Here is a 288,358-nt window from a genome sequence, read left to right on the forward strand (position 1 = left end):
TGCCATCTCCCTGCACTGGGGAATTGAGCCTTCACAGGACCAAAAGCTTCTTCTACTGATGCCACCAACCTCTTCTACATATGCTGCTGGAGCCATAGGTTCCACGTGTATGCATTCTTTGGTTGGTGGTTTAGTGGGAGCTCTTGGGGGTTTTGGTTTGTTGATATTGTTGTTTTTCCTAAGGGGTTTCAAACCCCCATTCAGCTCCTTCAGTCCTTTCTCCAACTCCTCCATTCAGATCCCCATGCTCAGTCTGATGGTTAGCTGCAAGCATCTTCATCTGTATCAGTAAGGCTCTTGCAGAGCCTCTCAGAAGACATCCATATAAGCAAACAATTCTTGGCATCAGCAATAGTGACTGGGTTTGGTGGCTGCATATGGGTTGAATCCCTAGGTGGGGCAGTCTCTGGATGGCCTTTTCTTCAGTCTCTGCTCCACTCTTTAGACAGGAGCAATTCTGCATTAAAATTTTGAGAAGGGTGAGTAAAGAAGACCATTCATGACTCTGCAGACATGGAATATAGCTTGGAGAACTTAAAAGTAGAAGACACAGAAATAGATGTTCAGATAAGCACACTCCTTAGGCCATGCCTCTAAAGTAAAATTTATTCAAGTCTAAGAAATGGAATTTTGCTCAGCTACTGGACTCATATACCATTAAATACAGTCACAAATCAAAACCACCTCTGATACATTGGTAAAGAAGTTTCTTATGAACCAAGCTGTTGGCCATATGCTGACATCTCTCTCATACCTAGAGGAAGGCAGACAGTTAATGCCAAGAGTCAATGCCAGACCAGAGAGCCTTTTATGAGATCCCAAGGGAGAGAGTGAGACTTTCACAGAGCCAGTGTCATGAACACAAGGAATGTAAGTAAGAGGGAGCAGAACACTCTATGACCCACATCACACCCACAGAGAGCATTGCTGTAGCAGACCCTCTTGTGCCTCTGTTGTTTTCGTCTGTATGATATTTTTAATGCAGAAATAGGCATTAAAGAAATGTAGCAAAAGGTTCTATCAGATAAAAAAATTATGTTTTGTATTTAAATAATGTGCATCACAAGGCTCATAAAGAATATAATTTAGGAAGCTAGATTCACAACCATGCTAAGTCCATCAGAATCTCTTCATCCAGGGAAAAGATGCATTGACCTCCTCCACTGGTGTCTGTACTCCTGCAATATTGACTTAGGGCACACATGTTTGTTTATTGTGGTGAAATAATCCGAGTCAGTCTTCATTGAACCTATAATTGTAATTATGTGCAAATTTTCCTCATGGGACATCATCTGGAAAATGAATTGTGAGAGATAAAAACATTAGGCTTTACCTACATCTGTCTTTGAATGTTAGGTGCTAAACTAGTATCACAGCTTTGGTATTTTGTTGAACTGTCCCGTAGACCAAAAAAAAAAAAAAAAAAAAAAAAAAAAAAAAAAAAAAAAAAAAAGACCATAAAAATGTAAAAATATAAAAATACATAAAAATGTAAAAGATATTATAGTTTTATAGTTTTTCCTTAAACAGAGTCTTCCACATATACTGATGCCACATGGGTATCTTTCTAAACACTTGGCTTATTGTGTATCTTCTAAACTTTTAATTCTGCAGTGAAGCGGTGTCAGAAATATAACTAGTGATTTGCAAATTCCATCGGAAGACTTCTTGAAATTACAGCATTTACCACCATCAAGTTCACAGATTTTCCTTCCACGCAGGAATTCTAAGAGCAAAGTAAATCACTGCTCTCCCACAGCATGGCCTTCCATTGTGTGGGTCGGCCAGCAGGGCCTAATGAGGGGAAGTCTAGGCTTCAGGTTTGGTTTAAAATTCAGTGACAGTTTGATTGTGGGCTCAACCTTTTCTGCTGTTATTGGAATGTGAGTTGCATGCTGAATTAATGAGCAAAAAAAAAAAAAAAAAAGGTGAAAAGAGCTTGGAGCCTGCCTCATTTATTTCTAGCTCTGTTCATTTTGTATCGCCATATTTAATTCTGTAGCTTGATAAAAATTAGTTATAATACATATGCATGGACACACACACTCAAGGGTGCCCATGTGTGTGTGTGTGTGTGTGTGTGTGTGTGTGTGTGTGTGTGTTATACCAATGTAACTGTGAAGCAATATGAAGACCAGGATCCAATTATTAGCCATAAATGCATTAAGGTGTATTCTTTAGAAATCTTTACTGATAAAACCTCTCTTTCATTCTCACTTCCATTTAATCCCAGTACACTCCTTTCTCTTGCTACTCATCCTCTGCCTCTCAGTAAACTGGGGGGAAACGTTTTCCTTTTATTGCTGTAAGTCAGTGCTATTTATATTTTAGAAATGCCAGATTCCTTTACAAGTCACTTGAGACCCAGTGGCAAGAATGAATTACTCTGAGATTTCTGTCTTTCTCCTGACAGGTCTGCCTGAAAAGCATCTAGCCTGGAGCTGAATTCATTGTTATTTCCCTATCTGTGAGCCATCAAGAGACAGTTTTACAAATTTCTAACATACGGCACAAAAAAAAAAAAATGATATTCAATAGAAGCCTATTTTTTCTTTTAAAAAAAAAAAAACTTTCTGGCTTTGACCAAATTAGTAAAGTCTGGCATATTTTGATTTTCTGAATATATGTACCTCTGTATGCCTCTGAAATTTAATCCTGTAATTATTGCTTGGAAGAAAAAAAAAGATATTAAAGTTGATTGGCCAACACATTTCTGTTGATTTCCTTTTGTCCTAAAAATAAGGTGTTGATATAGCTCAGGCATTAGCATTTAGTGTATGCTGGAATTTGCAATGTCGGTGGCAAACTAATAACTTGTATATTATAACAACCATTTATAATACATGTGAGGACACTGCAGGGGTTCCAAAACTATGGGGTGGTATATTTGGGGCATATATTGTGCATGGGGGATAGGGGGACTTCGTGTTCTCCACTGTAGAAATTTCACCCTTGTATCCACATCTGTTACGTCTTCTTCTGTAGTCAGTTTGTCTATTTTCTTTTATTGCCTTTATCACCAACCTTTATTCTTCTTTAAAGGTGGACTCTACACGTCCCTAGTTCATCCTTATTGATTTCTTTCTTGCCTAGTGTGGCTCACATTTTTCTTTTTCTGGGTAAACCTGGTAATCTTTTATCCTGGATGCTGTCAGTAATATATAGTAGACACTATAATTGTTATGTGCCTCTAAAGAAAATTAAACACTACCTCCTTTGAGATCGACAAGCACTGAAATATCTCTTTAATAATTTTGGGCTTCACTTTGCTGCTTTGAGCTTCAGTGTACAATCCAGGCAGCACAGAGGGATGCGGGGAGAGGAAAGATCACAATTTGGACCGAATTTCAATTGGTCTCCATTGTCTTGTAATTCCCATAATCACAGTCCGCTCTTTTGGATCAGACTACATTCAGTTCTCTGGTTCTTTAACTAGAATAATTTCCCTAGATGTATACACCTCACAAAGGTTGAATCATGACAAAAATAAAAGACCCGAACAAATCACTGACAAGTCAGGTGCTTTATTGACATCTGGCAAATATCAAAACCATTCTCTCAGGCCTGGGGATTTGGTAGGTACGAGTACTTGCAGTGCAGCATGCAGACCTGAGTTCAAGTCCTCAGCAACCACATGAAAAGCCAAAGCATAGCCAGAAGCAACTGGAGCCCAGTTCTGTCCCAGTAGGGACCTGAGGATGACTGAGGTCAGTAAATTGCAAGCCCATCTCCAGATCCAGGGATAAAATGACAGAACTGGGTGTCTTAGATGTCTTCTTTTCTCCTCTGGCCTTACTTGTGCATAAAACTATACATATCTTGCATACACACGTGCACATACCACACACACACACATACACACACAAACACATACACACAAACTCTCTCTCTCTCTCTCTCTCTCTCTCTCTCTCTCTCTCTCTCTCTCTCTCTCTCTCTCTCACATACACACATGTAAAATTTTTTAAAAATTAGAGACTCTTCTCTTAGTTACTACTACAGAAACATTTTTATGTGCTCATACACACACACGTTATACACAAATCACACTCAAATACACAGATATACACTTGAGATGGGTAAGCCTGAGAAATAATTCGGGCTGTACTTCATAGCATTATGCTTTAACTATCTGAAATCTTCTGCAGGAAAAGTAAAACATCACAAACTCTGAGTTCGTGAAGTTCGATTCCATTTCATGCACTTTTATAACTAAATGCACAGAGATAATTGTGTTCTTGAGTTACAGCTATTAGGATTCTTTTTCTGGCCTGCTGTGATATCTGGAGCCAGAGAAGCTTGTGGATATTACTAATTAATTGGCTCCATACTTTGCAGAATCTATCATAAAAAGGTCTGATTGATTAAATAATACCTTTAGTCAGTAATGAAGAAAGGAAGCTATTGTGAGTTGAATTTTGTAAAAATAAAGCTATTTCTCTATAACTTTTGTGATTCTTAAAAGAAAGTAGAGCTTCCTGGAACAGAACCCTTCAGAATTATTTATCACTGCATTATTAGTGTTGGTACAGACACAGGATGGACAGACAGCAATTAAACTTATAAAAAATTTCTTTGTGAAAAAATAGAATTCTTAAGTACACTAAATGAAAGAAAAAACAGCTAATCACATCATTGTTTTGGGGTATCAGTAAAGTAAATCCATCGAAAATGGGACCTCATGAATGAATATACTAATATGCATCACTGAATGTGATTCTGCATCAACACATATGACCTTGATTAAATGCATGACCTTGTTGACCAACTCTTTGCCTAGAGACATAGATATTTTACATGCATATTTACATAGAAAGATAGACAATCTCTACCTGAGAAGCATCATGGATATTTTCTCTTCCTGTTCATTGACAGATAAATATACATAAAATTGCACACATTGGTTGGTAGTGTTTTTGTGTAAATTAAAAGTAGACCCATGATACCAGGCAACTATGAATTATCACTTGCTCAAACCACGCCATATAAGTACTATTATTTGGACACTGTATCCAACGTATCTACCTCTCAATAAAATCCACATTCAACAATGGTCTAATTTTCTATCTCATAAAGAATGAAAACAATAAAATACGTCCTTCAGTGAATGTCCTTGTTCCTAATTGTCTAACTCCTTCATCAGTGACTATACTTCTTGTCTTCCACATGAGCAATGTCTATATATATTACAAGTCTGTGTCACAGTTCCCCCAATGATGCTTTTTCAGCAGCACCCTTATTTCTTTCACTTTCTCTGTTGACATCATGAATATACACAAAGAATCAGTCCTAGTACAGCATGGTGAACTTCACCTCTACAGGAAATTGAGGCAGAGGGGTCACAAGTTTGAAATCCACCTTGGGTCAACTTAGTAAGACCGTGTCTTAAAATAAAAATTCAATTTAAAAGAAGCTTAGTACATGTTTATTTGCTTAAAGTTTTGGGCACAACCTCCTTTTCTCTCATACCATAAAACAAAAAGAGAGACAGAAGAAGAAAAGAAGTCTATCTAATTGGCTTCTTAGGTAAGAGAGTATCAGGCTAGAGCCATTTGTGGACTATGGAATCATTCTACCACTCACTGCCCCATGTTAAAGAAAATATTTCTTTAAACTCCTAGACAGTTTTCAATTTCTTCTCCAGAATCAAATTGTTTGGACACTGTTTATTCTTTTAGTTTATTCTCTTTCAGGTCACCGCAAATCTAGTATAATCTGTTCATTATTTAGGGGCATGTCTTACTGGTGCAAAAGAAAGGAGATATGCTCGTAAAACAAAGGTCAGCACTGAAGAGTTTTCCACTCTCAGTAGGTCTACAACAACACCCAGGGAAATTTCTCATTACCTCTTAGTGATAGCTTGAGGCTGGGTCACCATTTTGGGGCATTATCATCACCATTCATGGGACTCTTTATCATATTTGATGTATAAAGAAGGTTATAGAGAAAGAAGTAGCCACAGAATAAGTTTACTTCCATTTGATCTTCACTTATTTTCCAACCATATCTAAATTAAAATTAAGGATCCTACCCACCTAACATACATCAGCACCTATTCCCATAGTGGAGAGGAAAAACAAAGCAAAGAAGAACTCAAAGATTTACCAAAGTGGGTACAGTTAGATTTTAAAGAGAATCATTACTATTTGTACAATTTACAAGCCAGCATAATCTTTCAGCATTTTGAGTATTGAATGTGTTGTTTATGTGCAGTTTTATTTTATTGTCAGTCTTCCAAACTAAAACTTACTGCTGAAAAATAACACAAACAAACAAACAAACAAAAACAAGAGCAAATGAGATGGCTCAGTAAGCAAAGGGCTTGCTCTGGAAGCATGAGAACTGAGTCTGGAACCCTTGACCCTATGGAAAATTCCAGATGTATATGTGTACATAACCCCAGTGCTGAGGGAATGAGATGGGTAGATCCCAGGTACTTACCCGACAATCAGTCTAGACAAGCAAAATAAAATCCAGACCAACTATAGAGAGCCTCTGTTTATCAAAATGAAGAAGAGAATCATGGGGCAAGTCAACCAATGTCTTAACCATTCTCCACAAACAAGGGACCATGCAGCCACATGAATGTGAATTTACACAAGCACAAACATGTGTACACACAACTTACACGTACATAACATGAATGAGCTTGTACCTCCTGTCCAGAAAATTAACATAGATGCTACCCCACCACAGATAGATGCAATCTATTTGTGCCACTATTTCTTGGAGAACTAAAATTATACTGTAAGAGACAAATCAAGGAACATAAGGAAATTTGGCAAAGGAACCCTGAACAGTGTGAACCATGGACAGAAAATACCTTTGTACCCAATAACCTAAGACATGTTCTCCAACTATAATTCAAATAAATGTGGCATGGTCCAACTGTATTTTTACATTCTCTGCTTCCTTCCTTTTCAGATGCTCTGACTGGGCCAAGATACTTCTCTGAGGATCTTAGCAGTGTTACAGATATTTTCTTCTCCTTATTATTTTTGAAAAGATTTTGTTATTTTTATTTATTTACATTTCAACTGTCATCCTCCTTCCCAGTTTCACCTCCACAATCCCCCCATCCTCTCCCCTGTCTCTCCTGCTTTTATGAGGGTGTTCATTCAACCACCCATCCACTCCTGCCTCACCCCACTAGCATTTCCCTCATCTGGGTTATCGAGCCTCCACAGTACCTAGAGGCTCTGCTCCCACTGATTCCAGATAAGACCATCCTCTGCTACATATCCAACTGGAGCCAGAGGTGCCCCCATGTATATTTACTCTTTGGTTGGTAGTTTAGTTCCTGGGGATTCTGGTTAGTTGATAATTGTTGTTCTTCCATTGAGGTTACAAACTCCTTCTGCTTCTTCAGTCCTTGTTTAACTCTTGCACTGGGGTCTCCACACTCAGTCTGATGTTTGGCTGTGAGCAACCACATCTGTATGTGTCCGGCTTTGGCAGAGCCTCTCAAGAGACAGCTATACCAGGCTCTTATTAGCAAGTGCTTCTCGGCATCAGCAATAGTGTCTAGGTTGGGTGTCTTACTGTCTTCATCCAATGGTCTTTAATGAACTAGCTCTCTTTGATGATCTTAGCTTGTGTGCATACCTTTATTCTGGGTAGACTTGTACATGTATTATATATGTGAGGTGAACCAGGGGTATATAATGACCTTGGGGAGTTTTTAGGGTAAATGAAAAACCATTAGCTAGAGTTAAAAGTTCTGTGAAGGCCTCATTCCTATGAAGAGGCATTTCAGAAATCCCAGGTACTATGCTGGGCAGGTTTTGTTTTTTCTTTCTTGGTTTGCATTTTTTGTTTGTTTGTTTGTTTGTTTGTTTTGACTTTATATATATTGCTTCCATTTCAAATGGTAGGTTTTTAAAAGGGTGGCAGCAGGGGGTGGAAGAGTTGAACCTCAATCCCACTTTGTCTCCTATTGCTTCCTACTTGCCCTCCACTCTTGCAATCCTCCTTCCCCATGCCCAAGAGAGAAGAAAGCATAATTGGATCTGGGTCTAAGCGGTATCTGAGCTGGTCAGCCCACTGGCTCATCTGCTGTCATGGTCTCTGGATGACTCACTAGCATGCACCACAAGAGGAAAAGCTCTACGCTGATGCCCAGCTGAGGTTCAGTGTCAGGCAGGGATAGCTTTCCTGCGCTCATAAGGCCAGGGACAGTCTCCTCCCTCCTGCCTCCACCCTTGTAATATTTATTACAATGTTTCTCACAATTTTGTGACAAGCTACAAGTATCTCAATAAACTGTTCAGTTAAAAACAAGACTGACTAATCCAAAATTATTTTTCAGTATGGCCATGAGAAAGGGGAGGCAATTGTTCTGGACCAAGAGAATAGCTGGAAGGGATTACAGATAGGTGACTACCATCAGCTGTAAATAAAGCTTAACCTGAAAGACCAAGCACTGCACATCAGTAGCTAAGCATCACTTGGTATGCTATGCACATTGTTCTAATTAGAGAGCCATTTCCTTTGCACAGATGTTTTCAATTTAACAGACCACACTGATGTACAGAGTGCTGGAACGGCCCTTCTCATCTTCAGTGACTGCATCTCTTCTCTAAGCCAAAAGAGTTACATCTTTAAATTTTGGTTTAATGAGTATTTCTTTTTAAATACAAAACACCTCCAACAGAAAGATAACACCTCTTACCCAAAAGTAGCTTTATTTTTAAAATTAATTAGTTTACATAAAACAAAACCTAAAATATACCAAATTCAAAAACCAACAAAGCTGAAAACAACAAAAATAATCAGAAAAAAAATCTGTGAAATTAATTAATCAACTTCATAAAGTTGACAAAATACAGATTCTGTGAATGTCTACCTTTATGCTTCTGGCAACTTCTGTGTTCTATGACTGATTCCTGGTAATCCCTAATTATATAACTCTGTCAAATAAAGCTAATGGCTGAGACCATTTTTATTTTAATTTTCCCATCATTTCTTGCACTTGGAGGTGTTGTGCCGATATATAATACATGAAGCTTTGATGGTACATTTCCAGACCTGTGTAATTCCTGAGCTGCAACATGACACAAGACAATCCCAGTCTGCCCCGTATTTTCTCTAGCTATAACCCCAACTCAGGATGAGGTGTGCTCTCTGCCAGGCTGTGTTATTGCTCACAGACTGTGTGAAGTTCAAGAAAAAAAGAAAAGAAAACAAAACAAAACAAAAAAACAAAACAACAAAAAAAAAGTCATGCTCAATCCTTACACACCAAGAAAACTTGACTATTTTCAGGTTACCTCCTGTTTTACGTGTACTTTTTGCTCATTGTAACTAGTAAGACCTTAATGCAGAGTCTCAAACCTTAAAAAAAAGAAAAAAATAAAGCCAAGCACTGGAAAAAGAAAAGAAAAAAAAAAAAAAAAGCTGAGGCTCTTTCAGTTGGGCTTACAATGTTTCCCCCACAATTGTGGTGTGTTCCCTGGTACTGTCTCACATCAGTTCATATATGCTTTGTGTTTACAATGTAAATTGTATTGTCTCTATACTGGAACCCCAAGCAATGAACCAAGGCTGCTTGAACATGACTTTGAACAGATACTCAGCTCTCACATCTGCCAGGCACATAGCAGTAGTGAAGCTCCAATGTGATGAGCTTTAGCTTTTCTGTCGACACACAAAGGTTCCAGTTGCATCCCATGCTTGCTGACACTGATTTTCGTGCAGCCCTTTCTTTTTATCCAGCTTAGAAGCATATAATTTACACCAAAATAAAAACTTATTAGATGTAAGTTGTTTTTTTTTTTTTTTCTTTTTGAACTTGTACTTTGCAGCTTACATTACATCATGGTCATCTGCATAGATTTATCCCTTATCCTCATAAAAAGCCTTAGCCTTGACCTGTCTTTGTTATACTCACTGCTAGCTTCATTAGCTACAGAAACAAAACATCTTCCAGAAAAAGCTCAGGAATAAATGGCTATAGCAACCACATGTGGTAGAATCTTAAAATCACTATACTTTAACATCAGCCACAGTTACTCAGGCCTTTAATCTCAGCATTCAAGAGGTCAAGGCATGCGTATTGGCATGTGTTCAAGGCCAGTCTAGACTAGAAAGAAAAATCCAATCTCAACAAACTGGAAAAGAACCTTTAAAGAAGGAGCTAGTGACCAAAGTCGAGAGCCACTGGAGGAGGGGAGGGAAGATTCTTTTAGGAGTATGGTTCCTGGCAGCTACTAAGCTCCAATGAATGCTCAGAAAACCATACATATATAGAAGGCACTAACTGGGCTCAGAGGGTTATTTTAAGAGGAGAGAGAGAGAGAGACAGAGAACACACTGTTATTGAGAGAGATGAATATGGGGGTTAGATGGAAGGGATGCTTGACAGAAGAGAATGGCATGGATATGATAGAAATAAATTGCACATACATAGAAAATACTCAAAGGATAAATTATTAAGAAAAAATATATTTTAAAAGGAGATCATGTTAATGTACTCTTGACTCCACACTGTTGTCCGTGCATATGTTTACAATAAACTTTGTGTTTTATAAGACAACAGGTTTTAGTGATATGGTTACCACAGTGTGAGAAATGCTAACTTATGGAAGAAATTTTAGTATAAACAGAGTATGTGTTTTGAACTAAAATATGATAATTAATCTGAGTATATTTAAGATAAAAGTACCATAACAAAACTTAGACTAGAAAAATAATTTGAATAATTTTAGATGGCTTTATTTGCACATTTAATTCTATATAGATAGTAATAGGCAAGACCAAAATTAGTAGAATACCAGGCAAATTTTTAAGTCCCTTTTTAGATAAGGCTTGAGAACTGCTAAAGTTTAATAAATACATTATGACAAATTTTTTTCACTCTGGAGACAACATGTGATTGTGATTGTCTTAACTTTCTTCTTTCTGAGCTTACTCTTTTCCCAAGTTTAGACATTTCTCATTGCTTTCCTTTTTTGTGTGGTTTTATTTTTGAACATATAACACCTTTTTTAAGCTGCTAAACATCTCTTCCATATGGAAGAGCATATAAAGAAGGTATGCAAACACTACTATAATGTGCAAAAATATAGTCATTTAAATCTTTCTCCTGGGGAGGAATATCGATATATGAGCATGTTTTATTAACTTGCAAATTCCAAAACTGTCTGATTCAATTATGTAATTTAAGCAGAAGAGTAACGCTGAGCAATAAATACTGAAGTTTACTAGCTTCTGCTATGGTTCTGCTCATCATAAAAAGGTGCTGGTAATTATCTTTAAAGCCTCCAGTGTTCTGGGACCTGGCTACTTTGGAGTTGTATTTCATTGGTTGTCTGCTCTGTAGCTAGCACTGGATGAATTCTATCTGAATTCTGTTCCCAGCATGGGATGCTGAAGAATTAGACACAGATGCCTGTCTTCCTCATGGATTTCACGAGACCTAGAGGTGAGGCCAAATATACTTTCTTACTGATCTGGAGATATTACAAAAGCCAGTGTATACTTTATTACAAAGGATTCCTGGTGTTCATAATCTCCTGAATGTAGTCAAATTGTTCACTGCCTATGTATATTATGAAAGCATTTTAAGTTATTTTAATCTAGTCTCTCTTCTCAACTTCTCTTTTTAGGGACTATAATTAGACCAAAGTATAGAAAAATGTATAGATTTTTCTTAAAGCTGGAAATAAAAATCAAGCATTTTGTATTGTAGAGATTAAACAATGGATTTGATTTTTATTTTATTTTTCATTACTATGAAACATAGCATAATATTTCTGTCACTAAAACACAAATTTCAGGTTTTTATCTAGAAAGATTTTCTGACAGGACACACAAGGGAAAATCTAAAATAATATTTTATGTTGTGAAAAACATATTTCTGTATTCTAATACCTGTAACACCCAAGAAAACTCAGACAAGAAAAACAAGCAAGTCAAATTCACTTCTCTCATTCACAGGGCAGCCTTGTGTAACAAGATATTTGGGGTTTGGGGCAGTTGGCTGAGAGTGTATTTTTACAGGTGTTAAAATGAATATTCACAATGCATCAGACTTAAAGTGTCTACTCCTGAATGGGTCATAGTATCCACACTCCTGTATTTCCTTTAATTCCTCCACTCCTGTCAAATATATTGTGATATCTTTGGATATCACTGCAGGCATCCAGAGAGATGATTCTATGACTAGCAGCTGGAAGAACACACACACACACACACACACACACACACACACACACACACACACTTCCACAGGATACTGAGATTAAAGGAATGAGTTACCTTTCCATGCCAGCAAAAAATTGAACATATCATTTCAGGTGAGACATTTTGTCTGGAGAGTGTGCCAAAAAGAAAAAGGAAAGAAGGAGAAAAAAGGAAAGAAAAAGGAAAGGAGGAGGAGAAGGGGGGACAAAGAGAGATGGTGCTGACAAGTTGCATCTCAGTGAGAGCCAGAAAAGCAAAGTCTTTCTCTGGCCTCTATCATTGCTAGACACCAGCAATCATTTTTAGGTCTCTTCTTTCAGAAACTTACAGCTCTGAAAACTGATGCAGAACCACCATCCTAAGTGGGATACTGAGATATTGGGATATTAAATCTCCAGACCAGAACTGTGTATCCTAGAAATGGATGGATTCAAGCAGAAAGGGAAAAAAAGATGAAGATGGACTAGCTAGAAGAAAACAAATATCATTTACCAGTGAGACTGGATACAGATGTTTCATAAGACAAAACCTTATTCAAAATAAGTAAACCAGTTTGCCCATTCTTGAATGTATTGATTCTAGTGTTAAGTAGTCAACAAGTAAGTCCACTGAAAGATTTCAAAAGCCTCTGTTTGTTCTTGGAAGGAGGATAATATTCTAGGTATATCTGATGCCAAGTTTAACTCAAAAGCGTTAGATGAGATGAGAAACATATTTTTGTAAGTAAATGTTTATAAATTAAGACTTAGAGATGGGTTGGTAATTAATTAGTACGGTAGCATGTTTTGTAAGGCAGGGTTATTACAGGTCGTCTGAACTTTCTAAGGGTCAAAGCTAAGTCCTATAGGAGCGTATACATCATGACAGTAATATGGAAAACCCGTGTTTGAGAACCTAGGCAGGACCTTTTGTTAATTTGTCCAGTAATTCATTTCTTTACTCATTCTTCCATCATATAAACTTGACACTGGCACAACTTAGCTGTGATAAAATAGTTGGGTCCACAGAGAGATACAAAAGCAAAACTGGGCAACATCACCTCTTTTCTTCACAAACACAGAAGTCATAGAGAATACTGAGTCTCTCTCCTTTCTTCCCCAGAAGGAAAGAGCCAAAAGTCCTTGTGTGTGCCAACTCCTGATGCACAATATCTATTGAATTTGCCTTCTGTAAGCTAGCACAAATCTATATGATTTTGTTTACACTTCCCTTTTATCAGAAGTCCCATCATTTTTCATATTTGTAGTCTATTTTGCCTGTGACCTGCCTGCCATTCACATCTTCCTCAAATGTGTATTTTGAAACTGCTAATGTTTGTGAATTGCTGAGGAACAACCACTCTTCCCCCTTGGAAATGTACATTCATGTCTTACCCTATGTCATGCTATGTCTATTGTGTAACATGATGCTTGGTTTTGATATCTAAGGGCCTGCACACTAAGAAGATAGTTTTCGAATAGAAGGAAGACCTTTATTCATTGTGTTCCAGTGAGAAGTTTTATGTCTTTATCTATTTGAGTTCAGAAACCTTCCGGTATGAGAAACAGACAAGATCTCCTTTAACTAAATGACTAAGCAAGCTGCTTTGAATCAAAGTTAAATTACGCAAGGTACTAGAGAGACAGGCTTTTGTCCTTTCCCAAAGTCATGGCACTAGATGGTAAAACTGACAGTGGTTAATGAAACAAGAATGAGTAGCTTATGCACATGTTTGACTTGAACTTAACAGAGGCGAAAGTCAAGGTGATGTGCATTAGTGTCAGGGAAAAGCTTCCTATACAAAGAGTATGACGAGGTCCATACCTTGGTTATTGTTTTTGTTACACGGTTGTTTCAAATATCATTTTTTATATAATTTGACAACCTTAAGGCTTCTGTTAAGAGCCTCTTCTACTTTTTGGCTTGTTCTTGTAATTATCTGCCTACAGCCCACTAAGTTTCATTAGGGTTGCTTTTATGAACATGGTGTGGAGGGTTACTTGAGCAAGGACAAGTGACACCAGTAGACAAAAATGGTTCCCTCTCCTCTTGGAGTCATACTGTTCTACCAGCTCCTCCTAGGTGGAGTAATACCTCTGGAGTTGCTCACCTAGGTAGGCATGTGTGTTGTGTAGTTCTTACATAGAAAATCACTGAAGCTGTGAGTCAGGTCAAATCATCAGCTGGCACAACACCCATCCTAACTCTTTGTCTAGTTATGTTCCTGTTGCCTCTTTTTCTACATAGTTTCCAGAGACCCTCCTTCCTCCAATTTGGTGTAGATAAAAATCATAGCCTGGTGTATCTTACAGATCTGTTAAATATGCATACAAGCCATAGTGATGTGAAAAACACCAGAGTTACACAGTATCCTCCTGATGCAGGAAACCATCTGAAGTGACACCAGCTCTATTCTTCCTTCATGTGCTTTCTGACAGGAGCCAGACATGGATGCTTTCTCAGTGGCTCTGCTTGCAGTTATCTATCCAACTGAACATGAGGACCCCAATGAAAGAGCTGAAGGAAGTACTGAAGGAAATGAAAAAGTTTACAACCCTATGGGAAGAACAATATTATCAACCAACCAAGCCCTCCAGAGCTCCCAGGGACTAAAACACTAGCCAGGGAGTACACATAGAGTGACCCATGGCTCGAGTGCATATGTAGCAGAGGATAGTATTGTCTGGCATCAATGAGAGTAAAGGCCTTTGGTTCAGTGAAGGTGCTTTTTCTCAGTGTAGGGGAATGCCAAGGCACTGAGGTGGAGAGGGTAGTTGGGAGAGGGAGCACCTTCGTGGAAGTAAGTTAACAGAATGGGTGTATTGTATTATAAGGAAAGGGAATTACATTTGAAATGCAAATACAAAGAATATCCAATAAAAATTAAATAAAAATGAAAAGTTTTCTTATGTTTTTTTTTCTCCAAATAACTTACAAACAGTACTATCTAAACTATTAAGAAGTGATTTTTAAAAATTATGTCCCAGTTGGTAAATTATATGCAGAGATGCTATTAAACTGAACAATATTTTTAAAAAAGTAACTCTATGAGACTGCCATGTTGGCACATCTTAATCACATTACATAGGACGTGGAAAGAGCAGTGTCTGGGATTGGAGGCCAGCCTGAGCCACATGCAATTCTGTCTCAATGCACATACATACAGCTTGGGCTTCTTTATTTCTTTTCATTTTAAACCCCTTTTAATTTTTCTGCATCTAGCAATTTTTTGTTTGTATGAATTGTTAATTTCTTCAGATTTTATCTTTTTTAAAATAAGTCTGTCTTTTAATAAAAGGTATAATACTCAGAAACAGAGGGGCACTTTTCAAAGACTGAATTTAATCAAGGTTGCTCTTGCCTAGGAAATATTATCGCTCCTTCTCTTAGCTATACTTACTTGCCCAGAATTCTTTGTCTAGTATTGAAGACCTATGAGATTTTTCTTTTTAAATTAGCATGGTTTTGGTGGAATTTTTGTTTAAGTCATGATTAGGTAGTTGTGTGTGTGTGTGTGTGTGTGTGTTTGTAGTGTGATATACCACAGATTTGCATATGAAATTCATAAGGAAGTTGGATGGTGTCATTTCTTTCCTTCTGAACTGTGTAGATATTAGGGATGGAACTCTACTAGTCAGACTTTCCCTCAAGTACCAGGATGCACTGCACCTTTTCTGCCCAGTTTAAGTCAGTCTTTATCAAAGACAATCTCTTCATGGTAGCCAACCTGTGGCAAGTTGTAGTTCATGTTTCACAGTTTTACTATTGTTACCTGAGAATAAAAAGTTCAAATAAAGATGTCATATTATAAAGATGTAGCATTTGCTAATATACCTCCAGTGGAAAAGTTTATGCTTCCAATACATGAAAGCATGTTATATTTAAATATATTTTGATCAGAATAAAAGCCTGAGTCTGTATTCTTAATTTTCAGTGAAGTAATAAGGATTACTTGTCAGTAGAACCTGAGAATAAATATATTAATGGCACATTGTGTTTTCACATGGTAGAAACTAGTGAAGATGCAGAATGAAAGGAAATTATGTTCACTGCTGTAGGAAGGCAAATCGTGGCATCACTGGGGAAGACCATATAGCACCTTTCTAAAACTCTACACATTTGATCCATGGTCCACCCATTGTTCTTGATAATTCTTCACATTAGCTAAAAGACTATGCATATATGTGTGCATACCCATGCACACCGACACACAAACATACACACATACCCATATGGACACAAGCACATACATAAACATATACATACAAACACAGTCTTTTCAAGTAGAACATGAAGCATTTATTATAGTTTCAAATCTTTCAAACAACAAACAAGTCTATGGAGTTGTAAATAAAATGCAATGTGGTGGTGATATAATCAACAACAACAACAATAATAAATGCTGAAGAGAAATGACATCTTAGACTGTAACTCTGAAGATACAAAGTGAAAGACACATTAAAACGGGAAAGAACTCAGTCTGAGAAACATTTATCATGCAGAACTCCAACAACAGAAAAACTGGAAAAGGCAAAAGTGTAGGAATGTTAAAATATCCGTAGCTGTGGTAACTAAGAGGAGGGATGCTGAGCATACGAAGCACAGAGGACAGTAGAACTTCAGAGAATGAGTTTATGTGTGAGCCCTGCAGAAAGAAGTGACTGTGAATAGCACCGATGTGTAATGTAAATCTTTTGACTCTCGCAAATGCTCAGGTTACAGAATTTGATTCTGGGGCAGACTTCACATACATGGGCTCAAAGGACATTTGATAAATTTCTATACCTTCTGCTCTATTTAACTGTGGATAGAAAGCTGTTCTCAAGTACAAAGTCTCTATGTTTTAAATAGGACAAGTTATGTAAAAATTCCCATGTCCAAAAATAAGAGCACTATGAAAGACTAGTCTTTTTATTCAAAGACTGTGTGTCTTCCTTCCCTCTGAATATCCATAGCATATATTCAAATAAACTGAATTGATAAAGCCTTTCAATGTACTTGCCAACATAATCACGTCCCCCATTTTAAAGCCTTTGGATAGTTTTCTTTGCATTCTTAGAGCATTCTTCTTGCATATTAGAGCTCAATGTGATCCAAAGGTCCCTTTCATTAAGGGTAATTCAGCCTCATGATGTACGCTGAAGGTTAAACACATAAGCCATGAGTTGTTAAATGTCGCAAAAATGTTTTCTGTCATAGCTTACGATTATTTTCAGTGCCATCTGTAATTCTGTGGACTAACATGACCCATGAATCTCTGTTGCTATCTGGTAGTTACAGGGAGGAGGAGGAGTCTTGCCAGCTGTGGGTAACTAGTTCCTATCCTGCCTTTGAAATATTTCCAATGTTGAGCTGAAGACTTGCATATGCAGCTCTGTTTAGAGATGCCTTGATTACACCACTCCCAATGTATAATAATACGCACATGCATCTGGTTAATAAGATATTTTAGATGGCAAAGAATATTTGTAGTACCCTAAATTCATCCTGACATGTCCACACTGACTCAGCCTATTCCATTTTCTGTGCCTGCATTTCTGTGCCTGTATAAACACATGGACTCATTGCCTAGCTGTCCTTTTCACATTAAAATACCTAAAAGCTTACCATTAAAATACAGAAGACTGATTATTCAGCCATTGAATTAGAGCTTTCTGTTTGTGGACCCCTCCTGCAAATGGAGAAGATGAATCTTAATTCCTTCTTAAGTTCCTATCACTTCTTACAACACACTGTCGTTGCTTTAAAAAGCAGCTACTAATTTCTGACCAGATATGCCACTAATTGGCTTCTTTTAAGCTCAGATTATGACTGATGTCATTTATCATGTGTGGGCTCTGATGTGATAAGGATATCAATGCTGGCACAAGTGACAATGTCAAGAGGCACTTGAATCTGCTGATCTGCAAAGTGTAAGTAATTACTTATCTCAACTTGATTCTGCAGTAGAGCATCACAACTTAAGAGAACTAAGCTGTGACTTTTAGTAGCTCCCATCCTGACCCAATGAAGTGTCAATCCTAGTTGAATTCCCCATACGCTCTACTATCTATTATATTTTTTAATATCGTGAAGGTTTTGTACCATTCAGAGACATTAAAATGCATGCCAATTGCTTGTTCATTACCAAATAGCCAGGCTTAAAAGCACACGTACCATAAGATTTTATATACTCTTTCTTAATCTGTATCAGTGTGTGTGCATGCATGTTTGTGTGTTTGTATGTGCTCTTTTTAAAAATTTGTAGTAACTTCTGTGAAAGATTCATTTTTACGCACATATACATTTATACACATAGGTATATGTGTATGTGTTTGTGTATATGTATAAAGATATATGGGTATCTACATGCTATGTTGCATGTAAGGAGGTCAGAGGTCAGCCTGACCTATGTGTTTGTGTGTGCGTATGTGTATTTGTAAATATATCTGTATAGGCAATAAAAATTAATAAGAAGAGAGGCCAGGAATGTAAAAAAGATAAGAAAAATATATACAAGAAATTATTGGAGGGAAGAAAGGAAGGGCTATAATTAAATTGTAATCTTAAAAATAAGCACTACCAACAATACGTTTTTGAAGAATAGTTATTATTTAGAATAATTATTTTGTGCCTAATGGACTTGCTGTTCACGCTTAAGGATATGTGTATGGATATCTACTAGCTACTTCAAACTAAAGATAAAAATCTCAACATTCCTATGGCATGATGAAAGGGAGACACAGGAGACTCAGCATTGTTTACATATTATTGGAAGATAAGTGATACTTTGTCTAAAAAGTAAAAAGAATGTGCTAACACCTGAAGATTGTCCTCTAACCTCACATATGACAAAGCATATGTACACCCATCTTTTATACATATACTCACATATACATATACATATGCATTTATATTACACATATTTTATAAATACACACAAATATGTATGTACGCACATGCACATGCTCATGTGTGGCTCTTTTACTCACCAAGTTTACTACATATTTTTAACTCTTTATCGATTCTAAGTTTGGCATCATGCACCTTATTCCTCTCATTTCCCTGTCCCCTCATAACATCCCTTTACCCTTGCAACCTTTCTCTCCCAAATAAAACACAAACAAACAACAGCAGCACAAAACAAAGCATTGAAACATTTAATTGTGGAAGCTGTAGTGTGTCACAATGTACCCCACGGTACACTCCTCCATCCACACATCTTCACTTACAAATAAGCACTGCAATGAGACATTGTCTGATTTGAGATCTTTGGCTTCTTTAAAAACATATATATATATATATATATATATATATATATATATATATATATATATATATATATATATATATATATATATATATATATATATGCCTCATCAGGGCTTCTCCAGATTATCCTGTTGTTGCTCTGTGTCGTGGAGGTCCTGTAGTTTTGGAACAGCAAGACTGGCTCTTTCACTCCTCCCAACCATTTGTAGATGATAAATATTTTGGGGTAGACCAATTCAGGGACTTGGATCTGGGTCTACGTATTCACTGAGCTGGTCAGCCAGTGAACTGGCTTTCCCTTATCTGAACCACCAGGACAAACTCTCCAGCACTGTTTCAGCTAGGTCACCCAATGCCACCATCAGCAGAAAACAGGGTCAGCTTACCTGCTTTTAGACCCTCTAGGTTGGTCACCCACACCCACGGCTCCAGAGCCAGAGTCATTGCTACCCAGTCAAGGGTCAGATTTCACTCTCCCGAGAGTTGCAGCCCATGAGGAGCTGAGCCAGCTGTCCTACTCTCCCACACCTAGTATCATATCATCTGTGCCATCAGCATCAGGTCCAGCTCCATTATATTGCCCAGTGGAGAGGAGAGAGGTGCAGAGCTCTCTCTCTCCCTTCAGGTACAACAAGTGAGGGGACAAGGCTAGGTCTCAGGCTGGAATGACCCTTATGGATAGCTCTCTCCCAGCTACTACAGGTTAGCAAGGGAGGAAGAAGAAGAACATCCTCCCACAACCACACAACCTCATGGCAAACAAGTGGCGGGGCAAACTCACCCATGCTCTCATCCATGAGGCAGACTCTCCCATGCCACCTTGACCATGGCCAGTACTTTAGAGATCCCCAGGCAAGGAGCAGGGGGTGCTCTTTCCAGTGCTAAAACAGGTGAGTTGCAGGACCCACTCATTATTCCCATGACCCTACTGTCTCAAGTAGTGAGGGGCAAAAAGGACAGGGGATCTTCTTACTTCCCAGGTCACCTTCCAGGAGACAAGTGTCTGGGCAACTTCTCTATTGTTCTTTCTTTGGCACTGGCTCTCCTGTGTCTCCTTAACCAGAGCCAGAACTAAAGTGTTGCCCAGATAAGTTAGAGGGACCACTCTCCTAAGTGCTACACCAAAAATGGAAAGGCCAGATTACCAGCACTCATAAGTCTGGGAGCAGTTGTTCCAACTGCAGCAGGTGGTGAGGTGTACATTGGTGGTTAGGGGTGGCATCATCCTTACACCCACACTACCACAGTGGATAAGTAATGGAACCAGCTTTTCCAAATACTCTCCCTCAGGGTTGGTTCAACTGCACCCCTGCCACCAGAGTCAGCTCTACTGTACTGTCTAAGCAAGGTGCAGGGCCTGCTCTTCTGAGATTAGCAGCTGGTGAGGGGCAGGAATAGCTCTCCTGGGCTTATAACCCTATAGGCAGCTTTCCTGACTCCTGAAGGTAGTGAGGGGCAGGGGTGTGGATATCACCTCTTCAACCAATCCACCTCTATTATTCAGGGTTCTCTATAGTCATAGAACTTATGAAATATCTATGTTAAAAGAATTTATTGGGATGGAGTACAGTCTGCAGTCCAACTAATCAAAAATGATCAGCTGTCTACAGTTTCATCTCTCTACATAATGAGTAAGCTTCTCCAGACATCTTTCTCTCCCATCTGACCATCATAGACTCACACATTGTGATGGCTTCTGATGCAGCCTTCTGCATTCATCCTGAGTGTCATCATAGAAAATGGGTATCTATGGGCTGTCTGTGCCCTGCACTGAAGGGTAGATCTGTGAGTTACGGAGGTCCACAGGTCTCTGTCTTTCTCTTCCTGTGCTGTGCTTTCTGTATTTGATTGTATTTTATTTTGATGACTTCTAGGCACTAGACAGCTTTTGCCACCAAGACAGGGATCAAGCTAGGATGAACAAAAAACTGCCATCTGCTGTGACTTTATTGATAATTGATCATTAATATTGATAATTGATAAGTACAGCACCAGCAGCAAGTAACTCTTTGCCCATTGCCAAGGGAGGTTACTACATATTTTTCATAGGCTAAACATTGCTTATTTTCCATTACTGGTTTGTTCTGTATAATTATTATTTAGAAAGATGTCCTAGACTTAGCACTATACTTCATAGACTTATCATTATACTTCATTAATCTTGGACATATTCATAACTTGTAAATATAAAATCTTGGCAAAAGGATTTACATAGAAGAGATATAATTTCAAAACAAAATTAAGCAAGATGCTCATGAGGTTACCAGTGCATTATTAAAGCAGAATCTTGCCCATCTTTGACATTTCAAAATACACTTAGCATGAATTGAAGTAACAAATGGAACCTAATGTTTTGTGTATTTTTATTTTGACCTACATAAAAGATTAATGATTCTTATTAGATTTATTGAATTAAATTATAATTATTATATAAGATTTATTAGAGATTATGTTGTATTCTATTTATATCATTACTTTTTAATGTCTTTAAATTTTGAATAAATGAAATCCTTAGATATATTTTTTGAGCTTACTCTTTTAATGAATGTTATAGGGCACATGAAGCAGAGACATTAATATTGTCTATGTCATGATCATTTGTCTGTATTGTTATAACGGCCCATCATATACTGATGATGCAATTTTGTTAGTTTTCCAATAATTGGAAGTTGAGTGGGTTTCAATTTTTTTAATTATATGGAATATTCAATTATTTTTGGCAAAGAATAAATGCAAATTCTCTTTATAGTATAGGTAATGGAACAGAAACAACCAATTGTGCATTTCACCTATGTATAAACTCAAAAGCAAATCCAAAGTAGCTTTTGAAATTACATTTCACTTCATACAGTTAAAACATTATTTTTCTTTTTTCTCAGCCATCAAGTAGACAAGAACATTATTATGAAGGCTGGAATCATCCTTCTCAGCATGCATTCCACAAGCCGCAGAAGTGTGATTGCATCATTTCATGTCACAAATTTAGCATTGTCTGAGTCCCTCACAGAAGCTGTTGATTTTAACTTATTTCTTTCTCCAATTCTCAATGCCTTCGCTTGTGCTTTGTCCCCTGTAGTCAGTCTGTCATCTGAAATCACCAAGCTTTTTCCTGATGTGTTATCTGTCCACAAGTTTCTAGAGTAAATACGTTCTGGATGGAGAGAAGTTGGTTGTGATTTGAATTTAGTGTATTTTTCACATATTTGTTGTCAAAAATATTTAATCTCAATAAGGGGTATCTACCCTGCCTTTGATCATTCGGTTCCAGGATAAAACACATATAACTTTAATGTTTATAATAAGCCTTAATTAGAACTAGAGCTTGACAGATATGAACCATTCTAATATTTTGAATCTATTTCTTCTGTCATTAACTCCAAGTTATAATTTGCTACCTTCAGTCTTTAATCTCCCTTTTAGCCCACCACCTTCCAGAGGTAGTGGAAAAGGAAGGATAAGAAGGAACTGTACTTTTTAGGAAGAGTTCTTTAGATAAAATTCTATCTGCATTGTCGGGAAATCAGCATTTTGGTTCACAGGTTAGCAGCAGCAGCTTCTAGATCCACTCAAACACACTTTATAGATAAACCAGCAACACAGTTAGCAAGAGTCAGGTTAACAGCAATGGTGTCACGGCCTATCAGGAACAGCCAGTCTTTAGCCTAGGCTCAAATCAGCAGGAAGTACCAGGGAAGAATGCCAGGAAATATTCTCACAGTGCTCTCGATGAGGTGAAGATCAGTGGAGGTTCAGGATTTGCACAGCTAGCTCTCTGTAAGCAAGCGTAGGTCAGTCTCCATCACTGTGTGTTGGACCTATGTATACTTTTTCCAAACATCACATGTCCTCTACGTGAGGTCTTGCTCAGCACCAGTGTCTGTCTCAATCAACATCACTCTGCCCATCATCCGAAGTCCTTAGAAATATCAAGAAGCTACAGCACACAACTATCAGTTTTTTGCTGCATTTCTCTGGTTGGAGTCCCAACAAATGGAGCTCAACTATACAGTGTAAGGCAGACCAATACATTCATGCTGATATCAAAGAACCCTTCATCACAGTTCTTAGCATATGCTTGCTTTAGTGAAAGAACAGCCTTTCTCCTGTGTCTGCTTCAGTGAAGCCTCCCTTCACAAGTCTGCCTTAGCCATCCACCTGTGTCCACTTCAGTTACAGGTTCCTTGACGTTTGTCACCACAAAACTCCATTCAACCGACTTTCTGAAGTAGCCCTAAGTTTCCACTTCAACCATCCTTCTTCAGGAACTTAAAAAAGGCAGTTCCCTCTATGATAGGATGGGGTTTTCCTAATTACTGGCAGAAGGTACAAATGGCTATCTGTGGGCCCTACGCTGGCTTCTAGGATCCCTCAGTAGGGCCTGTGATACATTTCAGAGTCCGTGATGGCACTCTTTCTATTCTCAGTTATTCTTGCCTCTTCCCTGAGTCTAAACTTCTCCAGTTCATTCATGGTCACCCCTCCCACAACTACTCCTTTCCTTTGGTAACACTGCTTTGCTCAGCTATGTCTGCACTCCCTTTGTCTTTGTCTTTTGCTTGTCCTCTCTTTCTCTCCCCTCTCATTACCAGATCCAGTTTGTTGTCTATGTATAGACTACTTCATCTTCTCTGCTCTCAACTCTTCCAGGTGCCTCTGCCAGTTTGTTATTTGATATCTGCAGTAAAACCCTGTCTCTTATTCATATCATGGAGTGGAAGTGTTGTCTGTGTAAATATGGTGAGCTGACACTTGGTATATTTTCAGGGAATTGGTGACTGGGCCTTACTGGTGTCTAATCTTGCTTCTAGCATAAAAAAGTAATATATCAAAAATAGTATTTGCCATTTGGGTTTACACATAGTGTGAGTTTTGGCTTCTTTCACTAGTGAAGGTTATTTCAAGGTTGTAAGTGGTCTCCTGCAGGCATCAGATCCAATGGATGAAGAAATTGCATTTCCAATATTGTTCACACATTAAAATGTAAGATTTTAGGTCCTTTTTCTCTTTGTTCAGAGGATAGGACCCACATAACACAAGGCCTCTGTCTGGATTGCCAGGAATCTTCTGACACTTTCAGCCTCACTGATTGGCCTCAGTGCTTCTGTGTTTTGGATTCATGGAGTCTCATTATGCTGTGCTGTCACTAATTTCCTGTAACCAATTACACTAGAAGACATATCTTACACACATAATCCAGCATAGGCCTCTCTGTGTACCTCCAAACATTCCCTTCACATCCTACCTCCTTTTCTCTCTTTCATTCCTACAAAAAACAAAATACATACCCCTGGAGTCAATAGAGATTTTTCTCTTGGCAAATCCTCAATTATGATTAATTCAGTTCATTTCAATAAAATCCAATGGTGCTTTTTGTTGTTAAATTATTTAAAGCATACTTTTTGAAGAATGCAATTTATTATTTTAAACAGCCTTCCATGTATATTCTTCTGGGTTTTATGCTTTTATTCTTTATCCAATTTTTAGAGAACCCTCCCCAGGCACTCATTACTAATAACAGCAGCAAACTCACATATTAAAACAATTATAATAATATCACACAAATCCTTTGGGTTGCCACCAAATTTTCCCTAATATCAGATTATTACTTTATATTAAAATTAGCTCAAGATAATATAAACTTTTATTTTAGGTTAGTCATGGTAATTTAGGATAGTCACTCATTATTCTGGGGTCCACTGGTAAGAATTTAGCTCATACTTCTATGATTACCGAAGAATTTCGAATGTCCCAAGTGTAGAAAATAATATGAGACATGTTTATAGATTACACACTAACACTGAATGCTTGTCAGGAGTTTGTCTCATACTTCCCTCATGTGTGCAAAATCTCCTGCACTCTGCCCATCTGTTTATTTCTTTACCTCTCCCTTAAGAACTGAGTCTAAAAGTAAGCAGGTAAAGCTTGGGGTTAGCTTTCACTCCTCTTCTGTACCAGAAGCAGTCACTAGTCTTCATGACAAGTTTACTTTTCAGATAGTTGATTCTTTATGTTTAGCACCTAGACAAGCAACCAAAAGTAATGGATAGTGTAAGCTAGGTTGCCTATTGTCTTCTTGTGCACGGAATTTGTAGGTTTGCTTTTCCATAACATTTCAGTGTAATTGCTTTCTTTATATGTAGATGATTACATTGATTTTATATGTTGCATAAATATAGATTTAATATTTTCATCCACAAAAGATTTTTCTTATTGCTATCTTTAATCTGAGTCTGTGAAAAAAAAAGTTTTTCAGATGCAAACACCAGTCAACCTGTTTGGGGTTCCCCCCCTTTCACAGATATACACAAGAGAAAGGATGATTTTTAATTTTTATCATTTTACATTTTACAGGATTTACATGTACAGGATTGCTGTGAAATTTATATCTGTAGTTATTACAACAACCTAAACTCCAAAACACAATCCTATGCTCTCTATTTTTATGGAAAAATTGTTATTTGAATTTAGTCATCTAACGCCATACATTGATTGGTATTTTGTTGTAGGTTATTATAAATTTATGTGTATTTATTTCTTTTTAATGAAGTTGATCACTTTTTTGAGCAGAAGAGAACTACTTATTTGACCTAAAAATCTCGTTTTCATATACTTATTTATTTTTCTATATTATTTCTCCTAGGTATTTGAAAAGTTCAGTTATTTTTGTAGTTATATTTTCTTTGCTTGTACCAACTATATACTATTATTTTCTCACGTTATGGCTTATTTCTTCAATCAGATAATTAGTTTGAGTTGCATGGAAAACTTTTGAATTTTAATGATATCATAATAATTGACTTCTCCTTGTGGTTTTTGTTGTAAGTTTATCCTTTAACCAGGGAACCATCACCCCATCCCAATAAACTCTTTCTTATATAGTGTTTCCTTATAAGTTTTAGCTTAAAACATATCCTTACTCAAGTACCCTCAATACATTTATTTCAAAATTATTATAGTTTAATGTTATCTATATTTCACATTTGAAAATCTACATGTTATTGAGAACATATTTCTTTATTCAATTATTCTGATAATGGTCCGCCATTTCCTTAAATTCTTCAAGATCTTCTCAATCTCTCCACCCATTCAAATTCACACTATTTTTGTTCTCTATTATTAAAAAATACAGGGGAATGCACACATAAATACTATTCAGAGAATGAAAGACCTGGGGCATTTAGCCCTAAAAGGATTTCTCTATCAAATTCTTTCTGTCTGGGATCACAAAATGCTACATAGAGGGGACAAAAGCAGGCAGCATGCGCAAAGCTACACAGGTCTGCACCAAGTTGCTTGTGCACATATTGTGGCTTCTAGTTTAGTGTTCCTATGTGATTCCTAAACGTATGAATGAGTGGGACTCTGTTTCCTATGCCTATTCTTGAACTTTGTTTTTCTTTCTGTTTGCTTAGTCTAATTCTAATGTGTTAGTTTTTTTGTTTTTTTGTGTTTTTTTTTTTTTTTTTGACTTACTTTAGTTTATTTTAGTATTAGCCCTTTCTCCCTCCTTTTCCACATGGTTTTCTGACCCATAAGGGTAGGTAAAAGATGGAGACATCCTATTAAGCACCCATTTTTCCAAAGCCTGTCCCTCTTTTACATTGTCTCACTGTGGGTTTCTATATTTATTTCCATTTACTACAAGAGGAAGCTTCTCTGATGATGGCTGAGCAAGGTGCTGATCTATGAGTATAGGAAGATATTGGTAGGCGTCATTTTGTTGCTATATTACTTTGTCAGAACAGTAGTGTTTGAATTTTGGTTATTTCTCTTGCATATATAGCCTTAGCCTCTTGGTTAACCAACCAATGATGAGGATAGTTTCAATCTCATGGAATGAATTGTAAAGGCAACCAGATATTTGCACCACTCTTGCACTAGACTTTCCAGCAGGCAATGCACCATCACAGTTCAAAGATTTATGGCTGAGTTGGCATTTAGATTTTCCTGTGGTAGTATGCGGAGTATATTCCGGTCTCAAAATGTGAGAATGTAGGGGCAGAGGTGCTAGGTAAGTACTAGCTCAACCTCTTCATCTTTAATGACTTGTTAAGTCTTATATTCAGAAATATGGCCTTACCATCAGTTTGTGAAGAGCAATCAGTAATCTAGGAAATATTCTAATTTGGTGGGTTGGTTTTCTATGCTTTTAAAACAAATATTTTGCGCACTTTTATTATGTATGCATATAATGATTTTTTTCTCCTCTTAACTCCTTCCTATTCCTTTATTTGTATTTAGGCCTATATTTTAGGTATGTCCGTGTTTTTTCTGCATATCAGTTTGTATGCCTACAGAACCAAAAATAGAACTTTGAATCCCTTGTAACTGTAGATAGAAATGGTTGTAAGCCTCAATTTAGATTCTGGGAAATAGACACTGAAGTTCTAGAAGATCATCCAGGACTCATTAGTAATGAGCCATCTTTCTAGACCCTAGATTTACATTTTTAAAAGTTTTTCTGTAAAGTATGAAGCATGTATCTACCCTATAGAAATTTATAAAGAATATCCAATTCTTCATGACTAGTTGTGAACAGTCCTTCCTTAAAGTGTCACATAATTTTCTCCTGGGCAGAGTCATTATGTACAGGTGGGTGCTTTCAATAGCTTTCATTTCTAGACTATTGATGTAACTTTCTATTTCCCACTTCCAAGTTACTGTTAGTGCATTCTACTAACAGCTGACAAAGGTGATAGATAGATAGATGATAGATAGATAGATAGATAGATAGATAGATAGATAGATAGGTAGGTAGTTACATAGAGATATTGATATAAATTGCTTCTTGGTGAAGTATTGCTAAAAGTTCAAATACTTCCTCTGAAACTGGTTATATATCCTTTGCCAAAATTCATCATCAATAAGTTTTCATAAATACCGATGATATTGTCTCTTTGATATGTTATATAAACAAGATATTTTTCTATATTTGTAATAGTTAAGAAAACAAACTGGCATTGAATAGATGCAATGAAAATATTAGGATACTTATTTTTTTCCCTTGTGTACTGGAAAATAGCTCGCTACTTAAAAATGATTGATGAGCAAGGACCTGAATCTCAATCTGTCGTAGTGAGTAAAAGAAGTTCTTTAGTGTATTCTGTCTCCACAGATTGTTGACCTTTAAGTTTTTCTCCAGGGTATTAGCCCTAGTTCTTGGTATTACAAACATTCAAAACTTCCCTTGATTCCAAGAACCAGCACTTCTAGAATTGTGTTTCTTTTCCTATGATAAAAAATGAGTTAATTCTGAATGAGTAATTTGATAATGCTGTATACTTATTGAACTTCTCCTAACTTAAAAGGCATGATCAAATATGTAGTAATACTCTCTGTGCCACCATTTATTGTCAAGATCTCTGAGAGATTCCCAAAGATAAGATTCAAAAAATTCAATTCACCCAAGGGCCAGGGTGAATTCCATACCTAAGAATTAAGAGAACTGAAAAAAGCCATTAGAGTATAGCCACAATCTAGTGAGTCAGAGACTTGGCAGAACCATGTAAACAAGAGTTTGGAGCTAACAAAATAAGAGGTGAGATTAGTTTCAACTGGAAGGTGTTGTTCCCTGAGTAAGAGCTGCTGGGAAAAGGGATTTTCACAGCCAACATTGCTGTCAAATATGTTTGAATGAAAAAGACATTAAATGGCAGGCAATCAGCAAGTATTCCTGAGAATCAGAGTTGAATGAACTCATTCAGACAGAGTCTGGAATAAGACCCATCGTCACATGTAGCCAATATAAAAAAAAAAAAAGAAAAGAAAAGAAAAAGAAAGAAGAAGAATAAGAAGAATAAGAAGAATAAGAAGAAGAAGAAGAAGAAGAAGAAGAAGAAGAAGAAGAAGAAGAAGAAGAAGAAGAAGAAGAAGAAGATGATGAAGAAGAAGTTAATGAAATTTCCCCAAAATGATTAAATGTGTCCACTAAAGGCAGCTGGTCTCCATTTTCTCTAGCTTAACACACGTGTACACAATTTACTCTTAAACTTGACATGCATATGTTTTCAGCCATGGTTCAATTATACCTTGTTTATATAGTAGAAGAGTTTTTACTGCTTTTGAATTGAAGGAGTCCTTATCTATCTAATCTTTCTGAGTTAACTTTTCATCAGCCAAAGCAAACTTTCCAGAAGTAGGCAGTGTAGTGTAGCAAACAGGAAGCCTCAAATATGTAGACATGCTATACTTGAGTTACATGGAAATGTAAAATACAAAACTGACCCTACTAAGTGGTCAGCTTGGCAAGATAAGTAACTTTTTTGGCCACTCTATTAGTTTATATCATTTCTAGTGTTTATCAAATGTGGCCCCATGCACAAAGAAGCATACATGTGTAGGTGCACATTAGGTCATGAAGCAATCATAGCCATTTTATTGTTAAATACATCACGTTTAATAACAGATTTAATGCTTGATTATCTATGTTCATGTTGGTAACCCATTAGAGTTTGACAAGTTATAACTGAACCTTCAGTTTTATATCTCGCTTGGCAGTTATAGACAGAATAACTTTATCCTCCCTTTGTTTTAGTTGCCTCTGATGAAATTTCAGTATTGACTGCTAGGAAATCTACTCCAGCACATTTACTGTGAGCTACAGTGAGAGAGTCAGAAACTACACTTCATACAATTCATTTAGATTCTGGAGTCTTATCACAAGAATAATATTTTAAAGTTTTAAAAATTGTGCCCAACATTAAATAACTTCCAATAATATTAGTTATTATTGTTGATTTCTTTAAACATAGTTATCTCTTATTTGTTAGACTTATTATACTGCACGCAATGAAGTTAAATTAATAATAATAATAGAAAAAGAAATAAAACTTCAATTCTTTAGTTTGTGTTTGCTTTTTTAATCCAAACTATGGGCTTGTCTTTAATTATTTGGTGAACTCCTTCCTTGGAAACTGAAGATAATAAGTCATTTAATCTTGATTGCCTTTCATTTTACACCGTGTAAAAGTTGTATTAGTGAAGCAAAAGTAAACAAAGACTGTGCTATTATCTATAAATCCCTTCATTGGATAGAGAAAGCATGCATATTACTTCAGATTTAAAACCCAGCTTTTGTGCTGTTCAGTTTGTAAAACAGGGATCCTAATAGAAAACGTAGAAGGCAGAGATAAATCTTGTAGAAACAATTACGGCTGGCACGTGAATTTAGCCTTGTATCAGCACACAGCACACAGAGTTTCTAAGGATGACTCTTCATCAAACAAATCAGAGATCCAATAGGAACTCTTCAGTTGTACAAATTGAGAAATAGTACTACATGCTGTTTGAAAATAAATGCATATTTTATGTCAATTCCAGGACCCGAATGCCAAATCTGAATAATGAGGATGCAAACATTTTTTCATCCCTTTCTAGATATTTGATGATGACCCCAGACCATCTCTTTCGCCTAGGATGTTCCAGATCCTGTGATCCGACAGCTCAGTGGTGGTAGCATCCATGAGGAACTGATTTGTACATCTCTGTGTCACTGACACTTAACACTGGAGACTGAGATAGAAAACAAGCTGACTGGCTTCTCCACACAAGGTCTTCATCCCAATCCGTATTTCTGGTAAAAGAGAACTTGAGTCTGGAAGGCAGAACTCATGGATAGTTTGTTGGGCTAGCTGCATACTCTTCAGGGTTTGATCAATAGCTCTACAGGAAAAGAAACAAAAACAAAACCAAACAAACAAAAAAGTCAAGAATATCAAGAATACTGAGAAAGGTTGAGCTAAGTATATTCAACCCTCCTTACAAAAATGGCTCCAACTGGATTTAAAGCCACCATATTAACATATGTCAGAATGTCTTTGAGAAGGTATTTCCAGAAAGATTTAAATGAGGTAAGGAGGTTCACCATGAATATGGGTGATATCATATCAGAGCTGAAGTTCTAGTTTAAATAAAAAGTTCTTTCCACTTCAGAACTAAGGATACAATGCTACCAGCCACCTCCTGCTTCCTCTATGAAGCTATATCTGCCATGACATTTGCTACCAGTTCCAGCTGTGACCTAAAGTAAACATTTATTTCTTATGTCGCTTTAATTTGGTATATGGTCACAATAATGAAAAAACAAAAACAAAACAAAACTAACAGCGAACAGCCAGGAATGTTCTGTATTGCAAAGGCTTTGTCAGTGTGACGTGAGATTAAATTATGATTTTCAAGCTTGTTATAATCATAAAACATACGTCTTGAGTTCCACACCAATAGCTAGATTTATAGTTGAGGTTTATATGTGCTGGACAGAGTTCTGTTGTAGGTAGTTCTGATTACTTTTTCTATTTTGATAGAGTATTCCACTGGTCATGGTTTTAAAGCTCTTGTTAACAAAATCCTTATGGAAATTGAATGTTGTTTTAATTGAGAGGCATAAACTGTAAAAATGTATTATTTCCACATGGTCAAGGAATCCTGCAAATCTTGACTTAATCTTTTTTTTTCTTCTTTATTATCTTTCTCATGGTTAGAATCAAATTCTTGACATGGACAAGCTCACTCTGGCCTAAAGCTTGTCCATCATCATGGGGAAGCCATGGCTGCAGGAACATAAGGCTGTTGGTAAAATCGTATCCATAGTCAGAGAGAGGAATGTTGGAGTTCCACTAGTGGTTTTCTTTGTACTGAGTTCAGGGACTACTCCTTTTTTGATTCATCCTTAAAGCTCTTCAGGCCTGACAGTGCTTGGTCTCCTAGGTGTGGTCTGGATGCTGTCAGCTGACAACACCAACCACCCTGGTTGTGGAGCTTGTGTGTCCCTTTCGACCTTTGCAGACTCTGTAGGGAGATGTTAGGTTGTGTAAGTGTGGCTGTTTGTCAGGCTAATTGGGGCATAGAAACACAAGAGTTGAGAGTAAACCTTATTTGAGCAGGTTAAATGTACTTTTCACTTTTTCAAGATCAAAACCAAACTCCTAGCATTGAAGGAAAACACGAGAATGGGAAAGATAAAAGCAAAGGGGGAGTATATAGGCATAGGCTGGGATTAGCTATAATTGTGAAAAGCAGCAAGACACATATAATCACCCCGAGAAGTTTCTTTCCCCGCCTCATTTTATTACAACTCCTTAAGTCTGACATTTGATCAGAGTCACTATGCACATACTAAAAAAGATGAAGTTGAGTGTTAGTATTGAAAAAAAAAGTATTAGAGGACTACAGCGAGTAAGCTTTTGTAGACTTAAGGGAAATGGATCTGCTTGTAGAAATAGCCATTAAAAGCAAGTGCTTCCCATTAATTATGTTTCAAGAGTTTTTCAACCATTACTTGTAAGATTAGTTATAATCATTTCCAACAGTACATTATCCATATATTAAGCAACTAAGCATTTTCCTGGGTGGAGAAGGCATGATCTATATCCCACAAATATCGCAATAGACTTTGGAGGGCTGAACAAATACAATTTAATGCTCAGGATAAGCTAGCATAGCAGACACAATGTGCCCCATCTCACACCTCTTGAAAGGTTGCATTTAATTAGAAAGAATTCACCACCTTTTCAAATCCTTCCACCTTAAAACCTTGGCTGTGGCTGTGAGCACTAGGTGAAGCCATTCTTTCTCTTCTGCTGTGTTGGAAGGCTGCAGTGTGAAATGCTGCTGCAGATAAAACAGAAGAGAAAAAAAAAGGAGAGACCTTTGCTCTGTGGTCAGACTAAGGCAGCCCACCTCAGGCAAACACACCTGCTGGGCTATTGTGCCCTGGGATGTGAAACTCAGTAGAGGCCAGGATATCTCCCAGCAGAGAGAAATTTTAATCATTTTTGAAAAAGAGTTTTGCCTTTCTCTTCCACATAGTTTTAGCCCTCCAAAAACCTAGTGTGAGAAGGGATGAGACTGAGGGAGAGATGGCAGTGGGAAGCTGAGAAGTTTTATGAAAGATGAAGGGGTAAAGCCAATACTAGGAACAGAGGAAACAGGGCTATTAAAATGGAAAAGTGATCCTCCGCTAGATTTCTTCATCTTTTTTTTTAAATATCTTTTTTTCCTCTCCTCATATTTCTTCTCTTGAGCATAGTCGAGTAATGGGCATGAAAGTGGATATAAAGGAGCATCTTCCTGAAGGATAATGGTCATCCAACTGATGGCCATTCTAGCAAGTACAAGTTAAATGTTGAGAGCATCCCCAGCCTTTCTGTTATAAAAGGAAATCTATTCTATAAAAATCTGGGTCATTTTATGATTGTGAGACGTTTGCCAAGAGCTGAGAATCTCAAGAACTACCTTGGGAAAATGTGCTTTTGTAGGGAACCCAAAGGTTTCACCTACATCCTAATTGGCTTTCTAAAGGGATTTCTTCCTATGGAATCCACAGTGTAGAAACTTGGAAGTTTCCTGCTGGAAAGATGAGCTTTAAACTACAAACTTTGACCCAAGTGCATTAGAACAAACCCGACCTGTAGTCCATCACCACCTACCAAGATTTACCAGTAGTGCAGGTCATTTCTTTTAGGTGACTAGGAATGGAAGGATGCCTTTAGCTACCACAGGGATGCTCTTTAAATAGTGAGTGGCTGTTTCTAATTCATATACTCATTAATTTATCTCCTTTAGATTTTGATATACGGTCTCACACTAGACCCGGAGCTTACTCACTTATCTAGATCAGCCTGCTAGCAAATTCTAGGAATATTCTTGTCTCTGCTCAATACTACGGTTTCTGGGATACCAGGGACTGAACTTGGGTCCTCATGCTTACAAAATGAGCTCTTTACCGACTAAGCTATTTTTCCACACCCAGTTGTGGTTGTTAGTCTTGTCAACTTGATGGGATCTTGAATCAACTAACAGCTATTGTTCTCCAAGATGGGTCTGTGAGAACATTTTCAAAAAAATTAACTGAGGATAAGATCTCTCTGAGAGTATGCACTGCCTCTTAGAATCCTCCCACATTATTGAGTTCTAAGCAAATCAGTGTTGCTTGCTCTCCTGGGTTCATTTCTTGCTGGTGATTACAGTGTATATATTCCTATGGTAGTTGCTGCCAACATCATTTGCTGATAACATCAGACTTCAGTTTCTTGAGTTTCTGATGTGAACTGAAAATAAGCTACGCACCTGAGTCATGCAGGCCTTCAGCATCTGGTTGCTCATTGCTGAGACTAACAGCTTCAGGGACTGAGAAACTGACAGGAGTTTGGCCTTTCTTACATGCAGAAGACCTCTGCGGGACCACAGCATCCCATATTAGGTAATTCAACTACATAAATCCTTTTTATAATATGTAATATATTGTAAAATATGTATCATGCATGCTATTATTTCTGTTCTTCTGGAGAACTCTGACTAATATAGAAATGTTTTTATAGTCCCTCCCCTTTAGTAGAACTTACCCGAGGTCACAGATGATCATCTGTCTTATTCAGATCTCTAAATTGAAGGTCTATACTATACCATGCAGAGTAGATAAATCAGTGACTATATGAATAAGAAACAGCCACTCAGTCTTTAAAGGGCTTTCCTGTGATAGGCAAAATAATGAGCCCTCTGCTGAAGATGTGGTAAAGGAGAAAAGAATTTCTTTTTCTTCTACCGATCTTTGATTCATTGCCTAGAATGCTGTTAATTACACGGAACATACATAGATTAACAAGAGCAAATCAAGTGATTAATGCTGCTCCTCTGGCGTCCTGTAGTCCCATGGCGGAATTCAGAGGTGACTATCTCAAGAGTGGTTATAATTTAGGCTTATACCACACTGAAGGAAAAATATATTAATGTTTCAATGGAGTGATGGGCTAAAGAAGAGAAAGCTTGTAATTTTAAGTCGTTATAATTTGAAGGAGAGCAAGTATAAAGCCTATGGAATAAATATTGTTGGATAAGGTAAAGTGTATTGTGTAGGTTACTATGACACTGCCTCAAGGCCTGAAAAGGGTCTAGAGCTGCCCCCCATTATTGAGTCCTGACTTTCCTGGTATTCAGGTTGATGGAGGAAGCAGACAGATGGTCTTCACATCTGCTTCTTCTGTCAAAAATGATCTTTGTGCCACAGTAGTGCATTTTGGAAGATCTTCCACCCTGTGACAGTTACATTCAACTCTTATCAGAAAATGAGGAGAGTTAGCTTCAGAGCAATGATTGCTAAGCTTATAAATGCAATCCAGGTTGCTTATTGGCTGACCTTGAGATGCAAAAACTGTTGTCAATTATCCAATTGTATCTAATTTAATTATAAGCATCTCTAAGTGGGGCAAGGAGGGAGAGAGTGAATCAATGTCAGGAAGTTTGGAAGATGTTATTATTGGCATTAAACTGGAGTAAGTGGCTACAAGCCAACTATTCTAGCAGATTATTAAAGCTAGAAAAACAGGAGAAAAATAATTTTTTTCTATTACCCTTGATGAATTTTTAGGACAGATTCTCTGCAACAGATAATTTAAGAAGAAAATACAGAATAGTTTGATGATAGGTGTAACCCTTGTATTCATAGGACAAGCAATAGAACTGAATAAATCTATTGAGGTTGTCTCAAGCACTGTCTTAATATTTAGTACTATTATTTGCTGAACAACAGAAGAAGGAAGAGGTGGTGAGAACCACACCTAGAATACTGGTAAGGTACGCTGTAAGATCAATGTAGATCAAAGCCTTCCACATTGACAAGAGGCCTCCAGTAGTGGGTTATTCTCCCCATCATGATGCATGGCAGTGACCCATCCAATGGAAATTTTCACATACATCAATTTGTGTTAAAAGGGGTCATCAGCTTTTCAGCTTGTTTCCTTTGTCTAAAGACTCTTAAGAACATAATCTGAAACTAATACATGCACAAAAGACTCTGACCTTGATAGGATCATGCTGAAGATTGACCAGGGTAAGGATACAGTTATACTGAAGTCAGACCCTAATAATGGATGACAAGACAGGTCACATATTAAATGTGGGGCATTAAGAGTAAACTGATAATGCTGTATCAGTTTTCAAATGGGATTGAAGAAAGAAAGGGACAGGATCATGAAGTCTTAACTCTTAGAGGAATCAGAGAACGTTGAACCAAACATTCTCTGAAAATCTCAAAGGGAGTGGCATTCCTGAATTTATCTTAGTAAAATCCATGCTGAACTTCTCTACCTCACCATTGTAAAGTGAGTCTGCATTACTTATAGCCATTGTTGCTTTTTTGGCAATAGAAAACTCATGCAAATTTCTGATCCCTAGTGTACCAGAATGACCTCTTTAAAATGTAGCAAAACTGTTTTGAAATAACTTCCATTCTCCTTCTCAGGGTACCTTCTCTTCTATCCAAGACGCTTTTTGCCCAGTGGTGATTAATTTATACTGCTCAAGAGCTAACCCCAGATACATTTTTAATAAGAGGAAATGATTTCCTTTAAGTAGAAGACTATGTGAGCACAAGACCTTTTGTAACTATGTCTAACTCTTAGACCATTGTGATTTCCATGAAATGCCTCTGCATAGAACTGGCAGAAAAGTAGCTCAAAGTATTGCTCCATCAGTAACATATTTGCTCTCATTAAATTATTCAATATATTTTGAGTATTTAACAATTCAATTAAAATAAAATTTTCAAATATCTTTTTCCAGATTTAAAGTATGATTATATTCATATTTAAAATATAAATTATTAAAATAGTTTTGTTTCTTATTAGTATGTATGCATTACAACAAACACTTTTATTATGCCATATTTGTACATGTATGTTGCAGTAAATATTAAATATGAATGGCCTATCTTTTTATCGCCCCTGCCCTGTGGTCTTACTCCGTGGGCGCTGCTCCAATGTGAAGCCAAACACACATACTCTGTCACTCAGTCCACGAGCTACACTCTCCATGAGATTCCCTTCCCAAGCAGTTCACTCCCCCCTGCCCTACTGATTCTGCCGCAGGTGGAATTATCACCCCAGAGATTTCTTTCCTCCACTGCCTGTCACAGACACCACTCCATAGCCGAGTTGCTTTTAATGAAGATTTACATATCACATTCTCAATCCACAAACCCTCTATACCATAAGATTACATCAAATGGACAAAGATATAAGCTGCCCTTCCATAAGAGGTAACAGACCTATAGAATCCTTTAAAACATTAATATCTACCTATGTCAGATTACATCCACTAGGTCTGCTTTCTACAGCTCCATTTTTATCTCCTCCTCCAGTCCCTGTTCCTCTTCTGTTTTCTATCTTTTCCCCATCTACCTCTCCACTGTCCAATCATGTATCAACTTAACATAAATTTACACATGTATACTATATTATCTACTCATACCAAACCATTATTCTCTTTTATATTACTTCTTCCTCGTCTTTTTCCTTCACAAATTGCTTTCTGACTACTTTCATTTTCCTGTTATTTTTATACATAAGAGAAAAAATCTGACATTTGTCCATTGAAATTTGGCTTATTTTACTTAATGTGACAGTGTCTTTTTTTCATTCATTCTCCTGAAACTAGCTTAATTTTATATTTTATGGCTAAATAAAGCTCTATTATGATGTTCACTATGTCTTCTTTATCTGGTCATCTCTGATGGTACTATAGGCTGATTTTTTTTAAGTATTGTGAACCGTATTTCCAGAAAATGAGATGAATAGTAGCTATCTCTCAGGTATGCTGACATAGCTTCACCAGGTTTACCCATGTGAGCAATATTGCTAGACCAGGTGAAAGTCCTATGTTTAGTTTTGGTAGTTTTTTTTTTTTTTTTTTTTTTTTTTTTGCAGGCCTTCTTGTTACTATCTAGATCACGAAATTTTTATTTATTGAGAAAATTGAGCTGATAATTAATGCCTGGGTTGTTAGTGACAGATCTCAAAAAGAGGTGTGTGGTGAGTCTCTCACAAAGCACCAAATTTGCGGCAGCGGAGAGTGAGGGGAAGAGTGAAGTGTTCATTGTTTGGACTGGTAGAGCTGTCAAGAACAAGCTGAAGCACAGATTAGAAATCTGTAAACTGACAAATGATGGATTGCTATTCTACATGACAAATTCCAATTCTTTAGCAAATATCTAATTAACTCACTAAAGAACTGATCGTTTTAACAGTTTGTTCTCTACCCTTAAAAAACCAACATGATAGAAATGTGAACCTGGCCTTTACAATCAAGGTCTTCACTCTTATCTACCTGGACATACTTTGCTTTCATCTGCACACATTTTTACTTTGAGAGACATCCTTCAAGCATGTGGTGTATTATGGAATCCTCCTTTCGTAACAAGATATTACCTAAAATTCATTGGCTAAAGCAGAAGCGATGATTTATTGGAAAAGATATGGGGAAATAGAAATACAGTAATCTACACCAAAATCCATCAAATAAGCAAGCAGAGAAAGCATTTACTTTCATAATCTTTTCTCCTTGTCAAGATCTGTGACGATATGGAGTAGTAGGGTATCTGAAAACACATACTTGTCAGAACACCAATATTAAAATGTCTATCTTCCCCAGACCCTTTGTAATTTGAAATTCCATACACATATTCTGCAAGCAAGAAACATGAGAAGGTTTGGAGAATCAAACAGCTATCCTGGTATGGTATCTTTTAAGGGATTCTGTGTGGCTCTTCTAGGGAAGAAACTACACTCAATCTTTTGTTGAGTTTCGTTTCTGTCTGACCATGTATAGGCTTCAAGCAGGGGGTATAAATCAAAACTCCTGGCAGCCTCTCAGACATAGTACTCTGAATGATGAAGTAAAAGAAATGTGACTTTAAATTTAGAAGGCCAAATGGACACAGAGATGTATGTTCAGAGATCATTTATCTAGAGTCTGTATGGCAGCTCCACAATGCTTCATGTGATTAGAGGAATAGAGACAAAGTATAAAAGTCAACCCTATCAGATTTCAGCCATTAACCCCAGAAAGGCTAACATTGGCAAATGAATTAGACATACTGGCTCCACGTTTGCTAACTACTGAAGTCACTTTAAATAGATTACATTAGTTATTTTATTTATTAGTTGATTGCCTCCGAAATGCAATGAATTGAACAAAGATCCTTAAATATGCCCTTTAAAAATGGCAAAGCCCTTACCACTGAGCTTCATCCTCAGCTTATGAAGTTGTTTTGTGTGTGCCAAATTTATCACATAGGTTTCTCTGGAAAATGAACAGAGTAGCAATAACAATGCTATTTGCTACAACAAGCCAATACTACATAGAATTCCAAAACAGCAGAGGTAATTTTCCTGCTCCAAAGATAGAGGGCCATTTCTCTTCAAGAATGTACCAGAAGGGATGTCTCCAGTCAGTACCTGTCTGCATTCCAAGAAGTGACTCAAATAGCTAGATATCTGTTTTCCATCTGCACAGGCTTCAATACTTCTACAGCCTGGATGCTTCTGAAGATCAAAGTGGTGGAGGAGACAGTACTTGGGATTTTGTGTAAAAGTCTTTTATGCCTACAAGTGGTACATAGCATATCAGATTATGTTTTAGTTGTTACATGGTAGTCACCAGTCTGTCTGAAAAAGCAAGCAACATCCCCAAAAACATGATCCCACCCTCTTAGAAAAATTGATGACCCCATAGCTTGTGTTTGGTGCTCAGAAATGATTGCAGCCCAGGAACTAATTATTTTATGGCTTGTTCCACATCCCTCCAAACCTTCAGGTTGGCCATGTTTCACAATGGAACTGAATCTTGAGCAATGCAGAATCACATCTGCTTACAACAAAATGCATGGTATAATTTATATATATCTAACTTGACCCTGAAAATAAAACAAAGTCAGGGGAAGTTAATCTTGTGTTTAAGAAACCACATAAGTTAGCTAAATGACCCTAAATAGTTTTAACTTTATTAATTTATATCTTTATATCCTTTCCATCATAATTTGTAATCCAATATTTGGCTTTATAACAAATTCAATATAAAATTATATTAAATTATTTATAATGAATCAGTAGACAATTTAGTAAACTTACAAATCTTAAGAATTATGTTCTGAGAATGCCCTGCAGGTTGCTGGAGAAATGATTCAGTTTGTTAAGTGTTTTCCATGCAAACATAAGAATTATGACTTGAGTTGAATCCCAGATCCAACCTTACAAAAAAAAATTAGTACCTGTAGTTTGATGACTTTTTATCTAGTTGAATCATCAAGGCCAAGGTCAAAGTGAGAGATCATAACTTAAACCACAACAACTTAAATGAGTTAATTGCAAAAAGTAATTGTGCTAGTTAAGACCTTTTTAAAGGTAACACCTTTTCATATTCCTAAAGGTAGAGTACACAAGAGTGTAGACAATAGTGTTCTTAGCTTACTCTAATGTTCAGTGGTTCACCAAACCTGAAGCAATACCACCTGAACATGATGAGGAAGCTAAGTATTTCCCTTTATGCAAAGCAGTAGATAATTTGCTTCCATACAAGGAGTCTTTGAAAGAAGTAATTGAAGGTAATGACCACTTATCAAATGGAAGTGTTTGATGTCAATTGTGTTGAAACAACACCATCAGTTTTGGCAGACACTTCCTGTCAAAACAAAGAACATTAAACTCTGTTCAGCTCAAATCATTTCATTAGCTTCACTGAACTCCACAGCTATTACATTCAACAGAATTCATTATTAAAACGTCACATCCTATTAGATTCATTAAATTTAGTGTGTTTGTTTATTGGTTCATAAGCAATTATTGATGGTTAGGGAAATGATACTGTAGGTAAATGGCATACCTGTGGTGAGAAAGAAGGCAGAAACAAGAATCACCAGGGGCTCACAGACCAAAGAGCCTGGCATAGATCTGGTCTCAAAACAGAGGAAAGTTCAGGCCTGTACCAAAGTTTTCCTCTGAGGACATTGCACCATCAAATTCAACACACGCACACATACATACACACACACACACACACACACACATACACACACACACAAGCACGCAAATCGGGGGTGAGGGATAGGAGGAAGGAATGGAAAGAGAGAAGAAGGGGAGGGGGAAAGACATACAGTGAAAGAAAAAGGCAGACAAATGGACAGAGACACAGAGAATACTAAGACACAATAATCATGGTATACTCTAAACAAAAAATTTATACCTAAAAAGGTTGCACTCCTCGGGATATTCTGCTACTTACCTGTTTTCTTGGTTTGCAGTAGAGGATTGATTCTTGTCCACCTCTAAAGACTTTTTGAAGCTGATAACTACTCCAGCGTTTAATGGCTCATGATGATGACACTTTTACTGGGACATTTATGTGAGCAGAAGACAGTTTCTTGACAATGCAGAGATAATGTCTGACTGCTGATGGAATTGCTGTCCACTGGATCAAACAGGAAAATGACTCCCCGTGGAAGTACACAGATGATGAATTATAAAATATGAATAATAGTATGTTTTGCAAGACTTTATCTGACAAAATCTTAAATGTGGTCAGACTAAAATGCCATCAAAAGTGAGACACTTCTAGTGTTCACCCAGGCTGAAATACAAAAACTGTGATTGAAGTTTCTGAATAAGAATCACATGGGGTATTTGTCTTCTTTCTGTGTTTTAGGATAGAACTTCCATGTAATGGTTTGAATTTGGTGTGAAATTCAAGATCCAGTTTTCTTTCGTGGCTGTTTATTTAAGAGGAAATATCAACTTTCCAATTTACTCTCCACAAGTGCTTGCTGTAGCTCCCTGCTGGACTGGAAAGACACCATCTGTTTTTATAAGACGGATGGAGATGGGGGAAGGCTGTGAAATGTTTCAGAAAGAGCTCTGTGCCCTCCAGGCATTACCTAGAGATGAATATCCCCTTAAGTTAGTGAGTGTAGGTTAAACCACGGCTAAACCAAGCCCAATGAACACACACATGGATCCTCCTGAGAAATCGTCATAGAATTTGACAAAAATGCAGATTACACTGAAAAGTAATCCAAATAGTTAAGTGACAAGTGATAAAAACAAAGCAGTCATAGGGGGAAGTCAGCAGTGGTTTAAGACAGATAACATTCAGGCTAAACTTTTACTATCTCCCCTTCCACTGCCCAAATTAACAATTTTCTCTGAATAGTTTTTGGTTGTTACCAGCATATCATAATATCTGTGATCAGTACCTCATTGTTATACTAGAATGTTGGATGGTATATTTTCCCTGTATCCTAGTAAAAAACGATTGAAGTTCTCAACTAAGAATCCTGTGCTCCAATCATGTTGATCATCAGTCCTTAATTAGAAATTGGATTTAAAAACTCAATTAAACACATAGAGACAAGCACATATAAAACAAGTACGCACAATGCATACATTCACACATATAAATGTATAACACCATACACTTACAAGCAAACATATACATATGAAAACATATACATACTTGCATGTGAAGATACACACACACACACACACACACACACACACACACACACATTGGGCAGTAGACCTCCTTCCAGGAGAAATTTGTTCCACACACTTTCACACTTGTACATGCAGTGTCTGCTACTTCTATTTTACCCATTTCACACTGATATTAACTGTAATAAACACAAGACACACTCCAATCCTATCGCCTGAGACTTCTTACATATTTGATAATATAGACCTCTTGACAGAAGCTATGACTTTTTAATGCAATACTGAAAGTATTCAGGAGTAACACTGGCAAATGTAACTGAATATTTCTAGAAGAGCTAAGAATAACTAGGAACGCCCCAGTGGAGATAAACCTCAGGCTGTTACTGGCTTTGATTTCACCAACATCTTATCAAAGGCTCTGTTGTAGCAACAGCCTCTCTTCTGTTTTCTGCTGCTGCTCACCTGGAAGATGACTCAATTGCAGACCAAGATACCAGTGTTAAAATGACAACACTGCAAACAGCCTGTGGGTAAGGACTCAGAATGATGCTCCAATTGGATCTTTCATCTCTAAGCTACAGATGACTTAATGGATTCCTAAAAATACTCCTTGGCTTTAGTCATCTGCTTCCAATGAGCTCTGGGGAATGTTTTCCATAGAAGTGAAAAGGCTCAGCCCCCAGCGGGGTGCCTACTCCTCTTTTGAGTCTTGTAACTGACCTCAGCAGCATACTATGTTATATTCTCTATAGTGCCTGGCTCTCAACCTGGATAACTCAACTTTCTCATTGAAATAGAAACCTCTGTAGCAGTTTCACCTATGATTCCCATGCCTGTTTTTGAAACAGAATGAACCAGTGCCAAGAGTTGCTTAGCAGTGTAAAAAGTACATGTCATTCAGTGTGTGCTTACATTCAAGAGTAAGAGAAAAAAGGAAACCTAATACTCTGAATAAACAGTAGCCTTGTGCTTTGAACTAGGATAAAAACACTGTTTTGAAAGTCTTTGTTTTCTAGCTAAAAGTGAAGCATCATTTTAGCCTTGGGAAAGAGCAGAGAAAGAAACCAAGAGCAGAGAAGACAAGCGTGGGGGGGGGGGGAGGTGGCAGGAGCATTTAAACCATCCATCCTACATCCTTTCATAACTTTTAAGATGTTTAAGTCCTCAAATGGGCAAAGTTGCCCTGGTCCCTTTGCTGATGAGCTCTGAGCCATTTGGATTTGTTTAGTTGACAGTTAGTAAGGCTTAAGCTTCTACTACTTCCAAGAATAGACACACTTATTAATGGACCCTGAAAGATGAGAGAAATAACATCCATTGTTCTTCCTGTTCCTCTTTCTTTTGTTCCTCTATCCCTTCTTTTCTTCTTTGTTAAAGAGGAGTGTATGTGTGTGTGATTTTGTGTCACAGAGGTAAATGCATACATTTGGGCATGTGCTCTTGTTCATGTATAAAGTCCAGAAAAAATTACCAAGTGTACTGCCATGTTCTTATTCTCTTCAAATACAGGATCCTCCCCTGAACATGGAGCCAGGCTCACAGCAAACTACCCTCATTGATCCTCCTGTGACAGCCCTTCATGCACTAGGGTTTCAGACATGTGGAGCCACGTGGAGGCTTATATATCCATGCTTCAGATTTCAACTCAGGTATTCATGCTAGCACAGCATAGACATGTACCCACTGAGCCATCTCCTGTTCTCTCAGAACCATATTGTAACAGTAGCATTTTAGGCAGACTCATTCATGAAGATTCAACGTGGTTAAGATGTGTCTTTCTTAGTGCACCTGAAATTATACAGGGTAGGAGATGACTGGCCATAGACAACCACTATAAATGTCTTGTGTTGCATTTCAAAACAGAGAATGCAAACACCCATGGCTAAGACAAACACATGAGAAGCCCAAGAATCAAGAGGCTTAAATCTCGTACTGTTAATTGTAAAGGCAGTTTCAGAGGTGAATGGAAACACAGAATCACTGGTAGTAAGGCTTTGCTTTGCTTATGTAAAGAAAAATAGCCATAGAATTTTGATTTCCTAATTCATACAACTCAGGATCCCCTTGTTTCCAAATAAGAGCTTACCAGACTAACATCTCCAAGAGAACTTTGAATAATTCATTTTTTTAAAATATGCATTTGTGAGTGTATGATCCATGTTGATGGCCACAGAGGTGAAAAGAGAGAACCAGATTTCCTGTAGATGGAGTAACAGAGAGTTGTTCATCACCCACTATGGGTCCTGGGAACCAAACCCAGACCCTAAGATCAAACCCTAAGATCTGTAACTCTAGCTCCTCTTAGATGACTTTCAACTAGATAAAAGGTCTATTATATGACAATCAAGACATTATTTAACAGTAATTTTACCTGTTCCTTGGTGGAAGTAATGGTGATGGTGTTGATGATGGTAGTGTTGCTGCTGAGCACTGAACACAAAACCAAACATCTGGCACATGAGTGTTCCTAATTACTGAGGTACAGCTCAAGCAATCAAAATAATACAAACAGTGAGACCTCATAAGCTGGTTATTATTATATTAAAATAAGTATAAACATTTGTAATTCTAATATGTATATTTCAGTAGCATTTCGTGTATTCACAGTCCTGTAAAACCATCAACAAGAGAGTGATCTTGTTCCAAGCCACATTTGCAACTCTTGTTTATTTATTCATTTATTTAGCAACTCTGCTAGAAAACCTGGTACCCAAGAAACTGTCACTGTTGTCCCAGTTAGTTTTACCTGTAAGCTTGAAAAAACTGAAATCATCCTGGAAAGAAAGTCTTAATGCAAAATTTTCTAGTTTAAATTAGCCTATTGGCATGTAAATGGGGTGAGTTGTCATGACTATTAATTGATATAGGAAGAATCAGTCCACTATGGGGAGCACCATTTCCTAGGCTAAACCCTGAACTGTTAAGACTGAGAAAGGCCAGCAAGTGAGTAGGCAGCATAGTTATATTTGCTTCTTTCTACTCCTGATTGCAGACATTGTTACAGCTCCTGTCTCTTTGACTCCCCTGTAACCCGAAATTAAGAGTTAAAATAAATCATTCTTTTATAGTGTCTTAATCACAGCAATACAAACAAAACTACAATATACCACATAGGTAACAGAAAAAATAATCTGCTTTATGTTACCCTGAATATTTCATATCTACAATGTCAAATAGCATGAGAAACAATGTTTAGTCTTCACTGTTTTACCCTTGTATTTATATTATTTACCAAAAACATGTATTTAAATTGAACATTGATGTTACTGCAGTGTTGGAGATTTAGAACACACTTTCTGTGACACCAAATTTAGATATTTTTTCCAACAACCTCAAAATTCAGATTTCTTTTAGCCACAGTTTCACTTTACGTCTAATTAACTTCTTCAAATACTCAGTGAATTTATAGGAACTTGTTGACCTATATAAGCATGCATATTTCCACATAATCACTCGTTATATGTGTCTGGACAGCAATCATGTGTTATGTACTGGTCAAAAGGAAGACATCCATCTGCCACCCAGAACAGGGGCTCATAGAGGCTGAACAACTGTGACCTGGAACAGAACTTAGGAACTTCTGTTTCCACCCGGAGGCGACTTCAGGACGCAGAAAGGAGCCTGGCCCATCTGCCACCAAAAACGATGGCTCATAGAGGCTGAGCAACTGGTGGGTGGGAGACCTGGGCTGCCAGGGAGCAGAGAGATCTCTGCGAAGTGCACACGAAAAGTGCACCGCCTCCCGTGCCCTGCCCTGCCCTGCCCGGTCCAGCGACCAGGAACAGAAATTTCGAACTTCTGTTTCCACCCAGTGGCGACTTCAGGACGCAGAGTGGAGCCTGGCCCATCTGCCACCTGGAACGGCAGCTCGTAAAGGCTGAACAACTGGTGAGTGGGAGACCTAGGCTGCTGGGGAGCTGAGGGATCTCTGCGAAGTGCACACTGAAAGTGCACACCCTGCCTTTCCCTGCTTTGCCGTGCCTGATCCAGCGACCAGGAACAGAAAATTAAAACTTCTGTTCCTACCCGGCGGCAACATCAGGACGCAGAGCAGAGCCTGGCCCATCTGCCACCCGGAACGGCGGCTCATAGAGGCTGAGCAAATGGTGGGTGGGAGACCTGGGCTGCTGGGTAGCAGAGAGATATCTGCAGAGCGCACACAGAAAGTGCACCCCCTGCCTTGCCCTGCCCTGCCCTGCCTGAGCCAGCGACCAGGAACAGAACGTTGGAACTTCTGTTCCCACCCGATGACTCTGAGGCATAGAACAGGGCTCAGCCCATCTGACACCTGGACCAGTGGAGATCCAGGGACACAGACCAGATACAAGGGAAAGGCAAGAACATATAACTGACAACAAAATGGCAAGAGGAAAGCGAAAGAGTGTATCCCAAGGAAACCAAGACAATCTAGCAACACTAGAACCCAGCTTTCCCATAACAGCAAACATCGGATTTCCAAACACTCCAGAAAAAGAAGACAGAGACCTGAAATTATACCTCAAACTGCTGATAGAGATACTTAAACAAGAAAGGGAGGAAAAGCAAAAAGATTCAGAAGCTTTTAAAGAAGAAACAACAAAAACACTCAAAGAACTCAAAGAACTAGAAAAAAACAGAACCAAAGAAATAAAGGAATGGGAGAGGGAAATTAAAACGGAAATTGACACAATAAAGAGAACGCTAAAAGAGATAACCCTAGAGGCAGAACACCAAAAAAAAAAAAAAAAAAAAAAAAAGAAATCAGGAGTCACAGAAGCAAGCATTTCAAATAGATTACAAGAGATTGAAGACAGAATCTCGGGGGCAATAGACAACATTGCAAACATAGACAAAACAGCCAGAGAAGATGCAAAAAACAAAAAGCTCCTAACCCAAAATGTCCAGAAAATCCAAAACACAATGAGAAGACCAAACCTAAGGATAATAGGAATTGAAGAGAAAGAAGAGTATCAACTAAGAGGCATAGTAAATATCTTCAACAAATAGGTTGGACCAAAAAAGAAATACCTCACGACACATAATAGTAAAAAAATCAAGTGCCCAAAGCAAAGAAAGAATACTAAAAGCAGTAAGAGAAAAAGGTCAGGTAACATATAAAGGCAGGCCAATCAGACTCACACACGAATTCTCAACAGAGACTATGAAAGCTAGAAGAGCCTGGACAGACATCATGCACACCCTAAGAGAGCACAAGTGCCAGCCCAAGGTGCTATACCCAGCAAAACTATCAATCACCATCGAATGAGAGATGAAGATATTTCAAGAGAAATCAAAATTTACACAATATCTGACCACAAACCCAGCACTACAATGAATTATAGGTGGAAAACCCAATGCAATGAGGGAAAATACAGCCTAGTAAAAACAAGAATACTCCTAAACAGGAAAAATAAAAGAAACAAAAAACACAGACACAACTCAACTTAAAAAAGTAATAATGGCAGGAAACAGAAACAACCATTCCTTGATATCTATTAACATAAATGGACTCAACTCCCCAATAAAGAGACATAGACTATCAGACTGGATACATAAACAAAATCCAGCCTTTTGCTGCATACAGGAAACTCATCTCAGAGACAGAGACAGACACTATCTCAGAGTAAAAGGGTGGGAAAAAAACTTCCAAGCAAACAGCTCCAAGAAGCAAGCTGGAGAGGCTATTCTAATATCGAATAAAGTAAATTTCCAACCAAAAGTTATCAAAAAAGATAAGGAAGGACACTTTTTACTCATTACCGGGAAAATCTGTCAGGAGAAACTCTCAATCCTTAACATATATGCTCCAAATAAAAAAAGCACCCACACTCATAAAAAAAACCCTACTAAAGCTCAAAAAATACATTTCACCACACAAAAATAGTGGGAGACTTTAATACCCCACTCTCACCAATGGACAGATCATGGAAACAGAAACTGAACAAGGACACTGCAAAACCAGCAGAGACTTTGAACCAACTAGACTTAATAGATATATACAGAACATATTATCCTAAAGTAAAACAATATACCTTCTTCTCACCACCCCATGGCACCTTCTCAAAAATTGATGACATAATTGGACACAGAACGAGCCTCCATCGATATAAGAAGAATGAAATTTTCCCATGCATCCTCTCAGATCACCATGGTCTACGGCTGGTCTTTAACAACAACAAAGACAACAAAAGCCCACATACACATGGAAACTAAACAACGCTGTGTTAAAGGATAGCAGGGTCAAAGAAGAAATAAATAAAGAAATTAAGGATTTTCTAGAATTCAACGAAAACGAAAACACAACATAACCAAACCTATGGGATGCGATGAAAGCAGTATTGAGAGGAAAACTCATAGCCCTAAGTGCTTCCAAAAAGAAACTGGAGAGAGCTTACATCAGCATCCTGACAGCACAGCTAAAAGCCCTAGAACAAAAGGAAGCAGATATACCCAAGAAGAGTAGACGGCAAGAAATAATCAAAATTAGGGCAGAAATAGACCAAATAGAAACAAAAAGAACCATTGAAAAAATCAACAAAACAAAGAGTTGGTTCTTTGAGAAAATCAACAAGATTGATAAACCCCTAGCCAGACTAATTAGAGGGCAAAGAGAGAGTATCCAAATTAACAAAATCAGAAAGGAAAGTGGTGACATAACAACTGAAACTGAGGAAATTCAAGAAATCATCAGATCCTACTACAGAAACTTATACTCCACAAAATTGGAAAATCTGGAGGAAATGGACAAATTCCTAGACAGATACAAGATCCCAAAGTTAAACCAGGACCAAGTAAACCATCTAAATAACCCTATAACACCTAAAGAAATAGAAGAAGTCATCAAAAGCCTCCCAACCAAACAAAGCCCAGGACCAGACGGGTTAAGTGCAGAATTTTATCAGACATTTATTGGGGATAGAACACCAATACTCTCCAAACTATTCCAAAAGATAGAATCAGATGGAATATTACCGAACTGATTTTTTGAGGCTACAATAACCCTTGTACCTAAACCACACAAAGACCTTACAAGGAAAAAGAACTTCAGACAAATCTCACTTATGAACATTGATGCAAAAATACTCAACAAAATCCTTGCAAACCGAATCCAAGAACACATCAAAACGATCATTCATCATGACCAAGTAGGCTTCATCCCTCGGATGCAGGGATGGTTTAACATAAGGAAATACATCGACGTAATCCACCATATAAACAAACTCAAAGATCAAAATCACATGGTCATCTCACTAGATGCTGAGAAAGCATTTGACAAAATCCAACACCACTTCATGTTAAAAGTCCTGGAAAGAACAGGAATCCAAGGTTTATACTTAAACATAATAAAAGCAATATACAGCAAACCAACAGCCAACATCAAACTTAATGGCGAGAAAATTAAAGCAATCCCACTAAAATCAGGAACTCGACAAGGCTGCCCACTCTCCCCCTACCTATTCAACATAGTACTGGAAGTCCTGGCTGGAGCAATTAGAAAGCAAAAGGAGATCAAGGGGATACAAATCGGAAAGGAAGAGATAAAAACATCACTCTTTGCCCATGACATGATAGTATACTTGAGTGACTCTACAAATTGCACCAGAGAACTCCTACAGCTGATAAATAAGTTCAGCAAAGTGGCTGGATACAAAATTAAATCAAACAAATCAGTAACCTTTTTATACTCAAAGGACAAACATGTGGAGAAAGAAATTAGGGAAAAGGTACCCTTCACAATCGTCACAAAACCTATGAAATACCTTGGTGTGACTCTAACTAAGAAAGTGAAGGACCTGTATGACAAGAACTTCACACCTCTACAGAAAGAAATTAAGGAGGATCTCAGAAAATGGAAAGATCTCCCATGCTCATGGACTGGAAAAATCAACATCTTAAAAATGGCCATCCTACCAAAAGCAATCTACAGATTCAATGCAATTCCCATCAAAATTCCAACCCAGTTCTTCAAGGAATTGGAAAGATCAATGTGCAATTTCATATGGAATAACAAAAGACCTAGAATAGCGAAATCCATCCTCAGCAACAAAAAAACATCTGCGGGAATAACTATCCCTGACCTCAAGCTATATTACAAGGCAATTGTGATGAAAACTGCATGGTACTCGTGCAGAAATAGGCATGAGGATCAATGGAATAGAATAGAAGATCCAGAAATGAGCCCTCATGTATATGGTCACCTGATTTTTGACAAAGGAGCTGTAAACATTCAATGAAAAAAGGACAGCCTATTCAACAAATGGTGCTGGTCCAACTGGCACTCAGCATGCAAAAGAATGAAAATAGACCCTTTCTTATCTTCTTGTACAAAGCTCAAGTGTAAGTGGATCAAAGATCTCCACATTAAACCAGATACACTGAAACTATTAGATGAGAAAGTAGGAAAAACCTTAGAACACATAGGCACAGGAGAAAATTTCCTGAACAAAACACCAATGGCTCAAGCTCTAAGGTCAAAGATTAACAAATGGGACTTAATGAGATTGCAAAGTTTCTGTAAGGCTAAGGACATCGTCAAGAAAACAAAACAGCAACCAACAGAATGAGAAAAGATCTTTACCAACACCACATCAGATAGAGGCCTAATATCCAAGTTGTACAAGGAACTCAAAAAGCTAGACACCAGAGAATCAATAACCCTATTATAAAATGGGGTACAGAGCTAAACAAAACGTTTTCAGTTGAGGAACCCCGAATGGCTGAGAAACATCTGAGGAAGTGTTCGACATCCTTAGCCATCAGGGAAATGCAAATCAAAACAACCCTGAGATTCCACCTCACACCAGTCAGATTGGCCAAGATCCAAAATTCAGATGACAGCAGATGCTGGCGAGTCTGCGGAGAAAGAGGAACAATTCTCCACTGTTGGTGGGGTTGCAAGCAAATACAACCACTCTGGAAATCAGTCTGGCGATACCTCAGAAAATTGGATATAGTACTACCTGAAGACCCAGCTATTCCACTTCTGGGCATATACCCCAGAAACACTTTAATACACAACAAAGATATATGCACCCCAAGTTCATAGCGGCTCTATTTATAATAGCCAGAAGCTGGAAGGAACCCAGATGGCCTTCAGAAGATGAATGGATACAAAAATTGTGGTACATATACACAATGGAATACTACTCAGCCACCAGAAACAATGACTTAATCAAATTCTTAAGAAAATGGCTGCATCTAGAGAATATCATCCTGAGTGAGATAACCCAGTCACAAAAGAACAGACATAATATGCAGTCACTGATATTGGGATGCTAACCCCAGAGGCTTGCACTCCCCCAGAAACAACTCACAGACTGTATGAAGTCCAAGAAATAAAGAAAACAAAGCAAAAAAAAAATTACAAAACAAGAAAACTTTAACTATTTCCATGTTACATTTTGTTTTACATGTACTTTATTCTCATTGTAACTATTAAGTTTTCAAGGCATACTATCAAACCTTGAAAAAAATCAAGTACTGACTAAAAAATATATTCATATAGTTTTATGTAAAAATTATGTTAAAATCTGAAAAAAAGAACTGACAAAAATGTATAATTTTAAGCAAAAAATTTAAAAAATCTGTACATTTATCTCTGTTTTGTAAAATAAAGTTGTTTAAAAAAAAAGGAAGACATCCATCTATAATTAAATACAATCCAACCGTTTCTACCATGGGCATTGGTACATGACTAAACAGAAGTCATTTTAAATTGACAGAATGGTTAAAAGGTTCTGGGGTTGGAAGATTACTACATGAGTCAAGTGATATGACTGTGCATCTAGAGTACCCATATAAAAGAAAAGATGGGCTCTTTTCATCATATACCTGCAGTATCTGTACTGGGGCAGTGGACACTGGGAGATGGATGATTCACCGAAACGGTTAGCCTCTGATTTAGTGAGAGTCTTCTTCCAAGCCATAAAGTACATAACTAAAGAAAACCTGCATTGTTTACCCCTGAGCTTCACATGCATAAAACTACATGTGCATTTGTACCAACACAGAAAATGTTCTGAAGTCATAACTGTACCTCTGGCCAATCAGATATCAAATATGTTTGAGCAAACTCTGGTAGCATGGCATATACTGAAGGGTATAAGCCATGCTATTTCAAGAGACTGTGTGACTCTTAAGGCAATGTTTTTAATTAGAATATAAAATATAAGGTACTCACTCTATATGTAAAGACAAGTGGGTTGTTAGGAAAAAAAGAAAACAGGTGAATGTCAGCTGCCTGACAAGGTCCAAGGTCACAGCTTCATCACATAGAGTAATGTTCCAGTGGACAGCTGTGGATCCCTGAGAGACTGAAGTTTTAGAGACGTTTACACTTGCCAGGGTACACACAGAATGTCCGTGAAATCAACCCTGTTTACCATTCTACACAACCAGGAAGATCACTCTAACTAACCTGAAACAGGATACCTGCCTGCAAGTGTGCAACATTTTTGGCACAGTAGTGCAAGTCATGAGCACAGGAGGTGCCACCTGCTGCCATGTATCATGAAGTCCAACACATTCTCCCCAAAACGGGTAGTCTTAACATTCTGCATCATATAAAGTGGGTCATCTTACGCACTGGTAAAGATACAGCATCTCTCAAAAACATATAGTGCTGTGGGGTTTCTGTGAAATATTTTGGAGAGTGAAAACTCCACATGATATTATCTACACAGCCTGAGATTTGAATGCCCCCTGATATCTCATTATTAGAACAAAGCAAACACACTAACATTTTTATTTGATTTCCATAAAGTAATCAACTCCTACATAAAATGTTTTGCAGTGCAACATCTCAGCCAAATAATATTCTGCATTTTGCCAAATCTGCAAATTTGCAACATTTTCAGAACTGGAGGATTTCTGAGCACTGTCATTAGCATACATAGTCCGCCAGATTTTCCCACACAGAATGGACTATGGATGGCGTAATTCACTTGGTGAACGTACTTAGGAGATGTGTCTCACTTTCTTCTTTGTCTATTTTAAATTTAAGCATGATGACATTAACTTGGACTTGAAAAAGATGGATTATGTAACCTTAAATCAGCTAATGAGAAAAAGACAGAGCACTAATTATTTAAATAATCTTATTCTGGGTTTGATTCTCTTTACCAAATCACTCAATACGTACTGAATATTGGCTCTTCAAAGAGTAACACATATCACATTTTTACATAGAAAGAAGTGAAATACACACACACACACACACACACACACACACACACACACACGGGGGGGGGGGGGAGTGAGAGAGATCCTTAGTAATTACCACAGATATGCTTAGTACACAGACTAGAAATCTAACATGTCGTTAGAACTCTGGTATAAAATAGTTAACAGCAGGTCAGACATCTTTCAATATTCTTGGAGACAAAATATAATTCTAGGAGTACTCCACAGTCTATCGTTTTCACAGCAGCATGCTGACAGCCCTTTCACCTAGTCTTCCAGCAGCTCATAGCCTCAGCAGCTACCATGTGCTTGTATAGGAACTGTGGCAAAGACGTAGGCACTCAAAGGATTGTTGTTATTATTGTTTGGTGGTCAGTTTATTTTCTTCCACCCTTGGACTTTCTCGAGCACACACAGATCAAACAGAATTTGGTAGTCTGTTCCTCCAGCTAGCTAAGCAAGTTCTCTGGGTGTCAAGTTGATGTTAACATGGTGTCTCATGAAACTAACTGCAAACATATAGATTTGCTTTTACAGATCCACTTCTCATGGTGTATTTATGATCCCCCATGCTGGCCACAGACCACCATGAGAAAAAAGGCTTTATACTGTTGTCCCTGATACCACCTGTTAACAAAGGTCACCTCTAAGATGTGGCAGGTTTAGCTTTATCATGAACATGATGAGAATACTCAGATGTCTTTGTGGACACAGTTGGGAACATGTGGGTCTTCTGAACCTCACCCTGTAGACTGTTGGGTAATATGATATTCCTGATGGTCTTGGGGTTCTGAAGATGAAAAGGAAGGGAAACTCTCTATTTTAAGCTACCCAGCTATGTAAACACCACATAGGCAGAAATTACATATACAGAATCCTGACAGGCATCAGGCCTGGGTACTCATGAACACCCTCATTTTCCACAGTAAATATGAAGGAGAATCAGAATTTATTAAAATTGAGATTAAAGGCAGTGCTTTTGAATATTACTATATCATCAATATATTGCTGCATATTGATATCATATCACATTTATAATCTCTTAGGAAAAGGATTGTGTACTTTTATGTAATAATCTGTGGTATGTTTAGTTTCACACTTAACATACAGCAAAACATTTAAGTTAATTTTTGTGTTTAAATAGAAATATTTTGTCTTCTTTTTTTAACTGAACAACTTTATTTTAAAAAACAAAGATAAACGTACAGATTTTTAAAGCATTTTTGCATAAAAGTATATGAATACTTTTTGTCAGTACCTCATTTTTTTTAAAGGTTTGATACTGTGCATTAAGATCTTACTAGTTACAATGAGCATAAAGTACATGTAAAACAAGATGTAACCTGGAATCAGTCAAAGTTTCCTTGGTGCATAAAGTTTAAGCATAATGGCTTTTATTTTCTTTGTTTTTCTTTGAACTTCACATAGTCTATGAGTTGTTTTTGGGGTATTCTGAACTTTCTTGGGTTAGTATCCAATTGTCAGTGACTGCATATTATGTTTGTTCTTTTGTGACTGGGTTATCTCACAGGATGATATTCTCTAGATGCATCCATTTTCTTAAGAATTTCATAAAGTCATTGATCCTGATAGCTGAGTAGTACTGCACTGTGTAAATATACCACAATTTTTGTATCCATTCATCTACTGAAGGATATCTGGGTTCTTTCCAGCTTCTGGCTATTATAAATAGGGCTGCTATGAAAATAGTGGTGCATGTGCCTTTGTTGTATGTTGGAGCTTTTCTGGGGTATGTGCCCAGAAGTGGAATAATTGGGTCTTCAGGTAGAACTATGTCCAATTTTCTGAGGAATTGCCAGATGATTTCCAGAGGGTTTATACCAGTTTACAACCCCACCAACAATGGCGAAATGTTCCTCTTTCTCTGCATCCTCCCCAGCATCTGCTATCATCTGTATTTTTTATTTTAGCCATTCTAACTGGTGTGAGGTGGAATCTCAGGGTTGTTCTGATTTGCATTTTCCTGATGGATAATGATGTCTAGCCCTTACTTAGATGCTTCTCAGCCATTCGATATTTATCAATTGAGAACTTTTTATTTAGCTCTGTACCCAATTTTTTGTTTTATTTTTATTTTTTTAACTTTATTTTAAAAAACAAAGATAAATGTACAGATTTTAAGCAGTTTTGCATAAAAATATACAAATACATTTTTATAAGTCTATAATTAAGTATTTGTGGGTACATATACATACACATGTATATATGTAACAATAATATATGAAAAGAAGTTATTGATTTGAGGAGATAGGAGAGAAAATGGCAGGGGCTGTAGGAAGGAAAGAGGGATGTGATACAGTTCTATTTTAATTAAAATATGTTCTTTTTTTTTATTGATCTTCACACAGTCTATGGGTTGTTTCTGGGGTGTTCAGAGCTTTCTGGGGTTAGTATTACATTATCAGTGACTGCATATTATGTCTGTTCTTTTGTGACTGGTTTATCTCACTCAGGATGATATTCTCTAGATGCATCCATTTTCTTGAGAATTTCATTAGGCCATTGTTTCTGATAGCTGAGTAGTACTCCATTGTGTAAATATACCACAATTTTTGTATCCATTCATCTACTAAAGGAAATCTGGGTTCTTTCCAGCTTCTGGCTATTATAAATAAAGCTGCTATTAACATTGTGGAGCATGTAACTTTGTTGTATTTTGGAGCATCTCTGGGGTAAATGCCCAGAAGTGGAATAACTGGGTCTTCAAATAGTACTATGTCCATTTTTCTGAGGAACCTCCAGACAGATTTTTAGAGTGGTTGTATCACTTTACAACCCCACCAGCAGAAAAGAAGTGTTCCTATTTCTCCAATCCTTGCCAGCATCTATTGTCATCTAAGTTTTGGGTCTTGGCCAATCTGACTGTTGTGTGGTGGAATCTCAGGGTTGTTTTGATTTGCATTTCCCTGATGGCTAAGTATGTTGAGTACTTCCTTTGATGTTTCTCAACTATTCGATATTCCTCAATTGAGAAATTTTTGTTTAAGTCTGTACCCCATTTTTAATAGGTTGTTTGATTCTCTGTTATCTCGCTTTTTGAGTTCTTTGTATTCCTTGGATATTAGGCGTCTATCTGATGTGGGGTTGGTAAATATTTTTTCCCACTCTGTTGGCTGCCGTTTTATTTTCATAATAGTGTCTTTAACCTTACAGAAACTTTGCAATCTCATTAAGTCCCATTTGTCAATTTTTGACCTTAGAGCACGAACTATTGGTGTTCTGTTTAGGAAATTTTCTTTTAAAATCATACCTCAAGACAATGTACCTCATTTTTTAAATAGGGTTGTTTGATTCTCTGGTGTCTAGCTTCTTGAAATCTTTGTATACCTTGTATATTAGGCCTCTAACTGATGTGGGGTTAGAAAAGATCTTTTCCCAATCTATTAGCTGCCAATTTGCTTTCTTGACAGTGTCCTTAGATTTACAGAAACTGCATTCACATTAAGTCACTTGTCAATATTTGACCTTGGAGCACGAGCTATTGGTGTTGTGTTCAGTAAATTTTATCCTGTGCCTATGTGCTCTAAGGTTTTTCCTAATTTCTCTTCTAATAATTTCAGTATACCTGGTTTAATGTGGAGATATTTTATCCATTTGCACTTGAGCATTGTACAAGGAGATTAGAAAGGGTCTATTTTCATTCTTCTGCATGCTGAGTGCCAGTTGGACCAACACAATTTGTTGAAGAGGCTGTCCTTCTTCCATTGATTGTTTACGGCTCCTTTGTCAAAAATCAAGTGAGCATATACGTTAGGGCTCATTTCTGGATCTTCTATTCTATTATATGGATCCAAGTGCCTATCTCTGTAACAGTACCATGCAGTTTTTAGCACAATTTCCTGGTAATATAGCTTGAAGTCAGATATAGTGATTCCCCCAGATATGTTCTTGATGTTAAGAATAGATTTTACTATTCTAGGTCTTTTGTCATTCCAGATAGAATTGCATATTGCTCTTTCCAACCCACTGAAGAACTGTGTTGGAATTTTGATGGGGATTGCATTGAATCTGTGGATTGCTTTTGGTAGAATGGCCATTTTTACAATTTTGATCCTTCCAATCCATGAGCATAGGAGATCTTTACATTTTCTGAGATCTTCCTCGATATCCTTCTTTAGAGAGTTGAAGTTCTTGTCACACAGGTCCTTCACTTGCTAAGTTAGAGTCACAATAAGGTACTTCATAGTTTTTTGACTATTGTGAAGGGTCTTTTCCCTGATTTCTTTGTCCACATGTTTGTGCTTAGTATAGGAAGGCTACTGATTTGTTTGAGTTAATTTTGTATCCAGCCACTTTGCTAAACTTGATTATCAGTTGTAGAATATCTCTGGTGGAATTTTTGGGGTCACTTAAGTACATTATTTTGTCATCTCCAAACAGTGATGCTTTTACTTCTTCCTTTCAAATTTGTATCCCTTTGATTTTCTTTTGCTGTCTAATTGCTCTAGCCTGGACTTCCAGTACTATGTTGAATAGGTAGGGGGAGAGTGGGCAGCCTTGACGAGTCCCTGATTTTATTGGGATTTGCTTCAAGTTTCCCACCATTAAGTTTGGTGTTCGCTGTTGGTTTGCAGTATATGGCGTTTATTATGTTTAGGTATGGGTCTTGGATTCCTGTTCTTTCCAAGACTTTTAACATGAAGGGGTATTGAATTTTGTCAAATGCTTTCTCAGCATCTTGTGAGATGACCATGTGTTTTTTTTTTTTCTTTGAGTTTGTTTATATGGTAGATTATGTTGATGGATTTCTATATATTAAACCATCCCTGAATTCCAGGGATGAAGCCTACTTGATCACGGTGAACATGAATGATCATTTTGATGTGTTCATGGATTTGGTTTGCAAAGATTTTGTTGAGTATTTTTGCATCAATGTTCACAAGTGAAATTGTTCTGAAGTTCTCTTTATTTGTAGGGTCTTTGTGTTGTTTGGGAATGAGGGTTGTTGTAGCCTCAAAAAAATGAGTAAGATAGTGTTCCATCAGATTCTATTATTTGGAATAGTTTGGAAAGTATTGGCATTAGGTCGTCAATAAATGTCTGATAGAATTCTGCACTGAACTAATCTGGACCTGGGATTTTTTTGTTGGGAGGTTTTTGATGAGTGCTTCTATTTCTTTAGGTGTTTTGGGATTATTTAGATGGTTTACTGGGTCCTGATTTAACTTTAGTATCTGGTATCTGTCTATGAATTCATCCATTTCCTTCACATTTTACAGCTTTGTTGAGTATAGGCTTTTGTAGTAGGATCTGATGATTTCTTGAATTTCTTCAGTTTCACTTAGTATGTCTCCACTTACCTTTATGATTTTGTTGATTTGGATACTCTCTCTTTGCCCTCTAGTTAGTCTGGTGAAGGGTTTATAAATCTTGTTAATTTTCTAAAAGTATCAGCTCTTGGTTTTGTTGATTCTTTGAATGGTTCTTTTTGTTTCATTTTTTTAAACTTTATTTTAAAAAACAAAGATAAAAGAAAAATTAAACATTTTTGCATAAATGTATACTAATACAATTGTGTCAGTGCTTGGCTTTTTTTTTTTCTTTTTTATAAAGTTTGATACTCTGCATTAAGGTATTACTAGTTACAATGAGCAAAAAGTACATGTAAAACAGGAATTAGTCAACGTTTTCTTGGTGTGTTAGGATTGAGCATGACGTTTTGTTTTTTGTTTTTTTTTGTTTTCTTTTCTTTTTCTCTTGAACTTCACACAGTCTGTGAGTTGATTCTAGAGCAGTCCGAGCCTCTGGGGTTAGCATCCCACTATCAGTGACTGTATATTATGTCTGTTCTTCTGTGACTGGGTTATCTCACTCAGGATGATATTCTCTAGATGCAACCATTTTCTTAAGAATTTGGTTAAGTCGTTCTTTCTGATGGCTGAGTAGTATTCCATTGTGTAAGTGTACCACAATTTTTGTATCCATTCATCTACTGAAAGACATCTGGGTTCTTTCCAGCTTCTGGCTATTATAAATAGGGCTGCTATGAAAACTGTGGTGAATGTGTCTTTGTAGTTTGTTGGAGCTTCCAAGGAGTATATGCACAGAAGTGGAAAAATTGGGTCTGCAGTTAGTACTATGTCCAATTTTCTGAGGAATCACCAGACTGATTTCCAGAGTGGTTGTATCAGTTTACAACCCCACCAACAGAGGAGAAGTGTTCCTCTGTCTCCGCAACCTCGCCAGCATCTGCTGTCATCTGAGTTTTGGATCTTGGCCAATCTGACTGGTGTGAGGTGGAATCTCAGAGTTGTTTTGATTTGCATTTCCCTGATGGCTAAGGATGTTGAGCACTTCCTTAGATGTTTCTCAGCCATTCGATATTCCTCAATTGAGAACTTTTTGTTTAGCTCTGTACTCCATTTTTTAATAGGGTTGTTTGATTCTCTGGTGTCTAGCTTTTTGAGTTCTTTATATACATTGGATATTAGACCTCTATCTGATGTGGAGTTGGTAAAGATCTTTGCCCATTTTGTTGGCTGCCATTTTGTTTTCTTGACAATGTCTTTAGCCTTACAGAAACTTTGCAATCTCATTAAGTCCCATTTGTTAATCTTTGACTTTAGAGCTTGAGCCATTGGTGTTTTGTTCAGGAAATTTTCTCCTGTGCCTATGTGTTCTAAGGTTTTCCCTACTTTCTCATCTAATAGTTTCAGTGTATCTGGTTTAATGTGGAGATCTTTGATCCACTTACACTTGAGCTTTGTACAAGGAGATAAGAAAGGGTCTATTTTCATTCTTTTGCATGCTGAGTGCCAGTTGGACCAGCACCATCTGTTGAATAGGCTGTCTTTTTTCCATTGAATGTTTACAGCTCCTTTGTCAAAAATCAGGTGACCATATACATGAGGGCTCATTTCTGGATCTTCTATTCTATTTTATTGATCCACATGCCTATTTCTGTACCAGTACCATTCAGTTTTCAATACAATTGCCTTGTAATATAGGTTGAGGTCAGGGATAGTGATTTTCGCAGATTTTTTTTGTTGTTGAGGATGGATTACTCTATTCTAGGTCTTTTGTTATTCCATATGAAATTGCACATTGATCTTTCCAATTCCTTGAAGAACTGGGTTGGAATTTTGATGGGGATTGCATTGAATCTGTAGATTGCTTTTGGTAGGATGGTCATTTTTAAAATGTTGATGTTTTTCAATCCATGAGCATGGGAGATCTTTCCATTTTCTGAGATCTTCCTCGATTTCATTCTTTAGAGGTTTGAAATTCTTGTCATACAGGTCCTTCACTTGCTTAGTTTAGTCACACCAAGGTATTTCATAGTTTTTGTGACTATTGTGAAGGGTATCGTTCCCCTAATTTATTTTTCCACATGTTTGTCCTTTGAATATATGATGGCTACTGATTTGTTGGAGTTAATTTTGTATCCAGCCACTTTGCTGAACTTGTTTATCAGGTGTAGGAGTTCTCTGGTGGAAATTGTAGGGTCACTTAAGTACACTATTATGTCATCTGCAAAGAGTGATGTTTTTACTTCTTCCTTTCGGATTTGTATTTCCTTGATCTCCTTTTGCTGTCTAATTGCTCCAGCCAGGACTTGCAATACTATGTTGAATAGGTTCATAAGTGAGATTGGTCTGAAGCTCTCTTTCCTTGTAGGGTCTTTGTGTGGTTTAGGTACGAGGGTTATTGATGCCTCAAAAAATAAGTTAGGTGGTATTCGATCTGATTCTATCCTCTGGAATAGTTTTGAGAGTATTGCTGTTATGTCCGCAATAGATGTCTGATAAAATTCTGTACTGAACCCGTCTGGACCTGGGCTTTTTTGGTTGGGAGGCTTTTGATGACTTCTTCTATTTCTTTAGGTGTTATAGGGTTATTTAGATGGTTTACCTGGTCCTGGTTTAACTTTAGGATCTTGTATCCGTCTAGGACTTCATCCATTTCTTCCAGATTTTCCAACTTTGTGGAGTATAGCCTTTTGTAGTGGGATCTGATGATTTCTTGAATTTCCTCAGTTTCAGTTGTTATGTCTCCACTTTCCTTTCTGATTTTGTTAATTTGTACACTCTCTCTTTGTACTCTAATTAGTCTGGGTAGGGGTTTATCAATCTTGTTTATTTTCTCAAAGAGTCAGCCCTTAGTTTTGTTGATTCTTTCAATGGTTTTTTTTTTTTTTTGTTTGTTTGTTTCTATTTTTTCAATTTCTGCTCTGATTTTGATTATTTCTTGCCTTTTACTCCTCTTGGGTGTATCTGCTTCCTTTTGTTCTAGAGCTTTCATCTGTGCCGTCAAGTTGCTTGTGTATGCTCACTCCATTTTCTTTTTGGAAGCAATCAGAGCTGTAAAATTCTTCTCAGTACTGCAAACATTGCATTCCATAAATTTGGGAATATTGTGTTTTCTTTTTCACTACATCTAGAAAACCCTTAATTTCTTTCTTTATTTCTTTTTGTCCCTGTTATCGTTTAATAGAGCATTGTTTAGTTTCCATGTGTATATGGGCTTTTGTTGTCTTTGTTGTTATCAATGACCAGCCTTAAACCATGTTGATCTGATAAGATGGATGGGAGTATTTTAATCTTCTTATATCTATTGAGGTTTGTTTTGTGACTGATTATATGATCAGTTTTGGAGAAGTTGCCATGAGGTGCTGAGAAGGTGTATTTTTTTTTTTTTTTTTTTTTTTGAATGATATGTTCTTTCGTTATCTATTAATTTCAATTTGTTCATAACCTCTGCTAGTTTTAGTGTATCCTTGTTCAGTTTCTGGTTCCATGATCTGTCCATTTATGACAGTGGGGTGTTGAGGTCTCCCACTATTATTGTGTGGGGTACAATGTATTTTTGAGTTTTAGTAGGGTTTCTTTTATGAATATGGGTGCTTTTGTATTTGGAGCATTTATGTTAAGGATTGAGAGTTCCTCCTGACCAATTTCCCCTGTAATGAGTAAAAAGTGTCCTTCCTTATTTTTTTATATCTTTTGGTTGAAAATCTACTTTATTCAATATTAGATTGTCCACTCCAGCTTGCTTCTTGGAGCCATTTGCTTGGAAGTTTTTTCCCAACCTTTTACTCTGAGATAGTGTCTCTCTTTGTCTCTGTGATGGATTTCCCGTATGAAGCAAAATGCTGTGTTTTGTTTATGTATCCAGTCTGATAGCCTTTATCTTTTTATTGGGGAATTGATTCCATTTATCTTAATAGATATTAAGGAATAGTGGCTGCTGTTTCCTGCTATTTTTGCTTTTGGAGGTAGTATTGTGTTGTATTTCTTTATTTTTTTGGTTTTCTTGCTTAGGTATTTTCTTGATTTTACCAGGATGTATTTTCCTTCCTTGTATTGAGTTTTCTACCTATAATTTGTTGTAGTAATGGGTTTGTGGTCAGATATTGTGTAAATTTTGTTTTGTTTTGGAATATCTGAGTCTCTCCATCTATGATGATTTAGAGTTTTGCTAGATATAGCATCTTGGGCTGACACTTGTGTTCTCTTAGTGTCTCCATGATGTCTGTCCAGAATCTTCTAGCTTTCATAGTCTCTGTTGAGAAATCAGGTTTGATATTGATTAGTCTGCCTTTATATGTTACATGACCTTTTCCCCTTAATGCTTTTAGTATTCTTTCTTTGCTTTGAGCACTTGGCATTTTGACTCTTATGTCTCAGGAGGAATTTTTTTTCTGGTCCACAGTATTTGGAGTTCTGTAAGATCCTTTTACGCTCATAGTTATCTCATTCTTAAGGGTATGAAAGTTTTCTTCTATGATTTTGTTGAAGATATTTACTGTGCCCCTTTGTTGATATTCTTCACCCTCTTCTATTCCTATTATCCTTAGGTTTGGTCTTCTCATTGTATCCTGGATCTCCTGGACATTTTGGGTTAGGAGCTTTTTGGTTTTTGCATCTTCTCTGACTGTTTTCAATGTTGTCTTCGGCCCCTGAAATTCTTTCTTCCATCTCTTGTAGTCTGTTGGAGATGCTTGCATCTGTGACTCCTGATTTTTTTTAAGTTTCCTTAATCCTGGGTTGTCTCTTTTAGTGTTTTCTTTATTGTGTCAATTTCTGTTTTAAATTCCTTCTTCTATTCCTTCCTGTATTTGGTTCTGTTTTCCTTTTTCCTCTAATTATTTGTGTTCTTTGAGTGTTTTTCTTGTTTCCTCTTTAAAAGCTTCTATTTATTTATGCTTTTCCTCCTGTTCTTGTTTAAGGATCTCTATCATCATCTTGAGGTATGATTCAGGGTGTGAGTCTTCTTTTTCTGGAGTGTTTGGCCTTCCACTGTTTGCTGTGATGTGAGAGGTGGATTCTGGTGTTGCCAGGTTGTCTTGGTTTCCCTGGGGTACGTTCTTTCTCTTTCATCTTGCCATCTTGTTGTCCGTGATTGGTTCTTGTCTCTCCCTTGTACCTGGCCTGTGTCCCCGAATCTCTACTGTTCCTGGTGGCAGATGGCCTGAGTGCCTGTTCTGCAAGCACAGGCCACTGGGTAGAAACAGACACCCTAAGGCAGGGTTCCTGCTACCCTGAACCAATGGGGGAGGGCTCTTTCCCAGTGCTGGGCACAGTCCTCTTAGTTCCCCGGCTCCTCAGAGTCCATCTCACTAGGCCTGTGTCCCTGGATCTCTGCTGTTCCTGGTGGTAGATCCCCTTTTATCTTCTTGGTGACATCATTTGCTCAGGTTATCTCAAAATCAATAGTCTGGTCTGACATCCATATTAATATATCAGTGAATAAAATGACATAAAACTAGGCTATAGAGATAGTTTGATTGATAAAAATGCTTTCTGTCAAAGTATGAGATTCTAAGCTCAGTCTCCAGAATCTACTTTAAAAATTACCTGTCACTGTAGCATGAGTCAATGTCTGCTCTAAAAAGAACCAGATTTGAGGGCTTCATTTGCCTTCACATTGAACCAAGTTGGTGAGGTTCAGTGACATGTTCTATCTCAAAAAAATAAAATGAAGCACAAATGAAGAGCAAACCAGATATAAACTGTAGGGCTCCACATATACATGCACATGGACATGCTGGTATACATGTACTCATGCACACAAACACGCACATAAAGAAATAATAAACACTCAAAATGAAGTTCACTGGGGTCTACTGATTTTAATGCTTTTCAGACACTTGTCAAAATGACAAAGCCCAAGCAATAGTTATGTCAGCAAAATCTAATACTCAGAAAATGGCTTTAATGGACCTTTTTATCATTTCTCCTCCTCATTCTTCTCACTTCTAGTGTTGGATCTCAGACAGCAGTTTGCACCTGTCCTAACTGAGTCTGACATCACCTACACAACCACCTACCTACTCAGAAACTTCCAGCCATCTAGATATGGCACACTATCGAGATTCTTCATTGCTTTGTTGATAACAAAGTTTTCTGACTGTTTATATTTCCAGGCTGTGAATCCGGGCTGTAAAATTTCTTGGTGTTCTTAAAAATGATAACACAAATTGTAAGCTATGTTTTTTAATGACACATAAAGAAAATTCCCAAAATTATACATCTAAGAAAGCCCGTGAAAAAATTGAATGCCATGAGCCCCAAACAAGTTGAGTTTATGTTTTATTATTAATAAGGCATCACTGATGAAGCTACTTTAGGGATTTGGGGGATGTGCAGGAAGTGAGTTTGCTCTCTGTTGAATGGCAGTGTCATGTTGATAGGTTATACTCTGACCTGGCACCTTGAACTGCTGAGGGCTATGCGGTCATGAAGACTGTGCACTTGTGAACGACAATGTCTGTCTTGTGCCCAGGCTGAGGTTTATTGTATTACATGAATCAATTGTTTTCACAAAAACAACAGCTATAACTGTTATTATAGCTGAGCTCTTTTCTTTGTGCCTATTACTGTAACACATTAGCATCTACATGAGACTCTAAGGTGGTCGTTGTGGTGGGTTGTACCAGACACCGTAATTAAGTACTTTTCCTGTCCAAACGCACTACTGTCCAAGCTTTTATGGATGGGAAAATAGATAATTCTGCTTATAAAACACTTGTAATAGTTTGAATTATGGACAAAAGAATGAACAAAATAGATACGAAAAAGTCAGAGATAACAATGTTAATTGTAAAACCCAGGAGGCTGGAGCAATAGCGTTCACAATACAAGTCTTTGAGCTTCCTATGTTAGATATTTTTAAATGAAATGTTGGAGATTGTAGATTGTGCTTGTGGTAGTAATTAGCAATCAATGATTTAGTGCATGAATGCACAGCCTAGAGAAATGTGCATGCAATTTCAAGAAGATGATTTGATAAATTACATGGTTCTCTGGGCTCTCAGTTTTGTTCAGATTAATACTTTGGTTTTCTAAATATGAGTCGAATAAATGACTCTACCTGAAGGAACTTGCCATACATTATAAGACATTTTGAAAAATGCAGATGCTTCTAGAAGGACTACTTGCTAAAGCCTCGATGTCCATTTTGGTCATTCTGAGGCTGAGTGAAAACTTTAAGGGAAGGAAAACAGCAGAGGTCTCACTCAGTGTGAGAGATACATCTTTGGATAAGTATTGGAATTCCAGATCTTTTTCTTTGACTTTTAACTTACAGTGTATCATTGTGTTCTACGACCCTCTTCAAGTTGTTTTACCACTGGCCGCAAGCAATGGACTAATCAATCATGAGCTGGAATCTCAACCTCTAAGCTACAATAAACCCTTTCTCTTTATAACTTGATTATCTGTTATAGTGATAGAAAACAGATTAACACAGAGAATTAGCTTATTGGTTTGCTTTGGTCTTATTTTTTTTTATTTGATTATATTGGTGAAAAAATCATAAGAGACCAATGATTTCTCTGTAAAATATAAATTCAACATAAATTACTAATCCTATTTGCCAGTGACAATTGTGTTTGGCATAATAATGTATTAATGTAAGAGACAGAATGAGCCTAATTAGATTTGTATAAACCTAGAAGAAATTGTAAAATCAATAATAAATAGCTGACGAATATTTAAAGATCTGCCTAGCTGTCTGTCATGGTTAAATTGTATTTTCAAAATTAATACACTGTCATGAATACCCAGGATAACAAAGAACTCAGAAAAACTAATAGTGGCAAAGGAAGTACAGAATCAGTAAAAAGAAGGCAAGGGTATAGTTTTACTCTTCATGGAAATGCTAAATACATTTGTGTAGCACTTATTAATTTGTATAGTTGTAGAAGTGAATGATAACCTCATTATCTTTCATGGATTCAGAGCAAATAAATACTTTATAAAATGTTTATGCATTCTCTGACTTGAAGCAGGCAAGATGGTTATTTTGTGTTATTTTGGGGAATCTAGAATTTTTTTCACTTGTATAAGGAAGGGAAACCAAAAGAAGTGAGTACCCCTGCAGAAGAGAGTAGATTAAAAATTGGCCAGGTTTGAAAAGGCAAGCAGAGTTTGGCATAAGCCATCAGGGCAGCTTATACCCAACAATGGCCAGGGTCTTGGCAACATTAACTGTGTGAAAAAATGCCAGGAGAATTATGGGCTTGGACTTCTTAAAATAACAGGATCCCATTTAATAGATTGTTCTGCACAGTTCAGCAGACAATGGCCACAGGCTGTCTTCAGTGGTTAGGGTTCAGACCACAAAATAAATTGAGAATGCAAGTAACATAAATAAGAACCTTCAAGACGGAATCACTGGAAAGACTGGAAGGCTGGGGACAGTGAAACGTTTGAAGATGCAGCCAGGTCTGAGCTCCTAAGCTTGCTGTTTGCTAGCCACAGAAAATGCAACTGGCAGGTTGCAGGACAATATTTTTGTTTTTATTTTCTTTTATATTTTATACCACTGGGGATTAAATCCAGGGTCTCAGATAGGCTCTTCCACTAAACTAGGACAATTTCTTATAATCCAAAGAAAAACTACTGCATGTGGTCCTGTTTTGCAGACTGGGGAGCACTGAAAAAGTTTGGAAGCTTTCATGAAATAAAAGGAACCAATTTAGGCAAATGATTCAGCCAAGCCATACCATATAAGAGGCAAGCTGGATATATTCCTGTTTGAAAAAAAAAAAATCTGTCAATCCAAACTTCTGGTAAGATTGAAGATGCTGTCTAGGCATCCTGGTGGCCCAAAGTCAGCTTAGTTGAGTTGTAGATGTGGGCAAAACCAGCCCCATTCATTCATTATTTTGTCTGAAGACAATAATGGTCGCCACCACTCTTAAACTGGATCAGACAGCACAGTGGAGGAGAGAATGGGGACAGAAAACAGAACGTTTAGTTTTACACAGAACTCTTTAGAGGGCCTGATAGAATTGTCTAGGGAAGATTCTTCTCTACTAATTCTAGAGGTAGGGAGTTAAGGAGTCGGGCACTGGTGTGTCAAGGGTTGACCACTATGAGGTCCGTTGTGTTCACCAGTTCCGGGGACTCAGCATTATTTCGTGATTTCTCTTCGTGTTTTCTAGAGCTTGCTTCACACTTTGTGCACTCATTTTCTACAAATTTCAAAGTTAAGGGATTACCATGGTTTCCTCCTCAGAAGACACACCTGGGATTCTAGAAGTCTGACTTTCTAGCATATAGGAAGGTAAGTAACTGGTATAGTTAATATGTGAACCCACGGGTGGTGGAAATCTGGGATGCCCAACTGCCTGGCGTTAGCACTGGGTGCCCGAGGTTTACAAAGTACATTCCCGAGAAACAAGACGGGATGGCTACAAATCTTTGCAATTCCCTCTGTGCCATCACACCCTCGCCTTATGTTCTTACAATTTTGATTTCCTGTTTTTCTATTTCTGACCACATATACTGATTCATGGTAGAAAATTTCTGTATAATATAAAAATGCACTTGCTCATACTTCTTGGACACTTAACTCTAATATGCATCCTTAACAAACATGTCCTTTTCAGGAAGGACCACTTCATTTGAGACTGTGTTTTTCTTTTTTTTTTTTTTCTATTCCTTTTTTAAAAGGGTAAATAGTCAGTATTTTTAATTCTATAACATAGTAATAGGTACATGCCACTATATACTTAATAGTGAATACTTCTATGTAAGAATTTGTAATTTTAAAATTATACATCTATGGAAGTAAACTTTTCAGCTATTAAAATGTTGCCATTAGAAGGCTGAATCATAAGGAAAGAAGGAAAGGGGAAAATGTTAGCAATGCAGCCCGTGAGTGTTTAACAAAAACAATTACTGCCTTAAAATAATATAAGCTAAAGAAAGTAGAAACAGTGTTTGCATCTCTCCATGTGCCCTTTAGGATATGAACAGAGACCCCCCCCCCCCAACATAAGCATGTGCCAAGCATTTACTTTTAAAATAGACAATTACTAAAATGGAAACTGCAAGCAGGTGAGATTTCAGCAGTGGTAATATTCTCTCTCATTGCTAATTTTAACCTGAGAGGACACATATCAACCAAACATCACGAGGGTGGGTCACATCCAGGGGAAAGGACAATAACATATGTACAAACACAAAAGCTTCATGATACTGTCTTCCCACCCCATGGAAAAGGTAAGTAACTGATTCACTCTCAAGATGGAATATACTTCAAAAAAGTTTGCCCTTCTTTGACAAAGAGACTTTATTATGAGAAAAACACATCCAACAGGAAAAAAAATCCTTTTGTATTAGTCATATGAAAATTCATTCAAACACCAAAAGACATACTAGGCAAAGTGCCACAACATCTATTGAAAACAGCACGCTTGGAAATAGCGTCCGATTTGCCTGAGGCCAGCGACAACATTGATACAGAGGAGTCTGTTTCTCAGTGATTTAGCATGCTAACAACTTGTGCATCATTTGGCAATCGTGTAAGATATTTCCTATATTTGATGGAGAAAAATCAACTATCTTAGTTTCTATGCTTCTATCATAGCTTCTTGTGCATGTGGATGTGACATGAATATATATGTACATATGTGACTGGGATTTAACAGTCTTATGCATGTATGTGTATGTATGGAGGGTAGAGTTTAATGCTGAGTATCCTCTACTGCTTTTCTTATCTCTTAAGACAGGCTCTTATTAAACCTGAAGTTCACCCATCAAGCTAGACTGACCAATGAGCTCTACATCTCTTTGTGCCTTGCCCCATAATGCTGGAAAAATAGGCAAATGCCCTATATGTGTGTACCATAACATTTACATATGAAGCACCTGCTCATCTCTGTGCCATTGTTTCCTGGAGGCAAGCAATTTAATTTTACAAATTAAAGCCACCATTTGATTTGTATTCAAAGCCTTGAAGTTTTTAATTCTCTTTATTTTTGTTGCCATGTAGTTTCCCATTGATTCTCAAAATATTAGCAATCTGAGCAAGGTCATTCTTGCTTGTATGGTCAATAAGGAACCCACGATTAGAAGACTCCAGTGTGCCATGCAGGGCTTCACACAGAGACAATTATTTTGCTTATTCTGAACACAGATTTCCCAGTTCTCCTCCCCACCCCCTCAGGATGGGGTTAGGGCTCCTGGCTATACCAGGACTACACAACTTGTTTTGTTGTCTGAGACAGCAGTGCAAACAGCACTTGAGACCATCTGATTCACAAATATTACCACAATGTTTTTATTTGAGTAATATGCATGGGAGTATTTTTTTCTTGTTTAACATAAGAGTTTTTGACATATGGCACATAGCTTTATCTCTTTCAACTGCCCCAAGTAAGAGAAATAAGTTAAAATTAGTATTTCCTTGATTCTCATTATGGAGCATGAGTGATATGAACTGTTGCTTTTTATTCAGTTACTGCTCATCATCCGCTATTGCTCCACACACCTTTGCTTTGCACAGATGAACTTTACTTGTTTGACCTAAGACAGTAAACCTCATGGATAAAAATATGGTGGTAATGCCACTGTTGATGGTGGTGGTGATGGTGATGATAATGATGGTGATGGTTCTAGATAAGTAGCTCTTGTCATAGATGAAAGATTAAATATCAAGAAGATAAAAACAAGAGTACTTCTGGAGGTCAAAACTAGTCCAGACTGTATATTGAGAATGTCGTAATAAATCAAAATTGAAGAAAAAATAAAGTTTGTTAATAGAAAGTCAGCCCAGCACTTAGGGATGCTCGCTATTCTTACAAAACATCAATGTTCAGGTACTAGCAACCTACATAATGGCTCCCAGCTACCTGTAACTTCATCTCCACAGACTCTACACCCTCTACTCCTTTCCATGAATAAATGCATCCACACGGTTTGAATCAGCTCATTAGGCACATACATATAAAAATAAATATTTTAAGTAATAATAAAGCTGTCACAAATATAATGTCATGGTTAAATATTGGTTGTAATACAATGTACTTAAGGGTATATATTTCACAGTAGATTTCAGCTATAAAAATTAGTATGGATGAACTTTGTTACTGAGCTCTTTTCACATTTCCAATGTACTTTATAACTTTACTTCTAATGAAAATAGTGGAACATTCCCAAAAACCAATATTCTATTTCTTGCTGATTTTTAGTCTGTTTGTCCCCAAGATAGTTCATTATTCTTGAGAAATAGCCCAGTAATCTAAATACACAGTCCACAAAAGAATAGGTGTCATAAAACTTGCACATAGAATGTTTTCTGTTATATGATAAACAAAAGAATTTGTCTTTCTAGAAATCTCATTCTATCAGCATCTATTTGCCCTTTTGTCATCTTGATTTAAGGCACCCATCATTAGTCAAGCCATGCCAAACTATACTAGAAATTTTTACAAGGAAAAAGGAGAAAACCTGTGGTTGATTATTACATCTAATCCCAGTGCTGGGAAATCTTTTCTCCTTGTTGTACATTCATAGCTATATGGTGATACAATGAGAAAGCAGAGAGAAGAATGTGCCTTTTATTTTCACTCTTAATGGGTACTTGAATTAAACTATGTTCTAAAGAAGTCAGGTTCTCCCAAGAGGCCAGGGTGCCATAATAGAATGTTAATGGACATTGAGTTCAACTTTCTTTATTTTCTGTGCTATCCAACACTTAACATTTTCTATATTACTTCAGAGGCTCTTGAAATGACACATGGGTAAATGGCTAAAAAATCTACAGTCATTCTTAATGTTTATAGAGACACTAAGTATTCATTTATCATAAAGAACAAAAATTAATAGAGCAAGGGCGAAGTTTAAGTGGGAGACACACATTCAGGTCTCTGTGTCCTGGTGAAAGTAGATACGCTGCAGTTCTCTCTGGCAAAGGTTGGATTTCTCCAATATACCACCACTTCCTCTTAGGCATGGAAATTTACAGTGAACTTCAAAGCCTTGCAGGTCATCAGAAATGCAAGTCTGCCTGAGGTCACAGTTCAGGGACTCTGGGTTCCTTTGAAGCTACAGTTGTAGCTACAAGATCTTTGAAGCAGAGAGGGAATGAATTAAAGGGCGAGTCCCATGTCCTTCTGGGTAGGATACCTCATGTTCATCAAGCCCTGAATACTCTTCAGTGGGTCTCACCCAACCTGACATTTATTATTATCAGACAAAATTTAAAGGACTTGTCCCCAAACTGTTCTGACTGATTTGTTTTAGACTGTTGTAGCTTTTGAAAGTGCCATGACATGATGCTGGTGAACTTCTTGTAGAATTAGAGGGAGTCAGATTCAGTTGGAACCGTGACATCTCCTAATAAAACACAAACCTCTCTTGTTTTAAAAGAAAAAAAAATGTTTGTTGGAGTTAGTTTAACAGCAAAGAGAATAATTCCTCATCCAGTATAGCATGGGTAAACATTCTCTATATAGACATGAATAAGATGAATGGTTATAATATAGTCCAGAGAAATATCAATAATGTGTAAATGCATGGTTAGAGGAAAACAATAAAAAGCATGTTTTATGTATATTTGATTATTGGCCTTAACATCACAGTTCAACATTTAGATACCTCATGAATCATTTTTCTGATTTATCATTGAGAATACAATAAGAAAACCCCATTTTGAAACACTGAAGGGATACAGGGTTTTAGATAAATTATAACCACCAAACCATCTCTGAATTGATTATTTGGAGGTAACTACTTAAGTATCTTGTCAGAAGAATATTTAACAAATTACAAACAAACACTTGTCACTAGAAACTAAGAAAGTTAAAGTTGTCAATGTAATTGGCATAGCTTTCTAAGGTAGAAAGCAATTACCCAGAGTTCCATTTGCAACTCTTCATGCATCACTGCAAGCAGATCCCTTTCACTCTACTCTTGTGATAGTTCTCAAATTCCATGTTGCATGAAGAATGCATTCATTGTCCAGCTGAATGTCAAAGGCAATGGCATCAATTTATTTCTTGATTTAAAAGTGCCAGTAACGACACAAGCTAAGCTGTTTGGGGAATTTTGTAAAAATGGTAGCAAAGTACTTTTAGCATTTCAAGCCATCAGGATTCAACAGGTCAGAATAGCTGCCTAAGCATTTCCTACGGTCTTCTGGTGTCACTGAAGAGAAGCTAACTCAACAAAGCACTGAGGGGCAGGGTGGTTAGTGATTATGGAACTTCAGGGATATGGAGGTAGAGCAATAGAAGAATACTCTGCTTCTACCTGCTTTTCATCAGCAGAACCTCTTCATTCATCTGAGTCTCCTTCTCCGGCTTACAGAGTCCTTCACAGATGTGTGCACTGGGCCTTGTTCCTATCACCGCCTTTCATTACAACCTTTTGGAACAAGAAGTCAGGCAACATTCAAAGATGGCAGCCATATTTCACTCTGTATTACCAAAAGTACATCTACAGATATATACTATGAAAGACAGCATGGCAGCCAGAGTGTAACAACCACATTTATCCATAGCCTCCTTGTGACTTATTTCTTTTTCAACTCTTCCCTTTAAACTTACTTTCCTTTCATTTCTTCCATGCTATAACTTTATAATTTCCTAAGATTCTTATTCAAGTCCAGCTAAGATAAAACAGAACATTCCCATTTTGCAGTGTTATCTTAAATAGTTCAACAAAAGAAGAGGAGAATATGTTGAGTCAAACTCTAAATAATTACTGTTTGCTTCTGATATTTTTGCCTTCCACATCTTGATTATTTCTATTGGATATTTTATTTATTTACATTTCAAATGTTATCCCCTTCCCCAGTTTATGCTTCTGAATTTTTGTACACTGATAAACAGGCATCAAAAGATACATACACAATATAACTTTGAAATGTACAAAAGTCCATGTACCATAAGTGCAGATGCTGTGTGTACTCAAAAAGAACTCTTATTCTTGTCTTCAAATTTTGTTGGAGTTTAATGTTTCTCACTCAGCTATTCTCCATTTCTTTAGACACCTCATCACATTGACTAGGCCTTGCAGGGTAATAATAATTTAAAACTCTTTAAGCAGAGCTATTCCTAATCACTATGAACATACCAGCATCAGCCTCATTCAATATTTTGCAATGTTTTTATTCACATAATGTGATGGTTATTCCTGGCTGTCAATTTGACTACATTTGGAATGGAACAAGCTAGAATCCAGCAATGGAGAACACACCTGTGATGCAGATCTTGAGACTGAAAGACAGGCTTCTGACCTGGATGCTGACACTGATCCTGAGGCACAGTGGCCATGAAAAGCGTAGGCCCAGGCAAGAGAGTACACACCTTTAATTTCAGGAGACTGAGTACAAAGCCATCCTGGGACAATGCAATTTCAAATCCAGGAATGGTGGTACAGATCTTTAACCTGAGTCACACCTTCTGCTGGAGGCCTACATAAGAACATTGAAAGAAAAAAGACTCACTCTTCTTTCCCTGTTTGCACATACTTGCTAGAACATCTGTTGAAACTACTACTTTAGAACTGCAGCTTTTACAGAAGTCAAGCTGAGACACCCAGCCTCATGGAGCTAAGCAACTACTAGATTCTTGGATGTACAAACTCACAGCTGCACATTATTGGGTTAGTTGGATGGCAGACTACAAATCCTTACAATAAATTCCCTTAATATATAGAGACATTCCATTAATTCTGTGACACTAGGGAACTCTAATACACATAATTATGTATTATTTGTATTACAAAATAAAAAAATGTTTAAATAAATATAAGAGGTATATTTAGCTAATTACTGAATGACATCGCACTTCATCTAAAACAGCTTGTACAACCTACAAATCACGTAATAAACAGATGTTAAGAAAATTCATACTTAGAATTCCCATTTGTGCATATGTATATAGCAAAAAAGAAACAAATCTATGCTTAAACTTGGAATGATTTATTTAAAAAGTCCATTGCAATAAGGAAAATGCCTCTACCCCAGTACCTATCAGAACTTCCAAGTCAAAAAAAAAAAGTTTCTATTGTAGAGGAACAAGAATTTTTTTGGGGGGTGAGGGGAAGATCTACTGATTCCATGAAAACAAATATTTGATTTTAAAATAAAAGTAGTGGAGCAATAGATTGTTCAGTGAAATGCTGAGTGAATGGTGCTTTGTCCTCAGTTGGAGAAACTGTTTTGGAAATATTATGAAGTGTGGCCTTGTTGGAGTACCTATGGCACTGGGATTGCTCCTTGAGGTTTCTAAAGCTCGCTTCATTCCAGGTGGCTTTCTTTCTCTTACATGTGCTCTAGCCCCTGCACAGGCACCCACTTACTCATGAACATCTTTTTATACATATCTAATGAGAAAATATACATTTAAGAATGAAATAAAATTACAGAGGGACATGATTGCTAGCAAATATATTTATTCATATCTATTGAATTATTAAGCCAAACCTTGCTAAATCTTTTTAAAATTCTTTTTTAAAGTGAACTTTATGTTGGTATGTTAGTGGTTTTTCTGTTTTACTTTCTTCACTAACATCACATTAAATGTGTTTCAATATTGTTTCACTTTATATTTTATTGAAAATAGTTTTTAATATAATGAATTACAATTACACGTCCCTTCCCCAGTTCTTCTCAGATCCTCCCCACTTCCCCAAACACCCAAATTCATGTTCTTTCTCTATCATTCTCATTAAAATACCAACAGACATTTAGCAACATCAGTATAATCATCATCATTTAAAATAAAAAATGAACCAGCATAGGGTAAAACCAATAGACAAACAAAGAGCTAATTTAAAAAGTGTAAGAGAGATATAGAAGCTGAGACATATGCATTAGCACACACAGAAGAATATAAAAATAAAAATGGACACTATAATTCATCAGCATATGATCTCTGAGGATTAAAAAAAAACTGCCAGACAAAGCACTGTGAGACAATATCCCTCCGCAAATATCACTGAGTTCATCTTATTTTAACTATCCAGTGCTATCCGTAAGTATGGCTTGTATACCCAATGGTACTCCTTTGAAAAAAATTAACTTCTCCTTTATGAATGGTTATCAATTTGAGATAGCTTTTGGAGTTGTCTTTCAATCCCGGGACCCCATCAAGTTTAGCTTGTGCTACCTTGTGCATGTTACCATAGTGTTTGTAAATTCATAAGTACATCAGTCCTTTTGTAGCTCAGAGACCTTTGGTATCTTCTGTCTGCATTGTCTCTCCCATTCTTTCTGCTTCTCCCTGTAATTACCTGAGCTCCGAGAGGAAAGATTTGATGGAGAAATCCCGTTTAGTACTAGGTGTCTCAAGTTCTCTAACTCTTTACATATCTCCGAGTTCTGGGTCTCTGCATTTGTTTCCATCTACTGCAAGAGGAAGCATCTCTGATGGTAAATGGGTAAGACACTGATCTCTGAGTACATCAAAATATCATTAGTAATCGTTGTATTGCTATAGTCATTTAGCAAAACAGTAGTGTTTTATTTTCTCCTAGGTCTATGACCTATCTGGTCTCAGATTCCTGGTTACCTACACTATTTAGAACATTGGTTCTATCTCATGGAGTAGGCCATAATTTCAAAAAGGTAGTAGTTACTTTCACAATGCTTATGCCACTATAAAACTAGTATATCCTGTGGGAAGGTTGGCATTGTAGATCACATGGTTTTTGACTGAGTTGGTATTTATCTTTCTCCTCTGGTAATGTGCAGAGTAGCTTTTAGTACCATAAACATTAGTCAGTAAAAATGAAGGCACTATGTAGGCACCATCTGGATGTCTCTGTGTTCAGTGACTCATGCAGATGTTGTCGTCAGCAATAAGGCCTCATCATCGATTTGTAGAGCGCAACAAATAGCTTTGGAAATTGTCTGGTTTGATTTCTCAAGACCCGTTGGCCAATAACTCAATCTGATGCAAACTATTACAGGCACTGGAGTTCTCTCTTTGTGGCAAGAGTTATCTAATTGAGGCTTTGTGCCCCCTTATTATTTGGTAATTCCAATTCAAATTTCTTTCATATTTGTAAAAATTTTAAGAAGTTTCTATTGCATCAGGTGTCCATAAAGCTCTTCAAATTACCCTTGGTTTTAGCTGTTTCTATAGTTCCTCCTTTACCTGCTTTTTTTCCCATTCCTTACATGATCATCCTGTTACAGCCCCTTCCCAGTACATTCATACTTACGGTAATAGTCTCTTTCCCCAATTCCTTACTCTATACCTAGCCTCTATGGTTGTACAGATGCTTGCACATCAAAGTCTAACATGTCGTACATATAAGGGAATACACACCATTTTAAAATGTTTAACAAAATGTGGATAACTTTCAATATTATGTTTTATCCTTAGCATATTCTAAATATTTGTGGTAATTGCAGATTACATTTATAAAATAGTACATTTTAGTTTTATAATTACAATATATCTGAACTATTAGTAAATTCTTCCAGTGTGAAATTATGGATAAATATTTCTTCTAATGAAGTAACTTATGCCAATGAAGATGATCATGTGAGTCATTTAAACAGCTCCCACTGTAGCTGACCTTTGGAAGAACAGATTTTTCTAAACCATCCTCAAGTGTTTTGATTACAGCCTAGTGTGCTTAAAGAAGATACAGTTTGTAAGACTAGACATTCACACAGATTTTTATAAAATTATTTTAAAAAATATAACACCATAGAAACTGAGATGACAATTTTGAAGAGAAATTCCAATGTGTTGGCAAATATTAGCTTTTCTATACAGCCACATATGGATTATCTTCTCAGAAATGAAAGCATGCCATAAATGTTAATGTTTTTTTAAACTGGCCTCTCACTAAAATGGTAAGAGTAATTTCTATAGGAATTTATGTAATTTTAAAGTAAAGGAGACTATCAACTTGAGAGGGAGTTGGGGATGGCGCATGAGAGGGGCTGAATGGAGGGAAAGAAGGGGAAGTGATATAATTATGCTTCAACTAAAATTTGAAAAAGAAACTGGGAATTTGAGTTAAACCAATTAAAGAACAGACCTGTGTTTTGATTTGAGATTTTTCTGCTCTGTAACAATCAATGCCACAGGAGAGCTGTAACCACAAAGTCATCTCTGATACTGCTTGAGGGCATCTGAGGATATACAGAAAAAACATTGAATTTTGTAGCTAATTCTCTTTTTAGTCATTTCATGAGTATTGATATTTGCTTTAATAACATGACTTGTTATTTTTAGCGCATATATAGGATGGTTGGCTCAATCATCCCTTTTATCTGTCCTCAGGAACCTCTTATGACCAATTAATTTGGAAATAAAAAAGAAATAGAATGAAAAGACCACCCATAGGTAAGGGAAAACTACTTATGTGGAAACACATATGATAATGCCTATTGTCTAAAAATATAAAGTACGCAAGAAACTGAATAAAACAATGGGACATGACTTTAAATTTTTGCAAAGAACTAACATTTTTCTGATATAATACCAATGGTCATATAGCTAAAAGAGTTCTCAAAATCTGTAATAGTCAAAGGTATGTAAACTAGAACAATGACATGCCATTTCACAGCTGTAAAACTAGTTATTATAGACATGTGAGAGTCAGGCATGGTACTGCATACTTGTAATCCATGAGCTTGTGAAGCTGAAGTAGAAACAGTAGAGGTACTAATCTGAGACAAGTCTAGGCTATGTGTAAGTTCCAGGTCTGCCCAATTTAGATAAAAAAAACCTTCTATAATACATAAATAATAGGTAGCTAGAGAGATAGATGATACATAGATAGATAGATAGATAGATAGATAGATAGATAGATGTTATATAGAGAAATAGAGAGATAAAGAAAGAGATGATGGATATATGGATAGTTAGATAAAAATACTATAACACCTATTATTAAGGATACAAAGTAAACTAATTTATAGTACATTTCTAATTGAGACATAAATTTGGCATGCCCCCTTAAGGAAATAGTATATTATCCCTGGGGGGTGGCAAAAGTTAGTTACCACTCCTGAGCATATTTGCAAATGTGGTGAATTCATTCATTTAACTGACATCTGTAATCCTATTTCAAATAAGATGGAGGAAAAAGCATCATAGGTCTATGATTTTACTTCTGGGTATCTAGGAAAATTGGAAGGAAAGAAAGGTAAAGGAGAAATATTATTATTTTGAAAATTAAAAACTATCACAAATTGAATCCACCCTGAGCTATATTATAGCAATTTCCTTTCTAAACTACACAAGATAACACAAAACCCTAATCATCACATTGTGCCCTGTAAATATGCACAATTATTATTTCTCAAATAAATAGATGGTTGCAGAGAATCAACCCTCAGATTTATTGATTTTTCTTATTCCTGTTTATTTTTATTCTCTCCACATAACTAGTCCATAGCTTTCATTTATTCATTTTTCAGAAAGAGCTATGCATTTCCATTCTTGATGCTCATAAAGTAGTCAGCGGGAATTGTTGCTCCAATGGCTGCTATCCAAGAAATGGCTCACACAAGAGATGTGAATTGTTTCTGGCATTGTGGATGGGTACCAGTATCTTTCTGCTTTTTTAAATATTTATCTTTTAACATTTTTTGAAGGAATTTTTTCTTGACTCAATGTGTTAGAGAAAATACATTTGCTACTTAACTCTCAGTAATAGTCAACTGTGGGCTAAAAGTGCATTTCCACAACATTTGTCAAGAACATGTTTTCTACATGATGTTCTCCTCTTCATCATCCCCCTAAAAGCCTCCAGGGAAAAGTCACATTTCATATCTGGAACTGATTTTGAGTTCAACATGGGGTTGAGGCCCATATCTCTTAAGGCAGCCAATTATTTGTTCTTTCTAATAACAGAAAACCATTATTATCCTAATTGAGGAACACAATGAATTCTCAAGTGTATCTTGTAATTCCCAGTCTTTTAAAAACAAAATTGTATGTTAGGCAAATGCTCAGTCAGATAAATGCAGTTAATTGTGTTTCCCTTGGAAAGAAGCAAAGCAGAGAGAGGGTGACTGAGTTCAGTGCAAGAGCGTCTAAGACGAGTTCATTTTCATAGACAAAACTTGTAATGTCCTGGGAAAATGTGTGTCTTGGGATAAAGGTTTTATCATATTGTTAATAGAGAAATACAGATGCCTTATGTAAGAAAAGATACTTTAAAAGAATTTGATATGCTAAGTTTTTTATGAAACTGTTTCAAAGACATAAGCAAGACAGAAATAAAGAAGTAGTGTCTCTCTCTCCCTCCCTCCCTCCCTCCCTCCCTCCCTCCCTCCCTCTCTCTCTCTCTCTCTCTCTCTCTCTCCCTCTCTCTATCTGTTTCCCTGGTTTCTTCTTTCATAGTTAGTGGTCTGATTCATTTTAGTTTTTTTTTTTTTTATTTAAAACAGAATTCCTCGTTGAATCTCAAGCACATTGATCTGCCTAGGTTAGCTGGCCAGTTACCTTCAGCCCCTCCCTGTTGAGCCAAAGATCTGAATTAGGTTCTCAGACATGAGTAGCAGTCAAGTCTGAATACCAAAAACCTACTGAACCTTCTCCTCAGTCTTGAACACATTTACATTTTCACTTTTCTGAAGCATTTTCTAAGATAAGGGGGCACATAAGTGCCATTCTTTTTCTATTTTTTTTTTTTTTTTGACTTTTTCTTTTCCCAGTATACATTTTTAATGCGTGTTGTGGAATAAAACAGTATACTTTACCTTTGTCTGTCTGCTAATAGAGTGTCATTTAGTTCTGTGTTTGTCCTTTTGCATGTGCATGGATCCCTAGGAACATGAATTTAGATGAGAGAACAATATGCAAATAATAAAAGGGAAATATCGCCAGCATTTTATTCAAACACAGTACAGACTGTTATCTGCTATACAGTTATGTGACAGTTTGCTCAGAGACCAGCTGCTTTTATCAGTTAATTATACATCATTTATTACTTGAATTTGAAAACACAATTATAAACTGCAATTGGATCCAACACACTATGGATGGTTTCTGAATTGTGTCTTAAGGGAAATATCAAGACTGAGATACTTGATGGAGGTCATCCAAAGGCTGTACATTTTGGCATGGTGTGAAACATTAGGACATTTCCATGGGGGTTAGACCATCTTGAATGACTTTACAGAGTTCGTTGATCCCAGATTCAATGAACTATTAGCTGTAATATGCTATTTACATATTTCAAATAAAACCAAATAAAATATATAGCAAATACTAGATTTTACTACTTTACTTTTAGACATTGATTTATTTTAGGCAGGATATCAAAAGGTAAGTTACTACTGTCTCACAAATAAATGTGCGAAAAATACAAAACGTAGGTATTATCCAGTGTTGGCAGTGATGTATATTTTTGGGAACTCTGTTGTATGTGGATTGACAGCAAGATTATAAGAAATTATTAGGAGCATGCATCACAATTGTATTACTTACAGCATTTTATTCAGGGTATACACTGAAGAAACTTGGGCATTTTTTCACTAGAAGACAACACTTAAGTGTTAGACATAGTATTTGTAACCAAAAATGGGAAAGAGAATGTATGCTATTTTCCATGCAGAGTAGGATACTCTTTAATCATGGTAATAGATGAATTGAAAGTAACAAATCACCAGATTTCATAAGCATTCTCATGAGAAAAGAAGACTACAAGTACATGGGGCTAAGATGTCATTTATCTGCTATAGCAAGCAGATTTCATCCATAGGAATCAAACCAGAAGAAAGAACAATAGTTAATACTTTAAAAAGGCAGAGTGGAGACTTTTCCAGTAAATGTAGAATTTTGTATCTTGAATTGAGTAGTAGATACACTGTGGGTTGATGTTCCACCTTACCATACCATGTCTCTACCAAACATATTCCTGGCTTTACTTCCTTTTTTATAAAAAAAAAAAAAAACCAACAGTAAATATCATAAAAACACATTCAGCTGTAACTCACAGTTTGTTTCCATTAGGCATCCACTAAAATTTTTAATTTTTAAAAAATTTGATAGGATGTACATGAATTTCTGCATGAAATGTGTATCTGGTACCCTTCAATACCAGAAGTTAGTGCTGCATTTCCAGAAATTGGAATTAGTGGTGGTTGTTAGATGTCAAGTGAATGCATGGGTTTGTACCCTGGTTCTCTGGAAGAGAGGCTTGCGCTAAACAACTAAACCTATCAGCCTCTAGAATATATGTTTTAACTTCAGTGAAAAGATTGTTGTAAAAGAAAAAAAATCCTAAATATTAACTAACTTTGTCTTATACATTGAAGAGCTTGTGAAAGCCATGAAGATTTTTTTCAATTTTATTGAATATTCTCTGTATTTTCATTTCAAATATTATACCCCTTTCCCCCACTCCCCTCTCTGTTCCCCCTCAACTTGCTTCCATGAAGGAGCTCTCACTTCCATTCACCCTCTCAACCTCAGTGCCTTGGCTGTTAATGGTGTTCCTATTCCCATGAGGGTGAAAAGACTACAGCTCTTTCTAACTCTTTATTGGGGTCCCAGTGCTCAATTTTAAATGTTTAGCTGCAAGCATTCTCATCTGTATTTATATGACTCTGGGAGAGCCTCTGAGAAGAAATCCACTTCTGGTTCTCCAGCTGAAACAGTCTCTGTAGATCTTTTCTTCCATCCCTGCTCCTCTATTTGACCTTGTATTTTTCTCCTGTTTTGTTCTCCCTTCTAAGAAAGTCCTAGGCATCCACATTCAGCTCTTCCTTCTTTTTGAGCTTCATAAGTTTTGTGGATGATTTCTTGGATATTCCTGACCTTATTTTTGTGGGGGTGTGTGTGGCTAGGATTCACTTATAAGTGAGTGTATACCATGAGTGTTCTTTTGTGACTAGGTTACCTCACTCAGGATAATAGCTTCAAGTTCCATTCACTTTCCCAGAAATTTCATAGGTTTGTTTTTATTAGCTGAGGAGTACTCCATTGTGAATATGTACCACAGTTTCTGTAACCATTCCTCTGTTGAGGGACATATTGGTTCTTTCAAGCTTCTGGCTGCTGTAAATATGGCTGCTATGAATATTGTTGAGGATGTGTCCTTGTTAGATGTTGGAACTATTTTTGAGAATATGCCCAGGAGAGATATAGCTGGGTCCTCAGGTAGCACTGTGTTCAATTTTCTGAGGAACCACCAGAATGATTTCCAGAGTGGTTGTACCAGTTTTCAATCTCATCAACAGTGGAGAAGTGTTCCTCTTTCTCCATATCCTGGACAGCATCTGCTATCATTGTTCTTAGCCATTCTGACTGGCGTTGGGCCAAATCTTAGGGGGTTTTGAATTTGCATTTATCTGATGACTAGAGATGTTGAGCATTTCTTTAGGTGCTTCTCAGCCATTCAATATTCCTCCATGGAGAAATCACTGTGTAGCTCTGTACCCCCATTTTTAATAGGATTGTTTGATTCTCTAGAGCCTAAATTCTTGAGTTATTTGTATATATTGGATACTAGCCCTCTATCAGATGTAGGTAAAGATCTTTTCCCAATCTGTTAGTTGCTGTTTTGTCCTTTTACAGTGTCCTTGGCCTTACAAAATCTTTGCAATTTTATAAGGTCCCATTTGTTGATGTTTTATCTTAAAGCATAAACCAACAGAATAAATAAGGATAAGCTCTTGAAAATGTAAGGTCTCAAAAATATTTATTGAATGAGGTCCAATCTTAGTTGCACTATCGAAATCTACAATTCTGTTAAGGAAGACTGTTTGCATTGTATGAAGGTAGTGGTAAAGGCCCAAATTAAAATGTGAGTCTTATTTCCAGGTTCCTTCCTCTTCCTGCAACCAGTATAGCTTCCAATGGAAACCATGTCTGCATTTCCATTGTCATGGTGAGTTTCTGTCCTCTATTTCTTTCAACTATCTAATGTCAACAGTCAAGTAAAATCAAATAACAACTTTGTCACTATTATAGTTAAAAAGTATAGTGTGTTCTTGATTATTTTGTGATTCATTTATTTGATGTCTTGAAGACAACAAAACAAATCACCCACTTTTTAGATGCTGTATTAGAAATCAAGCAGACCTCCCATCACACTGCATTTTCTTCCAGGCTTCATGAGACTAGTGACACATGCTACTTACTGTTTTATTCAGCCTCTGCAACACTGTTATGTAGAGCACAGGGCGCTGCTTCTCCAGCTAACGGTGAGCCAATGGCCTCAAGTCTTGTGGCAGGAGAATATGTCTTGTAGTATGGTTGTGTGATCTGATGTAATTTTCTGATGTTAGTCTATAGGAATGTCAGCTCTTGCACAAAATGCTCTAATGTTTGGTTCTATTTCTTTGACTATTTCACAGTCCAATATGGCATTCAATTGTTTGTTTCTTTGTTTGTTTGTAAACAGGAACTTTTATGTAACTGGGGTAGATTTAATCTCACAATGTAACCAAGGCTGAACTCAAACTTATTGCAGTACTCCTCCTGCACTGGACTCTGGAGTGCTGGTATTATAAGCAGACACCACAGGACTCAGTTTACTACTGAACCTTTTAATTCTCAGAAGATCAAGACAATCAGTTCCCCGACTGGTATTTCTTCCACCAAAGCTATGCTGAATTTCCTACTTTCTGTAAGACCTAAAGCAACAGTTTAAAACTCTTTTTGAATAAAATATCCATTTCTATAGAAATGCTCCATAGAATAGAAAATATAGTACTCCAGGACTAACCATTCTGTGGAAATTCAGAAAAAAAGAGGAAGCTACTATTTTAAACATGGTACCTATAAGTGTAAATATTTTGTATTTTTAACTAATAGACAGGACTGTGAAAATACAGTCTTGGGAATATTCATGAACATGAGAAACAATGACAGATTTCAATGTCTAGCTATTACTATCCTTTCATGAGGAATGGAAGAAGGGTGTTAAGTGACCTAAAGCAGTAGAAACTTACTCAAGCCAAGCACTTTTTTCAAATACTGAAAGGATAGAGGATGACAAATGAAATCTCCACTCATAAAGGGGAATTCTTATTGTTTTTCATTATTACTATTTTTGTGTATTTTCAAGTAGAAAATCATTCTCATGAATGTTTTCAATCATTACACAGAAAAAGATGTTTAGCAAGGATTGCTCAGCCCTTGGAAGCTGTGAAACTCTGTGTGCACTCTCAAAACATCTGCAACCCCCAGTGGAGCATTGGCTCTTGCTTCTATATTTGCCTTCCAGGAAAAACACAGGACAGAGGCCATTTCCCATCCAAGCAGCGGCGAAAAGCTATAATCTTGGGAAGAAATGAGTAAACACAGTGCAGTACAGCAGCATGAAAGAAGAGACACAATTGTCGGCTTGTTTTTATAGGAAACATAAGCAGTTAGTTGGCTGTCCTCTTCAATGCTTCGGCATATACATGTTCCTCTCTCCTCTTTCTCCACTTCCCTATTACATCACTGTCCTTTCTCGATTCTAAAGAATTTCTCTGTCTGATGAAAACAAAGTGTTTAAAAATCGTCTTTCACGATAAGCACCATCCATGCACCTAACAAACACTGTTCACCCAAGTCCTCTTTGACAAAAAAGAAATCATGTGGTAATGGAAACAAAATGGTGAGTTTTTCTCTATTTTAGCTAATTGTTTATTTTTGCAGGGATACAAGTAGCACAAGAATAAGTCAAAGTGCCCCTATTTGAATGTGACATAATCCAATATACAAGGGATTGTAGATGGGCTTGAAGCTGTTCATATTGAAATATTAATTCCACTTCCCCAAGAAGGGATGCCTAGTTAAGTACTCATTTGGTGACTACATCTGAAACTTCCCACTTTAATTAGTAAAATAAAGGAAAGTCAGTGACTGGGCAGGGTAAGGGAAGTGGAGAGGGAGGAACAAGGAGGAAAGGTCAAAGGAAGGGGATGGATGGAGGAGAAAATCCAAGATGAATCTTCATAAAGATGAGTTAAATACAGGTGGGTTTACTTGGCATTAAATAACTTTGAACATTAAGGATTTTACAGGCCTAATATCTGATATAGAAGGGAAGTTTGTATATTTGTATATTTGATGTAATCTAGTTATGTATTGGCTTTATAGATTGAGAATTGAATACATAAACCTGTATGAAAAGCTATCAGGCAGTAGAGTTGTGTTTGTGTTGTCAGGCAGTAGAGTTGTGTTTGTGTTGGATTTGGGGTGAACAAACACCCGGGGATGGAGTAAGAAAACAAGCAGTGGAAAACCACCAAGGGAAGGGTGTCGCACAGACAATGTGAGGCCCAGGTTTGCTCGGACCTGGCAATAGATGTGCATGGGCTCCATACTAAAATCGGGCCCACGGAGTGAGGCCTGAGGCCAATAAAGAGATAAGACTTTTAAAAACTTTTTAATATTTACTGCAACAAGGGATCTCAAAGACTCTGCCAGGACACTCTGAGACCTGATGAACAATTTCAGTAAAGAGGCAGGCTACAAAATTACCAAACAACCAATAAACAGAACAATGCAAAAAACAAAAGCACCTTGGGAAAAAAATTAATCAAGAAATGGAAATGCCTATACAATGAAAACATTAAAAATTGACAAAAGATTTGAAGAAGACAGTAGAAGATGAAAATCCCCCCATATTAATATTTATATTAATATTGTTTTTATTAGTTAAGGCCAAGTTACCAAAGCAAGCTCCACTTTCAGTATACTTGCCATCAAAATCCCAGTGCAATTCTTTAAATAAAGAGAGTCTTTAGGACATGACAGTGCCACCGTATTCATGAGCACATACCAGCTATGGCTGCTCTCAGGGATGTCCACAAGATCAAGCAAGTAAACATTCTAACATGAGAATGACACTCTCAAGTATTCCCATCACTGAAGGGCTACTAACGGTTTCCGGCTTCTGCAGGTGAAAGGGTCAGCTTTCTTTAAGATTGTGGAACTTGCTGTGTGGACCATGCTTCAGGGAATGAAAACATGGAGAAGTATATGGGTGGCACAAATTGTATTGTGTAAATTATTTTAAAAGCAAAAGGAAAGAATATGAAGATAAGAAAGAATGAGGGGTGGGTACTTGATCTGAGAGGAGTTATGGGAAAATAAATACGATCAAAGTGCATTATATGAATTTGTGATATTTTCAAAGATTAAAAAATATATTTAAGAAAAATTGACAATACTTGGTCCTTGGGAGACAACTGAAGCCATAGCACTACTTTAATGATGTGAATCTACTATCTTGTAACAAAAAAAATCCAACTAATATGATTTAAATGGTTAATGCTAGCAGAGATCATATGATTTACCTATTTTTTCATATTCTACTTGAACTAATATTTGATATTGATTTCATGCTATAATTTTATATGCTATTCACCAAAGCAATCCATGCTTTAGAGTATTCAAATATTGTAATTGTTCGCCACACAACAATAGAATAAAGAACTATCAAGAACTCAAATTAACTAAATGCTACTAGATGAAATTTGTAAAAGGGAGAAAACTTAGATGATGTTTGGAATATGTGTTATTGTAAGTTCAGAAATATAATCAAGGAAATACTCCACAAAATATGTTGAACTTGGTGAAAAGGAAAGGTTAGTTTTGGTATGTTTGGTAAAGAAATTGTCTCTAATTATCAGATTGGCTGAATCTAAGCTCATTCATCTTGCCTATCCATAGCTGTGCAGTTAATTTTCTTGTCTTCTTCTCTTAAGGTGATTGCTTTACAACAGTGCTTCTCAATACAACTAACCTTGTCACACCATGGAAGATGACACACATTCACTGACAGAATCACTGTGAGAAACATGCATAATCAGACAAACACACAAATACACACACACAAAATACACACACACACATACATGCTCTCCTATACATTATACTTACTTACATTATACATCTCTCATACTTATACATTCATACACAAGCACTCTCAACCAAAATCACTCAACATTCATACATACACTCACACATATACATAAACCATATATTCTCACACTCATACTCATCTATTTTCACCCGTACACTTTCAAACCCACCCTTTCACACACACATATTCTTACATACATACAGATAGACAGACACACATACATGCAAGGTCTCTTATACATACTCACACACACAAACATATACTGTCTCCTTCATATATATACTCACAAGCCCTCCACACACAAACACTCAACATACATGTACACACTCACAAAGATGCATATACTTTTACACTCATACTTACGCACATTCTCACATGCACAGTCATACACACTCTCTCACACTTCCATATACTTATACTTACACACACTCATACACACTCTCATATGCACACACCCCTTCTCTCACATACATATTCATGCACACACACTGTCACATACACACAGACACAAACAGAAACACACCGACACACACAGGCACAGACACACAGACACATACACAGACACACAGACACACACAGACACACACAAACAGACACACACAGACACACACACACACATAGTGACACACACACACATAGGTACACACACACAGACACACACAGACACACACACACAGGTTCAGTCACTGACACCAATAAAATATGTGTGCTATACTCTAACATTTTCCCCACTTCATTACAGAAGCAGATAAGGAAGATTCCCATGAACTACCTTTCCTGAATAACCATCAGGCAGTCTCTAGAAAAAAGCCTTTAAGATGGATTCTATATTTTTATCCAATGCTTTACTCTTTTCTTTTTCTTTTTCAAACGGCAGCACCCAACCAAGCATAAAGAACTTAGTGGATAAATGATCAGCCAGAGTCACCTGGAGCCAGCGATAGGCAGGCAGATGAAAGGCAGAATTTTTACAAAAGGATGTCTTTAGTCTTTATGAAAACCATCTTGTTTGTGAGACACTGTGAATGGTCAGAGATTTCAAAGCACTCCTCATACAAACCATATGGCTTCTGTCTCTTTGCCATACTTCAGTAGTCTACCAAAGAAACTTGTAGTTCCTTTACAAGTTTGGAAGTTTTACTAATGTGGGTTTTTCCCATCAGTGTGCTGTGTTAGAAACCAAAACCAAACTGAAGAATATCTGCTTAATATTTAAAAATTCAAATTAAATTTAAAGATTTTTTAAAACAGAAATAATAAAATGATTGCTGAAATATGATTATAGTTCTAATCAAATGATAATCTCAGCCACATTATTAACTAAAATGATTCTTTTTTTTTACTTTGCCTATTTCTTGCTTAATAGAAAGTGGCCTCAGGATTTGAAGGTCTGCTTAATTATCCACCCCATCTGATGATATAATTTGGTCTACATTTATGCATCTATAAACTAAGACACCCAAGATATGTCTTTAAACATATGAAACTCAGTTTACCAACTAACTTCTACAGACTAGGATCTGCCCTGCACCAAAGCCAACAGTAACTCATTTCCAGGAGGCTAGGTGTACCACGGCACCGGAAGTGGTACCAAGAACTGCAGTGTGTGGCACGGCCTCCTGTAGAAAAACCGTAAACCCTCGAGTGTGTATTTGCCTCCTTTGGCTGTACATGAAGTATCTATGTCCCACCTAGCACAATCTGGAATGCCGTATTGTCAATGCCATTATAGATGTTACTGTACAGAGCCAACAGCAATACATACGTGTTTGGTTTAGAAGGGACCATTACTGTATAATGCAAGAACAAAACATCATGCCTATGATATCCCTTCTGCTGATATGCTTGTCAGTTCTGGGGGACTGATCTGTGTACCCCATCCACATGGGGACATAGCTACAGGAGACTCCTTTCAGTTAAAAAAAAAACAATAATCAAAGATGCAGGAATATGATCACTAGTCACAGTGCACAGATCTCCCCCAGACCCCCAAAGGCAAAGGTTTGGAAATGCCATCTGACTCAGCTGCACCTTGATTTTGTGTGCCAGGAACTGTGAGTAATATTCTGTTCTTGACCTAAAATGAAAATAACCACGACAATAATTTTAGGATGTGAAGTTTTATGCTTCAGGCACTTAATCCATGTTGTTGTTAGCCTGATGTGATATCTAATCGGACTGAGAGTCCTGATTAGCATAACCCCTCACAGCTTGTCTTCTGAGCACTGTCAGCTTCAGAGTAATTATAGCAGCTATTTTTAAAGAGCTGTAATTAAAAATAGTTTTGCAATAGGACTGTTGATTGTCCTAATGTACTTCCCTGTTAGACATTCATCAATAGTACTGTTTACATGACAAATATAGTGTGTTCACCATGTTAGGATCAGAAATATCTGTTTTTGTTATTTAGCACAGATTATTATTAATTTGTATCAATTATTAATACTAATTGATACTAATAGGCATCAATGAGTACTAATGTGAACCCCAGAGATCTGCAGGGGAGGATCAATGAAATTAGAATTCACATAATCTATATAGTGTGAGACAGGGGTCAGAAACCAAAGTCAAAGTATTTTCACATTTCTCTGATTCCAAGAATCATGTATTTTCTTCCAATTATAACTAATAATGTAAACAAAATGCAGATCAAAAAATATTTAAATCTCAAGAACAGAGTGTACATATTTTGATATGGCTTTCTCATAAACACTATTACTAACATTCATATTATTCCAAGGGACAGGTCAGCATTGTTGATCATAAGAACAGATTGTTTTCCACCTCTGGTACTGTGGGGAATTCTGTTAGCTTAACCTGTTTCTCTTAGTACATGAAAAGACATTAGTGTTGATGTGCTATAAAAAGAAGAAAGTCTATTTGACTCTAGTTATTTAATAGGATACAAAATAATTGTGACTGAAGTTTTACCCATGACCAGTGGGACAGAAAGAATGAGACATGATGGAGACCACACTGGCAGAGAGAAATAATGATTAATATTCCTGCTTCAGGGTTCACCACCTCATTCCTGGCTCTCTGTAATTTCCACAACCTAGTAATGGAGTTTTTGTACTGTTAGGCCTTCACTGGATATTTCTAACAAAATACCTGTTTATGTCAGTTACATGGTTTAGGACTTAAGACTTGTTCAACAAGAGAGGAACCATGCCTTGGACAAGAAGCCTAGCTTACTACTCAAAACTAATGGAGTTATAGATATTGTAGGAGAACCTACAACCACCACTTTACTAAACTATAACAAACCCTAACAACAATCTAACATCTGTTCTTGTATATACCGATAAGTGGACTCTACCCATCATCAGGAAAAATTTTCTTTGCAACAGACAGACCATTGCATAAAACTAAAACCAATTCAAATGAAGTATTATGAGCCCAGTCCTAATAAACACATTTACAAAAAACTCTTGCATTCAGGAATAAAAGGTTATTGCTGAAAAATGGGGAAAAAAGTTTCTAATAAATACAACGATCCATTAGTTTATTGTGAGACTGTGTTTCCTGTTAATGTCAGAAACCATGCCCATAAAGTCTCATTAGTATGACTGTCCAAACATGAGCTAAAAAATAAGGACTTCATACCCCAGTACACATGCCAAGCTAGAGAGGCAGCATTCTGAAATGTGCACAAAGCAACAGAGAATCTGTATTCTAGACATTCACTCCAGTCTAGCAGAAGAGAGATTTTAAAAATGTCTTATCTATTCCCAATGGATCAATCTGCTAAACATTCATTCACAAATCTATGTGTCTCAGAGAATTTCAAACTTTCCTTCCTGTTGTTTTTGTAACACTTCATAACCAAAGAAATGGCCTAGACAAGAAAGGGTATGTTTGAACTCACAATTTCAGGTTGTAGGCTATCATATCAGGGAAGTCAAGGCAGCAGAGCCTTAAAACAGCTGGTGACATCACATCCTCAGAAGGAGTGTGACAAAGTTTAACACTCGGTCAAGCTTTCTACCCTCCTCTAGTCTAAAGCTCAAATTTAGAGGCTGGTGTAGCCCATCCTAGACTGGATATTCTTCCCACAGAATTAATAAGATTAAGATAATTATTCACAGGCATGGTCAGAGGCAAACATGAGTTAAGTTTTGGATACTCCCATTCCAGGTGATGCTGATGTCAACTTGACAATGAAAACTAATGCTCAAAATGTTGAAAGACTCCCAGTCATATAATCTCAAAAGTTGAGCAGGGTAAGTGTGGCCTAATCACTATTCTACTGAAAGGAGAGAGCTCTGTTTAGCATCAACATATGGAAAACAGGTCAGAAAAAGAAAGGGACACATTCTATGAAGTAGAGAATGTACCAAGAATTTATACTTGTGAGTGACACATACAAAGAAAGTATGATGGTTCTGACATCCCGGAAATAAATCAAAACATAGTTGCACAGGGAATTGAATTCTGATAATAGACGAAATAGAGTTGTAGGAAAGAGCCAGACAGTCCTATACATTGATTCTGGGCTTGGAAAGCATCATAAAGATGATCCAACCGAACCTTCTTAGATGCCTTTGTTATATTAAAAATGTTAGATAAAGGTTATACATTACTTGTTAAACAGCAGAGAAATAATAACAGGTATTATTGCCATAATTCTCTTCAATTTTTCTGTAACAGACTTTTAGCTTAATAACTAAAACATTCATTTTAATAGTATCAGAATGAAAATAAACCTCCCTATTATTTTTCATACAGTGGTATCCCAAGACAGCTTGGGATAGTCTGTAGCATGAATTAAAGACTTAATTATATGTTCTCTTTAATGCCCTAAAGATTCAGACCAATGTGATTTGTTTATTGACAATTACTAACTCCCTGGTAGGCCAGGTTTTCAAGGACTTAAATCTAACACATGATCAGAAGACCATGACTTGTCTTTTGCATGAAACTAGACACCTATACCCTTTGTTTTTAAGTAAACTGTGTTTATCCAGTAATTAGGTACTAAATAAGGAGGTAGAAGTTTCTATCAGCATCCTTAGATTTTTCTATGGTGAAAGGCTATATTTTAATTCACCAAATTCTCATCTTTTTAACACTTTAAATTCTAGATGCGAATAACCTGACTTTATCTAAATTTGTGGTCCAGACCCGAGTCTTAATGCTCCAAAGACAGAAGGTTGAGACAATGTTGTGTAACTCAGTGTAATCATATAATATTGTAAAAAAAAATGATAAGAGGAAAATAGTGGAAGAGGATAAAGACAGAAAAGAGAACAGATGGGGGGAGGAAAATGAAAGAAAAGAGTTTCATGGTTTTAAATTTTATTTATTTATGTGTGCTTTCAAGCATGTGTGTGTGTGTGTGTGTGTGTGTGTGTGTGTGTGTGTGTGTGTGTGTGTGTGAGTATGTGTGCCACCAAGATGGTGCAGGAAAATAAACTTGGGTCTTAAGTGTCTATACCTGTTGAACTTCATAGCACATGCAGGAAGTTTCTGTTTACAAATGAATCTTCCTTAAGATTTGTATGAGCATGGTGCTTCTGGAGAAAATGCCTTCAGGACTTTATCATGTCTCTGACTTATGAAGTCCCATCTTCTTTGTTTATATTACATGAAAGTCTTTCTTGTTAGAAAGAATGACATGTCTATCAGACATCGTTCAGATTGTTCTCAGGCTGCAGTGGAAGCCTCCAGAGGTCAGAGGTCTTGGTCTTTATGAACATTCGGTGTGGTAGGTATTAACTCTGATTCATGGCAAATGAGCCTGCAAGAGAAAATACTGAGATTTGCTGAAGGTTACAGTTGACATAACATCAAAGAAATTGTGCAGAAATGAGAATATTTTAATTTCATTTATTTCACTGTTCTCTTGGGGTTTGGAATATTATTCTATAATGATCACTCTAAGATGATGATGATGATGATGATTTTATTGTTATTATTATTGCAAAAGAGAAAATATTCAACAGGAGATTAGGGAATCTTACAAAAACAATATTCTGAACAGTAAGAAGTGCACTAGGTTCATATTTTCTAAGAGCTTTTTGTTACTAAGATTTCTTGTAATATAAAGCCATGTTCTTCAATTTCCCCATAGCTTTAGGGTAAATCAGGAATTTTGTAACTCTAAAAGATTTAAAACTCTGTAAGAAAAAGATGCATTTTTTTCTTATGGTGGATTCCAACCGTGAAATCTTGTTGCTTCCTTTGTAACTGTTCTATATTTTACACCAAATGATATAACATCTGCACACATACAATGAAGAAGAAAGTGACTATAACATAATTAATAATTAGTTCAATATAGATAATTGATAGAAAATAGGAAGCAAGGACAGTTATTATAGGTGAAGGGATAACTTGGAAGAGTGGGGAGGATGTTTTCCTTGACATTTGAAAAAGGAGTTGGGCATACTGGGACTTTGGAGCAGAGAAAACCAAATGGTTTTCTTATCAACTAGATTTTTATGTTCCTCGTAAAAAAATTGGCATAGCTATGTCTGAAGTCCATGTATGAGGGTATTAGAAAGTCAGATAGGTATGTGTATGCATGATGTGCATTTTACATGTATGAGAGTGACACACATATGAGGTCAGAGAACAAGCTCAGGTCTTGGTCCTTGCCTTCTGCCTTATTTGAGAGCAAGTCTCTCCTGTTTAGTACTGTCTGCAACAGGCTAGCTAGCCTGTGAGCCATACTTTTTTTCTGCCTTCTATGCCTTGGTGTTAGCATGCCAAGGTTTTAGCTGTAGGCGTTACTCTGATCTGTTTTTCTGTGGATGCTAGTTAGGCTTCTGAATTCAGATTATTATGCTTAAGTAACAAGCACATCCTCAAAGCCATGTCTCAAGCCCAGAAAGTCAGACATTCATAGGATAATTAGATAATAAGGATTGATCTTTTTATCCGATAGGTGTAGGAATCATTAAGACACGGGTGATTTCATTTTCTTTTTTCGCTTATAATATGAAAATATAAGATGAATTCTTATTAACTTGGAAATAAGCCTGAAAACTGAGAAACAAATGCTGCTTTTCAAGCCACCCAGCTCCTGCCTCCCATGGTTGTCTGAAAATTAAAACAGCCCTGAGATTCTTATACAAATCAGAATGGCTAAGATCAGATCCACAGGTGATAGCACATGTTGGCCAGGATGTGAAGAGAGAGAAACCCTTCTCCATTGACGGTGGGATTGCAAACTGGTACAACCACTCTGGAAATCAATCTGGCGGCTCCTCAGAATATTGGAAATAGATCTACCTGAAGATCCAGCCAAACCCCTCTTGGAAATATACCCAAAAGGTGCCCCACCAGGCTGCAGGGGCAGGTGTTTCACGGTGTTCATTACAGTCTTGTTTGCAATAACCAGAAGCTGAAAGCAACACAGATGTTTCACAACAGAAGAATGGATACAGAAAAAGTGATTCATTTACATAATTGAATACTCTTCAGCTACTAAGAACCAGGGCATCCTTGTCTTTAATGGGAAAAAAAAATAACAGTAAATATTGAGTTTTACCAGTTACAAAGAGAGAAATGGCTTGATTTTTAAATTTTTACTGGAGAGGTTCATGGATTATGAAAGTGAATCTAAGAACATAGATTGGAGTGCATTTGCAGCAGTCATATTGAAAAGAGATATTAAAGGTTGTGGGCATAATATCTAGAGACTACAAAGCTATGTTGGCAGAGTTTGATAAGCATATTTCAGAGCAGAGTGAAAACCAGTTTGAGATGACTCTCATATTTGGCATGTGGTCCTTGGTAACACTCAAACGATAAATATTAGGAGACATGTTTCAAGAGTTGTAGAAAGAACCAATAATGGGTTTTGGAGTATATAAGTCATATGTGCTTATGAAAATGTACCAGGGAGAAAGAAAATCCACCATAGTAAAACTAGAAAATTCAATATTCGTTTTCAAGTAAAAAATAAATAAAACACAATTAGGTTACTGTCTATTAACCTGTATTCATAATTTGAGAATTCCTATCAATGAAAGTTTCTGTACCCAATTTTTGATGAAAGATAAAACTGGAGACAATTTCACTTTTTAAAATATTTCCTTATACAATCTGAAAAGTTTAATTAGTTCACTTTGAAAATATTTTATTAATAGTATTGTTTTTTTTAAACTGGTGGGAAAACATGTTAATATCTTAGATAGGTATCTGATTGAGTAGAACTCTATTGTCTATTTTACTGTGTCTCTCAAAAATAAAATTTGCTGCAGTCCAAATCATTTAAGTAGAAATGCCATCTCTATTTAGAGGACAGTGTGGGGAGAGAGTAATATTAATCATGTTAATCACTGGACAGTACCGTAATCCAGAAAAGGACTGTAGTCTTAATAAAGAGTGGCCGAACAGGGCTAGGCGGGGTACCGAGAGGGGAGGGCAGACATGAGAGTGAAGATTGATAGTCACCATCTGAAAATAAGCCGAGGTAAAGAAGAGTTCTAGCTCATCCATCAGAGAAGTATCAGAAGAAGGATGCTTCAATTGGCGGTTTTAAGCTTCTAGCAGACAAGAAAAGAGCTTCCTGCTGGAGTAAGCCATGCAATATATGTAAGCATGAGGAGCTGATCTTCATTCAAAGTACACATTTTCTTATTCAATAACATATAGTACAAAACTTATCTTTGCTACGTCATGATCATTTTTCCCCATTTAAAAAAAGAGTCGCCGTTGTCATTATTCATTAAACACAATGAGATGTTCATTTGGACAATTTTTTTTCTTCAGTTAAAGACTGGACTATTAATGAAAAAAACTCATTAATAACGGTTGACATTTACTTGTAAAACTGTCAGATATGAATGAACTTGTATGTAGAGTAATCCCATTTTAAATAAACCCTTTGGTGGGACAAACAGCAGTGCACACATGGACTTCACTGCTCACATCCTGACGCAAATCAGTTCCCATGCATCACTTTGGCTATCTGCATACCTGCATGGATCCAAATTGACGTCTACAAGCATCAAGCTTTCTCTACAAGAGAAATAGTGTCTCCTTCATTCTGGGTCTTCATTTATTACTTACTAAGTATAAATTTAGCAAAGACACTTGAACCATGGTGTGTAATGTGTTTTCCCAGGTGTTAACACTTTTACTAACTGATTTTATAATTTCCTGAAAATTATAAGAAGAAGAGAATCCATTATAAATGAAGTACCTGACATGTCCTGTTTATCAAAATATGTGAAGGCTTCAAAGTTGCAGACTTTGGAATTTTTTCATCTTTAACAATGGTGTTGCCAGAATGCTGCTAGATGTTCTCATGAAAAATGAATGTATTCATGAAAAACTCCACTACATGCCATTCTGAACAGAACAAAAATATGCTTCAAATGCTCATAGAAAACAGCAGCATCATCAATAGACTAAATAATTGTAGGAAATCAAGGTGATTATTTTCATTATTAATACTTAGTTAGCTGAATGTTTCTCATTTGAAAAAAGATGTAACAATGTGGGCAGAATTTGCCATTGAAAAACTGCTTGAAATAGTCAAGAAAAGTGAGCACAATGTAGGACTAGAAGACAGAAGTAAGAAAATGGCCCTCAAGAAAGCAGAGATGTGGGGGGTCTCATGGCTGACAAACAGTGAGAAGGGGCTCCAAAAGTGGATGAAGGAACGCAATAGGAACAGCAGAATAAAAACAAAATTATCTCATGTCACTAATGACAGAGATGACGTAAGGACTCTAAGGAGATGGGTAAAGTTTTACATTTCTAGCAAGTTCTATCATGAAGCAAAACCGGAAACATATTTCTGTGGTTATAGAGATATTTGAGGACTTGTGCTCCAAACCTGGGGATGTAGGAGGATACAGGAGCCTTGAAAACAGTATGTGAGTGAGATCCTTAGAACAGCAAACATATGTCTATTCTGTAACCCAACAATTCCATTTCAGAGCATATGTCCAAAGTATGGCCTAAAAGAGACATTCCAATGTGAGGTCTAAAAGAGTTATTTAGGTCTGTATATCTATTATGTCTAAATATTGTTCACAGTAACTATGACTTGAAAGCAGACAATTACTCAACAAAATGAGATTGATGATAGATATAAATGTAGTGATGACAGGTTGTTTATTGATAGATTAGATAGATAGATAGATAGATAGATAGATAGATAGATAAAGATCTACAGTAGAAACCAGTAAAATGTTTATACACTAGAAAAAAATCACAATTTACACAAAATATTTAAATATTGTCTATAGTAAGAAAAATTTATACCCTCAATTGACAGAATAAATCTGTTCTTGGCACACATTTTAATGAGACTTGATTTTATGCAACTGAATACACATAGATGATTGTTTATATTAGCAAGGTTAACGCTGAAAAAAGATATCATTATAGTTCATATTTTATAGAAAGGACAAATTATAGTCCAAAACAACAGGACAGCGCTCAGCATTAAGGAACTGCAGACTGGGCATGGTTGATTATAATCATCATGCTGTGAAACTGTATCCCAGCAGGACTGCATCTATTTAAAGACAAAAGCAGACCAAATGCTTCTATATTCAGGGAAACTTAGGTGAAGCTAAGTAAGGATGGTCATAATGTAAGCATGGTTACCCATACCAGAAAAAAGCTCTGCATTGTGGTCTCACCGAATCCCTGACACATACTACACCTTGAAAGGATTACAACAGACTTCTTTCTTTGCTCTGAGCTGCTTCAGTACCATTTCCTACACATCTCTCTGCACATCAGATGTTACACATCAAGTTGTAGTTAGAATAAAAGCCAGTCTAATATGTAAGACAGAATTGGACATATATTCAACTCTCAATTTAAGAAAAAGCAAGTTGATAATAGGGAATGGTTCCTTGTAGAAGCCAGCTATAAAATATAAACTATTGTTTTGGAATCTTAAATCTGAAGAGGAACTTTATACTTTCTAGATTAATTCTCTGCCTAATGAGGAATGCTATCTATGATCCTATCTACCAGAACTTATGTCGTATAGATGGGAAGATAATAAAAAGATTTGGTAAGTCTAGAATCATTTGGGAAAAGAACTAATATTTGGAAAGTATTTTTGTTCTCAAATTACTCATACCCTCGTATATCCTTTACAGTGGGGAATAAGATCTGTTAAGTAATTAATAAAGCACAGTTTTACTTAGATATTATTAATCTTATTAATTCAAATGTGTGAGTTAAGAGATAATAGGGTATTACATTACAAAACATAGAAATGAGATTATGAATCTATAATTTTGAACTGAGACTAATTATCAAGTTTTGTATAAAACTATCGGCAAAAACTTAACATTTACTTCAGCTTGGTGTGGTGAAACTTTAATACACAGATTCTGTATAAAAGAGACATGCATGGTGACTTATCCTTGCCACCACATGGCTAACTAATCAGAGAGACAGGACGCTCTGTGGACTTTATGTGCAGCCAACCTAGCCCTACTTTGTGAGCTCTCAAACAATGAAAGACTGTGTCTCAATAGAAGTGTAGACAATATCTGAGAAAGAACCACTGACCTTGTCCTCTGGCCTGCAGACACAATGCACACATGTGTACCTGCAGAAACACGTATATATGTATTCATACACAACAAAAGGAAGACAAAGGACATGAAGGATGATGTTTATATCAAAACAGAGGCACAAAAGCAAGATGGGCAAAACTTCATCATGAACAGATGAGAAGGCAGGCACCACCCTGTGGTGACACTTAAAGAAAGTGGTTCTCAACCTTCCTAATGCTGCCATCACAGTGGCCCCCAACCCTAAAGCTATTTTGATTGTTCACAACTGAGATTTGCTGCTGTTGTAATTTGTAATGTTATTATCTGTGGCTTTTTTATGGCCTTAGGCTGGAACTTACAGGTTGAGAATTGATACTCTCGACACTTGATGTCCACGTGAGAAAAAAGAACTACTTTTCTTTGGAGGCTGTAGCTCCTAGTAGGTTGTCAATGTCCCAGTGGCTGTCCCAATGGCTAGGTTTCTAGTTTAGTACCAAAAACACTGAGTAGTCTTGTGTGTGTGTGTGTGTGTGTGTGTGTGTGTGTGTGTATGTGTGTGTTTGTGTGTGTGTGTATGTGTGTGTGTCTTTGACACATGCACACATGCATATATATGTATGCATGCAATATGGACATAAAGATTCATCTTATAGGTGTTGAAGGGGAGGAGTAGGATGAAAATGGCCGTAATATTTCGCATACAATGTGGTATTTCAAAGAAGAAAAAAATTCAATCTGAGGCGAATAACACATTTCTGTTTCTGCCATTAAAAAAAGAGAACTCTCCAGAAAATAGACAAGACTCCAGCTTGATCACTGGTTTCTCTTTCTCAAGATCTTGGAAATAAATATCTACTGTTTAAACCACACAGTCTGAGGTGGTGGGTCATGACAACTCTAGCATAATAAGGTTTAATAGATGGTACAGTATTTGAATGGATATATTGTCAATATCAAGTTTGGCGCTGACAGTCACCACAGAGAATAAATCTGGCACACATGCACATTTAAAGTTGCATCCATACTCAGCAATTATTGTGATTGCGTTATTATTTGTGCCCAAGTTTTCGCTGTTAGACACTTTGGATCAAGACGGATTCATTCTCAGTCCTGTCTCCTGCTGACCTGCTCCTGTTGATGTGCAGTTCTCATTGCAGTACCTGACAGGTGCTCCGTGGCAACTAGCAGGATGGAGGATGTGATAGACCTGCCGTGCCATGTTGAATACAAGGCAAAAGAACAAAAAAAAAAAAAAATGGGGTTGAGGATTCATTCTTCACACATTTGTAAGAAACTCTAAACTATTAAAATAAATGGAATTCGCAGCAATAATCTATATTTCACATAAACTTAAAATTAGAAGACGTTCTGAAAACAATGATTCATTTTATCATTAGAAGATAATTTGGGAAAGGGAGATATGGCCTTTAGAACCTTTATATTCTCACTAAGTATTGCCATCGACTGCTTTAGATTAGTGATGTGGATATATTCGAGTTTTTTTTCTTTTTTCGGAAAATTTGGTATGGTACAGTTGATGTTCTTTCAACACATCCTTAAAAATAAGAAATAGTCTATGGGGTTCTTTTTGTTCAAAAGCTCTTGATAAGTGGAACCAAATTCATGTGCTGCAGGATATTTCTCACTGTAAAATCTGATATATCAAGTATTTGACAGTATAATTATAACTTAACCAAAATCTATTTTCATTATTAATATTATTGTTACCAATTTGCATGTGTGTGTGTGTGAGAGAGAGAGACAGAGATATATTAGTATTGTGTTGAGGTATTCTCAGCTGTGTGGATGTCTGTGAAAACAAGAGGTTGATACTGAATGAATCTATCACTTCCCACCATATTTTCCAGACAGAACATTTTACTGAACCTGGAGTTTGTGGTTCTTGTACCCAGGCCAGCCACTAAGCACCTAGGCTCCTCATGTCTTCATATCCCAAGCCCCAAGACTGCAGATAGATGCTGGAAGGCCCAGCGTTTATACACGCACTAACATCAAATCTTGGGTTTCCAAGCTTACACATATAATGCTTTGCACACTGAGATCTCCCCTTTGTCATGATGGTAGCCTACGTATTTATATAAATTTGAGAATTCACCAAACAAAAATGATCCCCCTAAAATAATATACCAACCTGACTAAAAGTTTGTACTTGAATTAATTTTATGGTATTTCCATTCCATCCTTTATTTAATTATTTATTTTAGTTTTCAAAGGTTCACTACAGTGTAGGTACAAAATGAATGGGTTTACATAATCAGCACTCTTTCTTTCCATTCAGAGGTAATAGATGCATGTATCTATTTTGGAAGACAAAGTTGTTGCTATGCACAAAGCTTTCAGATCTCCCTTGGCGAATTTCCTCTACCTGCTTCTGATAGCCAGTATTTAGATATCAGTAATTACCATGGGCTAGAATATAGTGGGTTGACACATCATTTGTCTTATTGTACAATACCAAGGTTCCATTTCAAGGATTGAAAAAAATAAACTCAGAATGGCATATGGATTTGACAAGTTTGATTAGAGTACATAGAAACATATGTATATCTTATCCACATTCATAGTCACAAACACCAGAAGCAACCAAGTGGACACTTGGCCTCCTCAAATGGTTAAAATAGCACAACAGACCTTGCGTAAACCTTGACGCCTATATTAACCACTGAGGCCTCAACACTTTATTTTAAAAGTAGAAATGACTTATTGAGGAAAGCTCTCTGAACTACTTACACTCTGTAGACTGTGTTCAATAAGAATAAAATCTCAGATTAGGATAGATACTTAACATATATTCTCATGGCTCCCAACTTTGTATCAGTCTGCAATATGAACAGAAATTATTCATTCCCAAATTATAATGATCAGACTCAGAACAACGTAACGTTGTCTTGGAATAATCATGTATTAGTCTCTCATTTATGTGGGTGTAGGATTCAGTCTAGACAACATCTGCCACAAAGGCTAATATTCTTCCTTCCAACGGTCTTTTACGATGGCAAAACCATCCTTCCTGCTTGATACTTTGGAAAAATAAAACATTACTTAATGTGGATGCCCCGTTAATTCTATGAAAGTTTTATTTTTAGCATATGATTTTGTTATATAGCAATATATGCAGTGAGAGTAATGTGCACGCAGTTTCTAGCCACTTCACAGACTGCCTTTCCTCATAGTTGATCTGGTGCCCTGGTAGAAGAGGAACCACACATATTTTCATATATAAAAAAAAAGAACCTTAAATTGCTTTGTGAATATTTTTGAAAATGCAAACAGTCTTTGTCAGCAGCTATATGCACAGCATGCTACTATAAAAGTGAAACATATTTATATGAGTTCTTTAACTCAATGTATAAAATAATTTTATTGAAAACATTCCTGTTTGTGATTTTTTTTGGAAGAACAAATGCAAATCAGAGAATAAAGAAAGTAGTAGCAAAAAGAAATGAGGATACAGTTTTATCTATATTTTTTTGAGATTATATCATAATTACTACAATTTCTCCTTCATTTTCTTATTTCCAAACTCTCCCATATCTTTCTCTTTGCACTAATTTCATATCTATAACATTAATTATCACATTAATTATTGTTTCATTCACATATAGTCACATGTGTGTATACATATATGTACACACACACACACACACACACACACACACACACACACACACATATATATATATATATATATATATATATATATATATATATATATAAATGTAACCTGCTCAATCTGTGTAATTTTAATTGTAGACATCTTTCCACCATTTTTAATTGATTTTTTTTCTTATTTTGCCTGATTGTTTTCTTCTTTTCTGTACTGTTTGTCTTACATGGTATATAAATTCATCTTCAGATTCAATACTAATGATATTTCTAAATTCCTCAGAATGAGTTTGCACACACAAAAATATTGAATAAACATTTTCAATACAAGATAGAGATATTTAACAATTTTTCTTGTATTCCAGTTAATGGTCCTCTGAGAATTTCATTGTTCCATGTATTAATGTCATAAAAATAATTTATCCCTTTATAGAATCATTTCCCAAGGTTGCTATATTAAACAACCACAGGTGTGGTGCCTTGCACAATGGAATAGCATTTTCTCAAAGCTCTAAAGGCCAGCATCTGAAAGAAAGGTACCAATAAGTCTTAAATCTAGTCTCTGCATCTCTCCTAACTTCTATGGCCCCTGTGCTGTCTTTGAGATTCTTTAGCTTGAAGATGCAGAACTCCAAACTCTATATGCCGTGTCCTTCTGTATTTCATAATTATTTTAAGCAATCAGTCATGTTGCACATGGTGTCCAATATTTATATTAAGTTAATTCATTTTTATGTGTTATACTTTCAATGCTGCGCTTTCAAATGCAGTTAGTCTCTGGGATCCTAGGAATATGAATTCAACATATCTTTTTGATAATTCATTTTACTACATCACTTCAATGCAATTGCATTACCCATACTTTAAAAATATATATTATCTCATGTAAAATACATTATATCTGAGAATAAACAAAGACTGTAGTACAATGGATAACAACACTGTTAATGTTCAGTCATGAGGCTGGACAAAAATGATATTCATACAGATACCCTGCCCCAGACATGTGTAGATACCCATTCAAATGAAAGCCGTACTTTATTGAACATGTGGACATACCAAAGTCACTTTGCTTTTTATTTAACTATTTCTACTTCAGAAGTTAAAAGATGAGCTCTTTGGGAACTGTGGATAAGAACATGATAAATTGCCTGAAGTATTTCAATAACTTGCCATAACCTAGCATTTTACTCACAAGGAATTATGAATGAATCACGCATGATACTCCTTAAGATTTGAAAACAATTGTATTAAAAAGTCACTTTCTCTTTGTTAGGGGATTAGATAGTTATAGTGAAGTTGCTATTACCATCTATCAGTCCTAGCAGTCAGCACCCACTTTAGAGCGACTTTCAAAATCTTTGTCTGAGGTAGATGTTAAACATCAGGAGAAAATTGTTTTAGTTAGCTAGTTGTTCTTCAGATTTTACCTATGGCTAATCAGTCACTTATTTTTTCCATCTTCGTCAAATTTAACAAAGGTCCATGATCCAAGCATAGCCAAACAAAATCATATTTTAGAATTAGTTTTGATATTTTTGTTTAGTAGTTTTCTTTCAGAAATAAAAGATCATCCAGGAAATTAATATCTCTTAAGATGAGAAGACATGGGTACTCTTTTAAATTCATGGTTATGTGTTATTAATTTTGCATTTCCCATTGCTATCACATCTTTATCCTGCAGTTGTAAACAAACTCCTGAAACAGAACAGACACAATATACAAGGAAATTGGTGGGCCAGAACATCTCTGTGTATGATGGCACTAGGTGACACACTAGCCCAGAGGTTGCTGACCTCTGGTCAGCTGCCCAGTTCAGTCTCCTACCATCAAGTTAGAAAAAGCACATATACATTCTCAGCAGAAGTATGCAAGTATCTTGACTGACATATTTGGGATAGGAAGAATCAGCACTGCTCTTGGGCTTCAAAAATATTGCTAAGATTTTACTCAATATCTAACTTAATTGTTGCTTTCTATGATCATTAAAAGGGCACATGATAAGTGCCCTGGACTGTTCTGTTCATGTATGAATGTGAAGACATTAAGTTTATTCAAGACATGGGTTTAAAATTATACCTCTCAGAGAACACATAATGAACCTTATTAATAGGGGCATCTTAGAATGCTTTTTATGCTTTTTTATGTTGTATTTTAAAAAAAAGATAAGTTTTCTCAATTACCAAAGGGAAATGTAACATAAGTGGCAGAAAACATTTGTATACACCTATATGAAAAGGCCACAGTTGCATTTTGTTTATATAGATATGTTCTGATCATAGCACAGTAGTTAAATTGGAGGTAAAAATTGGAGAAAGATAGAATGCTGTTTAATGAGATGCAGAAAAGCCAAAGTGATAATTTTTATTTTTTTTTTTTTTGCCTTGACTAAAAGAATGCCTTTCTAAGTTCCTTCATAGTCTCTCCAGAGGGAAAAAAAGAGAAAGAAGAGAAAGTGAGCTAAACAAGCTGACAGAGGGAGAGAGAAAGAGGGAGAGAGGGAGGAAGGGAGGGAGGGAAGGAGGGAGGGAGGGAGGGAGGGAGGGAGGGAGGGAGAGAGAGGGGGGGGGAGGGAGGGAGGGAGAGAGAGACAGACTCTGAAGCTTAGAGAGGCTTCCCCTATAAAGCAGGAAATTTGGAACAGGAAGGTTAAGAATAGAATAGAAAGGCGATTCCACCAGGGGCTAAGGAAGGAACAAAGGCTGTGTATAGTGGGAAAATTGTGACTCAGACCTCCCAGGGTGACTATGCAAATGAACAATGAGTAAGAACAGTGGACAGTCATTTCCTGTAGAGATGTGAAAAATATAGATGTGAAAGGAACTCAACTTAGAGAAGGGAGTGATCCCAAAGGGATATAGCCTGGGATCCAGAGCATTCTCTAGCAGTGAATCTAACTGTGACTTGGAGTCCAAGTTTCAGTGAAAAGTAAATGGGGCAGGCTTGCTATTCATGCTTTTCCAAAGTGATCTGGAGAGACTGAAATTTGTCTATGATGTGTGTAAGACTGGGAGTTTCTTCCATTTGTGTGAGGTTCCCATTTCTTTTAGTTTTCCAGTATAATTCAGATATCTATGTACCATAGAGAATTTCCCTTTGTGACCCTTAGAAGTCCATTGACATTTAATAAAATTTGTCTGAGTATGTCATTGAAGATTAGAGTAATCAGTACAAAACTTCCAACCTCTGTTTGAAATGACTGAATTCAACATAGAACTACAATAAAAAAATAAATAACTGTCTTGATGGGTTTTAAATTTCAACCCTATCCAGTTTTAAAAGGGGTTTAGTTTACAAGGCAGATATTTAAATATATCATTGGAAGGTTTTTTGAAAGGACTGAAAGATCTCAAACTACCTGAAGGATAAGACTTCTAAGTGTGTGGAATGTGAGAAGTCAAAGTATGTCATTCCAGAGCATCTGTGCTTGTGAGCTGAAGACCTGATATGTCTACAAGAGAAGTTATATCTTCTTTCTGTTTTTGCCTAAAGGTAAAAAACCAATTTAGATTGAACCATGTATGTGTAGAACATAGTTCTATGTTGAGCTTAGTTGAGACAGCTAGCTCAGGCTGTTTTGCACTTAACATAGAACACCTACTGTACATCTACAACACTTCGCCCAATTCCACACTATGAAAAAACATATAATTAATGTACATCATTAGCATCTCAAAGCCTGTCGTCCATTTGGAGTCACAAAGATTACACAAAGCCATCATGTTTATTATGTCATACTCAATGTAGAAGTGTCACGATAAATTAAAGGTAATGACATAATATAGAAATAAGTTAATAGTAGCACATAGAGAACATAAACTTAGAGACATTTGAATATCGCTGGCCATCTACAAAGAGAGATCATCTACAAAATTATTAAAGGGCCCCAAGTAGCTGTTGGACATTTGGCTTCGCACATAAAAAATACAGAAACTGATTAGATATCAAATATTTTTATGAAAATATTTTCTAGTGTTGATACCTGACAATAGTAAAGGAATAAAAGAAAAAAAATAAGCTAAGCAAGGTGTTTCTTTGTATTGAATGGTTTGTATTATAATTGTATCATTTCCTTCTTTCTTTTCCTCTCTCAAACCATGCAATGTAGCAATCCCCTCTCCAATCTGTTCTCTTCCAGAGTTTTTTATTTCATTGTTGTTACATATATTTATGTTTCTGTCTCTCTTTTTGTACATGTCTCTAAGTACAAACGTATAGCCTGCTCACTGTGCATAATGTCAGTTGTGTGTGTGGTCTCAGGGCTGACCATTTGGTGTTGAATAATCAGTTCCTGTGTTCTTCCTGGAGGAAGACTATTTCTCCTGCTTTCAGCACAACTTAGTTGCCTGTAGATTTTTGTCTAGAGTTTAGCCTAATGACGGTCCATGCTTTTAATTGGAGCCTTCTTAGTTAGGTCATGTTTTGGCAACCATGTTGGTAAGACTTCTGAGGTATAGCTTCTATCACCTTCCTATCAGACATAATTTCACAAAAACTTCCTGTTCTCCTAGCTTTCTGTTGTTGTTGTTGTTCACTTTACATCCACCTCACTGGTCCTCCTCCCTCTCACGACCTCCAACAATCCTTCCCCACCCTTCCTTCCCTTACCCTCTGAGAGGGTGGAGGTTTCCCTAAATGTACCCCCACCCTGGAACATCTAGTCTCTGTAGGGCTAGGCACATCCTATCTTGCTGAGGCTAGATGAGGCACTCCAGCTAGAAGAACATATCCCACGGAGAACAACTGCTTTGGAGATAGCACCAGCTCCAGTTGTTGAGGGATGCAAAGGAAAGCCAAGCTGCACATCTGCTACCTCTGTGCAGGAAAGCCTAGGTCCAGTCCATGTATGCTCTTTGGTTGGTGGGTTAGTCTCTGAATGTTAGTCCAGAGTCTCTGAGGGTCCAGGTCAGTTGACTTTGTTGATTTTTCTGTGGAGTTCTTATCTCCTTCAGTGCCTGTAATCTTTCTCCCAGCTCTTCAATAAGAGTCCCCAAGCTCCATCCACTGTTTGCAGGTTTCTGCATCCCTCTGAAGTCAGCTATTGGGTAGAACATCTCAGTGGACAGCCATGCTAAACTCCTGTATATAAGCATAACAGGGTATCATTAATAGTGCCAGGGATTGGTTTCTTTATGTCCCATATTTAGCGTTATCCTGGAACCTTAGGTGCAGGAGTTGTGTTGTAGATATAGCAAGTAGGATATAGACGTTTTGTGGTTTTATGCAATGGTCTCCATCTGGTACAAGCAGAAGCTTCCCTGATGAGATATATATCTGTGTGAGTATAAGAAGAATGCTTTAAATTTTGTTAGAAATGATACTGGTTTAATGTAGTGGTGGTTGTAGGTTCTTCTTCAACATCTGTTATTCCACTAGCCCCAGGCAGCTGACTAGATAGATATCAAGTACCAGGAGGCATGATTGCATTCTTGTTTCTCAGCCTTATTAAATCCAGTTATGGAGCTTCTGGTTATCTCCAAGGTATGCATGCCACTAATGGCCCCTTAGACATACCATGCTGGTTGTTGTGGTTCATAGGCAACATAATAGGTAGAATTATCGGTTGCCTCCCTGTCTGGGAAACATGGGTCTTTCTGTACCATGAAGGTAGACTCCGAGAAAAGTTTGTATACTCAGGGTTCTCTTCTGAAGTCTGTGATGTTTTTAGCAATTGTGGCTTATCCTCTAGCACTCAGGGACAACCAAAGACAATAGCAATAGCCTACGATATTTGAATGGGTCTCTTAGAAAATACTGACCAACAATTCAATGTGCTTTGTATATTGATTTATATTAGACACTGTATGGATCTTTGTGGGGGGGTACTGTAAGCACAGATAAAGAAATTTTATTTAAATCATATATGTAATACACTGAAACTATTAGATGAGAAAGTAGGGAAAACCTTAGAACACATAGGCACAGGAGAAAAGTTCCTGAACAAAACACCAATGGCTAAAGCTCTAAGGTCAAAGATTAACAAATGGGACTTAATGAGATTGCAAAGTTTCTGTAAGGCTAAGGACATCTTCAAGAAAACAAAACAGCAACCAACAGAATGGGAAAAGATCTTTACCAACACCACATCAGATAGAGGCCTAATATCCAAGGTATACAAGGAACTCAAAAAGCTAGACACCAGAGAATCAAATAACCCTATTAAAAAATGGGGTACAGAGCTAAACAAAACGTTTTCAGTTGAGGAACACAGAATGGTCAAGAAACATCTGAGGAAGTGCTGGACATCCTTAGCCATCAGGGAAATGCAAATCAAAACAACCCTGAGATTCCACCTCACACCAGTCAGATTGGCCAAGATCCAAAACTCAGATGACAGCAGATGCTGGTGAGGCTGCGGAGAAAGAGGAACACTTCTCCACTGTTGGTGGGGTTGCAAGCTAATACAACCACTCTGGAAATCAGTCTGGCGATACCTCAGAAAATTGGATATAGTACTACCTGAAGACCCAGCTATTCCACTTCTGGGCATATACCCCAGAGACACTTTAATACACAACAAAGATATATGCACCACAATGTTCATAGCGGCTCTATTTATAATAGCCAGAAGCTGGAAAGAACCCAGATGTCCTTCAGAAGATGAATGGATACAAAAATTGTGGTACATATACACAATGGAATACTACTCAGCCACCAGAAACAATGACTTAACCAAATTCTTAAGAAAATGGCTGCATCTAAAGAATATCATCCTGAGTGAGATAACCCAGTCACAAAAGAACAGACATTATATGCAGTCACTGATAGTGGGATGCTAACCCCAGAGGCTTATACTCCCCCAGAAACAACTCACAGACTGTATGAAGTCCAAGAAATAAAGAAAACAAAACAAAACAAAAAAAATATTTACAAAACATGAAAACTTTAACTATTTCCATGTTACATTTTGTTTTACATGTACTTTATGCTCATTGTAACTATTAAGTTTTCAAGGCATACTATCAAACCTTGAAAAAAATCAAGTATTGACTAAAAAATATATTCATATAGTTTTATGTAAAAATTATGTTAAAATCTGAAAAAAGTACTGACAAAAATGTATAATTTTAAGCAAAAAATGTTTAAAATCTGTACATTTATCTTTGTTTTGTAAAATAAAGTTGTTTAAAGAGAAAAAAATAAATTATATATGTAAATATATGCACTGACTTATATTAGAGATATTTTGAATTAGTGGTATAACCCTTATGTGTTTGTCATTGTTATTGCTACCCTTGCTTCGGTATTCTTCCTCTGGATTCAGCTCTCTTTATCTCCCTACAGCTCCTGTCATCTTCCCCGGATCATATCACCCGTGTGCTGCTACTTCTCTATCTACTCATCTCTCCACCCACATTCTAGAGCCAGTCCCTTCTACTTTCTTGGTTTCTGCAGTTATACCAGGACATGACTACTTAGATCTGAAAATTAGGCTCCTGTAGTGAGAGAGAACATGGCACATTTGTCTCTCTGGTTCTGAGTTACCCCACTCAATAAGACCCTCTTTAGCTCCATCTTCCAACTTGTAAATATCATGATTTTATTTGTCCTGAGAGGTGAATAGTATTCTGCTTAATATACATGCCACATTTTAATTGTCATTATCTATCTATTAGGTAAAGGACATCTAGGTTTTTCCCATGTCCTAGTTTATTTGACTAGAGAACAAGGAATATGGATAAGCTAGTATCAGTGGAATTGATGTTGAATTCTTTGGCCATATGTCATGGAATGGTACTGCTGGGCCATGCAGTAGATTTATTTTTAGCTTTTGCAGGACTCACCATATGAATATGCAGAATAGTTGGACCAGTTTATAATCCACCAATAGGGAGGGAAGTTTCAGTTTCCTTACATCCTTTTCAGCATGTGTTGTCAGTTGTCTTGATGATATTGGCCATTCTGACTTGGGTAAGATAACATCTCAATATTGTTTCATTTGTGTTTCCATAGACACTGAGGATGATGAACACTTCTGTAATATTTATAGCCCCCTTTTACAATAATATAGTTTTAATAAATACAATGTAAATAATAAGTGCCAGAAATTCCATATTCTGAAATAAAATTTCATATGCTTCATGACATGATTATAAAGAGAAAAGTTGGAACATAGAGTATTGCTTGTAAAACCAGGAAATTTATGTTTATTTTAAGGCTATAATTTGAGGAGCTGAACATATTTCCTTACCTATGGAGATATCTACACTTCTTTGTCCAACACCAAAGAAGTAAAAATTCAGAACTGTTTGGGAACATACTTAGCATTTTACGTTTCAGAAGGGTATTTAAAGAGACACTTTCTCATGTATATATCATAATGTAGTGATGAGTTGATTTTTCTGTATATAATTTTATACTGATAAATAGGCATCTTTAGTGGACATTGGCTTTTCTTCTGTGTAACACAAAGAAACCTTGTTATCCTTCATGCATAGACACAATCTAGGCTACACTTCACTGTTGTAATTGCTGACCAGTGGAACGAAACATGAATGGCAGTGCAAGGGTGTGCTGATTACAGGTCACTGGTAGAATACAGCAATTAGAAATACTTATTCCCTTGGTGGAAGAGGGTCAAGGGCAAAGCTCTTGCAAGCTATTTATGTTACTGCAGGAAATCTCTGTTCTCAACATTACCAAAGTTTATATAAGTGGTCATTAGGAAAAATTGACTGCATAAAAGAAAAGTACATTCTGTCCTTAAAAGTGTTTTTGCATGGATTCCAAAAAGGCTGGAAGGAGTGAGTAGCAAGGGAGGCAGTTTCACATTTTTTATTTGATATTTTTATTTATTTACATTTCAAATGATATCCCATTTCCCAGTTTCCCTTAAGGAAACCCTCTATGCCATCATTCCTTCCCCTGCTTCTGTGATGGTGCTTCTGCACTCACCCACCCACTCCCACCTCCCTGTCCTAGCATTCAGCTACATTGGGCATCAAGCCTTCCCAGGACCAGGAGCCTCTCTCCCATTGATGCCCCCAGTAAGGCCATCCTCTGTTACATATGCAGCTGGAGCCATGGGTTTGTCCATGTGTACTCTTTGGTTGGTGGTTTAGTTCCTGGGAGATCTGGAGAGTCTGGCTTGTTGATATTGTTGTTCTTCCTATAGTTTGAATTTTTTTTTTTTTTGGAAAATCCTGAGACATAAAGCTTCCATTAACATAAACAAAACAAACTGGACTGTGATTAATATTTAAAACTCTTTGGGGTATACTTGTTGCTGCACTCCAATAATGATAATGTGAGGATATATTTTACAGAAAGTTGTTTGTCTAATTCAAGGACTTGGAAGCAGCTCAGGATATAAAGAGCTGGCCACACACTCTCAGGAACTGAATTGGATCTCCAGTACCCATGTCAAAAGTAGAGTGTGGCTGCATGTGCTTTAATATCATCACTGAGTTGTTGGAAAGAGAATGATTTCTGGGTCTGGTCACACACCAAGCAAGACCTGTCTAAACAAACAAGGTGGATGTTTCCCCAGGACTAAGACCTCAAGGTAAACCTTTACCTTAATATGAAACACACACACACACACACACACACACACACACACAAAGATAGGTAGATAGATAGATAGATAGATAGAGAGAGAGAGAGAGAGAGAGAGAGAGAGAGAGAGAGAGAGAAACATCTAATGGAAAAGTTCTATTATTAATGTTTATTACTGCATTTTTTATTGTTATGGTAACACAAAAGTTAGAATTTTATCCAGGACCTACAAGAACTAAGCAAGTGCTCAACTATTCACAACCCTAGTCTGTGTTTTTAACAGAGAAACTTTCTATTTATTTTTATTGATAGTAACTTTATGGTATTTCTTTTTATGATATTGCAAAAAGTTTTAATAATAGTCATAAAAAATACAGTGGAAATGCATGCTGGGGTCCATCACCAACATATCCAGATATACCTTTAGTATGCTGATACATTCAGCTCAAGTTCACTCATCGGTGTATTATAATCTATAATAAAAAATTGTGTTTGTTCTTCAAAAATCTCTGAAGTATCTTGGTAGATATATGTGCTGAGTCCCCTTAGGTTCTTCTTAGACTCTCTCAACAGCTTTATTTATTTGTGGTTTTTAATTAAACTCCTTAAAAAGCACTTTCAATAAGCCTTATTCTTTGAACCAAATGCTACATCTAATGTGAAATAGTACATCTATATAGTTGGTGTATCCGTGAGTTTTAATGAGTTTAATAATGCTAAAATATTACATAATAATTACTAGCTTCCCTGGAAACTAATAAAAAATACAGATTTGTGGTAGAAAACTAAAAGGCAATGAACAAAGTCATTTTAGTGTATATAAAATGCCATCTTTCTGTATTATAAAACTTATGTGTTACACTGAGGGTTTATAAAGTCTCTTGAATAAAAATGCCCTGCCCTTGAGGTTCATGATCTTGGAGTAATCTTTTTGAAAGTCTTACTAAATGAACCTTTAAAACTTGTTTCTGGACCTCTTCGACTACCCTGTTCATTCCCTGGACCTCCATATCATAGAAATGAAATAATATGGTAGCTCCCAAGAGTCAAATCCTCAAGCTGCTAACATATACCTCTTCCTAAGAGGCAGTGATAGCCAAATGTTATATACAAAACTTAAGTATTAGTAAGTGTTAACAGAAGCATTAACAAACACTGTTGTGCCTGAATGGGTCAGCAGTGCTGAGGAGAAATAAGTTTTTTAATGGGGTGGGGTTATTGAAGACATAAATATCTATTTCACGGTAACATCATAAAAACCAAGAAAATAAAGGGGCTGCTAGGTCCTTCTGTCAGTCTATACCAAGTACAGAGCTTCCAGATGATAACTATGGATAGGAACACACAACCAGGATCAGTTCAGATACCTGACCAACTAGGACAGAGACTATATTTCCTCATCATGTCTATGTGGAGAAAAGTATGATTCTAGGTAACCGGATTATAGTATAAAGCATATACCTTTTAAAAGAATATACATTATAGAAATAATGTAATCCAGGCAGTAAATCTAAGGAAGATGATGCACTGGAAAGGAAGAACCCATCTGAGGTTCTGTGGTATGACAGAAAATCCTATAATAAGAGTTGAACTGAAGCAGTAATCTAGGAGAACAGTGGAAAGAATGAGAAATACACAGAGATAGTACTCAGGGAAAAGCTAGTATTATTAGAAAAAAGGAGAGATGGAGCAGCAGTTACTGAGCACTCCATAAGAGGCAGTCCTTGGTTTCTGTGGTTTCCTTTCTAAGGGAGAAGGAATGAAGGGGAGAAGCAGGTGCAAGCACAGGTGGTGCATTGGCCTCACTAAGACAAGAAAACACTCTCAGCCATAAATTCATCGCAGTTCAACGAAAGGTTAACCTCAAGATGGAGACAGAAACAGGAGTGAATGAGATGGGTTGGCAGGGTTTTCAGATGACAAGACCGTCAGGGCTGGACTCCTTAGCTTATCTATGGGAAAAGCTAAAGGGAAGAGAAGAAAAGATAACTTCAAAGTGACTTAGGAAGCAATCACACACACACACACACACACACACACACACACACACACACACAAAGACAAGAGAAAGCCCAGGACAGAAGAAAAAGTACAACCCCAGAATATGAGGAATTGTGCCAGTTTCTTTGGTTGTGGGTTTATTTTACTCTGCATCCCAAATGAATTGGGGAATCTTGTACCTGTGAAGAAGGTACAGGCTGATGCTAAACATTAGGTGCTCACAGGGCAATAAAGGTCAGAGGCACCATGAAACAGGAACTCAAAGCAACAGAATACACCATCCAGAGACTTAAGTATTTTGTACTGAAGATAGTTGTGAAGAACCAAGCAAGCTCTTGTACTTTTATGTTTTCCTAGCTGTCCTTATAAGTTCATCAAAGCTTTGCTGACACACACCAGCAAGCTCAGAATCATTCCTATGTGAGGGCTCTAGACCTCTGAGTACTCAGGTCCAAACTAGAAGAACACATATAGCACACAGTGTGAATCCATTCTACAAAGGGGAAGATACTTTCATTGATAGTTTATAAGTGACAACATTGAAGCCTCAAGAGTCTGCTGGAGGTTCACCATGGTCCCAGCACTATTTTCTGTGAATGAGCCAGGTCCAGATGACTGCTAAGCCGGGGCCTTTGATATCGCCAATGAGAAATGAAGAAGAAAACAGAATCTGAGAGGACATCGAGCTCCACCATGCCAGGAAAAGAGACCAGTAAATTCAGTTCGTTAAGGGCTCAGTGTGTGTTTTAATTAAGTGGGCGTTCTAGAAAAGATACATTGGGCAGATCAGTTAGTTGTTCTTGAGTGATAGAAGGAATACAATGACAGCATGACAAAAATACCTCAAAGAAAATGAAAGACATGGCTCATAAGTAAGCCTCTGTGACAGCAAAGAATGCATACAACCACTGAGCATTATGTATCTCCACATATCTACCAGAGGCCATACATACTTGGAGTATGCCCAATTGCATATGTGCAGTTGCAAGATGCATATTTTCTCAAAGCAGTTATTGCACTGTGTTGAATTTGTTTCAAAATACCCTCCACATTATAGCTAGTAGAGTTACTAAATCCTGAGGAAAAGTTCTACCCTATTGTCATGATCAATTTAAGCCTCCCTGCCCTGCTCATTTTCCAGATAAGCGTCATAATGCACATGCCACTGAGCAACATGCCTAGAGAACATGCTGTTTACAAGCCAGAAGGTCAAAGTCCCTCATAGTATTAAATGGTCCTGGATTTTTATAGCTCTGCTCATTTCTTTTTGTAAATATTATCTCATTGTGCTGGTTTTTTAATATTCAGGGTAGAAATAAAGTAATGACGATTGGATGACAGTTTTTCTTTTTCTTTTTTATTATGCTAATATCGAAGTATTTGAAAAATTATGTGGTTAAATGGCAACGTATTTGGTGTTAACTGTTTCTGCATTTCCTTCATCCAATGTTTATAATGCTCCTAGTTCTTTCTCAGAGTCGTAGTTATTCTAAAAAATAAGAAAGTTGGTTAATCGGAAAGCAGTTATTTTCAGACATCTCTTTTTAACATGTTATTTTATATAACAATTAAATAAAGACCCATGATGAGTTTTCTGTCTATTAATGTTTATACAAACATCTATCAAGGTTATACATATTATTATGGATGCTATCTGCAATATGGAGAGCCAGCTGTAACACTGAAATATGTGGGGCTAGCATTTTCTACAGCAATGTGAGAAGAAGCTTTTGGTCCAGTCAAGGCTCACTTTCCTACTTTAGGGGAATGCCAAAGTGCTGAGGTGGGAGAGGCTGGGAGAGGGTGGTTCGGAGAGGCAGCACCTTCATGGAGGCAATGAGAGGGGGAGGGAGGATGGGAGTAAGGGGAGAGGGATAACCTCTGAAATGTAAATGCAAAAAATTCCAATAAAAAGAAAAGATGACTCAGTTGTTAAAAGAGTGCCTTGTTTTGCAGAAGACCCAAGTTGGGTTTCTAGCTTTTGCATTCAGCAGGAGTCAGCTATAATTCTCTCCCCAGAGTAACTGCACTCTCTGTAAGTCAATACAAGTCCTGGTATTCACATGTACATACTGTTGCCCAGATCTATTCAAACTTAAAAATAAATACATCCTTTTTGCTTTAATTCGTGAAACCTGAATCTGAAGGTCTTTAAACCCAGAGAATTAAGTGGTACAAGATCAAGACAAGACCAATGTGTCAGTTAAGTAATCAGGCAGGCAGATGATAATTTTCCCAGCCTCTACTTTAAAAAAAGAAAGAAAGAAAAACCACAAAATCTCCTTGGGTCTTGGATGGATCAGATAATGCCTACCATCTGCTTTGCTAAATACCCAGACTCAGTGCTCCTCTCATCTGCAAATATTGCAAAGTCTTGGAGAAATAATGTTATCCAGATCACTCCAAAATGTGTTCAACTAACAGATAACCTTAATCATTACAGCTCAGCAGAGAGTCTAGGTAGAGAGGCAGAAATGCAACTGTGGTACAATTGGGCAAAATCTCTCTTAAGTCATGAATTTATTACAATGTCGTTCCCTCACCAAAATGGTAACTTTCTACTCTAAACATTCTATAGAAGCTAAACTGTCATCAGCAGTAAATACTCTTGAGCAAAACTTGTCTCTAGTGTCATATCAACCACAATGACTCTCCAATATGCAAGTGTTTGGGATGTGTTTTAGTTAACAAAATGTATTTCCAAGAAGTCCCAAAAACCAAAAACCAAACAGAATGTTACTGACCCCCTGTAATTTTCTAAGAAAATGATCAGCTGTCATTTGTTTTCTATTTGAAAAGTTAAGTTTAGTAGATATTAATACAGATAACAGGATGAGAGCCATTTTAATAGCAGTCTTGCCAGACAAATGTGCTCAGCTACTTGAGTAATTAGGAGATAATATTTGATGTAGGCACCCTGGCACTGCTGTCTATGTATATGACTCAGAGTAAGAGCATAATGAATGCTTTTGGTCTGCAAGAATCGAAACATCTAAATTCAAATTTAATCACTTCTTATTTTGAAATAGCACAAATTCTTCCATCATCATCATCTTCCAATATTGCCAATAAAGGTTTCTTCCCTCTGGGAATTAATGTTACTCATTTTATTAATTAGTTATAGGCATTCATAGGAGCATGCAGTAAATTAGGCATTTGCAACACTCTCCCTTATAAATTTCAATGAATAAATCTGTATTTTTTATCTTAATATTTCTTAATAAAGAACTTACATTTTAGAAAGACAGAAAACCACATGCAATTGTTGATTAAAATGACTCTATTTTAGACTAATGATGTCCATTTATAATAACAGGTTAGCTCTGCCTGGTATTTCAGAGAAGCCACTTCTGAGTCACATACTCATGAATTTTATTTCAATTTCTTTATGAATGAAAAATTTTATAAGAATAAAAGGTGGCTCTATATTAATACAACACTGTACGTATATTTTTTGGTTATTACACATTATGTGTATATATATATGTGTGTATATGTATATATCTGTTTCTATGAATAAAACAAGAAATAGAATATGCATGTTATCCATGCAAAATCAGACAAGTGTGTTAAAGGTCTAAAATGTAAGATGGCAATATTTTACGCCAACATACATCAGCCAAGAGCCACATAAAGCCAGGATAATTTAAGAGGGTTATTACAAAGGACATTAAATGTTCACAGTTTGTCACCTGAGACCTAAGGAATTTAAGATCAATGAAAAGTGATAATGTTTTGTTTCTTGGTTACTGCCTATTAAAAAGAAAGAGGAAAAAACAGAAGAAGAAAACTCCAGTGGGTGAGATCACGGTCACAAGAATACTCATTTTCTGCTGCTGACATGAAGTTTCCCGGGAGAACAATTTGCTAGTATCCAATAAAGTTCAAGACAAACACAGTCTCTCCAAGTAATCTCATTGGCAGATATTTGAGGGAAGCCTCAAACTTAATGTCAATAGAGAACAAGTAAACAAAGCATGGGGGTGGGGAAACAGCAGCATTGGGGGAAATAAAAGACACAGATGAAATCTTGTTTAAAGAAATACCTAACACCTATAAAATAAGATCAAATGGCACCTTCTAGAAAGAAGAACAGAAAACAAGAAAAGATAAAAGGGACCATGAGCCAACCAACAGACAGACCTTTTTTTTTTTTTTTGATAAAATATGACAGCAAGATTTTTATTTTATTTTCTCTAGAGAGTTGGGGTTTTAGCAGTTGACTCAAAAGAAAAAAAGCAGGGATTTGGGAAGTGGGTAAACAGTGTGTTGTCATGGGAAGACAATCTCCATGAAAGCTGGAAAGCGTCCAGACTGCCACCTTCTATGCCAGAATCACCCTTGCTGACTGAGGCAGGACAGAGACAATAAGGGGTTCTCAGACCACTGTTAACACTTCCATTATCAGTCTGGTATCCAAGCCTATGCTTCCTTTTAAGGATACTTAATTCTTTACCTTATTCTGTATTGACACAATAAAGTATCATCTCATTTTTACCCAATGCCATGATGCTTTTTGTTTTTTGTTTTTTTGTTTTCTTTTTTAATGGGGCTGAGCATAAAGACCAACTTAATTGCCAACCGTGCTATTTTTGAGTTTACAAGTATACATCAGCAGTGGGCTTATCGCTTCTGCTGGGTTTAATTAGCAGCTGCGGTATCAATTACTGTAGGAGTTCAGTGGGATTCATCTGCCTCTGTGGTGCTGCAGAACTGGCTGGTAATCTTCTTTCCAGACAGAAACTGGGGTACCTAGTGCTTTCAGGGGCATGAGGAATTTGTGTGGACAGCAGCAGCTGGGTACCAGCTTTAATCTGGAAGTGTGAATGTTCAGCTACCAGAGAATCCAATAGGCAGGCTTATAAAATGATATTAAAAAGACCTTGTACCACATTCACTTGTATTTCAATCCCAGATAAATAAGTCTGTTGTTAGAGTAAAGCAATGTCTATCCTGGAATTATAAGGTATTGTGTACAATATTGACAATAAAGTCCTTACAAAATATGCTGCATGATTAAATTCCTTAAATGTGAAAACAGAGAAAATGCCCATGGCAATTTTTGAATAGGTTCAAATAAAAGTGCCACAAAATATAAAAAAAAAAGAGTGACAAAACAAATGTGAGGTATTTTTTGTCTGGGAGAAAGAAGGATATGTTATTTCAGAAACCGTAAACTTTTGTCAGCCTTTATATTATTCTCCTATAGTTATTCTTTCAGTCTTGAGACAAGACTCAAGCCTGGCCCTGAACTTGCTTCATAGCTGAGGATGATCTCCCTCTTTTGATCTCCTGACTCTATCTTCCAAGTGCTGGGACAGGAGGCTTCACCAACATGCCCAGTTGTATGTGGTGCTGAGATCTGAACTCAGAACTTTGTGCTTGCTAGGTGATCACGCTACCAACTGAGCTGAGCCCATGTCTCTATAAGTTATCACATAAAATATACAAATTTCTAACATCACATGAAATCTACATGATCAAACTATGATTCTCGTGCATGACATCTGTGCTGTTATGGTCGGGAACTGTTACAATTCTGAGGAAGCCTAGCTAGCCTTCTCCTCTACTGGCATAAAACACACTCAGGGAAATTCTACAGATACTGAATGGAAATTCTGATCAGCAAAACAGAAACTAAAATTAATATTTTGCCTTGAAATTACTGTATTATCTAATACCAACTGACAGGCATCTCTCTGTGACATACATTTTTAAATTGTCATACAATAACTTAGGTACCATTTTTAGGCATTTTTTTTCAAGCAAAATTTGTTTAGGTTACAACACTTCCTCTCCTTGAACCCCACTTCCTTTATTTCAAAATACTTATATGAGTTCCTGGAAGCAAAGAATCTTTCTTTTAAAAAAATTTGCCAATATCTAATGTCAGCCTCTGATTCTTGCCTTTCCATTTGTTCCCAACCCTCAGAAAGAACAAAGACACAGAGAGTTGCTAGTTTGATTCACAGCTCCAAGTCACTTCCTGAGTCTGTTTGTGTCCTCTTGCTGTGACAGGCCCCAGCAGGTCCCTCCTGAGTAATTGTTCAGGATCCAAATTTCTAAGTGCTAAACTCACAAAAATTCAGGAACCACAGAACAAAAGACTTAGAGGGAACAAAAGCATTAGGTCATCTTTTCCCCCACTTGCAACCTACTCTCTACAATACTTATCGAGTTTTCACAAATGGGGCTGAAACACATGCCGTCCATTTCTCAAAACTAGAAGAAAGTGAATGATTAATACCCATTTGGGAGCATAATGTTAGAATCATCACTAGTTAGTTTTATATAACATTATACCATCTACAAGTTGAATATATAACAAAAAGGAAAAAAACATACATGCACTTATATGTGTAAATATGCATGTGTGTATACATGTATTTACATTTATATATTTTTATCTCCAAACATAATCACACAAACACATCCATTTGAACCAAGGATGGTTAGCAATCATGATTACAGAGTCAAATTGTGTTTGATTTTTGCATATTTTATTGTCTGAATGTTGATTTTTTAGCTGCATATTCATAGCACACTGCCACCCATCAGTGTCCTAGCAACACTGGCTTCTTCTAATCGTTCTAAGGAGGAAACATGTCAGTTATACTGACACAGAGTGAAAACTTTGTGATATTAGTGTATCTCTTCGATTTACAGTGCTGAGGACCAAACTCAGGGCTTCACCCATTAAAGCAGTATATCCATCACAGGTCTAGATCCACAGCACAGGTATGTGATAGTTCTCATGTGAGATTTGAACACTGATACTGTTAGTTCTGAATCCTTGGCTCTTTAATTGGTCTTTTGGATTGTTTTCCTTTTCATTTCGTTCCCAGGGAAAAAGCTAAAGGCATGTAGTCATTAAGCAGTGTGTGTGTGTGTGTGTGTGTGTGTGTGTGTGTGTGTGTGTGTGAGAGAGAGAGAGAGAGAGAGAGAGAGAGAGAGAGAGAGAGAGATTGCATTAGAGAAAATCATAGGGCTTACCTAAATGCTAAAGCATGGAAAATAATTTATCCTTCACAGACATTTCTATATTCACTTGTGCAAGCCTAAACTTGAGTCATATTCAACTAAGGAAGTGGAATGTTCTAACAGTTCTCTGCATGGAAGCAGCATTCATCATGCTAATGCTCTCTTTTAAACCATGTCCCTGGGCAGCAAGCTTAAGCCACTGTGGTCTGAAGATCAGCTCCTTTTGCTCTCCATGAGTGCATGTCTGGTGCTGAAATACAGTAATTTCCTATCCTCTTGCTAGTTTGAAGTATTTCTCATTGCCTGTGTTACTTCCAAAGCTTGCAGCAAATGCAGTGAAGGAAAAGTAATTAATGTGGAGACCTCTGGTGAGGTTGGGGATAGAGCTGTAGATGCTGTCATTTTATGGTGCCTACTTTTAGCTGGTTAAATTGTAGTATTACAATCAGGTGGTAACTTGAGTTTCTTTAAGTAAGCTAACTCCTGAAGATGAGAACCTATTTTTATCCTTTCTTTCACCCCTATTTAAATTTTTGTTACAACCTGCCTACTTCAAGCAGGTTTCCCCAACTTTAAAATTTCTACTACAGCCACGAGTGATGGTCTTTTCTGTAATTTCTACAACCAGAAATATTAGGAATGAGACTTAAAATGTCAAGACTAGCCAAAGTTATATAGCAAGACCTTGTCCCAAAAGGATTTCAAAACCAGGGTTGGAGAAATGGCTCAGCAGTTACTCTATAGTCATGATGACTAGCGTGTAACTCCTAGCGCCGCAAAGACATAACAAGCTGGGTTTTCCACAAACTTGCACTTCTATTTCTGAGGAGCCTGGACCCTTTTTCTGACATTCTCAAACACACACACTCACACACACACACACACACACACTCACACACACACTCACACCATACACATGTACACATGCACACATACATACACATTTACACATACAAGTACAAGCTCATACTTATGCAACCAAATATACAAAACACAAATAATCCCCACTCGAATAAGTAATGCCAGGCTTTTTACAGTTTAATTCCTAAACAATATCTGCAAACTGCACTAAGGACAAGGTCCAATGCTGCATCCTTTCCTTAGCACATGTGAAGTCCTGGTTTTCTGCCCCCCCCCCCAGCCTTTACTAAGAAAATGAGGGAATAACGGATGGTAATAAGTAATAATTCTGTAAAATTAATTACAATTCTCTAAGTTTTGAATTTTGTGATTGATAATTTTTTAATAAAGTAGAGGAAAGATTTTCTTATTCATTTAAATAAAAGCTTCTGAACAGGGAGCCCTGACCAATAAAATTTTGGTTCTTTGAAACTTGAATGATTAATAATTATTGTATTTTCTTAACATTTCCCTTGGATAATGTATTTTGCTTTAGTTAGACATTTCTGTGTTGTCTTATCACGTCTTTTCTTTCTCTGTCAACCCCCAATGTTTTCTGGGAAAGGCTCTCTGGTGTCCAGGATGTGTTCAAACTCCAGGAATGTCCTTTAACTTCGAATTCTCCTGCCTCCACTTCCTAAGATTGGAAATTACCGGCTTCAGTCATTGTGCCTGGTATATGAAAAGCTGGGAACTGAACCCAGGGCTTCATTCATGCCACAAAAGCATCCTCCTAACTGAGCTGCAATCTCCAGGTCTTTTCTTCCCTATTTTTAATAATAACAACCAACAAAAATTAATTCCAATAACACACGTAATAATCTGAAATACAAACTGTGTGCTGGTTGCTATAACAACATCGCTCCGAACAATATTTTACTAGGGTGGCCATGTTTATTTTCCACATAGAAGATGACACTTTATCCAAGACTAATAATCTAATTTTCAAAGGACCGAACACCTTTGTTAAGCTCTCATTACTCTCAGGAAGAACTTCAAAGATTCTCCCCATCTCATTTTATTGTCTGTTTGTATTGTTGGTGTTTTTATTAAATTGTCTGAAACACCTGAACGGTGCAGCAGGAACCTTTTATTTGAATAGCACAGAGAATAAAACATAATTCTTCCTTGGAGGCACTGCTATGATAAACAAAGTTTGTTTGAAGGAGACAGGCACCTTGGAATGCCTCCAACCCTCAGAGAACTCAATGGAGACCAGGAGATGTAGCTGGCAAGCCCTCCAACTCACATACCCCACTGATATGTTGCTTATAAAGGATTTCTACATTTCCTTCAAAATACCAAATTTCATAAGATGCACCCGAATTTAATGAAAGACCAAGCAACAGGTAGGGAAGTGAAGTCCTGCTCATTTTTTCTCTCTTTTATAACACTATTATTTCAATTATTTGATAATTTAATACAATGTATTTTGAAAGATCCTCTGGTCAATGAATATAGCATTTGGGATATTTTTCCCAGCAGTGCTGTAGCCACAGTGTATAATTACGCATTCTAAGTAGTAAAAGTCTTCCCCACAGGAAGCCCCTGAGATCTTCTAGGTTCAGTGCACAAGTGCCTCACCAAGTACACACCAGAAGTTCCTTGATGCACAGACTGGAAGGAATTCTACAGAGACACACAGGCCTACCCCAATAACAAGATAAGCCATGTGTCTAACAGAACATTCATAGTTTAAAGGCATTACCAAACCTGCTACCCACAAAAGGAGATCTTGCTAGAAACTTGGCAATGATTCTAATCAGGAAGCTGTCTGTACTGAGCTCACAAATGTGTCATCGACCACATTGTCCTCTTTAGCTCATAATGTGTAATTAGTCACATCTGCAGGATGTTATAGCAGTCCCACTGAGTTACTTTGTCACTACAATATTTAACTTTGCCTCTAAGATACACAAGAAGAACATTTGGATTTGACATTATGCTAGTTCCTATTCACACACAAACATATCCAGAAGAATGTACAAGAGAAATCATATATCTACAGAACGATGTGTTTGCATATACATACATTGCTACATTTTCAATGTAAAACACCTTAAAAGATCCATATGTTAGAGTTTCATCCCAGGGACTATCTATCATGCCTTAAAATTCTGACATTTAGAGAGCTGCATTTTTCTTCTTGCAATTGGTCCCTTGAATAGGATTGTGGGTTCTTTAATTTTCTTCATTAATTCTTTTCATTCAGGCTTTGAGGTGTTTGGCTTTGTTCCACTGCCCATTTCTGTCTAGACTGTGCTGCCTGACCACAGACCCAATACAATAGGGTCAATGAAACATCCACTGGAAATTCCTTACCTGGGATCCACAACAGTTGATTGCTGTAGTTATTTGTTATAATAACAGGAAGCTAGTTAAAGCACACACTTAATTTAATTATTAAATACACACTTTTCAGATAACTGTTGTATGCCCAAATTTAAGGAATTGCTTTGTGTACATTACAGTCCACATTGGTAGAACTTACCCAGTACTACTCATCAGACAAAACCTGTAGGCTTCAGAATGCATGGTAAGGGATTTGTGTGCATATGTCTATGTATGTGTGTGTGTCACACACATGCACATATAGGTATGTGATTAACCACATTTTAACTACCCAAAGCAAGATTCCATAATATCTTGTAATCATTCAGTGAATCCCTGTTAAAAGTAATGATTTACATTTACCTGTACAATGACAATTAATTTTCTTTATTATCTATTACTTTCTATACAGAAAAATTGGGCCCAAATTCTAAATTACTGTCAATCTTCTATGTACAACACTTTGACACTCCCTAGAGAAAACTGTAATATGCCAAAGACCTGAAAGGATAATGAATTCTATAATTTTCTTGCCATTGACCATTCTGCTAATGGAGTATGACAAAGCATGGCCCATAGAATTCTATATAAAACAGTCATGGGAACATGCAGATTGCTACTCTTTTCTATATGTTACTGTTTTCATTCTATAGGGCACCAACGAAAACTATGACCATAGAATTTTAACTAATGCCGTTCATTGTAAGAAGCAGGATTTTAATATTCCTGTTTGTTATTAACTGTTTCTAAATACTCAGGGATCTTCACAGTTGCAGCTTGATCTGCTGGAAAATTCTGAAAAGCATTTTCAGATACTTCCCCTGTAAACCACTCTCTTCTCGTTGGTTTCTTAACTCAGTCACTAAAGTACTGGCTGAACAAGCTTGGAGAAGTGAGTTCAGATTCCTACCACTCATGCCATGCGTTTATAATGCTAGTTCTAAAGAACTGAAAACAGATGAAACCCAGAGCTCATGGGCCATCTACCCTACCAGACTCAGTGAGCTCCATGTTCAGTAAGAAACTTTCCCTCAAAATTATATATGTATACATATATATGTGTGTGTGTGTGTGTGTGTGTGTGTGTGTGTGTGTACAGTAGAAAATGGTTGAAGAAAAGCTATATCTATATATGACCTCCATGTGCATGTGAATGTAGGTAGTAGACACACACATACAGAAACACACACATGTACAAACATGCATATACAAACACTCATAGACACAGAGTATAATGTTCCCATTTCCATAGCTTTTCAGCATTTATCAGTAACTCTATTATTGTTTTTGTTATTGTTTTTTGTCAACTTACAAACACTTGAGGGATTTGTTCTATTTTGCTTCTCTTTCCCTAATAAAATGAACTGGATGGGAAAAAATCTTGATCTGTCCATTTTGAATTCTCAATGGCCAGTATCATATTTATTATACAGAAAGTGGTCAATAAATACATACTGAATCACTAAATCATCCAGATCAGTCTTGGTGAAATGACAATTTTTTAAAACTTTAACACGATTCTCATATATTATATACTATACCATAGAATGTTGCCTAAATGCACCAGGACATGAAAGGTTTGTCCTCCCACTTCTGATCCCGTTTTCTCTCCAACTATTCCCTGGAGAGATTTGACAGAAGAACTTCCTCATTGTATTTACTCTCTGAGTTCTTCTGGGTCTATTCAGAAGAAGACTGCATTTTGACTAGCTTCACTGGGAGAAATAAATCTGAGTTCAAAGAGTACCACACTCTCAATAATGCATGATTCCTTCTTAACTATTATTTCTTTGCACCTTGCAAAGGCTTTTATGTTTATATGGATCCAACATCCGGCCCTTGAACACTACATCTCTCATAAATTCATTCCTTCATTAATCCAGCTGCCTGGCCTGCACTGAACCGAGAAGCCAGTATGGCACTTACAGCTTGACAAGCTGAGGGTCAATGAAGGCAATGGTCCAGCTTGTCCAAATAGAGAGATAACAGCTCTGGTGAAAACAGATACTATTCCCTCCTCTTGTGTATATCCACTCCTTTGTCCAGCACTCACTGAACTGAGAATGTGCCATTGTGTCACAGACATCACAGGTCAGGCAACAAAGGAGAAAAGCAAGGCCATTTGTGTGTGTGTGTGTGTGTGTGTGTGTGTGTGTGTGTGTGTGTTTGTGTGTGTGTGTGTTTGTGTGTGTGTGTGTGTGTGTGTGTGTGTGTGTGTGTGTGTATGTGTGTGTGTGTGTGTGTGTGACTAGGTATTACAATTCTGGAAAATAAAACTTTGTGGATGAAAATGCAAAAGTTTAGGTAGAAATGTATCATAAAGTGAGTAAGCTAGACCACAGAAATCATTTAAGTGGATGATTTAATCATTTAAGGGCTGGATGCTGAGATGTAATGCAAGAGTCCCAGCTCCTGATCTGCAGTGCTCAAAGCATTTGGAAACAAATATAAAGTCCTTGAAGGAAGAGCAACTTATGATGGTAATGATGGAAGATGTGACACTGGAATTGTCTTGTGTCATGCCTTAGGTCACTCAGAGAAGCACTCTGAGGTAAGGATTCAAATACAAACCATTAAAGAGTTCCTTCAAAAAGAAGCCATTACAGCAATTAGGACCAGGAGAAGTATGTGAAATGTACTGTGAAGGGACAACAGTTTAAGTTTGTTTTGTTGTGTGTGTGTTTGTTTTCCAAGGGTGGTTATATTGAGGAAAACTGACTCCATAGTTTACAAAACTGAAGAGAAAGGTTTCAAGTATGTACCTTCTAATCATGGGTCATTTTCTACCTCTGGCTGTCTAAGGTTTGTAGGCATCAAGTTTTTGCAACATACTTTAACTATGGGTTAAATCTCCTCTGGTCTACCACCCAACTGAGTTAGTAAAAGAGAAAAGTTATTAGGATAAGTGGGGAGTGGACCTGTTCAGTAATAGTTCTTTGGGAGCAAACTTGATCTTCTTTGGCAACAGTTCAGTTCCATAGCAAACACCAAATAGCATTCATCAGCTGCAGAGCAGCCCTCTGGGCGAGCAGCATTTAGGCATTAACCAGCAGCTACAGTCCAGTCCTTTGAGCAAGCAGATCTGAGGCACCCATACATCAGTCCTGAAGAAAGCACTGGGCTCAGCAACCTGCACCACTCAAGGCCACGGAGGCTGTGGCAGGAACCTTACAAGTAGTTCTTAGGTGAGTTTCTCTTAATGGAAGCATTACCACAAGATGAGCTCAGTAATGCCGTGTAAGGCAAAACAGTACATGCTTGTCATTATTGAAAAATTGTGAGAAGGAGCAAATCAAACCAATGCCCAATGTTTGTTTCCCATTGTCTGTATGGTTATATCTATATTCCTTCATCACAGGTCCTTCCACATGTTTGCTATATTGAACACCCATTCACCTATATCTGCTTCAAGAAAATAGCTTTTCATGTGTTTGCTTTAGCAAGACACCCTTTCACCTGTGTTCCCCAAACAAGACATCATTTGACATGACTAAATTTCCAAAAAACTAGAAGTTTCCATTTCAAAGGTTTCTGGGAGCCCATGATGAACATACACCTCTGAACTCAGAGGTGGGACTTTACCATAGAAGTTAAATTTTATGTGCTGGGTGGGGCCAATAGCATCTGTCACAAAGGTGTGAGTAGGTCTGTATGGAATTTCCACAATCATAGAAGGAACTGGCCAAAAAGCTTACAAAGAGAGTACCCTCAGAAATTCAAGAAAGAAGTAGTCTTCTCTGGACATCTCAAGTCAATGTGGTCCAAGTTGGGGCTAATTTGGAAGAAAGACCTAAACAAGACAGGGAGAATCAGTCAGTGTGACTAGTATGATGGATACAGGTACTATCTACAATTGTGGTAATTTGAATGAGAATTTGAATGAGAATGGTCTCATTGATCTAAAGACTTAGTTTCTATGTAAAAGGATTAGAAGGTGTGGCCTTATTAGAGGAAGTAGGTCTCTGGGTAAAAGCATATTCCAAGCCTAAAGTCTCTCTCTCTCTCTCTCTCTCTCTCTCTCTCTCTCTCTCTCTCTCTCTCTCTCTCTCTCTCTCTCTCTCTCTCACTTCTTGCTGTGATGATAATGAACTAAAACCTCAGCAACTGTATGCAAGTCCCAATGTTAAATGCTTTCCTTTGTAAGAGTTGTTGTGGTCATGGTATCTCTTCAAATTAGAACACTGACTAAGCTATCCAGAGATTCCTTAGGTAAAAGATTTCTTCCCCAGGGTGGTGCCACTGGGACCTATTGTGTGCGATTATGAAGTACAGGGAAGTTCTTAAGGGAGAAAAAGATAACCTGAAATGTTGGGACCACACTTAGTCTCTCATGATACTGGTTCATGATGTCAGTAGGTTGCTGCACATGTGTTCCCTGTCATTTCATGTGTTACCCTCACTGAGAACCCCAAAGAAAAAGTGATGCATGATTTAGACTGGTTCCTCAAAAATTGTGAGTTAATAAACAAGCTCATTTCTCTTTAAAAAACAATTGTTTCATGTTTATTACATTAAATTGAAGATGACTAATACTAATGTTTAGTATGATTATCATACTTTTGGGGAGTCTGAAACATTTGTATTTTGTTTCTTATTTTTAATTCATTTTGGCTACTAGAAGGAAAATAGTTTTCCAAAGGTCAAAGTTGAAAAATATCATGATAGATTATGGCTCAGGTAATAAAGTGTTTGCCATGTTAGCAGTACCACCTGAGTATGATCCCACCACCAACATTTTAACCACATCTGGTGGCTCATAAGTTTACCCAGCACAGGAGAGGTAGAGATGACTGAGTCACTGAACTCTGCTGGTCATTCCTTCTCTAGAAACACATAAGTTCCAGGTTCAGGGTGATATGTTAGCCCTAGTCCTTCAAACAAGCAAACACATAGACTTTCCCCTTTCATGTCCCCTTACTACATAAATAAATATTGCCTATATGTGCTCTGAATTTAATCAAAAACTAGGCATTTAAAATGTTTTACAATTCAAGAACATTAAACATTTATTTATATGATGTCGATCAGTCATATCTCTTATCTCTCTAAATCTGTCTATTAATGGAACTATTACCTATCATTGATCTACTAGTTTTTGTGCAAATATACATTCATACAAATCCATAGATTATTTTATTCATGGTATTCCACACAATTTATGTGCTATACTAGATTTATGTCCCATATTAGAGGAGAAAAAATAGGGTAATTGTGCTTTCATATGGGCATTGTTCTCATGGGAATAAGGATGCCCCTGGGTTAATGGAGATGGTATTTGACTGTCATATATGAGATCATGTTGACAAAGGATGCCTGTCTTTCCTGGATACTATGCTTCCTATAATATTAGTAAAGTCAGAAAATGTTTCCATGACAATTGTTACACAATGGCATAATGTTTGTCAGTGTTGATTTATGGCATATACATACCCATTAAGTATGACATGTTACATCAAATGTCTGCAGATGAGGTGTTTTTATAACTTTAGTTGGATCCTAATCATATGAAAAAACATAATCAAGCATCACTATGCCTTACATCATTTTCCACACTTTGTCTCCTTGTTTGCTCAACAGATTTATGTCTTAGAATTAATGTTTATTTTTTCCATTTAAAACATATCTGTGTAATGTTTAAGATCAAAGTCAACTGCACTTGTTGATTTTTAAGATATTACTGTTAATATAAAGCTGGTTTTCTTAAAGTAGCAAGATGAAAACACACCACTTCTCTCATAGTTTTCAGTAGGGTAGGTCAGAACTACATTTTAGGATGGCTGTCTTAACATTAATCCTTTTGAAGACCGAAAAATGCCAAGAACAGTTCAGAAGCAACTGTCCTTTATTTCCTCTTGTGTCTCGCCAGTGGCACTGACATTGCTGCTTTCAAACTCATGAACTTGAACCCATGCCTATTATATATGAAGGCAGAAAAAAAAAGCAAAGAAAAATTAAAATCTCATCAATAGCTTTCACATTTAAATAACAGAGCTTTTCAGATTGTTTTTCTTTATGTAATCAGAAATAGCCAAACTCCCCAGGTATGAGAACCGCAGGGCACATCTGCACATGGGGAGAACCCACTTCTATATTCCCGTTATAGCAACCTTTCTGGTCTCTTTCCACCCCTTTTGTCTGCCATTATTTTAAACTTGTTTTAAAATCATAGATTGGAATTTTCTATTTTTATTTCCTTAATTATCCCTTTCTTCTTGCGTTTTATGTTTTAAAAAAATCTCGATTTGTCCAAAAAAAAAATGTTTAATTGAAACTTTTGAGAAAGCACACTTGTTACTGAAAAAAAAAATTAATCAGCAAAATCAGTGAACTAATTTTAATGATGATTACTATTTTAATGGGTGAATATTTTTAGCTCCATCTGGAATGTGAAAACGCTCTCTGACTTGGTGAGATTTAAAGTGAGCACGAACTGCGTTGTGCCACATCTAACAAGCATAGCACATTATCTTAATTCCAGTTAGAAATATATTTATAGAAGAGACTAAATGCTTCAGTGTAGGTAATGAATAAATGATGTGGGAGAGAAAATTCTGGTAAGTGGGTACTGAGAGGATCCCTGATTGACTGCAGCCCATGAACTGTCCTGCTGAGAATTGCAGTGATTCTGTTCTGTCCCATTTTTCTTATTTTATGAGGAAAAAATATATCTATCCATTTAGGTTAAAGCTGTAAACTATCGTATTATACCTGGTGGGGTATGTTTATGGCGCTCATTAATCAGCCATGAGTGCTGTGTGTCCACTCTTTAGTCAGAGAAGAGAATGGAATTTTCCATAGAACATCATGTTATGAATGGCTGTGACTCATGCCGTGTTCCCATAAATAAGGTCTCTATGAATTGTGTATTGTAGGAGACTCTGCATGGAATATCCTTGCTGATAATTTTTGACCTCAGTAGCTGTTATGTGAACTACATTTTCTGTCATTTGTTTTCACAGTTGAAGCATTAGATGAAACCATAATATTTACGACTACACATTTGTGCACTGTCAGTATAATGTATTGTGAGACAGCATCCTGCTATATTGGTGAGGGACAGGGAGACACCAAGAAGGGAGAGGGCGAAGTTTTATGCAGACTGCCTGCTATAAAGGCAAATACAAAACTCGCTTGTTTCTTTCACAATAGTCTCATGACTAAAATTAATTGTTTTGAACCATTTTCAAAAGAAACTGTTGGTGTGGAGATCATCTTCTGGGAGTCAGAGACAAAACCAGCAAAAATAAATAATAATCAAAAACATCAAGTCGCCATGCCTTATCTGTACATGGGAGTTGATGTACTGACAAGTGCTCGTTGGTGTTCAGTATGGCCAAGGACAATGACCTCTAAGATGAAAGCAATACTGGGCCTCACAGTTTTTTCCCCTCCAGAACACTAGGGAAAAAGGAGCAATCGGGGCTTTTTGACTTCAGTGGCAACCAACCGAAACAAAATATTTCATCTTTGGCAACAGACATCCATCACCCAGCAAAGAGACATATCCACTATTGACCAAAGAACCCTGGGCCAGAAAACAGTCACTGGAACAGACACCAACATTTTCTCATGTAGTGGGAAAAAAAATAATAAATTAAATCAAAGAGTGAGTTTGCTTTCTATAAAGGACATTTTTGTTAGCAGTGTCTCTTACCGAAAACATGTCTTTAGCCTTCTATAATCAATCCAATAGCCACCGTAGAAGATAAATGCAGAATCCTATTCTCAGGGATATTTTTTTTTAGGTCTTTCAAAGCATCTCATTATCTTCAGAGGACACCAGACGGTGGCTGTTTTGAAAGAGTTTCTGTGATTGTAGTCACCATACTGTCCCCTATCGGTGTAATTTAAACTCTACACCTACCTTCTGAAAGATAACATCTTCTTTTGTAATATGCACCATAGAAGGAAATTTTATTCTTTCTTATTTCTACACACAAATCTACCAGCAGTGAGTGGAATCATGGTTTAGTGTCAGAGGGGAGCTTTCCACACTCCTACAAGAGTGTAGAAAAGAGGAATGGAATGACCTTTTACCTCCTTGCATTTTGTTATAAAGTCAGATTATATTATTTTCTCAACGGAACAGGAAGAAATTAGTATAAGATAGAAGGGTTTTGAGACCACTCTCAGGACATGGCTGCATTGGATTTTTCTCGGGGTGCTTTTCTATATAAGATGTGTAAAGCACAAAGGACCTCAGATATTTCTACAGTGGAATATTCTCTTACCTTCCAAAGCCTATTGTGACAAAGGCAGGTAAATCCTGCTGCCCTGGACTTTAATAGCAAAACACAGTTATTTTGCTTAATTCCTTTTATTCAGGTTACTGTTTTCTCAGAAGAATCTTTTCACTACAGGAGTTTATAATTTGCCCAGACCCACTTGTGATTCTAAAGATCACCGCCAAGGACGTTTGCTCTGATCTCTTATATCGCTCATATAATCATCTCATCAGAACTGAGTTTTTCTCCATCCCAATTTCCCATCTGATTCACAGTACATAATCACATGGAAGTTCTCATTATTCAAATTTCTAGACCTTTACAGTATCATTGTGTGTTTATGCTTAAGTGTGAATAGCTCTGTCTGTCTGTCGCTCTCTCTCCCTCTCCCTCTCCTCCTCCCTCTCCCCCTCTCACTCTTTCTCTTTCTCTCCATGTTTCTCTCTGTCTCTCTGTCTCTTCTCTCTTTCTCTCTCTCTCTCTCTCTCTCTCTCTCTCTCTCTCTCTCTCTCTCTCGTGTGTGTGTGTGTGTGTGTGGGTGTGTGTGTGTGTGTGTGTGTGCCCATGTGTGTATATGAATGTGTACAGCATACATGTACGTGTATATGCATTTAGGCCACAGATTGACATCAAAATATTTTCCTCAATCATTCTTCACCTTATTTTTGGAGAGTATCCTTTGTTTTATTGCTAAAGATTAATTTCATTTTATGTTTATTAATATTTTGAATACGTGTATTTTGTACATGTATCACGTGTGAACCTATCGCTCAAGGAGGTCAGAGAGGTGCCAGGTATCTTGGAATTGGAGTGAGATGGAGATGAAGTTACAGGTAGTTGTGTGCCACCCTGAATAGGTGGTAGGTAATGAGCTGAGACACTCTGAAGGGGATGTATCCCTTCTTAACCACTGAGCCAGCTCTCCAGTCCCTGATAGAGATTGATTTTGCAACCTAAATAAAAATTGAAATACAGACAGCCTGGGGTTTTTGTGGTACAGATTCAGACAAATAATAATCTAATTTCTTTTCTATTCCTGCGATACCTTATCATCACCACACTTGATTTGAAGGAAACAGGTTTGGTTTGTGTTACACCTGATAGTCCATTATCTAGGAAAGTCAGAGTAGAAGTTCACATCAGGATCCTAGAAGCAATAGAATTAGAAGCCATGGAGGGATGCTGCTTAAGAGCATGCTCCCCTAGCTTTCTCAGCCTGCGTTTTTATATCATCCAGGGTCAGCTAGGTAAAGTTAACCCTTGTTCAATTGGCCTACACACTGCAAAGATCATTCAAGAAAATGCACTTTAGCTTTACCTACAGGCAAATGTGGTGGGAACATTTTGACCTTGGAAGTTCAAGTCACAAATGAGTGTAGCCTGTATCAAGTAGACCTAGAAATTATTCAGCACAAATTATATCTCTAGAACTTGTAAAGCAATTTGTCACAAAGTATTTTTAAAAATTGATGTTTCCATAAATATTGAAAGGGAGTCAGTCATTCAAAGTTAGCTGATGAATGGTAAGAAAAGGAACTTCCCTTGGACCATGGCCACCTGGTCAGCCTAGGGCACCTGACTAGCACTGATAGATCCTCCTCCCCTGAGAGATCAGGGCCTTCGTTGAGGTCTTGCAAAATAGAAGACAGGCAGATGCTCTCTCAGCATACACTTGACTTTAAAATATCTAACTCCTCCATTCAGTTTTCTGTGGGTTTTTTGCATAGCTTACTTAATTTGCATTTGATTAAACAAATTTCTGTTTTCTTTATTCTTAAACACTGTAAGAATATAGGAATATTTCTTTATTCTTATATACTTATACTCTGATATACTTATTCTTATATACTTGCATTCCGTACTTTAATCCTATATACTATATTCTTATATACTCTCTATTGGTGCCCTGTCCTCCAAAGTACCAATAGAAAAGGTTTTTATTTTTTAAATCTGAAGTTTTAATCTCTTTTTTACTCAGACACACTGAGTATGATGATAGGTTTCCACCTGGGGACAAATGGCTATGGTACTAATTTAACATACTGAAGCAAGCCCAGCTGCCAAGATCTCCTGGCATCCCTTGGTTCCTACCTGTAATAGGGTCCTCGTGGCTGGCATAATTTTAACCCTATTCTAAGTTATCCAGCCTAGAGGGCTTGTCTGCTCCTCCCCACATAATCCTTAGTTTTGGTTGCCCACTTTCTTTGTACTTTTGTGCTCCTGTCTACTGTACTCCTAAGAAAAAAAAACACAATACAACAACAACAACAAAAAAGCAAAAAACAAACAAACAAACAAAACCCAACCACTTTGTTTGACAATGATTACTACAAAAGATGTCCCTGTGTCAAAGGTAATTATTTCTAACCAGGTATTTCTTATGCTTTCTTTTCATTTTATAGCTAGTGCCTATCAAACATATCCAAGGAAATAAGGCAATGGGTTTTTAATTCTCTGAAATCCCTCACATCTTGCAAAGTGTGTGAAGATCAGAAGCCATATACTTAACACACAGCACTCGGGGGTGTTTTACAGTCTGTCCACTCAAGTAGCCCTCTACTTTCTCCTAAGTTCAAATGAAGAACTGGCCCAAATGTATGTTGAATCTAGGGAGGGAAATTGCATCAGAATAGTTCAAATAAAAAATACAGACTGCACAATTCACTTGAAAGAGCATTTCAGAAAGCGATCTCTCGTTTATAAATTCCCATTTTTTTATCTTTGTCCAGAATTCTGATGGTTCCACTAAAGAGAAATGATTTCTTCTCAGAGGGGAAATAAGAAGCAGTTTAATCTTGGCCTTCAATTGCCTGAAACTCTTCCACCTCTATGAACTCATTTTATATTTTAAGCTACTAAAAGAGGACTAAAGAATTGGGCAAATTCTCATGTGACCACATAGTACTAATAGAACAACTTATCTTTTAGATTTTTTTCCACTATTCTGAAAAGACATTCAGGATCATCAACTGTAAAATTGATGGTCCCAATTTTGATTTTTCTAAAAAGCATGCATACATATTTATTCTATCTTTAAAAATACCATTGTTTAAATTTTTTTTCTAGACATTATCCTATGCACTGGCAATAATTCTCTGAACAGAAAGAATGATAGAGTTCAATGGGGTGTTAGAGAACTGTCCCAAATTAGCTATGGTTGAAACATACTGCAAACTCAGGATTGAAACTATCTTTGGTTCTAAATAAAGGACTCCTGTCCAAGGATCAGAACAAGTCAAGATTCCCAATGCAAGCAGCACTCAGGCAGAGTAGAAGATGCTAGCAAAATGAAGTTATGAGAATATGTCCTAGGCAGAGCCCCTGGAGGTATAATTATGGGGTCACTGCTATCTCCTGGTTTCATGTAGCCTGGTTTATGTAGTCCATAATTTATATTCCTGAACTTATGTTCCCAATGGTTTAGCCTGTTAATTTCAACCCCATTCTAGGAGAATCTCAGAAGAGTAAAGTCTTCTTGAAGCATGGTCAAGAGGTATTCTATCCGGGCTCAGGCATTACACAAAAGGAATAATTTGCATATTTTGTGTACCATTCTTATAGATGTAAATGGTGAAGATATTATGAAAACAGTGAGAACATAGATAACATAGTTTATACTTGAATTCCCTTAAGTTTCAGCCATTCTAGATTTTAATACTGTCTCAAAGATACAAAAGCAGACTGTTTTAGAATGTGTGTCCTAATTTGGTATGTATATTGTTTCTAATAACTCAAAAAGAAACCCACGTGGGCAGTGTTACACACAGCACTCTCAGATAACACATTATTTTCCAGTTTTTAATTTAAGATTTATCTGGTGTTTTGTTGGTGATGGTAGTTGTTTGTGTTTTGGTTTTGTTTGGTTGGGTGATTATTTGTTTTGTGACAGGGTCTCTCACTCTGGACTACAAGTTGGATTCATTATTATAGCTGGTGGTGATTCTACTGTGTAATTGTAATACCCCTTCCTCAGTCTCTCAAGTGCTGAAATTACAGGCCAGAGTCACAAAATAATAGCTTATTTTGATGTTGTTTTTTTGTTTGTTTATTTTTCTAATAGCTATGCTAATGTATATAAAAGAGGCTATTATTTTGACTTTAAAAAACTTGGAAGTTAGACAACGATGATCATATTACAGCATACAGATTGTTACATGGTTTAAAATATATTGATATTTGGTAAGAGATCCATATATGCTATAGGATATATGTGGATATCAGAACATAAGCTTCTTTACCTTAAGCACGGATCCCAGGGTTCAAACTTAAATCACCAAATACATTGAACCATATCTTTTGCCCACAAAGATATTATAGTCCTATTTCTCATACAATGAATGGTATAATAATAGATAATCGCTGCCTTGATGTAAGAAAACACAGCCACTGAAATGATCTGCTTCATAATATACCTAAGGAAACTCTAAATGCAAGTAAGAGATTTCTCAATTGCAAAAGAATTCTTGGGCAATTGTTCTAGATGATCAGAGATTCAGCTGACAATTGAAAGATGTTGCATTACTAGGAACAGAATGCAGACTAAGGAAGGTGACTTAGACATATGTGACTTCAAAATAAAAGAAATCCAAGTTCCTTCATAAGGCTGAAAAGCAAACTGAGAAAGCCAAGCCATGACATAGTAATGTAACTAGAGAAGTGAGTCAACATTGGGGGAGACCTGACCAGTAGTAATAAGTTCTCTTAAGTGGGTAAGTAAAATGATGGTGGCCAATGCCATAGTAATTGCTGATGGGGGAATTATCGATGATCTTAGATTGGGATTGACTTGTAGAGTTATGGGAATGGAAAAGTGATGGTAAGAAACTGAAAGCAAAACTATGTGTAATGTAAGCTGAGCAAGTCTTGCTGAGTCTAGGATTTTTATGCTTTGAGACAGATGAGTGCACAAGTAAGATTCTAGTTTGTTTTCTCTTGTTCTGATAAAACACTATCATTAAACACAGGTAGAGGAGAGAAAGACTTTTTCAGCTTGTACTTTCCGGTCATGGTGCTGGGATGGAGGAGTGTTGTCTTCCTCCACATCCTAACCTTCATGTGCTATATTGTTTGAGTTTGTGATCTCAGCCATTCTAACAGGTGTAAAATGGAACCTTGGAGTTGTTTTGATTTGCATTTCCCTGAAGACTAAGGATTTCGACATTTCTTTAAGTACTTTTTGACCATTTGAGATTCCTATGTTGAGAATTCTGTTTAGCTCTATATCCCATTTTTAATTGGGCTATTTGAGTTATTGGTGGATAACTTTTGAAGTTCTTTGTCCTACTGACACTGTCCTTTCCCTTCGAGAAGGTTTTCTGTTTCATGAGGTCCCATTTATTGATTGTTGATCTTAGAGCCTGAGCCATTGGTGTTTTATTCTGAAGGCTGTCTCCTATATGAAGTAGTTTAAGGTTTTCTCATACTTTTTGTTCTATTAAGTTTCCTGTATCTAGTTTTATATGAAATCATTCTACATGATGTTTCTTTGTCAAAAACTCAAGTGTCCATAGGTATGTGGGTTTATTTCTGGGTGTTCAATTCCTCCTCATTGTTCAACCTGTCTGTTCCTATACTAAGTCCATGGAGTTTTTATTAGTATTACACTGTAGTACAGATTGAGGTCAGAGTTGATGATATCTCCAAAAAAATTCTTTATTGTTCATGATTGTTTTAGCAGTGTGGGTTTTTTTGTTATTCCATATGAAATTGAGATTTGCTCTATCAAAGTCTGTAAAGAATTATACTGGAATTTTGTGAGAATTTCACCGAATCTATAATTTGCTTTGGTAAGATAGCCATTTTTACTTTGTTAATCCTACCAATACATGAGCAATACATGAGCATGGGAGATCTTTCTATCTTCTAATATTTTCCACAAATACTTCCTACAGCATCTTGAAGTTCTTGTAATATAGGGGATTCACTTGCTTGGTTACAGTTGCATCAAAATTTTTTATTTCCTTAATTTCTTTTTTGGCCCATTTTTTTTTTTTTGTATAGCAGAGGGCTACTAATTTTTTATCTTTAAATCCTTCATCTTTGCTGAAGTTGTTTATCAACTTTAGAAGTTCTCTGGTAGAATTTTTGGGGTCATCAATGTACTATCATATCACTCAGCAATAGCAATACTTTAACTTCTTCCTTTATAATTTGTTAATTGGTATAAGTGGGTTGTTGAACCCCACTATTAGTATGTGCGGTTCAATGTGTGATTTAAGCTTTAAGTTCATTCTCTTGTGCTTTGGTTGTGTTAGGATATTCAGAGCCATCTTCAGTAGGGTAGTTGTACTCCAAAGGTGTCATGTTGCCATGTATTTTGTTGGTTTTATTCTTTTGAGGGCTTTTAGGCACTTTGTTGGCTTTGATTCCTAAATGGTCTTGTTTTAGTGGGTATTGTGAGATCACTTAACCTCTTAACCTGAGTGGTTCTGGTATGGCATTCCTCTCTGATGGTTATCTTAGGCCTCTATGGTTTCAGTTTAGCTGGCCTATATTGTTTGGGATCCAACGGTCTTTATGGTTCAGGATCTACTGGTCTGAAAAAGATGGACAGAGAAGTGTTGGGAGAATGATGGTACATGGGAGGACCAGCCATGCAGTTATCACAGTATTACAGTGCTAACAGCTGATCCCTGCATTTTCAGGAGTCAAAACTTTTGCTAGTTTAACCTCAAAACAAGATCAGCACAAAGAACATAGCATGTAAGACAATTGTCCTGTCCATCTCTCTTATTTTAAATTAATCATTTTATTTCTTTGGATTTCAAATGATGGCCCCCCTTCCTGGTTACCACTTGGCAAACCCTTCATCCAATCTCCCTTCTCCCTCTCTAATTTGCTTCTACTAGGGTGCTTTTCTACCTACTGACTTACTCTTGCCTTACTCCCCTAGCATTTCTCTACATTGGGGCATAAAGCTTTCACAGGACCAAGGGCCTCCCCTGCCATTGATATCAGATAAGGCCATCCTCTTCTAGATATGTATCTGAAGCTATGGATCCCTCCATGTGTGCTCTTTAGTTGGTGGTTTAGTCTCTTGGACCTCTGAGTTGTCTAGTTAGTTGATATTGTTCTTGCTATGGAGTTGCAATCCTCTTCAGTTCCTTCAGTCATTTCCAAGCCTCTTACAGTGTAATTCCCCACTGCTCCCTTCGATGGCTGACTGTGAGTATCTGCATCTGTACTGGACAGGTATCTATCTCTTTTGACGACTTTGTTTATTGCTCTGAACTTGGCTTCTCATCTTTAATTTCTATCATGACAGTCTTTCACAATCCTGAGCCCTAAAGGACTTGACAAGAAAATACATGATAAATCTAGTCTGTTTATGGAGTTGCTTTCACTTCCTTAGGTTATTCTGTGTATGGTGAGAACTTGTGAAATGAGAACAGCAGACATAAGGATGCTCATGGTATGTAAATGACAGTATCATTCAATATAAAGGACTCTTAAGACACTGACCTATGAATCTAATAACAGATTCATGCCACATGTTAGACATAAGTTACCTTAAAATATGCTGTTGGCTATGAAGTTATAATAGAAACTGTCCTGAAAATTCTGTGTGACAAAGCAGCCAAGATTTAATAAAAGTATAGGAATTCAGATACTATTTCTAGACGTCTTAAAATATCCATTAAGAAGGATTGCTGAAACAATTAGAAACCCTGGGAGAAAGTCCTCAGACATTCAATCAACACTCGACATAGCTGGACTCTAAAAATAAACATGAAGAATAACAAGAATCTCCTCTGCATCAAGGAGGGACAATCTGAAGAACACTCAGAGTGGGAAAATCAAGAAAGACAGAAGAAAGCGTGTTGAGAATTAGGTTGGGTCTTCAAGGTGTCAGGTGCATGGTGGATGAGCAGCATTTCTTGCCATTCAAGAATCTTACAGTGATGATTGAGTACCACAAAAATGCAAAGAGAAATTTCAATGTGACGCTTCTTTGACCTTTACTTGCTGGTGTTGATGTGAGGTACCCCGGATGCTGCTGCAACTCCTTCAGGTTTCTTTTAATTCTTGATCCAGCTGAGTATAATGAGTGTTGCAATGACCTGAGCTCCAAACTCAAAACCCAGACATTGACATCCAGGCAATGTATTAAATCCCTGTCTCCACAGGGTGAGAGCAAAGAGGAGAACATGAAGAAGGTAGATTGGCTGGCAAGGATGGAGATGGTAAAGAGAATGGAGAGGATAGGATGAAGAGTATTGAGACAATTGATAGGATGTAGGAAAGGGAGAAGACAGAGAAGGTAGAGAAGATGGAGAGGATGGAAAGTGAAGAGAGGTGTTTCAGAAGTTCTTACTCTCCTTACCCAGATCCGAATATTACTTCCCAGCATCTTTATTGGGTAACTCACAAGCGCCTGTAACTCCAGATCCACAGAATAAGATGTCCTATTCTGTCCTCTCTAAATATCATTCATATATACATACATAGAAATAAATATTGTAAAAGGAAAAAATAAAATGTTTTTTTTTTTGTATTTGCATCTAGTGTCTATTTAGGGTTAATCTATGAATGACAAAAGATATTTAGAGATGAGCAAATTAAATGCTCAAATTTTATGCAGAAAGTAGGCTAACGATTAGGTTGTTTGGTTTCTCCTAATCATGCTGAAGAATTTGAGAATGTGAGTGATGAACTCAGGATGCTAAATTCTTAGGAAATGTTCTATAAAAGGAGCTTACAAATTTTGCTTGGAAAGGCATTCTTATCTCGTAGCCAGTGGGTAAATGCTTCTGAAAATAAAACTTCAGTATTGGTTAGTGAAATTATAGCCCACACTGAATTCCAGAGCTTAGTGGTTCTTTTTAATTAAAATTAGGACAATTGGGTCCAGGAATTTGGGATTAGAATATATAAGAAAATTTTGGAGAAGATAAGGACATAGACTGTGGACTTCTGACAACCTTACCTGCTGTCCAGTGTAGGCAGAAGATGTTTCATCATAGGACTTCAATGCCACATTCTAACAAAAACAATTCCCACCAATCAAGATTCCTGCTAACCCTAAAAGCCTACCATGATTATTTTATTTCCATCAAAAGTTGTTGTTAGACTCAGTTGCCAAATTGTGTTTTAGCTTCAGGGATGAAGATGGTTTTAATTGGCTGTTTGGTTGATTGAACTGAATCCTAGACCCAGAGGCAACTTACCCAGATTAAAGGTGAAAGTTGAAATGTATACTGGTCATGTTATATAAAAAAAGACACTCAAAAGTCAAAGTGGATTTATAACAGAACACCTCACCGGACTGGACATGTCTTTATTAAATATTTCATACTTGATCGTGAACCCTAAAGTTACACTCCTTCTTGACTAAGTGATTTTTCATTTTTAACATTTACATATTTAATTTTATATACTATTTTGATTTTCTTTTGGAGAATTGTATACTAGGGGAATCACTTCTGCCATTTCTCCCATCTGACTCCTGGATAAACACACAAATGGGCACAATTTCATTTTCTTGTTATAGTTTTGTAAATGTAAATAAGCCCCTGAATTTGCTTTCCACCTACACATGTATGTGAGGACAGGCACAGTGACATGTCAACCCACCACAAATCACAGGTCTAAAAAGAGCTGCCTTTTCCCCTCCTTGCCGCCCTTTGGGTATTTATACTTTTTGATTTAATTTTTTTAATTGTCTTTTACAAACAAGACTGACCCTTTCAAATTTTCTCAGCTAAGACATCTGAAGCTTATTTAAATTTGTTAAATTTAAATTTGTGAAGTTTTTTCTATCGTTAAAAATAGCAAATATATGTGTTTAGCCATTTTTTTCAGATGATAGCCATTCCAATGATAGGAGATCGATGGTTAATGTATTCAGCTGTAAGCAGTGCATTTAACAGCATTTGAGGATAAATATTAATGAAAAAATGGTTCACTTCACAAGCTCAACATGAGAAGTCATTAGAAAAATATCTATGATAAAAATACACCACAGCCTCACTGCAGAGAAAGGGAGACGTGTGGGAAATGACTTCTCCAAAAGGTCAAAGTTCCCTGAAAAAAAAAGATAGTTCAATTTCCTCTCTTCAAGCTGTCTTTTTAAAATAACATGACATACCACACATTTTGACACAGCTCCACATGACTCAGGGGCCTTTCTTTAAATAAGACCAGAACACATTCATGGAGCCTGAGTCACCTCTAACCCCCCAACTTGGTGAAGATTACAAATCAGGACAAGCCTTCATTCCTAAGTCAGTATGGGAAAGTTTTCATTCAGGAAGTTAACCTACCATCCTCATTTGCACTAAACAAGTTATGGTTTTTCTTCTCTTTCTTTTTGTCTAACATAAATATAAAATATAAATGAAAAAAATACTCATATAATTTAAAAAATGTATTTTTTCTACAAGAAACAAAAACTCATTTCTTCAAACTAAGCAATGTTTATGGAGATGACTTAGAAAAATAGAAGAAAACTAATAACTCATTAACATAGAAATTCCATCCATGATAGGCTCCCCTTTAGGGTGCTTGAGACCTTGAGACCAAGAAAAGCCACTTCCTCTGAGATAACTTAAACCAAGAGAATGTTTGCTCTTCCAAGACCAGGGCGATCCTCTGGGTGAATGTCAAGGTTTGAGATTCTTCTTAGGATGTGAAGCCAAGAAATTGGACTATGCCTTTCTGTTATACCCAGCAGTCACCACACACCATTATGTCTTCAAATTTACAATCCTATCCACAACATTACAAGTCTGCCCCCTGCTTTGAACAAATTAGCTATGATACAGTGGAATATGGTAATGAAACTGTTGAACTTTCAGATAGGATATTTCCTTCTCTTGCTGAGCTGTGTGTCGTCTTAATTTCCCCTATTTAAAATGATGAAGATAGTATTTATCCTCTACTGTGAGCAAAAAATATCCAGTGCATCCAGAGTTGTACTGGTTGGATTTTGTGTGCATCACAAGAGTACATAGTAGCAAATAGCTGTCATGCCTGACTGAACTCTGAAGACCCTGGAACTTCACTCTCTGGATATTTCCCTAGTTATGGTAATTAGTTGACAAAGAGTTGTGATCACTTCCTGTGAATGATGCCTTTCCCTCAATTATATGCACAGTACCATTTTTAGTATTATCTGTCAATCATCTTGTATCTCCCTCAGGTATTCAAATCATCATTCTGAACAATGCTGGCTGGATGGCTGTGATTGCTCCCCAACTCTCCTGTCCCATTCTCCCAAACATCATTAGTGTACAGGGGGGAGGGGAGAGAGAGGGAGAGAGAGAGAGAGAGACAGAGACAGAGACAGAGACAGAGAGACACAGAGAGAGAGACAGACACAGACAAACAGCGACAGAGATACAAATGGGGATTAAAGGTTTTAATTTCAGACATGATTTTTTTTCCTCACAAACACCAAATTCTTACTGCCATATAATATAGAGAAAAAAAGAAAACTTTCAAAAACTTGTTATGTTCCAGGTGAGCCAAAGTTCTTTCCAGGTCCGGAAGAAGACATCCTGGTGGGAAATGACTGTATGTTGTGTTCTTTTGAAATGCTTGTTGACAAAAAACAGATGGTGCAGGTGTCTGCTTGCAGTCATGATTGTATTAACCTTCCTGTAACTAAAGAAAACACCCAAACACCATATCTCATCTCCTGGTTTCCACTGAAAGTCTTACTTTTTGTCCTAGAAGCAAACTTACTTTACAATTTTAATATAAAAGAAGGAATAAAAAATATATAAAAGAAAGAAACACACAGAGAGAGACTGAGAAAGCCAGAAAGAGAGAGAGAGGGGGAGACAGAGAGATAGACAGAGAGACAGAGAGAGAGAGAGAGAGAGACAAAGAGACAGAACGACAGAGAGACAGAGACAGAGGCTCAACAGCCATCAGACAAATAAACAGTACAAAGGTCCCTGTGGTTGTCAGGCTCAGATGCTGAAAAACAGACTTCAGCAACACATGTCTGGCTGCTGAGACAGAGGGACTGGAATACATCCAGCCAGGCCACATCTGGGAGCGCCAGTGTGTGAATGCAGTTTAGCTGGCCTCCCACACAACAGGAATTCGACCAGAAGTATGTGCTCTGGATAGAAGAGAGCAAAAATGTGTTCACAATATCACTAAGGAAACCCAGATGCATTATCTCTGCCAGAGTTCAGAAGACAGTGCAGGCTGTGAATGTCTCCTAGACTAAAGTAGACAGTGTGCTTTAATGATGCTGGTGAAGCTGGGAATAGGAAAAAGGACCAGAAATACCTCGGGATACTAAGAAGAATGAAACGCTTTAAAGCATCAGGACATATTTCCGGAGCTTTCATAAAAAAATAAAATAATGTCTGTGGCATTTTGCAGGCATAGAATGATCAAATTAAAGACATTTTAGTCCTCCTGCTCCAGGTTTTGGCTGTCATAAGTTCACCTTTAAAATATCAAGGCAGTTGTTCCTCCTGTGTTTGCGTCTCTACAACAGGCTGTTTTTAGAACCAACGTACAATTGTCAGAATCCGTCTTGGTCCAAGAAATATATTTAATCTTACAATTATGAAAATGTCGTTCTGGCCTCCAAATGCACCTTGTAAGAAGACATGTGTGTGCGTTTGCAGAGCTTTGATCTTTTAAAGTCTTACTCAGTAGCTTAGTTCTGCTTAAATACTCCTGTTTCAACATTATAAATAAATGTACAAGCATTTATATTTATGCTTTATCATTTTAAAACCTCAGTAATATTTAGCAGGTTATCCACTATGAAGAGGTGACAAAGGTGACAATTTGCCATAAGAAGTTTTCCATTTCATTCTCAAGGTGTGCGGCCTTAGCATCTTATCTGTTAGGATTGGCCTGACCTGTATCTTTCTATACCTCAGTCATTCCTGTCGTAGTCACACAAGATTATCATTCTCCTTCTCTGCTGGCTAAAATGTTACAAATTGAATTGCAGCATTACATAATTAATAGATGGTGATAGCACCAATACTTTTTAGAATTATCCACCTGGAAGAGCAAGTTGTTTGTTTAGCAACCTAACAGCCTAAAGACTTTGGTAGTTTGAATATGCTTGGCCCAGGGAGTGGCACTATTAGAAGGTGTGGCCTTGTTGGAGGAAGTATGTTGTTTTGGACATGGGTTTAAAACCCTCGTCCTGACCATGTGAAAGTCAGTCATCTCCTACTGGCCTATAGATGAATATATAAAACTCTCAGCTCCTCCTACATCATGTATTCCTAGATGCTGCCATACTCTTGCCTTGATGATGATGGATTGAATCTCTGAACTTGTAAACCAGCCCCAATTAAATGTTGTTCTTATAAGACTTGCCTTGGTCGTGGTGTTTGTTTACAGCAGTAAAACTCTAAGACAATGACTTACAGAATTGCACAAGAGTGCTTCAGGAATTGGGTATGTATTGTGCATGCATGAGCATGCCTGTATGCATGCACTCGTGTGTGAGTGTGTGCATGTGTGTATGTATGTGTGTGCATGAGTGTGTGTGTGTGTGTGTGTGTGTGTGTGTGTGATGTATGATATGACTGAGTGGGTACATGGACCAGTGTATTAACATGAAGTAGAAAGAGTATGAAGTCAGACACCTTACGAAATAGCTCTCCATATTACAGACATGAGGCATAATCTCTTCATAAATCTCACTATTTTGACCAGGCTGTCTGAGAAGAGAGCCTTTTGTATCTATGTCTCTCCATTCCTCAGTGCTGTAGTTACAGGCACAACCATGTTTTTCATGTGGATCCTGAGGGTTTAGACACCGGTGCTCATGATAACCAACTTCTCTTACCTATTGATTTACCTGCTCAATCCAAATGTTAATGATTTTTAAGGACAATAACATAGACTTCATAAACAATAACAATCTAACAATCACAAAGTATGGATTCCAAGATACTAGTTTAAGAAAAAAATAAACACAGTTTTTTTTAAATATCTCTCTAAATTTTTATGCAAAAATAATATATTATTATGTCATTTTCTCTTGAACTGTTTATAGTAACTACTATAATATTTTCAATACTAATTGCAAATCAAATTCACATATTCAGTAATAGGAGCTACTGAAAATAATACAAAACATTATTGAAGTGTGAATTTTACCAATAAATGATATACATTTTGGTGAAACATGGTAATTTTTTGGTTTTCGTCATAGTCTGTGTTGTAATGGAAAAGATAATAGTCACAATTTAAAGAGTGGTGTGTGCAAAATATTCCTAGACAAATGACAAAGTTAGTCTGACTTGGCCAAAATCTGATTGATAATTAAGTCTAACACTTTTTAATAGATCATCATGGTACCAAATAATCACTGTCTAAATGCAATTCAAAGGAATTTCAACTAATGAGCTTCAAATTAAAGACCATGTTGACTGAAACATTTTATTATCTGTACATGTGTCTTTATACACCACATAATTACACAAAGAGAAAGATTATCTATTTGTTCCAAACCTATTTATCTAGAGAATTATAAATTGTCCACATTTTAAGCTCTTCTATAAAATTTAATTTTATATTTTTATAATATTTAGATCATAGCATATAAAATACTGTGGAGTAAAAACAAACCTTTTTGAAACTACATGACTGTTAAGGACTCTGTTAATATCTTGTTCTCAATTAAGACCCAGGGACCCTAGGCACACTATAGATAACGAAATGTTTTAATTATAAATTGATTCTATTAATCTACCAACTGAAAAAAATCTCTGAAGAAAAATGACTATTTCAGATAATTCAGAGATTCAAATAATCTGTACTTCTTCGATTCTGCTATCAGAATTCAGCCAATTTTTGAATCTGTGGTTGAATTTTTATATTTGGGATAATGTAATATTTTTATGAGTATCTAATCTTATTATCAGTAACATAATTTACAAGAGTTAATTTGGCAATCATGATGTAAAACTGCCTGTGAGAACAACTCTAAACAATATGAAAGTATGCGACTTAATTTACATTGGCAATAATGGCAGTTTTCTGTCAATTTGCAGAGCAATGAGTCCTTACTCTCGGGATTCATTTTCTAGCCCATTTGCATAAGGCTGGAAGGAAATGCATATCTAATATTTGGTAATGAAACAAGAATGTAGGATATTAGTGGGGGCTTAATCTTCAAAATGCTTTTAAAAGTTGAAATACATTCATGGTTAGGATATAAAATTAACTTTTGCAGAATTGGCTCAAATAGAGGCACAACACACAGTTTCCCCTTCAAACTCTAGAATACTCTTTTACCTATAATGCAGTTATAATGACAAAAGTCAAAGATCCCCAAATTTTAATAAATAGACCTAAGAATGTATATAATTTGATGTTTTAGTTGGTGGTGATATCCAGCATTTTAATCCACTGTGGTTAGACACAATTTTAATGATCTTGGATCTGTTGTGACTGGCTTTGTGTCTGAGCAAGTGGTCATTTGTGGAGGCTTCATAAGCTGCTGAGAAGAAAGAATATTCTTTTATGTTTGAGTGAAATGCTAGGTCCGTGGGGTTATGACATCACCTATCTCCAATATCTCTTCATTTAGCTTTGGTTGGAGTGACTTGTCTATTGGTAATCATTGAGTATTGGGGTGATACAATGTTAGTTTGTGAGTACAAATATATTTGTGTTAATATGCCTTGCACACATTTATTCACTGAAAATACATTGTTGTAAAATCTATTTTTAAAAATTTCCTGACCAAATCATCATCCACACTGATTCCAGTATACAGAGACCTAATTTAAACTGTAATGACTGCCTGTGATCCCATTCTCTAGATGCATCATTGTTTATTTTAGCCAATTATTTGTCTGGTTTACAGGCATTGTATTGTAAGCATTACATTCAAATTTCCAAAAGCAAAAACGTTTGTGACGTTTAAGGGTGGGAGTGTTCTCTGATCACTGAACTAGCCTATCTATGTCAAGTTTAGGGTTTTACATTTGTGTTTTCCCATGACTTCAAATATCACCTATTTTATACTATTGTAAGATGGAATTAGAGATACCCTATGGTGGTAGGGATATTTTCCCTTCAGCTGCAAAATAACTTCATAATTTATTAACACAAGGACTTTGTAGAGTGGCATAACATACACATATTCCAATATGAAAAGTCCTGACCATACCTTGCTTTGATGAATTGCTATTCTCGCATCATCCTATGGGTACAGATTCATCAACTGATTGCATAACAAAACATGCCAGTCACTTTTTCAGTAGGATACAATACAAATGAAAAAAAATAAGAACATTTTCATTCACATAAAGTGAGACATTATAAAGATTTCAAAGTTCTTAAAAATTGCATTATCTGATGACAACTGGATAGGACAACAGTCTATGGGTATAAGAGAATTCACTAAGGAGTCATTTTATATTGCTTTTTATAGGCTAGTCAGGTTTGATTTTATCTGAAGTTTCTGCACTATCCAGTCTCTGGTTCTTTGTACCTAAGTAGTGATGGATATGGGTTTCTTTTTGTAGAGTGAGCCTTAAGTTAAGATTTTGGTTGGCTACTGATAGTCTGCTATGCTCATGGATCCGTGCTTCACTCAGTGATTGATCAAAAGACTTTTTCCAATGGGAATAGATATGGTGCCACACAGCCAGATATTATGTGGAGAGTTTAATTTTATGGTCTCCATAAAATCCTTCCCCTCCTATATCAGAAAACCCTGAAGAAGAAGAAACAGAGAAAATATAAGCCAGCAGGGATGGAGGACACCAGAACCACCCCCTTTGAATTAAGTAAGCTGACAGCAGATGCTGGCAGGAATGCGGAGAAAGTGGAACACTTCTCCACTGTTGGTGGGGTTGTAAACTGATACAACCACTCTGGAAATCAGTCTGGTGGTTCCTCAGAAAATTGGACATAATACTATCTGAAGACCCAGTTATTCCACTCTGGGCATATACCCCAGAGAAGCTACAACATACAAAAAAGACACATGCACCACAATGTTCATAGCAGCTTTATTTATAATAGCCAGAAGCTGGAAAGAACCCAGTTGTCCTTCAGTAGATGAATGGATACAAAAATTGTGGTTAATTTACGCAATGGAGTACTACTCAGCTATCAGAAACAATGACCTTATGAAATTCTTAAGAAAATGGATACATGAAGAAAACTTTGACTAATTCCAGGTTACATCCTGTTTCACAAGTACTTTATGCTCATTGTAACAAGTAAGATCTTAATGCACACTATCAAACTGTTAAAAATAAACAAGCACTGACAAAAATGTATTCATATACTTTTATGCAAAATGCTTAAAATTTGTACATTTATCTTTGTTTTTTTAAATAAAGTTGTTAAAAAAAGAATCAAGCAAAGCTCATATGAGCTCACAGAGACTGAAACAGCAAACACAAAACCTATGTTGGTCTTCACCAGGTCTATACACTGTAGCCATTAGATTAATGCTTTTATAAGACTCCTGACTGTGAGAACAAGTGGTCCTCTGAATCTTGCCAGCTCTTGGGAGTTTTTTCTTCCTGTTAGTTTTTGCTTCATCATATATTTTATTTTGTCATATTTGGTTATTATCTCTTTGAAGTGAGTTCTTTTCTAATGAGAGACAGAAAGTAGGTGATTTTGAAGGGAGGAGAGGTGAGAAAGCTTTGGAGAAATGGAAGGAGGGGAAATATAATCTTAATATATTTGAGAAAATAGCCTGTTTCCAATGAAGGGTTATTTTCTGTGTCATCAAACAACAACAAAATGGGCAACCTGTTAGACCTTAACAACTAGTGCAAATTAGTCTTATTGTGGGAATTTCATAAAAATACAGTAGGAAAAATACTAGACCCAATTGATCAGCAGTTTGATTTCATTACTGTGTGAATTGCTATCTCAGTGGGTATTATGTGGTGGTTGAAAAAATTAACCAGGTATCATATGAAACACCAAGGCTCTTTTTGGAATATGTAGATTTAAGGAGCAAAGCAGAAAGCAAGGATTAGAAAATGCATCCATATTCACTTATAAGCAATGAGTGCTTATAAATGAAGCACATGTGTGAAAAGTTTTATTTAACCATGATCACATACTGAACAGGTCACCTTTAACACAGTTATTTTTGGTGATGCATAGAAACATGTCTATGGGGGCTTACTCTTTTTTCACTTATTGAATCTTTTTTGTTAATCTTTCACTCTATATGTCATCTGTTAAATATATTATTCTTAGCTAATAAAACAAGACAGACATGACTGTGGTTACAAGAGTTTGGGATAAGGAAATATGTGTGCATTATATCTAAAGTCAAAGAGTATAGATTTTCTATAATATTGAAAATGTGTTTTGGAGTAAAAAATAATCATTTTACTTTTGAGATTTCAATGCAATTTTATCACTTCCTCCCTAAAATCTTCCAATATATTCTTTCTTGCTCTATTTGAAATTGATGGCCTCTTTTTCATTAATTGTTGCATATTATGTACATGGATGTATATACATATACTCTTTTGCATATATAAAGCCAACTCAGTCTGAAACTAAAGAGCTCAGTTCCCTAAGAAGTAAGGAACATAACTAACTTCCCTTCCTTTTAAGTTGCTTCTTTGCTTTGATTGGTTTTGACACTATTGTTGGGGAGGACATTCCATCTCACACCCTATTTTATAGTATTCTTGTAATTTTCATCTCAACATGAAGAAGAATTTTTAAGCTGATTCCAAAAGAGAATTATGAGTCTGGGAGACACTCAGAGATCACATTTATCAACTCAGGCACATGTCCAAATAGTACCTCATCACCCACATAGCGCATTGTAAAATTAATAATTTATTCATTTTAATGAAAAGTGATAGAATAAAGCATTATTAGAATGCTCACAGAGAAATCTGGAATCTTTTTGGTTAAAATTGAAATAACAGTTTCTGTTGTGACACCTGAGAATAGTCATACTGTAATGTACAAGAAGGGCCAAACGGGGACTGCCCCATCTGGGGATCCATCATGTCTGCAGACACTAAATCCAACACTGTTGCTGTGGTCAAGAGGTGCTTGCTGACAGGAACCTAGTGTGATGGTTCCTTAGGAGGTCTGGCCAGCATCTGAACAATGAAGACGTGGGTGCTTAAGCCAACTCTCAGTCTGAGCTCAGAAAACCTGGTGAGGGAGCTGGCTGAAGGACTTGAGTAATGGATTGCAACCCCATTAGAAGAACAACAGAGACTGGCCTGACCACCCAGTTCTCCCAGAGTCTAGACCACCAACCAAGGAGTATAGCTGGAGGGATCCAAGGCTCCAGATACATATGTAGCAGAGAATGGTCTTGCCTGACAAGAATGGGAAGAAAGGCCCTTAATCCTGAGGAGGTTTGATGTCCTAGCATAGGGGAATGTTGGAATGATTGGGAGGGAGAGTATAGGTGGAGGAGCACCCTCATACAGGCAAAGGGTAGGGCAGATATGGGAGGGGGGTTGGTGGAGAGATAACTGGTAAGTTGGATATTATTTGAGGTGTAAGTGAATGTAATGATTAATATAAAATAAATAAATAAAAACGAAAGCAAAACTTTGCCCCCTTTTTATTAATTCACTTATTCACTGTACATCCAAATATAAGTCCCTTCTACTCCCAGTAACCCCTTCAAGGACCACTTCCTCCCATTACCCCATCCCATTTTCCTATGAGGAGGAGGAAGGGCCCCTGGCACATCAAGTCACTGCAAGAATAGGTGCATCCTCTCCTACTAAGGCCAGACAAGGTGACCCAGTTAGAGAAACAGATTTTAAGAGAGACAACAGATTTAGGATCAGCCCCTGTTCTAGCACTTGGGGACACAAATAAAAACCAAGTTGCACATCTGCTACATGTGTGTTGGGGGTCTAGGTCCAGCCCATGCTTGCTCTATGGTTGGTGGTTTTTACTGTCTAGGAGCCCCAAGGGTCCAGATTAGTTGACTCTGTTGGTCTTCTTGTGGATTCCATGTCCCTGTTTTGGTCACTCAAGTCTTCCCCTAACTCTTTCACAAGATTCCTTGAGCTCCATCTAATCTTTTGCTGTGGGACTCAGTATCTGTTTCCATAGATAGGCTGCTGGGTGGAACCTGTCAGAGGACAGTTAGGCTAGGTTCCTGTCTACAAGCATAACAGAGTATCATTAATAGTGTCAAGGACTGCCTCTTGCCCATGGGATGGGTCTCAATTTGGGCTAGTTATTGGTTGGCCATTCTCTAAGTCTTTGCTCCATCTTTGTCTCTGTATATCTTGTAGACCTTGCAAATATTGGGTAAGAAGTTTTGTGTGAGAGTTGTTGTCCTTATGCCTCTATTGGGAGTCCTGCCTGGTATTACTAGGTGTGCATTTCAGCCTCCATATTTCTCACTGCTGTGAGTCTCAGCTACAGATACCACCTGCCATAGACTAGTCAGAGCCTCCTTTCTCTTCTGGGTCTTTGGTAAGTCCTAGAGATGCCCCTTTGCTTTCTGTTCTCTCTTCCCCATTCTCCCGGTAGGTAATGCCTCTGACCCCTTCTCCTGCCTATCCCTTCTCCCACCAAATTCCCTTCCTTGCACTTCTGATAGATATTTATTTTATTTCCCCTTCTGAGAAAGATTGAAGCCTCCTTTCCCTCCTGTTATTTGGCTTCTCTGGGTCTCTGAATTGTAGTACAGTTTTACTGTACTTTATGGCTAATATCTACTTATAGGAGAATACATTCCATTTGTATCCTTTGTAATCTGAGTTATCTCACTCAGACAGATTTGTTTTCTAGTTACACTCATTTGACTGCAAAATTTGTAATGTTCTTGTTTTTATTTGCTGAGTAGTATTCCATTGTGTAGAAGTTTACAGAATATAAAATAGAGTAAAATACAAAAGAAAGTCCTCCTGGTACAGGATAATCAAAACACTATATCTACAGAAATAAAATATTAAAAATCACAAGAGATAAAGGACAAGTAACATATAAATACAGGCTTATTAGAAATACACCAGACTTCTCAACAGACTTTAAAAGCCAGAGGGGCCTGGGCAGATGTCTTGAAGACGTTAAGAGACCACATTACCAGTCCAGACTACTATAATCAGCAACAATTTGAAGTACCATAGAGGGAGAACACAAAGTATTCCATGACCAAACCAGATTTCAATATCTATCTGCAAATCTAGCACTATAGAGAATATTAGATGTAAAACTCCAACACAAGGAGAGTAACTACACCCAAGGAAACACAGGAAATACATAACTCCACACCAGCAAAATACACACACACACACACACACACAGAGAGAGAGAGAGAGAGAGAGAGAGAGAGAGAGAGAGAGAGAGAGAGAGAGAGAGAAAGAGAGAGAGAGAGGTTATTAACCAACTAAACTAACTCCATAAGAATTGTGTTGAGATAGAAAGTAATGAATTTATAAACAACTAGACAATTAATGGAGAAAGTCTTTTGTCATAAAAATCTGATGACTTGAGTTCAATCCCTGGAATCCATGGTGGAAGGAGAGATTTGACTTCTGAAAATTGTGCTCTGACCTTTTTTTTTATTCATCTTAAATCTTTTTATTGGATATCTCAAATGTTATCCTCTTTTCTCCCACTCCCATTTACCCTCCTCCTCAACTTGTTTCCATGAAGATGGTCCCTCTCTCAACAACCCTCTCCACCTTAGTGCCTGGGCATTCTCCAGCACTGGGAAAACAAACCTTCAGTGGACCAAAGGCCTCTCCTCCCATTAATGCCAGTCAATGTTATCCTCTGCTACTGGAGCCGTGGTTCCTCCATTTGTACTCATTAGTTGGTGTTTTCATCCCTGGTAATTCTGGGGGGATTGATTTGTTGATAATATTGCTATTCCCATGAGGTTGCAAACCCTTTCAACTTCTTCAGTCCTTTGTCGAGCTCTTTCATTGGGTTCCCTATGTTCAATCTGATGGTTAGCTGTAAGCATCGTCAACTGTATCTGTATGACTCTGGCAGAGCCTCTGAGGAGGCATCCATATCTGGCTCCTGCCAGTAAGCACTTCTTGGCATCAGCAATAGTGCTTGGGTTTGGTGGCTGCATATGAGCTGGGTATCCATGTGAGGCAGTCTCTGAATTATCATCTCTTCAACACTTGGTCCTCTATTTGTCCCTGTATTTCCTCCTGTGAGTGTTTTATTCTTTTTTCTAAGAATGACTAAGGCATCTATATTCTGGCCTTGTTGTCTTTGAGCTTTACAAGATCTGTGAATTGTTTCTCAGCCTTTTCAGGCTAGTCTCAGCTTATCAGTGAGTGGATACCATGTGTGTTATATTGTGACTGGGTTACAATAATCTTAAGTAAGTCCAAATTTCCACCAGAAAACTCCTACAGCTGATAAACAACTTCTGATAAGTAGCTGGATATAAAATTAACTCGAACAAGCAGTAGCCTTCCCCTATTCAAACAATAAGCAAGCTGAGAAAGAAATTAAGGAAATGACACAATTCCCAATAGTCACAAAGAATAGAAAATATTTTGGTATGACACTAACCAAGCAAGTGAAAGATCTATGACAAGAACTTCAAGTCCCTGAAGAAGGAAATTGAAGAAGATCTCAGAAGATAGAAAGATCTCCTATGCTCACGGATTGGAAAAAACAGCAAGTAAAAATAGCCATCTTGTGAAAGCAATGTACAGATTCAATGCAATCTTCATCAAAATTTCAACTAATTTCTTCACTGAGTTAGAGAGAGCAATTGATAAATTTTTTTGGAATATCAAAAATTCCAGGTTATTGAAAACTATTCTCAACAATTAAAAAAAAAAAAAAAAAAAAAAAAAAAAAAAAAAAAAAAAAAAAAAAAACTTCTGGGGGAATCGCCATCTCTAACCTCAAGCTGTATTACAGATCATTTGTGATAAAAACTGCATGGTACTGGTACAGAGACAGGCAGGTAGACCAATGGAACAGAACTGAAGAACCAAAACTGAATCCACATACCTATGATTACTTGATCTTTGACAAAGGAGCTAAAAACTTTCAATGGAAAAAAAACAGTATCTTCAACAAATATAGCTGGTTAAACTGGCAGTCAGCATGGAGAGGAATGCAAATCAATCCTTTCTTATCACCTTGTACAAAGCTCAAGTGCACATGGATGGATAAAAGACCTCCACATAAAATCAGGTACACCAAAACTAATAAAAGAGAAAGTGAGGAAGAACTTAGAACACATAGGCACTGCGGAAAGTTTCCTGAACCAAACACCAATGGCTTATGCTCTAAGACCAATAATTGACAAATGGAATCTCATGAAATTGCAGAGTTTCTATAAGGTTAAGGTCACTATCAATAGGACAAAATGGCAGCCAACAGATTTGGAAAGGATCATTGCCAATCCTATATCTGATAGAGTGCTAGTATTCAACACACACACACACACACACACACACACACACACACACACACACATATATATATATATATAACTTAAAAAGTTAGACTCCAAAGAATCAAATAATTCTACTTAAAAATGAGACACAGAGCTAAACAAAGAATTCTCAGCTGAGGAATACTGAATGACTGAGAAGCACCTAAATAAATGCTCAACATCCCTAGTCATCAAGGAATTGAAAATCAAAACAACCCTGAGATTCTACTTTACACCAGTCAAAATGGCTAAGATAAAAAATTCAGGTGACAGTAGATGCTGGTGAGGATGTGGAAAAAGAAAAGCACTTCTCTATTGTTTGTTGGATTGCAAGCTAGTACAACCACTCTGGAAATCAGTCTGCTGGTTCCATAGAAAATTGGACATAGTACTACCTGAGTAGCCAGCTATACCACTCGTGGGAATATACCCCAAATTGCTCTACATATAACAAGGATATATGTTCCACCATGTTTATAGCAGCCTTATTGATTATAGCCAGAATCTGGAAATTACCCAAATGTCTTTCAACAGAGGAATGGATACAGAATAATGGAGTTCTACTCAGCTATCTTTCACATCAGTGCTGTCATGTATATGTTTCCACACTCATACATAGATAATCGAGATATGCATATGAAAATTACAATAGTGTTATGTTTTGTTATATGAGACTAATAAATTTTAAGAAAATTTAGGTATGCTTTGAGGACACAGCATTTTGGGGAGCTTACTATGAACACTAGCACTTCTCAGTTTCAATTTCAGGGGCGGGAGAACAGAAGAAAGTTATGAACGAACTAGTATGGTAATACACTGAAAGAAGATGAATGATAAACTCATGCTGAAAAAAAATTACTAAACACCTAACCCAGTCATACTTTTAGCTAACTGTAATAATTGAAATGTATGGCCAGAAAGGCAGCCCAGCAGTTAGAAGACATACTACTTTTACAGAGGACTGCATCTCAGGGCTCAGAATCATATAGGATGGTTCGCAATCATCTGTAACTCCAGCCCTAGTGGATGGTTTTAAGTGTGTGAGCATGTGCATGAGTGTGCAAGCACACATCCACATCTGTATGTATAAAGTGCATAAATGTACCTATGCAATGGTATGTGTGTATGTGTGTTTGTGCATGTGTGTATGTGTATATGTGTGTGTATATGTGTGTATGTGTGTGTATATGTGTGTATGTGTTTGTATGTGTGTGTATGTGTGTGTATGTTTGTGTATGTATGTATGTGTGTGTATGTGTATATATGTGTGTGTATGTGTGTGTATGTGTATGTATGTGTGTGTGTATGTGTTTGTGTGTTACATATTTTTGTAGTTATACATGGGTATGTTTATAGAGAGCTGTAAAGGACTGAGATTGGGTCCTGAGCTATTTGATAAAAGGAATCTAGCTAAGAAGCTCACAGTGTCAACAGTGTGACTCTGTCTTTCTATTGCTGAAGTTACAAGCAGATGGCCATACCCACTAGGCATTTTGGAATCTGACTTCCATACTATGCTTGCAAAGCAAGCATTTTACCAGGTGAACCATTTCCTCAACTCTCTTAGAGTACTTTTCTTCTTTCTCACCTAAGGATACACATTTATATTTAAAATACATTTATTCCAGATACTATAAATTCTCTAATGTCATAAATCATACTATCTATAATGCTATAATTTTCAAACTGCACAGTATGCTGACTATGAATTTTGAGCATTTCAACTAAGGATTATAACATTGTCTTTCTTCAGTGTGTTTCCAAAGATGCATCTCTGTTATTTTCCCTGGCTTTGTTTCTCTGGAGATCTATTTCTAGGTAGATAATATATTGACATACCTATAAATCAAGCAGTGAATGGTCACAGTTTTTGAATAACATAAAGGACAACGGATTCAGGTAAGTCCTATTCAGTCTTGGCAGTGAAGAACAACATGTTGACTGTATGCTTAAAGATTTTTTATAAAGTATTGCAAGATAAACTTGGCTATAATATGAACACACTGTATCAGGTACTGGGGATAGTCAGAAAATGAGGCAACCATGTGTATTTCTCATTTAATAGTTTTACTGTTCTTTGGGAATTTATTGAATTCATTTTAACCATATCCACCCCCACTTCCCACCTCCAAATCCTCACTGTCCCCTCACCACCATACCATGCCCCTTCCTAATTTAATGTCCTTCTTTGTCTTTTGTTTTTGATGGCCCATTGAACTAGTTAGTGCTGTCTGACTGTGAATGAGTTTAGGCAGGAAAAAACACACACAAATTCTGGGCCAAGAAAATGCAGTTCTCATTTCCCGCCTCTGAATTATTGGTTTAGAAATGAGAAACAAATGAGACCCAAGAAAATGGGCTATGTTGGATTCAATTAACATTAAAACTAAGGCTATGTGTTGGGAAAAAATCAGGTCACAGTAAACAGGATATTGATTCTACTTTGTGTTTCCAACGTTTAGATGCTTCATTTTTCATGGGGCATCCTTTAGCGACTTAGAACCAGAGTATCTTTATGTTCAAATCTGAACTTTTCTCTCTGCAGTTTATAAACTATGTACAAGTATATGTAAGATTGTATATGATATCTGTCATTTACTTCAGCTTTCATAATCACGATAAACAAATAGTACAAAAGTGCAAATATGCTGGAAAATTATAATTTCATAATAAGGGCAAATACTATATAAACCACTAAAGAGCTTCATGAGATACACACCAGGGTTAGAATTAACATCGAGAAAGGGGGAAGAGACTAAGAAAAATGGAGCAGCAATATAAATAGGCAGTGAGATATTGAAGCACATTGAGATCTAAGAAATTAATGTTAGAGTACCATATTTTATTTTCTAAAATAGCAAGGATTTTGAATGGACATCAGAGGCAGGAGTTTGAAAAGAGAAGTCACAGGGAGTAATGTAGTATGCTACGGACTTATTCTTACAGAGGGAAAAAGTGTTGTTTGGAATAAACAAATGAAGAACAAACATTTGAAAGGTTCTGTCTTTTGTATATGTATATGGTGGGCACATGCATGCTTGCATGTGTGTGGACACATGTGCATGTCCAGAGCATCAGATCAGGTGTCTTTTTTACTGGTTACTACCCTCTATATTGAGGCAGGATCTTTTGCTGAATCCAGACCTTCAAGACTGATCTAGGATATCTAGTTACCTTGCTTTGGTCATCTGTTGGCTTCCAGAGTCCCAGACTTATGGGTGACCACTATGCATCATTTGTCAAGAACATGTTGTTCCCTTGAAGGCATTCATCACCTCTGGCTCTTACACTTTGTATGTTTCTTCCTTTTCAGCTACACAGCCAAATATTTTAACTTAGATGCATATGTTTTGGAAGAATGACTCATATTTTGGTTATGGGTCTTTATTTTCCATTCTGTAGAGAGTGATGTGACATAAAATGTCACGGCAACATTTATTGTTAAAACCGTGAAAGGTAAAACAACTTCCTTGTTTGAAAGTCCAAAGTTCATTGTGAAGCCCACATTTCATGTCTCCTTTTGGAGTATTTTATATGGCCCACACCTCCTACTACGTTCTGCTTTTTCGGCTTTATAGGCTCGTGACTCATCCCCCATCACTGGTCTTCAAACACCTTAAACATTAGTGCTCTTCAGGACACAGGCCTTTATTCTCCTTATATTTTATTTCTCTGTCATTTGGCTTGAATGGAGCCACAGAGGCCCCACTTAATCCATAGCAGACAAGCAATGGGAAGAACACTTGAGTCAGGTCTCTGGAGATGTTCCTTGATAACTTTCTGCTGTCTTTCAGTTCATAAGTAGACATCACAGGCAGACAGGAGAGGGGAGCCATACGTACCAGTGTGAATGTTTCTGGACCCCGTAAGCGTGTATAAAGGGCAAGCACCTTGATTCAGTCAGGAGTGTTCCATCTCCATTTCAGAAGTGTGCTGCATATCACAGACAATACTCATGTATGCATCCGTCATCAACATTGAGACATTATGCACAGTATTCAAAAATACCCTTTGGGAATGATAATTAGAATAATTACAAAATGACCCCCCCCACAGACACAGCGCTATGGTCTCCAAATGTTTCTAAGTCACTTCTGCCTATCCTAGCTTTTTAAAATACCTTGAACACATAAGTTGAAAATATCCTAATTATTAAAATTACAGAAATAATTTGGCTTTTTATTTTTAAAAATAATTTTTTATTGGAGAATCCTGTTGCTTTTTTTAAATAAGTAAATAAATGCTTCATAAGAAGCATGTTACATGTTTTCTTAAAATGGCTCGTTTCACATTAATGGTCCAGTTAATCTTTTTTTTTTCTTTCATGGTTATAGTTTATTTAATTTTATTTGCACTCTTATCAGCAATTTAGATATAGTAAAATGCAGTATGCAATGTATATCTACACTTGTTATGATGTTTCTTTATTGATTAAAAGTGATGTATTTCAACACATAAAGATGCAAACTTAAATTCAGTATAAATGTCTGTACAGTGTCCATGGTCCTAGTCTATTCTATATAAACTTAATTTATTGTATATTATTGTGCTTTTCTAGAAATAGGGGTTAAACAAGGGCCTTATGAATGTTCGTCAAGTACTGTGATTCTCATATTCCAAGGCCCTTTTCTCCACCTTTATATATCGAGACAGGTTTCACTAAGTCCTTGATGTCACTGTGGAGCCCACACAGGACTCAAGTAGGCTTCCTAGCCCGTGATATCCTCCAGCTGATGATCAGGTCACTTAGTTCTCTAAGTCACTGCGATTAACAGCCATTTTTATATTTTATATGAAAACTAGCAGTGAAAAGGGACTTCCTCGTTCATTTCTTCCCTTTCTCTTTCTTTTCCTCTCTTTTTTCCTTCCACCTTCCCAACTTCTTCTTTCTCCCTTTCCCTGGACTTCTCACCATTCTATTTTCTACCTCCCATTCTCCTTCCTAGTTTGCTCCACCTCTCTCTATTCTTTCAGTCCTCCCTTTTTCCACCCCCTTTCCTTCCTTCTTTCCTCCCCTCTTTCTTCCACTTCCCTTCCTTCTTTCCTTTTTTTATCCCCCCACTTCTTCCTTTTCAGGACTTTTATGAGAAAATAGGAAATGCAATTTGATTTCTTGAAGGAACTTTTTTAAAAGACTGTAAGTGTTGTGCTTATCAAAGCAATGTTGTTGCTACATCCCACTGTAGTTTGAGGGCAATTGTGCTATCACACACTACCATCTGTGTTGTATTTATTCATAAACACACAGGCACGTGGTCCCCCCTCCCAGCTTAGGCTGCCCAGTGAATAATTAGAGTCAGGGCAAAGGTTAGGAAGCGAGCAGAGCAAGAACCCTTTCGGAGAGATCCATAAATTCTTTCCTCCTGATGGAAACAAACAGACATCATTGTTACCACATTCCAAGCATTCAAGAGCATCTGACCAGGTTATAACCCATGGCCTGGTACTGTCAACTCTAAAAATCTGGGCTTGTTTTGCAAGTTGACAAGCTCTTAACTTTTATGATGTATTGACCTCAGTCTGAATGACTACACTAAGATAGTGGTTGCTTAACAACCAGTATACCATGTGGGAATATTCAACTTTTACAAATATAAAAAGAAATCTGTCCACGGGAAATGTTTTCTATATAGAGACTTGGTCATAATGTCATAATATTCCCCACAGCCTTCTGGTCCCCTCAGCCTTTCAGGTTCCCCCATAAACTGATCAGCCTGCTAGGCTCTTGGTTTTATATAACCACTGTCACTTCATTAGACTGTAAATCTTGATCTGTTGCTAATTGTGCAAAAAGTTCAAATTCACTTTATGACCTGGATGCTTAGTATTTGTGACAGCTGAGTTCTCACTACTGTCACCTGGGAAAGCTGTGTCACCAGAACTATCCACTTCCAATCTGCCAAAATGTCTTTGCTTGCAGCTAATAGAGACGTAGGTGTTAGTGTGATTGCTCTTGACAGTCCTTACTCCTCCAGATTGCCTCAGTGAACCTGCAACACAACTCACAGCATCTGTTTTCCCTCTCCTGACAGCACATCACCTCAAAAACACTATCAGGAACCGTCACAAATCAAGCATCAAAACTTGAGACATAATAGTAAAAAGCAGGATGTATTTAATCCTCCATTGAGTCGTCCACTTAGAACTGAGGATGGAGCCAGGACTTTTACAAAACGGGAGACAGGGAGAGCGATTCAGATTTGTGTCTGTTTTTAAGTGAAGAGTTAAAAATTTAAGAGAACACATTTGTTTTTGCAAACAGAAGCACTCTTAAAAAGCCTGTCTAAAACCATAATCAAGACTGAGCCGTTCCTATCTAATTCCTGTCTCCTCAGGGGCTCTACTACAGTCAAAAAGATACAGCTAACCATCGGACTGAAAACCGGGACCCCAATGAAGGCCCTAAAGAAAGGACTGAAGGAGCTGAAAGTGGTTGTAACCTCATGGGAAGAACAACATTATCAACCAACCAAACCCTCCACAACTCCTATGGACTAAAACACCAACGATTGAGTATACATGGGGAGACCCATGACTCCAGTTGCATATGCAGTGGAGAATAGCAGTGTTTGGCATTAATGAGAGAAGAGACCTTTGGTCCTGTGAGGGCATGCTTACCCAATGTAGGGGAATGCCAAGGCACTGAGGTGGAGAGGGTGATCAGGAGAATGTACACTTCTGTGGAGATAAGTTGAGGGGGAAGGGTAATGGGAGAGGGGTGAGGGAAGAGAATAATATTTCAAATGTAAATAAGAGAGTATCTAATAAAATAAACTTTACTTTGGACACACACACACAAACACAAAATATAAAACAAAAGAAGACTGAGCCACTGAACAGGCAGCATATACCAGCTGATATAAGGCCTTCACATATATACAGTAGAGATCTGACTGGTCTGACCTCAGTAAGAGAAGATACACCCAACTCTTGAGAGATTTGAGGCTCCAGGGAATGAGGAGGTCTGGTGGGGTTGTGGAGGGGAAGTGGGGATATCCTCTTGGAGGCAGGGACTGAGAAACAATAGGAAGGCATACCGAAAAACAAATATACCATTGGACTGTAAAAAAAAAAAAATTAAAGAATAAAAATGTTATTAAAAAATAGGTTGGCTAAGTGAAGAGAAAGGAAAGGTCTTACCACAACTCTTACAGATAAAATAAAATGACTGACAGAAGTTTGAAAAATTTTGTAGTTGCAAAAAGAATTTTAAAAAGTTTCTGTGAGTTTTTTTTTTCCCAATTTTGATAAATTACGATATCAGAGAAGGCAATTTGGTTAGTGCATGGCACTGAAATGACTGTAACTCAATTGTGCATAAAGATCCAGTGGAAATGTCTTTTTAAAAATACCTTTAAAGAGTTCACTGTAGCTAGGCTGATCACATAGATACTTTCTTAACCGTCTACCACCTGTCATATGTTTATTCATATCTTTGCATCATGTGCCTCTTGCTACCTATAATCTATCTATGCATCCATCTACCTACTTGTATAGCTAATTACACATATTCATGGTAGGTTCAAAATATAAAATCTGAAACATGCACACAATTTTGCCTTAAAGGTTTAAAATATTTCTCTAACTTTGAACTTCATTGAAATTAAAAACCACCATAATAAGGCCTGTAGTCACAGCTCCTTAAAGAGACAGAGGGGACGCATCAACAATGGAAGGCTGGTGTGGGGTGAATCATCTATTTGATAACTACCTGTGCAACATACTGACTTCAAGACCTCAATGAAATTTCTTTCAAAATGTAAAAATACAAAATAAGTGCTTGAATGTAATCAGAGGTAGGGCATTTGATTAGTTTATATAAGGTCATGGGTTTGTTCTTCAGCACTGGAAGAAAGTCATCAAAATTCTAAGTTTATTGAGACGATAGTGGATCCTGCTTTTGAATGTTTAAGTTATTGCTCATGCATGCTTACACAGGCATTGAGTACAGGCATCAGACATAGCTTGAAGAAATCAGTTTTCACCAAATAGTTTCCAGAATTAAACTCAGGTCCTCTGGCCTGGGTAAATGCCATTGCCAACTAAGCCATTTCTTTCACTCTCCTGTGTTTCATATTTTGATGCTTCAAAATTATAGATAACTAAGTGTCCAGAGCTCTTCCTATTCAACCTTCTCCTAATAAAAGTATATCCTATCTTATGAAAAGTAGTGACATCATAATGGAAGATAAGCTGTAGTCTCAGACAGAAATGAGCAAGGAGAAAAATTACAACTTTTACAATAAAAATGTAATTAAAAACAAAACTGTCTGTAATGAGAAAAAAATCAATTAAAAAATTAGAAAAACTTGCTATCCATTGAGAAAATTTCACCTTCTAGACCTGAACACAGTCACCTAAAGGAAACAATGTAGAGCAGTGGATTATAGGCAGGTTCTCCACTGCAGCAGGGCAGTAGCTAATTGCATAATTAGTCTTTGTTCATTATACAACTGTGATTTTATCAGATTGGTGGGTCATATGAAACAATGGATGGCAGGCAGGTCTTGTCACATTGAATTGATGAGAAAATTATCTTATAAAGAAACCCTATGACCTACTAATAAATGGGCAGTTTTTGTAAGGAATATTATCAAATCCTGTCTAAGCTGGACTGTAAATGTCCAATGAGTTTTTAAGTTACATATGCCTTTTGGATACAGAAGCACAAATGGCTGGATGATAACCATGTCACATTTAAGACTATGTGGAGTAAAAATAAAACAGCAAGATCAAAGGCAGTGCTTAATTAATTGTGTACTCAGATAAATTCCAGGCTAGGTGCATTTTAATTGTGTCTGCATAAAGCTTGTGCACCTGTTTATATTGCTAAATATTATTGGCTCAAGCTCAAAACCTAATGTAATCCTGAGTATGCTCCTATAAACTGTGTTTTGAGAACAAATGCATCTAGTTCTTATTTAAAACATTGAAGACTTGTTTTTGCCAGAAAAATGTACATGGATGCTTAATAGCATAAGTTAGAAAATAGGTTTTGGCATTTTGTTGGTTTTCTGAACACCAGTCATAGCAAACATATTTAGAAGTAGGCTGCCTGTCAGCTGCTATCCACATTATTAATTGTCATTGTTCATCTTCTCAAAACTGAAAGGCTAAACCAAAAGCAATCAAATACCTGGGCTAACAATTCACATAATCAATCAATATTTCTTGGAACACACTTTGAATGCAAGCAGGAGATTAACCAATTTTCACCAAAAAAAAAAAAAAAAGCAAAAATGTAACAAAACAAAAAACACCAGAGTGGTAACTACAGACTTTCCTAGTTTCTGAAAAAAAAACATTCACTAAACAGGAAACTTCTTGAGTAATCTAAGGTTATTAATAACAACGTTGATGAGTCATCTGAGATCATGGGAGGGAATTTAGGATACATTTTACATATTCATCATGGTCCATTTCCTTTGGTCTACTGAGAAATATATCTATATCTTAGTTAATAATACTTGTGAAAAATTATGTTGTGATTTCTCCTTTCTTTTCCTTGAGGATAACTGTAGAAAGATAAGTGATAGGCAAATATGTAGGACAAAGCTGACAAGAGTTTCCAGTGCTATTTTGAAGTTGCCCCTTGTCTCAGTGAATACATTCTTACCAAGGAGGGCAATATTATCTGACCTTTCACCTATGTACTGGCTTGGGTAATAGCCAAATATTTTAAGTGACCTCAAACAGTGCTTCATAAATGTGGTCTTTGAAGAAGAGTGTCTGCAATCCAGCTCTTGTCTCTTAGAACAAAGCTTTGCATTTCTCCATGGGGAACTCTGTGCTTGTCTGATTGCTACAGTGGCAAGAAAAGTTCAGAAATTTAACACAAGCTGCAAACTAGACGGTCGACCTCTGACTTAAAAAGCATTTTTGAAAGCCTCATGAAATGAAGTTCAAAGACACCACTGACATTTCATATGGATTTGTTTAATGTATCAAAAAAATACCAACAAGATGATCCAGTTAGTTCATTCGTTTTAGGTTGCACTGGTTGGGAAAAGCTTTTAGAAACTCCTTTGAAAATGTGAGCCACATTTAAAGCCCTTGGTATAAATATGCTTTATTAGGATATGTGAGAAGGGCTTTGAATTTCTCATTTCTATTTTCACTAATACTTCAAATAATGAAACTGCTTGACAAAGAAGCAAGACTCTTTAACAAAAGTGTTTGAGCTGGGAATGGTTGTAGATATATTTAATCTCAGGAACTGGGAAGTCCAAGCACAGAGTTAAGGTGTGTTCATCCTTCACTTGGTTTTGAGTTCCATGGCTGCATGGGCTACATGGGAAAATTGGCAACACATGCACATGCATGCTACACATGCACTCATAATCAGACAGGCACACACACACACACACACACACACACACACACACACACACACACACACACACAAGTAAACACTGTGTGCTAAAGAAAAAATAAAAAGGAAATAGAATACGGCATTTAAAACAACTTTTAAAAATGAGCCAACTAAAAGTGTTCCAGTTTTAGATTAACATGGGAATGAAAGTAAGTAGTATACTTCAAGTATATACTAAAAATATTGCAAAAAGATTAGTATAAATGTTGTGTGTATATTATTTTGTATTTTGTTTACGACCATTTGCTTCTGTTATCTTTCCAATGAAGGCCTCTTGCAGAGTTCTTCTTAATAACAGAACACTCCTGTACAAATTTGGACCTGACTTTTATTTTTATAGTATGGGGATTTTTACCAAAAGCAAGTTAAGGTAGCTCCTCTGAGATACACCCTAATGTTTCTACTGATGTTCTTAGTTAATGGAGTTGCTCTCAAAATTGAAACAACTAAAATTACTTGAATTCACTACACTTTCATTATTGACTATTTCCCCCAGAATTTATCAAGAGTCTTTGGGGTTTTATATAAATTATCTGCCATGGACTCAATTGTTTCAATAGTTTGTCTCTGTATGGGAGTGAAGTGTAGAGACATTGTCTCTTTGGGCATGGACTTTGTTTAACAAGGACATTATATCTCTATAGTTATCCACAAATGATCTTAGTTTTCAGTGAAGCTAATTTCAACATACTTTTATTTTTATGTGTGAGTATAATGTGCATTTAAGTTTGAGACTGCAATCTGTCACACTTGTCCAAAATCATGCCTCTCCATGTCCCCATGCCTACTTTCTAAATATCATCTTGGAACTCAGCCTAAATTAGCAGAACTCCTGGTAATGCTGACTTGAAAATCACTGTCTAATCAAGTTAGTGCTTGTCTCCACTTTGTAACACAATTACACATGCTCTTTTGAGATGCCACTGGACAACTGGACTCTGAAAATAACTATGACCACAGGCACTGAGAAGAGCCTGATGTTTGTATTTGGTTTGTGATGGGAGATATAGCAAAGTAAATTATGGTGCTGTATTCATCTAGATTAAACTAGTTCGTGTTAGGAAACAAAAAAGACACAGGGAGAAAATGAAAAAGAAAAGAAGACCTGTTGTTTAAGTGAACATACATTTGTATTATCTGTGATTTTTCTCAGAAAAGAAGTCAAAGTTAATTAGATTGACTTTTGCCAGTTTTTTACATTATTCCCTCAATGTTATTTTTGGTAGCTATTCATACATGTAGACAGAATGTGATATCTGTGGGGCAAATTATATCTTTTGTATATACTTTTATTTTACAAACCAAATGCTCTTTTTCCAGAACATGAACTTTTATGAATTTTACTAATATAAGAATCTCTTCATTACTTCTTAAAATATTCCTATTGTATGTTATCAATGTTGTCTCTCTACTTGTATATAAATGCTTTTAATAAATTTATATATTAAATAAATTATGTCTGTCATCCCATATATGCATATACACATACTTATACACATACATGCACACACAATCACCCACACATACACACACATACACACACACACACACACACACACACACACACACACACAAACACATATACACACAGACACAGATGCACCCAGACACACACACTTATTTTAGTCTGTCTTGTTGTCATTTCCAGAAGAGGGTGATAACTACAAAGAATTGGATAACAATGTGGAGACAGAAGTTGGTAGTCATTCCAATTTTCAGGATGGTCCAGAAGACTGTAAATTACAGTGTGACAATGTTTTAGGGCAACTGTTTCTAGGTTCTCAAGAATTCTCTTCTAATTCCAGAAGGTCATTCTTTGGTCCCACCCATATAGTCAGAAGTCTTCATGAGGATCATCCACAGAGAAAACTCAGCTTTACTCAACAGATTAAGAATAATAATCCTATCTGTACTAGTTGTTTGTATCATCACTGTAACCTGTAACTGCCTATAGAAAGTAGTTTATGGGGGGAAGGATTTGCACTTGCCTATGGTCTGAGAGGTTTGTATGTACCATGAAAACAAAGGTGGACTTTGTGGTAGCTTGGACACCTCATATTTTAGAATAGAAAACTGAGACCAGGGCATAATAATACTCAGAAAACTTTCTTCTTTTTCTGTCTTTCTCCATTCTGTGTCTTAGCCAATGGTAGAGTGATATGCACATTCATTCTATGTGTTCTGTTTTCAATTAAACTTCTCAATAAGTACCTTCACAGATACACCTAAAGATTTATTTTATTACTATCCTTCCCTATATGTTTCTTTATCCACAAAGTTGATATTGGAAATATTCAGCACATGAACCAAAAGTGCTTTCAAAAGCAGCACCCATAATAATGTTTGTTTGACCAAATTTCTAGACACACTGGCTGGATCAAATCAACTTGAAAAATTAAACATTGTTATTTGATTCAATCCATTCTATAATATTCTATATTTTAAGAGAACTTTAAACATCATGTACATGGGATTAGCAAGATATTTATGGTCTATATATTCATCGTTTATCATCTAATACCAAATTGCGATTTTTTCTCTCCATTTACCTCTTCACTGTCCTGACTTCCTGTTCATTGCTCATAGACCTTGACTTGTGTCAATTCATTTCTTTGGTATTGAGTGATATTTTTCTTTTCTGTAGTTTATTATAAAAATTTTTTCTTTTCTTTTCACTCCCATGAGTTTTAACGCTTATGCATTTAAAATGTATTTTTCAATTTCCCCATGAATAGCATTGTGTGCCTAAATCAAATCTCTTTATGTAATATATTAATCATTTTCCTTAGAATTTATTTTCATAGTTATATTGTTGGTTTTTTTTTTTTTTTTTTTTTTTTTTTTTTTTTTTTTTTTTTTGAGACAAGATGCCAATAGATTGCCCATGTAAGGTTTGAAAACATGGTCCTCCTGTTTTTGTCCTCCTATGAAGTTAATTGTGCTCCCAGATCCTGTTAGAGCTACATAAAAATTAATTAATTAATTAACTAAAAAGTCAAACTTCATGGTTAAATTTTATTTCTCATTTTATTTTAGCCAGGCAATTTTTATTTTTTTATGATTATAAGCAACATGCTTAGATTGGACAGATCTAACACTATAGTAATTTTTTTCCCCAGCTATGACCTTTTGCTACTTGTTATTTTTCCTGGCCTTGTGGTTCTGGTCCATTATTTCTTTCTCTTCCTCTTCCTCTGTCCTCTTTTTTTACCCTCCTATTATCTCCTCCCCATATATACACCCACTCTCAAACCTCCAGTCCCACTTTTCTCCTCCCAGGCTCTAGCCTTTATTGACCAGTTAAAATGGGGGAAAGGTTCACATGAGATCACCTGGGTTGGTTATAAACTGCTTGTCAGGGGAAATGGATGCTGAGATAGAACATAGGAATTAACACTTGCTAAGCAAACACTTTATAACTGAGTTGAATCTACAACACAAAGAGAAATTTTAGAATCGCAGAAAAATTAAGCATAGGTCCAGAGGTTTTTCCATAGACCCTCTGTCCCCACATGCCCAGCCCTGTCCATTTCAACATCCTTCCCAGAGGATGTAGTTACTATAGTGACTGCACCTGCACTTAGCCACCAGATATTTTAATTCTACTTACTCTAAGCACATCAAGGTACTCATTGTGTCTGTTATTAAATTTCATATTCAATATTCCTTTTGATAATTAACATATAATCATCATATTTCTCTTTTGCTTCTTGGTGATCTTTCAGAACTTGCCACCACTGTAGCCATTGACTTATTTGTCTCTGTCTCTAGATTTTATTTTTGTCATATGGGGTCTCTGACTTGTATCTCAGACAAGGAAGAGAAGTGTTTTCTATAAAGGCAAAACAGTAAACTCACCAGCTTTTGGTTGTCTACACGGTTTCTTGTCAAATTTACTTAATTGTAGGCAGTGTAGATTGAAAACAATCATTGACAAAGCATAAATAAATGGAAGTAAATGCAAGCCAATTAAGCTTTATTAAAAACGTGTCACCTGTATTGGTAAAGTGATATACGTTTCTGACATCTGCTTCTAATGGGATGTTCCGTTGACTCTACATCTTTGATTCAGCATAATTTACATGACCATATTTTACATATATTTTCTATTATAGCATCTTCATCTCTAAGGTACTTTATTTACATTAGTATGAAATATAGATATGAAACTTATATCCTATTTATGGTAAACCTACAAACTATGTATACAAATACACAAACTGCTTATAGATTTCCTTTTGCTCTAAATGGGAGCTTATACTGATACCATTATTTAGTGTATATATGCATGTGGTGGTGGTGGTGGTGGTGGTTGTGATGTGTGTGTGTGTGTGTGTGTGTGTCTGTGTGTGTTTGTTTGTTTGTTATGAAATTTTCAGCTGTAACTGGAAAGCTCAATCAATTTTGTTCTGATTTATATTCTGGTGCAGCCTAAAGGTGACTTAAGGTTTAGTGTTGGTCAAAGCCAGATGCAAGAATCTGGCTAATATTTATAGATTTAAAGATGCTTGCCATAGTTGCAACTTGATTCTCTTCAAAAGCAACCAATAGTCTTGGGCATTGTAATAAGTAGGAGTTCTTCATTTATATACAATTTAAAATGCAGGGAAGGGGGAGTGAGTAGAGTTTTAAATAGTATTAGCTCAACCAATAAAATTTTCTTGCTGTATGATTCACTTTCAAATTGTACTTTCTGATGGTTTGGTTGTTGTTTTTGTACTTGTTGTTTTTAAAATCTCAACAGTTTAATTTATCATTGAAGGCTCAGAAGCCAGACACTGGGGTAGAAGCCTCCTCAGTGGACTTCCCATCAGTAATGCCTTCTCTCACACGCTCATGTCATCTCAAAAAACCTCCTTCACACTGAATGCCTCTCCATTCTGCTTCCGGTGTGTCTCTTCGTCCATCTTCCTAACTTCTTCTTACTCTCCATTTTTTTCTTTTTCTTAATAATCCTATGTTCACTTCCTATCAACTGGTTGCTGACTCCAGCTCTTGACCTGTTATTGACTTTATTTAACTCTGTTTACAATATCAACGCAGAGAATTATTGGAGTTATTGGATACAAGGTGTGTGCTAGGGATAAGGTACACAACAAATAAAAGCAGAGTTTCCAACAAATAACATAATCTTAGGGTTCAGAGTGTGACCAAATATCCCATAACATCCTATTTTGTTGCTATACTATTAGCATTAACGATTTAAGGCTCAGAATAAATTCTGATTGCCTAAGACTCTGATAATTATATCACGCATGCCCAGTATTCTGTCTAATCCTGAACAATTCTTGAGCTTGTTTATACGTCTAATCTTCACAACAATTTTAAGACTAATGATCCCACTCACTAATATCAAGTCAGAAAGTAGAATGTTGAGAATGTATGAAAATTCAGTCTAGGCATCTATTCTGTTCTATCCATTATATAATACCATTAGCAATGCTAACTACATTTGTCAGAAGCCTAGTCAAATTATTAAATAATAAATAAGACTTTGCCGAACATAGCTAATATTGAAGACATGCAAATACTTAAACAAAAGGATCAAAGTCAATCAAAATATTATGATACATTTACCATTCATGTTCAGACTATTTCTTGGTTACCAGGTTCCTGCTAGACACAGTCCATGGTCTTGGGGTAGATGGGTCAATATATAGCATGTTTTCTCGATTTCTTGGAATTATACAGTATCAACATATTTATTTATGTTTATCACTGAGTCTAAAATGATTACCTGTTCTGTAAAAGTAGTAACAATGTGTCTATTTCAGAAGCATTTTATTTTCCCATGGAAATAACAAACATATTAGAAGAAAATGGGTCAAAGAAAAAAATAATTTTGGTCATTTCAAGCAGAGATTAAGGTTATTCTACCAACTGGTACTTTGTCACGACCTGAGTACATAAAATTGACTCAGTGCTTCCATAAATGTGAAGAAAAACTAAGGCATAATTGCATAACAAAGGGAGCCAGTTTCTATATTTTAGAATAAATGAATAATATCTGATTCATATTGCCTCATTTGTAAAAACAGAACAAACACTTTCTGGAAGGAAAATCTTTTCTAAGGAACACAGATAAAATTTTATTCTCTTGCAGCTTCCCAAAGTTCCCCATTTCCTTTTGAAGTATATTTTGAATTCACAATTGAATTTTATATTTTATATAAAAGCAATACTTAAGAAATATCTTTGTACCAGTTATTTTTCTAAATATTGCATGCATGCAAGCATACACACACACACACACACACACACACACACACACACACACAAACATACACACAAACTGTGTTTGAGCACAGGAGAAAACCATTTTCTACCCTAAGTCTTTCTTTGTGTTATAATTTATATATGGCATTCTTTGCATGTGTGGCTACAAATTCACCTGTGGTGTGAACTGTATTATTTTCAAGGATTGTAATGGGTTTATTTCTATTGTTATTATCTGACCCTGAAAAGTTAGTAAGTGTTTCTGGGAGAGAACTAAAAGTGTGCAGTGAAGAAACATCACAGAAATCTATTAAAATCTCTCATTACATCATGGGTGGGAGTGTTTGAACCTATAGGACAAATCCATCACTTAAGTGTTTGCTGTTTAAAAGGTAAGAAGAAGAATGTATATGTAAACAACTAAGGTCTGTCTGCCATCGTGGTCTGGTCAGAGAGCTCAAATATAAGTATTAAGATGTCTGCTAGTCCCACATTTTGAATTTACACCTACCCAATGTCTTTACTGAACATGCTTGTATATGTCATTTCCCCACTTTCACAAATTTTTACATCTGTTTTACCCACAGCTGTTACCTTTATGACTTCAGGAGGATCTACTTGGTCCTGTCTTCAGTTATCGCTATATGTGAGGTTTATAATCTTGGCCTTTCTCTCACACTTCAGTTTTAGCATTTTAATGTCAACTTTCTGTCTCAAATCTTGAAGAACAGTTTCTGAAATCAGCCAAAGACAAATTCCACTTTTTTTCTGACACTCTGTATGTGTGTGTGTGTGTGTGTGTGTGTGTGTGTGATGTGTGCATGTTATGTCTCAGCAAAACTTGCTATAAAGAATTGTATACTGGGAGTTTTTCCAATCTCTGACATGCAGGCTCCCACTGCTGTTTCGTATAGCATAGAAAGACTGGTGAATACATTGTCTTCTAATTGTGGAGAGAACAATTTATATAAATTACTAAGGACTGACTATTTTAAATGAGCTTACTGAGCTACATAGGAAATATTGAAAGTACATAATCATTTAATTTATTTAGCTTTTTATTTATAATACATCCATATATATATATATACATTTGTATGTCTATATATATCATGGAAGTCAATATTGTGTACATAGTCTTATACTGATTGCTTTGTTTATAGCCTTTGTTGGGATGATTACAAAACCGTGATTTTATTTATGAGTTCCTCAGTTAGCCACAAAAGGCAGTCATAGTTAAGGTAGAATTCTATATTAATGCAACTTTAAGCATCTTGTTTCTCATCTTAGCATCTTAGCTTTGAAAATGCTTACAGTATTCTTGTCCTTCATCTTGTTGACATCATCTAACTATTCTCCAACATATTCCACATACTATTTTAATTTATCAGACCTCCTCTGGCTCATATTATGATATCTTTTTTCTCAAAATTTGTCATATTTTTAACAATAGCCCCTGTGTGCCCTGTATGAACATACTTGTAATTGTGGTTCTGAAATATTCTTGCTCAAATATGTACTCACTAATAAGGTGCTTTTCTACATCAGTATATATAAGCTTTTTGAAAAATAATGTTTAATAATCAAAAGAAAATTATTTTAGAAAGAACTCATATTTTTTTTCTTGCTGCAGATAGATAAGAAATCTTCACTATTATTTCTTGTTCCTGGCTAGTAAGGCTTTGTTATAAACAGAATGTGAACCCACTGTGTTACATATTTCAAAAGTCTCTTCTGTAATTTTTCATCTATTTGATTTTTAATTTTCTTCGGTTATTATGATAGTGATGAGTATTACAGTATCTCAGAGCAATAGATGATTAGCAGTTCTTTGCTATATTACAACCTAAGTTTCAGTATGTTTACATTAAATTGTTCTATAAACTACAACTGAAGAGGTATGGGATGGATGAGAAGAACCAGTTTTGATCCTTAAGATGAAACTTTCTATTTCAAAATTCTTCCAAGTAAGAACCCAGCTTAACTGAGCTTCTTTTTTTTTTTAAAGTGGTCTAGGTAGTAATTTTCTGAAACAAACAGATACTAAATACTATTGTTAATGCATTCAGCAAAAGAATATTAAAATCATCATTTTCTTGCTAATTAAATTTACTGTAGGAGAATTGCCTTAAAATCTAGACTTCTGCATCTGTAGTAGGCCTGTATGAGATTCAAACCGAAAGTATATTAAAAAACACTAACGTATGATTAAAGTGTGCATTTCACTTAAATGGACTAATTTACATTTAGCGATCTTTATAAATATTAACTAATTATTTCTTATAATATTGGTCATGTGACTAAGTGTCCTTTCTCTTTGCACTGTTTCAGGAAAAATCAATTGAAAACCTGAAAACTGTAGCAAAGTTAGTTTTGAAGGCTAACCATATTAACTCATCAGAATGAATGCTTGAGGGTTTAATCAAGATAAAAACAACCAAAACTGATCTTTTTGTATCTAATACAATTCACCTTCAACCTCTCCAGAATATACAAAGAAATAAAGTTGTTTTCATAAGCAAATGATCAGGTAATGCCTCAGACTGAATTGAATGGAAGAATAATTTCTGCAGAAGTCCTCACTATCGAAGGATAGGTGCAGGCTCTCATTATAAATCCTAGTTTCCCAACAATCACTGTAAATATCAACTATTGCTCTGAGTTGAGTATTCTGCATATAGTTTGTACCAAGAATAGCTAGACTGAAGGAGTACAAGACTTTTACATAGTTAAATGGATTCTGTAATCTGAAATAAGAAAGGAAATAATGGTCAGGTTGCAATTCTTGTGGGATATCCATAAACTCCAATATGCCTGTCTACAGGAAGGCCACAAGTATACTAAAAAATCATAAAGAGTTGAGATATGCTTTATATTAAAATGAATTAGCTTATGCTTAAAGGAATTTCCAAATATTAACTTCCTAGTTTCTACTTTTTCTAAATATGACTTTTTACATGAATAAGCCATAGATGACATTTATGAATATTTATGTATATTTGTGTGTGTGTGTGTATGTGTGTGTGTGGGCATGTATGTGTGCAGATTGAAAGATTGTAAACATATAAGTATCATACTGCTCTTATTTATCTGAAGATCAAGGTCTCTTTGCCTTCTTGCTAAAAAAAGACCTAACAAAAGTAAGTTCTGTAATACTCTTTCTAATCCTAGTACTGAAGAGGGAAGAGATGAATAAATTCTAGTCATCCAATCAAGATTAAAACAGTCTCTAATTTAATGACAGACACTAGTTTTAAAAATCAAGGCAGAAATATATATATGAAGACAACAGATGTCAACTTCTGACATTTTTTTCTATGTTCAAACATGTCTGTGCATACCAGAAAACATGAGTAGTCATGAACACATACACAAGAAACCTTGAGTCCCTTCATCAGCTGACACATCATCTTTCTAAGGTTGTCATGTCCTGCCATTGACCCTATACCTGACAATGTTCAGAGAACAGCCAGCATTCACCTCTGTAGTAGTCTGACCCTGTGAATCTGAACATCATGGTCTGATAGAAGATAATCCATCCCTGGGCCTCAAGTCACAAATAAGAGACATAAGGCGAATTGGATTCTTAAAAATCCAAAGGTTAATAAGGCAATGGTCATTTCTGTTTTGACCCAGAGGACAATGCAAATTCATCACTTGGTGTTGGTAACAGAGTTCCTATCAATCACAATCATACAGATTCATGGGTCAAGGGGCAGAAAATAATGACAGAGAGATACTAGAAATAATAGGATGCAGTTGAAAAGGGTGGATCTCCACTGACCAGAGTGCATCAAAATCAATGAGATATGTCTGACATATACAGAGCTAATGGCTTAGAGGATGGAGTATGGTAATGTCTCAGATTGTAATTGCTTGTAAGATAAACCCATTATGTACATGAAATCTATTTGTGATAAAAAATATTTTAGTAATTCATATATCAAAAACACTTGCATTTGTGAGCAGGAAGTCTTAGGTGCCTGACCTATGATCATAACAGTCTAGATTCTATTTCTGGAACCTACATTTTGGGCAGAAAGGACCAAGCTCCAGCATGACCACATTCACAAGGGTTCCTCAAAACATAACTTAAACAAGTAAAACTTATGAACATTTCATCATAAATATTCTTAAAAGTATTTTACCAGCAACACTTGAGTTGATAAGATTAATTATGAATTGAATGTTTCTTTGCTAAGTAACATCATCAAATTGCCTGTCCTGAATGTTGGCCACAGAGTAAACATGAGTCACTTCTGCTGAGTTCATGCTTCCCCACAAAAGAAACACTAGGAAATCAAAAATGATGTTGAAACAGTTTTTATTTGTGACATTCAGCAAAGTTTTTAACTGTGTTTTATTTTTTTCACAACTTTACTGTTGCTCATGCTCTAAGGATTTTAAAATAAACTTTTACTAATTAAAGCATAATTACATTATTTTTCTCTTCCCTTTCTTCTCTGATTCCTTCCATATATCTGATCATCTTGCTTTCATCTCAAAATCATGGCCTCTTGATTTTTTATTGTTTGTGTAACATACAAATGCATATACATGGATCCATATGGTACACAAATATAAAAATACAACCTTACCAATCAACTTAATGTTTCTTTTAACTATATAATTTCAGGACTGATGTCTTGAATAAGCAATTAGAGGATTCATCCTTGAAGAAGACTATTTCTACTTCTCTGGGTATTCCTTAGTTGTTTGTTTATGGGTGAAACCACAGAAAACTTTTCTCTTCACATTAGCATATCTAATGAAATTGTACTTGTAGATAATATTTTTGACTATAGCATATATATAATGAAAAACAATTCAAATAATTCCAAACATCTTCTGTCTACTGTGTATATTATGAGTACTGTTATTTTGGTTAAGATAAAAAGATGTTGAAATTTAATGTAATGAGAAAAAAGTTCAGTTACTTTTATAAATGTTGTCCATTTTATGACTACTAAAGAAGTTAAAATGCATACTTAAACATCAATTAGATAATTTCGCTAATAACAATTAGTTTCTTTTTATCTTGTGCTTCTTCCCCTTAATCCCCTTCTCACCTTTGATTATATATAAATAAACATGTAGATTATTTTTTATCCCTTTTGTATATATTTGTAAATATAAATAGAAGATAAAGAGTAAGTTCTACATTTCTTAGTGTAGTGTGTCTTAATCAAAGAGGCTTTTAACAACATCTTTTAGGTGATAGGATACTTTAGTGTTCTTGGCTATCAAAATACACTGGAGCAGTGTATGTCTTTTTATTATATTTATCTACATTTATTTACATTTTGTAAAAGAAGGTTTGTGGAAATCACTAACTGATTTTTGGAAGTAGATACTTACCTTTTCCCATCATGCAAAATAAAATTCAAGTCCTCAGATTTAGAGAGAAGTGCCTTTTTTCCTGAGCTATCTCTGAGGCCAAAGAACTAGGTTTTTGACTGCCAAGGTGCCAGTTAGCTAAACCACCATATTTTTGCATATCTAAATTAGGGTTCATTAAAGAATGCATGCTAATGAATAACATCATTAGCACTCAATTTGCCATTCTAAGTGATGCTATTTGTGGACTTATAACTAAGCAAAGGACAGAGATAGTGTGTGTCTTTTGTGGAGCAAAGAATATTAGATTATGTTGATCCAATCATCTTCAATGATCTGTTACAATAGGAGCAGCATTAAAACAACTATATTTAAGGAATTCCTATTTAAAGACATGAAATCAGGTGTATTTTATATCCAGCAAACTCATATTAAAATTTTCAATGCTTTTATTACTAAGTACACAAATTCTGTTGATGTCTTAATTCTAATTCACAGGCACGAGAAGTTCTCATTTTGCTGAGTCACTGTAATATGATCAATAACAAGAATGGGATTATTACTCTTCTTGCAAAGCTATTGTACAATAGAATGAACCACTTTCCTCGTGTGCTTGGAGAAGTTTATGACAGACTTTTCTCTCTGAGCTTTACCCTGTATAATCAATAAGGACATTTATAGATATGATGAATTTTACTGAGTAACTTAACTCTGTGTGATCATGAAAAATTATTAGGAAAAGTAGAGAAAGGGATAAGAAAGAAATAAATGGTGTGAATATCTGATGCAGATGCTTAGGGCTAGCCGAATAAAAGTAAATAGGTAGTGAATGAATGCATCTGAGAGCCGGGCCTATCTTTCTAGTTTAGAATCATGTCTGAAGAAAATGTTAGTATATTTTTAAAGCTCTAAGTCTGATTAGATTAAGCATATTCATGGTCCAAAGAGCAGATTCACTTGAGTCATCATGGTGACTGCCTCTGGATCTGAATTACAAATGGTAGGAACCATTTAGACTGGAAAGATTTCATTTCTCTTCATGTAGGAAAAAATTGATAAAGCAATAAAGAGTTGAACAAATGCACATTGGGATATTTGACCCCCCACCTATCCTTTCTGTACAGAGGTCATGACTCTTTGTGTGGAGGTCAGGAGTTGTTCCGTACTGACCTCTGAAATATCTTACATCTCCTGAAACATGCCTGCCATTTGCCTCTGGCATCTAATAGAGACCCAGCAGGTGGCTGTCAAGGCATCATCTAAAAATAGAGTCTCACAAAAGAGAGAGAGAGAGAGAGAGAGAGAGAGAGAGAGAGGGAGGGAGGGAGGGAGGGAGGGAGGGAGGGGAGGGAGGGAGGGAAGGAGAGAGAGAGAGAGAGAGAGAGAGAGAGAGGGAGAGAGGGAGGGAAGGAGGGAGGGAGGGAGGGAGGGAGGGAGGGAGGGGAGGGAGGGAGGGAGGGAGGGAGAGAGAGAGAGAGAGAGAGAGAGAGAATAAAAATGTGTGCACTAGACAGGTATTGACTGCTTTATTTGCAAATCAAAGTCTGCTTACTTCTTTAGACAAGGCTCCTTTATTTCACAAGTCTAGATGAAAGAATGTATTGTTTATTTAAAATGCAATTGGAGATATCAAGGGCACAAAAAGTTGTTGGTGATGTTGGAAACCATGCCTATAATTAGCAGAAATTTACTTTCGTTTTGACACTGGACAAATTTGGGATCCGAATGATACTTTGAACAGATTGAAGATAAAGCAAACTGAAGAGACTAGCACCTTCCTTCTTTGGAATTAAAGACAGGAAAGCAGGGTTTTGCTGAATATTTCTATTATTGTTTAAGAGAAGTATAGAATTTGAGTCTGTTTTTAATAATCCTTTAAAAAATTCTCTTGTATTCCCTTTTGTATCTTTTTCTGTTTTTACTCCAGGTTGATACAAATGAGTTAGCAAAGCATTTTTGGAAATTTCTGCTTTTATTTATATCTAAGACACACAAGTAGAATCCATAAACTCAACCTTAACTCCTTCGTTTTTAGATACTACACGAAGCAACAAAGAAGGATGGGGAGGAGAGGGGGAGGCAGAATGGCATAAAATTATTATTCACACTATAATTATTTATATGAAAAACCAATTCTACTCAAAGCCAAACATGATATATTAAATGACCTAAAAGAAATTACTGTGGAGCAGTGTGGGAGGAATTAATACTTTATCAAATGAGACCAATGCTATATTGAACTAAAATGCCTTAAAACAATCTCTACTTAGTTTTTCAAACTTTGACCGCACAAGGTCAAATTAAGCCAGGGAGATAACACAGTCAGTAAAATGTTTGTCACACATGCACTAGGTCATAATTTCACTTTCCAGAAGCCATGGAGTAGGAGGTCAGGGAGAAGGAGAAGAAGGAGGAAAGGGTTTGTGAGGGTGGAGGAGCAGGGAGGGACAGAGAGGAAGAAGAAAAAAAGGGAAAGATGTGGAGAACATTTTTGGCACCTCTGAACAGTTGATGGCAGAGTAATATTAATTTAATATTATCCCAGGACATCTTGATGCTAGCCAAGGCAGGAATCTGGCTTCTGTGCTATGCCCTGTAAGGGCTAGTATTAAGCACGTTGGCATCTGTAGCTCTAGGCAGAGCCCCTGGGACAAGGCAATAAGGAAGTACATCCACATCTGAAGTTCGGGGCAGGGCTCCCAAGAATGTGGCATAGGGAAGTACATTCTTATTTGAAGCTCCAGCTGGTATCCTTAGGAATTCAGCTATGGGCAGAGCGTATTTTGGGATGTAGGCACAGCAGTATTCATTTTTGTCTCTGACCTTTTTTCACCTGACCTCCAGTAAGATGATTACAGGATCTTTGGTCCTTATCTCGCTTGATCCCTGTCTCAGAACTGGTGTCACCCTTTGTCATGCAATTAAAATGATTTAAAAAGAGGATGGATTAAACCAAGCTTCACTTAAGCTATGAGGCTTAAGCCTGAAGTTGGGCCAAAGTCATGCAACTTTTAACTCACTTGTCTTTCTTCTTTCAATCCTTGCTCCGACCCTGGGAAACCCATGTTGTTTGCCCAAGCTGGTCTCGGACAAAAAGAAATCGAAGAAGGAGAAATAGGAGAAGAAGATGAAGAAGATGTAGACCAAGACAAGGACAAGGACAATTGAGTGAAGATGAGGAGAAACTGGGCTTGATGACATGTGCTCCCTATCCCGGTGATGGAAAAATGGAGACAGATGAATGAATGCCTGGAGCTCCCCAGCATGTTCAGTGATGCCTACCTAGCTAGGTCCTCATACACTGTCTTTGTGAATATCTATAAGTTACAATAATTCTCTGTGCATGTGAAACTAATGTAAACAGACAATAGACTTGGAAATTACTATGTTCAGTTTTATGTGTTGTATTCTTCAGAATGTAATTGTTTTTGAAAGCAAGTTCTCACCAAGGCAGACAAATGAAGCAGAGGTCAGTTGTGGGAGAAATAACCTGGTAGGACTGGTGTGTGTATAGCAGTAGGAAGTTTGGAAAAATGAAAATATTTACTATCTGAGTGATGCTTCTGCAACACAGGAACACCAAGGACTGCCAGCAACCCACAAGAAGCTAGAGAAAGCTTGCAAGAACTATCTATTGACACCCCAGCTTTGGACTTCAGCCTCTATAATTATGAGATGATAGATCTCTATTGCTTGTGTTCCAGTTACAAGAGCCCTAGGTACCTAATGGCCTAGTTACCTAGTTATTGTGGGATTTATTGTCCATGATAAATGAGAAAGTTTTATATACACGCATGAGGAAGCCAGATAAGAATTCAGTAACAGTGGGCCAGCATCATCGTTAATATCAGGGATATGCCAGTTGTCAATTTAACTTTTAGTGGCATATGCTCTATTTTCTCAAAATTGTGAAACTTAACTCAGGTCAACTAGCTCCTCAAGGACTTTTTTCCTGTGTATTCAGGTATTCAGAATGATAACACCAGACAGCACTCTATGGGGCAGAGATAGAGAACTTTGTCCACGTGTGTTCTTGGCTTGCCTACCTCTAAATTCTCTTGCTAATCTGTTTTCTTAGGCTTCCCCTGATCATTCGCATCAAAGGAAGGCAGCACTCACATCATTCTTGGACACAAAAAATATAAACACTTGCTCATTCCTGTAGCTGAAACTGGCACTGCATTCAAATCAGTTCAATTCAATTCAAATCAAATTATTCTGTGGCAGGGGTGGTTTATCTGCCCTCACTCTACAAAGGCTTTACAATTTCTGTGTTAAAACGTGTGATCTGGCTCCATGTTTTTCAAAATGAACTATGCATCATGAATGTCAAAGCTTATTGCTCAACTTGCCAAGAGCAGAGGGAGTGTTTGGGAAGGCTGTTTCACATGCCAGCATCTCAGTGGCACCCCCTAGTTTAGCTATTGAATAGTCTGTGATTTACTGTCTCCATTGACTTCATGGTGCTCTCATTAAGGGCCACAGGTTATCATCTTTGTGTGCTTCCTAATGCTCATTTATGATTGTGTCATGTGCCAAAACTCTCCCCAAAATCTTGAGTCGCCCTGTTGTGCTTTTTTGATGTTTTTTTTCTTTCTCCATTTCTCTCTCATTTTAACGTGTAAAACTGCTGTCTGCCACATGCAGCTGACATATGACAGATGTCTTTCTTAGGAGTGAATAGAAGCTAAATGTTAGCCAGTTCTGCACAGAAAGGAATTCTTATTTCCCCCGCCTCCTTATTTTCCCACCCAAACAAATATGACAATAAAATTCCTAAAGAGGGTAGAAAAAGTAACTGGGTGTGATATCAAACTTCTGATAAAAATGTCTATGGAGCCTTGGAAAAAAAATGGCTAATTACCAAGCTCTTGAAATACTCTTTTAAAATTCTTAATGCAGTTTTCATGTGTGAAAACTTTGGCAAAGGTTCTCTCAGATTATCCGAGGATGGCTTCATTTAAATTAGGATAACGTGATGGATGGTCTTCGAGGCATTTCCACTGAGATGCCCTCACGGGTATCAGTCACTGTGAGGTTTCTTATGCCTATTGCTGGAAACTGGAGAAGTGACATGATCGGGACAAGTCCTTGGAATTTCCTCAATTACAGAATGTTCTTGAACTTTTACTAGAACAGCTTATTGTCTTAGAACGTTGTCCCATATATGTGGTATACAAATAAAGTTATCATGTAGCTTTTCACTATGGCCATCATTATCAATTCTACTTGTGTCAAATCTGCATTTGTCTCTGTCTCTCTGTCTCTGTCTCTCTGTCTCTGTCTCTCTGTCTCTCTGTCTCTCTCTGTCTCTCTCTGTCTCTCTCTGTCTCTCTCTGTCTCTCTCTCTCTGTCTCTCTCTGTCTCTCTCTGTCTCTCTCTCTCTCTCTCTCTCTCTCTCTCTCTCTCTCTCTCTCTCACTCCCTTTCCATATATTGTATTGGAATGCTATAAAAGCTATTTCAGGGTGCTGGAGAGACGGCTTAGAGGTTTAGATTACCAGGTGCTCTTCCAGAGAACTACGGTTCATTTCTCAGACCCCTCAGGTACCTTGCAACTGTATTTAATCCCAGTCTGGGCGCCCAGTATCCTCTTCTGGCCTCTGCAAGCACTGGGCACACAAATGGTGTATATTCATACATGTACACAAAACACTCATGTAACAAAAATAAAACCAAATAACACATAAATGATTTTAAAAATAAAAGCTGTTTCAAGATATGTGTTTTCTTGTCGTTCTTAATTTAAGCCTGAATATTTCAGCACTAGCTCATATGCTTAAAAAAAAAAAAGGTTGAGACTAAATAGCCCTTGACTGTATAGAATCTGGAGAATGTAAAACATATAGTGTAACGTTTAAATTAATAAGTGTCATCAAATTAAGGCACAGTTTATTTGAGATTTCAGCATCATCCTTATTTAATATAAAACAAATTTGAATACAAAATGAAAAACGAGGTAGACAATGACTATATACATTTTATCACTGATAACTATTAAAGGTTAGGTGCTCCAAGGTAAGTTTCATAAACATATAAAATTTATCCTAGAGATTCAAGTTAATTGTGAGTACTTTATAGCTGATGAAAATATTAAAGGAAAGAATAAAGGTATATGATTCTGCTTGCAGGTCAGAGTGGAAGACTTTTCTGAGAGAGCAGCGTCAAAATTATATCTTTAAGTGGGTCAACTGTAAAGTGGAAACTCGGGGCAGTGGTAGGCCTTTCCTGGGACGAAAGAACAATGATCGAAAAAGAAACTCAGATACACAGGACACTTTAAACAAAGACAAGTTTATTCATTCCTACAGTTGTTCTACTGCTGGTGATTTTGTGTTTCTCATTTTTGTCTGTTACCTCTGGCAGATAAATGCTTTTCTACATGCTTTATTTATCATTATATTTTATTATATTATCATTATATATTATCATTACATATCATTATACAATATAATTATATTTTATAATTGTATAATTGTTAAATAGAAATTGTACAATATAAATAAATATAAATTGCATGAAAAGTTGAGTGTTAGTGGTTACAGAAATGATATGCCATTCAAACTCACCAAACCTTTGTTCAGCACAAGTCTATGTTGAGCTGTGTAGACACAGGAATGAACACTGATTGCTGTTGATGTTTAGAGGTAGAAATACAAGAATACTACTTGACTGATACATGAGGAGTTTGCTCATAGACAAGAAATACATATGCTGAAGGCTGAGTAGCTAGTTCTGTTAGTTATATGCTTTTGAATTTTGATCATGAACATTTGCATAAAATCTGGGTGCGAACACCTGGTTTAGGTAACCTTCATCTTGGGGGTGAAGGCAGAAACAGGCAGATCCTAGGAGTAGCTCCTAAAAGCCTAGACAAGGAAATGAGTTTCAGATTCATTGACAAACCAGGTCTTGCCAAAACAAGGTGAGGGTGACTGAGGAAGTTACGGAGCATGTACTCCGGTCCACACACACACACACACACACACACACACACACACACAAGAAACACATGAGACACAGACACATGCTCACACTACTAGTGTCTTGGAAATAAAATAAGACTTTCGACATGTGACAAGATAGTAGTGAACAGCTAGAGAACCTTGCTAGACTCTGTGTCTTTCGTGGCTCCCTTTCTATACTGTATCCTTATGATGCAATCACAACCTTAAAGTTCCAGAATCCAGAAGAGTCATCTTGGTGCCTAGAAATGGTTCTCTTCAAACTTACCCGGGCACCAGAAGTCAATAAAGAAAATGCTTACAGTCTACAGAACCGGGAGTGTTTCTTCTATCTTAGACACATCAGATGCTTTCTAGTTCCATAAGTTTTAATATGTCTAGTCATGTTTTACTGAGGAATGTACATTTTGTTTTACATAAATATATATGTATATGTATATGATGCATGTGTATATATATATATATATATATATATATATATATATATATATATATGAAAAGGGATAATATGTGTTTGTGATTATGTATATAAATAATGCATATGATATACATATTATATATGATATATCTATAGATATATATCATATAATTCAGTCTATCATGTATGTTAGGAAGAAAATCACTCTTTTCTTATATACTATAACAAGTGCTATGCCTTACATCAAAATCCATTAATATAGTTCTCTGCTGCAGAGCTATTGTCAGGATTTACAACATAAACCCATTCTTTTCCACCTTCAATTCTGTTAATGAAACTCTCATTTCATATAGCTAAACTTCCAAGACTGCACCCCAAGTACTCCAAGAAAATGAAAGCACCTATTTAATATTTTAGCTGTTGTCTGTAAAGATTCTTAGCCTCCAGACTGAATAGAAGTTTCAAAACCATTTCTGCTCTTGTTTTTCAATTTAGTTTGAGTTGGTTTCTCAGCTTGTGAGCTGCTTAAGAATTAGAAAATATCTTCAAGGAAATAAAATCTTACAGATCATGCTATCTAGCTTTGTTTTTACGTTGACATTTCTGATTTATTTTTAATTCTTTAGATTTTTGAGATTATGATTTACTTAAATTTCTCCCTTCTGTTTCCTTCACATATATTCTTCCCTCCTCGTCTTCATGTTTATGGCCTCTTTTTATTTTCACTAATTGTTAGTATGTGAATTATGACCTGTTTGAGCCATGGATAGCTACTTTTATATATGTTTGCAGAGTTGATTTTTTAGCACTGGACAAACAATTGGTGTGTTCTGTCCTCTCAGAAGACTATTTCTCCAGTTCCTAGCTTTCCTTAGTGGCCTGTAGACTTTTACTTAGGGGGAAGCCACAAAATTTTCTCCATCCTGTTTGGCTTATTCGTACTTAACAGTACTGACTTGTTGATATATCATTTTTGTTTAATCTGGGTGTATGGCTCTATATGGACATTTGCTACCTGATCGAGTGTGATGGAGATTTCAGGTGTTAGGTTAGCTTTCTGATTCCTTGTTCTCTTCCTTGTGCATAATATTTTACAATACACCATAAAAATATTTCTCTACAAATGCACAATCATAATTACATAACCTTTAAATATTCAGTATTCATTCAGATAATGATGTGGTCCAAGTTATATGAAGTCAGATAAGTAGAGGTTAAGAGAAAAAGATACATTTGTGTGTGTATGTGTGTGTGTGTGCCAAAAATTATTTATAGTGAAACACAACAAATGTGTTAACTGTGTGCTCTTCAGTGTTGGCAGAGTTTATTCATTTTAACTGTGCCAATATTTCTGCAACACGGTGTCATAACCTGTTAATATTCTGCTGTGGACTATCTGTGACCACAGTAGTATCTACCTGACAATAACTGATTTTCTTGTGCCATCACTCTCTGACATTCTACTCCTGGACACTATAACTGAGGGAACACACACATGCACACCCATATCCACACTCATGTGCACATGTGTGTGAAGATCTGAATTCACATCCTCATGTGAACAAGCACTTTGCATGTTGACAATTTTTTCTATCCTGAGTTTCATAATATTTTCAATTTAAAATTTTTAAGAGCTTCATGGGTTAATTATCATGCTGAATTATTTATTATTCCATAATCAGCCAGTGTATTCTAATAGTATCTTGGTTTAATAATGAATGAACTTTGTTAATCTAATCCTGGGTAATTCAGGAAACAGCTTGTCTCCCCCTTAATGTCTTTTTCTGATAACTAAGGAGATTTATATGGATAAAATTGCTTCCACGGGAGATGAAGTGCTTCTGATGGCTCTTTCAATCATTGGAAGGGACCATAGAAACCCTGTAAAGTTCCTCTTGGTGAATGGGGCAGGGAAGATGATGTCAATGGTAAAGATTCAGACTGGATTCTCATGGAGGCTTATTGCCAGAGAATCCATATGTTAATATATGGGCTGCACACAGGAAATATGCAGAGTGTGAATTTTTAAGTTTCAATCACCCAGAATGCCTGTGTAATTCCTATTAAATATTACATCTAGTGTTGGGATCATCAAGGGACAGTGTGACCTAAATGATTCTATATTATGAAAGAAGTTGTGATACACTGATGTACTTGGTAAGGGCTTGGTAGGCCAAAAATGGCCTTCTACACAGTAAAGAGGCTGAGAACTGGATAGCTCAGTCAAAGAGGAGAGGCACCTCTGTAGTCCAATCTAGTACGCAAGTCCTGAAGGATTCATTTCTAGAGAGGTTCTAGTCTTCATTCCATTCTTGAAACACGAAAAGATGAAGTCGGATGTTAAGAAAGGACCACAGCTACAGCTGAGGGGCAGAGGTAGGCTGTCAAGTAGCATTGCTTTTCCTTTACTACATTAATAACCGAGCCACCCCTGCAAGAAGCTGCCCATTGTGGGAGAGGGTCTTCTGCTTCAATCGGTGCCGCCCAGAGGCCTTTACCACTTAGTTTATTCCTGTTTCAAATCAAGCCAACGACCAATATGTTCCATCCTACATGCTTTGGTGGGCAACAGAATAAAGAAGTTTAGAAACCTAGAATCCTTGAGTTTTTGGAGTGCAGGCTTTGATAGACGAAGGGAGAAAGGTGATGCAGATGCCATTAAGTGGGAAGTTAGTGTGTCAAGAAGAATAGAAAGAGACAACTTTTCCTTGAGAGGAAGGAACAATCAAATCAAGAGAGTGAGGCAGGATGCCGAAAAGCGGTGTAATATTTGATCAAAGTTTTCAAAAAGAAAATGAATAATTAGAATCTTCAAATGGAAAGGAAAGAAAACACAGCAGGTTAATGCCAAAAAGGAGGCTATACTGATAAAAAGTATTCTAAGAAGGCACACTCATCCTGTGGCCAGGATGTAAATGGAAGGATTTGTAAGCTATTTCTGAACAGAAAATTTACTGAAAAGCATTGACCCAATGACCATAATACATGGATAATGTTTATTGTTTATGACAGTTAGAAAGGTCCTGAAATCACTTTGGCAATTAAGAGAACAAAACAAACAACAAGAACAAAAAAGTATGAGTATGTATGTGAGTGTGCATGTATGTGATGAATGAGACAGATTTGGCTAAGAAAGAAAGCAAGACAGAGAATGTCTCCTACATGTGCTATATGAGCAATGGAGGGGTTAGATCAAGGCCTGTTTTAAAAGCCAAAGAGGTGTTATGACTCACTAGAGAAAGTGCTTGCCTACCTATATGTGAGGATCTGAGTTCAGATCTTCAGACCCACAATAAAATTAGGCGTGAAGGCTCACATTAGTAACTAGAATAAAAATATAGGTCAGAAATCAGAGCTTAATGGCTGGTAGTCTGAAATGATGAGTTCCAGGTTCAGTGAAAGTCCTGTGCCAAAAAACTGTGTGGTAAAGGGATTAGGACACTTTAAGAACATTTTGACATCAACCTTTAGTCTTCTGATGTGCCCACATGAATGAACACGCGCGCGCGCACGCGCGCGCACACACACACACACACACACACAAACAACTGTGCAGGTTTGGGTGTATTAGTGTTACTGTCACTTTAATAGATGTGCCCACAAGGATGAGCATACCACATAGTTGTATATGCACTAAAATAACAATAATGATAACCCCAAATAGTATGCCTATTGGAATGATAGTGTTGTGGTTTAGTATTTGGGAGATGAAGGCAGGACCTTGGAGAAATCAAGGTTATACCATGTTGCATTAGGCTGTGTTCCATAAAACCAACACAAAGAGCAATAGTGATTGGGATCCAAGGCAATTTTAATTTTCAGGGGATCATTTATGATAACAGAATTTCATGCACAGGGGACATGCAAATGGGGTCCTGTGCATTTGCAGGTGAGGCATATATCAGGAAACTGAGCAGCAGTCGCTTGGCTGGCAAGTTTTACTTTGAGGAAGAGCAAGGTTTTCCACTGTGGACCCTAAGGCCATATGTGATAAATGTTACCATCTTAGGGGGTTACTAGGAATTATGAATCAGATTTATATACACATATACATGTACCACATGTGCAAGTTCTCTCTCTCTCTCTCTCTCTCTCTCTCTCTCTCTCTCTCTCTCTCTCTCTTTCTCTCTCTCTCTGTGTGTGTGTGTGTGTGTGTGTTTATTTGTGTGGGCACATCAGAAGACTAAAGGTTTGTGTCAGGATGTTCTTAAAATGTCTTAATCGCTTGAACTGTACAGGTAGGACAATGAGGACATGTTCTTGGCAGTTGAGGACATGGTCCTTTTGCCTTGTGTAGTATGAGAATCATTCTGTCTACAGATGGGGTAGGAAAGCTATGTCTTTAACCTAATTGAGAAGGGTGTAGCACTATAATAAATACATTTTGAGTATAAAATGTGTGGTGGGTTTTCTTTTGCGTTTGGTTGTTTTGTTTGTTTCTTTTGTTTGTTTGGGTTCTTCAGCTTCTAGCAGTAAAAATGCCCCTCCATTGAATTCCTGGGACAATGCATGAAACAAAACAAAACGAACAAAAAAATTTTGGTCTCAGGCTCACAAATGGGCATATGGCTGTTAGGGACAATGCACTGACTTTCCGAATAGGCTTTACTGAAGCTAACTAGCTGTTTGTCCTTAAGTCTGGCCCTTGTCTCAATGACAAATCTCACTGATTGAAATGCCAACACTATATATTTATGAATATAAAAAAGATTATGACTTGGAGAAATTCCTTATGAGAGTGAGATATATTCTGAGAGGAGTAACTCATCACCTGCTTCTCAGCATAGGGTCATTTGGAATAGGGTAAAAGCCTCCTCCTTGTTTGGGGTAGGGCTACCAGAAACAGAGAAAACAGTCTTAATGAGAGAGCAGTGGGGCCATGCAAATTTGTGCAAATTTTGGCAAATGTTTTTTGCACTTATTTGAAAGAAAGAAGAGGTCTTAGTACTTTGAAATTCTCAACCTTCTCAGTTTACTTTGCTCTAAACATCTACCTGTAGAATCATCTTAATCACTGAATTGATACCTTCTTAGAATATCAATTTTTTTGCAAGTAGTAAAAGAACTTTATAATACACAAAAATGGATAGAGAGTAGGAAGGGCCCATAAAAATTCTGTTATCTGTCTCACACTTCCAGCCACATAGATTGCAAGTCAATAAAGTTTTTCATACCTGTAGAGGGATCATTTTCTATCTGTGTTTAAAAAAATGCCTCTGCCTGCCTACTAATATATGGGACCAATTTAGAATACTAAGGAAAACTATCATTTCTAATTATCTCAAAATTTAACTAACCCATTTCCTCTGTAGTTCCCTGTGTTCTTGCTGTGTGTGTCTATGTAAATGCATATATATGTATTTTTATATATGTGTTTATGTGTTTATGTGTATATACGTGTATACATATATACATATATATGTATTTATGACATATATGTGTATATGTTCACATGGCATGGGTGTATATCTGTGTGTATGGGGTATAGAGGCTGGAGGTCAACCTTAAATATTGGTGCTTAGGAGGTTTCTTCATTGCTTTTTTAGAAACAAGATCAGATCACTTACTGAGGCTTGGAGCTCCCTGAGTAATCCAGATAGCCAGAAAGCCCCCAGCAATTCCCTTGTACCAGTTTCCCCGGTGTGACAATTAGGAGAGCTTGCAACCATGCTCGAGTTTTCTTGTTTGTTGTTTGTTCTTATGTCAGCACTGAGGGTTTGCACTGAAGCTCACAGGTTCTGGGCCTAGCACTTTGACACTGAGCTACCTCCCAAGCCATACCATCTCCTTTGCTCTGTAGGCTGCCCATTTTCAGTGACTTTAGTTTCCTTTAAGTGTCTCACAGCAGATTTTACAAGACGTGGCATTGGAAATTTCTCCTGAACTTTAGATTCTTCATTTCACCTGGCTGCTACTGTGACCTAGTAAATAATACCATGATGCCCTTTCTGCAGAAGCTGATGCTCTACAGATCACCCTGTCACACGAGTGCCAGTGCACCTTTCTGTTGAGCGGACATAACGACACTGGTGGCATTTTTTTTTCCCTCTCTAAGGATTAATAGTTGCCACTAAATAATTCTACTAGTGGATAACCACTTAGCACATTAAGTTTCATTCCTTTTACTGAAGTTCAGAAAGGCAGAAAGACCGTCTGCTGGAAAGTAAAGTGCATTTATACATATGACCTACTTCCTGCCCTTGGGTGATAACAAGCACATTCAACTGGAAAAAAAAAAATCTCACTTCATAACTGGGGCCTGCAGGACCAGAAGTGACTAGAGCAACCTTTCTGAACTTTGGTTTCCTCGCCCAGAACAGATTTGCTTTAGAGGAAATCAGTCCTCTAGGCAGGTTTCTTACAGGCTCTACCCACTGACCAGTATATTGTTCCACAGCATGAAGTTTACATTTTCTCCAATTCTACTTTCTAGAAACTTCTAGATAAACCAGTATCTCCCAAGAAAAGAGTGCAGACATTTTTGGCAGGAGACCCTATCAGCACACAATGTCCCCTCGTGAATGGCTTTCCTAGATTTTGATGAATAGTCATTAGTATATGCAGTGGACATACTTTGGAGGCTTCTTATCCCCTGTAAAACATGGAGGTTGCACATCTATCAGGAGACTACAATGGAGGGGTGTGTGTCAAAAAGTGTGTGTACGAATTAGAAGAAATGGGATGCTTCTTAACCTGATTTATCAATCTTAGGTTACTTCATAGTTATTGAAAATAATTTCAAAGGGCTGGGGGAAGAGCCCAGTGGGTAAAGGGACTTGACACAGCAGGGATAAATGTCCAAACAAAAATCCTGAAACACACACAAAGGTAGACATAGAAACATGTGTCTGTGTATTACCAGCCAGCCCTTCCAGTGAGAAATGGGAGGTGAAGATGAGACTATGAAGGCCCATTAGCCAGACAGCCTAGTATGCTAACTGTCCCTCTAATAAAAGATGGAAGGTGAGGATTATCACCCAAGGATGCTGATCCATCTCAACCTACATGCTAGGTCAGCTGTGTCCCTTCACTCATAGAGATGAACACACACACACAAAACACACACACACACACACACACACAAACACAATGAAGTTTATAAAAATTGTTTCAGGCAAGGATTAATTGTTGTATTTACCAATTACCAATAAAGTTAAACTAGTCATTTTTCTATGATTTTGCTATTTTTAAATAATTTTCTTCAACCTATGTACAAAATATATAAATTGTAGATATTTGGCGATTAATTTTATAATGTAGGTTAAATTATTAAAACATCTTTAAATGTTGATGTCATAATACATATACATGGTTTAATTTTTTTTTTGTTTGTTTGTTTGGGTGTTTTTCTTCTTGGAAGCTTTATTTTTTGTTTGTTTGTTTCTGTTTTAATTGAGATCACAAGAGGAAGCTAAGGGTTGAATTTGCATTTGCAGATGCCATTAGGCTGCTGTCTCTTCAAAGAAGTATTACACCTCATACAAAGACAGTATCTGATTTCCAGAGCGAAAAGATTTATTTGGGTTTAGAACTTTCCCCTGTCTATCTGGGTAGCTAAGCCATGGCAATGAGAGTTCAAGGCAGTTGGTCACATAGTATCTGCAGTCAGGAAGCAGAAGGCTCTAAATGTCAGAATGTAGCAAGGATTCTCCTATATATGCAGCACTGAATCCAGGTCCAGGGTTTGGTCCATTAATTTTATCCCACTTCAGTTACTCTAATCAGAATTAGATAAGAGCATAACTGTAGACTAAGCTAGTCTAGACAATCCCCTGGAAGTGTACTCAGAGGCTTGTCACATGATTATTCTAGATGGCAAGTAGGTACTCAGTGTTAGACAGAAGAGCCTGTTTGGAACACTTTACTATCTAGTTGAGGTAATGGTATAGAAATTGGGGTCAGAAATTGGGTCAGCACCACACCAGTATTACAACTCAAGCTTTTCAAGGCCCAAGTGTATTTTAAGCCAGGGTATTACTCTCTGATCAGGGTATTGTGGAGTTCTTCAAACCCAACATCTTAGAAGAAAGTTGTGCTCACTATCATAAAACTGGTGCCACACTGAGACATCATCTTGGTTACATTTTGATCTTGACCCCTTTTCAGATAGCTTGGTTGTAGTCAGAAATCTAGTGTGTTCAGCAAAAATCACTTGACCTCTGGAATGAGATTTCCTAATTATCTTACCAAAAAAAAAAAAAAAAAAAAAAAAAAAAAATCACTCCTTTAAGTACCTAACCATCTTAACTTGCCTTTCATTAAAGTTTTCCTTCCTTCCTTCTTTCCTTCTTTCTTTCTTTCTTTCTTTCTTTCTTTCTTTCTTTCTTTCTCTGTTTCAATTTTCTGTCTGTTTCTATTGTTTAATGCTTTGAGGCTTATTCCACAAAAATTCTCTCTGTCACCAGAAACTATGAACTCATCTGACTGGTTGCATTCTGCGAACATCTGTGGCTCTGTAAAAACCATTGTTACATCAAATCTTTACAAAAAATATAAAATAAATGTGACTTTGGGGTGTGCTTTTAAGACTTTCCCTTTACCTGACATGACAGCTGTCCTTAAATTAATCTCCTTCTCTAAACTCAGAACAAATGAATTCTGTGTTGGTTTCAAAACTGTCTAACACAGAGAAGTCTGTGCCAAATTTTTATCCCATTAGATCATTGTGTAATGTTTAGGCTCCTGTTCTTGCTCCCTAAACTGTTGGGGGAATCAGCAGAACATTCACTCTAGGAGCAGAAACACTAACAAACAAGCCTGCTAAAGGCATCCCAGGATATCTCTTGCTGCCTCTCAACCAAATCTTGATTCTGTTTTTACTGTCTGGTGCTTGGAACATCTGTGACTTGATAATGGAACTTAAGTAACTGATGTCACATGACATTCTCATCTTTTTCATTCTCTTTTAACTCAGGAGGAAAATGACATTACACACACACACACACACACACACACACACACACACACATACACACACAAACACACTGACCCCAAGGGAATTATTATTCTTACCATTTTAAGAAGCAGTGTTAAGTTACTATGCTGGAAATACGTCTCTGTAAAATTCTGTTCCATTGTAGAAGAACACAAGATGATCTGGCTGGAAAGTCCTTGCAGCAGACACTAAGGCCCTTTGCCACCTGGAACAGCACAGATCCAGGGACACAGGCCTGGTGAGATTGTGCTGTGAGTAACCAAAACACAGAGAGGGCTAAGTGGAGCTCAAGGAAAACGTGACCTTGCTGCCCACAGTAAGCGCTGGGCCTCAGGCAGAGGGAATCAGGATCCACCCAGGAAGCCCATGCTCACAGAACTCACACAGGCCCACAGTAAGGCACAGGCAGTTTCCAGTGGTAACTGGTGTCTGCCCTTGAAAGGCAGTGCTTGAAGTTCAGCTCTACAGGCCCTCATACACCTGGACCAGAGGGGAGAGCCTGGTACATAGGTCCAGGGACAGCACACCAGGAGTTCTCAGAGAGCAGAAAGTACTGTGCTATCTGGAAAAGGGTCCATTTTGGCCTAGAGAAAGAGCTATGTCCCTGTCAGTAGTATTCAGGAACTGTGAGCACAGAGCTGAGCTTCCAGAACAGCCTCACAAGAACTCCCACACCTGAGCCCAGAAAGACAGAGCTGAGTAACTGCTTCCAGAACTCACTGCTTGCCCACTAAAAGCCAAACACTCAGAAGCAATATTTTTCCGGTGCCCACAGACACTCAGATCCACAGGAGAGACAGGTGCCAGTCACTGACAAGACCAGGTATAAACACAGATAACAAGATGGCAAAAGGATAATGAAAGAACTTAAGCAACAGAAACCAAGACAAACTGGCAAGATCAGAACCCAGATCTCCTACCACAGCAAGAAGTGGACCGCCAAACACTCCAGAAAAAGAAGATCAGACCTGAAATCATGCCTCCCAATGATGATTGAGATCTTTGAGAAGCATATGAATAACTCCTTTAAACAAGCACAGGCGGACACACATAAACAAATAGAAACCTTTAAAGAGGAAACACAAAAAACACTTAAAGAACTACAGGAAAACACAACCAAACAGATGAAAGAATTGAAAATGAAAACAGAAAAAATAAAGAAAACACAAGAAGAGACAACCCTGGTGATGGAAAACCTAAAAACGAAATTAAGAGTCACAAATGCAAGCATCACCAACAGACTACAAGAGATGGAAGAGAGAATCTCAAGGGCAGAAGACAACATAGAAAAGATAAACAGAACAGTCAGAGAAGATGCAAAAACCAAAAGCTCCTAACCCAAAACATACAGGAGATTCAGGACACAATGAGAAGACCAAACCTAAGGATAATAGGAATAGAAGGAGGCGAGGAATATCAACTGAAAGGTACAGTAAAATCTTCAACAAAATCATAGAAGAAAACTCCGCTACCCTTAAGAAGGAGATGACCATGATCACAAAAGAAGCTTACAGTACCCCAAACTGATTGGACCAGAAAAGAAACTCTTCCAGACATATACTACTCAAAACAACAAGTGTTCAAAAAAAAATTCTAAAAGCAGTAAGGGAAAAAGGATATGTAACATATAAAGGAAGACCAATCAGAATTACACCTGACTTCTCAACAGAAACTATGAAAGCTAGAATATCCTGGACAGACATCATACAGACACTAAGAGAACACAAATGTCAGCCCAGGCTTACTATATCCAGCAAAACTCTCAATCACCATGGATGGAGAACCCAGGATATTCCAGAACAAAACTAATTTACACAATATCTGAACACAAATCCAGCCCTATGAAGAATAATTGATGGAAAATCCAATACAAGAAGGGAAACTACATCCTAGAAAAAGCAAGAAAATAACTAAGCAAGAAAACCATAAAAAGAAAGACACATAGATATAGTTCTACTCTCTAAAAGCAAAAAGAGCAGAAAACATCAATCACTATTTCTTAATATCTATTAACATAAATGGGCTCAATCACCCAATAAACAGACATAGACTCTCAGACTGGATACATAAACAGAATCCAGCATTTTGCTGCATACAGAAAACTCATCTCAGAGACAAAGACAGACACTATCTCAGAGCAAAACGGTTAAGAAAAAACCTTCCAAGCAAATGGCCCCAAGAAACAAGCTGGAGTAGCCATTCTAATATTGAATAAATTAGATTTTCAACCAAGAGTTATCAAAAAAATAAGGAAGGACACTTTTAACTCATTACAGGAAAAATCTATCAGGATAAATGCTCAATAGTTTATATTTATGCTCCAAATACAAGAGCACACATATTCATAAAAGAAACCCTACTAGACCTCAAAACATTCATTGAACCACAAACAATAATAGTGGGAAACTTCAACATCCCACTCTCATCAATGGACAGATCTTTGTAGCAGAAAATGAACAAGGACTCAGTGAAAGTAGCAGAGGTTATAAACCAATTGGAATTAAAAGACATCTACAGAACATTCATTCTAAAACAAAAGAATACACCTTCTTCTGAGCACTTCACGTCACCTTCTCCAAACTTGACCATATAGTCTGTCACAAAACAACCCTCAATAGTTATAAGAAGATTGAAGTACTCCCATGTGCCCTATCAGATCACCATGGACTAAGGCTGGTCTTTAATAACAGCAAAAAGAACAAAAAGCTCATATATACATGGAAGTTAAATAATACTCTACTAAATGATAGCATGGACAAAGAAGAAATAAAAAAAGTAAATAAATATTTTCTAAAATTTAACAAAAAGGAAAGCACAACATACCCAAACCTATGGGATGCAATGAAAGCAGTACTAAGAGGAAAACTCATAGCGCTGAGTGCCTCCAAAAAGAAACTGAAGAGAGCATACATTAGCAATTTGATAGCACAGTTGAAAGCTCTAGAACAAAAAGAAGAGGATACACTTAAGAGGATTAGAAGGCAAGAAAAAAATCAAACTCAGAACAGAAATTAAACAAAGAGAAACAAAAAGAATCAACAAAACCAGGAGCTGGTTCATTGAGAATATTAACAAGATTAATAAACCCTTACCCAGACTAACTAGAGGGCAAAGAGAGAGTATCCAAATCAGAAATGAAAGTGGAAACATAACAACTGAAACTAAGGAAATTCAAAAAATCATCACATCCTACTACAAAATATTATACTCAACAAAACTGGAAAATCTGGAGGAAATGGATGAATTCCTAGACAGATACCAGATACTAAAGTTAAACCAGGACAAGAAAGCAATCTACATAATTCCATAATTCCTAAAGAAATAGAGGCAATCATCAAAATCCTCAAAACCAAAAAAAAAAAAAAGCCCAGGACCAGACGGATTCAGTGCAGAATTCGAACTAATGCCAATACTCTCCAAACTATACTACAAAATAGAGACAGATAAAACGCTATGCAACTCATTCTTCAAAGCCACAATAACCCTCATTCCTAAAACACACAAAGACCCTACAAGAAAAGAGAATTTCAGACCAATCTCCCTTGCAAACCGAATCCAAGAACACATCAAAATGATCATTCACCATGATCAAGTAGGATTCATGTCTGAGATGCAGGAATGGTTTAATATATGGAAATCCATCAACATAATCCACCATATAAACAATTTCAAAGAAAAAAAAACACATAATCATCTCACTAGATGCTGAGAAAGCATTTGACAAAATTCAACACCCTTTATGTTAAAGTCTTGGAAAGAACAGAAATCCAAGGCCCATACCTATACATAATAAAAGCAATATACAGTAAACCAATAAACAACATCAAACTTAATGGTGAGAAACTTGAAGCAATCAGGGATTAGACAAACTGCCCTCCTCCCCCTACCTATTCAATATACTACTGAAAGTTCTGGCCAGAGCAATTAGACAGCAAAAGGAAATCAAAGAAATACCAATTGGAAAGGAAGAAGTAAAAATATCATTGCTTGCAGATGATATGATAGTATACATAAGTGGCCCCAAAAATTCCACTATGGAACTTTTACAGCTGATGAACAAGTTCACCAATGTAGCTGGATATAAAATTAACTCAATCAAATCAGTAGCCTTCCGCTACTCAAGAGACAAAACGTGCTGAGAAAGAAATTAGGAAAAAATACTCTTCACAATAGTCATAAACAATATGAAATACTTTGGTGTGACTCTATCTAAGCAAGTGAAGGACCTCTATAACAAGAACTTCAAATCCCAGAAGAAGAAAATAGAAGATTTCATAAAATGGAAAGATCTCCCATGTTCATAGATTGGAAGGATAAACATTGTAAAAATTTCCATTTTACCAAAAAGCAATCTAGAAATTCAATGCAATACCCACCAAATTTGAACTCAATTCTTCATAAAGTTGGAAGGAGCAATGTACAAATTCATCTGGAATAACAAAATACCTAGAATATCGAAATCTATTCTCAACAACAAGATAACATCTGCAGGAATCACCATCCTTGACTTCAAGCTATATTACAAGGCAATTGTGTTAAAAACATATGGTAAAGATACAGAGATAAGCACATGGATCAATGGAACAGAATAGAAGATCCAGAAATAAACCCTCACCCATATCGTCACTTGATTTTTTACAAGGGAGCTGTAAGCATTCAATGGAAAAAGGAAAGCCTCTTCAATAGATGATGTTGGTTCAACTGACACTCAGCATGCAGAGGAATGAAAATAGACCCTTTCTTACCTCTTTGCACAAAGCTCTAGTGCAAGTGGATCAAAGATCTCCACATTAAACCAGGTACACTGAAACTATTATAAGTAAAAGTAGGGAAAAACTTAGAACACATAGGCACAAGAAGAAATTTCCTGAACAGAACACCAATGGCTTGTACTCTAAAAGCAATGATTGAGAAATGGGACTTAATGAGATTGCAAAGTTTCTGTAAGGCTAAAGATACTGTCAAGGAAATACAATGGATCCAAGAACATAGAAATACTCCCATGAATCCTATCAGATCACCATGGTTTAAGGCTAGTCTTTAACAACAACAAAGACAACAAAAAGCCCACATACACATGGAAACTACACAATGCTCTGTTAAACGATAGCAGGGTCAAAGAAGAAATAAAGAAAGAAATTAAGGATTTTCTAGAATTCAATAAACGAAACACAACATACCCAAACCTATGGGATGCAATGAAAGCAGTACTGAGAGGAAAACTCATAGCTCTGAGCGCTTCCAAAAAGAAACTGGAGATAGTATACATCAACAATTTGACAGCACAGCTAAAAGCTCTAGCACAAAAGGAAGCAGATACACCCAAGAGGAGTAAACAACAAGAAATAATCAAACTTAGGGCAGAAATAGAACAAATAGAAACAAAAAGAAACATCAAAAGAATCAACAAAACGAAGACCTGGTTCTTTGAGAAAATCATCAAGATTGATAAACCCCTAGCCAAACTAACTAGAGGACAAAGTGAGAGTACACAAAGTAACAAAATCAGAAAGGAAAGTGGAGACATAACAAAGGAAACTGAGGAAATACAAGAAATCATCAGATCCTAGTAAAAAAAAGTCTATACTCCACAAAGTTGGAAAATCTGGAGAAAATGGATGAATTCCTAGACAAATACAAGATCCTAAAGTTAAACCAGAAACAGGTAAACCATATAAATAATCCCATAACACCTAAAGGAATAGAAGAAGTCATCAAAAGCCTCCCAACCAAAAAAAGCCCAGGTCCAGACAGGTTCAATGCAGAACTTTATCAGACATTTATTGAGGACATAACACCAATGCTCCCCAAACTATTCCGCAAGATAGAATCAGACGGAATACTACCTATCTCATTTTTGAGGCCACAATAACCCATGTTCCTAAACCACACAAAGACCCTAAAAGGAAAGAGAACCTCAGAACAATCTCACTTATAATCATTGACACAAAAATACTCAACAAAGTCCTTGCAAAACGAATCCAAGAATACATCAAAACGATCATTCACTATGACCAAGTAGGCTTCATCCCTGGGATGCAGGGATAGTTTAATATAAGGAAATTCATCAATGTAATCCACCATATAAACAAACTCAAAGAACAAAATCACATGGTCATCTCACTAGATGCTAAGAAAGCATTTGACAAAATTCAAAACCCCTTCATGTTAAAAGTCCTGGAAAGAACAGGAATCCAATGTCCATACCTAAACATAATAAAAGCAATATACAGCAAACCAACAGCCAACATCAGACTTAACGGTGGGAAACTTGATGCAATCCCAGTAAAATCAAGGACTCGACAAGGCTGCCCACTCTCCCCCTACCTATTCAATATGGTACTGGAAGTCCTGGCTGGAGAAATTAGACAGGAAAAGGAAATCAAAGAGATACAAATCGAAAAGGAAGAAGTGAAAACATCACTCTGCAGATGACATGATAGTGTACTTAAGTGACCCCACAAATTTCACCAGAGAACTCCTACAGCTGATAAACAAGTTCAGCAAAGTGGCTGGATACAAAATTAACTCAAACAAATCAGTAACCTTTCTATATTCAAAGGACAAACATGTGGAGAAAGAAATTAGAGAAAAGATACCCTTCACAATAGTCACAAAAACTATGAAATACTTTGGTGTGACTCTAACTAAGCAAGTGAAGGACCTGTATGATAAGAAATTCAAATCTCTAAAGAAGGAAATCGAGGAAGATCTCAGAAAATGGAAAGATCTCCCATGCTCATGAATTGGAAGGATCAACATTTTAAAAATGGTCATACTACCAAATGGAATCTACAGATTCAATGCAATCACCATCAAAATTCCAACCCAGTTCTTCAATGACTTGGAAAGATCAGTGTGCAATTTTATCTGGAATAACAAAAGACCGAGAATAGCAAAATCCATCCTCAACAACAAGAAAACATCTGCGGGAATCACTATCCCTGACCTCAAGCTATATTACAAGGCAATTGTGCTGAAAACTGCATGGTACTGGTACAGAAATAGTCACCTGGATCAATGGAATAGAATAGAAGATCCAGATATGAGCCCTCAGGTATATGGTCACCTCATTTTTGCAAAGGAGCTGTAAATATACAATGGAAAAAGGACAGCCTATTCAACAAATGTTGTTGGTCCAACTGGCTCTCAGCATGCAGAAGAATGTAAATAGACCCTTTCTTCTGTCCTTGTACAAAGCCCAAGTGTAAGTGGATCAAAGATCTCTATATTAAACCAGATACACTGAGACTATTAGAAGAGAAAGTAGGGAAAACCTTAGAACACATAGGCACAGGAGAAAATTTTCTGAACAAAACACCAATGGCTCAAGCTCTAAGGTCAAAGATTAACAAATGGGACTTAATGAGATTGCAAAGTTTCTGTAAGGCTAAGGGCATTGTCAAGAAAACAAAACAGCAGCAAAGAGAATGGGAAAAGATCTTTACCAACTCCACATCAGAGAGAGGCCTAATATCCAAGGTATACAAAGAACTCAAAAAGCTAGACAGCAGAGACTCAAACAACCCTATTAAAAATGGGGTTCAGAGCTAAACAAAACGTTCTCAATTGAGATATATGGAATGGCTGAGAAACATCTGAGGAAGTGCTCGACATTCTTGACCATCAGGGAAATGCAAATCAAAACAACCCTGAGATTCCACCTCACACCAGTCAGATTGACCAAGATCCAAAAATCAGATGACATCAGATGCTGGTAAGGTTGTGGAGAAAGAGGAATACTTTTCCACTGTTGGTGAGGTTGTAAACTGATACAACCACTCTGGAAATCAGTCTGGCAATTTCTCAGAAAATTGGACATAGTACTACCTGAAGATCCAGCTATTCCACTTCTGGGCATATACCCCAGAGATACTCCAATATACAACAAAGATACATGCAACACAATGTTCATTGCAGCTCTATTTATAATAGTCAGAAGCTGGAAAGAACCCAGATGTCCTTCTGTAGATGAATGGATACAAAAATAGTGGTATATTTACACAATGGAGTACTACTCAGTTATCAGAAACAATGACTTAACCAAATTTTTCAGAAAATGGTTGCATTTAGAGAATAGCATCCTGAGTGAGATAACCCAATCACAAAAGAACAGACATAATATGCAGTCACTGATAGTGGGATGCTAACACAAGAGGCTCGGACTGCCCCAGAAACAACTCACAGACTGTGTGAAGTTCAAGAGAAAAAGAAAACAAAACAAACAAACAAACAAGAAAACGTTATGCTCAATCCTTACACACTAAGAAAACATTGAGTAATTCCGGGTTACATCCTGTTTTATGTGTGCTTTTTGCTCATTTTAACTAGTAAGACCTTAATGCAGAGTAGCAAACCTTAAAAAAAAAGAACAAAAAAAAAAAAAAAAAAAAAAGAAAGAAAGAAAAGCCAAGCACTGAAAAAAATATATTTGTATACATTTATGCAAAAATGTTTAAATTTTTTTCTTTTATCTTTGCTTTTTAAAATAGATTAAAAAAAATAAAACAGCTTCCATCAGATTGGGAAATGATCTTTAGCAACCCCACATCTGATAGAGGTCTAATATCCAATATAGACAAAGTACTCAAGAAGTTAGATGTCAGAGAATCAAATAATCCTATATAAAAATGGGGTACAGAGCTAAACAAAACATTCACAGTTGAGGAATATCGAATGGCTGAAAGGCAACTAAGGAAATGCTCGAAATCCTAAGTCATCATGGAAATACAAATCAAGACAACCCTGAGATTTCACCTTACATCAGTCAGAATGTCTAAGATCAAAAACTCAGTTGACAGCAGATGCTGGCAAGGATGTGGAGGTTTGTAAGCTGGTATAACAACTCTGGAAATCATTCTGGTGGTTCCTCAGAAAATTGGACATAGTTCTACCTGAAGAACCAGTTATTCAACTTCTGGTCATATACCCCAGAGATGCTCCAACATATAATAAGAACATACAACACCATTTTCATAGCAGCCCTATTTATAATAGCCATAAGCTTGAAAGAACCCAGATGTCCTTCAGCAGATGAATAGATATAAAACTTGTGGTATATTTAAACAATAGGGTACTACTCAGCTATTAGAAACAATCACTTTATGAAATTCTTAGGAAATTGGATACATCTAGAGAATATCATCTTGAGTGCAGTAACCCAGTCACAAAAGAACAGACATAATATGCAATTACTGATAATTTGATACTAGCCCCAGAAATCTCTCAACACCCCAGAAACAAGTCACAGGCCATATGAAGCTAAAAAACAAAACAAAGAAAACATAACAACAACAACAACAAACAAAAGCCAAATATGAAAGCCTCAGTCCTTTGAAAAAAATAAGTGTATAGCACCCTCTCAGAGTGTGGTACACCTAAACCTTAAATCATTAATAATTGAAGAACTAAGAATATAACCTTGTGGCAATTTTTGGTATTCAAAAATCATTATGTTTAATCTTTACACACCAAGAAAACTTTGACTGTTTCCATGTTACATGTGCACATTTTGCTTATGAAAACTAGTAAGATTTCAATGTATACTATCAAACCTCTAAAATAATCAATTTCTGACAAAAATTTATTCATATAGTTTTATGCCAAAATGTTTTTTTAAACATCTGTACCTGTATTTCTCTTTTTAAAATAAAGCTGTAAAAAAAAAAGGAACATAAGGACACATTGGTCTCTTTGTAAGACCAGGGTATAACCCTTTGATCCCTACATTGGGGAGGCAGAGACATAAGGATCTAGATTTCAAGTCAGTATCTCACTACTCTGAAGTTTTAAGGGCATTTGGGTTATAGGAGCTCTTAACTCAACAACAACCCCCACCCTGAAAACTCAGTGAATAGATAAAATAAATGCTTATATCTAAGGCTATGCGAGAAGGAAACGAAATACTAAGTCATGGCACTTTTCATAGCAGAAACTGTCCTAAGTGATGTGTACAACCATATATTTAGTTTTTACACCACTATAATAATTTCTTAGTCTTGGGAAAGAAGGCTGGATTATCAGAGATCAAAAATCAAAGACCGCATTGTATAAAAAGCCAGATATCTGATCACTTAGACTTGGGTAGTAATTTTAATACTAATTTCCTTAAAGTAATATGTGGTGGGTAAGTCATCTTTACAGTCTTCTTAAGCTTCAAAGATGTATAATGCTATAATCTGCATTTTGTATTTGTTGCATTTTATTGGTGTTTTATGTATTTGCATTTCAAGTATGATCCCCTTTCCCAGTTCCCCTCCCTAACATTCCCCCTTTCCCTCCATCTATGAAGATGCTTTTCTTCCTACCTCACCACTGGCATTTCCCTACACTGGGGAAATAAGCCTTCACAGAACCAAAAGCATGTTTATCTGTTGATGGCAGACAATGCCAGCCTCTGCTACATATGCAACCAGAGCCATGGGTAGTGTTTACTCTTTGGTTGGTGGTTTAGTCCCTAGGTGCTCGGGGGGGGGGGTGGGAGGGGGGAGGCTGGTTGACTGATATTGCTGTTCTTCCTATGAGATTGCAAACCTCTTAAGCTCCTTCAGTACTTTCTCTAACTCCCCCATTGGAGACCATGTGCTCTGTCCAATGGTTAGCTGCAAGCATCCTCATCTGTATCAGTAAGGCTCTGGCAGAACCTCTCATGAAACATCCATATCAGGCTCCTGTTAGAAAATACAATTTAGCATCATCAATAGTGATCTGCCTTTTATAGCATTGATCTTCAACACTTATGGTCAGGGTTGTATCTAAGAAATTACTCTATCATTTAATGTTTACTTGGAAATGTAACTCAGACAAACAAGGAGATCTTATGATTTCCTTTGAATGACTCATGGTTTAAGTCAGTGAGGGGAAAATGGTTAATTCTTACTAGAAAGATGATTTAATTTGCTTTGCTCAAAAAAGTTACCAAACCACAAATACTAGAAGTTTGAATGAGAGTTCAGTGATTCTTTTTTGAGAAGGAAGTCTAAAAACTGTGATCAAGCATGAAATTTTGTAATTTATCTAATAAGTAATTTAGACACATGCTGTGAAGACCTCCAATGTCTATGTATTTAGTAATTTGTCACATTTTCTCTACTCAAATCTCAACTGCCAATCACAATGGATTTCATCTATTGGTGTCTCATGTCATGCTACTCAAGGTGGAATATCTACTCCTGCTGTCGTTCACTGTGCCATTGTCAGCTTTAGCTTGTTCAAGAAAACAGACCTTTCACCATTTTGCCCTTTGTTCTTTGTCATTGTTTTGTGACAGTTTGACTTTTCATATGGACAACTAATGTACAAAAATGGCATATTTCTGAGATGCCACATGATTGCTATGTTCAAGCCTTGTTAAGAATCCAGGTCAGGTAGAAATCTATAATCTGCAGTGTTAGTGAATTAAGATCTTGGGACTTTTTTGAGCTTCATATGGTCTGTGAGTTGTTTCTTAGCTGTTCATAGCTTTCTGGGGCTAGTATCCAGTTATCAGTGACTGCATATTATGTCTGATCTTTTGTGACTAGGTTACCTCACTGAGGATGACATTCTCTAGATCCATCAATTTGCCTAGGAAATTTTTAAAGTCACTGTTTCTAATAGCTGAATAGTACTTTATTCTGTAAATGTACCACAATTTCTGTATCCATTCATCTACTGAAGGAAATCTGGGTTCTTTACGTCTTCTGGCTATTATAAATAAGGCTGCTATGAACATGGTGGAGCATGTGTCCTTTTTATATGTTGGAGCATCTTTGGAGTATACGCTCAAAAGTGAAATAACTGGGTCTTCAGGTAGTGGTATGTCCAATTTTCTGGGAAAAAATGCTTTTAAAAATCTGTATATTTTTCTCTGTTTTTAAAAAATTGTTGCTAAAAAAAGATCTTGGGACTTTCTTTTCAGGTTTTAACCATTCATCCTTTTGTTCTAGGGAGGTCCTCTTACAATCTCAATTCATACTTGGTGACTATAGTGTCAAGTTCTGCATGATATCACAGTATCCTTGTGAGGAAGGGGACCAGATGTTCATCATTGATGATACACACAGGTGAGCATCTTCTAGTAACCCAAGGGCATAATCTTCCTGTAAGCAATACATCAAATATACATAGTAGAGTATTTAAATGAGTTTCTACAAATGGCAAGAATGAGAAAAGGCTTTGAAAATTACTTAGCAGATGAAGGGCAATTCCACTTTCCAAAAGTGGTCTTATCTTGCTCAATATTCTTAGTGCAACCTCTATTTTTGTGATGAAAATATTATCAAGGTGACTTAAAATCTGAAACTTCAAAACATCTTGTTTTTTTACTCTCTGAGTATCAAAGTTTTTATATAAAAATGTCAAATGTATTGTGTTGTAAAAGATAACTAAATCTGCTTCAATTATTTGTGTTATTTCTGTGAATTAGCCCTCAAATACTTTTTTTGGGGGGGTTAGGTTTCTCCTAAACCCCAGAGTACGTGCAAACAAGTGTAGTTATGTATATTAGACCTTAACATTCTGGAATACTTATTCTCACATAAATAACAAAGAGAATACATTTACATTAAATGTAATAGATATGATTGATCATATCTGTCATTTTTCTATCTATATATATCTATATTTATCACATTGTAATTGTCTCTCAACTTATTTATCAACTTTCTATGAGTTCTTAAAGTAAAGCTGAGGCCAGTTTAGTACTAAACAATAGTTTTTGCATTATTAGACCACAGAGCAAGAAGACAAATGCCTAGCTCCTTCCCTTCAGTAATGGTGCAGGGTATAGTATATGGGGATGGAGAAGGATACCGATTGATTATCTTTGTTCAACTTATGATCACACTCTTGACACTTGACTCTATGCTATTAAGTATCATAGCTTAAGAAAGAAGGGGAAAGAGAAAAATCTGAGGAGGACTGTGGAAGCTGTGACAAGAAAAATAGCCAGCAGGAGGTGATATTGACAGAGCTCAGTATTTGAGCCCTAGGCTCACTGTAACAACCTTCATAATTCATACCACTTAATGTCTAAACTTACCATTTTTGCTTTGGGTTTCTATGCCTTTTACCACACAGAGAAAAGTGGCTTGTGTGAGACTCATCTGAAAGAACATATTTGATCCTATCAATGAGAAACATAAAGAACATATTCCCACACTCTACCTCACATAGGGAGAAGGTGGGAAGCTCACTAAAACCGATCATTGCAAACTGAATAGAAATTCTCAACATTTTAGTTTACTGACATTAATTGAGAGCAGGTTTGGAGGTCTTAAAGAGCCAGGGTCAGAGGAGATGGAGGACATCCAATAAATAAGGCCCCCTAAATCAACATGAGCGAAGTCTCATATGAATGCAGAGTCTGAAGCAACATGCATGGGGCCTTTCCAGCATGCAATGGGTGTACATCAGATCTTCTGAGATCATATTATCCTTTCTAGTTTAGTGTTCTTATAGGATTCCAAAGTGTTGGAATGATTAGGTATCTATTTCTTGTTTGTTTTTAGACAGTATTTCTCTGTGAAATCTTGGCTGTTAATGCCTTCTTTTTGTATCTTTCCTTCTATTGGTTTGTCTTGCCCAACTTCAATGTGATAGTTTTTTTTATTTTATCTTATTATCTTCTGTTTTGTTACACTATTGAAAACATGAATGAATAAATGAATGATGAATGCATACATGCATGATCGAAAGAAAACCTAGAATAAGATGTGTTAACAAGTGAACTTTCATTTATACCTTCGGGAGAGAATCAGTTTTCTCCAATAATACACTGTTATATCAACCACTCCAGTCCAGGCCTCATGTTCATGTATCACTGACCTACATATAGTAAACTCCATAGTTTTTGGTGTCTACATTTTATTTATTTATAGTTTGGTGGGGTCTTATTTGTTACTGTTTGATGGGGTTTGTTATTATTTTATTTTTCTTTTGAAATAGTATATTCTGTTGTTTCCTTGGATTAAGATGGTTCTCTGTTGTATTGGATTTTTGGGTTTTATTTTTGTTCTCTTCAATAAAGAACTAAAATTTTGGTGGGTGGGTAGAGGAGAGAAGATATGAAAGCACTTAGGAGGGGGCAGAATACGATCAAAGTATAATTGAAAACTAAAAACTGCTTTAAATAATAGAATATATAATAAAAATGAAAAAACTATTTTCAATAAAAATGAAAGACATTAAAAATTATGAAGCTTAAGAAAATAAAGTTTCTTGAGTACAATGACTTAATAGAATCTCTCACACCCCTGACAGCCCTTTCCATGACTGCTATTCTTATGTGATATGTCAGTAGCACTTGGTTATCTCAAGACTTACCTTGGCATTCTAAAGATTGTCTATGGTAGATATGTACAAACTACAAATATATTCAATCAAATAGAAATGTCTGATTAATTTTTTCATTCTATATGAAGTAAAATACACACATTATATCTATATCTATATCAACATCTATATTTATAGTCAATTAATGTAAGTAAATAAAATTTTCTATCCAGGTTGATTGATCATTAAATCAATCTCTTTTCTCTAGTGAGCTCCTTAGTTCCTCTCTATTGTAGGACAGTTATGAAATATGTTCTATTTCTCATTGGTTGAATCAAATATGTTTCTTAAGTTTACATATATATATATATATATATATATATATATATATATATACATATACATGTATATGTATAATGTGTGTAATATTTAATGTATTACATGTGACATATATTATACATGATATATGACACATTATACCTGATATGACACACAACATACTACATATGATATATAATATGTAATATAAATAGTAGGATATATTATTGTATAATATATACATATCTAGAGAGAGTGAATTGAATTTGTAATGATTTCTGTTCTCTTTTAGTTAGTACTACATACTTAATATCACTGCAATTTCAATTATTACAATATGTGATACATTGCATTTGTTTTAACTAATAAAAATTTCCTTTGACATTCTTTTCAATAAAGTACATTTACACATTTGACTGTACTTATTTATTTACAGGGGTGGGTCTTATGTTGATGAGTAGGTAGAAGGCAGAGTATACACTGAGGCAATTGGTTTCATCTACCCTATAGGTCCCTGGGTCTGGCAGATACTCTGTGTTAACAGAACTGTTTTAAAGACTTAATCATCTCAGGAGCCCCTCTTTAACAAACTTAATTATTAATAGCATAATATGAGTATTGAATAGTATGGAATATATTGAATAGAATAAAAAATATTAACAAGATTATAAAGTAAATATTGATTTTATAATTTATGGCATAGTGCTCATATTACTGATACTTACAACTATGTAACGTATGTTCTAACTATTTTAATATAAAGTATGTTTATCTTTTGGGAATTTCTTTGACGTGGCTAGTAATATTTGGGAAACAAAATTTTTGAGGAGTGAGTACTACATAATCACACAAAATATATTTTATATTATAATATAATATTATTTATATTATATTATATTTGATGTTTCAAAATACAAATTTGAGTTCAATTTTCTAATAAGGGAAAGTAGCATAGATGGGGACAGAAAAGAATACTGAGTCTTGTTCTTAGCAGCTAGGATAACTCATGTAAGAGGACAAAGAGAAGAAAAGCCTAAGTTATTCCAAAAAGTAAATCGAGAGAGCTCTTGAACTTAGATTTATGTACTAACAAAGACAAAAATTCTAAAAATTTGTACATTTATCTTTGTTTTTTAAAATAAAGTTTTTCAATAAAAAATAAAAACAATGACTTAATAAAAAAACCAAAGACAAATTTTTATTACAAAGTCTAGTACGGGGCAGTAATTAGTTTTGAAGTGATTTTGAGTATAACCATCAGTTTTATAAAACCAACAACAAAAACCACAGGAATGCACTATTAACATTTAATTTTAAGAGTCAGAACTTTCCAGGATCTAGTGGTTACAAAATGCATGCCATGTAAGAGAAAAATCTGACTACTAACATAAAGTTGCAAGCTCAGTTTATACAGTTAAATATTAAAAATCATAGGCTTAACATAACAAGGACAATGTAATTAATCTCTACCCTTGACTTTGATCATGATTAAGATTTCAGAACATATAGTCTAGGAACACGTATGTCAATATTTAAGTACTCTTTCTCCCGATTAACTATCATAGAAGAAATTATAGTATACCAAATAATTATCAAGTTTTTAGTATATATATATATATATATATATATATATATATATATATATATATATATATATAAAACATTAAGAAAAGAAAAATGGAGTCACTTACTTATGACTAACAATTTATAAATTATCAGCTATGTGAAAAATAATTTCTTGAACATTAATACCCAATTGTCATGTAATTGAGAAACAGGACCTTAAGAAAAGAAAGGGCCAAAAAAGTTTTTCTAGCATAGTAAAATTTACAATGTCTCTTTATATATTTTTATAGAATTATGGTCAGATAACCACTCTTTTCATCCCCAAGTATCCTCATATTTTGTGCTTTCATAACATTACATCATTTCTGGTTTGTAGAACTCAATATGTGTTTTATTCAATTCTTATATGGCTTGAAGCCTTTGCAATGTATTTTTGCTCCATGCTCCCTCACAAATAGTCTGTCCACACTACATCATATTCAGATGAATACCTTTCTAGAAACATGATTTCCAGTCTCTTTTCACCATTGTAGAATTATTAACTTGGCATCCAAAGAAGATGTCTTACCACTAGCCCTTGCTTAATATCCCTCATAATAACCCTAACAGCACATTCAATAGCTGCACAGCAGTTTCTCTGGTAGAATAATACCAAACTATGAGGTTGTGATTACCACTGCATATATCTCAAACTGTACTATCTTAATGAAATATAAGCCAATCTTAAAAGAGGGCTAATACCTCATCTTCTGTCAATAACACAAAAAGCTCTGAAAGTCTAGTGTGAGCTCCTTAAACACAAGGGAGAGTGAAAATCCTTAAAAAGAAGGTTTGTTTAGTCTTTCAGCAAAACATTATTATTTGTGCTATACATTTTTCATTGTCATGAAGTCTGGCATTATTGAACAACTTATGGAGTAAATCTGGTTCTCCACATTTCTGTTTTGTTAATCCAGAAGCCCTATTTCCTTAACACCCAGAATTTGGAATTTTAAATAGAAGCTTTGCTAGGATATTTGAGAAAGACTGGAGAAATAAGTCAACATTTTTATTACAAGAGGAATGGTAGGCAGATTAATGAAATGCAGTCACACGAGCATTAGCTGTCAATAATGGTATGACAGTGGGTCTATTGCATACCATCTATCTTCCACTGCGTTTGATTGATGGGACACACTGTACCTCATATAATGCATATTGAACTTTTTTTAAAGGATTAAAACGATGACACTGTAACTGAGAAGCTCTTTTCTATTCAGCAGGGATGATGCTTCTACTGTGACTCACTGCAGGTAAGACACAGTATGTACCTTTTAATATAAGGTGTTCTATTACATACCTTGCCAGCATGGAACATCTTATGTAATCCTGTCCCAAGCTTTTATTGAAAAATACAATTATCAGAGTCCAATGACACAGGTAGAAAACAAACACTTTGGAAATATGCCTGTAGGCATTCTTTCTGTAAGAAGAAATAAAAAAAAGCAAATGTAAACTGGCCTGGTCTATTCAGAGGAAAAGTAAGATCTAAAGAAATGTATCATGATTAGTGTGAACTTAGTTCAACAGAAAGATAATAGGTTGAAAATATGAAATAGGTCCCGTCGGGCTTAAGTAAATCCTGGGATAACAGGTCTATTACAGTAATATAGCTGGATAAACACTCCAAGTGGGGAATGTCTGAGAGAAAGGGCAACATTCTCTGAGGAAAGAGGCACTGCTGTTGTATTTTCTTAATTCTTTTAAAGTAACTGGAGGAGGACTATAGCCTGTTTCTGGTTGTTCTGTCAATGAGAAAAATTGAGGCATTTGTCAGAGAAATAACAATTAAAATGAGAAAAATATTAGGTAGTCAGGTAGATCTAAAGATCATTGATTTTAAAAGTATAAATTGACATAATTAATTTGAATTAATCTATACTTTACACGTAAGAAAAATGATAAGAATGTAGTTGCTGATTTAATGTCACACATCTTTTTAGACATGGAATGATAATATGGACTTTCATACACCTACTTCAGTGTTGTTCAAATGGCAGGGAGAATCTCTATATAGCTTTTAATAGAAAGAAACAGGAGAATAGAAAAAGAACCAGAGACCAAATGCTCAGGCCATTTGCCACCCGGAACAGCAGATATCCAGGGACACAGGCCTGGCAAGACTGCGCTGTGAGTAGCAGGGGCACAGAGAGGCCTAGGCCTAGTGAGCAGTAGATGTAGCCCTCCAGTTGGTCTAGAGGAGTAGGAACTCTGCCATAGGGACTCGGTGTCTGCCCAAAAGGCCCTTGTGTGCGAACCAAACATTCAAGTCATTTGCCACCTGGAACAGCGGAGATCCGGGAACACATGCCTGGTGAGACTGCTCCATGAGTGGCCAGAGCACAGAGAGGTCTGGGCGGATACTTACCCCTGAAAGCTCTGAACACCCCAGAAACAACTCACAGACTATATGAAGCTCAAGAAAAACAAAGGCCAAAAGAAAAAAAAAAAAAAGAAAAAGAAAGCCTCAGTCCTTCTTAGGGAAAAAAACAAATGTATAACGCCCTCTCAGAGTGTTGTACACCTGGACTTCAAATCATTAATAATCCAAGAGCTAAGATAATACAGCCTTGTGGCAATTTTTTTGTATTCAGAGATCATTATGCTTAATCTATACCCAACAATAAATCTGTTTCCATGTTACATACTGTCCTACATGTACTTCATGCTTATGGTAACTAGTGGTATTTCTATGCATGCTATCAAACCTCTATAAGTATTAAGTACTGACAAAATTATTCATATAATGTTATGCTAAAATACCTTTAAATATCTGTAAACATATCCCTCTTTTTTAAAAAAATAAAGCGGTAAAGAAAAAAAATTGCAATAGAATTCATGCAATGGAATAAAATAACATGAATAAATGTATGAATAATGATATTTAACAAAAAAAAAAGAAACAGCAAAGCAATACCCATTTTACCAAATATCCCTAAGTGCATAAAATTTGGACAATACATACAAAGGAAAAGTTGATAACTATTATGTATGTCATTAGATGCAGATGCTTTGACTAGCTTCCAGAAGGAAGTTCTCAGAAGTCAGCATCGGGCTTTTGATTGCTTTGTTTCCATCTAGCATACCTTCATTGACTGAGTTAGTTTATGGGAAACTTGGGGAATATGATAATGATTACTAAGATTCTCAGACCACAAGGAATGGCCACTTCAGGATATGCATAAAAGTCAAAGCTTCCAGGGAAATACCCCACACTTGGAGGTCATAGTTTAAATCCTCAGAACCCACATAAAAACCAGTGCCACAACAGTGTCCTATAACCCCGAGTGCTGAGAGAGGTAGAGACAAGAGTGTCTCCAGAGCTCACTGGCCAGGAATTTCAGGTGAATCAATGACTATCAGTCAGGTCAGGTTCAGCAAAAACCTTATCTCAAAATGAACTGACAAATCAAAAGGGTGGGAAAGTGATTGAGGAAGGAAGACACCTGACACTGACTTCTTTCATACACACACACACACACACACACACACACACACACACACACACACACACACATACATAGGCACACACATACACACACAGACACACCATTATTTGTATGCCCCATGGATTAGGTAACCTACTTCTCTCACAAAAAAAAGAACATTAAAATGCTGAAACTTCACATCACTTTACAAGAAAACCAACATACATATGCTAACTTGGAAAAACTTGTTAAATTACAACTTGATTATGAAAAAAAAACTTGATCATGATTTCTTAACACAAGCGGATGCACATTCTGCTTCTAAATCCATCCTGATGCCTCCTTTTCCTTCTCCTCCTCCTTCTTCTTTCTTTCCCCTTATTTGTATAGATAGCTTTAGCTGGAATATTACTTCAGCCTTGTAAGCGTGAAAGCAAGACCCCAAACCACAGATAAGCAAAGATCTTTCTGAGGATCTATGAATATCCCTCAGAAACTGGTATAATTTACTATAAAAATGCATTCTAGGGGCAGCTTTACTACTGAATATTAAAATATCTGTGACTTTGGATAATCATTTTCTGCTTACAACATGGTGTTGCTATGCAACAGTGTCAGACTGACCTGTAATTTCCCCTTCTATTTATTCACCAGCAAATAGAGGACAGCTGAGGAAATCTTCCATGTGCTAAGTGTGCTTTAATGTCAGCAGGGACAGCTCTGTATCCTGATAGAGTCCATAATGAGCTAGGTGGTGCCATTTGGGCTATGCTTGTCCTCACAGTTGACCAAGTGAGAGTTTCCTCAAAAGTGCCATCCTATCAGACTGTTATGCTTATTAATAAGGATTACTCGGGTACCTGGCTGGCATGATGGACTAAAAGATGCTGCCCTTCAGGAATGGAGAAAACTGGACTTGGTAAGGATGAACAGAATTTGAGCTTGGAGTAATAAAGATCCCAAAAAATCTGAAAATTTGGGTTCTGGGGACTACAAGGCTAGAGGCCGTAATAATGGGAAACTAAGATTCACCTTGCTCACAGAAATCTGTGTTCATGTTGATGATCTTCTCCATTTGGTGCCAGTACATTGTGCATGGCACTCAGCATGTGGCTTCTTTGGAAGGAAGTCAGGGCAGTCTTTCCTGAAGATGTAACTTGGATTAAATTGATTGATAAAAATTAAGACACATGAAATAAAACAAAATATATTAGGCAAATCAAAATAAAATAAATTAAATGAAGCCTTGGACTTCCCAGGTGTGGGAGTGGATTTGATACATATATTCAATATCTTAAGGAGCAGGCAAATAAAGCAGATGAAAGGGGGAGGTAGTGGTGGGGAACATATATCAAGAATTGACTGGATCATGGATTAATCTTGTGGATTCTTCTCTGATTAATGGATTAAGTCATATGGATTCCATTTCATTCTTCTTGTAAGTGCTCTACCACTGAGTAGTGTCCTGAATTTGTGAGAGATTACATTGCCTCCAGAAATGTTAGGCTAATGGTGGAGATGGTTTTCCATATAAGGAATTCTTCTAGCAGCCATATCTGATGGATGGAGAGGCAACACCTACAGCTATGACCAAAATGTCAAGTCAAGGCCTATCAGACCCAGGAAGTCAGCAGGTATATCAGAGTCACATTCCTCCTGGTCCTGGCTAGGGCTGCAAACCCTAAATTAGACTGAGTAAATTTATCAAAGTTAGAAAAATCTATAGAGGTTACATGGAAGAACTCCATCAAATGAAACTACAAGGAATCAAAGAGAATGGATTACAGGAAACTAGAGGTAGGAAACTTCTATCCATGCTCCTAATCCACAATACTCCGCATAGCTCTACAACGCAAGTAATACAAATGAATAGAGCCTTTCCATGCTAACATTAGAGGTTGCTTATGTTTGCCTATACTACATTTTAAGTAGTGAACTTGTGGTATCATCAGACACTGATTCAGAACAGATAACAATGGACTTTTGAAATGCATCATCAAGATTACCATTGTAAGTAAAATCTTAGATAAAGAATGATGGTTTGGGACGTTTCCTTGTTCTGTCCATCCTCTAGAAAATATTTTGTTATATAGATAACATAATATTAATCTCAGTGCTTTTTGCACAATTGAAAAATAATTGGAGAAACAACCAGATGTAATGATACTTCCACATATCTTCAAATCATACTGTGACTAGATCAATTTAAACAAAAAAAAAATTCTAATGAAAACAGATGTAGGTATAAAGGAACAGTCTGAGAGGCCATAGTGTTTTTAAATAAAAACCACAGCACCAAGATTGAGTTATGCCCCTATGACTTGTTGGTCACAGAAAACTCTGAGGTCTCACAAACCAGAAAGGCTATTGCTACTGTCACTGGTTTTATGCCAGACCTACATGTTAAAATCCTGTTACTGAAGACACCACTTCCTTTGGCTACACAACATAGAGACATTAAACTAGGACTAAACTGGAAATTCCCACTCTGCTGGCTGGCTTTTATAGTACCAGAGGGAATCATGTCGGCTGCTAGTGAACAGTCAACAAAATTCCTACTTGATTATGGGTCCAGCTTGCTAAAATCCAACTTGGCAGGCAGGAAGTGACAGCTTATGCAATAGTGGCTCCCTCATAATGGCTAAGACCAGCAACCTTTGATTAAATCTATTGCCTGTTTCTCAATAGTGTTTTCACTTCTGGTGGTGTAAGCTAAGAAAAGGAAACTGAAACTTGGGAAGCTGTAGGTACCAATGAGGAAGCCACTTTTATCATTTTACTATATAGATGTGATGTATCTCTTAAACATATATCCAAATATTTGCTTATGACAATAAATGACTGTTGTCAGCCTCAGCTCATAATCACCAGTGAAGCTCCTACTAATAAGTGACGGTTGCTGTGGCATGGTGGACTAATTCTTAGCCATAGGTGAACATAAATAGTAACACTCTTTAAGGTCAGTTATTACTGTGGAAGAGGAGGACCAAAGAGCATAAGAGAGAAGGAAGGGCTGGAGTGTGGTATAGCAGTTTCTGAGACTGAGACATTAAATCCTACAGAGACCCTTATTAACCCAGAAGGTGAACACCTGAAAATAACATCAGGAAATTCCTGAAACTCAGTAGATTTACTAGGCTCCTCCCTTCCAGGAGTAAATAATAAAGAGTACTGAGAGTCACTATGGATAAATAAATAATTAAATAAACAAACCATAAAGGATTCTTCAGATGATACTACTCACTTAAGAAATGTACTTTTATTTCAATAGAAATTGTACAATATGGAATTATTTTATTATAACAAATTTTACATATATAAATTATAATCAAATTTATGCTTGCTTCTGTATAGCCTTTCCCATGAATAACACTTGATAGATGCAGAAAACATTACCTAGATGAACTGAGCTTCACATAGGCACATACACAAGCTCATGGTGGTGGATTGTGCTCAAGGAGCAATTTTATCCACAGATGTGTCCTCTTGGACAAAACGGATAGTTAAAATCCCATAATCACTAGAGGCAACCCTGTTAAAATGTCATAAATCACAAGATAAAAACAAAACTGCATACATGTGAGAAAAAAAAAAACTTGGAAGAAGGAGGAAACTTGGCAGGGCAAGAAGCATGATGGGCTGGCGATGGGCAGACTAACCTGAGTGTATTCATAATACATGTATAGAATTGTCAAAGAATATAATAATAAACTAAAAAGAAAGATTCATTCACTAGCCGGTAGAATCACTCTCTTTAGTTACAGGTCCAATAAAACGACTGTTGTCCAAGAAGAAATGCTCAGTTTCTAAAAGTGAGGTCAACAGCTTTATCCCAGGCACCAGGGTACTCCCATCTCGACACCACAACCTGTAGAAAGGGACTCGGTTGGAGCCGAGTATGCACAGGTAGCTCCATTCCTTAATGTCCTTAAAGTTCCCTGCCCACCTCTTTCTCCATTTATGTGGTGCAGTGTTCCATGTAGTATCCTCCTTGTCATAAACCATGCTACTCTGAGTTATGAAATGGATGAGTGCCAACAAATAAATGTTTCCTGTTCCTGCTCATAATCTACTCCTCAAGATTCATCAGTGGTACTGTCTCCAGTCTCTTTAACAGTCCGCACCCAGCATGCGTTTTATGGCTGGCAATGAAGCAGGCCCACCTGTGCCCCAAATCCTTAGCAAACAGGCCTAGGTGGTAGCTTTCCTATTTGGGGCATGTAAATTTAAACATGGGTAAATAATCCCACTCCCATTCGTTCACTTGAGGAAGGTTATTATTGTACTTTGCCTGCTGTTAAAAACGCAGATTGTCAACGCTGTGCTTTATAGTACCACTGCAGGCTAATAAATCATTGTCAGGTCTTACTCTAATAAAGACACCTTATGGGTGATAGATTTTATATGTGAGTTTATGACAAATAGCTAAAACATCAGGCATTCGTGTTGTAACTGCCTTTTATGAGGTTTAGCTTTCTCTTGTGCTCTGAAAGCACACACACACACACACACACACACACACACACACACACACACACAAACCTATGCATGGGATAGAGAAAGGCAGAGAGCTGGATAATAATTCACCTAGTATCCTTGGGCATTTTTCTCAGTGTCTCCATGTTGCAGCCTTATAAACCTGTCTCTAATAGAGGAGCTGCTAATTAATTAGACATTAATCCTAACGTTCTTTGAAGATTTGAATGAGCGCTGTGTGGCCATCATTTCAGCATGTTTATGGGTCTAAGTCCTTTTTATTAGTTTTCACTGATTGCTTTAAAAAATTAATATATTAACCCCTAAAAAAAGTGTTTCTGTTCTCGTTGTCTAGTTCCAGAGAGCAGCTTTTCAGACGGGCAATAGAAATGGTTGGGAATGTAAGCCACCACCATCTGTCTGACTGAGATACCTTGTTTTCTTTGTTCTCCGATGTTAGAGGCTGAATAATCCACAGAGAAGTTTGCACTACAGTATGGTAATGGTTGGTCTAAGATAGCAGGTTAATAATGTATGAATGGATCAGGGCTGTCAAAAGTTAGGTCCATTTCCACAAGAACAGCCAAGCAACTTTTAACAAAGGTTTAATCTCCTTTCAGATTGTACGTGATCATGGTACTGGCTGCCTTTTCACACTTATACTTTAAGAGTAAAATAGAATTATATCATTTTACTTGTCTTCAATCCCTTGTGTGCTTGTTCGTATATATACTTAGGAATATATCTATCTCTCTATAGATAGACAGACAGGCAGACAGACAGACAGATAGATAGATAGGTAGATAAAGAGATAGATGTACATTACCAATGATATATTATAAAACCCACTCAGTTCCTTTAATATTAATTATACATATAAGATTTCAAAGCTGACTACTTGATATTGGGTAACCACCTGGCTGCTTTTCTCTCATGAAGACCATTTCTCCTTTACTCAGTATTTCTTAGTTTCCTGTGCTTCCTTGTATAGGAAATCTCCCTCAGAAATCTCTGGTCACCTTCACTATGTCTAAATCTCTGCAACATTTCAGAAGAGCAGGCAGAAAGACCATATGATCCAGAGAGACAGAAATTTTGAATCTCCTAGAAAGACAGGGAGGATACAAAAATTGTGGTATATTTACACAATGGAGTACTATACAGTTATTACAAACAATGACTTTATGAAATTCCTAGGAAAATGGATGCATCTAGAGAATATCATCCTGAGTGAGGTAACCCTGTCACAAATGAGCAGACATAATATTCAGTCACTGATAATTGGATACAAGCCCCAGAAAGTTTTTAATACCCCAGAAATAACTTGCAGGTCATAGGAAGCTCAAGAATAACAAAGGCCAAATAGCCAAAGCCTCAGTCCTTCTTGGGAAAAAAAATAAGTATGTAGCATCCTCTCAGTGTGTGGTACACCTAGACCTTATATCATTAATAATTCAAGAGCTAGGAATATAGCCTTGTGGCAATTTTTCGTATTCAAGGATTATTATGTTTAATCTATACACACCAAAAAACTCTGACTGTTTTCATGTTATGTTCTGTCCTACATGTACTTTATGCTTACGGTAACTAGTGGTATTTCAATGCATACTATCAAACCTCTAAATGAATTGCCAAAATGCTTTTAAAAATCTGTACATGTATCTCTCTTCTTTAAATAAATTTGTAAGAAGAAAAGAAAAACAGGGAGGCTATACCCATGAAGTCTCAACAGGCTGCACAAAGAAGTCCTGAATAAGGACGATGCCACTAGACATGCTACATTTTAAAAAAAAAATCAATGTCTTTATTTATTATGTATATCAGTATTTTGTCTTTATGTGTATCCTTGTACCATGTGGGTGTGGTGGTTGAAGAAAGCCCGGAGAGGATTTTGGATCTAGAGTTACAGATGGACTGAGTTGGCATTTGGTACTTGAAATTGAACTTGGATCCCTTGTGAGAACAGCCAGTGCCCTTCACTGCTGAGCCATCCAACTTGCTTTTCTTTGTTGCAAGAAAAATGAGCTTCAGAGAGAAGAGATGAGAGACTCACTTTCTTCTACTCCCTGTAGAGGAAGACAAGAGTAAAGAATATTACAAGAGTCTGAGATCCCAGAATAATGCTCGTTTTATTATATATTTATTATATGACATTGATTAGAATTCAGGCTCCATACAAGCCTAGGAGTTTCTAGAAAATATTATAATGAAAGTAAATTGAACCACTATATATATATATATATATATATATATATATATATATAGATATATATAGATATAGATAGATAGATAGATAGATAGATAGATAGATATAGGTATAGGTATAGGTATAGGTATAGGTATAGGTATAGGTATAGGTATAGGTATAGGTATAGATATAGATATAGATACAGATACAGATACAGATATAGATATAGATATAGATATAGATATAGATATATAGATATATCAGGTAACTGACTTAAAATCATCCTTTCTAGTTGAACAAATAAACATATTGTATTTTCAGACTTTGAAATGTGAATGAAATATCTTTGCTTGTCACATAACACATGGCTAAGTAGACAGAACATAAAGAAAAATTTCTGAAGTTAATCCAATTCATATATTAAAGGATAAATTAAAGGTATGTAGGCTACAATAATTAAAGTTAACACTTCTGTTAGATTTAGTTCTTGTTATGGTTCATCTCAATTTTCAGCTTGACTAGATCAAGAGTCTTCTGAGAGATAACCTGTGGGAGATGATTTTAATTAGGTTTATTGAGTTGAAAGATACACCCACTTTGGTTAGCACTGTGACCTATGGTAGGACTATACAAAACTGAGAAGGTGGCTTCACAATCCCAGTCCCCTCTCTCTGCTACTTATATTATCAAAACAACTACACATCACCTGCTGTTGTGACTTCATCATAATGCATAGCAGTAGATAACTAAGAACCAGAGTGAGCACTTTCTTTCCTGAGTTCTTCTTAGGGTATTTATCACAGCAGCAAGAACAATAACAAAGACAGCTGTATATCACTCTACAATAGCTTGAGAAGTTAAATGATCATACCTTCTATCTATCATATCATATTATTTCTATAGGATAGTGGCTTCTTCATGCAACATGCTTCTCCATGAACTGGCAAGCTTTCTGCTTCATCTGCCTAACTGCTAATGATTTCCAGTGTGTGTTTATTGCTTTTAAAATTTCATATTTAAACCATGTGGTTTTAACTCCTGTAAATATTACAAGGAGGAAAAGCGACAATGACAAATGGCTAATTCTGTATTTCACACACGTGCCTTGGTGAGCCTAGCTTGATAGAACTTATTCCAACAAATGAATTTTCAATGTTTAATCTAGAAACTGCAGCCATTGTCAAACCAGTCAACACTGCAAAAATTAAGAGGGCTACATGGTCAGACACACAATATAAAAGTGTATAGAGATGAGCTAAGGCCAAACATACCATTTATATCTTAAAATTAAACTCAAATACTTAATTCTGATGGAACATGTCACAGCCCAGATTATTACCGAACACATCACTCTGAACACAACTTTAGCTAAGCTCCCAAAGGCTAATTATGGCAATCGTTATTTTATTGCTAGATAGTTGAAAAAAATCAAGAATTAAAGAGTATGAAATCAGGCTGAAGTGGAGAGACCCAATGGAAACTTGATCCATCTTGATCATTATGTGAGGTTCCTGTAGTATGTTTCCATCAACAGTCTACTGGGTCCAAGTCTGAGAAACTTATCCCATGGAATCTTTCATTTTAAGGATAAGCTCTTTCATCTTGATGTCTAGGCCTGTGTTCTAGAGTCTCTTCCTTCATGATGTTCATAAACAGCATCTTTACCACAGAACCTATAACAAACTCAGTGTCTTAGGCACAAATCCAGATCAGAATATGCATTCTAGTAAGTAAGAACTTTGGGTGAGCAATTTGCACATTAAACTTCACAAGGATTGACTTTGGATGCCGGGAGCCTTTCTTCCCAAGCCACATCATTATAAGCAAAAGTCAGTGTCACACAGCCAGCATCAACAGGGGTTCCCTCTCTGTGGTTTGGACAGGGATTGAATGTGTCTCTTAAAAACCATTTGCCCCTCCCCCCAGGGTGGAGGAGTGTGTTTGTAAAAGGTGTGGATAATTTAATAAGTAGGATACATTGTAGCTACTTAGGTCACTAAGGGTATTGTGGAGAGAAAGAAATCCAGAACTGAGTTATTGATGACACGGTTATAAAATTGCCTCTGAACTAGCTTTTTGGTGCCTTAATTCAAAAGGCAATCCTACTCTCATAAGCTCTTTGTTTGCTACTTGGGTGTTCAGCACAAAAAAAGTGTAAGCTATAGTACCCGTTTCATTATGGATACAAAAATTGTTGTATATTTATACAATGGGGTAATACTCAGCTATCAGAAACAATGACTTTATGAGAGTCTTAAGAAAATGGATGCACCTAGAGAATATCATCCTGAGTGAGATAACCCAGTCACAAAAGAACAGACATAGTATGCAGTTACTAATAATTGGATACTAACCCCAGAAAGCTCTGAACACCCCAGAAACAGCTCACAGACTATATGAAGTTCATGAAAAACAAAGGCCAAAAAAATAAAAAATCATTATGTTTAATCTTTACACAGCAAGAAAACTTTGACTATTTCCAGGTTACATCTTGTTTTACATGTACTTTATGCTCATTGTAACTAGTAAGATTTTAATGCATACTATCAAACCTTTAAAAAAATCAACTACTGACAAAAATGTATTCATATACTTTTATGCAAAAATGCTTAAAATTTGTACATTTACCTTTGTTTTTTAAAATAAAGTTGTTCAATTTAAAAAAATAAGTACCTTGCCTCAGACAATTTTTAGGGTCACAGAAAGTGATTAGTTCATCTTAATCATTTGTCACTGCAAAACTCCACAAAAGAGGTAAATGTGTTTGTGTTGGCTTCCCAGTACAGATGGTTCATCCCGAATTCTTGCCTACATGGATGAAAATGTTAAGAAGTCTCTGTTGCATTTCTGGACCTATAAAATACATAACCATGGGCTCAACAACAGAGGCACTCTAAAAGAATACCTGAAGCAAAAATCTACCAGATATGGAATGGGTAGAAAATAATAAATACTGCAGTATTATTAGAGGCAAAGATGCTCAGGGTTCCCTGAAGAAGGAAAGGCCCAAGGCTCAAAAGCTCAGGTGCCTTCTCACTTCTTGATCAATGAATTTCATTCCCCAGATTTGTATACAAATTTCTGGTATAATCTCAAACTATTTTTCAAATCACATCCTCTCATTATACCCTTCATCCCATCTACAGATGGATCAGACAAACTTTTGCTACCTTCCTGCAAACAGGATGAGCATCTCAGAGTGTCTGCCTATTGGTTTTTTCTCTTTAACTAACCTCCCTTGCCACCCACTCCTACATAGTTTCATGTTTCCTTGCAAATATATTTCTCAGCTCAGCTACCCAAGATCTTCTACAAGAATATAGACAGAATAATGGCCTCCCTCCTATTTATATCAAAATCTGTCCATAGCATGAAAGTTACACTTACCAGAGTGAACTTGATCCTGGAACATGTAATGAATGGAACAGGACCAAATATTGACCCTCTCCATAAATGTTTGACTAATTTTAGAACTTTCCAAACTCTTCAGTGTGTGCACACGTGGGTGGGATAATAGACTTGCCGAATGGGTTCAGGGGAACTGGCTAAATGAATCAAGCCTGACATGGGTAAAGCCATGATAAAAATGTGAGATGCCAGCAATGACAGAAGAGTGTTTGTATGATACAATGAAAGGAAATACGGGGTTCTGGTAAACAAGTTATATGAAGATGTTTATAAAACACAGGATAACCTAAAAGTCTTAAAAACATTTTCTAAAATCAAATATCAATACAGGCTGTATTAGCCTCCCCCACCTCTACTTTTATTTCTCATCCATACATATTTATTTTTCCTCTTCCGTATTGTATTTGCCTAACCACAGGCTGTTAATCTTTTAAGCAACACAAACTACATTTGTAACTCTTATCTCTTCTTGTTTAAGACATTAGAGTTTGACATTAGTCGATGTTTTATGAAATCCTGAGTTAAACAGTTATGGTCTTATTTTATATTTGTGCTGCACTTGTTTTCATATTTAGGTTGTATTTCCTTATTGTATACAGTAAATGATTTCATCATGGTTTTCCTTGATATGCATAAATATTAGGATTGTAATGTCTCATGTATTATGTATTCTTGCCATTCCTCATTTTATTCATATTCTCCTGCCCTTCTAAATTCTTGTTCCTGCTCTTTTAATTCCCATGCCAATCATTTTCCTTCAAATTCCTATATTCGAGGAACCCCATGTCAGAAGTGTCATTGTCAAAACAGCTTATTTCATTTAACATGATGATTTCCAGCTGTATTCAGTTTCATCCAAACAAAATGATTTTTCCCTACATGACTGAGTAATACCTCTAGTGTGAAAACACACTGAATTGTATTCATACATTCACATGTTGGCGATTCCACAGTTAGGCTATTTGACCAATATTATAGCAAGTAATTAATTAAGTAATGTTCAATGCTCTAAGGGTATACAACATTATTGCAGAACATACCGAAGTCAATCAATTAGAACATATCTGTAAAGAAAGGAGGGACTGGGGGAATGTTCATAGCTGCATAATTTAATAGCAAAATATAAGAAAGAAAAGTAGAATTCTTGAAAATCCACTTTCTGGAGTACCAGAATATGGGAAATAAGGTCAGTCTTTCTTATCTATCAATCAAATACATTGTTTACAGTTCTTGTGTAAGTGTAATGACTTAGGTGACACTACATACAAGTGGGGTCACAAAGCATTGCCAAATAAACACAAGCCTCTGCTGTGTATCTTGGGGGTGTTAAACATGAGAGATTGATTCTAATCCTCTTGAGATTTCCAATAGTTTCCTAAAAGAAATTCCCATCTGATTGAGGATGTTTCCGTGTTTTAAATTGCTCTTGATATTTGATATTAGTATTTGAAAAATCTAACAGGTGGAAGACACTCTCCTCCTAGGTTCCTTTCTGAAATCCACCAGTGAGAGAGACTGCCACAATTTGATCTTTTATTATGTTTTTATCACCGTGGCAGCACTAGATGAGAGGGCAGATCACATCTGCTAATGGGCGTTTGCTTAAGTGAGGCATCATTTACCAAGAGGCAAATGTTTAAAAAAATGCCTTTGTAATGAAACCCTTTTAGCTCCCTCCTCCATAGCAGAGTTGACGTTTCCTTTGCAGGAACATGCTGTGTCTGATGGAGTGAAGCATATGGTGCCAGAGGGGCCAGAGAGTGTGCAGTAGAGACCAGGGCCACATGTGGCCACCACAGAAAAATCTTCAAAGTTTATTTGTGCAGCTTACTATAGTTAGGAGTCCTGTGCTGTCACTATGAGAGAGGAAATTCTATTCTCTATACGAATATAACAAAACAATGAAAGTTCGGGGCCTGTTTCAAAAGAAAAGGTTGACAACAAAGCTGTGTAGACAGGTCAGCATGTTGGATGCCGTGGACTCAGACTAGGCCACTAAGGGAAATATTGAAAAAGAGATACACTGTTAAAAAGTCCTTTTGTTGGCTGAGATATTCAGATACGGGGAGCTAAAATTGTTTCAGGATTTTTTTTTTCTTTTCTCAGATTATAATCAGAATTCACATGAGAAAAACTGAACAAAGAAATCCAATTCTGTTTTTTATCACAGTTCATATGCTGGGCTTGAAAGCATGATTCCACCTAGGTCACCTTAAAGTCACCTTCACAGAACAAAGCTCTACATTTTTTACACTGGCTTTGGACCAGATAGGTAGCCACAGCTGAAGCATTTCTTTATCTATGAGGAAGAAAATGAGCTTGCTAAGCAGAGACTTTGGGTGGTAAAATAATGCCTGTTTTTCTGAAACGTTGGACTTTATAACTTTATAAATGAGGCATATATAACTACTGAAAAGTCTAAATAAGTAATTTTTAAAGGAACTTAATCATCGTGCTATTGGCTTCACCAACATTTTAGCCACTTTACAAGAAGTAAATGTACTGTGGCCTTTTTCCCAGAGGATGCCATTCAAGTATAATAAAACACATTATTTATTTTCTAGGCTAGGGCCAAATGCTCCACTTTACTTATTTAAGAGATCAATATAACTATCACCTATTAATTGTTGGATAAGTTGTGACAATGATGGGAATAGCTGGCCCATGGAGTAGATGCACTGAAAAGCAAAGCAAAGAGAATCTGTGTGTCCCTGCACTCGGAAGATCACTCTGAGCCAAGAGAAACATGAGCTAGGTATGCCTTGGAGTAGTAATGTGGATGCATGCAAAGAGAATCACTGTTTTCCCAATAAGTGGAGGCAAGGGGTCACTGTGGAAACACATGGAAGGTTGAGACAATTTTACTACAGCTCAGCTCCATAATATAGAATCATACTTGTCATCTCCAGAGATGCTGTTAGTCATATGGTGTGGTTTTGTACCTTTCTTACATATGAGCATCATCACATCTACTGATGAATATATATTTTCTAGAACAAAGCATATTTTTTCTGGATTGAGTGCATAACTTCACTCAGTCAATAAATAAAAATATTTAAAGATAGGTTTAACATAAAAAAAGGAATGATTTTATTTGAAAATCTCCTAGTTTCAGATACAGATTTATTTCGGTGGCCACTTGACAAGCTTTGAATGAAAACTGTAACAGTACCATTATGAGTCTATAACCATTCTCTTTCTCCCTAATTATATGATGTCGGTGACAATCTACTGTCATCAGCATGACAGCCAGGGTAGCCATCTTAAATGTCAATCATTTCTCTGCAACATGGCAGTTACTGTTCATGCATCCAGAGATGACATATACTAATTTGTTTCTTCAAGAACAGAGATATCAAATGGGATAATGAATGAATCTATCTTATACTTAACTATCTGTGCATAAGTTCATTACAATAGAAAGCTCATTCTTATGTCGGCATCTTTTTTATTCAATTTATATAATAATATCTGAATTATTACCATTTGCTTTGATTTGCAAAAGAAAAGCATGATGAGTTGTTAGAATAGCTTAATTCCAGTCTCATAGTCAAATTATAAAAAGACTCAATTGAAAAAATTTCTCACGTTCAACTGTAGATTTTCTAGTGGTAAATCACAAGCATAATTTTATCCACTGTTATTTAAAAATCATCTTTAGCTAAAACAATGTTTGAGCCCCACATTAATATATTCTTATATCCAGAGTATACAAAACTAAAGACAAAAGAAGATGTACAGGGTTTGCTTAGATGTTTCTGTGATTGACAATAAAGCATCTCCCATAGGCTCCAGTGATTTGCTCTTCAATCCCACGGTTGTGGTGCTTTGCTTCCTATGGATCAAAATGGGAGAAAGCATTTCCCACAAACCCTATGACGATGGATTATATCCCATAATTTAGGAGGTAAATAAACTCCTCATCCCTCAAGTTGCTCCACATCAAGTATCTGGCTACAAACTTGGGTAAAGTTACAAACAGAAAGTGTTACTTGATAATAAAATTAGTTATGTTGCTTGGTAGAAAAGATCTTTTACAGTGTCTATGTTCATAGTATTAGAATCCGATGATGCAATCCCAAAAGAGCTGTGAAACCGTCTCTTCGCAGGGACTCCCACAATCTGGAATTGTTTTCAGAATAACAGGAAAGGGAAGAAAGTTGAATAGAGAGCCCATCTGCTTCTAATTCAACATCCCCCCCCAAAAAAAAAAAAATGTTGTGCACTAACTCCCAAAACAGAAAGCCACATTAAATTGTTGCTAATTTTAGGCAGCAAACAAGTAGAAACTCCAAAGGTGGAGCTTCCTCTCTTTCAAAATACTACTTTCCCATGGTTACTTGGCAGCCTGTAGCCATGGTACCTGCTAAGGGGGAGATGAAGAGAAAGACTTTTAAGTTGATCATTTTGAGTTGTCTAAGAAGTCTTTCAGGCTAAATGTCTTGCTTAATTTTGTCCAATCTAGAATAAAGTATTTTTCTTAGGCTTCACATTTGGTGGGCATGTGTGGATGAATTTGCCCTTCCATTGGCCTTCCTGCATTGTTTCAGGATTGTGTGCTCACAAAATACTCAGTCTGGGCTTCCCTTCTGCCAGACTATGTTTGGGATAAGATTAACCATATACTTAGCACAAATTTAAGGTCAGCTTGGCTGCCAATTCTACACTTTTATTCTCTTGAACATCTGGTCTTATGCAATTCTGGTTCAAAGAATTAAAGAATAAATGTATGTATTTTACTGTTCCTTATAAATTTTACAGACAACCCTAACCTAATATTCCAATGCATTTCATTTTGATAGATATAAGTGATTTCAAAATACCTGTGGAATGCTATGAAGATGAGGTTCTAAGCATAATGTGCAATTTAAATCCATCCACCACAAGAGTTTTATATGACACAAAGTCAACCATAAATATTAATTGATCTGTAGACATACAGGAAACAATCAAGATGTAAGAAAACAAGTTACCTTGAATGTAAGATGAAAAACAGACAAAATAAATCAACAACAACAACAAACCCCAACAAATGTCTGGCACAATACAACTAATTTTCCTCATGTTCTGGCACAACATTGCCGAAATGAAAGGAGGTGGATATGATATAGTATGTCTGAGATCAGTGATTAAGTGCACAGTTGGTTGATTTTTATTTGTAATTGAAAAAAATAAATAATTACATCACATCCCTGAAGTGCATAAGTGTGTGTGAAGGGTGCACAGAATCAAGGTGATGCCCTTCCTTCCTCACTTAATACATCCAAATTCAATTAATACCACTTGTGAATGTATGAAATACATTTGAAACACCTTCTACAACCATGAAGGACAAAGCACCATGCCTTCTTAAAGTCAAGGACCTCATCAGCTTTCATGTGTGTTGTCTGTTTATAATGCATTTTAAAATAAAATGTCTTGGCATTCTCTTTTACATGATTTTAAATGCATATATCATATTGACATCCTCTGATTCAGAACTGATGGTTCTTTTATTTCAGTTGAACACTGTAGAATAAACTGTGTATTGAATTGGAGCTATACATATTATTTGATTGTCTCTATAATATAAAGTTATTTTTATAAATGAATACTGTCACCACAAAAAGCAGTTTTGGCCTGCAATACTAAAATGCTAAAACTGGCAGTATTTTCAAAGATTTATGGCATATATACTATATGTGTATTAAATATTTCTAAATATAATTTCTAAATGTCATGTTTGTTTCTTTTCTTCACAGACTTAAATTTCATGGATGTTCATTCAAAAAATATGTTTTCTAATCAAGAAATCTGTAAGCACATCTTAGGAAATTTAACTTAACAATCATCAAAACAAAAACCAAAACAAGAACCAAAAAGTTGTATACTAACTTAAGAAAAAAAAATTATCTTGACTTCAAAACTTGCATTGTATAATATGATTGATTTATCTTTTATTTACTTAAAAGAAATTAAGTCATGGGTTTTAAAATAACTCATAACCATCAGTGGATTTATGGGTTCTAAAGTGATTTTAATATTCAGCAATAACAAAATGGTCACTATATTAATAATAAATGGAAGTTTAAAAATTTTGTAGGAGGTGGCTTAGTTGTTTACATTAAATGGATTGATATTTCCACCCTGATTCATTTCTAGTATGCTATGTGAGTGGAAAGAATGTTAAAATAGTTCCACCTGAAGGGTTATCAGACATAAAATATGTATATATTCTATGTTATTAAATGGATATATGCAATTAGACAGTATTTAAAAATAATGGATGTAGAGAGGCTATTCTTTATTTTCCTGAATGATGATACAGTACTTGCTATGGTACTTTAAAAGAAAATCCTTATTTATAGACATATCAGCTTTGCTCCTTAGGGAAACTGTTTTCCCAGGAGGCGATAAGACACTAGACTGTACATTTGAAAACATGAAGTAATTTGCTACAGGTCTAAGGCAGTTCTCCCAAACTCCATAAAACAATATGCATGCAGACATAAGCAGAGCCATATAGTAAACTTGTATTCAATTGATTCAATTGAATTTTAAGGGATTAACTGTTCTTGGCAAACAATGCAATGTGCTTTTTACAGCTTGACACTAGGCAACTGTATGAAAATTTTTCTTAGCACCATATAATACATTTGGTTCTGTTCTGTCCCATTTAGGTTGACATCAAACACTGTATGATTGGCTCATGGAAGTGGATGTCCCAATATTATAAAATCAATTATTTCCAGCAATACTCAACTACATACATTCATCATTTGATCATATCAAACACACACACACACACACACACACACACACACACACAAATGCATTTTATACCACCTAACATTTGTGGATTAGAGTATGCAGGAGCTTATGTGGACATGAACACAAACATATAAACACACACATACTCATGCACTCACATGTACATATAGCCAAAGAGAGACAGGTCTTTGTAAACTGATTCCTTATAGAGAAAACAATATTCTTTTTCCTCCATACCACAGCATTGACTTAATTCTTTAAAAAGCAATTTTAACAGAAAATTCCCAATAAATCTTCTTTTAATTTTATATTTAATTGCAGTTTCCCATTTATTTCAATCTTCCAGGATTTCCTGAAAGAAATGTATTAGGCACATTACATTTCTCTGTTGGCCAGTTGTTCTTGGAATCTTTGATCTATGCTCCAAAGAACTTGCACAGCCAACCCTGTTTTCTCTCCCTTTGAATATTGAAACTCTCTGGTCCTCAATCCCTTGTGTGGTCTCAACAGTTTTTATAAATAGGCCTGGGAGAGAACAATGAAATTAACATGATACCCCTGTTCTATGCCTGTTCTTTGAATGTGGAATTAGAAGGGTCCTCCCTATTGGCTACATATTGGTTCAATTTCCTTCCTACTTTGAAAATTTTGCTACCAAGTCACCAACCAATCTTTTATGTCCTAAAACCCAGCCTTGGATGTTGCTTGTATTTTTCTTGAGCCATATTTTCATCCATTCCACTGAACTAGAATATGGCTAGACATCTGTCTGACATCCCATTTACAGCATAGGACAAGCAGAGACCATCTATAAATGTTGACACATATTCCTTTCCACACCAGAAATGCTACTTTCTTTATCCTTCCCTCAATGAGCTGAATTGGAGTGCAAACTAATAAAAGTTCTGTTCAACAATCATAGTTCTCCTTTAAAGCTAGACCAATGGTTCTCAGTCCCAGCAATATAAAATAATATGAAAATCTAGGCTATGATCAAAACTATAGAAAAAGGATAAAGACACCTAATCTTTGTAGTCTGCTTATAAATACCAGCCCTTACCATACCGAGCTAGACTTTAATACTTGTTCTACTTCCAGTTAGAAAGTAGCTTTTGTAGTGATAAAAATCATCCTCACTGAAAATTATCCATCTCTCCAGAGCACAGTGCCTGTGTTATAATCAGATATAAAGGAAAAACTTTTAACAAATATTTGAAATGAAATATCTCTAAAATGTGAAGATCATGAAGGACAGGAAAAGAATAAGAATATATATTTAGGAAAAGGCAATATGTGAAAACAGATAACTTCTTCTAAACTTACTCTAAGCATTAACATGTACAGTGGTGTCTAAACTATTGAGGATATAATCCAAAATGGAAGAAGAAGGAAAAAATTGAGATAAGATAGAGTGACTCCTATATTTATAAAAGTTATTTTGTTACATTTTTTTCTTTTTTATTAGATACTCTCAGTGTTTACAATTCAGGTGTTATCCCCTTTCCATCAATCCCATCCACGTCCCCCATACCATTTATGTCCCCCATCCCATTGCCTCCATGAAAATGCTCCCTCTCCCAACCTCCATCTCCTACCTCAGCATTCCCCTACACTGGGAAAATGAGCCTTTGCTGGACAAAAGTCCTTTCCTCTCATTGATGCCAGACAATGCTATCCTCTGCTGCATATGTACCAGGGGCCATGGGTCTCTCCATAACAACTCATTGGGGGTTGTTATAATCACTGAGAGTTATGGTGAGTTTTTGTTAGCTGATAATTTTATTCTTCCCATGGGGCTGCAGACCTTTTAGCTCCTTCAACTCCTTCAGTCCCTTCTCTATTTCCTTCATTGGGGCCCTTGTGTTCAGCCCAAAGGTTAACTGAAAGCATCCTCCTCTGTATCAGTATGGCTCTGACAGAACCTCTGAGGAGACATCCGTATCAGACTCCTGCCAGGAAGCACTACTTGGTATCAGCAATAGTGCATGGGTTTAGTGGCTGCATACGGGATGGATCCCCAGGTGAGGCCCTCTTAGGATGATCATTATAGCAATTCCTGATCCTCTGTTTGTCCCATTATTTCCTCCCATGAGTGTTTTGTTCTCCCTTCTAAGAAGGACTGAGGCATCCACCTTCTGGCCTTCCTTGTCTTTGAGCTTCATAATTTCTGTGAATTGTTTCTTGGGTATTCTGAGCTTTTTTGGGCTAGTGTCTATATATCAATGAGTACATACCAAGAGTGTTCTTTTGTGACTGGGTTACCTCATTCAGAATGATAGCTTCAAGTTTCGTCCATTTGCTGAAGAATTTTGTTTGTTGTTTTTAATAGCTGAATAATACTCCATTTTGTAAATGTACCACAATTCCTGTATCTATTTCTCTGCTGAAGGACATCTGGGTTCATTCTAGCTTCTGGCTATTATACATAAGGCTGCTATGAACATGGTAGAGCATGTGTCCTTGTTAGATGTTGGAGATTCTTTTTACTATATGACCAGGAGGGAAATAGCTGGATCCTCAGGTAGTAATATGTCCAACTTTCTTTGAACCACCAGACTGATTTTTAGAGTGGTTGGACCAGCTTACAATCTTACCTACAGTGGAGGAGTGTTCCTCTTCTCCACATCCTTGCCAGCATCTGCTGTCATTGGTTTGAAGAAATGGCTCAGCGTTTAAGAGCACTGAGTGCTCTTCTGGAGGTCCTGAGTTCAATTCCCAGCAACCACACAATGGCTTACAACCATCAGTAATGGAATCTGAGGCCTTCTTCTGATGCGTCTGTAGACAGCAACAGTATACTCACATACATAAAATAAATACATAAATCTATTTTATTGCATTTAACTATGTGTATGTATATAGATATACATAGTCAAAGAGAGGCAGATCATTGCCTACCATTCTTGTGTGTGTGAATGTATGCCACATGCTTTTGAGTGCTGAAAGAAACAAGAGCTGCATAGCATAGCTACTCCACCCAGATACTAGGAACTGAACTTAGATCATCTACAGAAACAGTACCTGTTCTTAACTGCAGACCCATCTTTCCATCTTCAATGTTAAAAATTGTAAGGTAAGAAGAACTAACTAAAACTTTTATTTCCTTTTTATATAAGGTTGTTATTTGTGATGAAGCATCAAGATGACATGAGATAAACAAAGCAAAGGTAGTTCTTTCCTTGTATTAGCATAATTATTGTTATTAATTCATCTCAACAATGGTCTATCAGAGTCAGATAATATATTTGTATACTTAATGAACACAAAACCTTAATAAAAGACAGTGTCTTACAGTGTTCCTGTAGACTACCCACATGCAATACAAAACACTGGGGATACTTAGTAAAAGGAAAATATGGCAGGGGATGGCTGTTTTATGATTTTCAAAGAAAGAAAAGCACGAAGTTCATTCGGGACAAATTCTACTACAAATGTAAAGGAATAAAGCAAGTTACTGGAGCTTACAACCCACAAAACAAAACCAAAATACAGGATCATTGTTTAAAATTCTTGTGATGCCTTGATGTACATTCCAGACAGTGACCCACAAACATAAGAATGTCTGTCTATCAACTCAGAGCCCTGAGCGTCACAGTTTGGAAGCTGGTCTCTCTCCATCTGTGCAATAGTTGGAAAGGTACAGAGAATATTCTCAGCATCATACCAATCGACCATATGAGGTTGGTCTTAACCTTGAATGTGTCCTGTGTTGAGGCAGCCAATTGGGTATAGCAACAGGGTGAAGGATGACTACATAGAATAAGACAGCTGGTCCTCATCAGATCATTTTAAACGACATTATCTAAAGAACAGTGCTTTAGGAAGAAGAGGATAGAAGTGACCTAAAATGCAGCTACAGGAAATGTTGTATGTGGATGTGGCAGATGAGGAATATTATATTGAGATAGCTGTAGAAACCTTGGCACAAGCCATCATGGATGTGACCATGAACATGAGGGAAACATGGGCAAGTAATGAAAGCAGAAATAATATAACTTCCTATTTTTTCTTCTGTACAAATCAAACTAAGAAATTCTAAACATCTGTTAAAGACACAGTCATATAATTAAAAGGATAACATAAAACAACAACATGGTCAGGCCTTAAAAAAAAATCTTTCTAGCAGATGTAATGTGGTTAACTACTGACCCTGAGAAACAGAATCAACACCTAGTGGTGGGAAAATTACTTAGCCAATAATTAATGTCAGAAAACAAGGAACCACTAGACATATGAAAAGAATCTCTAACATGAAAACATTTCACACAAAGACAAAGACAAACAATAACAAATAACAAAGCAAACTTGAAAGCAGCAGAAACAAAGCAGAGACAATAATATTTCCATATATGTAAACAAAATAATTTAGTATTCTGAGACTGAAGCAGAGACTTCATCTGGGAAACAAGAACACATTCTATATGGGAAAATATGAATATCTAGAGATTAAAAATAGTACCCTAAATCATGTGTAGGATATAAGAACAGCTCACTAAGAGAATGTCTGGAATTCGTATTGAAAAGCCCTCTGAGAACAACTAGCCAAAGGAAGAAACTAGAAAAGAAAAATTTTGAGAAAAAATTGTAAAAGCTGGAGGAATTATGAATGTCTTAACTTTTAGTTAACAACAAGACAAAAAAGGAAGATAATTCTGAGCAAAAAACCATCAAAGGAGTACTTCAATCACATTTCCTAGAGCCAAAGGATTTCTATACATAAAAAAAAAAAAATACCCAATGAGAGCTCACAGCAAGAGATGGAAATAGAATTACAGTAAATAATTCTGCTGAGAAGTTTCAGCATAGTATGTACAAAGAGAGGGTCTAACAGATTAAAACCAGATCATATTTAGTAGATCAAAGGCCAGAATGGCTTTGGACTTCTTAGTAGCAACTGTGAAAGCTTTGAAACAGCAGGACATCCCTTCATAACTCCAACATAATGATTGATTGCCATGAGAGATCCTATATCCAAGTATTGTTTGTAAAAGTTAAAATATCTCCAAACATTCATTTTCTGATATTTTTGTCTTTACATTTTGCTTTGAGAATTGAATTTACCATTACAGAGAGTGAGTTAAAGAAGACACAGCTATGGAAAGAGAAATTCTTATCTAATGCAGTAGGATACTGGGACTCACTTCCATGATGGTTCAGGGAGACTGAACAATGAGTAGTAGTTATATAGGCAATGAATGTGGTGTGGTAGGGTATATTAATTCCAGGAGAGATCTACTTTAATGATACCTAGTATAGTCAGAGAAGAATCATGGGACCCTTGGAGAAAGTTTGGGAATGAAATAGTAAGAGAAACCTTGGAAAACAAAGCCCAGAGATCCTCACCCCTCAGAGGAGAAACAACCACAGTTGATAAGTCCAAGAGGAAAATGAATAAAAAAATATGGTTTTGGGAAGAAATATTTTAAACATTTCAAGGAGTTTGTATGTTATTGAGAAAGAGGGCAGTGGATAGGGCTTTGGAGGCTAGAAGTCAAAAAGAGTTGGGTGTTTGTTCACAGTATGCGTGTTTTTTATTCACAAGCTTCTGAGCTATGTTCTCTGCCTCTGGAAGAATTCATGGGTAGGCGAGAATGACAATTGGAAAGATCACACCCAAGAAAAGATAAGACATGAGACCAAGACGCAGAGGCAAAAGTGGGCATTGCTAGTGAAGGCAGTCTTACTTCTCTTTAATAAGCAGGTAAGGTTGAATGTAGGGGCAGGTATCTATAAATTGGGAGCTTTTCTGAAGCACAGAAATAGAATATTTTTTTTAAATCAGTGAGGGGAACCTGAACCAGATTGCTGTTTTTCTTTAAAGTATTTTTTTTACTTCCTCAAAAAAATTAAGAATTATAATAGACTCTGTTTTAGAATAAAGCAAGAAGACTTAGAGAAGCTATGCAATGGTTCTGAAGTCACAGAAGAAATAAAAGAACTAAAAATCAAGCTCATGGTCTACTGGTTTGCAATGCCCTTGACTGTAAGTACTGTGCTCAATTACTTTCACATAGTACTGAGAGGTAAACCATAAGCAGACCACCTGCATCTAAGCCCTGGACATGATGTTTCTAATGTGATTCATAACTACAAGATGAGCTTACAAGCACATGGGATGTCATATCTGGAGGAAGGTTTTCTCTTACCATTCTCTTTCCTGCCTAAATCAGAAAAGGGACATGGAAAAATAAGTGTTATTTTTAGCCCAGTGAGAAATCTGATCAGTAAGAAGATCCCTGAGACCCTCTGAAAATATGTTTTTCTCTCAATGAGGTTCATTCTGTCATTTTAACTGGCAATTTTACCCTAATTCTCAGATTACAATCTGTGATTAGGTTACAGTGACACTCAGAACAATTATAAGGCATGAGATGATCTACCTAGTATATCCAGTGGCAGGCCATACCCTGTGCAAAACAGCATCCTGTGTCTTGTCATATTAAACTCATTTTACTAATGAGGTGTACTGGAAACATTGTAAATGACACAATTTTGGGGGAAGAAACAGAAAGCTTTGGCAAAGTTCAGACTATTTTCCTAGAAGGCCACTCATGTTAAGGATTCCTCTTTTCCCACAAAAGGAGATCTCAGAATTGGCTTGTATTGTGAGCCACAGTGCAAGAGATGGTGAAATGGTGGAGACTCAGTTATGGGCCACTGGAAAGCACCTTCAAGGCTTTGCAGTAAGATTAGAGTAGAATATATTTCTAAAAAGTCAACTGTTAGTTAATATTCAAAATAGAATAGAAACCAAGTTCAGCAATGATAGTGAAAAAAAAAAAAACAAAGTAAAACAGGCGTCTTATAGAATAATACATAGAAATTCAAAGAGAATATGCATTGTTCAGATGTCTTGGCCAGGTACAGAGGTATGGTGTAAAAAGAAAACGTTCTTGGTGGTTTGGGTTTTCTTCAGTTCTCTGCTTTCCCCAAATGGGATCGTGCTTTCAGTGCTGATTCCCACAGTGTTTGGAATGGAAGAAGGCACTAATTGAGATTGTTGATCACAGACACATTACAAGTAAAGCTTTTACTTCTCATTGCATGCTGACACCTGTTGAGCTTACACTTGGAATTAAAACACACAACTCTGCAACTGGCTGAGCCAACACCACACCCTATCACTCTGCCAGTCTCTGGAATGAAAAAGAAGAAGCAAAAGGTTTCCCTGAATAACTTCAAGCCTTTCCTCTAGTAAATGTCATGTCACACTTGTAAAGGCTCTGCCTCACCCACTAAAACACTAAAATCTTTGCCAGCCATGCCAAAGGCAACTCTTGCCAAGGACCTTTGGCTGAATTACAGCCATGGGACATTTGTCACGTTGCTGAGATCTTGCTACACATTAGAGAGATTCTTATCTTTTTTTTTTTGAACACACTCAATAAAACTTGAAATTTTTCTCTATGAATATTAACAAATAGTATGTATGTAGGACCCTGCAACGCAAGTTACACAGCAAGATAGACCAGTTTGGTTTAGTGGCTTGCCCAAGTCAAAGAACATAAAATCAAGCTGTGAAAATTACCACAAAATAAGGACTGGAATTAAAAACAAATTCATTTATGAGCTAGCTATATTTTGCTACTTAATGAGAGTTTAAAACCTTCTTTAAACAATAGTCTCTTGGTCTCTGTAATGAATTCCCAAAGTATCAAATCTCCCTTTCTTTCACTCGGCTTCTTTCTTCTAAAGCTGACAGACATACATGCATACAAGCCCATGAAAAATCCTAGTAACAAACTCCAGTGTACAAGTTACCATGTTGAGAACCTGACCACCTAGGAATATATTTAAAACATGGCAAAAGTCCCAAATACTACATTAGACATGATACCTAAACACTTAACTCAAGACAGATGCCTATTGCACAGCTACCATTAGTCAATTAATTTAGTAACCATCTAATCATGGTAGCTTCTATTTATTGAATTCTCAACAGAACTTAGAATTACCTGTACTCCATTGCTTCAGTGTTATAACTAACGCTTCAGTACAGGATATTTTAGCCATGTACAGGTTAGATTTCTGAACTTATATGTTTTATATCCTCTACCCCTGGTCGAGCAGATCATGGTAAGAATGGGAGAAAATAGAATTCATTGACATTAAGAGCCTTCACCTTTAGCACATGTCTTTTTCCATAGTGTTTGCTCTGTGCCAAAAAGGAAACCATGAGGTACAAAAATGTGGTGTTGTCAAATAATTTTGTGTTTCAGTTCTTAATCAAATACTTATCCTACCTGACATTGGTGGGTAGATTGGAAGTGTCACATTCGTTTCCTGATGCTTGAGAGGATCATGAACTAGACAATGACTCAAGAATCTTAGCATGTATTAGTCATTTCCATTGATGCAGATATTCAACTTCTAAAAACTAAAAACTTAGAATAAGATTTAGTTTGTTCATATAGCACCAGTAGAGTGTAAACCAGAGGAGAGCTTGCCCAGGTCCTGTGATTCAAGGTGCTCATTCAATAAAGCCTCTTGCTATCTGTGATACATCTTCTAGAACAGAGAGCTTTGGAAACATTGTGGTCCATTAAAAGAAAAATGTCACAGCAAAACAGACCCATCATTATTATTTCATTCAACACATAAAACAGGACTTTTGATGGCCTGTACATCAGCAAGAAATTGTCATGGGTCCACCTAAAGGAAAGAGATTGACAATAATAAGGAAGAGCATAGATATTTTATAGGCAGTGACTCAGTATTTGCTTATGGTGTTCTAAATACAGCCTCATTTTTTTCTTATTTCAACCTCTTATGGTAACAAGATGGTTTGTAGTTGTTTGTTTTCTTTTCATATGACAAGAGCAGAGGACTCATATTCTACATACATACAAACAAACAAAAAAACAAATGAATTAAATTGAAAGATTAAACTGAAGAACAATATAATCTTAGAATGTAGCACAAGTGTATTGAAGCAGGGTCCAGTTAGGTATGTTGAAGCACTAAGATTAATCTGTGATTTTCCTGTCAGCTGCACATGAAGGGGCATATCCAAGGGTCCATGGCATATGAGGGAGCCCTGGGTCTCTGTTCTTTTTCCACTACATTATTTGTTTATATGATTGCCTCTATTCTTTGATCCAACCTTCTCACTGTCTCTTCTTTCTCTCTCTCCCTAATTTTCTTTCTCCTTTTTTTCTATTATTCAGTTATCGATATGGAGAATTTGCCCACAAAATCATGACTAACATGCTTTCCTGTTATGAGAACCCTCTCCTCTCCTCCCTTCCCCTTCCCCTTCCCCTTCCCCTTCCCCTTCCCCTTCCCCCCCCCCAGTGAAAGTGACTGCAATCTAAAAAGTTTAAATCCAAATCTCATGGGATGATTTTGAGGTAGATTACCTTTGCAGCTTGGGTAGAAGGAGCCATGGTTGAATGTCAGCCAGGGGCAAACAATGAAAACTGTTATAGAGTTGTATGTTAGAAGATTGTTCTTTAGGTGAGAAAGGGTATTTCTCTGATAAACATTTTTTAAATTATTCTATGCAAGAATACAGAATTTCTGGACAGGGCAAAGTTACTAGACTGGTCCAACCTGTTACAGAAACAGGTTGTATGTGCATGAAGCCACACCCTGGGAGGGTTTTATTTTCATTGACTTTTCTTATGATTTCAAATGTTAGAGCTCAAAAGGGGAAAACACAGTGACATCCAAACATATTTGGCACCTAACCTTTAGTTTACAAATATAATTATGATCATAGGCAATTCTATGCAATCCAGTCTTAAACTACCATGGAAAGTGTCAGTTACTCCCATGGGCATTCTAAAGTTGTAAAATAGCAATGTTTCTTAATATCATCGGTTAAAATACCACTCATTCCTCAAGGCCAATGCTTTTATTCTGTGTTACTTTACTCCCTGTGAACTCACAACTGCTTGATCCCCACACAGCTACTAAACCATAATCTTAGATAATTTAATCAGCTCAATAAAACTGAAATATTCCAACATACTGTGCAATAAGATGCTACCACATTTTAAAAAATAAGCAAAAGTGAATTTTAGGATCCTAAGTATATGACCATATTACAACTTCTTCTCACAACTGAAGTCAACTAGGTCAGGCAACTTGCTAACGTATCCTTGCCTGAGATTTGCCTCTGTGTTTCTGCTCTTTTCTCCTCTTGTCTTCTTTTATCTCCTATCCTCTGTTCTCAGTCTTCATTTTGCCCTTTCACTCTTCTCATCTTCTCTTTTCCCTAATTTTCTCTTGCTGTCTTTTTGGAGATATATTAAATGGCATCATTGGTGTGAACTCTTAGTGCAGTGTGAATCTTCTCTATGAAGAGAGTTTCCCATCTATTACATTTCTTATAACTGTTAACTCCTCTTCCTTTCTTGCCCTATCTTTCTTTACTCCTATATATCAATTAATTTTGTAGATTAGCCTGTGGAATCATTGAAAGCCATCTGAAAGAAATGCTAGTGAAGCAAATCAGTGGAAGTCATTTAGAAAAGAAAGCATAACCTGCAGAGTAGAAAACAACAAACTAAAGCCTGTATTTTAGAATAAATATTATTATATACTCATAATGAGTTATTACAGAGAACTTTTAATGGATATCAAAAATGACAATCTTTTGTGGACCCATTATTTTCAACTCTAAAATAAAGGCTTTCCTGGTAATATGAACAAATTCATTATCCATCTAGACCTCTCTTTGATCTTAGATTGATCATTTTCTTTATACTGATTTCCATTTATTACAGTTGGAAACCCCTAGCATGGATAATGGAATCCCTTTCAGTGCTGAATTTACTGTGATGTATACTTCATTTCCAGTCTGGGAATGAACTATAGGCATCTATGAGGGAGATAACTTTTGGCCTTTTTTCTTTTCTGAATACCAAAGCACCTAGTAAACCCCTTGCCTGACGATCATCCTTTGCCATATTTAGAGAACACTAAATATGATTTTTTTTCTTAAGCTTCCAACCTTGTAGTGTGACTTAAGGTCACATGCTATTGCCTTACAGGGATTTTTGCTATGTCATCCGATGTATTTTCTGCATGAACATAATGACCAAGGGCCAGAGCACTCTGCTCTTCAGAACACATGCCACATTTTATGCCTCATTCTTTGCATGACTTTATTAACTTCCTTTGTACAGCAATCTTTGTCTACCACCATATTTAACGTCCTTCATTTTTACAAATACAATATTCACAGAATTTAAAAATTTTTGTTTACCTTGCATCCTGGTGGCAGCATTTCCTCTCTCTTCTCCCCTTAGGTATTTGCTCTCAGCTCCTCACTCCCAATTCCTGCCTGCCATTCTTCTCAGAGAGGGAAAGATCTCTCATAGATATCAACCCACCTTGGTATATCAAGCTATCAAGTTGGCATATGACTAGATGCAACTTCTTCTCTTGAGACCAGACACCCAGTCATGAGTGCCAAGTCAGGCAACAGTGTTAAAGACAGCTGCTGCTCCAGTTGTTGGAGTACAACATGAAGACTAAGCTGTATATCTTTACATTTCTGTAGAAGGCCTAAGTATGTCTGATGATTACTCATTCGTTGGTTCTTCAGTCTCTGTGAGCCCAGATTGGCCCAGGTTAATTAGCTGACTCTGTAGGTTTTCTTGTGGATTCCTTGACCCCTTTGGCTCTTTCAACCTTTCCTCCCTCTTTTCTACAAGATTTCACAAGATCTGTCTAATATTTAACTGTGGTTCTCTGCATCTATTTCCATCACCTCCTAGGTAAAGTCTCTAAAAGAACAGTTGTACTGGGTTTCTGTCTGCAAGTATAGGAGGATGTCATCCATAGTGTCAAGGGTGGCTCTTTATCAAGGCATTCACAATTTCTAAAGTATAGCTTCATCCTGGATGTCCTTACATATCCAGGCTCTTTCTTTTCTCAATTTAAAACAGCAAACTTTCTTAAGACAATTAATGGCACATGCAGCAACTTTTCTATTTAAATATAAAAAAATAGCTGCAGGAAGTCTCTCCACTACATATGCATAACAGCTCAAAAGGAAATGGCAAAAGACAATGAATACTAACTTGGCTAAATGTCTTGCAAAATATGGTTATGAGTTTATACTAAGACATTGTCAGAGGTAAAAGAAAGAAAACCAACATAAGAAAATGCTCAATATATTGTAGTTAATTATGTTCTTATGGGTGAGAAGGAAGTGGGGGTGAATAAAATCATGGAGGTAAGAAAGTCTCTTGTCTTGGGTATGTGGACAGTCTCCCAAGCACACTATTGTGATTGAATGTGACTTCTGCAGGTAGCTTTTTCTAGAACATGCTAGGGCACTAAAACTAACAAATTCTCTCAGAGTGGCAAGTATTTTAAAATATACCTTCTTTCACTTTAGTATTCATTTGTGTTCCTCCCTTCCCCTAGCTCCATATATTAGTACGAATGCAGATTAGAAAGTTCATAAAAATGCATCATGGTCCCATTTAAGCTATATGATTAACTGCTAATATGTGGTATTAACTTGTAGGATGTTATGAAGATTAACATATATAATTACATTTGATGGTATATGATAATTACCTGTTTGGTTGCATTTAAAAGCACAGTGACTTGAGAATGTTCATCAATCCACATATGGCTTGAAGTCTGATGTGAAATTGCAACACTTTTTTTTAAAGTAATCAAACTGGCATCTCTACTAATGTAAAGCCTAATAGAGACCACCTAATTTTATGGAGATGAAGTTAATAATATGGTGATTGGAGTGCTAATTGAAAAGTAATTTTTAGAAAATGGAATGTTCCGATCAATATTTTCCAAATGAGCTAATTAAGTGTGAATATAATCCTTCTGAAGTTCTAACAAGACACACAGAACTTCAGCTAGGATTCTGGATTTACTAAGAGGCTGAGTCTAAGATACTTTGGTGACAAACTTTTGGATTGCAGCAAGGAAGTGTCTTTCTAGAGAAAGTCTCAGGAGGAAGAATGTGAAAGGAATGTCACTCATAGCTCAATGGGGAAAAGAAATGTCTCAACTTTCATTAAAGAACCCTCCAGTCCTCAGAGTTCATTGTGTCTTTTTTTCTGGTCACTTAAAAGTTGATTTTCTCTCTCTGCCACATAGTTCAGTCACACACATATGCCTTTTAGTATCGCCAATGATTCACAGCTCCACTTTATTCTACTCCTGGTTCTGTTTTCTGATCCTGAAACGGACCTGCTTTGTGATTTTAAATATTTGTTATCCACCACACTTCTATGCCCCCAGCCCAAATCTTTATCTCCAGATTCTGAATAACATATGGATGATCTACAACTTACCTGGGAATACAGCTTAAATTGGAGTTCAAGTTGCCTTCAGTATGTAGACTTCATGGTCACTCACAATGCTGATGTAAATTAGGCAAGAACAAATTCAAGTACTAGCTTGAAGACAGCCCTGCTTTTTGGATGAACTCTGATTTGCTCTCCAAATAAGAAAAAGAAAAACCTGGGATATGACTCCTCAACAGAAGAAACATGTCTCTGACTTTAATGACTTGAGTTCTAACTTGAGTAGCTAATTGGTAAAAAATGAGAACCAACTCCAGCAGCTTCTCCTCTGCCTTCACTATGTCTACTATGGTACATGTGCATGTACATGCACACACACACCCTCCACACACACACACACACACACACACACACACACCTCACCTCCTACAAAATAAACAAACCAACAAATAAATAAACTTTAAAAGAAGAGAACTAAGCAAAAGAGAGAGAGACAGAGACACAGAGAGAAACAGAGAGAGAGACAGAGAGAGAGAGAGAGAGAGAGAGAGAGAGAGAGAGAGAGAGAGAGAGAGAGAGAGAAGATCCCTGTGAGGGAGGATTTATACCAAAGACAATGAAGGAGGAAAAAAAGATTTTTGTAGAGTCTCACACCAACTGAAAAAATATTACTGGTTCTCATTCAGCTACAGGAAGGCAGGGAGAGCTTCTAAGTTAACTAATAGCAGATGACAGGTCAAATTAAAGCACAATTACTGACAATAGAAATTTGTTTAACTGGAAATATTCCAGTTACTTGTTTTTGTAATTACTTTATTTATAACTTAAGAATAACCATGTGTACAGTGAAATATTATCATATCTACTTCACATTTTCCCCATTTATTTCCCCTCATTTCCCAAAAACACATCTCAAGGCACCTTCATGTATCCTTATAATATTGACAACCCACTACGTCTAACTAGTGCTACCCACATGTGCTTGGACCAAAGGCATCCACTGGAGCATGGAAAAGCAGTGGATATAGCACCAAACAAGGATGTTTCCTCCCATAGCAGATATCAAGTAACTACAGTTCCTCCAGACCTCATTGGCTTATTGAACCAATGGTATACAAAATGATGCCAAGAATCTATACATAAAGCAGATATTTGCAGTATTGTATTGAGTAAAGGTGGTATCATTCTCTGCCTGTGCTCTAGAAGATTAGAGCTTGATAGGCCTTCCTTATTGAGGTACACCTACAAGAAAGAATGACAGATGCATCTGGTACCAAAGAAACCAGGTAGATGATTTATATACCATAGGGGAAGGGAGCAAGATGCTTGATGCTCAAAAATCTCTGTTGGCAGAAGTAGAATAAAAATTAGAACAACACACTAAGGGAAAAATCACACTAAGAATGATAAACAGAATATGAAGAAATGAAAAAATAAAGCAGCTAATCATGACAGTTTCTGTAGAGCATTCATAAGACATGCTCAAGAGTGTGGGGTTACTTCATTAACAATGACTCATGAGTTAGAATAATAAACAAAAGATAGTTAACTGTTTTATAGATAAACAATACAAGTGAGGAGACATGACGCCTCTGTTAAATATATCTCAATAAAATAGTTTTAAACATTTGTTTTTTATTGGTTATTTTATTTATTTGCATTTCACATGTTATCACCCCTTCCCAGTTTCTCTTTCAGAAACTCCTTATTCCCTCTCCCTTCCCTTGATTCTATGAGGATGCTCCCACACCAACTCACCCACTCCCTCCTCAGCAAACTAGCATTCCCCTATACTGAGGGATTGAGCCTCCACAGGAACAAGGGGCTCCCCTCCCATTGATGGCAGATAAGGCAGTCCTCTCTTACATATGGAGCTGGAGCCATGGGTCTCTCCATGCATACTCTGGTTAGTGGTTTAGTCTCTAGCAGATCTGGTGATCTAGTTGGTTGATGTAGTATGCTTCTCAGTCATAGGAGATTCCTCTGTTGAGAGATCTCTGTGTACCCCATTTTTAATTAGGGTTATTTTGTTCTTTAGAGTATAATTTTTTTAGTTCTTTGTATATTTTGGTTATTAGCCCTCTTTTAGATGTAGGGTTGGTAAAGATTTTTTTTCAATCTGTTGGTTGCTATTTTGTCCTATTGACAGTGTGGGATGAAAGAAAATGAGATAAAATAGAAAAATTTAAAATAGTTGAGAGAAGAAAAGGTATTTAAGGACAAATATGGGAAATGGCAGAGTAGCAGACAGTGAATATGATAGAAATCAAATAAAATTAGGAGAATGCCACAATGAAACATTACTGTGTATGTGCATATATGCTTGCAAATAATACTTTATTTTATTCTTCACCACTGTGGTCAAATTACCTTAAAGAAAATATCTAAAGGGGGAAAATTTGATTGATTCATGGGTTCTTGGGATTATCATGGTGGGAATTGTATTTTGATACAAAACAGTTTGCATCATGGTAGACAGGACACAAAAAGGGGGTACTGGAAAAAGGATGTAAGATAGAACCCAAGGACAAATTTTTAGTACACTGTTATCTTTTCCTTATGCACCCTTTTCAATAACATCTTCAGTAGTTTGTGTGGTCTTAAAGTCTCTAGAAATATCATCAGCCACAGAATGTTATAAACTAAGGCAATAAGATAGGCTATAAAAGTTAACCGTCACAGGTATTGGGGTGAGAAAATATACAAGTACAAAAGAAACAGAAAAAAAAGACTCTCTACAAAACAAATATGGGGCTCATAAAGCCTATATATGCTTAATCTTACAGAAAGAAAGCAGTAGCAGTTCAATATAAGGGGAGATAGAAACTCCTGTTTGCTGTTAGTAGGGTTGATAATTATGGCAGCTGCTTAGCATAATAGTTTGTCCTTATGATAATATATATATGTATGTATATTATATGTATTTATATATTTATGTATATACATATATATGAACTCTGCCTCATTTTTATGTCTAAAATGAATTCCTAAAGAAATATGTACTGGAGTATGCATTATGGCATCATCTGTGGTCAGGAGTTGGATGTCTTTTCCAAATTCCTATTTATAAGAGAGAGATAGATGTGCGGCAATGCATTAAAAGGTATTACTCTGAACAGCAGTGAGCCAGCGGTGAGCCAGCGTGCGGTCCCCTGGTTCCCCCTCCTCACCAGCAGTGAATCAGGGACAGAAGACTGAAAAAAAGATGGCAAGAGGAAAGGGAATGTACATACCCCAGGAAAACCAAGACAACCCGGCAACACCAGTACCCAGCTCTCTCATCACAGCAAACAGTGGAATGCCAAACACACCAGAAAAAGAAGACGCAGACGTAAAATCATAACTCAAGATGATGATAGAGATCCTTAAACAAGAACGGGAAGAAAAGCAAAAAGAATCAGAAGCTTTTAAAGAGGAAACAAGAAAAACACTCAAAGAGCTCAAAGAACAAGAGGAAAACAGAACCAAAGAGATGAAGGAATAGAAGAAAGAATTTAAAACGGAATTTGACACAATAAAGAAAACACTAAAAGAGATAACCCTAGAGGTAGAACACCTAAAAAAGAAATTAGGAGTCACAGATGGAAACATTTCCAATAGACTACAAGAGGTGGAAGTGAGAATCTCACGGAGCCGAAGACAACATTGAAAACAGACCAAACAGTCAGAGAAGATGCAAAAACCAAAAAGCTCCTAACCCAAAATGTCCAGGAGATCCAGGACACAATGAAAAGACCAAACCTAAGGATGACAGGAATAGAAGAGGGCAAAGAATATCAATTGAGAGGCACAGTAAATATCTTCAACAAAATCATGGAAGAAAACTTCCCTACCCTTAAAAATGAGATGACCATGAGCATAGAACAAGCCTACCGAACTCCAAATAGATTAGGTCAGAAAGGAAACTCCTCCAGACACATAAAAGTCAAAATGCCAAGTGCCCAAAGTAAAGAAAAAATATTAAAAGCAGTAAGGGAAAAGGGCCGTGTAACTTATAAAGGCAGACCAATCAGAATCACACACGATTTCTCAACAGAGACTATGAAAGCAAGAAGAGCCTGGTCAGACATCGTGCAGACCCTAAGAGAGCACAGGTGCCAGCCAAAGCTGCTATACCCAGCAAAACTCTCAATCACCATAGATGGAGTGACTAAGATATTCCAAAACAAAACTAAATTTACACAATATCTGACAACAAATTCAACACTACAAGGAATTATAGGTGGAAAACCGATTACAACGAGGGGAACTACATTCCAATAAAAACAAGAAAACTTCTAAGCAAGAAAACCAAAAGAAGAAAGACATACAGGCACAATTCAACCTCCAAAAGCAAAAATAGCAGGAAACAGCAACCACTATTCCTTAATATCTGTTAACATAAATGGACTCAATTCGCCAATAAAAAAATATAGGCTATCAGACTGGATACATAAACAAAACCCAGCAATTTGTTGCATACAAGAAACTCATCTCAGAGACAAAGACAGACACTATCTAAGAGTAATAGGGTGGGAAAAAACATTCCATGCAAATGGCCCCAAGAAGTAAGCTGGAGTCACCATTCTAATATCAAATAAAGTAGATTTTCAACCAAAAGTTATCACAAAAGATAAGGAAGGACACTTTTTACTCATTACAGGGAAAATTTGTCAGGAGGAACTCTCAATCCTTAACATATATGCTGCAAATACAAAAGCACCGATATTCATAAAAGAAATGCTACTAAAGTTCAAAAAATACATTGTGCTCGACACAATAATAGTGGGAGACCTCAATACCCCACTCTCACCAATGGACAGATCAGGGAAACAAAAACTGAACAAGGATACTGTAAAACTAGCAGAGGTTATAAATCAACTGGAATTAATAGATATCGACAGAACATATCATCCTTAAAAAAAAAAAAAAAAAAAAAGAATACACCTTCTTCTCAGAACCTCATGGCACCTTCTCAAAAATTGACCACATAATTGGTCACAAAACGAGCCTCAATAGATATAAGAAGATTGAAATACTCCCATTCATCCTCTCAGACCACCATGGTCTAAGGCTGGTCTTTAACAAAAACAAAGACAAAAATGTCCACATACAAATGGAAACTAAACAATGCTCTGCTAAACAATAGCAGGGTCAACAAAGAAATAAAGAAAGAAATCAAGGATTTTCTAGAATTCAGTGAAAACGAAAACACAACATACCCAAATCTATGGAATGCAATGAAAGCAGTACTGAGAGAAAAACACATAGCTCTGAGTGCTTCCAAAAAGAAACTGGAGAGAGCATACATCAGCAACTTGACAGCACAGTTAAAAGCACTAGAACATAAGGAAGCAGATACACCCAAGAGGAGTAGAAGGCAAGAAATAATCAAACTTAGGGTGGAAATCGACCAAATAGAAACAAAAAGAACCATTGAAAGAATCAACAAAACCAAGAGCTGGTTCTTTCAGAAAATCAACAAGATTGATAATCCCTTAGCCAGACTAACTATTGGGCAAAGAGAGAGTATCCAAATTAACAAAATCAGAAAGGAAAGTGGAGAAATAACTACTGAAACTGAAGAAATTAAAGAAATCATCAGATAATAATACAAAAGCCTATACTCAACAAAACTGGAAAATCTGGAGAAGATGGATGAATTCCTAGACAGATACAAGGTACTAATGTTAAATCAAGACTAGGTAAATCATTTAAATAATCCAACAACACCTAAAGAAATAGAGGCAGTCATCAAAAGCCTGCTAACCAAATAAAGCCCAGGTCGAGATGGGTTTAGTGCAGAATTTTATCAGTCATTTATTGACGACATAATACCAATACACTCCAAACTATTCCACAAAATAGAATCAGATGGAAAACTACCCAAATAATTTTTTGAGGCTACAATAACCCTCATTCCGAAGCCACACAGAGACCCTACAAGGAAAGAGAACCTCAGACCAATTTCACTTATGAACATTGATGCAAAAATACTCAACAAAATCCTTGCAAATCAAATGCAAGATCACATGAAAACTATCATTCACCATGATCAAGCAGGCTTTATCCCTGGCATGCAGGGATGGTTTAACATATGAAAATCCATCAATGTAACCCACCATATAAACAAACTCAAAGAAAAAACCACATGGTCATCTTACTAGATGCTGAGGAAGCATTAGACAAAATTCAACACCTCTTCATGTTAAAAATCTTGGAAAGAACAGTAATCCAAGGCCCATACCTAAACATAGTAAAAGCAATACACAGCAAACCAACAGCCAACATCAAACTTAATGGTGGGAAACTTGAAGCAATCCCACTAAAATCAGGGACTAGACTAGGCTTCCCACTCTCCCTCTATCTATTCAACATAGTACTGAATATACTGGCCGAGGCAATTAGACGGCAAAAGAAAATCAAAGGGATATAAATCGGAAAGGAAGAAGTAAAAACATCACTTTTGCAGATGACATGATAGTGTACTTAAGTGACCCCACAAATTCCACAGAGAACTCCTACAGGTAATAAACAAGTTCAGCAAAGTGGCTTGATACAAAATTAAACAAACAAATCAGTAGCCTTCCTATACTCAAAGGACAAACATGTGGAGAAAGAAATTAGAGAAAATGTACCCTTCACAATCGTCACAAAAACTATGAAATACCTTGGTGTGACTCTAACTAAGCAAGTGAAGGACCTGTACGACAAGAACTTCAAACCTCTAAAGAAAGAAATTGAGGAGGATCTCAGAAAATGGAAAGATCTCCCATGCTCATGGATTGGAAAGATCAACATCTTAAAAATGGCCATCCTACCAAAAGCAATCTACAGATTCAATGCAATCCCCATCAAAAGCCCAACCCAGTTCTTCATGGAACTGGAAAGATCAATGTGCAATTTCATATGGAATAACAAAAGACCTAGAATAGCTAAATCCATCCTCAACAACAAAAAAACATCTGCGGGAATCACTATCCCTGACCTCAAGCTATATTACAAGGCAATTGTGCTGAAAACTGCATGGTAGTGGTACAGAAATAGGCATGTGGATCAATGGAATAGAATAGAAGATCCAGAAATGAGCCCTCATGTATATGGTAACCTGATTTTTGACAAAGGAGCAGTAAACATTCAATGGAAAATGGACAGCTTATTCAACAAATAGTGCTGGTCCAACTGGCACTCAGCATGCAAAAGAATGAAAATAGACCCTTTCTTATCTCCTTGTACAAAGCTCAAGTGTAAGTGGATCAAAGATCTCCACATTAAACCAGATACACTGAAACTATTAGGTGAGAAAGTAGGGAAAACCTTAGAACACATAGGCACAGGAGAAAATTTCCTGAACAAAACACCAATGGCCAAGCTCTAAGGTCAAAGATTAACAAATGGGACTTAATGAGATTGCAAAGTTTCTGTAAGGCTAAGGACAATGTCAAGAAAACAAAACGGCAACCAACAGAATGGGAAAAGATCTTTACCAACACCACATCAGATAGAGGCCTAATATCCAAAGTGTACAAAAAACTCAAAAAGCTAGACACCAGAGAATCAAATAACCCTATTAAAAAATGGGGTACAGAGCTAAACAAAACGTTCTCAGTTGAGGAACACCGAATGGCTGCGAAACATCTGAGGAAGTGCTCGACATCCTTAGCCATTAGGGAAATGCAAATCAAAACAACCCTGAGATTCCACCTCACACCAGTCAGATTGGGCAAAATCCAAAACTCAGATGACAGCAGATGCTGGTGAGGCTGCGGAGAAAGAGGAACACTTCTCCATTGCTGGTGGGGTTGTAAAATGATACAACCACTCTGGAAATCTCTCTGGAGGTTCCTCAGAAAAATGGACATAGTACTATTTGAAGACCCAGTTATTCCACTTCTGGACATTTACCCCAGAGATGTTCCAACATACAACAAAGGTACATGCACCACAATGTTCATAGCAGCTCTATTTATAATAGCCAGAAGCTGGAAAGAACCCAGATTTCCTTCAGTAGATGAATGGATACAAAAATTGTGGTACATTTACACAATGGAGTACTACTCAGCTATCAGAAACAATGGCCTAATGAAATTCTCAAGAAAATGGATGCATCTAGAGAATATCATCCTGAGTGAGGTAACCCAGTCACAGAAGAACAGACATAATATGCAGTCACTAATAATGTAATACTAACCCCAGAAAGCTCTGAACACCCCAGAAACAACCCATAGACTGCATGAAGATCAATAAAAAAGAAAAAAAGAACATATTTTAATTAAAATAGAACTGTATCACATCCCCCTTTCCTTCCTACAGCCCCTGCCATTTTCTCTCCTATCTCCTCAAATCAATAACTTCTTTTCTTATATTATTGTTACATATATACATGTGTATGTATATGTACCCACAAATACTTAATTACAGACTTATAAAAATGTATTTGTATACTTTTATGCAAAACTGCTTAAAAATCTGTACATTTATCTTTGTTTTTTAAAATAAAGTTAAAGAAATAAAAAAAAAACAAAAAATTGGGTACAGAGCTAAATAAAAAGTTCTCAGTTGAGGAATATCGAATGGCTGAGAAGCATCTAAGGAAGAGCTAGACATCATTATCCATCAGGAAAATGCAAATCAGAACAACCCTGAGATTCCACCTCACACCAGTTAGAATGGCTAAAATAAAAAATACAGATGACAGCAGATGCTGGGGAGGATGCAGAGAAAAAGGAACATTTCTCCGGTGTTGGTGGGGTTGTAAACTGGTATAACCACTCTGGAAATCATCTGGAAATTCCTCAGAAAATTGGACATAGTTCTACCTGAAGACCCAATTATTCCACTTCTGGGCACATACCCCAGAAAAGCTCCTACAACAAAGACACATGTACCACTATTTTCATAGCAGCCCTATTTATAATAGCCAGAAGCTGGAAAGAACCCAGATGTCCTTCAGTATATGAATGGATACAAAAATTGTGGTATGTTTACACAATGGAGTACTACTCAGCTATCAGAAACAATGGCCTAACGAAATTCTTAAGAAAATGGATGCATCTAGAGAATATCATCCTGAGTGAGATAACCCAATCACAAAAGAAAAGACATAATATGCAGTCACTGATAATGGGATATTAACCCCAGAAAGCCCTGAACACCAGAAACAACACACAGACAGTGTGAAGGTCAAAAAAAGGGGGGAAATGAATATATTTTAATTAAAATAGAACTGTATCACATCTCCCCTTTATTCCTACAGCCCCTCCCAGTTTCTCTCCTATCTCCTCAAATTAATAACCTCTTTTCCTATATTATTGTTACATATATACATATGTGTATGTATAGGTACCTACAAATACTTAATTACAACCTTATAAAACAAAACAAAACAAAAAAAGTATTACTCTAACCAGAACCAACAAACCATATCTACATAATTAATGGATCATTCATGAAAATAGAATGCTTAGTAAAAGGAAAGGATGGGTGCAGAACAAGTTATAGGATACTATCTAGCAGAGGCTGGAAAGATAGATCAGTAGCTAAAAACATTGTTCTTGCCGAGGAAGAACTGGGCTTAGAGCATCTTCATTGTAGCTTACAGCCATTTATAATTCTAGTTCCAGAGTATTCAATATCTGCTTTTGATCATCATGTGTACTCATACATTCCCCAAGCCAACACTATGACAAGGAAAATAACTTAAATAAATATATGTAATATTTACTTAAAATGTGTTCCATTAAATATAAACAAATATAATGCAAACACATGTATCATACTCTTGCATGCATTAACTAAGTTATTATATTTTTTTCATAGGTAGAATAAGATAGATTTAAAAATTACAGAAGAGATGGTTAGACATGTAGAAAGAAAAGAAACTATAAAAATGAAGATAACACAGTGTATAGACGATGAACAAATGGTGATAATTAAAGATTAATACAGAGTTAGGAAATGAGACTACTTATATGCAATCATATGAGAACTTGGAGAAACAAAACCATACATGATGGTAAAAGAGCATACTTTATAGGTCTGTAAAAAGAGGATAGAATTTTCAGAACATAAAATTAGGTTACTATATCACAAGCCATAAGGAACAAATGTCAAAGACTCATTTAGAGATTTAGAAAATGGTATAAAATATTTTGGTGTTCTTTATGCTCACAGAATAAGAAGTGATTTTATAAGCACATGAAAATTCATAAATCATAAAGGAAATAGATTAAGCTACAACCCATTGTGCTAAAATAATGATATAAACTACATTTACATTTTAATTATAATATAAAATCTGAAATAAATAAAGCAAGAGATGGGTGTTTTCAGTACCTTCCAAAAATATCAGTCTTTTCATCAGTAATAGGTTGCTATAAAATTAAGGAAACAAATTCAGTAATTTAATAGATAAATGAATCGGACAAAAAAAACAGAGAAAAGCAAGAGTAAGTACCCAAATAATGTGTGACATGTGTAGAAAAATGCAAATTATAAAATAAAATGTATTCAGAATCTAACCAAATGTATTGAAAAATATATAAAAATATCCTAAAATATTGGGTAGTTTTGAGGATGTGCAAGAATTAAAATGTTTTTCTAAAGCTAATGAAGGTGCAATTTTAAATGAATATTTTGAAAAATAAAACATGAATTATAGAGTAACATCTTTTTATTTTAGTTATAAAGCTGTGTGTGTGCACACACACATTTATGCTATATATGGCATAAAACAAAATAATATTCCAACTTTCTTCATCATTGACCAAGATTGGATGTACCAGCTTAATGTATATTCAAAGAAATATAACTAGATATATCTGGATACTCTAAATGGTCATTACTACAAAATGAGTAATGTTGTTTTATCATATCCAATGAGCTAGTATCAATGAAAAGACAAGAACAAGATAGTTACATGACCATGTGTTTGAATCATACATAGAATTAATGAATCTCTCTAAATATCAAGATATGCAAACTAAAGAAGTTATTTAAGAATATATATGTTCAATGGCGAGAAAGAAGGGTTGGGTATTTATCTCTGTGGTTGAACACTTGCCAAGCAAAAACAAGGCCCTGGGCTTTGTCCTCAGCTCTGAGAAGAAAAAAAAAAAAAATAGAGAGAGACAAAAGACAAAACAACAAAAAGACTAAACAAACAAGTAAACAACAAAAAATAATAAAAACAAACAAAAACCAAGGTAAGAGAGTCAGGAAGATGGCTCAGTGGGTAAAATCTGAAGACCTGAGTTCTATCCTCATACCACATAAAAGCTGGGTTGGCTGGACAGCACTGGAAGCTCTACTGATATTAAGAGATGAGAGGCAGAGACTGAAGAGGCTAGAAGCAGTAAAATTAAAGAAGGAGGAGGAGACCCTGCCTCAAAGCAAGGTAGAAGAGAACTGATTTTCAAAATTTGTCCTTTGACCCTTTATCACAAATACATAGTAGACAACATAAGTAATGCTTTAAAATTCTGTATTAATTGCATATATGTTAAAGAATAATATTGAGGATTTGTAGATTCATCACACTAAGACAGGGAAAGTTAAAGGCTGAGATTACATATGCATCAACAATGATACACACACACACACACACACACACATACACACATACACACACACACACACACACACACACACACACACACACACACACATATATATATATATATATATATATAAACAGAAATTTATTCTACCACTATTCTTATTTCCAAAGGTTCCTTATTTAAGTAGACCTTGAAATCTTATCATTATTTCTTAAACTGATATTATTTATTATATTTTGGAGCAAAGAAATTTCTTAAGCAGGATGTTAGTAAAGACATCAAGAACAATATTAGATCAATCAGAAAAGAGTCAGTGGTTTGTGAAGTTTATACAAAGTGTGGCTTCATCTACACAAAACTTCCAAGAAAGACACAGAAATATAGATAGGAAGGTACATATGTCGATTCTAACCTGGTGCTTAGTTTCTTTTTTCTTTAAATATATGCTCTTCTTTAACAAGCACAGACATGTCTAATAAATATGATCACTACGGAAATAGTGTATCATAGTCACCGAAAATGGTGCCATTATATACAGACTGCGTCCACAGGTGGTTTTAGTAAGTGTCCCGGGTTTCTACTGTGAAACATGGGACACTCACTTCCTATCAGCTGCCTGACACTGGACATTTGCAATTTACACTAAGAGATTATAAAATAATTGTCCAGTAATTGTTTTCTAAGTGTCAACAAATGGCAAAACTTATATGCCCTTGCTCAGTCAATCCAGTCTATTTGGCAAGTTCCAGGCCAACAAGAGTCTCTGTTTTGAATATGACAGAGGTTCATTAGAAATGGTACACAAGGTTATGCCCTGTCCTCACTGTACATAAATGTACATGCATAAACTTGTACCAGCATGCACATTTACAAAACCCCAAAAATAAAAGTTGTACTTAATTTGTATTTTCATTTTAGTCTTTTCTCATAAATAATGATACAGAACATTACATTTTACTTCAGTGGACCAAAACATCAAAGACTTGTAAGACTTTAGTCTTTGGATATTATATCACGTGAGTTCTTGTCTGCCTTAAACAGGTTGGAAAGTTACTAAGTTGCTAAGATTCTCAAGGCAATCAAAGGCCAGGAAAGGAAATGGACTATTAATTCTCAGAGGTATAAAATCACAAGATTGAGTAGTAGCCCCTGTTTGCCCAAATCAAAGGGTACAAGGAATCACAACTTACACTAAAAAGATCCAGAGGCGCAGCCTGCTGAGTAAGCCACCATGGCTAAGATACATGGCTTAGGTTCAAACTCATTGGTTATATATTTTGGAAATTTTTCAGTGATTATTATCTGAAAAAATTAAAATTTATATCACATACGCAATTCTGATTTCCTGTTTCCAATGCAAATGATGCAATTTACCATTCCACCAAGCTGGAAAAAAGGAAATGAAATTATGTGTAGGAAAACCTGAATAAAATACAATGTCTATTTGTGATACATACACATAAAATACAAGAACCTTGAAATAGAGCAGAGATTCCTCAAACTGACAAACAACTCCAAGGATGCCATCAGTATTTTTAGTAAGAAATTGGATACTCTCCTGCTAAGACTGGGTTCAAGGTAAGGATGGCTATTTGTTACAGTTAGAGTGGATACATTTGCTCATTTTCAACATTTGTAGCACTATATAGTAGAAAAAGTGAGCTGTGACAAATAGTAATTGTGGTGTCAATTAATAAGAATCTACAAAACTGGGAAATCGCTTGTAATAAATATATCACACTAATGGAAAATTTTAAAATCAGGAAAACCTATGCAAACAGTGTATAATTTTAAATCTGCACTCTGCTTAGAAGAGAAAACATTCAATAATTTTCTTTCTAAATTAGACATTTGCCCAACAAATTTTATGGCTTTATGTTTCTTAAGAACTGCATGTTCTGTGTCAGTGTGTGATCATAGTTTATTTTATTTGCTTTATTTCTTGACTACTATTGTTAGTAAGCTGACATACATAGAGGAAAGTATCTCTGTGGCATGTTAATTAGGAGTTGTTGAATATGCACCCAAGAATGGTATAGCTAGGTCATATAGTAGTTATATTTTTAGATTGTTAGAACCTCTATCCAAATTTCATAGTAATTGTACAACTTTACAAGTTTGCATTTCCACCAGAAATAAATAGAATTCTGTTCAGTAAAAATAAAAAAGAATATGCTGTTGTGGGTCCTGCACAGTCTCACTCTGGATGGAGTTCTCACTCCACAGGAGCCGCTCCATTGTGGATCTCCCCTCTTTCAGCTGTCTCTTTCCCAACCAGGAATGTGTATCACATTCTCCACAGCCTGGTAAAATCATGAATCAACAATCTAAAATTTATCAATCAGATTTATATGTTAAATTCTCAATCTATACTACATCCACACAGTAAGCTTACAACCATTTGAAAAAGATGTAAACTTTCAACCAAGATAAAATAAATTCACCCATAGAAACCCTTAAAAATGATCAAATTTACTTATTGACAATTAAGATCATGTAGATCTAAGTCCTTTTTTGCCAGCTTCACTTTGGTTCTACTACTTCTTCCTCTCTCCCACCTTACAAAAACTTTGTCTCTGCCCCATTGTCTACTATCCAGTCATATATTGCCTTGACATCAACCTACAAAATCACACACACACAAACACACACACACACACACACACACACACACACACACACACACACATTCTAACAATGGTTATTTGGATTTTGATTTTTAATAAACCTGGTGCTTTTTGTTCTATCTGGGGTGACATAGAATACCAAAGCAATTTAAAGTTTTATTTCAAAAATTAGAATATTGAATAGTTTTCAAATATTTATAGATCATTTTATTTTTTTAAATTGTATGTGTGCATTTATAAATGTGTATCTGTATATATGTATTCATGTGTAATTAATTAATTTATAGAAGACATCAGAAAAGGGGAGAAATAAATCTTTAGGGTAGAAGGAAAGAAAATAATAAAAGAAACATGAGAAAAGAATAAAAGGGACCTGTGTGTGATCAAGGAAAAAGGGTATAGGCTTAGATTTTTTTAAAATCTACATTAATAATAATTCTTAAACTAAATGCTTCAACCTCTTTTCTAGCCTAGAAACCAAAGACTGGGGAGAAGAAAGGGTAATAGAAAATGAAGAATGTAGACCTGTTTAGAAGTAGTTTTTTGAACCAATTCAAAACACAAATCAGTAATGGCATTTCAATCCAATCAGCAAACACTAAACATTAATCAATAGCAGTGGCTTGCCTCAAAAGCAGTAAGAAGCAGCTAGAATACCACAAGATTTTTCTTGGTGCTTTTCTCTCTACAAAGTCAAAACAAGTAAAGATCGGCAAAGACCAGTGAAGTGTTGTAAGATGAACAAATGCCAGAGCATCCTGAGTGAAGGCAACTGGAGCATTGCAACACTCGTTCACTGTCTGTTGGGAAATTCTTATACTCTTTCCAAGCATCACATGACCTCTGAAGCCTCTGCTCCAGCAACACATCAAATGCCTTTTCACAAGACAGCTTCCAGAAAAAACATTGCATGATACAATGAGTTTCCAAAGAAACCAGAAATTACCACTTCAGAGGAGTACCCAAACAGTACAAGGAGCAGTGGGACTGTGGGTATAAAAATGTCATAACAAAATCAGTGCACTTTTTGTTACTTTAGAAATTAGATTAAGATGCCCTTGATTTATTATATGAAAATTATGAATGAGCCTGTGTTGTATTTTCTTTACATCATTTCTATAAAATAAAAATGCTATTAAGAAGTAAGTCAGTGCAGAAGCTGATAAACAGCTTTCTTAGTGGGTATGAAAGTAGGCTGCTCTTGTACAGCATCTGAGTTTGGTTTCTAGTACCTATATGAGGAGGTTCACAACCATCTTTACCTCATGCTTCAGGGGATTTGATATAATATATAGGCACCTGTCCTCATGTGTACATACCAATACTCACATGCACACACTGAGATTTATAAATATATATGTATATGTATAATATAAATTCATTTATATGACACAAACATATGATATAATCATTATATTTTTACATTTTTAGATACATATATATTGCTATATGGTATTAAATGAAGCACAACCAGATGTTTATTTCTTACCATATTTTCTAATATCAGTTATATTCACTATAGAGTTTGAAAAGTGTATTATTTTAATGATCATCGAAATAAAACTTAAATGAAGGAATTTCAGTCATTAAATAAGTGTATCCAGTTAGAAATTGTTTAAATGACCATGGACATGCTTTGTTTTCTCAGCTCCAATTTGAAAGGAAGAATTATTATTCTATAGCATGTTCATTATTCCAGGAAATGCTATAAGGATAGATAAGTGAGGACCATGGCATTTACTCTTATGGTACTTTGAATGTTATGATAGTGACTCACCCAAAGTAAAAATTCCATTTGATAACAACAATGCTGCAGTAGATTAACATAGTATCAAGTAAGCAGATGTTAAATATGAGGGACTTACAATGGCCAAAAATTGTAGGGGAAATATATATCCCCTTGCTAACTTCTATAGGAAGTTCCAATTTCTATTCTTATAACTACACCAGAGATATGAAACATTATACCTACTGATCCAAAGTGATGCTAATGTAATGTTTTTCTAAGGAATATGAACAACAGTTACCATGAAACCTGCTTAGTTTTCAAGTTAGTAGAATAGTAGAACCTTGGCTTGTACTACTGGGGAAAGGACTAATGGCTCAAAGAATAAATTAAATTGCTCAAAATAATGGAAATATTTGTGGAGACTCCAATAACAAATAATAATTATGTTTCTTTGTGATTTTTATGCAAATAATCTATTCCAGAGGTATCCAACAATGGAAAATTCTGTTACTGTATAGATCTGTGTTCTTCCCAAGTTTATCCTATTATGATTAAGAACATGGTTTTCCTATAGGCAAGAACTTCAAAGAGGATATTAGTGCTGGATGAGTCATATGGGTGACACCCTAATTCTATCCAATTAATGTTTTTACAAGAGGAAGAGAGTATAACGATCCACAGCCTAAAGCCTTTGTAAGGACACAAGAGACAACAGCCACTTACAAGTCAAGAAGATTTTTAGTAACATGAGATCCACACCTAGATCTTGGATGGCAGCCACCAGAACTACAAAAATAAAAACATTATTTCAAATCTCTGGTCCTTTATTTTCTTTTAAGTGACAGACCTAGTGGATTAATTTAGAACTACAAGATATTTAATGACCCTTAACAGATATCCATGTTTAAAATAATCTCAGAGGCTTGACTGTTTATTATTATTGCCAAAGGAAAACCTGACACTTCAAAAGCTGAGAGGTTTTTAGTTTCTATCGTTATCTAGAATCCTTTATTTTAAATTAGTTTTAATTATAGTGGAGGTTTAATATTAAAGATGAAATATCACCCATAGGATCATGTGTTTGAACACTTGGTTCACCGTGTGGGGCAGGTTATAAAAGCTTTAGGAAATAAAACCGTGATAGAGGATATAGAATTTATAGTAACCACATGGTGTTCTATCCTTGCCTTAATTCTTTTTCTACCCCATGCTTCCTTCCTGTGTGCCAATGAAATGTGCACCACCCTACTTCTGCTGTCATGCCATGTTTTTTATTTTTATTGTAGACACATAGACAACCACCTTATAAGCATTATTCTACCTAAATACTATTAAACCACCATGAAGTTCCAGTGTTCTGTGGACATCTTACAGAATTCAAAATGATAGTTACACTGTATTCATTGTTTTCTATTTACATTAAGTACAGAATGCATAAGGGTGTCCTAACAATTATCAGAGTTGATAATGTTAGCCAGAGCCGTGAAGAAAGGTATTTCTGAACCTTATTCTCTTTAGTTATTAATATCACTATAGGAATGTCTATTGCAGTAAGACAATTTTAGCTTTAGAAATGTTTGTATCAACCCAAAGATGAATCATACTGACATTTTTAAATAAGGCATTTGCAGAATAAAGCAAAAAAGAATGACCAAACACTCACAAGATTGCATTCCTTTTCCTTTCCTTTGCTTTGTATTGCTCAGAATGAAGAATCAGCCTACTGGGGACCTTGGCTGTGTCATCTAGGAACCTGCCATTACAAATGAAAATTTTCATCTTGGGAACATGAGGTTTTATTTTTTTTCCCCACCAAGGTCAAAGTCAGGTAGTTAATCTACCACCCTACTGAGTCCTGCCTACATCAAGTATGCACATAATCTGAAGGACTTTACAAACAAATCTCTTTTTTACTCTGGGTCTCTCTGGTTTTTCACAAGAATCTGGTCTCTACAACAAAGAATTTTAAGCCATTTTTCAGAGGTTATCCCTGGAACTTATATTTGACCATATTTCAACTTGAAATAAATATACTTTTTCTCAGCTAGTAATCATGTTTCAAGTCCATCTTTGATATCTGTTTCTTGGAATGTGTTCTAACAGTACTGAGCCCACACTCAAAAAATACTAGAGGCATCACAGATCATCTCTCTTCCCAGAATCAGACCCACTATCTCTTGTCCGACTGACAAAAAAATAAATAAATAAAAACAAAATGTAAATTATAAACAATCAAAATCTGAGCTGAATTGTATATCTTCTATAGAGAAGCTTCCCCCAAATGTCCATGTTCCCTGAATTTTAGGGTTTGGAATAAAAACAGTGTTCTTGCATTATGTGGATGATCTACTCCAGAGGTTTACTGCATTGTAGGCCTTTCTCATAAGCTGAAGACTACAATGCCTCTACCAATGCCCACAAAGCATGGTTTTTTTCATGTTAAAAGGGGAGAACTGAAAAACCAAAGAGAATCTACAGAGATTTGGAAGGAGGTGGTAGAGTTGCAAGTAGCCAGGTAGAAACAGTCTAACAGGCATTCACATCTCCTAAACCTACCACAAACGCTACTCACCTTCAAGATAAAAGCAGCATGGGTTTAGAGCTCAGCATAAGTCAACCTAACTTTGACACCTACAGACTCAATGCAGCATTCTTTAGGAGAAAGGCTGTCTTTAATTTATTTTTACCTTTTGACTATCATTAAATAGTTGAAAGGTATATATCTACAAAACACAAACTAGTTTATATTTTAAAAAAAGCCAACCTGAAACCTCCCTGCTTCATATTCCTCTCTTACTAATTCAGGGACTGTAATCTAGTCAGCATGAAGCAGTATATATTTTCCATAATAAATTAATTATGAAATTATGAGTGCTGAAGCACTTAGTTAATAGTTCTCAGATATGATCATATTAAAGAGACTATTTCTCTACACTATTATTTTCAATCTTGTTAATTACAACTTAAAACTGGGATAATCATAGGGTAGTGAGCCATATGAAAAAGAAAGGCAAATGAAACAAAGTAAGGCAAAGTGAAACAGAATGTAAAGGTCTACAGTCCCTAATTTGTTTAACTGCTTTTGTTGGAAAGTCTTATTATTCATCTTGTTATCCATTGACGAAGTTAATGGATAACGAGAACAGTGGTTCCCAACATGCCCATCCCAGCCCCTTTGGAGTAGCATATCAGATATTCTGCATATCAGATATTTATATTATGATTCATAAAAGTAGCAAAATTACAGCTAGGAAGTAGCAAAAAAATAATTTTATGGTTGGGGGTTACCAAAACATACAGAACTGTATTAAATGGTCATAGCATTAGGAAGATTGTAAATGTCTCAGATTTATATTATGAAATTCTGGCATAATTCATATTCAAAGGGCGGTGTTTTTAACATTGCTTGTCCCATCCCAAAGGTCTTCTAACTCTGAAAACCAAGCAACCACACAGCTAATTCTACAATGGAATATAATGGTATTGGAGCAATTGCAGACAATTAAAGTAAATTTGATTTTTTTTATTTAATAATGGAAACATCTATATTTAAAGAAAATAAATTTGGTTTTACTTGTTTGATTTTTATTACATTAATTTGTTTTTACAGTCTAATTATTGGTCCCCTCCTGGTATGCTTTCCCACAGTTCCTCATTCCATTATTTCTCCCCCTTGTCTCTAAGAAGATGTCTTACCCAAAATAAGCCTCCTTACTCCCCGTGGCCTCAAGTTTCTTGAGGGCTAGATGCATCTTCATTCACTGATACCAGACCAGACAGTCCTCTGCTGCATATATGTTGTGGAACTCAGACCAACTCTTGTATGCTGCCTGGTTGATGGCTCAGTGCCTGTGAGATCTCAGGGATCTGGACTAGTTCAGACTTCTGGTTTTTCTATGGGGTCGCCTTTCTCCTCACCTTCTTCCAGTCTTTCCTTAATGCAGCTACAAGGATCCATGACTTCAGTACAATGGTTGGTGGTAAATATCTACATCTGTCTCAGTCAGCTGCCTCTCAGGTCTCTCAGAGAACAGCCATGCTAGGTTCCTCTCTGTAAGTACAAGAGAGCAAAAATAACAGTGTCAGACCTTGGAGCTTCCCTTGAGATGAATCCCAATTGGGACAGTTACTAGATTATCTTTCCCTCAGTCTTTTCTCCATTTTTTTGTCCCTGGAATTTCTTTAGATATGAATAATTCTCTGTCAGAGATTTTCACTTGAAGGTGGCAACCCCATCCCACCACTTGATACCTTGTCTTATTACTGAAGGTGGACTCTATAAGTTCACTCTCCCTACTGTTGGGCACTTGATCTAAGAACCCTTTGAGTCCTCTCACCTCCAAGGTCTCTTGTGCTTTTTAGAGTGTCCCCCACCTTCCATGCCCTGTGGTTGCTTCTTTCCATTCATTCTCTTGGCTCTCACAGGTTCTCCCCTACTTTCTCCCCTCACATACCTGATAATGAACTCCTTTTCTCCTCCACCTCCCCACTCTCACCCAGATCCCTCCTTCCCTCTGCTTCCTGTGACCCTCCCAAATAGGATTAAAGCATCCTCACTTGAACCATTCTGCTTGGTAAACTTCTTAAGTTCTGCAGGTCTTTTCCTAGGTATTCTGTACTTTCTGGGGGTATTATCCACTTATTGGTGAGTACATATCATGCACGTCCTTTTGGGTCTGTGTTACCTCACTCAGAAAGATATTTTCTAATTTCATCCACTTGACTACAAAATGTATGATGCCCTTATTTTTAATAACTAAATAGTATTCCATTTTGTAAATGAACCACATTTTTTGTATGCATTCTTTCATTGTAGGACATCTGGGTTGTTTCTATCATCTGGCTACCACAGACAAGGTCTTTATGAACATAGTAGAGCATATGCTCCTGTGGGTTGGTGGGCACCTTTTAGGTGTTTGTCCAAGACTGGTATATCTGGGTCTTCAGGTAGATCTATTTTCACTTTTCTGAAGAACCTGCAGATTGATTTTTAAAGTTGTACCAGTTTGTAATTCCACCAGCAATAGGGGAGGGTTTCTCTTGTTCCATATTGTCATTAACATTTGTTGTTACCTAAGTTTTTAATATTAGCTACTCTAATTGGTATACGGTATAATCTCATGGCCATTTTGATTTAAACTTTCCAGATGACTGAGGACTTTGAAGATTTCTTTAAGTGTTTCTTGGCCATTTGAGATTCCTCTGTTGTAAATTTGCTGTTTAGGTTTGTATCTCATTTTTAAAATTGGGTTCTTTGGTTTTTTGGAGGTTAGCTTTTTGAATTTTTAAAATATTTTGGGTATTTGCCTTCTATCACATGTGGGTTAGTGAAGTTTTTTTTCCAAATATGTAGGCTTCAAATTTGTTCTATTGACTATATCATTTGCCTTGAAAAGCTCTTAAGCATTGGGAGGTCTCATTTATCAGTTCTTGATCTTAGACCCAGAGCCACTGGAGTTGTATTTAAGAAATCTCCCCTTGCCCCGACCCTACCTTGTGACAATGAGTTCAAAGCTCTTTCCAACTTTTTTTAAAATTAGATTTAGTGTATCTAGTTTTACATTGAGGCCCTTGATACACCTGGACTTGAGCTTTGAACAAGGTGATGTATATGAACTTTTTTTCATTTTTCTACATGCCAATGGCCAGTTAGACCAGCACCATTTATTAAAAACACTTTTTTTCTATTGTATATTGTTCACTTCTTTGTCAAAGATCAAGTGTGTGGGACTACTTATGGGTCTTCAATTCTATTGCAAGATTCTACCTGCTTGTCTCTATAGCAATACCATACAGCAGTTTTTATCACTAGTACTCTATAATATAGCTTGAGGTCAGAGTTGGTGATTGCTGCAGAAGTTCTTTTATTGTTAAGAATTGCTATTGATATCATGGGTTTTTTTGCTTTTGCTTCTGAAATTGAAAATTGATCTTCCATGTATGTGAAGAATTCTGATAAAATTTTGATAGGGATTGCATTGACTCTATTGATTGTTTTTTGTAGAATGTCCGTTTTAATATGTTAATTCTACCAATCCATTAGCATAGGATATCTCTTCATTTTATGAGGTCTTCTTTGATATCTTTCTTGAGGCACTTGACTTCATATAGATTTTTCACTTGTTTGATTAGAAGTACTTCATGATATTTTATATTATTTGTAACTATTATGAAGGGTGTTGTTTCCCTGTTTCCTTCCTCACCCCATGAATCATTTGTATAAAGGAAGGCTATTGATTTATTTGAGTCAACTTTATATCCAGCCACTTTTTTGAAGTTATCAGCTGTAGAAGTTCTTCTGTATATTATGTATTATTGCTTAGGTAGACTAACAAATCATCTGCCCATAGTGGCACCTTTACTTCTTCTTTGCCAATTTGTACACACTTGATCACATTTTGTTGTCCTAGTGTTCTAGCTAGAACTTCAAGTACAATATTGAATAGATATGGGGAGAGTAGGCATACATGTCTTCTCACTCATTTTAGTGTGATTGCTTCAAGTATCTCTCCATTTAATTTGAATTGGCTTTTGGTTTTCTATTAATTGCTTTTGCTATGTTTAGAAATGAGCCTTGAATTCCTGATTTTCTCAAGATTTTTACCATGAAGCCATGTCATATTTTGTCACATGAAATGAATTATGTTAATGGATTTCATACACTGAACCAACTTTGAATCCCTGGGATGAAGCCTACTTGATTGCGGGAAATTATGATTTTGATATGTTCTTAGACTCAGTTTGCTAGAATTTTATTGAATATTTTTGCATTCATAAGCAAAATTGGTCTGAAGTACTCTTTCTTTGTTAGCTTTTTTGTGTAGTATAGAGATAAATATAACTGTGGCTTCATAGAATGAATTAGTAGTGTTCCTTCTGCTTCTATTTTATAGAATAGTTTGGTCAGTATTGGCTCTTATTTTGAAAGTCTGGTAGAATTCTGTGCTAAATCCCTCTGGCCCTGAGCCTTTTTTTTTTTTTTTTTTTTTTTTTTTTTTTTTTTTTTGGTTGTTAGGTTTTTAATTTTCTCAATTTTTGTTGTTATGTCTCCCTTTTTATTTCTGATTTTGTTAATTTGGATACTCTTGCTGTGCCCTTTAATTAGTTGAGCTGGGGATTTTTCTATCTTGTTTATTTTCTCAAACATGGAGCCTTTGGTTTTGTTGATTCTTTTTATGGTGCTCTATGTTTCTATCTGGTTGATTTTGGCCCTGAGTTTGACAATTTCCCACCCTCTACACTTCTTAGATGTGTTTGCTTCTTTTTGTTCTATGGCTTTTAGGTGTGCTCTTAAGTTGCTAGTATAGGATCTCAATTCCATGACTAGGTTAATTGGTGCTATAAATCTTCCTCTTAGCACTGTTTTCATTGTGTTCCATAACTTTGGGTATGCTTTCTCATCATTTTAATTAAATTTCAAGAAGTCTTTAATTTTTTTTCTTCATTTCCTCCCTGACCAAGTTAGCATGGAGTAGAGACTTGTTTACTTCCCATGGGTACGTGGGCTTTCTGTTTTTTTTCCTTGTTGTAGTTGTTGTTCATTTTGTTGTTGCTGTTATTGAAGTTTAGCCTTAGTCTGTGCTGTTTTGATAAGATGTTTGGGATTATTTTAGTCTTCTTGTATCTATTTAGGCTTGTCTTGTGTCACCTTCTATGGCCAATTTTGGATAAGGTACCATGGGGTGCTGAGAAGAGGTATATTGTTTTGTTTTAGGGTGAAATGTTGTCTATTTCATTTGATTCATTCTCTATTAATTTCACTGTATCTCTGTTTAGTTTCTGTTTCAATGACTTATGTATTGTTGATTATGAGGTACTGAAGTCTTCTGCCATTATTATATGGGCTTCAATGTGTGTCTGGATCTTCAGTAAAGTTCTTTTATAAATGTGAATGCACTTGCATTTGGGGAATAGATGTTCCGAAAATTTTATGGCATAGATGTTCAGAATTGGACCTATTTCTTGGTGAATTTTTCCTTTGATGAGTATGAAGGGTCCTTCCCTGTCTTACTTAACTTGGGTTGAAAGTCTACTTTATTGAAATATTGGATATTAGAATGGCAACTTCTGCTTGTATCTTGGGACCATTTGCTTGGAAGACTTTTTTTAAGCTTTTTACTCTGAGGTAGTGTCAGTGAGGTTTGTTTCTTATGGAAAGTAAAATGCTGGATCCTGCCTGCATATCCTGACTGTTAGCTTTTGTCTTTGTATTGGGGAAATGAGTCCATTGATATTGAGAGATATTGAAGACAGATGATTGTTAGTTACTATAATATTTGTTATTGTAGGTCGTGTTATGTGTAAGTGATTCTCTCCTTTTTGTTTTCTTGTGAGATGCTTAATTCTTTGTTGTTATTTTTTTTTTTTTTTTTTTTTTTTTTTTTTTGTTCTTTCATGTAGCTACCGTACTTGTGTTGGAGTTTTTCTTCTAGAATCCTCTATATGGCGGTATTTGTAGATATATGTTGTTTCAATTTAGTTTTGTCCCAGAATATTTTGGTTTCTTCATCTATGATGATTGAGGGTTTTGCAGAAGATAGTAGCCTAGGCTGGAATTTTTGTCCTCATATGGTGTGCATGAACTCTGTTCATATTCTTCTGGCTTTTAGAGTCTCTGTTGAGAAGTCTAGTGTAATTCAAATAGGTCTGTCCTTATATGTTACTTGACACTATACCCTTATGGCTTTTAATATTCTTTCTTTGTTCTGTGCATTTAGTGTTTTGATTATTATGTAATAGGACTACTTTATTTTCTGGTCCAATCTATTTGGTGTTCTATAGACTTCTTGTACATTAATGGTTCTCTCTTTCTTTAGGTTGAGGGAGTTTTTTCTATGACTTTGTTGAAGATGTTTTCTGGTGATTTAAGCTGAAAATTTTCACTTTCTTCTATTTCTATTATTCTTAGGTTTTGCCTTTTATTGTAGCCTGGATTTCCTAAATGTTTTGTGTTAGGAAAAATCAGCATCATGAATTTTTAGGTGTATTTGGCTATCGAAGACTTACTGTGGTGGGTTCTGATGGTTCCAAATATAATGGCTTCTATTGCTTATGGTCTTGCAGTTTTCTCTCACCATCTGGTTATCTCTGCTGTTAGCTGGTCTGGGTGTTTCTGTCTGGAGCTTGACATCTGTGTCTCTGAGTTGCTGTATGTCTCCTGGGAGAAGTGTGTCCCTGCCTGCAGTAGATCTCCTGGGAGACCATCAAACTGTGGGGTCTTCAGAGGGGTATACATGCAAATGGTCTATTATCCTGGTTGCAGCAGATCTTGTGGGCAACATTCAGACTGTTGGGTTTGTTGCTCTGGGTGCAGCAAATGTTCAGGAAGACATCTCCTGGGAGTTTTTCAGACTGTGGGTTCTTCTGAGAGACAGACATGCTGATGGTCTGCACCAGTGAGAAGAGATGTGGAGTTTAAGCCAAGGGAATGGGTCCCAAGTCTACTGTGCTCCTCTGGGAATTCAGCTGCTACAATTATTTGGAAGGCTATATTACCTGCTCAGGGTGTAGAAGTTCTTCTGGGAGGCCTTTAGACTGTGGGGTCTTCAGAGGAGCTGGCACACTGATGGTGTGCCCTGGTGGAAAAGAGGAGTTCAAGCGAAGAGAATGGGTCCTGAGTCCACTGAGCTCATCATGGCTCTCAGCTGCTGCAGTTATGAGGAGGGTCTCTTATCTGATTTTTCTGTTGCCAAGGGTGCAGAAGATCTCCTGGGAGCCTCTAGACTGTGGGGTCTTTATAGGGGCGAACATGCTGGTGATCTGCCCAGGCAGAAGACACAGGCCAGAGGGGAAGTCAGAAAATGCATTTGTACATTTGATGTCAAAACTATCAAGTTTCATAGTGGAAAATGTAAACTGCAATTTTATTTTGTAAATTAAATATTTTGTAGGTAAATAAAATTCAACATGAGCAAAACCAAAGTTCTTAAGATGCACTTGAAATTATTTCATTCTAAATTGTGTATATTGAGACAGACATGGCAACACATATTTACATGAAAGTTGCTCTGAATCATAAGAATAGACTATGTACTTATTAAACCACATGGTTATATTAAATTTCAATAAAAATAAAAAACAATTTTTTACATTCTTACCTTCAACAATAACTAAATATTTCCTGAAAAGCTCTTAACTGAAGAAAATTAAATGAGGGCAATTTCAATCAAATGGACTTTTCTTGAGTTAGAACAAAACAATTAATGTTCCTTCCATAATACATTGATGGTTGAAAGGAAATATCAGAGGCTGTGTCTGGTTGAGCAGTAAAGGGATTTTTTTTTCCTGTTGGTTTCTAAAGCTAAGAAATCAAAGTACAAATCAAAGGCTGAGTTGAATCAACTTATTATTTTGTTCAATGTTTATGCAGAAACTCTGTTACATTTATCATTTGTGGTACTCTTAATAGTTTTTCAAATACAATTTCATCAACTGGTTGCTCTGAGCATTCTATGCAACTTGTGCAAAAAAAAATCATTGCCCACATTGCAATGGTACTAATAAGCCAATGGATACTCAATCAAACATTTATTATACCCAAAGGTCACCAATTATATTTATTTGAGTTGGGAAAGTTGTGTCAGCAGTGAAGATAAACAGTTTGTATTTAACTGCACATCAGAAGAAGGTTATATACACAGTAAGAATATTCAAAAGGGTAATGATTAAAGTTTTTGGTTTGAAATTTTGTTCAGAAAAAGAATACAGTCTAAATACATTTTTATGAAAATATAATAATTGAATTTCTGTGGCATATATTAGAAAATATAAAATGAAAATTATTTTTGGATACTAAGTAAACCTGTTTCTATTGAGGAGGAAAGAGAGACAATTTTAAACATCTTTCAGGAAATAGTGAAGACACTACACAGAGGAGTCTGAGAAAGTGGTTACATACATATAATTCCCTAACTCTTCAGTTTTACATATCTTCATCAGATTCCTATTTTTTATTAAATGTCAGTAGTGTCTTGATCACTGAATCATGTGTGCTAAGGATTTACAACTTATGAGACTTGCAGAGAAACTAGACAAAATTTTCCTTTATTAATTAAAAAATACTCTGTACAGCCTCAAGCCTATAGACCCCAGTTTTCTAGAATGTAAGTCAAAGAGTTCCAGGAAGAAGCTAAGAAGACTGCCTAAAGTCCCCAAAGGAAATAGCCAGTATTGACTTTATATGATCCACCCTAATCTCTCTGTTTTGAAGGCAAAGGAACAAATGATATGGAAAGTTTTACCTTCTCTTGAAAGTGGAAGATATTGAAGAACACTTCATTGGATAGAGTAGAGACTTCCTACCTGTCTACCACAGCCATATTAGAATGAGTCCTTTTGCCTTTTGTTGTTTTTTAGGATACTTAGTATTTTGGATACAACAAACACCAGATCTAAGTACCAGGCAGTGAACAAAGCAAAACTAGAGAATTTGTAGTCTGTAAGATGAAGAACAGCAAGAAGGAATTATGTCTTTTTTACTCAACCAATGACTGGCTTTGCTTGGATTAGGAAAAATCATCTTCTCTGTAGGTATTCTTCCTTTCCCAGACTAAAAGCAACCCAAAGTACAAGGCAAACAGGACAGGCAGTGATGATAGAGTAAACACAAGGAGGAAAATAAAGAGAAAGATAAATTTTAAAAGGAAAAGGGGTACTTCTAACAAAGCCTCTAAGTATGCATCATTGAAAGAAAAAATGTGATTTGAGAAATACAGATGCTGGTGGAGAAATGGCACAAAACATACTTGTACCCTCAGGTAGATAGGGTAAAGGAAGTCCTGAAGAAACTACAATATTTTCTTGCACAAAATGTGAGAATGGTTAAACTCCTTTTGAAGTCAAAGACTATGTTAGCAGTCCATGATCACTCAGAAAATAGTGACAACATCAGTTCCTAAAACACATACATATACACACAGAAACACACAAACCAGTAAATAATAAATATGTCCAAATAGTGTTCAGGTTAGGATGATAAGAATTTTATAAATGCAAGTGAAGACCAACTTTAAAATGAAAAGATCATGAGGTAAAAAGACAGACATCCCACTATGAGTGGCAATCTATGAAGATACAAATAAATAGTGCAAAAAATGAAATAGTATTTTATGAACTTAATGTGCAGTAAACTTTGAGCCTAAATGGTTCCTAACAACTACTGGCATTGTGTAGAAGTCACTGGATTATGAGGGTGCTGGTACATGAAGTTATAAGGATTGAACTAGAAGGAAGTAGAACCTAATTGGAGGAAATACTTCATAAAAATGTGCTTCTGAAAAGGTGAGAAATATATCTCCTTGGTTCTTCTAGCTGTCCCATCCTGGTGTTTCTTACTTCTACATATCCACTAATGTCTCTTTATCCCTCCCTCCTCATTTTTACTATTTCAGTTTCTTCCTTTCCCATTTCCTCTTTTCTCTGGTCTATTTTTCGTCCACCAGCACTCTTCCCACCCTCCTCTTCTCTTTCTGTCTCGCATACTATCATGATGAGCAGCTCTGTTCTTTCCAGGATGCTCAGTCTCATCACTGAACCAAATAGCCATGGTGAAAAATCCTGAAATATTGAAAAATTACATTGTATCTTATGTTTTTCTCACAGGGATGTATCTGACTAAAGCAATGAAGTTTTTTTAATTTGATGACTTGAAAAGTGGCCTGGATTAAAAGACAACACAAGTATTTCACAAAACTCTTAAATATTGAAGTAAATAAATGTATAAATATAATAATAATAATAATAATAATAATAATAATAATAATAATAATAATAATAATAATAAATGACCTGACCCTGCATGTGTAATAAAACTGGAAGTTGCCAAAAGTTCAAATTTGTTAGCTGAAATATTTCCATTCAAATTGATGTGAAACGTTTACAAGTTCAATTACCTTTCTTGGTCACAAAAGAACAGTGATTGATCCATTTCCAATTTGTAGGGTACCTTTTTGGCCTATTGAAACAAAGTGATTGCAATTTAAAAGAAAATAAAGGCTCTTGTATTAGCTAAATCAATAAAATAAGGTGGAGATAGTCTCTATATAATTCCTCACTTGCAAAGAAATTATGACAGTTGAGGCTTGTGATTGTTTTAAGAATATAGAAAACAATTTCAATGAAAAAAAAATAATGAATAGAAACTGATGAACACAGCTAAAATTGATACACAGCAGTAACTGCAGTGTCTTTAAAGGAGAACACAGCTTTGTATCAGTTTGGTACGCTTATGGATGCACTTCTATAAGTAAAACCAACATTGAATCCAGCATTCAATCCATTGTAAAGTATAAAGCTGAATGATACTAACCATATTGGCACTCTGCTACAAGATTATCAACATCTGTCTCTAGAGCTTTTCAATTTTTTAACACTGAAACTCTGTATCCACAGACACCTCTTTATCCCCTTATTTATAATTCTTTGAAACCACCATCCTAATTTCTACAATTTAGAGGTATCTCATCAGTGAATAAAATAGCATTTGTTGCTTTATTACTGGCTTTTCTTACTCAACACAAGTTCTCAAAGTAAATACATATTGTATCAAACATCAGAATTATCTTAATCTAACTGAAGACATTTCAATTCTCCGTGTTTGCAACATATTTTGCTTATTCATTTATTTCTATGTATCTGGTTTTCCTCCATGGTTTAATTGTTATGAGCAATTATTTTATCAACACAGGTATAAAGATATCACTCAAAGACTGTACACTCTTAGAACTGGAATTTCTAAATCATAGGGTAGTTCTATTTTTAAGATTGTGAGGCTCAGACTGTTTTCTTCTGCAGGCATAGCATTTTATAAATGTACCAACAGACTGCGAGTGTTGTAATTTCTTTATCCACATACTTACTTTGTATTTAACGGTAGTCATCTTAATGAAACTAAATTTAACATTAGAGTGCTAATGATGTGTTAGGTCAGTTAAGAGAAAAAGAAATGATTTTTAAAACATAACTCAGAGATAAAAAATAAAATATAAGCATAAATTTTGACGTGATCAAGGCAGTCATAAAAATATATACAAAACTTTCTGACAAGACATTTGAAAGTTTAGAGGAAATGGATTACTTCCCAGCAAAATAAGTATTGCCAAAATTCACCCAAGAAGAAAGGGGAAACTTAAATACACCAGTTACCATAAAAGAGTTTAGAAAAAAGATGCTTAAAGATCTATCATTGAAAAAGGCAGTGAGAACAGATGGCCACCCAGCTGAGGTTTATGTAACATGCATTTTATATAACCTTTAAGAAAGAGAGCTGTTCAAAGCTAAATTATTTCAGGCCTTAGGGGAAAAAAGATAAAAGCCTTCCCCAGTTCATTTCACAAAGGCAATATAACTTTCAAAATAGAAAAAAATAGAACAATAAAAGATGATTATAAAAAGATTTTGTTTATGAACAAAAATGAAAATGTATTAAAATGTAAAGAATTATGTTAAGGCCATGTTCCTCTCATGTGTTTTGTTGTTGTCAGATAAGTCACATGTTCAATGGATGATTCCATGTCAAAATAACAGAAATGAAGTAAAGCAAAAGGTACTCTAACGTACCCTCACAAAGCTTCCTTTCTGTCTAGCATGATGAATATGAGAGTAAAATAAGTAAACATACACTTGATATATCATATGATGACAAATGAAAGGAAACTGAACAGAGATGTAGACAGATATTAAGATGGAAATTGGCCACATTGAATTACATACACCTATTTTCAGAGTAGGTGCTCCACTAGTGATAAGTGGAGACTGGAGCAGATGAAAGAGTGCTGTTTGGGATTAGTGCAGAACAGCTATCAAAAGAGGCCATTGCAGGCAGAGGAAAAGTTGGTGAAGTATGCCATGAGACAACATGGATCCCAGTATACCTGCTGCAAAACAAGGCCAGAAGATAGGGCAATATATAGTCAGAAAGAAAATGGTGCTGCAATTTTGTAGAGCATTGAGTAAAACAATGAGGGACCCATGAAGAAAAAGTTGCAGCACTTTTAACAAAGAGGTGGAGTTGTTTAACTCTGTCTCAGTGGTCCGGATACCTTGGGTAAAAATGGTGACAGTGAAAGTCTTCAGAAATGCTGAGGGTGTGTGTGTGTGTGTGTGTGTGTGTGTGTGTGTGTGTGTGTGTGCACATATGTATTTGTTTCTGTGTGTGTTTGCATGTGCATATGTGTATGTATATTTGTGTATATGTATGTGTGTGTGAATGCATGTCTATGTGTTTATGTGAACATGTTTATATGTATATGATTATGTGTATGCTTGTGAGTGTATGTGTATGTATGTGTGAATGAGTGTCTGTGTGTTTGTGTGTATATGTTTATATGTATCTCTCTAGGTGTATGCTTGTAGGTGTATGTGTGTATGTTTGTGTGTATATGTGTGTGTTTGTGTGTGCATATGGTGTATGTATATGTATGTGTAGATGAATGTATGTGTGTTTGTATGTACATGTTTATATGTTTCTGTGTATGTATATGTTTGTATATATGTGTATATGTATAAGTGTGTTTGTGTATGTGTATGTATATGTGTGTATGTGGGAATGTGTGTATCTGTGTATATGTGTGTATCTGTGTATATATATGTGTGCATGTATAAGTATGTGTGCATGTGTTTATATATATGTATCTATGTGTGTGTTTATGTGTATATGTATAAATGTTTGTGCATCTGTGTATATGTGTATGTGTGTATATTTATGCATGTGTGTACATGTATTGTATATGTCAAAATATATAAAATGTATACATGTTAAGTATAGAAATTCATATGTATGTATGAATGTGCATTTAAGATAGAGGGGGAAAAGGGAAAGGACTTTTGAAATAAAATATAATTGTTAAGAAGGTTTCCAAATGTAGCTAGGAATTGTTATTTTTTTTTCTCCATCTTCAGTGTAACAGATATAGAAATTGAGTAGAAGAAAGATTAATTACTATTTGATCATGTAAAATCCATTATGTAAGTCTAAAAGTCAAACTAATATAAAAGTTTATTAAGAGAACTGTTTAATAAAACTCCCATTAGACATTCTTCTTTATAGTTTTCTTTTTTAAAAAAGAAAATTACTGGATTGCTCGGCTGATTTATTATTCTACATGCTAAAGTGAAAACTGTTTTAATTGAAATCAGAAAATGAATATGTATTTGTACTTTTATGTCTTAATTTAATAATGCCTTCAACAATCAAGCCTTTGTAATGAGATACATAATTTAATAAATTGGACAAAGTTCTTAGAAGATAAAATTATCTCCTTTCAGGACATAAGTGTCTAACTCGAAACATCCTGTGGATGTCTGTGAGTGGTAGACTGTGCAACTTAACATATTCACAGGCAATTCCTCATACTAGAAAAAAATGAAGACATGTTAGGCTACTATATAACAAATACAGCATTTCTATTAAGGAAGAAAAGAACTCAAATTAATAGAACAGGGAAAACTAGACACATATGTTTAGAAAAATGTAACATAAACACCATCACCATATAAACATAAATACAAAATGATAAAACACTTAGAAGTAAAATTAGATGTTAGCATCATTTTTGAAGAGAATTTAATGAAAATACAAATAAGAAGGGACCTTAGAGCTACATCTCGACTCCCTATCAGTGACTGGAAGCCACTTTATTAGATCTAGGTTATACATCCACTGAGTTCCAGGAACATTGCTGCCTCTATTCCATATACATAGGCCAACTGCCATTTAAATGCCGGACAAGCAGAATTCGTACAGCATCAACACCATTGGTAAGTCACTCTAATTACACGGGCTTGTATAAAATTACCTTCACCACTAGAGCTGTCTTCATGATGATGTGCTATTCGAAAATGTAGGCAGTCACAACTATGATAAGATTAAACCAGAGTCGGACAAATACAGTGGCGGGTGCCCAGAGCCAACCACTGGACTGAGCACGGGGTCCCCAATGGAAGAGTTAAAGGAGTGAAATAGCTAAAAGGATTTGCAGCTTCGTAGGAAGAAGAACAATATCAATCAAGCAAACGCTCCAGAACCCAGAAACTAAACCGCAACAAAAGAGCACCTTCATGGGAGCAAGGTGAGGGCGAGGGGGCATTGGAGTGAGTAGAAAGGGGGTAACATTTGAGATGTAAATGCAGAGAATATCCAATAAAATTATTTTTAAAATTTAAAAAAAGAGTACACATGGAGCAACCCATGGCTCTAGCTGCATCTGTAGCAAAGGATGATCTTGTTGAACATCAGAGGGAGAAGAGGCCCTTGCTCCTGTGAAGTCTCAATGTTCCAGTGCAGGGTAATGCCAGGGAGGGGAAGCAGGAGTGGGTAGGTGGGTGGGTGGGGCAGTACCCTCATAGAAGCAGGGGGAGGGAGAATGGGATAGCGGGTTTTTAGAGGGTAAACCAGGAAGGGGGATATCATTTGAAATATAAATAAATAAAATATCCAATTAGAAAGAAAGAAAGAAAGAAAGAAAGAAAGAAAGAAAGAAAGAAAGGACAAAAGAAAGAAAGAAAGAAAGAAAGAAAGAAAGAAAGAAGGAGGGAAGGATGGAGAGAGGAAGGAAGGAAGAAAATAAGGAAGGAAGAAAGAATTAGAAAATTCTACTTTAGAAAGATTAGAATCTCAGAAACTATAAAGAATGTATTCACATTGTATAAAAGAAAATTATTCTATAACAAAATGTAGCACAGGCAAATAGACAGGCAATTATTTTCAGAAGGAGATTCTAGTCGAAAAAAAATAAGTCAAGTAAAGGTTTGTCAGATTCACCTGACTAGAACAGATGATTGAATGGAGAGATGGGCAAAATAAAAAGAAGCAATTTTTCTCAGTGAAAAGCTAAATTATCATGGCATTTATAACAAAATGTTCAAGCCTACAAGAGAGATATAGATTACAGAGGCAATAGACTCATTACATACCTACTGAGCAGAAAAAATAATGACTATAGCTAACCTACAGATAAAAATCACATGCTTTTATAAATTAAGAATTGACATGTAAATCATAATATCTATTTTTTTAAAAAATCGATGTATTTTATGATCACATTCATAGATTTATGTAAAACTGTGTGCAAGTGAATAAAATGTTTAAAATATTATGAAGAGTACATGTCTATACTGACGAAAGATTCAATGCAAGTTTGAGTGACCGGTTCAAGTTTGCATTTTTGAAATAAAATATTCAAGTAGAAATTCTGTTATAATGACTTCCACTTCTACCCAGGCTACAGAAAATTGGAAAAGAACTGCAATCACAAATAAATAAAATATATTTTCCTTTTCCCAAACTCATTTTAAAGTTGAAGTAACACAGCAACCAAATAATATGAAATCTTAAAGACTGCTGGGCAAAGAAAGACAGACCAATAAGTGATACATGGAATATGAAGAGGCCGGATATAACATCAGTCACTAAGAAGACAGAAGAAGGAGACATACATTCTTTAATTGTGAACACTGATTGGACTGTAAGAACAGAATTCATCGAACCCAAAGACACATAAGAACTTCCTCCTATATGGATTTGCTTCTTCAAGACATTCCATCAAGTGGTGGACAGAGAGGAGTAGTGTGTCTGATATATCACAGTGTCATCAATATATGACATGGGAAAATAAAATATTAATATACAGAAGTCCTGAAACAATTTTAACAACAACTGATACACCAATGTATATAAAAGAAATCTCGTACAAACTCACCAATAACGAGGACTGAGCAATAATGGCTGCTGAAATACAGAGAGTCAGTCTTCTCCAAGAATGAATCCTGTGCTAGGAGATCCAGTCCCAAATAGCCAGATCTAGACACACATAAATATAATCAACAGGAAATGAGCCCAGCGGTCTGTATTTATGAATTTATATTTTTGCAACAATGATAATTAAAATCAAGAGGCTATGATTTTTAAATTTTGAGAAGGTGGATATGGAAAATGGTGGGAGAAAAATGAAGAGAGGATTGATATAATTTCTTTATATATGAATTTCATACAAAAGTAAAATGATAAAGCACTAGTAAGCTCATTTAAAATCCTGCTTTAGTCTACTCAGTCCCTTCTATTTTTTCCAGAAAAGAAGGAATTTCCATCTCATACTGCATTTTCCAATGATACAAGTCTATTTAGAACTCCACAGAAACAATGTACAGAATGATTTAGAAACCTACTCTGAATCTGACACGGTACCTATCAAGCACAGAGGCTAGAACAGGACCATGGAGAGTTCCCAATTACTCTGCCAATTCAACAATCACATGGGAATAAGTACAAAACAGTCTATCTAATGTAAGCCAGAGAGTAGGGATGTGTTTCACTGCAGTTCAGATAAACAAGAATGCTTCACAAAATACACAGAGACATGAAAAACGTCTTCCCACCCTGTTGGGCTTCCAATAGAAGAAACTGAAACCATAATAATGACAACATCCTTCCGTGCCATGCTGAGGCTAGAGTACACAGCTTTAATCCCAGCACATGGAAGGAAGGGGTAAGTAGATCTCTGTGGATTCTAGGCCAGCCTGTTCAGGATTCTTAGTCCCAGGACAGTCAGAGCTACATAGTAAGACCCTGTCTCAAGAGAAACTAAAAACCAACAATGACAATAAAATAATAAAGGAAAAGAAAAAAGAAATAGAAATTACAGATCTATACACGTTTAACTGTAACTGTCGAGATAAACTCATCTTCCTATACTGAAGGGCTAGATGGAGCAATAAATGACCAGTATGTGGCATCACAAAATGACATTTTGACTCAATTATTATTCTGAGTAATGGTAATTCAAAGTGACAGAATAAAATATCTTCTACTCCTCTGCTGAAAAAGAATATAAACAAACCAACAATTTAAAGTTAGGGTATACTCATTTTTATTGGGGACAATTGTTGTCAGCCGAGTGACCAGGAATATTTAAATAAATACTCCTCTACTGCTTTTGCACATGCCTTACATTTCCATATGTGTCCTGCCTTTCTCTGCAAATGTTTTTCTTCCAGTATATGCAACATTAAATGAAGTGGAAGATCCATACTTTTACGTTAGGAACTCATAAAGATGTCTTGTGTGGTAGAAAACATTTTAAGAGAAAGATGCAAATTATAAAGAAAAGCCTAATGGAAAGCTAACCATTGAAATTATTTAATAACATAATAAAGTTATGTTTAACAGATCCATTAGTAGCCTTAGTGCAGTAAATAACAAAACCCACTTGAACCTCTAAAGCAGTAAAAGTTAATGAAAATGTGAAAATATCAATTCACATCACTTCCACTTTGTTACTCTACAGATCTGCCTACTTCTTGCTTCTCTACCCTTGGGTTTTACAAATAACTTACTATTTATTGCCTTCCAGGTTCCTTTACTTTCTATTCGTTGCTGAACTCTGGTATAGGATGACAGCCGTGAATGGGATCCAGTGGAGGCATTTAGTCTAAAAATCTATGAGCTAGGAAACATCTGGTATGAATTCATGATCCTAAGATCTTGTTCAAAATTAAGTAACCAAATACAGAATTGTCTGGTTACATATAAAAAGGAAATAAAATGTGTTTCATTTATGTCACTGATGTTTCTGCTCAGGGAAAGTTGACTTTCAATTGTTTTCTCATTCTTAGACCTTTGTAAACACAGGTCTTAGACAAGTTAAGGTTCTGCTATTGCTTGCAATAGATGCAGAAGGATAAAGATTGGAATGACATGCAAGTATAAGGGTGTGAAAACAGTATCCGTAACCAAATAGGTTCTTTGTAAATAAAAGTGCTTGTGGTGCTGGTTCCTTTAATTTCAATCTCATATTAGAGAAAAATGGGCAAAAATGTTGAGTGTGTACAAGCTATGCTGGGCATGAAATTTACTCAGAGAGAGGGTGCATGCTTTGAACACTACCATCTGTGTGCTCCCTAGTACTGAAGGAAAAAAAATCTCAATGACATCACACTACTATAAAAACAACCAGATAAAACTGATTCAAAACATGTAAAATATTCAACTGTGATCTGGTCTTTCTTCATTGAATTTGATATATATTAAAAGTATTCAAAATATTACATGTGTTAACAATAATTTTGTGCAAATGTAGTATGCTAATGCTGGGCATATATTATCGAGCCTTGTAACTATGAGTGCAATAATTAATTTTAACTACAGCAAAGCAGATTAATTGCTTGTGAAAACTTAAACTTGCACATCATTTGTCAATGTTTCTGTCATGAGAGCTCTTAAGTATCTTCAATCTATACACCTGAATTAAAATTACCTAATAATATTTTACACTATATTAATCAAATACAATGAATTAAAAAAAAAAGCCGGCTCATACAATGTTCGTCTTGCTTGAGATTTACTACTCCTTAGCAAATTAATGACTTAGGTGTGCTGTGTCTGGTAAATACTACAAAGTCATGACCCTATTACAGCTCATATTCAGCCTTCATCATTAGGGCTCATTTACTGTAGCACCAAGGTCTCTTAATGTCAGTGTTTATAACAATCATGGAAAGAGTGGGATCATGTCTTACCATGCCTTGTTAAGAAATGTTGCTCAGACATTATAAAAACTATCTGAAAAAAATCTAGTAAGTATTGAAACCTTCACTTTGGTTCTGCAATGAACCAGAGAATATATCTATAACGCTATTGTTTAGGAGAGCACATCCCATACCAGTTGTGTTCTGTTTGCTTGCATAACATTTATTTTTTATAAAATAATTCTAGAAATTTAATTACTAATAAAGGTGAATAGTTACAGTGATGTTTTAAAGTACAGCTTACATTCTGAAACATTTAGAAAAATATGTTTGCTATTATCACAAAGGGATTACTGTGACATTTCTTGTGCACATAGCTTATTTTATGGCACATTATTGGCTCCATCTTGATGTGGTTGATTGCTGAAAGTAATATTGAGTGTATATGTTCCATTTTATTCAACTTATGTTTTAAAATTCTCTCTCTCTCTCTCTCTCTCTCTCTCTCTCTCTCTCTCTCTCTCTCCCTCTCTCTCTCTCTCTGTTTGTATGTGTTTGTATGTGTGTATGATCGTGTGTGTGTGTGTGTGTGTGTGTGTGTGTGTGTGTGTGTGTGTGTGTGTGTAGAAATTTGAACACATAAACAGCAATGCTTAAAGAGCCCAGAAATGGGGTTTGTCACATTTCTTGGTGCTGGAGTTAGTTTCAGATGGTTTATCCCCTTTAGGCCACTGCTGGAAACCAAACCAAGGTCATTTGCAAGAACAATTACTTGCTCTTAAACAAGGCACCGTTTCTGCAACCTCTGTGCATTCCTTTTTAGAAGACACTAACAAAATGGTTAGAGTTTCCACCACTAACAAGAGCTGTAAATGTAAGTTAAACATGGCTTTGTGTCTTACTGTTGAAATTACTTATCAACTAGAGTATAATAGAATGATAACATAATTTCATTCTGAAGAGATGAAAGTATTTCATATGTTTACTGGTGGGTACACTCTTTTCTAAAGCACTTATTCTGCCCTTTAGACTGTACTTCTATGAATAGCCTGTCTATTGGATTGATAGTTCTCTATATAATTTTGGGTATCATTCTTTGGTGCAGAACAAAATTATCGATGGTTTCCCATTGTAAGGATTTCTCTTTCTCTTTTCTCTTTTCTCCATTATAAGATATATATATATATATATATATATATATATATATATATATATATATATATATATATATATATATATATATATAATGTTTAATTTCAGTAAATTCAGTTTATGAAATTTTCTTCTATACTCAATATTTTGGGATTTTTTAATCAAAACCTTTACCTGCAGCAAGAACATGCCAGTATCTTCCTATTTTCCTTAAGATGTTCTGTTCTTTTACTCTTAAATTTACATCTGCAACCCATCTAGAGTTAGTTCATTTAAATAAGTGATGTGATATTGAGTCGGGAGTTCATATTCATGTTAAATAAAGCATAGTACCTACCATCTAAAGCATTGCTTTCTAATGATTGGGGCAAACAACAGGATTATTTACCATGAAAAAATAGTTTTACTTCATGCTATTACCTAGAAAAATGGTTGTTTTAAAACTCCACTCCTTGATTTGCATTTTTGAACCTAAGGAAAGTACTTTAATTACTTTCGTGGGAAATGAGAGACACCATTCTCCACCCCAGGTGATATGGACATTTACAGAAGCAGATTCCTTTTGCTCTACACAATAATGAGCAAGGTTCTTTGCTCTTCTCCTTTACAGCTTGGCTCTCTTCTTTGCAGAGTGTTCTGAAATAGAAGACAATTGTATTGTTTCACCAGTAATGGCCCTTGAAAAATAACTTGTGTCCTTGAGCTGAGAAGAAAGGAAGGGCACAGAGGTTTGAATGGTAGCTACAATGGCATGGAGGACTTGGAGCACTATGGTAAATGTTCATTTTGTGTTTGTGTGTGTGTGTGTGTGTGCACGCGCGCACGTGCGCGCGCACACTTGTTTGCCTATGCCTGTGCGTGTGTGTACTATGAGATAACTTCGCTAATGTTTATGTCATTAGATAGATGCTTTATGTTCACAACATAGAAAAATGATGAATTATTTAATTGGGCACTTTTCTGCCATTATGATCTTATTTCCTCTGTGTTGTTTTTATTTTTTTTACTTTATTATTAGCATATATTACCTAATCAAATGTTTTTGCATTTCATATTGAGATCTAATTCCTTCACATGTTATATTGATCATATTCACCCATTTCCCTCCCTTTACTGTGCATCCTCATTCTTATCCCCTTACTCTTCTCAAATTGTCCATTTTTATTTTAATATTTCCCCTAAATGTAGGTATCATATATGAGAAAATAATCTACATTTGTCATTGAAAATCTACCTTGCTTTGTTTAAATAGGCATGTGTGTCTGTGTAACTGTATGTTTAATGGATATATATATATATATATATATATATATATATATATACATATATCTTTCTATATAATTAGCATGTATCATTTTTTTCAATTAAATTTTGGTTGTCAACAATAAAAAAACCATTTGCTGTTGCTGAACACTTTGCAAGCTCCACACTGAGGTACATAAACCCTACATGAGTTTGAAGCCTTCTGTTTTATAAACTGTGCTCTGGATATCCATCAGTTACCTTCTCTACACAAATATTCATCACCATTTGGCCCCTATTCTCATCCCTGCACTAAGGAAATTGGAGGAAGCACAAAAGGAGTTCTACACATTAATCTTACCTCTTCACTACTGTCTTAAGCCATGCACTGTTTGTTCTTGTCTACCTCTGTTAATCAAGTCTCTCTGTTGCTAGGTAAGTTAAGTTTCTTTGCTAATTTGGAGTTGTCACTTCATCACACAAGTTCAAATGTTCCAGGGAGCTTCCATTTTCTCTTACCTCACACTTTATCTCTTTAACGAGTCATTACTACTTCTAAATAAACATACTCTTTCTACCCCCCATGTTTTTGTGACCAACTATATGGTCAATTTTGGAGAATGTGACATGAGGTTCTGAGAAGAAGATATATTTTGTTGGTTTTAGGATGAAATATTCTATAGATGTCTGTTAAACCCATTTGGTTCATAATTTCTGTTAGCTTCACTCTGTCTCTGTTCATTTTCTGCATCCATAATCTGTCCATTGATGAGAATTATGTATTGAAGTCTCCCACTATTATTGTGCGTGGTGTGATATATGATCTGAGCTTTAGTAGAGTTTCTTTTATGAATGTGGATGCTCTTGTATTTAGAGCATAGATGTTCAGAATTGAGAGTTCCTCTTGATAGCTTTATCCTTTAATGAGTAAAAAGTGTCTTTCCTTGTCTTTTTTAATGACCTTTGGTTGAAAATCTATTTTATTTGATATTAGGATGGCTACTCCAGGTTGTTTCTTGGGACTATTTGCTTGGAAAGTTTTTGCCAACCTTTTACTTCAAGGTAGTACCATGTCTTTGTTGCTGAAATGAGTTTCCTATTTGTAGCAAAATGCTGGGCCCTGTTTACACGTCCAGTCTGATAGTCTATCTTTTTATTGGGGAATTGAGTCCATTTGATATTAAAAGATATTAAGTAATAATGATTGTTGTTTCCTGATATTTTTGTTTGTAGAGGTAGAATTATGTTTATGTGCCTTTCTTCTTTTGGTTTTTTGCAAGGGGATTATTTTCTTGCTTTTCCTAGACTGAAACTTCTGTCCTTGTGTTGCAGTTTTTTTATTATCTATTTTGTAAGGCTATTATCTATTTGTAGGGCTATATTTCATCTTTTATCATTTCTAGGGCTAGATTTGTGGTCAGATATCATATAAATTTGGTTTTGTCCTGGAATATCTTGGTTTCTCCATGTATAATAACTGAGAGTTTTGCTGGATATAGAAACTTGAGCTTGCATTAGTGTTCTATCAGGGTCTGTATGATGTCTGTCCATGATCTTCTGGCTTTCATGGTTTCTGTTGAGAAGTCTGGTGTAATATTGATCAATCATTTTATATGTTATTTTTTCTTTTTCCCTTACTGCTTCTAGCATACTTTCTTTGTTTTGAACATTTAATGTTCTGGCTCTTATGTGTCAGGAGGATTTTCTTTTCTGTTCCAACAATATATCTGGAGTTCTGTAGGCTACTTGTATATTCAGGACTATCACTTTCATTAGGATAGGTAAGTTTTCTTCTATAATTTTTAAAAGATATTTACTGGGCCTTTTAGTTGGGTCTTCGCTCTCTTTTACACCTATAATCCTTAGGCTTTGTCTTCTCATTGTGTCGTGGATTTCCTGGATGTTTTGGGTTAGGAGCTTTTAAATTTTTACATTTTCTCTAACTGTTGTATCAATGCTTTCTAAGTTATCTTCTTCCCCTGAGAATATCTCTTTTGTCTCTTGTATTCAGTTGTTGATGTTCATTTATGACTCCTGACCTCTTTCCTATGTTTTCTATCTCCAGAGTTGCCTCTCTTTGTGTTTCTTTATTGTTTCCATTTCTGTTCTTAGATCCTAGATGGTTTTGTTCAGTTCCTTCATCTGTTTGTTTGTACTTTCCTGTGCTTCTATAAGGGCTTGTACTTGTTTTTCTGTGTTCTCCATTATTTCTAAAGGGAGTTACTTATGTGATTCTTGAGACCATCTATTATCAGCATAAGGCATGATTGTAAGTCCAAATTTTGTTTTTCTGGTGTGTTGAGTTCTGCTGTCAATGGACTTTCTCTAACTCTGGGTTCAGATGGAAGCCTGAAGGGTGCAGACCCAAGCAGTACCATGATACCTGTGCCTGAAGAATTCTTGGAGGTCTCTCCCCAGATAATCAGTGGAGTAAGAGTGTGGGCTCACCTGTGGGCTCAGTAGGGAGAGTGCTCCTCTAGGTACTCAGTTCTCTTTGGATAGGCTGCAACTCCTGATGGCAGTGTGACTGATCTGCCTGTGGCTCTGGTGACCTATAGTCTCAAAGATTATAGAAGGTTATTTTGTGTCATAATGAAATTGAAGTGAAGAAGTCTCAATCACATTTCTCTCTCTTTCTGTGTGTGTGTGTATGCATGTATGCGTGTGTGTATGTGAGTGTGTGTGTGTGTGTGTGTGTGTGTGTGTGTGTGTGTTACCCTCAATTAAACGCAAGTCATTTCACTTTGCTAAATAGAGTGTTTTTTCCCTAATCTTTTCTTTTAAGGTACCCATAGAGCTTAGCCTCAATCTTATTCCACTTCTGAAAGTGAAATTTTTCAGACTGATATTGGTTGCTTTGTTTTCACAGTTTGTTTTCATTCGTAGAATCAGTTGGGATTCCTCTGCCTCTGAGAGTATAAATATACCCTAAAATGGCTTTCTTTCCTTTCTTTCTTTCTTTCTTCCATTTATTTTTCTTTTCTTATCTTTTCTCCTTCTATTCCTCCTTCTTTTTCTTTTTCTTTTTGAGGAACAAAGACATGTAGAAATGAGATCTAAAATCTGCTGGTGGGTGCACATTATATACCAGGGTAGGAAATTGGAGTTTAGGTTGCTTTAATAAAAAGGAAATGACTCATATCAACACTGCTATGTAATAGAGTCACTAAATTTAGCTTTTCTTTAGTATAAAACTTAATGTATATATAGTAATATAAACCCTTATTTTACCAAACTTTAATTTTCTTACCACCCTTTCTTATCTTTCAGTCAGTTATTTTATCTTTCATTAAGTACATGTTTTGACATTTTTAGCACATAAAATCAAATTGTAAAATCTGTGCTGATTTCACAGAAAAAGTTGACTTGGGAAAAGTAACCCAGTAAACTTGGGAAGATCAAAAGAGCCTCTGGCTTCTATGTAATTGTTAGACAAAACACTAATAAACTTAGGAGAATCTATTGTTTGTTCTTTACAGAATAGGCTATGCATATTTCCAAAGAAAGTTTATACAGAGTTATTGTCATAAATGAAATTCATGTAATTATGTCCATTGCCCATGTTTTGCCTTTCTCTATGAAACATCAGATATATGAAAACAGCATGAACAAATACCAAAAATCTTAGCTAAATACCCTTATCAGAAGCCATGGATTAAAGAATCCTTCTACATGCCTATTTAAAAGCTACTTAAAATATGTGTTTATCTGCATCAAATATCTCTTAACTATTTTTGACATTTATTCTAAGATTTACAGTAGATCAGATTAAGGAAATAACAGACCACTTTTGTGTTCAACAATTTTGCTTCTCTGTGAAAATTAGCAAAGATCCCAGCAAGATGCGATGTAACAAGCTTGAAAACAGCAGTGAAGTGTTTGGATTTTAGAGGTGTTTGCACAACTAAATGGTTTACAATGTGTAATCATATGAAATTTCTACCCAAGACAAAATGTTTAATTTTCCCTTTAAATGACTTTCAGGTAACTGAACAAACTTTCAGAGAAATTACTGAAACTGGAAACTAAGGAGACTTCAAGGGGTTGGAAAGAGTTTTATCATGCCCTGGTGAAACTGGGTCTCTAAAACTGACACTTTTCATTACTTGGCCAGACACACTTAAATCATGAAGGACCTAAAGCTACAGTGCAGATAATATGATCCTCTAGAAAAGTTTTTTTTTTCCATATTGTGACTATTCAAAGAGCACCTGCTTATATACATATTTTATCATAGGAAAGGAACACTAGTAAAATAACATTAGCAAAATGAAAAAAAAAGGAACAAATTTTTGACCACATAAAGTATATGATTGAGGTAATGTCATTTCTCTATTGTAGTACTCTATTGGCTGCATGATGTAGGTCCTACCAAACCCAAGGATAGTGGGGCAACTATTTCAGTATCTAGACAAATCTATAAAAACAAAGGGCTCCATTTTTCAGTTCTGCAGTCAGGTTTT

The sequence above is a fragment of the Micromys minutus genome (assembly GCF_963924665.1).
Source record: "Micromys minutus genome assembly, chromosome: 6".
In the NCBI taxonomy this organism is placed as follows: Eukaryota; Metazoa; Chordata; class Mammalia; order Rodentia; family Muridae; genus Micromys; species Micromys minutus.